We start from the raw sequence: 288,120 nt of genomic DNA, 5'->3' as shown, positions 1-288,120 counted from the left end.
TCGATCTGCCTAAGGCATTTGATTGTCTTGACTTGATGCAGATTTTGTGTCTAAAAAGATGGAGCATTTGGGTGTTAGAGATTTCCTGAATCAGTGGTTGACATCGTTCTTGAAAGATCGCTCGATTGTTGTGACTATTGAGCGGTGAGCGGTCCGACATTTTCGCGGTACCTATTGGCACCCCACAGGGTAGTGTGTTGGGGCCTTTATTATTTTTAATATTAATTAATGACTTACCTGAATTTATTACGGAAGGTAGGGTTTTCCTTTATGCTGACGACACCACGATAGTGATCAGTGATAGGTGTCGTGATCGTGTACTAGTAAAATTGCAAACAGTTATTGCTCAATTTATAGACTGGTGTGAGCGTAACAAACTCATCATAAACTCGGAGAAGTCAACAATAGTCGAGTTCCATCAATAAAGGGAGCCTTTTTTGCGATCACTCAAACTCAATGGGGGCATTTTAACGGCATCATCGCAGGTCAGCCTTCTCGGCACTATATTGGACAGTAATTTAAAATGGTCTGCCGAGATAAATAAAATTTGTAAAAAATTTAATAAATGCTACCACACTCTGTACAATATAAAGAAATTTATTGACACAGACGCTGCATTGACCTATTACTTTTCGAACATATTCTCGGTGCTACGGTACAATGTTGTCGTCTGGGGGGCGGCTGTGGACTGGAGGAGTGTCTTCGTTGTTCAGAAGCGCATTTTGAGGTTGCTCTTTGGCATCGATTCGAGGTCTTCCGTCAGACCCGCTCTTATTGCTCATGGTTTATTGTCTTTTCCTTGTACCTATTTATATATATTATTTACTTGTCTATGTTCACGATATGAAGGAGAATTTGACGAAACGATCAGAGTTTCATCAATATTCCACTAGAAATATGCATAAGTTGCATATTCCTAAGCACCCTCACTCTTTCCATGAGCGATCTCCATATCATGCAGGAATTAAGTTATATAATTTGTTGCCCTGCTCTTTAACTAGGTTGAGCGCCAAGTCGTTCAGACGAGGTTTGAAGTCCTGCCTCATAGAGAATTGCTTCTATAGCATAGAGGAATTTATTCAATACTGCTCTAAATAGATAAAATTGTTGAGTAATATTTCTATTTCAGTGTCAACTATATTTGTTTTATAGATTGTATGCGTTGTTTTTACGTATTTGTGCTTGTTTCTTTACTTCTTTTCGATTTGACATACCATGTATTTATTGATGGTCAAATAAATTATTATTATTATAAATGATACAAGTAAAATAAGCGAAAACTTTATTGACATTTTAATAAGGCGAATAAAAGATAGCACAACGACAAAAATAAACATAAAAAAAGAAAAGGATGAGAAATCATGAAGTTGGCTTAATCGAATTGAACAAGATTTTCAAATTACGACCCATATTTCTTACGAATATTGTTTCAGTAGGTTTTACGTGAAAAAGCTGGAGAACGAGAATAAATGTACCATCTTTGCTATTGGTCTTTGAAAACATAGGTTTCTAATGTGATATTTTGTTGTTGCCTTGCGAGTAACTGGTTTTATCTGTGCCTATGACTGAAAAATCCCACGTTCAATTATTTTGAGGAACGAAAATTGAAATGAGTCTCCTTTGTCATCAAATATCCATTTCCGCCTACTTCTTAATAGTAGCTCCGTTCAACGTATACGAAATCACCCATTAATGATCCTTTTAATGGTATGAATTCTTATTAATGCATACCTAATTGTCATGGGCAACTGAACATAGAAGTATTCAGCAGCTGACCGAATAATGAATTTATTTCAACCAATAGGGGAATTTCAGCCCCCACCAGCTCCAGACATTCCTCAACAAATATCGTAGGGAGCGATATCAATGTGAATTACTCAAAATGTGACATATCTAATATTCCCACAATGAACTTTTCCAATTGTTCTATCGGCAGTATAAATTTGAACATAGAATAGTATATTTCATTTCTTGTCCAGAAAGTAAGCGTTTCCAAAGATTAACTTTGGCGTTTCCGTGCGTGTGCCAGAGATATATTCTATATCTCTGGCGAGAGATATATTCTATATCTCTGGCGTGTGCGCGATGAGTTTCCGTGGGAGACGAAACCGAACACCATAGAGAAAATCTCTTGTCTCTGCCGAACACGGGAACTCGTGCAAGCACAGAAAAAGCCTTTCTGGACGTGTAATGAAGGATATTTTTTATAATACCATTCTGCAAACAGGAACACGGGAAAAACTTAAGTATTTACTGAAAACTTTCAAACACTGACATCTATTGTCACGAAGCAATCGTTGCTCGTATCTTCAAAGAAAAGGTCCTTTCGTTTGCATAAAAAGTGTAGCACTTTTCTACACTCGATTTTAGTATTCGTTTGCTGATTGAACTTACACCAGTGCAGAGGAGGTGTAGTTTATCTACATCTCCTTTTGACTATGTGTAGATAAACTACACTTCCTCTACACTGGTATAAATCAAATCGAGTGTAGAAAAGTGCTACACTTTTATACAAACGAAAGGACCTAAAATAAATAATAAATTATCTCAGCCATAGACAAGATAAATCTCAGCACACCGTAAAACTTCTTAAGGTGCGGCCTCAAGGACAAAGGGTGAATTTCGATACTCAGTTATGATAGGGTTTTCAGAATGATATAATGAAAAATATTTAACAAAATTTGCCTAGGTAATGATAAAAATTTGTTTGCAATCAAGAATTCCCTATTTCAATTCAAAATGACTAATTATCATTGAAATCATAATTTTTGCTGTTCATTATTTCAATAACATGTGCGATGAAGCCTACGTACCCATCTGGTAAGAGATATGTGTAAATTGTGAATTTGGATTTATGGTTATATTACTCAGATTGTTAGATATTCACCCATATGGACATATTAATCGAGGTTTGGTGGGATAAGCCGTACCCAATCAAGTGGTACTTTCCATAAAATAATTATTTTCTCCATATCGAACAATATTTTGATAAGGGCAAGGGTTATCTTCCCTTATTCTCCTTGCAGTAATAAAACTAAAGAGTATCAAGAAGTAATGAGGATAAATTCAGATGCATACCACCCGACGATATGAATATCGACCAGTGTTACGATCTGAATTGAGCTAGCCAATTTGTCATCGTCAAGGCCCCCAAATGGAGTACGCTCCACCGAAGAAAAGCAGATGCTGACCATGGTTTCGGCCTCATTTGGCCTCATCAGAGCAACATAGCATTTTTCCACGGTGGAGAACGTTTGGAATTGATGGAACTTTATTCAATGTTGTCATGTTCTAGTGGGTATTATTTACCCACAGCGCCATCCAACATGAAACGGTATCCGATTCAATCCCCCCCAGATAGAAACCAAGACGAAGACAATAGCATATGTCCCATATTTTCTCTAATTCAGTATTCAGTACGCCGGTTCGCTTTTGCGAACGTCGGACGTATGATCAAAGAGTATCAACAAGAGGATTCACTCTATCATTTTGGCCGGTTGCGTTTCAATGCCCTTGAATGTTCCTTGGTTTAGTGGAGGGACGAAAACGAAAGCAGATGTTCGTTCTGTTCGCAAGTCCCAATCTGATTGGTCGCCCAGATTCTCGTTTGACTGTAGTGAATCTGAGCGCAATATTGCTGGCGCGTAGCGTCTCCCCACTTCAAGGTTGAAATTCCATGCATTCGATCTTCCCTTGTAAATCGGCGTAGTGAAACCTCTTGTTGTTACTCTTTGGTATGATGAGAAGTCTGAGACGCGCTCGGTTCGCGGCAGAGTACGATGCCGGCGGTACAATAATAAAGAATGATCACGCCTAAACAGGGAGGCAATGAATAAAATAATGAGGATAAATTCAGATGCATACCACCCGACGATATGAATATCGACCAGTGTTACGATCTGAATTGAGCTAGCCAATTTGTCATCGTCAAGGCCCCCAAATGGAGTACGTATCAAGAAGGTTTCCCTTTGCCAATTTGCAGCGCAAGATCTGATTGATAGAATTTGAAGTTGGGGAGAAGCTACGCGTCAATAATACTGCATGCTAGAGTTCACTACATTCAAGGAGAAATCTTACCCAACGTTTTTCATCCCATACCACTAACCAGGAACATTTAACGTCATTCCGTCCCGTCAAATGACAGAGTGAATCCCCTTGTGATATCAATCTATCTATCAAATCACACGGAACTGACCTTGCAGACAACCATAAACACAGCGATCTCTGGTTAAAGCGACAAAATTTGCCTATGACTGCGATGTTATCGTAGAAAGACATCACCTTCTTTATTTTATTCCTGAAAATCAGCCCGAGAATCGTAAGAAAGAAAACATCATTACAATAGTAATGATTGTAGTCATGTTTTCTTTCTTCTTTTTTACGATTCTCATAGCGTTTTCTATTGGTAAAACTAGTGCTGCACTGTTGCAGTTTTTATGTTCTATTGGTGTTCCGAGTGCAAAAAGTCATGTTCTTTTGGAAAACTGGTTCCGCACCATATGCACTCAGTGCGCATTTTTCGACACGAGGTCTTAGAGCTCGTGCCAGTGTTGGTGCAATTCGGTTGGATTCAAAACACTGACACAATTAATGATATAATTTTAAAATTCAATTTATGTTGAAAATTTGAAAAACATTTTCAGGATATTGTTTAGTACTGTTTTGCAACTTTTGTCGTCATGAACAGTGAAGATATTTTTGCTGTTATGGATTTGTTATTTCCATTTGCTAATAGTGAACATGAGCTCGAATATTTAGCAGTTTCATCTAAACAGAAGGACACTCCGAAAATAGAAAAATTTCTTACAGACGTTGTTCACAAGAGGACTGATGCTGAGTATCAAATGGAAGTATTCTAATTATCCGTTCAAAAATAAATATATAAAATAAATAAATGAATTGCGAAAATGAAATTAATCTGAAGTCGCGCACTTACTAGTTTCATGATTTGAAAACATGATCGGTATTTTCTTCTTCAACTGCTTCATTTGTAGAAATTATTTCTTGATTGAATCTGAAAATGAGTACTAAAACATTTTCCATTTTTTATTTCAAAAAGGGCAAACTGGCCCACAACAAACAAGGCAAAATGACATGGAACCCATAGATTTCTTTTCTATCTATAATCGACCCGTTCAAATTTCGCTTTCGTATGTTCTGTTGGAGCTGCACTAGATGTGCTCTTTGACAGCACGGAAATAATATTCGAGTGCACTCAGTGCAGAACTAGTTTTTCCAATAGAAAACGCTATCAGGCTGCCATTCTTTTTTCTGGAATGAAAAGCGGGAGGACTCGGTTATTCAATTCCACAATAAATTTAAACCATATCAACACCACTCCCCCATACTCCGGGTGGAAAATATAGCAGTTGATGATAGTTCAAATCACTCTTCCATAATTCAATGTGAATTTGAGAATTCGGGATTAAATAGATTTCAGAAAAAAGCAGGGGGGAGTAAGGAAAATCGGGACTGGTAGCCATATACGGCTCACACGTGACCTTTTTTTTCCATTTTCTAACACAAACTTAAAAATACATACTTCAAAATCCCACATCTGAATAATTATAGGGCCAGCAGGGGCTTCTTGAATAAAACATCAACATAATTTTCTTCACTTTTATTCCTAGCATTCAAGATACAACAGAACGTAACATATGTCGACTCTGCCACCCGCCACTTCTGTGACCAACTAAAACTACATAGACATAGAGACATGGACTGAGCAATGCCAGCATGAAATTGGCTATTTATTAGAAAGAGAGAAAAGCTCGTCGGGACATTACCTTTCTCTTTTTTGTTCACATAGAGGTGAGTGTAGACCAATCAAAATTCTAGAAAAAGACAACTGCATTCCCGACGTGTTTTTCTCTCTGTCACTTTTTTTGACCGTATTTCATGCATAGATATAAAGGGAAAGCACAGTCCATGTCTCTATGTCTATAGACCATATTAGTGAGGTTAGGCGGGAAATTTGAATCGCGATCCATCCGTGGATCTGGTCCCTGAATTCCCTATGCATTTCTTATGGGACTAAAAATGCCGCGTACTTCTCGCCTGTTTTTGGATATTTTAGCGAATTTCTTAAGATTTATTTCTGTTGGAATGTGTTCTATGATCCTTTCTTAACCAGTTGAAAACAAAATTTCGTAATAAAATGGTATATTTTTTTAATAATGGATCAATATAAAATTGGTCAGCAAGATCCATGGAAGTTTGTCGTAGCTTCATTTCGTTTCTAACCTCTGAAGCTGACATCATTCTAACGCGCAAGCGTAGCATGTCATTTTCTTTGTTACGGTCATTGAACTAAAGTCTTTAGTTCAATGGTTACGGTTCATGATTGACGTATAGCAGAAATGATCTACGACATACGGATATATACCGTATAATAATGTGTTCAATTTTGATTTTAGGACATATAAAAGTATTTTGTGATGTAAAATGTACTTGGAAACAACCTCTAATAATTGCGGCACCCAATTTTGCATGTCTTTATATTAACATTTACTTCTAGCTAGCGATATTCCATCTTAAAGTCGATTCCTATGTAAAAAAATTTGAATATGGATCTCCCGCCAATTGAGTGATTCTAACCTCACTAATATGGTCTATGTAAAACTATGACGCGATCATCGACAGCCGACAGCTAGCGCTATGGAGAGTAGAGACAAAGAGTAACCTCTTTGGTAGAGAGAAGGAGAACGATCGACGTACTAAAAATGTGTCCCCGAAAACGGGAAACGTAGGATAGGTGTCGCTGCGATTACAGCGGGTATCGATAAGGGGTGGGGATTCAAGCGTCAATTTGAAATGAACAGCCATAGCCTACTAGAAGTTCTAACTCTAGTAGGCTATGGAACATGGAACAGCCTTCGTTTTATTTAAGGTTATGTGTCATCGTGGTTTTTCTGATGATTTTTCAAATACCTTTCTTCAAATCTATATTGAAAATGAGTTCTCTGAATTATATGCAATAAAATGCAAGTCGAAATCAATGAAATTCAAAAGAAATCACTGATCAAAAAAATTGTATACTTCATTCAAATTTATTTTAGCAGTCGGTTGGCCATGAAATAATTTTCTCAAGTTTTTGTAACTAGAACGAAGTAAGGTTGGTACTCATGAAATGTCGTTAATGTCATAACGCCGTTGCCACGGCCACAACTAATATCAATTTTTATTACGAAAATGCCGAAAGTGACTGAAAAAAGAGACAGGGTTTCAGGAAGTGCTATTTAGAATTCAGGTCCGCTCATTCGAATACCCTGATATTCTAAAATCCACAATACGTCAGACGGTAGCGAACATATTCAATGTAAGAATTTATATAATGTTTAATTTGAATCTAAACGACTTACATTTCAGCTGAATATTTACACAATCAGAAAGATTGTGAATGAAGAGGATGACAAAGAATTTCCTTCTATTGGGAGACCCAAAAAAGTGGTGGCATTTGAGAATTTTATGTTTGAGTGAATTTTCGTTTTCTACAGGATTTTCGATAAATGTCATCGTAGAATAAGTTCCCCAAATGGATTTTTCTATTTATCATTTGACTTGTCCTATACAATGTAAATGTCTTAAGGTACCAATAAATACCTAATTATTATTATTATTATTATATCAATGTATTAAGATGAATAGCCACAAATACACGCAAGTTGCCCTGTTACTTGTTTATTCATGTGAAATTTTTGTTCAAAGGTGAAGTTCATCTTTAACTTGAAACTTCCTTCAATTGCTTTTACTTATATTGATGCAAGCAAGGTGATTTCTGTTGAAGAATTTAACATTCTTGTAATTATCTGTTAATTCCTTTGGGAAATACCTATTCCCAACTACTGCATCATATGCATTTCACTCTCAGGTTAATATTTTTGAAATCTACAACTGATGTAACGTATTAAAACTTTAGCCAAAGAAGATAACGAACTCTCCTCAAGCTAGTGCATATTATGATATTATACTGATCTCCTGTATTTTCCATGCAAATAACAGGATTTGGTATGCCTTCAATCAGTTTGTATAAACTTCAATTATGTTCGTCACATATTTTCCGAAGAGATTCGACATTGTGATAAAATACGTAATAACAGAAACTTTTACGTAGAACAGGCAACATAGCGTTGATTTAAAACCCAAAAATGTTTTGACAAGCTTCATAACCCCACATTTTCGTACTATACAGAGTGAAATGTGTCAAATTTCCATGGCCAACCGACTGCTAAAATAAAAGTGAATGAAGGATACCTACTTTTGTTTATCATTGTTTATTGAAAGCAGCTATGTTAGTTGGTTTACTAATCTTCAAAATTATATAAATCAGTAGTGAGGAGTAGTACACATCAAGACAACAAAAGGTAGCAGTCTCAGATTTATCACTTAGGTATTAGAGTAGATTCTTTTGCCAATACTCAGCTGAGAACCGATATAAACCACATATTATGTTATGCCAACAAAATTGTTCAAGAATATTTACTTCTGAACCATGTAGTTTTATTGGTTAAATATTCTTATTCAGAAGAGTCAACTTCTCACGAGGGATGACAATTTCGATTTCGTTTATAATGAATCCATCATCTTTTTGATATCTTCATCGCAAAAGTGCTCTTGACACACAAATTGATTGGGAGTTGATTCTTGAGATAAGGTTTTTTCCAATTTTCTCTCAAAAATGCTCTCGGAAATTTTATCTCTTCTCCTTTTCTTTCCGATGCCAAAACACTCTTATACTAGCGCACGCTTCAACATTTCACCATGGTCATATGTTGTTCTCTTATCAAAAATCGACAATAATAATATTCCTATCATCTGTCACCAGGGAAACAGTTCACTCAGCCAACGAGCCAACTACAATTTGATTTGTGTAAATCAAAATTTCGCACTCTCGTGATGGCCAGCGCGCCTATTGGCAAAAACATGAACTACCATATTGGTACATATTTTAGGGGACAAAAAATCTGTGGTCTCAAAGCAGCGATCGTTCTCCTTCTCTCTACTCTCCATAACTAGCGCGTTGCCAACTTCAACATAGAATTGCGGCGCGAATTTTAAATTTAAAAACCTTGACTACAGTTATCTAGTTTTCGAAATAGAATACGAAAAATTTACAATTCAGTAATAAAGAACTACTTTTTATGAACTTTGATTTCATCCCACGTCGAACAGTAGAATCACATATCAACAGATAAACAAGTTTTGGGTATATAAGTTTTCGGAAAGCCCAAAAGAAAATAATAGAGTGTTTTATAAGAAATATAAATAATTTGTTGCCTCTTTTTCATATAAGTAACTGCAGCCCCAAACTGCAAATATTTCAGATCGAATTAGTAGAACTGATAATTGAAGAAACCAAACTTAAGCACGACAATCGTCTATTACCCTGTACAGATATAGATACTTGTGCAAAATAAACCTACTATGCAAGAAGAGAGTTCAATTTTCATCATTTAAGAATCGGTCTGTATGTGTATTTTATTGCAGAATATTACATAAATTGATTAAAAATAGAATTTCATTAAAAAATGGCTGAACTGAAAAAAAAAATCAAATAAATATTTACACACAATAATGACAGATTCCTCTTCACCTGGATTGTAAGGATTCCACCTGAAAAACAATTTATAAAAAATTAGGCATTTTTTAACTTGCATTATATAGACTATATCTTTTGGTCTTCAATATGATAAATATAATGAGATAAAAAATCAAGTATGATTCCATTCATTCAGGAAAAGGGTATATAAAAAAAATCTTCGCTTGGGCAATATTTTATAAAAAAACGCTAGTTGAAATATAATCAGAATAATCAATAAGCTTCATACACATTATTTTTGACAAAAATCGATATTTTTCATAATTTCTTCATTATATAGAAATGAATTTCTATAAAATACCATGAATGAAAGTGATCTTCAAAGTCTCTCATAACCTGAGACAACATAGAAGCAGAGAGTTCTATAATACATATCCTATTATCCATGAAAATAACCTGCAAACCTTGACCGAACTGGTTTTTTAATTTTTTTTATTGGAAGAACAATTCGAGGCATGACGTATGTTATGTATCCTAGAGGAGAAAGAAATGGGACTAAAATATGAAAAAAACATAGGGTTTATACAAGAGAATGAAAGTTTTGATTATATCACTGAGTGGAGAGCTGAAAAAACATCGACCATGCCACTGAATTGTACATAAAAATTTGACTGTATAATGTTACATTTGCTTTTAGATATTACCATTGAGTATTAACCATGAATACTCGCAGATATTACTGAAACTCAACGAAATAGAGGCACCAATTCAAAGAGTCGACAAATGAGTTTTCACTTATAACTTGAAAACAAAAGAAGATAGAGGGATGTGTTTCGGCTATTATACATCTTTTGAAAATCGGGGTCGAAAATGGGCTATCCATTTATCTCTAGCACTTACGGTTACAGAGCTGACATTCAATACCATTGAATTTTATGTAAAATATTCGATAAGTTTAAACACGAATCGCCATTTTATTATTATAATTCAAAGTGAAATTTATTATCTGTTGTTCTGGATTAATTTTCGTACCATCGGTTAATATTTATACTTCGAAATCGAATCTGAGGTTCATTTAAAAAAGTTTTCTGATCTTTACTTTTTAAGTTTTGAATTGGAGATTTTTGAATTTGGTTTTGATTTCACCGAGAAAACACTAATAATGCTAACACTAACTTGGCCACATAAAAGAATCAAGGTAAAAACAAAGAAAAACGAGAGCAGGTAGACTCATACCAATTCATAACAACATAATGAAATATTATATCGAAAAGAGGGGTTGAACTATGTAGGGATGGTACAGACGACCTAGAAATGCACAAAAGCAAAGCATATTTCGCACTTTCTCGCGTATTCAGATCACGAAACCTACAAAGACAGATAAAGACGAGAGTCTACAAAATAATAAATTATTAGAATGATTGAAACGTACCCAAGAGAAACATGGGTACTTACTAACGAGAAGATCAACAAACTTGATATTTTTGAGAGAAAGGTACTGCAGAGGATTTTGGGAGCAGTATAAGATCAGGGTGCGTGGAGGATAAGATACAACAATGAACTGTATCAATGAGGGCTATTGCGTGTGAATTGGCCGCAAGAGGTGATAATGTAGCGTGAAGTCCCCATCATAGACTGAGTAATATGATTAAGAGGAGACTTTCCCGCCATCCGTATAAGGCGTAAAGGGGAAAAGACTACCAGAATTTGGGGTGTTAGCGGAACATTTGAACGATAAGTAGAAGTTATGAATATTATAATAGTTTCCACTTACTTCGAAAAGATGGCAGCACTCAACAAACATCTTTTTTCAATTTCACCAGGATACGAATTGTAGCCAAAGGAGATACAATTTGAGAAATTTTTTCATGTGGAAATTCATATAAGAGATGTTTGCATCTCGGAAAGTTAATAACATGAATTCATGAATTGATAACAGATTTTTGACTGGATTATGATAATTCGAATATAATAATGGATAAGGTCCAAATTGATAAACACTGCACAATCGAAATTTTAATTTTTTCCGAATATTTCACACTGTTACAAACGGAAAATTATCTTTGTGATAGTATATAGAATATAGTATCGAAAATTCATTACTGACAACAGAAACTGACCGGTAATAAACTCGAGTAAAATAGAATAGAATATAATGTCTAAAAAGATGGTGTATACATTAATTAGTTTTTTTTCCAATTTTGAGAATATGGGATATGTTTCGTTTTTCCCACTACTTTAGGTAGCGCTATTAAGGCCAGTTTGCACCAATCCCCCTTAAAAGGAGCACATAACTAAGCGTCGTTTAAAGTTAATGGACGCTTAATTTTATTCCCAGTTGCACGACTGTGGCTTGATAGAATCTTAAGTAAGGGGCCCTTAAGTTTTTATATCTAGTGATATTTCAGTTTTTTATTTTGGTGCAACTTCATCCTAGTCCAATAAAGCCATTTCATTGGTTGATCGGTTGCCGATGGTCGTTGTCATTTCATTAACCTAATTTTATTGTCCTGTCGGTCAGTTTCGAGTAAATTATTAAATTATTATCAAAGAGTGACAACTTTTTGTTGCTGAATTAGCATTTTTATTGATAATGATAAGGATTGTGAAATAAAAGCTACCTAAGTTTATATAAGTACAACACTTTCTTTGTAAGGTCTTCTGAGAATTTGTTTTATTATTGTTGAAGAGGAACGTGAAGAAAATGTCCTTATTGTCCTTGTTAGTACGAAACGAGTACGATGAATGAATGAATTGCCAAGCAAGTGGTGGTAATTTACAAAGGGCAGTCAACTTCTCAACAGAAGAAAATAGTTTGTTGCTAACTATAATATGATTTGTGACACCAAATTGAAAATTAAAAAAGACTGATGGAATTACAATAAAGGCAAAAGAAAAGGCAAGCCTTCTCTTTTGCCTTTGTATGTATTCAGTAATAAATTCATTCAATTTTCAGAATCCATAAAAAATGAGAAATTCTGCAGCCAGTTCAACAAATTATTTTAGGTTAGAATCCCGCCCTTAAATACCTAAGTGGTCATTACAGGAGCGCTAGCTTTAGCCATTTAAATATCACTTACAGGCCCGGATCTACGATTTTTTTTTACCGGGGCAAACATTCATGATGGCGCCCCCCTCCCCTTCTAAGGTTCGTAGGAAAAAAATCTAATTGCATATTCGTCATCACTTTCAACCCGAGTTATTTTTTTCACTAGTTCGAGGTCGTATAGATTACGCATATGTTATTAGATTTTTCCTAAGTGAGTACTTTGGGAATAAAATCACTCATATTTTTTTCCCATTGTTCCATCAAAAGATATTTTTTCTCATTGTTCCATTAAAAGTCATTCTTTTCCCAAAATACTCCCAAAAATTGCATAAATAAAAAAAAATTTAAAAGTTTGTATTTATAGGAATGTCGTTTGCAACCCGCCATCGTCTATCGTTTTTAGTAGTAGTAGTAGTAGTAACAGTCGTTTATTGCAAATATAAGCATATAAGCAATTGGCATCGACCTGAGGTCCTTCAGCCTATAAATTTACACTTTAATTTATAAAAATTTTACAATTATATATTAACATAAAACATTACTTAATTTGTTTATTAGAGTCTCTGTTGGGTGTTTTCTAGTTGAAATGTTTGCATCTTTATGATATTGGGGGATCACTTCTTCTAACTCTAACAATCTAGAATAAAATTTTTTATTTAGCCTATTGATCCTCTCCTTGATTGGCTCAATTCCTGTTGCTGAGAAAAGCAGGTGGTTTGGGGGATTATGCAGAACATTGTTAGGGTGCCTCATTCTAGTGATGGTCCTCAGTGCTGTCGTTTCTGCCACCTCCAGATTTTTAATTGCTGGGGCTTTGCAATTGGCAAACAGTGGATGGGCGTATTCCAGTAAGGGTCGACATATAGTTTTATATATTTTTGTGGCACTCTTTATGTTGATACCCTGTTTCTTATAGGTTAGCTTTGCAAAATATTTCGCTCTAGATATGGTCTTTTTTTTAATTAATTTTGTGTGTCTGTTGAAATTGTACCTGTTATCGATTTGGACTCCCAAGTATTTTATTGATGGGGATGGTGTTACAGTCGTACCATTAATGATTATATGTAGGGATCCTTGAGAAATTATGTGATCGAAGATTATAAGTTGTGATTTGGCTGGGTTAGGTGTTAGTCTCCATTTAAAGAACCATTTGATAATGTCATTTACCAGAAGCTGTAGTGCTTGCATGCAAGTCTCTAGAGATTTTTCGTGAACAATCAACGTTGTGTCGTCCGCAAATTGTAATATGTATTTTTTCTTTGTGGTCTTAGGGTAGATGTCATAACCATAGAATTTGTATAGTGTTGTGGAAAGTGGAGATCCTTGTGGTGTTCCTTACTCTGGAGAGAAAGATGTTGAAAATGAGTTGTTCATTTTTACCGTCAGCTTTCTGTTTTCCAGAAACTGCTTGCAGAGTTTTATTAAGATAGCAGGGCATTTTATCTTGTTCAGTTTGAAAAGTAGTCCCTTGTGCCACATGCTGTCGAATGCTTTTTGTATGTCCAAACACAATGCTGAAGTTTTCAGTTTGCTGAGAGTAGCATTTTGCACATTTGAAACCAATATTGTTAGTGGGTGGTTTGTTGAATTCCTTTCCTTGAAGCCAAATTGGTAATTGGGAATGTACTTGTTTAAATGTTTTTCCAGTATGGATTTAATTATTTTCTCATAAAGCTTTCCCAGCACGGGCAACAAAGTTATTGGCCTATAATTGGTAACCTTGCTCGAGTCTGAACTCGTTTTGTGTATATTAATTATATGACCTTTTTTCCATATTTCTGGGAATATAGAGTTATTCAGACAGTATTCATAAATACTCATTAGATGTTTGTGTATTTTTTCGTTTAGTGCTTTCACTATGGTCCATGGTATGTTGTCTGGCCCAGGTGCACTATTTTTTGTTTTCTGCAGTATTAGGTAGTAGTCTGCTTCATTTATTTCAATCTTTTCAGCCTCAACTGTATTACTGTTTTTGAAAAATTCCTCATACCAAGCATTCACTTCATCATAAGTATTTCTATCGAAATTACCTTCTTTGTCAAATGTGAATATGTTCTTGTAGTGGCTAGCAAACAAATCAACCTTTTCCTGGTCAGTTTTGTATTCTGTGTTATTTTCTATTAATGTGGGAATTTGTGTGTATTTTTTGTATTTAGTTAGCTTGTTGATTTCATGATAGAAAGTCTTCCCTTTAGATTCATTTATTCTGCCGCAGGCTTCTGTCCACTTGTGCTCCTTATATTGTTGAATCATTTTGTTTACATTTCTATTGAGCTCATTCAGTGATTTTTTGACTTCTGGAAGTTTATTTCTGCAATATTCCCTATATATTTTTCTTTTTTGTTTTATTAGCTTTATAATGTATGGGGGAAGTTCATGAATGTATGGGTGGATCGAGATCATTGGGGTATGCTTTTTGATGGTTTCTGATAGCAAGCTATTGAAAGACTCAACATGGTTTCCGTTTATTGGGTTATTTTTATTTATTTCTATGAATTTTTCTAATTCTTTGTTGATCTCATCAATGTTGGATTTTTTATAATTTGATATTTGTTTGATATTCGTTTCCATTGGATCTCTGTTCATATCTATTTCCAAAATCATCGCTAAATGGTTGGCACCAAGATCAGGTGTCAATTGTATTTTCTTGACATTTTGCCTAATGTTGGTGGAAAATAGTACTAAATCAGGAGTACTCTCAACGTTTCCCATCAAAAATGTTGCATCCGTTACAGCCTTGGAAAATTGTCCACTTTCCATAAAACTATTGATCTGCTTGTTCTTAGCTCTATTCACATTGAAGTCTCCAATAATAATGGCATACTTGTACTGGGACGCTTTTATGAAAATAGTTTCCTCTATTTTGGCAGTAGGATGTATGTAAGTTAGGAAAATATGCAATTTTTCCTCTTTGAAAGGAATAGTGAAATGCGTCACCTCGTTTAAAGGGTTATTGATCACTGGTGGGTTTGCTTTGCCACATTTGATGTTAGGGCTACACTGTACTATGCTTCCACCCCTTGTGTTCTGTATCACATGTCCTATTCGTTGAATTGTTGTCCAATTTCTGTAATTTGTTGAACTCGTCTCGTGGATTTTTGCCTCTACAAACATGGCACAAGATATTTCATTTTGCTCAATAAAGTGATTAATTATGTGTTTTTTGGGGATGTAGCTGTTAATATTGCTGTAAAGTAATCTAACCATCGATGTGAACTTGAATATTATCATTGGAGTATAAGGGTTCTGTTGGAGAGGGCTCATCAGTATCATCTAGGTCGAACATAAGAATGTAGAATCTGTTACCGGTAAAGACCACAGTTGTATCAATGTTGTACTGGTTGATGAACCTTTTCTTCATTTTCATTAATAGCTCGTTCCTGTTCAAGTTTTTGGGTTTGTTTAACTTTCGACAATATGTATGTATGATATCGTCGTGAATGGATATAGGTGCATGAATTCTAGTCCTTTTTTTTGCCAAGTCCTCAATTTCCCTGGTTTTTCTATTTATTGATTTGATGTTAACATTCGGGATGCCTTCTATAGGTTTTTTGGGGTGCTTGGGGCACTTTAAGGACCATGCCAAATGATCCTCGCATTACAGGCCACACATTTTGGGGTGTTATTGAAAAGTTATTTTTTTTTTTTAAATATCTGTTTGCATATTCGTGTTCTACGCCCTCGAATTAGTGTACAGAATGAATTCGGTTTTGATCGGAGACCAAAAATATTCTTCAGAAAACCGCCCACTTTGTATATATGTATTTCATTTTGTGAAAACATTAAAAAAAAACTCAATTTCGTGAAACTTTTGTATAAAACATTTTTTTGTACCTCTCTTAGTAACAAAGTTAAAGGAGGGCTCAAATTATGGTGAAAAACTCGGTACATCTATGGAAAATTTGAAAAAATTTCGATCTTACCGATTTCCACCAAAATTGGTGTTTTTACTAAGGCATAGATTACGAATATGCAAACAGAATTATGCTGAAAGGATTAGTTTTTATGTTATGGTCTATAGAAAATCGGAAATTTTGGCCCTTAGTTCCAGATGAGAAGGCGACGAGTCGGCAATTCCCCAGTCAAAGAAATTACTGCTTGCGACGCAGTGTAAACATATCAGATCTTTCAACCTATTTCACCCAAGTGTGGCGGTCATTCGTAGATATATCGTAGAATAATCAATAATATGCAGTTAATTGATCCCTCATTGATTTTAAATATTTTAGGCATAGTGATGGTTTATCATGTTTCCATTCTACAGTTTCCATTTTAGCACTAGGAAATTAATTTTTTCCGAGAAAATCAAAAGTAAAAAAATTTCAACCTCTGGTTGATTTTGGCGCCCCCTTAGGCTGGCGCCCGGGGCAAGCGCCCCGCTTGCCCCCCCCTAGATCCGGGCCTGATCACTTAACAGTTGGTGCAACGTAATTTAAGTTAAGGAGATTCATTTTAAGGGACACTTAACACTAAGTGCGTTTGGTGTAAACGGGTCTAAGAAATTGACAGCTTATTGTCGATTGCTATTTATGATTGATATTTTAAACTAAGTTAAATACAGCTACGACTTACGAATTGATTGTATTCACAAGCGATTATTGGTGTGTGAAAATGTTATTAGTTTCGAGAAAAAGGGTGGAACTTTAATTACCTCAATATACCGTTCAGTTTTCGGTGTAGACAATCAAGAAATGCAGCTTAAATTTCGGAGTTGCTGAACCATCACTATTTGTTGTTCGAATTTGGGGCGAAACCAAATCTCAGGACGGATAGATCTAACAGTTTTATGTCAACTTCAGTAATATTCATTCTAATAATACCGAAATACGTAATGTGAATTATAGGCATGTGAAAACAGAAATACATAAATCCATTCGAGTCTCTTCTTCAAATTTTCTTCACGAGTGAAGTTTCCTACAAATGAATATAGTGGATATTTCACAAATCAGCTATGTTTTATTGAATTCACATTGAATTCCCCTACACGTGAATACAATTTATCAACAGAAATTATCTTGAAGGAGTATTATTTTTCATTCGTCAGTGTTGAAATATCTGCAATTTTTTTACAACGAAAATTGATGTGTAAACCACAAATAATCGTTAACAGTTGAGAAAACGGCCCAGTTAATTTTTTTTCATCTCGTTGATCGATTGAGATCACAGATAACTTTAATCTGTGATCAATATCAACGCAGAACAAAATAAAACAAGATAGTATCATTGGACTTTCTTTGATAGGACAAGGATCGGATGAAGCAAAAGACATGGTGCCACCGCCACGGAAAAACTTCTTATTCTCGATTTGGTCGAATGTCATCATTGTCAAAAATTGACGAGTGCATAAACCCTATGTTTGGACATCATAGCCCTGAGGAAGGCTCGAACCTAGTCATAACGTCGCTATTTTATTAAATTCTTGAGAAAAATACGCCAGGAATTGGGTTTTGTGACATTTGGTGAATTCTTCATCAAGACATGAACGAATGTTAATCTGAATATGAACGAAATGATGAAGCATTGGAATAAATTATCGTAGGATATGCATTACGTCCGTCCCTTTTCCATGTCAGCGAATACATTTCATTAGTCCCTGTATAAATTGTAGGCCAGGGGCCGATTCTCAAACATTCATTCATTACTGAATAATCGAACAAAAGCATTAATTGGCGGATTTTAAATTAATGATTTTTAAAATTCTGGCCTGAAGACAAACATAATCAAAGCAACACATTATTATATTATTTATAACAGGAATGATCAGTATGAAGATTTAACTCACATCAGAACTTGATGAATGCTTCAATCGCCATCGACGTTCTTCGCTGATACGCTAGCTGAAGGTGTTGCCTCTTCCATTTCTTTCTTCTTGTTTGCATCAGGTATCCAAAGACCAGAATCGATACAACGCTTCATGTGATATCTAGATTCCTCTTCCTCCATATTAGCTATTACTTCGTGGAGCATGGCTATATCTTGGGTCTCGAAACACTTCTTGAGATCATCAGGCAGAGTTTCAAAAACTTCAACTGGGTCTAAGCCTCCAGGTCCAAGGCGTTTTTGCCGCTCTTCTTCCTCCGCCTCCTTTTTAAAAACAAAAGTTAGGACCAAATGAACATAATTTTTTTTTCATGAATTAATCGTTTACAGGGTAAATCATTGAGAAGTGCGCATACAATCAGGGTAGATGGTGAAAACCGAGATGTTTTTAATAACATGGGTCTATTAACCGAGATAAAGGTTGATTAACTGATTTTCTCTATTTTTTCAATTATACTTATAACTTATAAACCAACCTTACATTTTTGTAAAATTTGATTCATATGTTCTTTGTTCAGAGTACAGGGTGGGCAAAATTCGTTGTCTACTCAAGGTATCTCGAGAATTATAGCAGCTAGAAGGAAACGGACGACACATTCTCGAGCTCTTTTTTCTTGACTAATCCAAAACTGAAAACAGATCCAGCCTGACTTTCACAGATTTTGAGTTACGAACGAAAATTGAGAAATTAATAACTCGCTTATTTGAACTCGTATTCGAAATCCGTTATTACATTCTAAATGCACTTTTTTTATGAGGAATTCGAATATGATATTAAATTTTTTGATCCAGTCATTTTCGAGATACGACAGGGATTTCTGATTTTTCAAATGTAAACTACAGGGTGTTTCATCATAAACTGGACAAACTCATATGACGTGTAGAGAACATCGGGAGAATCATTTTTTTCTTATGAAATATTTCCCGTTTTCGAAGCATAAGGGAGATACACGGTGTTTAATGTCATTTTCGAGCGTTATTATATTGAGTGTGGTCGGTTATGTATAAGACTGGAAGTAATGGTTTCTTGTCATATCGTAGTATTTTTGGATGCTTCATTCAGAAATGGTGTAGAGCACCGAAAAAAAATTACAAAATGGCGGAAAACCTGCAATGTTCGTGATTTTTTTTTTCGGTTGCCAAATTGATTTTCATTTCCTAAATTAACACAATTTTTAAAGGATATCTGTGAAAAAATTTTTTCAGAAATCGAACACAACTTTTTTTTTTACATGTCTACAGCGAAAAAAAAATTTCACTCGAAATTGATGAAATTTTGCATGATTGTACTTACTGTCATACCTAACACGAATATCAAAACAGAATCGAAAAATATCAAACGGTTTCGTTTTTACAGCCATTCAAATGTCCCGTTCGAATATCTGAAATAATAAAAAAACATGACACAGCTTGTGTTCTTAGGCCCATAATTTTTGAATTTGTATGTCGAAACATTTCAGATTGCAAAATGAATTTTAAAAAAATCAGTGAAACTTCATTGAGAGTCGAACTCCCTGCTCTGAGTTAAGTACCTAAAAATAAATGTGGAATCTGAATTGAGACTGTTCAAAGGTTTTTAATTTTCGTTGCCAAGCAATGGCAGCTCATAGAATTTGACAGAGTATTTGAATTTAACTGAATATAATATTGCAACTATCTTGAAACCAATTTATGCAGTTTGAGTAGAAATTGGCGGTTAATACTTCCCAGATATTAATGGCATGGCATTATTCCGGAAATTTCTACGAATAATTCCACAATTTCACAAACGCAACAAAAAAAACCTATTAGTATAAAATTTATTCATAATTCGTTCTCAAAAATATTGCCATTTTTCAGGATACACTTTCTCGCCCTTTTCGCCACACTATCCACCGCTGAACGAACCATTTCCGGGTTTCGGCGAATCTCTTCGGCGGCTGATTCGATTCTTTGAATCAGTTCTTCTCTCGAAGTCACTGGAGCTCGCTTATCATAAACAAGACTCTTCATATGACCCCAGAAATAAAAATCCATAGGTGTAAGATCTGGAGAACGAGGAGGCCATGCGACAGGTCCCAATCGGCCGATCCATCGGCGAGGGTATTGAGAGTCTAAAAATTCTTGTACACTCCTCACTGTGTGAGCAGGGCAACCATCATGCTGGTACCATATTCCTTGAAAGTGACTCAAAGGAATATCTTCCAATAGATCGGGCAGAGTTTCCCTCAAAAATTGATTATAGCCATTTCCAGTCAATGTTTCAGGAAGAATGTACGGTCCTATAATGAATCCATCTTTCATTCCCGCCCAAACATTGACAGAAAATCTCTTCTGGCTATTTTTTGCTACTGTTGCATGTGGATTTTCCCTTTGCCATATTATATTATTTTTTTTGTTGAAGAAACCATCTCTGTGGAATGTTGGTTCATCCGTGAACAGTATGAGACGTAGGAAATTCCTATTCTCACGTGTCCTTCTTAAAATAAATTCACAGAATTCTTTCCTCTTCTCAAAATCACCTTCTTCTAAGGTTTGACTTGAATGGAAATGGTACGGATGGTATCGATTTCGCTTTCTTTCCAAAACTCTCCATACAGTGGATTTACTCTTATTCACACTTGGATGATTTGTTAGAGTTATCGTTGATACCATCGGATTTTCACTCACTAAATCCAGGATACGTTCTTCGTTATTTCGGATTGTTTCCTTCTTCTTGCGGTGAAGAATACCTTCTTCACGTAATTTACGCACTGTTTCTATGAAAGTTTTAAAATTAGGAACGTTTCGGCTTGGAAATCTGCGAGCGTAAATTTCCCTTGCTTTTCTCCTTGAGGAATTCGCTTCATAATAAGCCTGAACCATATCATTTTTTTCTAAAAGTGAATATTTCATTTTCGTTTGCATACAAATCGTTTCAATATACTCGAATTATTCAGTAAAATTCAAATACCCTGTCAAATTCCATCAGCTACTGTTGCTCGGCAACGAAAATTAATATGTATACTCAGAACCTTAGAACAGACTCATATTTCACATTAATCCTTAACTCAGAGTAGGAAGTTCGACTCTCAATGAAGTTTCACTGATTTTTTTTAAATTCATTTTGCAATCTGGAATGTTTCGACATACAAATTCAAAAATTATGGGCCTAAGAACAGAAGCTGTGTCATGTTTTTTTATTATTTCAGAACGGGACATTTGAATGGCTGTAAAAACGAAACCGTTTGATATTTTTCGATTCTGTTTTGATATTCGTGTTAGGTATGAAAGTAAGTACAATCGTGAAAAATTACATCAATTTCGAGTGAAATTTTTTTTTCGCTGTAGACATGTAAAAAAAAAAGTTGTGTTCGATTTCTGAAAAAATTTTTTCACAGATATCCTTTAAAAATTGTGTTAATTTAGGAAATGAAAATCAATTTGGCAACCGAAAAAAAAATCACGAACATTGCAGGTTTTCCGCCATTTTGTAATTTTTTTTTCGGTGCTCTACATATTTCTGAATGAAGCATCCAAAAATACTACGATATGACAAGAAACCATTACTTCCAGTCTTATACATAACCGACCACACTCAATATAATAACGCTCGAAAATGACATTAAACACCGTGTATCTCCCTTATGCTTCGAAAACGGGAAATATTTCATAAGAAAAAAATGATTCTCCCGATGTTCTCTACACGTCATATGAGTTTGTCCAGTTTATGATGAAACACCCTGTATAGTTGAAAGTTCTTTCATCTTGATGCAATTTTTTTGCTGATTTCAAAAATGTATCATATGTCGCTATTCACATGAATATAACAGAAGAAAAAAAAATTAATACTTTTCCCTACTTTTAGATTTTCCGTTGAATTATAAGTAGGCTGACTTACCATAGCAACCGTTGAATATGCATTATATTTTGTGAACCTGAACTTCTACGATTGGAATCACGGATTGCTCAATAAATATTTCGATGATTAATCGTTTGTTCTCGCGATGTTTGGCATGCTTATCTTACGATGGTTCACAATTCGAATACTACCGTTGACAGACATACCTGTTTTTCATCATCTTACTTTATGTAAAAATTATAATTATTGATAGCTATCGTATTGTATTTATATTACTGACTCTTTAACTTTCTTTCATGAATAGAAAAACGATAATTGAATAAATGTTGTTCTTTAATAATCAGACGAAAGTCTTTTACTCTATTTTAAAGGATAACTTTCCCAATATCGATATATAAAAGAAATAATTATTCGACAGTCGGTGATTCCTATCACAGAAGGTTGAGTTCACATAGGATCATGTGTAAGATGTTTTTAGACATCTTAATTATGTGGAGTTCACAAACCATAATGCATTTTCAACGGTCGCTATGGTTACGCCAGCCTACTAAAAATTCAACAGTGAATCGAAAAGCAGGAAAAAGTATTAATTTTTTTTTCTTCTGTTATATTCATGTAAATAGCGACACATGATACATTTTTGGAATCACCAAAAAAAAATTGCAGCAAGATGAAAGAACTTTCAACTATAGTTTACATTTGAAAAATCAAAAATTCCTGTCGTATCTCGAAAATGACTGGATTAAAAAAATTAATAATATCATATTGGAATTCCTCATAAAAAAGTGCCTGTAGAATGTAATAACGGATTTCGAATACGGAGTTCAAATAAGCGAGTTATTCAGCTTCATTGAAAATGATAATTTCTCAATTTTAGTTCATAACTCAAAATCTATGAAAGTCAGGCTGGATCTGTTTTCAGTTTTAGATTAGTCAAGAAAAAAGAGCTCGAGAATGTGTCGTCCGTTTTCTTCTAGCTGCTATAGTTCTCGAGATCCCTTCAGTAGACAACGAATTTTGCCCACCCTGTACAGGCCGTCGACTCAGATAATGGAAAGTCTTATTCCGCGTCCGGCCCCAAAAAAATTAATAATTAAGTACAAAGTCTGAACAACACCGTGTTAATTAATATTTTGTAAAATGTAATTTACACAAATATGGAAACAGCGGAAAAACTTAAATAAGACTGTTTATTCACATATCGTTAAGACAACAGGGCAGGCAGACAAACTGGCCCTAATCGTTCAGAAACAGAAATTCCTCAGTATCTCTTCAGTAACTAGCAAAACGAGGAATGGTTATGAATATAACGAACGAAAGTTGAACATTTTTCACAGAGCAGAGAGGATGAATATACCGTCCCCAAATGTATTTGATATTTCCGCATGTTACCTAGAGTCAAATTAAAAAAAAATGAATAAATTGTTTTCCCCAACCGGTACTTTTCCAACTCGAACCATCAACTAATTCTTATTCTCCTAATTTCTGTATCCCAATCTTATTGAAAAACGAGAGGGCATATAGGTATTTGGGACAAATTTATTGTCATACATGACTAACTAAACTTGTATGAGTAAATAACTAATTATCACTTTGGGCCACATTAAAAAAATATGTAAAAATGAGGATAACTGCTTATTCCAAAAGAAGCATAACTTTATTTCAAACAGAAATAACGCTGCATCAAATCTACATTCCAAATTTTAAATCTTGATATACAGGGTGTTTCATTGGGAAACGGAAATACTTAACAGGCAGATAGGTGGCACATTTATTGGCTCTTACTGTCTTCGTAACCGAGATACAGGATGTTTTATGAATTATGCTCGTTTCTTCCTGAGGTCATATCAGACGAATCACCCGGTATATTTTCTTCATATTTGGCAAACTTGTTTCTTATTCAAAGCTCAAATGTTTCATGCAACAACCGCAAGGAAAATCCAGATCTAGGTTAACAAAAAATTATGAATCGTTTCAATCCTCGAAACAACCCTGTAAATCAAAATTTTGAAAATCTGTTTCAATATTTGAAAAGACCACAAAAACTAAACTGAGGCGTGCGCAGACAGTTTTACTGCACAAATTTAAAGTAAAAGCACAGTATAGACACCAACCAGTCCCTGGTTTCCGTTACTCCATTTATGACTCGCGCATCATTTCCGTGCTTCTAACCCCAAAGTGCTGAGCAGCATTTCGAGCATTAGAAAGTTGAAAGTTAAACAGAGGTAAAGGTGAACATCAAAGACAATCTCTGGTAAATTGTGGTAAATATAATCGTGCGAAGTAAACATATTTGTGCAAAATGGTAAATTATTGCAGCGTGTTTAATTGTAAAAACAGTAGTGTTAAGAATCCTAAACTTAGTTTTTTTCTCATACCAGGAGACAGTTTCAGGTGAGTTATTGTATAAGCACGTGCAAATGTTGGTAAATTTTAGTTAAAGTGCTATATTTCGTACAAACACGTGTATGGTATCTTATTTAATTTTTCGTGATATTTTCAGGCAATTGATTTGGCTTCGAAAAATGGGAAGGCAAGAATGGATTGCGAAAAGACCAGAACTTCTCCACAAAAAAAGAATATGTAGTGAGCATTTTTCTAAAGAAATGCTGTCTGGAAGTAGATTAAAAAAAGATTCTTTTCCGGATTTATTCAAAGAAGGTATTGGTGAAAAAGGTATATATTGAAAAAAATTATGATTTTTTTGTTATAATTAATATTTATTTTTATAATTAGGGGTGAATGTAAATGCTTCAACATCTTCAATGGATATTGAAAAAAATGAGAACGTAGATGAATGCCGTGAGAATTCTATAAATTCCCAAATATGTACTACACCACCTGGTGTAGTAACTCCCTACCTAGGGAGTTCAACATTACTTATTTATTTGAACTATTAAATCTTATGCATATTTATCTCTATTCATAGTGAAGAAACCAGAAGAAACACCATAGAAATTATAACTTACAATGGAAGCGGTAAAGGAAGGAGAAACGTGTTGCCTAGAGAAAGATAGAGCTAGTAGTGGCAAAAAGCTCGCTAATAGCGTTGTTTACGAGTGTTTAGTTTGCTGTTGTTGTGCTTTTTGTGTGATTTTTCCGAGTCTTTTGAAATAAAAGTGTTTAAATAACACTAATACATAATGGTTAAATCTTGTGCAGCCATGAACTGTACAAACTGGCGGTAAAAAGAAAAAATTTCATTCCCATTGAGAAGGACTATTTTATGTTCATGGCAATAAAAATTTAAAAGTAGGATCAGTGCCGTCAGTATTTGACTTTCCTGGTAAAACCAAAAAAAAAAAAAAAACTTTTAAAACCGCACAGCTCGCGTAAGGGATCCTATGTTTATATGAAGTTTTTGCCTAAAAATTCCCAAGGGAATAAACCCCTAAACTTATTGTATTGAATTTTGAAACACTCTGTATTCATTTAAATTAATTAAATAAACTATTACTGCGATCGGATTTATATTTTTCTTCCCGTGAAGTTCCTTGAGTTTTCATATGAAAAGTACGCTTCAATTCATGAATTCTTGTAGCTATAAAAACAAATAATTATTCAGACAATGCATGCAGGCGCCCAATATTTTCATGCTTGCTCCTAGAATTGTCATGAAAAACGCACAAAAAGAAGAATTTCCACACTCATTCAATGCTTTTTAAATGGAATTTGCGGGCTTTTTGCCACTACTAGCTCTAACTCTCTTGGCAACACATTCTTCCATAGCTCGAATATGGGAGGGCGCATCCATGTTAGGTTATTATATCTATGAGAAACACAAACATTTCCTAGTTTATCTTCAGCCACTCCTAGGAAAAAAAATACAATCAGTGGTGAAGAATTTGAAACGAAAATTAGTTGCAAATCTATAGATATAAGTGAAGAAGATTTCATCCGGTTTTGCAGAAAAAATTTCAATTCGACCCTGGCATATTTTATGTTCTCCCAATTGAAGCTTCAAGAAAGGAAATCTCATGGCTTAAGTTATTCAGTCGCTTTCAAACAATTTGCACTTACAATATACTTTTTGGAATCCAAAGTGTATCAATTTCTGCAAAAAATCTTTTTTTGCCACACAAGGCAACACTTTGTAGAATAACCACAAATTGGGATTTCTCTGTTTGCTTAAATGATCACATATTTCAGGCCATTTCATTGAAGACAAGTAATATGGACGAAGCAGCAAAGGATTGCATTGTGTGTATTGACGAGATGTCAATAAAAACGCATTTACATATTTTGAAAGATCTCTATGGATCAAATCTTTGGATTACACCTAAGATGTCTAAAACACTGGTGTGTGCACTTGTCACTTTTTGCAAGCATCAACATTTCAGAAAATCGGGGATATGGGATCAGTTTCGTGGCGGCGCCACCATGTCATTTGCTTCGTTCTATCCTTGTTCTACCAAAGGAAGTCCAATGATCTCTCGTTTTATTTTGTTTTGTTTTCGAATATCGATCAACGAGTGCAAAATATGAACTGGCCCATTTTGTCAGTTGTTGAGGTTGACGGAAAGGCAATTTTCACTGTATCTACTCATGCAAAATATTCGAAGAACAGACTCGAATAGATGGATGTATTTCTGATTCTCAATATATGTTCACAATTCACATTACGTATTTCCAATACAGTTTTTTTGAAATATTGCTGAAGTTGCCATAAACTTAACTTACTGAACGACATGTCGAATAAATGAATGTTCTACACCCCTTTCTCGAAACTAATAAATTTTTCAATAATCGCTTATAAATACAACATATTCGTAAGTCGTAGTAAAGTATTATTATTATTCAAATTATTTTCAAATATCAATTGACAATGCTGTGTCCAATTCTAAACAGCGCTACCTACAGTGGAAAAAACGAAACTGATCCCATATCCCCACGAAATTAAAAACAAAATCGAATTACTGAATACACCAGAGTTTTAGACATCTTAATTTCACCAATTCAATGTAAGCAGGTTCTATGAACCCGCAAATTGTGTGTTGGTTATCATGGCAAGGGGTATCCAACATAATTGGAAGACAATATAGTTTTTTCATGGTTTGTCATAGCAGTTTTAAAGATGAATAGAGTGAACAAGTTCATTAGTTTTCGGAGTAAACCTTCGCTTCTTACTTGACTATACGGTAGGTGAATTTGAAAAGATACCTCTTTTAATATCTCGTCCCCCATGCAAAATCACAAAAAATGCAAAAAGGAGTAAACTTTGCTTCGTAGGAGGACATTTTATATGGTTGCTTGCAATAAATTTTTATCAGCCCTCTGAGCGTAATGACAGCAACCCCTAAAATTTTAAATGGGAAAAAAAACCTATTTACGCCCGGTTTTACAATCGAAGGTTAACCTTCGGTTGAGTAAATTTTACAGATTAGGTGTTTTATAATCACACAAAAAATGGTTAACTATCAATAAACTTAACCAATTGCTGATGTATGGGTAAACCGAAGTAAAATCACAGAATTTTTTTTCTATGAATTTTATTCAAAATCTATCATTATGGAGAGTAGAGAGAAGGAGAACGATCGCCGTACTAAAAATGTGTCGCCGAAAACGGGGAACGTAGGATAGGTGTCGCTGCGATTGCTGCGTTTATAGGGGTGGGGATTCAAGCGTCAAATTGAATAATTGAAATGAACAGCCTTCATTTTATTTTAGGTTATGTGTCATCGTGGTTTTTCTGATGATTTTTCAAATACCTTTCTTCAAATCTTTATTAAATATGAGTTCTCTGAATTATATGCAATAAAATACAAGTCAAATTATAGAGGGGACTATGTTATCAGCTTTATTCGTTCATAATAAATGACGAATTCAATGAAATTCAAAAGAAATCACTGATCAAAAAAATTTTACCTACTTTTGTTTAACATTGTTTATTGAAAACAGGTATGTTAGTTGGTTTGTCGTAATCTTCAAAATTATATAAATTCGCACTGAGGAGTAGTACACATCAAGACAACAAAAGGTAGCAATCTCAGATTCATCACTTAGGTATTAGCGTAGATTCTCTTTCCAATACTCAGATGAGAACCGATATAAACCGTATATTATGTTACGCCTATAAAATTCTTCAAGAATATCCACTTCTGAACCATGTATTTTATTGGTTAAATCACAGCCCTCTAACACAGGTGTTTAAGAGGGCTGTGGTTAGATATTCTTACTCAGAAGAGTCAACTTCTTACGAGGGATGACAGTTTCGATTTCGTTTATAATGAATCCGTCATATTTTTGATATCTTCATCGCAAAAGTGGTCTTGACACACAAGTTGATTCGTAGTCGATTCTTGAGGTAAGGTTTTTTCCAATTTTCTCTCAAAAATGCTCTCGGTAATTTTATCTTTTCTCCTTTTCTTTCTAATGACAAAACACTCTTACACTAGCGCACGCTTTAACATTTCACCATGGTCATATCGAGGGTCATATGTTGTTCTCTTATCAAGAATCGAAAATAATATTCCCATCATCTGTCACCAGGAAAACAGGTCACTCAGCCAACTTCAAATAGTTCAAATCAAAATTTCGCACTACCGTGACGGCCAGCGCGCCTATTGGCAAAAACATGAACTACCATATAGGTACATATTTTAGGGGACAAAAAATCTATGGCCTCAAAGCAGCCATCGTTCTTCTTCTCTCTACTCTCCATATCCATCATAATCGCTTTTCGAAGTATACTTCAATCAACGTTATAATAATAAAGATTGGAGTTAGCCATCGTTAGATTGTTAGTATAGACATAAGACATGTATAGGATTTCGATATTAACGCATATAGCTTTGATGATCCTTCGTAGACCGATTATTTCGAAGTCTACGACAATTACGATTTTTTCAGAGGCATACTATCGAAAAGATCCTTTTTCCGCTGGTTTTCCAGTATTTTAGATTAAATATGGCATTTGATCGCTCCTCCAACATCCAACTGGAAGGAAGGTATAATCAAAAAGTTGTACGTAGAGTGGTTCTAACCTGGTCCGAACTGTAGAGAATATTCATGTTTCTTGTTATGTGTTCATAAAATTTGGTATTCAACTATACTCCATTCACATTTATTTTAACACTCGGTTGGCCATGAAATAAATTTTAAGTTTTTTAACCAGAACAGAGAAAGGTTAGCACTCATGAAATGTCGTTAATGTCATACACCATTGCCACAACTTTTATCAACTAAAGCCCGTTTGTAACAGCCGAGAATTCTCTGAAGAATTCTCTACCAAATTTTGGTAAGAGAATTCTAACGAAAGTGCGTATGTAACGGTAAAGATTTCACGGCGCATGAATTCTCGAGTAAATACTAGAGAACTCTCGGCCGTTGCAAACGGGCCTAATATTGCAAAAATGCCGAAAGTGATTGAAAAAGAGAGAAGACAGGTTTTCAGGTAATGCTATTTAGAATTCAGGTCATTCAAATAGTAGGTAACCCTGATATTCTTATATCTACAATATATCAGAAGGTAGCGAACATATTCAATGTAAGTAAATTTATATAATGTTCCATTTGAATGATTCAGACGACTTATATTTTAGCGGAATGTTTCCGCGATCAGAAAGATTGAGAATGAAGAGAATGACGAAGAATTTCCTTCTATTGGGAGACCCAAAAAAATTGTGGCATTTGAGGACTTCATTTTAGGGTGAACGAACGCAAAGTCTACAGGATTTTTGATGAATTTCGTCGTAGAATAAGTTCCAGAACATTATTTTTATATTTTTCATTTGGCTTGTCCAATACATTGTGAATGTCTCAAGGGATTAATAAATATAGGTATCATTACTATTATATCAAAGCAGTAAACAGCCATAAATACGAGCCAGTTTTCTTGTCAATTTATTGTTAATATGTGATTTTTTTTTCAAAGATGAAGTTCCTCTTGCCTTGAATGTCCCTGTAATGATTTTGAATGACTTCCCAATGGAAGTCATCAATATGCAAGATTATTTCTGTTGAAGAATTTAACACATTCTTATAATTATCCGTTAATTTTTTTCCGAGATGCCCATTTCCAACCACTGAATCGGATGCTTCTTAGGGTTGATTTATTTTGAATTCTATAACTGATGTCTTCAACCCTTAGTCTAAGAAAATAACCAACATGAAACTTTATATACTGCATAAAAATTTTTGGTATCCCTTCATTCAGTTTGCACAGATGTCAATTATGTTCATCATTTTATATTCTCTAGAAACTGATCAAATAATCTACTTTCAGGTGAAATCAATTATTTATTTCTACCAACATTAGAAAATATAAATCGAACCGAGGGTTACGGAAACCTAACATTGTAAAACGCAAGGTAAGTTAACCGTCGAGTGGTGGTAACCTAACCTAAATCCTTAACCATCAATTGTACTGGGAGTTGATAAATAAACCTCTATATTCAATGCAGATCACAGCTTTGTGACAAAAGGTGGTTGATTACCATGGAAATAAGAAATCTAGAAAAATGAGACTTCAGAAAATAAAGGAAAAAACCTTTTTAACCGAGGATTTTCCCTAACAGAAAATTATCTGAAAAAAACACTGATTCAGACGAAACCATCGCGTTCACTTAAGGACAGATGCACTAAAAATGCATTAGTTTCTCCTGACGATATCAATTTGAAATTAAAAAAAATGGAAAATTTTAAAACGATACTTGACAAGTAGGGTTCTGATCTCGGCTGAGAACCTGCGCCTTATGGTCTCCAAGATGGGCCTTAACTGTAGATTTTTTATCGGAGTCGACATTTATGTTGGTATAAATATTACCAACCAAAACATCCTGATAGTCTCAAGAAGTTGTTGCTGCTCTTTTTCCTGACTTCAATATTAAAGTCACCTGCGAGAATCAATCGGTCGGCAGGGTATGCATCCTGCAACAACTCTGTCAAAGTAGCTATAAATTCTGGTATACATCCTGATGGAGGTCTGTTTAGAGAAACAACCAGCAACTTTGCTTTTGTCAATCTAATACCAGAAAATTCTACCTGTTTTTCAACTGTCCTTTAATTCTTTATATGTCATGGTATTTCTGAGGATAACTGCTGCTCCAACATTGCGCGCTTGCCGGCAATATGAGTAAGCCATAAAGTGATTTCCCAAACTGATTTTCTAAAGAATATCAATCTTATTTCCCAAAGACTAGATTCGAATTTGGGACGATATGGAAACATAGAAGCGGTTGAAAGAGACATATGTCCAGGAGTGGACGAATGCAGGTTCAAGAGGAGGAGGAGGAGGAGTAGTAATAAACTTTAACGAAACATTCAAATGGCTAACGAATGTAATTCGATATTTTTATCGAGAATGCATCAGAAGAACCAGTATCATACTCTAACTAGATGAAAAAATAATAGAAGCAGATGAAAATTCTATATAGTTTTCTGATTTTCTGTTTTATTTAACCTTCAAAATGTAGATATGTTCCAAGAATATTTTTGTTTAAAAAAATGTCAAGCTTCGTTCAGAATGAACATTATCAGATTTCCCATTTTTTCTTCAATGTATTGCAATAATAACCAACGTTATGATGATTTTCTTCCGCCAGGTTGTTTGGAACAAAGTTATAGATAATAATTTGTTCTAATAACTGACATCTCTTGTTTTTCAATAAGATTTGGATACAGTAATCAGAAGAATAAGGAAAAGTTGATGATTTTATTGAAAAACTCTAGAAAAGTACCATTTGGGAAAGATAATCTCTTTGTTTTTCTACTTTCTACTACCTCATTATCGAAACTTCTACATATATTTGGCGCAAGTTGAAAAGTGAATAATTTATATGCAGACATTTAGCCTAACTAATTTTTTTCTGGTGTTCTCAAATTGTAACCTGGAGCAAGACTTGTTCCGTTATTTTTTGACTCTACTGTTTACAAAGAATATATGAACAAAGTATCAGGAAAATGTGTAAGTAAGATGGTTTATGAATTATTATTAATTGAAAAAATGGATAAAAGTCCATATCGGAGTACAGAATTCTTTTTTTGCTTATAATAACATAGAGAACTTGTTCAGAACTAAATTCCATGTCCCATGAGGCAACCTCATAAACTAAAAGCCATGGAGCCGAACAGATGGCATTTTTCCAAACTCTTTTTAAGAGAAAAATAAAAGTGAAAATTTTAGCCTTCTATTATTCTTTATTTTTGAGTTATTACCGAATATTGAGATTTTGCAAACTTCTGATGTTAGTTTTTGAAGGGATATGAAACAAAAACTTCACATTTAGTCTTTGGAGCTAGTGGTTTGAAACAAAAATCTCCTACGGGCACTTCAAATCCAGTGAGTGAGTTGATAAAATATTTTATCTTTGATATTTTGAACTATAGAATATTGTTTTTTTGTCAATAAAAATCGTTGACTTCAATCATAATGAAAAATTTTCATGTCTGCCTTGATTTCACTAGAATAAAAAATGACAATTTACCTTTATGGCTTGTTCAACTTTCTCAGCAGCTCGTTTCTGGATCCTTTCTTTGAACTGCCTTAATTCATCATCGAAGGAATTCTTGTATTCTTTCTCCGCTACTTGTATTTTAGTGAAGAATGCATCAACGCAAGCTCTAGGATCTGTATCAAGTTGTTTAGCAAGTTCCAATATATACTGCATACAAATTGTCTGATGAGCTACATGATTCATCAGGTCATGTTTCTAAAAATTGGAAAGAATGATTAGTTTTCCATTCAAAGTTACATCACCAAATTCCAATGAGAAATTCGGGATTTCTTTTCGAGGAGAGAATACTTGACTTCACAAAATTATTTCTTTTCTTCACTAGACTATTGTTATTATTTTAATTTAAAATTCACCGATTTTAGATGTTCTCTCAATGAATCATTACACAAATTGGTAAGAGAGTTATATGTACCTATATTTTGTGAGACTATATTTTCCAATTTCGACATAGAAAGTTGAGTATCTTGAAAACTTCATGACAGAGAAAAACAAATAATGTATTCGTAAAGCTAAATACGAGACTCATAGGAATCGAAAAAAATCTTGAAATATATGTGTAATGGCCAAAGTGGAATTCATTTCCAGTCTGAGTGGAAGTAAAACAAACCTGACAATATTTTTTATTCTGTATAACGTAACAATTTTTAAAACTCATTGACGTTTTGAAACGTTTTACTTTTCGCAACCAGCTACACAAAGTAAAATATTTCGCAACAAACGAAGCGAAAAATTGAATAAATTCCGTCACTAGAGGATTTTAAAGGAATCTCCGAAAGAAGCTTTCAAATACGTTTTTGGTTCTTTTAATTGAACTCATAGCAACATCCTATTCAAAATTAGAAAAAAAATATTGTGTGAAACACGTTGGGAAACACTATTTTTCGTATTTCGCGTTCTTTTGGAAAATAATGCTTTTTCCAACTGGTTTCATAAATAACTATTGTAGGCACTGAAGGCTTATTATGGAATTCAAAATGGCACATTCAAATTCAATGCACTCTGTATATAAATCTCTCTTGACGACCATTGCGTAATCCCTTTATGAGGGTTAACACGAAGTACATAATAAAAAACAAAATGCTTACCTCTTCCATTTCCAAATTGATACACCATATAACTAAATAGTTAGCAGTATTCTCACAAACAAGATGATGGTGCGATTTCAAAAAGATTCTTGAGTCATCATATTTCCTCAACATTCCAAAATGTTTTAAATCTCTTTCATTTTCTTTAATGAATTTCCTCATTCTAGCTTCACGTTCTTCATCTGTAAGATTTTCTTCCTTCGGCCTTTCTGGTCTCTTATTGATAACAGTTTTGGCAAAACCGGGTTTGCTTATAGTATCAACATTCCAGGGGGTGCTCTGAAATATTACGAAGATATTGTCATTTTTCTTCGTGAATTTTTCTCTGTTTATAGATCTAACGCAGGTGACGATCATCTTCTCTCGACTCTTTTTGAGTAATTGTATAATACTATAGCAAATAATTAAATTCACTATATGAGACTTGCATATTATAGAGAGTACAGCCGACAGAGCTGTGACGAGCATAAAGCACCGAATTTTCAAAAAAGGCTCACGATTACTAGGCACTTTTCTCAAAAACTATTGGAAATAAGATTTTTCGAGATAGAAACCATATTGGATTGAAAAAACACATCTTCTATGTTTAAGACGAGTAATTATGGACGTATAAGAAATAAAGTAACGCAAAACAAACTTTTCTTAAAACGAAATATCTTCGATAGGTCCTTTGTTCTACTCTCCCACATTTTCAAGATTTCATAAAGGAAAATAATTAATTCCATAGCTATATCAGAATTTTTCTGTTCGTGCAAATGCTGTCATGTCTTCACTAAAGTAAAGTAACGATAATAAAGGAACTGGAATACATATATAAAATAACGTTTAGTGATGAAGAAAACTTTATTTACAACAGAAATACACGTACATGTTTTTGCATTCAAGAATTAGAGAATGCTTGATTGCAGGTAACTGTTATTATTAGTTGTTTTTTGTATCCTCGGCTGATTTTAGTTCATCCTTTCTGTTGCGTGGCAATGACGTTGGAAGTCGCGTGATTGGTTGATATTTGGTTGGAACTTTCGTATTGCTTTGGTCTTTAGGTAACAGGTTTGTTGTGCCAGGTGTTTTTTTTTGCGACTTCGTTTATTACAAGGGTTAATTTTTCATGCATTATCCAGAGTTTCTTGATAGAGACGTTCTGTAAGCTGTAAGGCAAGGCGTAAATACAAACGCAGGTTGGTGAGGTGACGCAGCGCACGAAAAATCTGCATCAAGTATCTGCTTCAAATCACCTTCCCGCTTTATTTGCTCGGACTTGTTTTTTTCACTGTTTCACAAAAACTCACGCTGCGACACCTCGGTGTTTCTATTTGCGCCTTGCCTTAATAACCATCAGGTATTTTTCAGTTGTGTAGTTCTTTGTTAGCTGATTTCACTTCTTCAATTTTTATGACTTTCACACCCCTCTCCGGAGGAACACTCACTTATCCCAGATATCAAAATGTTAAAATATTCTTCATAGAATACTCCACTAAATATGCCGAAAACCGTAGAAGTTTTTGTTATGTATTCGAAAAAAAAATAGCAACTTCAAATTTCATCGTAAAATGTGATACTTCATTCGGTCAATGTTTGAGCATTCGCTGTGAAAAAAATGTATATGAAAGCATGAGCCAACTATTTCAAAAATGTGCGCCATTTTTTAAGATTTCAAAATGGTACAATGCTTAGTCATAATTTGTGTGGATACGAATTACTATCAGAGATGAATCCTACTACACTCCATTCACTTTTATAAAAGCTCTCGGTTGTAAATGGATATAAAACACATTACACACTGTATAGTACGAAAATATAAGTTAATGACACTGATCAAAACATTTTTGGGTTTTAAATCAGCGCTATGTTGTCCGCTCTACTTAAAGTCTAAGGAATCACGTATTTCTTACAATGTTAATTTACTTCAGAAACTAAATGTATTCGAAAATCTGTGATGAGCATAATTAACATTATCTAGATATTTGCATGCAAGGACGAGAGACCAGTTTTCAAATATATTTATTTTTGCTATCCTTTTGCTTCAATGCACCTGTTAATATTGATAATCGAGATGAAAATACTACCATCAAGACTAGGGATATATTTGATGATAATTTGAATCGAATGGCTAAAAACTTGGCAGACTATGATTTTATTGATCTTTATCGTGACGATGATATTGACAGGTGCTTTAATAGCTTCATGGATCTGTTGTTCGAATTTGACATGCGTTGTCCACTTAGGGTTTATCAATTTGGTAGAAATAGTTCGTCAACAATTGTGGATAAAACTTTTTTTATGCCAGTAATAGCGGACAAAATCCGTACAGTCATAAAATCATTAGTTTACTAGTTTGGATGGTATTTCCCTCGGCCACATCATTGGCATCCTTTTTGAGAAACTAATAATGCCATCAACTGCATTCCTCTATCTTCTTTTGTTTTTGAGTTATAAGCCAAAATTTAAATTTGAGCGTTTTCAACTTTGGTCATTATCTCCGTTTCTGTTTGTGCTAGTGTTGAAATGAAGACATTATACAAACAGTTTTTTTATATCAATCCAGTGGCGTAGGTTTTCTCCTACAGGTTTATTTGCTGAGCTATAACATAAAGTTGTGTTTTTTCTTATGAAAAGAGTAGCTTAATATTTTCCTCTATCTCGTTGGGTTGAAAAAGTTGTAATTCAGGTATCACCTATTATGCCAACCCTATACAGGTCTCTTGATTGTATTAATCATTGTCAAGTTCACAGAGTTCATTCGTTGTTTCGCAAATAAGTAATAGGCACTATTACGCAACTCTAAGAATCCACCGATAAATAAATCAGTCAAGTGAAAAATGGCAGTACAATAGGTGGAATAGAAACACTTTACACAAAAAAGGTTTTTCTCGGAGTGATTTACAAATAGCAATGAGAAAGTGATGCTTCCATGGAGGGAGAAAGAAATAGAGATCGATCTCAAACGAGCCACGGGTGTTACGAATTTGTTCGCCAGCCAGAAGTAAGACTATAGGTGAGCGTCCACTGGAGACGGGCCGGGCCGCAACGTGGCGGTAAGCATTATTGCGTACTGCGTCCACTGAAGAACGTTGGACGGGTCACATCGACGGATTTTTGCTACCAGTTGTGGCTGGGACAATCCTATTTTCATAAATAATCCGTCAATGCGTTGCTCTTGTCCCGCGTCTACTGGGACGGTACGGGCGTGAGAGCATCGCATCGACGGAGAAATACGCTCGCCGGGCAATCCGTTGACGGATTCCGTTGCGACCCGGCCCGATGCGGCTCTAGTGGACGCAGTTCAATTCAAATGTTAGCAGGCGGATTTATCCGTTGCGATGCGACCCGACCCGGCCCGCCTAGTGGACGCTTACCTTAACAGCATAAAGGTGAGCGTCCATTGGAGACGGGCCGGGCCGCAACGTGGCGGTGAGCATTATTGCGTACTGCGTCCACTGAAGAACGTTGGACGGGTCACATCGACGGATTTTTGCTACCAGTTGTGGCTGGGCAATCCTATTTTCATAAATAATCCGTCAATGCGTTGCTCTTGTCCCGCGTCTACTGGGACGGTACGGGCGTGAGAGCATCGCATCGACGGAGAAATACGCTCGCCGGGCAATCCGTTGACGGATTCCGTTGCGACCCGGCCCGATGCGGCTCTAGTGGACGCAGTTCAATTCAAATGTTAGCAGGCGGATTTATCCGTTGCGATGCGACCCGACCCGGCCCGCCTAGTGGACGCTTACCTTAACAGCATAAAGGTGAGCGTCCATTGGAGACGGGCCGGGCCGCAACGTGGCGGTGAGCATTATTGCGTACTGCGTCCACTGAAGAACGTTGGACGGGTCACATCGACGGATTTTTGCTACCAGTTGTGGCTGGGCAATCCTATTTTCATAAATAATCCGTCAATGCGTTGCTCTTGTCCCGCGTCTACTGGGACGGTACGGGCGTGAGAGCATCGCATCGACGGAGAAATACGCTCGCCGGGCAATCCGTTGACGGATTCCGTTGCGACCCGGCCCGATGCGGCTCTAGTGGACGCAGTTCAATTCAAATGTTAGCAGGCGGATTTATCCGTTGCGATGCGACCCGACCCGGCCCGCCTAGTGGACGCTTACCTTAACAGCATAAAGGTGAGCGTCCATTGGAGACGGGCCGGGCCGCAACGTGGCGGTGAGCATTATTGCGTACTGCGTCCACTGAAGAACGTTGGACGGGTCACATCGACGGATTTTTGCTACCAGTTGTGGCTGGGCAATCCTATTTTCATAAATAATCCGTCAATGCGTTGCTCTTGTCCCGCGTCTACTGGGACGGTACGGGCGTGAGAGCATCGCATCGCATCGACGGAGAAATACGCTCGCCGGGCAATCCGTTGACGGATTCCGTTGCGACCCGGCCCGATGCGGCTCTAGTAGACGCAGTTCAATTCAAATGTTAGCAGGCGGATTTATCCGTTGCGATGCGACCCGACCCGGCCCGCCTAGTGGACGCTTACCTTAACAAGACGGCACAGAAACACAGCGGTCCACCTCTGAGTGCTTTCTGCTCCCCCCGGGTTTTCACAACAGCAGGGAATCGTACTAACACTAGAGGTGGACACTGGTAGGGGTAGAACACAAATTATGGCAAAAGATGGATAAATGTGGAAGCTGAGGTTCCCAGATAATGAGTGCCGTCTTACCACTAGACGGCTTGTATAGAGGGTCGGTCTTGACACTGGATAAATTAGAATTAGAATGAATATTAGACGGAATATGTATGTATTATGACCATTAAGAAAGCAGTAACGTCCTTACCTTTGGCTTGGAATTACATTCCATTTGTGAGCGTTAAGCAGGTGCATCGTTTGCTAATCGCGCTTCGAAAATAAAACAAAGTTGAGAGACGTGTAATATCGCGAAAAGTGAACGGATTTTGACTGTCTAAAGCGGATTCTTGTCTGAAAAGTAGGTACAATTTGAAGATGTTGCTGTAAATTATTTTTATTTTCAACTATGTATGAAACGGTAAATTCAAGAGAAACTTCACCTTCAAACAAATATTTCGCATGAATTAACTATTCACGGGACAACTGGGTCATATTCATAGCTGTTTATTTTGAATACTTTATTTAAATAATAATAATAAAATATTGATCCTATACATTCACAATGTATAGGACAAATCAAATGAAAAACTTATTTTCTGGAACTCATTCTATGATGACATACATTGTAAATCCTTCAGTAACTTTTTTAAATCATACTTTAGTGGGCAACTCAAGAGTCTTACGTAGATGATCCTACAATGTTATTGCCTGATACATCGGAGAAGTTTCATATTTAGTCCCAGTGTTATTTAGTATAACTATTTGCAGGGTCATAATCTAGGCACTCTGAGCCCACCTTATCGGGGCCGCTCATGAACACTAACAGAAAACCATCCCTTATATAAATGCATAAAGAGCTTCATTTCGAAACAATGAATATTGAACAGAAGGGAAATGAGATAGCGTCAACAAAAAGTGTTTTTCACCCAGAAAATTCTTCCATACTATAAGGTTCCATGTTCAGTATCAAATTAAGAATTTTCTTCTTGAAAAGTTTCAGTGTATCTATTTCTGTATATCCTTTGGCAGGTTTCAAGAATCTGTACTCTGACAATGTTTGTTGCACAATAATTTCGTTTTGAGATTGAGATGTTGAGAAAACTGATCTTTGTGTTTGAACAGAAATATCAAACAAACTTGAATAAGGTATATGGTGTTAAAATGCCATTCCTTCTACTAGGTATCATAATTTGTACCTGACGATGAGTGTTTCATAGAAAACAACATAAAACAGATTGATCAACACTGAAAGAGATACTGCAACATGCACAACCTACACCTGGCTAACTTCGAATCCCCATTTATGGTGGGTTAGGCAGAGTTAATAAGAAATACGAGATAGGAAAAAAACAACCTCATTGTCAGGTAACGTTCACGTGATCGCCGTTTGGCGATTAAATTGGTATATTTCCTAGGTCTTAGGAACACTGCATGAACCCACTGTTAATGCAAGAAGACAGATCCCAGCACAAGTTCAAAATTAATTACTGAACAGGAATATCGAACGGGAAGATAAACAGACCATTCAAACTAACGGGTTATTTGATTTATTTAGAATTCCTTCGAAACAAAATGCCAACTTTATTGGAAGAGATGCCCGAAAAAGAGGGAAAGAAAACCATTGCTTCCAAAAAAAATTTCCTGCAAACTATGCAGGCAACTTCCGTGTTTACTTGGGACCAATCTACCCATATTAATGGATTGATCGTTTCGGCCCAATTTTTTGGCTTCCAAAGACATCAGATTTCAATCTGTATTTTTTTAATGGGGTTGCCTTAATGATGAAGTATACTCCGTGACGATTAAAAATTGGGGAAACGCAAACATACACATTAGTAGGAGAGCCCAAGAGGGAAATTCGGGATTTACTCGAGCGTGCCCGATTAATATAAGGGGAGATACCTTGGACCCAGTAGAGTACCTCTACCAAAAATTAGACCTGTATATAGGGGGAATTGTCTAGGACAGCCTGTCGGAATAGTAAAAAAAATAACGATCATTGTACATACTCGTGCGTGTCGGAAATATGTGGTTAATTACATATTGAAAAGTATATATTCTCTTAAACTGACAATTTAAGCGTGACGAAAATGTGTGGGAAGGTGCCAAACTTACAAGAAAAACGTCATTTGTACATTCTTCAGCGCGAAAGCTTTTTTTTAAATTTGAAGCTAATGATTCAAGAATAACGGAAAAAATATAATCTGACAGTTTCAGCAAGCCAAAACAAAAATTGACTGGGTTTTTACATTGACCTTGGCCTCACGCATGTGTGGCTAAGCTTGTCGCCTTTATCACCCTCTAGCTCAAAAACGGTTGAGAGTATGAAAAATTGCTTCATACAACAGTTGTATAGAATTTTATTATCTACAACTTTCATAATGAACACAGAAACGATCATAGGTACAGGAAGGGAAATATCTTCAAAAAATGCCTTGTTATAAACTTCAAACTGTCAGATTAGGAAACCCCCCTCCTGACTATTGTTCGATTAATGTGTCAACACGTCTGCAATACCGAGATTAACCATCTGTATGAAAATCTGACCGCTGTGACCTTGCGTCACGTCCGTATTGTCAGTCTTTTGAAAAGTAGCTTCCTTTGGGTTCAATTAACATATCCTCTAAAAATCTGACATGCTCGATTTTTTTTTTTGTCATTTTCAACTCTTTCAAACGACCAGCCCTACCAGGCAAGCTGCATTATCAGATACACGTAGGGCATATACAGTGTCTTAATCTGACACGCTCTAGTGTGTACACCTAACGATTTTTTTTATATCTTTGAAAACCTGCAGACGCTTTCTCCACCGCTGAAAGTGCATAAATCATAGAACCTTTTTTTTACCATCTAATCTTCAAAATCCACTAGGTCTGCACGACGCTCTAGTAAATCCCGATTTATCATCGTCGGCCCCCCAACTACGGTGCAGATGTCGAGCATTAATCAGACTCTGAGGCAGAGTATTTAATAGGCTGTGACTAGAGTCCCGACTCGGGACCCGTGTCCAGTGCCGGGTGACGTCATTAAACACGGTACTGATATTCGATCCCGTATTCAACGATGCACTGGTGCTTTGAAATTATTAAGCAGTGAAAGGAGTAGCGAAAATCTGAATTTTCAGTACAAATCCTAAGCCTATACCCAGTCAAATAGAAACAATGATTCATATTTCAATCGTGCATGTAGATGAGTTGTTAAAGATAAATATGATGCTAAAGCATATTTTATTTTTAAACCATCACATTTATAAAGAGAAAAAAGATCAATCTTGAAATGAAACATCTCAAGTGAACATTTTTTTTAACACAACCACTACCGTTACCTTTCAAGCAAAATTTTCATACACTTCAAATAAAAATACATTTTATTTAGGTGTCGCAGAATTGTATCCTTATTTCATATAAAATACCATACATTTCACAAATATATTTGGCAGCTTCCTTTTTCAATCACATTTTTTTAGTCAAGAATGGCCGTAAGGAAGAGGTTCACTTCTGAATTAAAAATTACATCTGGCAATTCCTCTGGATCAATTTACACTAAGCAATTCTCAACTTTCTCACCTGTTATTTCAATCTTCATTTAGAAAAAGGACACACTATTTTTTTGATAAGGAATCACTCCTTAAATTTAGTCGCAACTTTTCATGAATAATATTATACGATTCACGAACATAACTCTTTTACAATGTCGGGACTGAACAAGGATCCCAAGTAATGCCAAGAGACTTGTTTGGTAATTGAGTCATTTGATTTCGACAGTCGTGACTGGACACAGATCCTGAGTCGGGACTCTAATCACAGCCTATTTAAAATGGTAATGTGGCCATTGTGTACTAATGTACACAACTATTTACTGAAAATATTTTCAAAAAACTAAAGTAAATGATAATAAATCTAATAAATTTGAACTCTAATTTACTGGGTGAGAGGAATAACTTAAGTTTCATTACTGCTTCATATTGCTTCCTTAAGGCCTCAGCAATTCAAGGAAAGAGATTATTGAATACCTAATATTTCTTAACGTAACACAGAGGGAGATGGAGAGATCCATGCTTGGAATGACCCTGAGGGAACAAATAGGAAACAAGAATTTGTGCGGAAGAACCGGTGTCAGCGATGTCATTGAAGCTATTGTAAAGCTTAATAGCAACTTGCACAGATCAGGATGATCGATAGGAAAAGAGGCTTCTTGAGTGAAGAGAATGGACAAGCGAAGTAGAGGAAGAATGCCCAAGCGTTGGTCGGAGGACATTGAGAGATAATGCAGCAAATGGATACAAAACACACAAAATAGATTGGAATGGACTATTATTAGGGATGCGTATGTTCAACAGTGGACACAGAGAGCTGAATGATGATAATATGAAAAAAATAGAGTCCGGTTCTGGAAACTGATGAACTGTTACATCTGCTGTATGGGGATTAGTTTAGTCCTCCCACTCACCAAACTTGATGGGTTTGGGATCATTCGTTTGTACACTAGAGCATTTTCAAAATATGACCCAAAACAGAAAATCGCCCTGTAGAATCCAAAGGAGTACCTTAAGACCTGGCATGTAAGGTATTTTTGAAACCAGCTAAGTACCCTCTACCTTTATATGAAGTATGTAGAGTTCAAGAGGATTCACCCTGTATGTGATTTTTCAGATTACAGGGTACACTACTTCTACAATAAATTCTAGACTGTAATGGTTCTTTGGCAGTATGTACCTGATAATCTATCAAATAAGGCGAATCCAGGGTACTTGCTCGTTTTTAACATTAAACATACTAACCTTTTCTTTCTTTTTTATTTCATCTTCCTTCTTTCGAATTTCAGCAGCCTCTACTTCCAACTCTTTCAGTTGTTTACGCAGTTTTTCAATATTTTCCACATTTGTTTTTTCTGCCTTACTCAATTCGGTCTTTGTAGTATTTAATTTTTCAACATTATCTCTTTTCTTTCTTTCAAATTCCTCAATTTCTTTCTGTCTTTCAGCCATTCTTTCCACTCTTGCTTGATGCCTCCATCGGAATAATGATGGTGTATCAATATTTGGATGAGTTTCATCTTCATCGTCTGAAATCTGCAGATAAACCCGATTGCAATAATATTCAACGAAACATTCTCGAAATATTTGTTTTGTTCGGCGATTTAATAAAAATATGTAGATCTTTTCTAGATCTTGGTGAACAAACCTCAATATTTTTCCATCTACTGTAATCCACCATGGTATAGAAAAACAAGAAAATTTATAATTATTACTTCAATTTCAATTGTCCTTTTTTAAATATATCGAATCAATAAGCCGATATTTAACGAGTTTGTAGCAGCAAAATTCGAAACACGGTAACTGTGATATTCTAGAATTTTCAACACCCAGAATCTGAAACACAGAGAGAGATGTTCATCACAATTTTTTAGTGAGAATCACAGAACACTAATGAGAATGCTGACCCTGACAGGTCGTAGATAGACGTGACACTTGACAGCGTGACCAGAGAGAACCAACACAGATTACAGATTACTCTGTATCGGAACTCGCCCTAGAGATATGTACCGCGTTCGGCAATACCAAAGATATTAGTATGGAGAGTAGAGAGAAGGAGAACGATCGCTGCTTTGAGACCACAGATTTTTTGTCCCCTAAAATATGTACCAATATGGTAGTTCATGCTTTTGCCAACAGGCGCGCTGGCCATCACGAGAGTGCGAAATTTTGATTTACACGAATAAAATTGTAGTTGGCTCCAAAGATTATAGAGTAGAAAGATAGGAAACGAAGCTTAGAATATAGAATAACAGGAAGGAGCATATTGCTCATTTCAATTTGACCGGAATAGAGGAGAAATATGGCCGACATATATTTCCGTCTCAACAGTGGTGTAGGACAGTGAAGTTTCCAAAAAACTAGCCTCAATAGTCGGTTGATTCTGATTAATCAAAAAAATTAGGAAAGTAACTGACGTAAAGTCAGAAACTTTTGCACGCTCGTTCAAATTGATAATCAAAGCGGATATTCACCCCGCCTATACTGCTTGGCTATACTATACTTAATGGTATTAAGGTCTATGACTTAACAGCAGCTACGCCCATGGAGTGATATTGTCACGGGATAACCTTGTTATGTCATGAAATTCAGAAACTCATAATTAATACCTGATATTCAGCTTAAAAAATCACCTACCTATGAATTATTCACGCTAAAATATCCAAAATCCTTATTTCCAGCAAATTTCAAGAATCCAAATTACCAAAATTAAGTTAAAACATCACTTTGTTCATTGGGCCACAGATAATAGAATCATTTGACTTCCAAGTCTGCCACTTTTCAAATCAGAATTTGGAAGACCAATATAGCCGTTTCCGTCGCACAATTCCCGTCACATTTATTCGAAAAAGCTCCTTCCTGATATTCTATGTTCTAAGAAACGAAGCGACTAGAGTGATGCGAGCGCCATCTGTGTTTCAAATGTGTTTTTAAGGCCCTAAGACTGGTTAAAATTTTAATTCGAGGGACATATGAAATTTTGCGAGATGTCAGAGTCATATGGCCATTTTGATCAAACAGGTTTTGAATGTTTTGATTCTCGTATCCATAGACAACCTCGTATCGCCTTTTGTTTTTCAAGCCCGTTCTAGTTGCTGATTATTGAAATTTGTGTCTAATTTCTTGGCGAAAACCTCAAAATATCGTTCGAAAATTATTGTATAGTGAAGAACTGTGGATCAAATAAAACGAATTTTACTAAGGAAAATGGGAATGTAAGTATTAAAACTGGTAACATGTGACACAGTCATTCATTGATTTTTACTTTCAGTGCTACGAAGTGGATAAAATTTTCAGGGCGTAGAGGCCTGCAAACACTACTGACTACACCATGGGCAATGAACATTTTACTGCAAGGCGATTGAGAACTGTTCATCCACGTAAATTGTTCTATGCAGGAAGCATCCCTCGCATGAAGGGCTCATTTAGGGGAAATTATGACTTTTATACGTCCATTCAAAGATTCTCAATTGCCTTCAATATATTCAGAAATGCAAAAGTTTTATGGATTTCGATTTGGGAATCGGGTGATTGTCAAATTGGAAAGTCAAAGTTTTATGAAACCTTCTGTGAGTGTTTTATTCATTCGTCAATCAATTTGTATATTGTGCCATAAAGAGACCATACCATGAAGAAATCATAAAAAAGCATGAAGAAATTATACTGACAGGCTTGAATACAGGTCTTGTATACCTCTGTAAGGTTTTTTCAATTGTGGTTCTGAAAATTTTGTTAATAATATGTAAGTAACGGAAATGTGTATCCTATGACGGTAAATTGAATATTCGTTCATATCAAATTCTAATATAAATTGTACAAATTCAATTTGTAAATTTATTATAGATTGCAAATAAATTTATCACATCCAACAGAGTATTCCATTGATACCAATCGATTCCAAACAATGTTCAGATGAAAACTAACATCCTGGTTACAAAACAAAACCATCCTCTTGTTTTATCGCTCAGGATGTTTGTTTTCCGATCTCAACAAGGTCAATATTGAAAATCAATACAAGGAATAGAATTCGAATTTCGCGCCCCCCAATTATAAAACAGAAAACTGTTATTAAACAGTTTTTCTGTATTGATAATACGTTTTCAGCGCCATCTCATTGTCAAATGTGTTTTCACTGGCCAAAATGTAGTCGGTTTTTAGTACTAGCGATATGAGGGCGTTTCCTATCTTGCTACTCTATAATCTTTGGTTGGCTCGTTGGTTGAGTGAACTGTTTCCCTGGTGACAGATGATAGGAATATTATTATTTTCGATTTTTGATAAGAGAACAACATATGACCATGGTGAAATGTTGAAGCGTGCGCTAGTATAAGAGTGTTTTGGCATCGGAAAGAAAAGGAGAAGAGATAAAATTAAAATTTCCGAGAGCATTTTTGAGAGAAAATTGAAAAAAACCTTATCTCAAGAATCGACTCCGAATCAATTTGTGTGTCAAGAGCACTTTTGCGATGAAGATATATCAAAAAGATGATGGATTCATTATAAACGAAATCGAAATTGTCATCCCTCGTGAGAAGTTGACTCTTCTGAATAAGAATATGTAACCAATAAAACTACATGGTTCAGAAGAGAATATTTTTGAAGAATTTTGTTGGCATAACATAATATATGGTTTATATCGGTTCTCAGCTGAGTATTGGCAACAGAATCTACTCCAATACCTGAGTGATAAATCTGAGACTGTTACCTTTTGTTATCTTGATGTGTACTACGCCTTACTTCGGATTTATATAATTTTGACGATTACGGTAAACCAACTAACATAGCTGCTTTCAATAAACAATGATAAACAAAAGTAGGTACAATTTTTTTGTTCAGTGATTTCTTTCGAATTTCATTGATTTCGACTTGCATTTTATTGCATATAATTCAGAGAACTCATATTTAATATAGATTTGAAGAAAGGTATTTGAAAAATCATCAGAAAAACCACGATGACACATAACCTAAAATAAAATGAAGGCTGTTTATTTCAAATCATTGAACTAGTTCAATTGACGCTTGAATCCCCACCCCTTATCGACACCCGCTTTAATCGCAGCGACACCTATCCTACGTTTCCTGTTTTCGGGGACACATTTTTAGTACGTCGATCGTTCTCCTTCTCTCTACTCTCCATAGATATTAGAGAGTTGAAGTGCAGCCATGAACGTAAACGTTAACGTTATAATTGACATCTACGCATGCTCATTCGTCAGTTTTTAACGTTAACGTTAGCGTCAGCTTTACGGCCTACGTAAACTAGCGGTCTCCCACGTATACCTTAAACATCGACGTACGTTAACCGAACGTTAAACGAGTAGCACCGATGACTTGCGAATGGCCGAATTTTGATTGTTAAATGCAATTCTCGATAACCTCAAACTGTCATTGTTTACATTTCCTGTGTATTTTCTCATAATGAACGAAAATTATAGGAAATCAGCAGTGATTTGAAAGTTATCAAAAGGATTAAGTTAAATTACTGTGTTATCAGATTACATTCAGTACATAAGGAAATGGCTGAAACTACACTGCAATTCTCATGTCTCTTAACACTTGAACATTTCATTGATAATAAAATACTTCCAAGCTGAAAATTCTCTTTATTAGGCATATAAATCATTAGAACATCAATATTCCAAATGTTATTCCAGCTGTCGAAGCTCAATATGAGATAAAAGCATTGAACTCCATAGAGTTCAATGGATAAAAGAGAGTTCACGCGAAACGAAAGCAAAATCAAATTGATAGGTTATGTTTAACGTCTGACGTTTCATGATGGCAGCACTTCAACTCAAATTTCCTCACAACACGTAAACGTTATATCTGACGTTATTTCTCACGTTAACGTTTACGTGCAGGCTAACGTTCTGTGCGCACTTCAACTCTCTATTATGTAGGCCGCTTTAAACATTGACGTACGTTAACCGAACGTTAAACGAGTAGCACCGATGACTTGCGAATGGCCGAATTTTGATTGTTGAATGCAATTCTCGATAACCTCATTACATTAGGAAATGTAAACAATGACAGTTTGAGGTTATCGAGAATTGCATTCAACAATCAAAATTCGGCCATTCGCAAGTCATCGGTGCTACTCGTTTAACGTTCGGTTAACGTACGTCAATGTTTAAAGCGGCCTACAGACGAGCAACCTAGTTGACAACTTGGTTGTCAATACGGTGTGTTGACAACTAAGTTGAACGTCTGTGGGCCGGTTGGTGGTTGATATTCCTTCAACCTCGTATGGTTTAGAAGCTCGTTGACAACATAGTTGTCAACTAAGTTGCTCGTCTGTGGGCCGCTTAAGGTATACGTGGGAGACCGCTAGTTTACGTAGGCCGTAAAGCTGACGCTAACGTTAACGTTAAAAACGGACGAATGAGCATGCGTTGATGTCAATTATAACGTTAACGTTTACGTTCATGGCTGCACTTCAACTAGAGAGTTGAAGTGTGCACAATAGAGAGATATGGAAGAAGCGTATAACGCGAACGTACGTTAATAACGTCATGCGGTAATGGAATAACGTCTTGCGCTATCTGGCTCAGATTTTAGTCGTATGGAAGATACGAATTTACGTTATTAGCGTAAGCAACAGATGATCGGTAAATGTCAAAGTTTGTTGTCGATAGGTTATGCATTTTGGGTTGATTTTATGCTGTTTTTGTGAATAATGTGCGTTTATATGGATGCATATCTACAGGAATTTTTGTTTGTGGAGGTGGATTAAACTGTATTGAAAAATACCTGTTTACAGTGATGCTTTCATGATTTTGAAATAGGCATGGACCTTTAAGTGGCCACTATAGTTACTAAGAAAAAATTGGAATATCATCTGGAGGATATGTAGAGATAACGTAGAATTATTTGTGTACTGCTTTACTGCCATTAACCTATAAGCCAATGTCCAATCTAGATGTTTCTACTTTTATGAGTCTTAATAAAAAAATCTCGAATTGAACCCTTTTATTTCCTATTGAAAACAAGTTACATAGTTCATGATCAACAATATGGGATTGAAATAGGTACTCAGAATCAAACACTAGGATGAAAATTTCTATTTTCATTCGACTCTTCCTTTCATGTGACCCATTAATTGAAGATATACACTTTTACCTTTGGTTATTAGATTATTCTTGAGGAACTCAGTCTCTTCTGTTCTTATAAAAAATTCGATTCAATGTCGATTAAGAGGCCCCTTTTTCATAACATAACCTACAGAGACAAGTTAACGTTAACTTCAACTCTCTAATAGAGAGTTGAAGTGCAGCCATGAACGTAAACGTTAACGTTATAATTGACATCTACGCATGCTCATTCGTCCGTTTTTAACGTTAACGTTAGCGTCAGCTTTACGGCCTACGTAAACTAGCGGTCTCCCACGTATACCTTAAACATCGACGTACGTTAACCGAACGTTAAACGAGTAGCACCGATGACTTGCGAATGGCCGAATTTTGATTGTTAAATGCAATTCTCGATAACCTCAAACTGTCATTGTTTACATTTCCTGTGTATTTTCTCATAATGAACGAAAATTATAGGAAATGTGATTTGAAAGTTATGAAAAGGATTAAGTTAAATTACTGTTATCAGATTACATTCAGTACATAAGGAAATGGCTGAAACTACACTGCAATTCTCATGTCTCTAACACTTGAACATTTCATTGATAATAAAATACTTCCAAGCTGAAAATTCTCTTTATTATGCATATAATCATTAGAACATCAATATTTCAAATATTATTCCAGCTGTCGAGGCTCAATATTATAGATATTAGGTAAAAGAGAGTTCCAGCAAAATAAAATCAAAATCCAAATTGATAGGTTATGTTTAACGTCTGACGTTTCATGATGGCAGCACTTCAACTCAAATTTCATTACAACACGTAAACGTTATATTTGACGTTATTTGTCACGTTAACGTTTACGTTCAGGCTAACGTTCTGTGCGCACTTCAACTCTCTAATATCTTTGGGCAATACCATCCGAGAGCGGACATTGAACTGATAACTAAAGAAAGTTCTTTCTTTAGTTCAATGAGAGCGGACGAATATTTTAGTCACGTGACAACAGATCGTATGTCATCGAAATAGAGTTCAATGTATGTAACAAAAGAATCCTCTGTTTACCCTGCATCTGGATACCGTAAAGGAACGATTCAGAGCAATCCGAGAGGTCCGAGGTAATTGCTATACGCGCTGGGAGCCCGAATTGGTGAATACAAATTTTTTCACTTACCTGGCACAGTTCTTTTGAAACTGCATAATTACCATCCCATGCATGAAAGGGCCAGCAAAGGAACCGCATGCGATGGAGAGTTGGTGACCAACCTATTGAATTTTGGTATCAAAATGTTTTGGGAATTTTGTGCCCATTTTGTGCTTATTTGTGCCGTATGTTATGAATTTTGTGCCCGTTCTGTTTTCGAGATATGTATTTCAAGTTTTTCAAGTGTGTCACCAACTTGACGCTATGACCCACATGTGCAAAATGAGAAATTTTCTTCTTTCGATGAATTGTGCTCATTCTGTGCTAATTTGTGCCGTATGTTACGAATTTTGTGCCCGTTCCGTTTGCGAGATATTTCAAATTGTTCAAGTGTGTCACCAACACTCTGACCCACATGTGGAAAATATGATATTTTTCTCTTTCGATAGATTGTGCTAATTTTGTGCTAATTTGTGCCGTACTTTATAAATTTTGTGCCCGTTCAGTTTTCGAGATATTGACAAATTGTCAATAAAGTGTCAGAAGTTTTTTGAATTTCTTCCCCTTTTTTTCAATTTTCTACTGAATAACCACTGGTATATCTATGGGAGATGATTCCCCAATATAAGGGTCCTGTAGCCATAGACATAGAGACATGGACTGTGCCTTCCCTTTATATCTATGCATGAAATACGGTCAAAAAAAGTGACAGAGAGAAAAACACGTCGGGAATGCAGTTGTCTTTTTCTAGAATTTTGATTGGTCTACACTCACCTCTATGTGAACAAAAAAGAGAAAGGTAATGTCCCGACGAGCTTTTCTCTCTTTCTAATAAATAGCCAATTTCATGCTGGCATTGCTCAGTCCATGTCTCTATGTCTATGCCTGTAGCGTTCCTCGAACAACTGAAGAATAGAAGAATCCATCACTTGGAAGACTGGACCTGGTCGAAAGGCCCTCTCAGTCAAAAGCAAGATTTGGCTATTATTAACTTGAGTACTGAAGGCATTTCTAACAACGAGGGTGATCCTCCACCAAGATCAGCAGAAGATTTTTGACGCAGAGATGATGTTCCTTTCAATGCAATTGAAAAATAAGTTATGAATAATAAATAACTCTTGAAATAAGTTTGGATGAAGGCTTTATTATTCGCTTTTTTTCTCGTTTTCTGCTCTGTTTCTTTGTTTCAGATATTATTTCGAAATGGAAAGAGGAAGAAGAAATTTTTATGTCAATGGAAAGGAAGCCCTTCAGTATTCAGTGTAGCCCGTTACACCAACCTTTGCTAAAACTCATACAAATGTTATATTGTTTGATAACTAAAAATGTATTGCTGACATTCAAAAGAATATATATATATGTACAGGGTGTCCCGTAAAGACCACGTCAAACGAAAACGGAAAGTAGATCAGAATGTGCTCTACCTGATGTGAAAAAATCGTTCATATGAAAGTCTCACAGTTTTCGAGATATTTGATGTTTTATGAAAATGTTGAATTTTGACTTAAAATGCCTTCTCCCTTGCGGAAGCTACAATTAAATACTTTTCGAATCAGTTTTTTTCCGTAAATTTTGTTGAATGATTACCTCAATTCATGCAATGAAAAATACCACAAAATATCATACAGGGATTCTGAAAAAAAAAATTAAAATTCATGTTCTGAAGGAAGTGTTTTTTTGTGCTGAATTCTATCTGACGTGGTATAAAAAAAAGACACTAGACCTTTTCTGCATATTACGTTGAAAAGTTGCCTATTTTGTGAGGATTCCGAAAAGGTAAAATACAGGTGATAACCTTCGTCACGGAAAAAGATATTTGAATGTTTATCGAGAATGGAGCATTTCTGTGAAAAACTGATTTTGTCACCTTTTCCACAAATTATTTCATTTTGCAGATTCTGCTGTAACATATTGAATAATTCTCTTGAAAAATGTCAGTTAGTCCTTAAATAACTTATAAAATGAAATTATTCATTAATTGCAATGATATAATGTAATAACGCACAGGACCTTCAACATCAACAAATCTATTGTGAAGAAACTTTATAAAAATATCAATAATAAAAATTCAGGATTCTTATTAGAGCAAATGCTCAAAATGACCACCCCCTTCGCTAATACATGCCCATCATCTATTGAGAAATGCCTTTTTCAAACCATACAAACTTCTCCCCGCTATTTTGGCTGCTGAAATACGAATGCGGTGTGCTTAATCTCTTACAGGATTCGAATAAATTTCCTTTTTTTAAAAAACCCCAGTAAAAAAATCCAGAGGATTTAAGTCTGGTGAATCATTGAATCACATCACATCATATCGATGTACGAGAGTTCTTTAGGCAAAGAAAAAGAAATAAAAAACTCAGTCAGTGAATTAGCATCTTAATAACATTTTATTGATTTGTTGATTGATTATTTTCAGCAGGAAGTGCAAAATGAAAGTATTTATGGAAAAGGTGAAAAAATAAGTTTTTCATAGAAATGTTCCATTTTCGATAAACATTCAAATATATTTTTTCGTGAAGAAGGTTTTCACCTGTATTTTACCATTTCGGAATCCTCACAAAATGGGCAACTTCTCAACGTAATATGCAGAAAAGGTCTAGTCTAGTGTCTTTTTTTATACCACGTCAGATAGAATTCAGCACAAAAAAACACTTCCTTCAGAACATGAATTTCAATTTGTTTTTTTCAGAATCCCTGTATAATATTTTGTGGTATTTTCCATTGTATGAATTGGAGTAATCATTCAACAAAATTTACGGAAAAAAAACTGATTCGAAAAGTATTTAATTGTAGCTTCCGCAAGAGAGAAAGCAGTTTAAGTGAAAAAATTCAACATTTTCATGAAACATCAAATATCTCGAAAACTGTGAGACTTTCATATGAAAGATTTTTTCACATCAGGTGGAGCACATTCTGATCTACTTTCCGTTTTCGTTTGACGTGGTCTTTACGGGACACCCTGTATATATATATATGTTTGTGAGGAGCTTCAAGTTGGTGACACACCCCTCGAATTTTGATATCGAAATGTTTTGGGTATTTTGATCTTATTTTGTGCTGATTTGGGCCGTATGTTATGAGTTTTGTGCCCGTTCCGTTTTCGAGATATTTTGAGTTTTTCCTATGAGTCACCAATTTGATGCCGTTACTCACGGAAAATGCACGATTATTTTCCGAGATATTTCCAGTTATCTCTGTGTGTATATACAGGGTCTTTCACGAGGAACCTCACCCATATTTATACGGGAAACTACTGAACGTATTTTCATGAAATTCAGCACTTATAAGTATTTCACGATGCTGATGAAATCTAAAATATTTTCAAGGCATGAGCACCTCCGGTTTTTCCGGAAATGACGTCAACTTCCGTTTTTCAAATTAGAACACCATTTTTTTATTGCAGAAATAGATTCCTTAAAAAATTTCAAGTTATTTTGATGTAACATTTTTCAGTTTTGGTTGGAAAATTCTCTCTGAGCGGGAAAATTCGAAAAAAAATCGAAAATAGAGATCCGCTGAAACAAGAATAACTTCGAGGTTTTTGGATGGAAAATTTTCATTTTTGGGATTTTTCAAGATGTAATATTGATGTATCCACTTTAAAAATCGAAATCGCGATTCATGATACAGGGGGTGAAAAAATCGCTTTCAAAGTTAGGGATGACAAAATCGTGAAAAATCAATTTTTTCAAATTAGAACCCCATTTTTTTATGGCAGATATGGAATCTACGTTAAAAAATAATGTGAGTGTATGCATTACTCCCCTGCCCTAAAGTGGATATTTTCTGAGTTATTCACAAAAAACTGTTTTTCGTCTTGAATTTTCAGCTATTTCTTTTCCCTTCACGCCAAAAAGATGAAATTTTCAGCAACTATTAATTAAACCATGTTTTAGATTTTACTACCCTAATATGCAAGAGAAAAAAGTTACAGGTTGTTCCTGAAAAGAAGGCGAATTTTGATTCGAATTTGTATCGGAAACCTCTTTATTTCAACTAGTCGGCCATCGGTTTTCTCTCCAGTGATAAATAAATAATTCCTTATGAACCATATGCAAAAACTTACCATGTTTTACATTCTTTTTTTTTTAATGATAGATATCATTAATTACATCTGCCAAATTCCTCTTTATTCAGTAGCATTTTGTGTTTACTATTAATTTGGTGATAATTCGTATTAAGTTATAAAATCGATCACTATGCCTAATTTTACCAATGAAGATTACTTAAATCTCATTCTACTTCATGGAGAATGTAATAAAGTTGTAGATAGAACGATTCGACTGTTCATTAAGAGGTTTCCTGACCGACCCAGACCAACGAGAGATACCATTAACAGAACCATGACAAACTTGAGAAATGTCGGATCTTTCGTTAAGAAAACTATACACAGAGAAAAAAGTGTAGTAGAAGATGAGAACAACGAAATTACAGTTCTTGCATATTTTCGTGTGAATCCTCAAAATTCTCTCAAAGATGCCGAGATTGATATTGATCTGGGATTATCTCAATCGAGTGTTTGGAGAATATTAAAAAAACATAAAATGCACCCATATAAATTCAATAGGGCACAGCATTTGAAGGAAACTGATTTCGTCAGGAGAACAGAGTTTTGCGAATCACTATGATGATTCGATTTCAAGAGAATGAAAACTTTTTGGACTGTATAATTTGGACAGATGAATCTAAATTCACAAAGAATGATTCTTTCAATAGGCATAACAGTCATTATTGGGATGAAGAGAACAACCACCACTTCAGACAATGGAACTTTCATAGAGACCTAGAGTTTCAATGTTTTTTGCGACATCAAAAATAATACAATTCTCGATGTTCACATTTATGATGGGACTTTAACTGGTAAGATAGAACACTACACATGTTTGCATTATTTAAAGAATGTTCTCCCTTAGGAGATAGATATTCTGACATATTGACTCAAATAATTGAGCCGCTAGTGCAGAACCATAATGACTTATGGTATCAACAAGATGGCGCGCCTCCACACAATTCACTCAATGTGTCAAATATCCTCTACAGGCTATTTGAAGATCGATGGTTGGCGAACAATGGTCCACATCTTTGGCCACCACGTTCTCCCGATTTAACTCCTTTAGACTATTATGTTTGGGGTAAGATAAAAAATATTGTCTACTCAACTCCCCTGACTGATAAAGAGGACTGCATAGAACGAGTCAGAAATGCGTTCAGGTTTGTTTAGATTTTTAGATTCATAGTTTTGAAACTCAATTTGGTTTTTTAACACTTTTGCAGATCTCTTCCTCCCGATGAAATAAGAAGAGCAACGCACGAAGCATTTTTGAGACGTATAAATAAATGTCTAGAAATTAACGGTCAAAACTTTGAGCATCTTCTCTAGTTATAACTGCGAGAGTTTGCCATGGTTCTCCTAATAGTAACTTGAAGTCGGTTTCAAGAAGGGGTGAAAAATCTACAGCATGATTCAAATAACAGTTCCTAAAAATTTCATCTTTTTGGCGTGAAGGGAAAAGAAATAGCTGAAAATTCAAGACGAAAAACAGTTTTTTGTGAATAACTCAGAAAATATCCATTTTAGGGCAAGGGTGTGATTCATACACTCACATTATTTTCTAACGTAGATTCAATATCTGCCATAAAAAAATGGGGTTCTAATTTGAAAAAATTGATTTTTCACGATTTTGTCATCCCTAACTTTGAAAGCGATTTTTTCACCCCCTGTATCATGAATCGCGATTTCGATTTTCAAAGTGGATACATCAATCTTACATCTTGAAAAATCCCAAAAATGAAAATTTTCCATCCAAAAACCTCGAAGTTATTCTTGTTTCAGCAGAGCTCTATTTTCGATTTTTTTTTTCAAATTTTCCCACTCAAAGAGAATTTGCCAACCAAAACTGAAAAATGTTACATCAAAATAACTTGAAATTTTCTAAGGAATCTATTTCTGCAATAAAAAAATTGTGTTCTAATTTAAAAAACGGAAGTTGACGTCATTTCCGGAAAAATCGGAGGTGCTCATGCCTTGAAAATATTTTAGATTTCATCAGCATCGTGAAATACTTATAAGTGCTGAATTTCATGAAAATACGTTCAGTAGTTTCCCGTATAAATATGGGTGAGGTTCCTCGTGAAAGACCCTGTATACCTACAGGTTTATCTAAGTCGTTGACACATCCATAGGTTTACAGAGTTTTATATTATATCACTTTTTGCCACCCTATAACAATACATATTTAGATTTTGTCTAAGAATAATTTTGTTATAATTTTGACATATATAGTCAAGGGCGGATTTAGGGGGGGGTGGGGCACGGGGGCACGTGTCCCCCCCCAGACGGACGGATCTTTCTATACATGGTTGAACTCTTAAAAATAAACTTGAAGTTCATTTCTCACATTTACTGTTGATTTTTTTGCTTATCTGCCCGTTGTGCCCCCCCAGAAAAAAATCCTGGATCCGCCCTTGTGTATAGTGAAACTTTTCAAAAATCACTGACGAATTGGAGCGTTTTACTTTTCGCAACCAGTTACGCAAAGTAAAATATTTCACAACTGATGATGAAACGATACTTGCTTTCATAGTAACGGAGTGAAAAATTGAATAATTTCCGTCACTAGACGACTTTAAAAGGAATCTAGGCGACTTAAAGAAGCTTTTAAAGACGTTTTTGGTACTTTTAATTTCCAAGTTGACTCCTTTCTCAATTTTTAATATCCATTTCTTGACTCTACAGATAGATATGATTGATATTGAAGATACCTCGTACTCTATCTGTGTTAATCTCCATCAGTCGATAACTATTCAAATTGTTTTTACTATGAATCATATATGGTCCTATATGTCATAGGTCATAGTTTTGCGCAAATATCTTTCATATTATCAGATGCTCTTTTAGATCTGATGATGACTAAATCTCCTTTCCTAAATATAATTTTCTTCTTCTCCTTCTTCTCTATCCTGAATAACTCAGAAAATATCCATTTTAGGGCAAGGGTGTGATGCATACACTCACATTATTTTTTAACTTAGATTCAATATCTGCCATAAAAAAATGGGGTTCTAATTTGAAAAAATTGATTTTTCACGATTTTGTCATCCCTAACTTTGAAAGCGATTTTTTCACCCCCTGTATCATGAATCGCGATTTCGATTTTTAAAGTGGATACATCAATCTTACATCTTGAAAAATCCCAAAAATGAAAATTTTCCATCCAAAAACCTCGAAGTTATTCTTGTTTCAGCGGAGCTCTATTTTCGATTTTTTTTTCAAATTTTCCCGCTCAAAGAGAATTTTCCAACCAAAACTGAAAAATGTTACATCAAAATAACTTGAAATTTTCTAAGGAATCTATTTCTGCAATAAAAAAATGGTGTTCTAATTTGAAAACGGAAGTTGACGTCATTTCCGGAAAAACCGGAGGTGCTCATGCCTTGAAAATATTTTAGATTTCATCAGCATCGTGAAATACTTATAAGTGCTGAATTTCATGAAAATACGTTCAGTAGTTTCCCGTATAAATATGGGTGAGGTTTCTCGTGAAAGACCCTGTATACAAACAGAGATAACTGAATATATCTCGGAAAATAATCGTGCATTTCCTGTGAGTAACGGCATCAAGTTTGTGACTCATAGGAAAAACTCAAAATATCTCGAAAACGGAACGGGCACAAAATTCATAACATACGGCACAAATCAGCATAAAAAAATACCCAAAACATTTCGATATCAAAATTCGTGGGGTGGGTCATCAACTTGACGCTCCTCAAAAACATAACCCGAAATATCTCGAAAACTGAACGGGCATAAAATTTATAGAGTACGGCATAAATTAGCACAATCTGTCGAAAGAGAAAAATTTCCTATTTTACACATGTGGGTCACAGCGTCAAGTTGGTGAAAAACTTGATATATCTCGCAAACGGAACGGGCACCAAATTCATAACATACGGCACAAATTAGCACAAAATGGGTACAAAATTCCCAATATATTTTGATACCAAAAGTCAATAGGTGGGTCACCAACTTGACGTCTTCCTAGATATCTGCAATGCATAACTGAATGCATTACTCATTTATCATATATTGAATCTTTTTCATATGCAGGAAGCTTTCCGTTCATGGAGGGGACACATGAGATGGAAAGCAAGCAGACTGAAAGTGTACGACAAATATTGATGGTAAGTCATCCTAGATATCTATCTGTGACAAAAATAATTAAATGAATTACTCATTCATCTTATATATGAGATAATTCATTCAATATATTGAATTATTTGTTTTGTTATGAAATTACATAGATTACAAGTACTTCCCCTTGAAAAGGGCCGGATTAACCATGTGGGGAGCCCCTAGGCTGTTCAATGTTAGGGGCCCCTTTACAATCATTTTAAGAATTTTTCAAGTTGATAAGTATACCATATTTAGTTCCAGGTTGTTACGGATGGAAATATTTGATGAAATATTTATCGAGATATCGCTTGTAGAAATAATTATTGACATTTTTCAAAATGCCTACAAGCGATTTCTACTGATTCTGCTGCCATAGTTTGGCTTTTTCTTGACCAACTTCAAGAAGGTTGATTCTCTGTTGATTATCGACTTAATCCGAGTGGTTGTGTATTTTCTTCAAGATTTCATCCCGCGTGTTTTGTTGTTCGCATTTTTTTTTTCTATTTTTCTGAACCACTTGGGTATTTTCTCTTGAAGGGTTTCCGCCCTGACATTTTCTTTCTTGAAGAAAAGAAAAATAATCTTGAAAGAGAAAAATTACGCAAGAGAATAATAATAATAATCTCTTAGAGAAAAACATTAACAGTATTCACACTCAGGAACGGCCTTAACCATTGCAATACTTCGGATGGCATATTTGCGAAGCCCTTTTCAAAGACGAAAAACCTTTCCTCGAAAGTGGAGAAGTAGATAAAAATTGTAAAAAATACCACAAATTTTTTGAGAAGCGATAGAATATTCTGACTATAGATTTGATTTCAACTAGCTTCTATTAGTTCTATTAATCATAGAACTGATGATAAATTTGGGAAATTCCAGTAGCACACAAATCATCCCTGATAACGGCAAGGAAATCAGTTGTTTGGTAAAGTCATCTTCCGAAATTTTTTAGGGTTATCATTCCCAGTCTCTGAAACAAAATCAATTAAAAAATTTAAATAATCGATTTGCTCCTGCGTAGGTATATTCTTGCACTAATTCCTCAGGAGCAAATAATCAGATGGAAAAAATTGTTGCCTAACAATGAATGAAAAATGGAACTTTATGGTAAAACTTCGTAACGAATCTCTATCAGATTTCATCATACGAATTCTTCAAAATCTATACTGATATAGGAGGAGATATGAAGGAGTCTGAACTCATTCATCAGACAAATTCTTAAAATTCTTCAGAATTGTAGATTATCAAAACGAAACTCTAGAACAGGTCGAGCAGTTCAAATACTTGGGAGGCTTCATATATACTAGGGCTAACCTTGACACGGAAATACACAACCGTATCAATTCGGCATCACGGGCATTCTGGAAGCTAAAGGATAGAGTGTTTCGAAATCACGACCTCAATCTGAAGACCAAGACAGCTGTTTACAAAGCAGAGGTCCTCCCAACGCTCCTTTGCGGAAGCGAAAGCTGGACGCCCTACAGGCGACATATTAAACAGCTTGAACAAACGCAACAACGTCATCTAAGACAGATAATGCACATCAAATGGTACCACAAAGTTTCGAATGCAGAAGCCTTGCAACGCGCGAGTTGTACAACAGTTGAAACTCAAGTAACGAGGGCCCGACTCAGATGGAGCGGCCACATTCTGAGGATGCAAGACACAAGACTCCCCAAAATAGCTCTATATGGCCGCATGGCGAATTCACTGAGGTAGCCCGGAAACCAGGAGGCCAGTATAGTATAGTATAGTATAGTATAGTATATTCAGTATAATGTTACAAAAAAAATGTTACAAAAAATACTGATCTTAATTCATACAATCAAGATTGTAGAATTCGTCACACAAACAATAAACAAAAAGACACTGAATAAAAGTAAGTGTATATGAGTCACACAATCAAACAAAATTTGACACACGGAAACAATCAACTTTGACATCAATGGCAAGATACTCTTCTATGGTATAAAAACACTGTTCAATAAGGAACCTCTTCACTGATTTAGTGAACAACTTCTCGGGCAAGGCTCTGATCTCTTGCGGCAGCTTATTGTATAATTTAGGTCCCCAGACGTCAATATAAATGGTATTTCCAGATAGCCGATGGAAGCCAATACACAACTTGTCCCTATTTCTTGTATTGTATCCAGACGAGCTCACTGAGAAGTTTTCGATATGTCTGTGAACATAATTTAGACAGGTGAGTATATATAATCCCGGCAAGGTAAGTATCCCCTCGGTTACAAAAAAACCCCTACAACTCTCCCTAGACCCTGCGCCTACAAGCGCCCGTACAGCCCTCTTCTGTTGCAGGAATATTTCCTTCGCGTGCGAGGAATTGCCCCAAAACATAATTGCGTATGAAATTACGCTATGAAAGAAGGAGAAATAGACGATTCTAGCTGACAGGTGAGTTGAATTCCTTTTCATGTGTCTTATGGCAAATATTGCCCCGTTTAGCTTCTTCTTCATCCCCTCAATATGCTCCTTCCAGTTGAGCCTTGAATCAAGGAGCACTCCGAGAAAACTCAGTGTGGCCAGATCTTCTGACTTAGAAAAACATATTCGTTGCGTTTTCTCGGTATTCATGACCAAACGATTCGCCGTGAACCAGGCCTCCACCTCCTTCATCCGCCTCTCCAATTCAAATTCCAACGACAGTTGAGAGTCACCACGCAGTATGAAGGAGCTGTCATCAGCAAACATTCGCACACCAAGGAGTCCCAAGTCATTTATGAAGATGAGGAACAGGAGAGGGCCCAAAATTGACCCCTGAGGTACACCCATTCTTATGTTGGTACTAGTCGACCATCGTTTCTCCCAGTAGACTCTCTGTGTTCTACCACTTAAGTAGCTCTTAATCAAATCCAATGTCACACCTCTTACGCCGTAGTGCTGCAGTTTATTCAATAATATAGTATGGTCTACAAGATCGAAAGCTTTGGTGAGATCGCAGCAAATAAGCTGACATAGTTGGTGATTTTCTGAGGCGTCCACTATTTGATCAAGGATTTCCTTCAATGCAGTTGTAACAGATCTGTTTTTTCGAAATCCATGTTGTTTAGCCGTAAATAAATTGTTACCCTCAAAATATCCCTGTAATCGGTCCTTGATGCATCTCTCAAAAATCTTCGATAAAACGGGAAGTATTGCAATGGGTCTATAGTTTTGACAACAATTCGGACACTTTCCTTTGAATACAGGAACAATCTTCGCTCGTTTCATCTTGTCCGGAAATTCGCCCTCGACAACACATTTATTCAACACCATCTGCAATGGATCGCTAATCTCCTCTGCCAGTTGCTTTATCAGACATGTTGGTATCCCATATACATCCATGGTCGTCTTATGCTTCAGGGAGTTAATAATCTTAACCACTTCCTGAGATGTTATAGGGTTGAAGAAAAATGAACCACTAGATCTGACTGTTGACTCCTTCAAATAGTGGCCTGCAGACTTTTCTGCCCGTGGCAAGTTCTCCGATAGCTCTTCGCCAATCCTCGAAAAGTATTCACTGATACTCTCCACTTTCAATCGACCCCCAGGATCCTGTCTCCTCTTTGACCTTACGTTTTCATTTATTATCCTCCATATAACCTTCGTTTTATTTTCTGCCCTAGATACCATGTTTTCCATTGTTTCTCTTTTATGATTTTCGAGCCTTTCAAAAAATTGCTTTTTTTTTCTTCTGTATAGTTCATATATAGTATCTTCTCTTCTTAGCATAGCCTGTAGGGCCAGAATTTCCAACTCATTTTTTGCATTTTTCAGATCCGACGGTATTGAATTTTTAGCCTTACACTTCTTCACCAGCTTTCTCTGAATAGGACAAAAGGACTCTATCATTACAACAAGGTTATCGTGGAAGGAGGTGTACGCTTCTTGCGCTGACTTTCCCGACAACAAACTCTCCCAGTCAAATTCCCTTATCGCTCTTCTCAACTTCCGAATACATTTTTTTCCCATGTTTCGTTTATAAATGTGTTCCTGTCGTTTGTGGTTCTCATCTTCATGCATGTAAGTGAATATCTGAGCCCTGTGGTCCGAGAAATGTAGCTCCTCTGTTTCGGTTGTGGTGTCGTTTTCACTCAAGTTTGTCATGATATTGTCTATGCACTTTGATGATGTTTTAGTCGTCCTCGATGGTTCTGTAGTTGTGATTCGTAATCCGAATGTTTCTATGAGGTCCAGCAATCTGTTTTTTTCTGTGCTATCCCCTCTGAAATCAACATTAAAATCTCCTGCCACAACAACCCTAAAGTCCTTCAACTGGCATAATTCCTGGAGAGCGTCAGAAAATATATCCAAAAAAACCCCAAAATCGCCATCAGGCACCCTGTACACAGCCAATAATAAAATATTTTTTTCAGGATATCTAACAGCAACCATTTCTGTGACCTTCTCAACGGACATTTCCCTGATGGACTGAATATCCTCAGTCGGAACGCCATTCCTGACGAGAACCATCACCCCACCTCGCCTATAGGATGTTCTACATAAAGCAGAGGCAACAACATATCCACTAACATTAAGATATTTCAGGGATTCAGTCGTCAGAAAATGCTCTGTGATACAAATTGCATCACATTTTTTAACCTCAGAAACAATACCTAACAATGTGATCTTTCTTCTTATTCCCTGTATATTCTGATTCAATACTATGAACTTTGCTTTTCTCTTACCTGAGTTGTTTCTACGAGCCACGTCTTTGTCACTAGTTCGACCATTGCGCTCTGTTGGAGCCTCGAAAGAAATACCTCCGGAGCGTCACATTCTCAGGCCATTTATCCCCGGCATAAACGTCACTTAATAAACTGATATCAGCTCCGATCTTAAACGATATACTCTTCGCATCATCCCTTTTAGGCAGCTGTTCCACGACGAAGTCATCTCTCCCAAAGGTCTTCTTAAGATGATCCAATATTTGTTCCCTATTTGTATTCATGTTAACTCTACCCAGATGTAACCAGCATAATTTTGGAATTCCGGTGAAATCTTCTGAATTTCGATTTTGCCCAACTGTGATGCTCATCGGACGTTCCAATTTCTTGATTATTTTCTCCTCTGTGTTAGGTTGTAGTTTGGGGTCAATCTTCACCGAGGGAGGCGGGAACTTGACAACTTCATTTTTCCTGCCATTGTCTGACACACTCACCGACGTGGCAACATCAGATTTTTGACTTTTTCCGTTAGCCCTAGAAAAATTTGTCATAGTGGCAACGTCGGTATTTCCCTGGTGCAAGGTCATTTTCCTGGGTTTGTTTTGGTTTGATGTTAAATTGGAAATAAGTAATTGTTGGTTTTCCACCGACCTTTCTAACTCACTCAGTAGCCTTTTCGAGTAGCCTAATTCAATTTTTGCACATTTGAGTTCATTTTTCAGTTCACGGAACTCGTCGTTTAATTTCAGGTTATCCCGTGAAGTATTGTCTTCTGGATCACCCAAGTTGGTTGCACTAGAGTTAATATGGTTTTTCAGCTCCTCGCTTACATTGAGATCGACTGGAATGTATTTGCTGATTATTATTTCGATTAAAATATCCTTTTTAAGTTTACTCAATTCGCCAACGAATGCTTCCATCAACGCCATGTTGCCAGTATAAGCGGTTTAAGGATACACTACATCAATCCCTAAAATCAGCCAATCATAACAGGTGACAGTGGAGGTCTTTGGTACACAGTTATAATGGAGACTCGAGAAGGATACAGCGGCGGCCAGATCTGGTTGGTGACTATCCATGCCCGGAGTGTGGTAGGATATGTAGGTCACGGTTGGGTCTCCACAGTCACAGGAGAGCACACAGTCGCAATTAGCCCTGAAAAATTATAAGTCTGTTTGCACCTTTTTTTTTTCTTTGTTTTTTCCCTTTTTTCGTCTTTTTGTAGATTCATTCCCGGCAACGGGATACAGCAATGAATGAATGAAAATGAACGAAGTAAGTTCAATTTTTCGTTCATTGTCAAGCAACAATTTTTCCATCGGATTTGCTCCTGACAAATTAGTGCAAGAATTTACGCGGAGCAATTAAATCGATCATTTCAATTATTTAATTGATTTTATTTCAGAGACTAGGAGTGAAAGCCCTGAAAAAAATACTACCAAATTGAATTTCAATCGATATTGGCAAGGTCAGTCGATAGATCTGATGTGAAATAATGATAAGGGCTCGGATTTCTCCATCAAATCATTATCACTCAAAAGAAGTTATAGGACTAGGATTCGAAAAACGTTTCGAAATTATTGAAAATGAAAAAAAAACGCGCTCAATGGAAAAATCACCTTAGTTAATGATTATAAAACTTATCTTCAATAATACAATTCGAAGTACAGAAATTCAAATAAACTAAAAAAAGTCAGAAAATATTGAACTCTCTAAACTCACACTCAACGTGGTTCCTGATTGAAGAATCATTCAGATGATTCCGCCTAAAAATTCCTCCATCAAAGGAGCCGTCAACTTATAAAACCATCATCTGGTGAGGTTTGAAGAGAATGCCGACACGCTTGATGAACATAAAAAGCTCTTGAAAATATGGGAATTGTCATGCTTATTGAAAATTATTTTTATGTTCATTTGAATAAAATACATATAATTTGGGAATATTTCTCTATTTTTCTTCTAGAGCTGTAGCTTCCTGGGCTACTATTGAATTTATTTGTTTTGCTCATTATCATCAGAAAAATATAGCGAAGCAGCAAGTTCGTGAAAATCGAGAGCCCATTTACTTCTCTTTCGTTGGGCTCGGGGGCCCTTTTAGTTCTGGGGTCCCTCCGCACTGCTGGGGCCCCTATTACGCCACTGATTTTCAACCCTGCAAATCGCTACGTATTGAGTTCAACCTCAACGAAACGGGAATTTCCATGATGAACATGAAGTCTAGTATTTTCTAAAGTGTCCTCTCACGTACGAAACCATGCCTATTAAATTTTCGTTATATAAAACATTCAATTATTATTTTCGTGCATGGGACAGGGGGCCCCTATCTGGTGCGGGGCTCCTAGGCAGTTGCCCACTCTGCCTAAAGGTAAATCCGGCTCTGTACCTGAAAGAAGTTCTCACACTCTGTAGAGTACTTCCAAGTCTTGTAATAGAAAGAAGTAATAGAAAGATCCGAAAACTGAAAACAACAATCAACTCCTTGGGATGCAAAATATATGGTATATCGAATATTTGTTCATTTGGATTTCTGATAAAAATTGTACAAATTCAACAAATTCTATTGATTCAAAAAAATTTATTGCATGGAAATAACAACTTTGATGTATAATAGTTTTATATGTACTTCTGTATCCTTTATTCAAAGCAAAGCTGTATTATTTATATATATGTAGGTGTTTTCAAAGGTGAGAAATTCGACAAAATTATTCTCGCCAGTTGTACCTGTCAAAAAAAACTTCACCTTTGAATATACCCTGTAGAATCTTCAATCCTGTCATATTTTTTTATAAATTTCGAATAAAGATATAGCAAATCTAACAGAGTATTTCATTAATATTAATTGATTCAAAACAATGTTTAAATGTAAAAACATCCTGATCACAGGATGTTTCTTTCTGGTCTCGACTAAGTCGATATTCGAATCCAATACAAGGAATAAAATTCGAATTTCGCGCCTTTAAATTATAAAGCAGACAACTGTAATTTTACTGTTTGACATTACGATTTCAGCGCCATCTAATTTCTCAGTATGTGAAACACAGGCCCAAAGTGTAGTGGGTTCACAGATTACATTATTCTCTGTAATCTGTGAGTCGGTTTTTAGTCATTGAACTAAAGAAAGTTCAGTTCAATGTTTTTAGTACTAGGGTCCATAAAGTAAGTCAAGATAGAGGGGAAACTCAGCTACAAAAACTGGACCCCTTATTTAGTTTGTTGAACCACCGCATGGGGTCGCTTCCATCGCTGATTTTACGTTTGTAAACATTTCCATAACCTCATTCTTTTCGTCTTTGTCTGCAGTGTGAAGTGCATCGTGATTCCTAAGTGTTTTTTCTGATAATTGAATAAGATGTCGGAAAATAGAAATATTAAAAGCAATAAATTTTGTGTGCCGAACTGTGTTGATAAGACTAGTAGACGTCATCGGTTTCCTGAAGCAGATAATAAACAACCGGAAATTATCAAACGTGGATGGAAAAAGTTTGTAATCCCTCGTTGACTACTAAAAGTACTGAACAAATACGAAAATCCTATTTTGAGTGAAAGTGTGAATTTATTTTTTACACATATATGGGAATTATTGGTTACATGAATATTAGTGCTTTATGATGAAGGGTTCTCCCAAATTGAATTGAATTGAAAAAATCAGCAAAGTACTGATGAAACGTCGACTAAGTTAAAAAAAAAACAGTGTTTTCCTTCAGTCCTATAACCAATAATTCCCATAGGACATTATAATTATTTCTATTTTATATTTTACATATATGGCCATACACTTTGATGTATATATCGACATTAGAATCATTTCTATTTTATTTTTTTCCTATCAAGTCCATACACTTTGATGTATATATGGACATTAGAATTATTTCTATTTTATTTTGTACTCATAAACCCATACACTTTGATGTATATTATATGGACATTAGAATTATTTCTATTTTATTTTTTACTTATAAACCCATAATTTTTGATGTATATTATATGGACATTAGAATTATTTTTATTTTATTCTTTACATATAAGGCCATACACTGTGATGTATATATGATTTATTTATGAAGAAATATAGTTATATCATTGCCTACATATGTGTTTTTTTTATTCAAGTCATCAAGCTTCTGAGAACATTGGATTTGAAACAACTCGTACTGGAATGCTAATATAGCATCTCGACATGCTATATTAACTCATTCCAGTACGTTGTTTCAATCCCGAACTTCAAAAATCAAATCGAATGATTTTAAATAGGAAGCATTTCAAATTTTCCCGCTCATTTGTTTCGAATTCCGGCCGCCAGAGGGCGCTTTTATTTCCTCGAACCACCGCATGGGGGCGCTGAAACTTGACCCCACTTCTTAGTAGGGGAGTTTCCCTTCTATATGGGTCTGTTCTGTGCTAGGGTCGTTTCCCATCTTGATCTTCCTACTCTTTGATTATTATCATTGATTCTACTCATAGAGAAAGGGAAAGAGTCTCTTGTCTCTGATTCTTCTCTGTAATCTGTGATTATTTTGTCTATGTATGTGATATGATTTAAGTATTCAAGAATTTTGAGATTTGAGACTTGAAAAACTTCTGGCAGAGCAAAGGAGTTAAACACACAAAAGAAATTTTCAACAGAAGAAACTGCACGCTTTAAAATGAAAAACTTGGCTGTATTCGATTTTGATCACACGATAATTGAGTTGAATAGTGATGTAGTGATAGCATCTATGATTCCTGGAGGTGTACCTGAGAGTGTGAAAAAACTTCATTGTAATAATGGCTGGATAGCATATATGCAAGGCGTATTTGATACTCTTCATATTCGTGGATATAATCAAGATTTTATAAATAATATTATAATGAAATTGGATCCTGTGGTTGGTATGCTAGATCTGATCAAGGAACTAGTTGTTTCCTTTAATTATGATGTGATTATTATTAGTGATTCTAATTCTCATTTCATTGATACTTGGTTGACCTATAACAATTTGAAAAAACATATACTTGAGGTTTTTTCAAACCCTGCTGTATTTGAGGGTGATCTCTTGAAAATTAAACCATACCACTTACAAGATTATTGTAATTTAAGCAGTAAGAATTTATGCAAGGGACAAATTCTACAAGATTTCATTACACAACAAAAAAAGGATGGAAACATTTACAATAGAATTTTATATGCTGGTGATGGTGCGAATGACTTGTGCCCAATTTTGAGATTGAAGAATTGTGATCATGCTTTTGTCAGAAGTAGATATAAATTAGAAGAATTGATTGAAAAAGTTAATAATGGTGAAATTAAAGATAAATCAGGTAAGCTTTATGAGATTCAAGCTTCAATTCACTATTGGACTGATGCTTGCCTCATTCTAGAAGATGTGAGCAAAATTCATTATGAAATAAAAAAGTTGTAGTGAGCTTCTCTTTTGTTTTAATCTCAATAACAGTCTTTCAGATGTAATTTTTGAAACCAAAATATCAAACAGAATCTATATCCAGCCGTTGTTGGTTCCAGAGTGATTTATACTCAGCAACACATTCTGATTAATATTTTTGTATATGAAAAATCAAATGGTACTTTTAAATTTCAAGCTATGCAGATAGTTCAACAGCCACATTTTTCTGGAATGTATTAAATTGTAACATTTAGATATTTGTCATTTTCAATGACTTCGTCTTCAAGTTTTTAGTTAATTTATTATGAAAAATTTTCGATGAAAATAGAATAATTGTGTATTGATTTATACTCCACAGAACACAAATAATATTAAATTAAAAAATAAAGTTATACTCGATGATAGAACTGAATAATTTTGAGGTTAGGCATAGACATGTCTATGAGGATGAGGTTAGGTTAGGTTAGGTTCTTCAGGGTTGGGATGTTGGTAATTTGAAAAATGGGCTGTATTCGGGTTCGGCTAAATAAATAAAATCCATTGCGCAGTTCTATACTTCATTCAACTTTATTTTAGCAGTCGGTTGGCCATGAAAATTTGACACATTTCACTCTGTATAGTACGAAAATGTGGGGTTATGAAGCTTGTCAAAACATTTTTGGGTTTTAAATCAACGCTATGTTGCCCGTACTACGTAAAAGTTTCTGTTATTACGTATTTTATCACAATGTCGAATCTCTTCGGAAAATATGTGACGAACATAATTGAAGTTTATACAAACTGATTGAAGGCATACCAAATCCAGTTATTTGCATGGAAAATACAAGAGATCAGTATAATATCATAATATGCACTAGCTTGAGGAGAGTTGATGTTCGTTATCTTCTTTGGCTTACATCATTTGTAGATTTCAAAAATATTAACCCGAAGATGAAATGCATATGTTGCAGTGGTTGGCAATGGGTATCTCCCGAAGGAATTTACAGATAATTACAAGAATGTTAAATTTTTCAACAAAAAACATCTTGCATCAAAAAAGGAGTTGAAGGAAGTTTCAAGTTAAGATGCAACTTCACTGTTGAACAAAAATTTCACATGAATAAACAAGTAACAGGGCAACTTGCGCCGCTTGCGCGTATTTGTGGCTATTCATCTTAATACATTGATGTAATTATAATAATTAGGTATTTATTAGTACCTTAAGACATTTACATTGTATAGGACAAGTCAAATGAAAAACAAAAAAATCCATTTTAGGGAACTTATTCTCCGATGACATTTATCGAAAATCCTGTAGTAAACTTTTCGCATTAATTCACTCAAACATAAAATTCCCAAATGCCACCACTTTTTTGGGTCTCCCAATAGAAGGAAATTCTTTGTCATACTCTTCATTCACAATCTTTCTGATTGTGGAAATTTTCAGCTGAAATATAAGTCGTTTAGATTCAGATGAAACATTATATAAATTCTCTTACATATTGAATATGTTCGCTATCGTCTGACGTATTGTGGATTTTAGAATATCAGGGTATAACTATTTGAATGAGCGGACCTGAATTCTAAATAGCACTTCCTGAAACCCTGTCTCTTTTTTCAATCACTTTCGGCATTTTCGAATTTTCGTAATAAAAATTGATATTAGTTGTGGCAACGGCGTTATGACATTAACGACATTTCATGAGTGCCAACTAAGATGTCTAAAAAAATGGTGTATGCACTGATTAGATTTTGTTTTTCCCGCTTCAAAAATAAGAGATAAGTTTCGTTTTTCCCACTGTAGGTAGCGCCGTTTAGGAATTGACAGTTGTCAATTGAAATTTGAAAATAATTTGAATGGTATTTCTATGGCATTCCTACGACTTGCGAATATGCTGTGTTTATAAGCGATTATTGGTTTGTGAAAATGTATTACTTTCGAGAAAGGTCGTACAACATTAATTTAATGAACATGTCGTTCAGTTTTCTGTATGGCTAATCAAGAACTACAGCTAAGAATTCGGTGTTGTTGGACTATCACTCTTTGTTGTTAGAAATTGAGGCAGAGCCAAATCAAATGAACATTCGGGACGGATAGAGCTAACAGTTTCATGGCAACTTCAGCAATATTTAAGCAATAAAGGAACTGTATTGAAAATACGTGATGTGAATTGTGAGCATGTATTGAGAAACAGAAATACGTTAATCTGTTCGAGTCTGTTCTTCAAAATTTCTTCACAAGTATAGTGAAAATTGCGTTTCAGTCAACTGAATATATTGAATTTTTCGCCAATCAACTGTGCTTCATTGAAATCACATTGAATTACCTTCCTCACGAATACAATTTGTCAAACAAAAATTATCTTGAAGATAAATAGTAGTACTTCTTCGAATCCTTCGATAGTGTGTAATTATCGGCAGATTCGTTTTTACAACGAAAATTCAAGTGTAAATCACAAATATTCGTTAACAGCTGAGAAAATAGTCCGGTTCATTATTTTTTTTTGGATCCTTTGATGGATCAGGAACACAGAGATGACTGTAATCTGTGATCGATATAAACGAAGAACAAAATAAAGCGAGAGAGTATCATTAGATTTTCTTTCATAGAACAAGGATAGAACTGGTGGCGCCGCCACGAAACGAATCTCTTATTTTCGATTTGGTCTAATGTCATTCCATTCAAAAATTGACGAGTGCATACACCATGTTTTTAGACATCTTAGTGCCAACCTTACTTCGTTCTAGTTACAAAAACTTGAGAAAATTATTTCATGGCCAACCGACTGCTAAAATAAATTTGAATGAAGTATAGAACCATTCTCGGACCGTCAAAAAGCCGAACCCGAATGCAGCTGACGTGACTCACAGACTACACTGAAGAAATGGCATTTTGTGGGCATGCTCTACCAATATGAAGGCTACTAACTCAAAAGTGATTTAACAGACACATTCTAGATCTAGATGACATGACACAAAAGTCAGAAAATATTTGCAATGAATCTTTTTTTTTTATAAAAATTGTTGTTTATTATGAAAGTTCTAGAATAAAATGGAATAGTAGTTTAATGTTTCGTCCCTTTAGAAGATAACAACAAAATTTAAAAAAAAGTGCATAAACAGCCTTTTGATTGGTAGAACATGCCCACAAATACCATTGCTGGTAACCTTGTAGAACAGGCAAGTGCTTATCTATGCAAGATGCAAGTTACCTTCACGGGCTTCACGCGCCTCAGAAAAAGAGTGCACATGCGTTGTTTGGGTCATTTCTGCGTTTTTGTTGCCAGACTGTTTTTGTCATAGGGAAAGGAAAAGATAAGCGTATTCAATCAGCATAGACAAACTCAATCAGTGTTATTTATGGGCGACACGTTTAGTGAGTCCCCCCCGTGACGACGGGAGAAACTACCCCCGTCACTTATTCTGTCTTTTATAAAAAACTCCTCAGATTCTTTATTTTTGCGTGTATATATCTGACAGGGCCTACCTATGTTTTTTATTGATCTGAGGAAAAATCTTAAGTGGATGAAATAGATAAATCAAAAAACGACTCTACTGGAAAAAACACATTTGATATTATTTTGTTTCCTATAATCACACTTTTTAATTACTCTCATTTGCATTTAGCTCTTGAAATTACTTCAATCAATTCAGTTTCTTCTTGCACAGTCACGTTAATATAACGTAATTAAAATTGTTCATTCCATTACTGAGGAAATTTTCACCAACTTTTTCGGGTGTATTTTTTTTTCTAAGGAATTTTCAGCTTCAGCTCATGTCATGTAATTCAGATTGAAAAAAGGAACTATCATATCAGTTATTTTCACCAAAACGTAATACGTATTGTAGGATATGGAGGGTTCATATTGTAGCAACAAAGAGAAGCTATCTCTTTGGTAGCAGTCATATCGAATATATTCGAATTATTGAAGTCATTATTGAGTTCAATGGTTAAAACAAAGACAAACTGATTAAAATCATAACTTACGGCAGGCGGGAAGTTGGGAACCGTAACCCTTGCCGGCAATTTTTTTCTATAAAACTCTTCAAATACCTGATTAATTTTTCGATCTGGCAAAGTAGCTGCGCATTCGAAGTAACGCTCAGTGACAGCTCAAGGTCAGTTGCCTGTTCCACCCAGGCGGTGGCATTGAACTCTATGTTCCCATAGAGTTACTAGCGTCTATTTCCTGACGAGGAGCTAAATGCTCATACCCGTACCGGCGTTGCCACGTCTGTCCCAGAGATATTCTATATCTCTGGTCTGTCCTCTTAATTTTTAAGCCACAGAACATTTGAAAACTGTCAACTGTTCATCTCTGACAGCCTGTCAACTCATTTCACATGTCTTATTTATTTTTATTTTGTTATCAGAGACCGTTTATTATTTACATTTTTCTTTAATATTCTTTGTGAAATTGTGGTAATAGTTAAATCAGAAAATCTGTATTGAATAGATGACCAATGCAACACAAATAACAGGGTTGCAATCACTTACAACATGATTAACAACAAGAAGTTTTGAGCGGAACGTTAAATTAAACTGATATATCTACATATAACAACATAAGGGTCCTGTAACGTTCCTCGAACAACTGAAGAACATTAGAATCATTACTTGGAAGACTGAACCTGGTCGAAAGACCCTCTCGGTCAAAACAAAGATTTGGACCATTATAGGCCCCTCCAACCTTCTAGCCTCACAAAAATTGTGGAGGCAAGCAAAAGCGTCATTACAAGTAAAACTCCTCACTTGACGAATATTTTCGTTGTTCCAAGGTATAAAAGAGTGGTATTTTACTTCATCTAGAACTCTAAGAATATTTATTTGGCAATCTGTAATAGATGAATAGATATATAAAAAGTAAGTTGATATTAAACTTTTGATATGATAACTATCATCATCATATATCAAGATTTCTGAATTAACTATAAATTTTCTTTCAGTGAATACAAAGAGTACCTAATTTATTGAAATTTTGAAAACAAATCAAGAAGTGGCGGATTTTATTCCCAGAAGATAAGCCAGATGTACGAAAGCATTCAGAGAGTAGCAGCCTATAAATACTTTATAATTAGCCTTTTACCTAGGTTACTCTATAAAATATTTGGAACAAAATATTCGAGGAAAGTGTTTCACAAAAGGGTTAGCACAGATGAATTGATGTATATTTAGAGAAGGAAATAATGACCAACCTGCAATAAAATACTGATATGAGGATTGTGAAACTCTGGATCCATATGGAATGCGTCTGGTAGACCATTGTTCCTGGCCTTTATTTCTACAGCGTTTGTACGGGTAAAAAGAGATGGAATGAATATTTTCTCAAAATGTAAATATGTAATATTATGTAATTTAGTTGGGTAAAAGTTTAGATTAGTGCCCACCTCCGATTTTGACGTCGATTTTTTCTTAGATAAAGTCTTGTATGAAAAATCGATTGGTACATGTCTCAACCTTAGGAGACTTGTAGTTTGGGAGATATGATTTTTCAAAGTTCTTATGAAAATTGGGAAAATTCGGTATAAATCAGTCGAATTGTAATATTTTCCCTGTTCAGCCCTTCATTAACTAAATCCAATCGTTTATTCGTTTAATTAATATCTTAAAATGGCATTTTCATTTACAAATATGATTTTTCACTGTCCTAACTTAAACTAACCTAACCTAACCTCAAAACCATTATTTATATTTCATCAAGAATTGAAAAATTCCCCACATTTTTCAGAATAAACTAACTGAAATCATTAACTCATCGAGTTCTCTTAATGCCAACATTCGAATTCATTGAAATTGAGGAAAAAATCGAAGACAAACATCCAAGGTGGGCGCTAAAGTAAACAGGAGCCTTTAGTTGTATTAAATATTCTTGAAAAGATGCACTGTTTCATTGAAAAGGTGTATTCAATATAGGTATATATAAAACAGGAATACTAAAGTAGTAGTAATAAACTTTATTGAAACAATGTTTCCAAGGGTTAACAACTCAGGTCTTCCTGCCCAGGAACACTATAAAAATATAATCGATACAAAATAGAACTAGTTAGAAAAACAGCATAAATATAATGAGTATAAATAAAAATATAACTAGTATAAGTCAGCTCTCCTAATAATAGCAGTTTTGTTGTCTCCTCGTCAAGTAATTTAAGTGAAGCTTCTTATGCTGAAATACAGAAATTTCTTCCGGAATAGGAAAAAAACTTAACACTGTTTCCTCGGCCTCCACATCCAACAACACAACGAGAAAATGGCATAATTATTCACTTCCTGCTAAAATACTGTGTGACTTTCCCAAGATATTGAATACTTTCATTACCATTATTGGCATTAATAACGCACATTTAACACTAAAGAATCACTAGGATTAACACCACCATCAAATTAAAAACAAAAATAATGCATTTCAATGTACGTATTTTAACTAAAAGTAAAATAATATTCCAAATTATGTTATTTTTGCCCACACAACACCTCACAATTTTATTTTGACATCTATCTGACAGCTGGTTGAAGTTTCAGTACCGAAGTTGACAGTTTCAGAATGAGAGGTAGACTTGGCAACGTCGGTACGGATATGAGCATTTAGCTCCTCGTCTATTTCCTGTGCTTTACAAATGAACCTTCATTTGTCATTTATCCCTGCTGTGCTGCCATCTGTAGTGGGAAGTGGGAGTTATGATGTGCGCGGTCATATGTTCCTGAATGTCAAAATTCAAATTTAATTAAATTAACGCAAAGCGGATTTTCGTATATAAAGTTCACATTTTGAAACACCCCAATCAGCAATATAAATGCGGCAAGGTGTTTTCCAATTCCAACATATCAAGTTTGACACGCCAGGAATTTTCACAGAGATGAAACTACTGAAATCGCTTCTAACTTGTACAAAAATGCAGCGAAATATAATTATAACTGCCATTGTGGAAAGAACTTTAGTGATAAAAATAATTTCACGAACCATCATAAGATCCACGGTGAAGATTCATCTTCTGGTAGTGGTAGTTACCAACGGTAGGTAGGTATTCTTCTAAAATTTAGTCATAATATACAGTCTATCATATTTTCATTACAATTTCAGAATGAAGTTCATAACCAGTTGCATAGTATTTTACATGAGATAGATCAACAAGTTTTACGTAGAAAGCTGTTCAATTTCCTAAACCAATGTGATGATCCAGATGTAACAGATTTTATTACTTCAAAGAAAATTGGGCATATGCTTACTGACTTCATGCTGGTATTAATACTGATATGCATCTAGAGAGATTTCATAAGACTTTTAAATATATTTACCTCAAAGGAAAGAAAGTTAAAAGACTAGATAAGGGAATATGTGCAATCATGCAATTTGTTGACAGACTTATATCCCGTTATAAGGATAAAATCTGCAGTAAAGTCAAAGAAATAAGAGTTTGTCATGAAACTATGACCAGCTTGGATAAAAATTTATTAATATAATGTGAAGATGGATGGAAAATACCTTCAAAAACATCTGAAGAAAACATTTATTCCAAAAACAGACAGCGATAGCCAAAATGCCAACTTAAATGTACATTGTGTAACATCTACATACATGAATATATCTGCTCTTGTATTGATTCACCTAGTTTCTGCTTCAAGGAAAGAAAATCTACTTGGGGATGGAGGACCAAACTTTCAAACTGATACTGGTGAGTGGTTAATGGTAGCAATATGATAATGCCATTGAAGATTGAGAATAGTTATTTCATATCACATGTTGCATAAGAAGAAGTCAACTATCAAGGTGATATGAAAAAATTTCATTATTGGGTTTAGGACATTTAGCACATTACTATCCTTTTTTTCTATTTCTATTTTTTTCATAAAGCTTGTATGGATATTTATTTATTATGTTTGGGTGCTTGTAGGAAATATTGTCCTTATAATAGCAGGGTGTATATTATCTATAGATATTCTTTTGAAAGGGAGAAATAGCAACTTTTACAATCTTGAAACAATAAAGCAGGTATAAAGAAATGGCAACAAGAAGCAGATCGTAGAACCTGTTCCAGATCTCACTGCAAGCAGAGGAAAATTTTATTAGGGTTCTATACATATATCTTTAATAATACAGGAAAAAAAGAGATAAAAAACTATTTGAGTGCACTCTGTTATTATACTCCAAAGTAGTGGTTAATTTTACTGTATCCCCTGTTTTAGACAGTAGTAGGTGAAGGAGTGTGAAGACACAAAAGAGAAGAATTTAATTCTAAATGAAGTTGGTAGGAAAAGAGACTTGAAGAGGTCCGTAGAGAAGGAGAAGGAAGATATCAGGAACAAAATTGCGAGACATTTGAGGGACAGACATTCCCCTACCAAACTTCAAGTCATTAAAAATATTTTGGCTCCGCTTTCACCTACACACAGCTATAGATTCTAATAATTCCGTACCTTCTACAAGTAGTCGAATTCCACATTGTATGAAAATTGTTCCACAGAGATCACTGTTTTCAACCAGAAATGAAAAATCAAAGAAAAAAAAACATTCTCCTTAATCTGTGTAGAATACAGTACCTGTTTCAATAAACTATTTAAAATTTTCTTTGACGTATCATTCATCCCAATTCCATAGAATCCCTTTCTGAATTAAGCTTTATTGTCACTTCATTATACCATCCCCTGGAATAAATACCCACAGAAAGATTTGATTCACACGCTGGAAAAATTTTGCTAATGATGATAGGTCGTTATTTTAACCTCAGCGGAAGATGGAGCTTTTCTACTCAACTGAGGAACATAACATATATTTATTCTCATAATTATAACATAAGAATGCTATTTTGTAATTCCAAAGTAGTTGCACATCATTCCTCATTAATACTGATATCTCTGTTTATATTTAACCATGATAACGTATATTATTTGAAATAAAATGTATCCTTTGCCAATCCAATGATGATTGATGGAAGAGAACCTGAGCCTAATTTTGTTTATCTGCCTATTCCCAGAGACAGAGTTTGTCTCTGCTATTCCTATTACTAAACAACATAAAACTGGAAACGGTTCCAAATATTATTAAACCTTTTAATTTGCCGACCATAGAGATATGATTACAAATATTGGTCGGACACTCTGTGTTCTGAGTTCATTTGTAAGGCACAAGAAATAGACGCTAGTGTAGTGAGTTTCATATTCCCATAGAGTTCAATGGGCGGTGGCAACTCATTCAGATAATTTTGGACCACGAGTTGCAAGCGTACGCTGTTAGAGCGCTAGTGTCGCTTTCCTTGGCAACACAGAAATACCCAATTGGCAACCACGCAATCGGCAAATCCTTAACCATAAAATTCGAAATGTAAACAAACTTTGACGTTTGTCAGTACTCTTTTCGAGATTATACGGCCTAACAGAGTTTTTCTAGTAAATCAAGATATTTATCGGAATTATCGGCAGTGAATTGAGTGATTTAGTTTCGTAAAGAAAGATAAACATTCTTTGGAAATACTTCATTTAAAAGGGATGAATTGTGTAATGAAATCGAGCGATGATATTGGTGATCCATTGTACCTAGACACAAATTCCTATTATTTCACAGATTCTTTCTTGAAGTAAACCTGGGTTATAATGTTGAGGTAGCATATACTAACTTTGTGAAGGAGGTAGAAGCTAAACATCTTGATAAGTAAAGCGTTTAAGTGGAAGTTTTAAAGTTTCTATTTAAAATATTTCAATTCCATGTTATGATATAGGTATTCCTCATACTGAAATCTCAAGAGACATAAATATGTTTCAGCTCATGGAACAAGTTCTACAGTTGAAAAAAGCATTCATTTGGAAGTATGAAAATTATGAAATTGTATTTCTAAATCGTCAATTGAACTTAGCAGCAAACTCTCGCGAAGAAAAATAGTTTTTTCGGAATCAATATTTCTATTCAGAAACCCAGACAATAATCCCAATATAACTTCTCCAAATAATAATTATAATACTTTGTTGGACAACGTGAGATAAGAGAAAACATAAGAAACAAAACTTGTTTTGACTTGCAATACTAGCATTAGCCATTTTTGCACCCCTGCAAAATAACTCGAGGTGCTGTTTTAAATTGACGGGCACGCATTGAAGGATGGCCGAATAAGAGAAATAATGAAAAATTCGAGAGAAATTTTAAGTTGAATAGGGAGAATGAAAGAAGAAAAACCTTCCTGTTCCTAAATTCATTACTTTTTCTGAGTACCATCAGGAAAAGATATACAAGAAATCATAAAAGTTTATTTTCCTATAAAACTCAAAATTTTTCTCGAATTTTTCATTATTTCTCTGATTCGGCGCTCTTTCAATGCGTCCTCGTCGATTTGAATCTCTCGCCTGCTGCTAGTAAGGTCCGGACACCGGACGGGAGGAAGCGGATGCCGCACGGGCAAAAAGAACGTAGTTCCACAGTACGCTGTTTCAGCGCTAGTGTCGCAAACAAAAAACACGGTCAAGAAGATTAGCATACATTAATTGTCTCCAGGATGCCAAATCATATCGACCAATCAGAGTGCAGCGCATCTCCCGCCAAAACTTTATCTGCTCTCTGAGCATACGTTAATTCTCTCAAAGAATCCCAAAATCCTAGCCAATCAGGGCAAAGCTATCTCGTTTGTCGTTTTCCCTACGCAATGCACCCGATATTGACGTGTGTTAATCGAAAAACGAATGTTGTGTTATGAATTGACAGCTTTCAGCTGATAGCTTAACCTACAAAGAAAGATCTTTGCTACAAAGCTCAACTTGTGATAAGTCATAGTCAGAGTCTCTGATATTAGTGTTCTGTTTTGTAATCCACTGATTAATATGAAGTATATTATTCAAACATGGATTGAAAATAATAATATTGAAAGTATAGTATTGTACAAATTTCTCCGTTAGTTCCTCATGTGGATGAATATGATATAAAATTTGGTTAATGTAATAAAAATACGGAACTTCATAATTACCTAAATTTATTATGCCATTTTAGTTAATATTAAAAAGATATTGAAAATTGTATCCACTTCAAGGAAGGTTTGCTTTGAATACTAAAACGTAACTATAAATCTAAGTCATATTCAAAATAGATTAGAAAAAAATCACTAATGTTATCAGACAATTTGATGTCTATTCAAAATAAGGATTAACTTTCTAGGGATATTTTTCTACAGAACTCGTAGGCAATATAACTTCATAATTGCTTCTTAAATTTTTTTGATCAGAAACTTTGAAGAATTGGCCTACAAAAAGAGATACACAAATTTTCTCACTCAAATCTTTTCAAAGATGCTCTTGAAAATGAAATTGGCAGGACATAGGGAATAACAGAAACATCCAGGTTAAAAAGTTATCATTCTTTATTTTCTACAATGAACAATAGAATATCCAAGAAGTACGAGTCAATTACATTTACTTGTTTCACAAAAGAAATCTGCATAACTCATGGGAAGCAACAGTGCATGTACAATAGCATTATACTCCAAGGTTGCATTCACAAACTTACTACAAGAGTAGAGTATGACCATGCTCAGAGAGCATACTCTGAGGAAGACATACATACATTTGTAAATTTGAGTAATCAGAGCTTACTCGGAGTAAGTTTGAGTGCGCAACACAAGTGAACACTACAAACAAACAAAATGTATTCAGAATGGATATAAATTAAGCAATCTTATACATTTCTTTAGTATAATTAGATAATCCAAAATCAAAATAAAACCACATTTACCTACATGAATGAAATTATATTTCACAATCACTAAAAAGACAAATTCATGCATTATCATTTCTAAAGTGAAGCACACATATTCTACAAATCAGACATCCATGATAGATGTAGATATTGACCCACCACCTCCCCACCTTCACACCCTCTAAGTGATATCTACAAAGTAATCGAAAATGAAAACCAACACAAAGCAGCAGTGGATTAATATTAACCTTCTAAATTCAAACGAAAAGCAAGTTATAAATGTGAATAATATTCCATCACCAACATTCATAATATTCTACTTTTTGTTAGGATAATATAATTGCTTTTCTATTTTCCTTTTTTCTACTCTTTGGGTTTTTTTGGCTTGAGAACTATTATAAGTTTTATTGATAATCTCTACCATCTTATAAAATTCTTCATCATCCAATGATTTTAATTTCAGGAATGTATCTTTCAATACAGTCTACAAAAATTTTAATGCACAGGATATTCCCATCACCAATTTTCTACCCAACTTACCTCACGCTTGGTACTAGGATCAATGGAAACAGTATTTTGAGATTCTGTTATTTCTTCAATAAAATTGTCAACTTCATTTTGATTTCGAACTCTGCTAGTCGAAGGCTCATCTATACATAATGGAGATTCATCACTCTCTGGACCTACAACAAAATCGCTCCTCTTTTCGGCCAAAGCAACTGCATGAATATGTTTACACAATGCAGTTTTGATAGTGTATTCTGGACACTGACATTGATACTTATGAATGCATACTTTGCATTGGTCACAATACAAGGTTCTGCATTCATCGTCACACATCTCGTTATATTTAACTATATAAAATTTTCCACTTACCGAAGTCGAGAAAACTTTAAACTCACCAGAATCTAATACTATCACTTTGTCCTTTACTTCATTTTCAGCCTTTATATGAGCTTCTCTACCTACTCTGCTTTGGTAGGAATTGGCGTTAGGTCTCTCCAAATCAATAATTTTTTTCCACATTTTATCTTGTACTAGATCTTCTAATAAATCTAATAATTTTTCTATTCTGAAATCCACATATTCCAAATAATATACATAATTATAGTGTATCAATATACAAATATTTACCGTAGGTTCTGCTTTCCCTTCATTTTATTGTATTTTATCACTTTATTTAGGCTCTCAATAGCCATGTTAGTATTAATACCAACATTTATCCTGTAGCAATGGGACCACATCATTATTCTTTCAATACTCTGAAAATAGTGTCTGAAAGAATATGAAATTAGAATAAAGTTGCCTAAATTGCTTATATCACAACTCACTTCTGTAAATATTTCAAAAAATCATATTCACATTCTTCTTCCAAATATTTGAAGTACTCTTCTTTCAATTCTAGAAATTTGGTTTGGTCAGTTTCTTTCAATATATGCCTCATTCTGTATTTCATTCCTTTTCTGATTTCTATTTTCTTTATTTTATTTCTCCCTTGGATGTTCCAGTTTTTTATGACATGCCACGTGCAAAGCAAACGCCTTGGCTTCTCATCCTTCACCATTTCTTGGCACCATGCATTGAAATATTTGGCATCATCGTCTGTCATAATATACTCACATTTTATATAGTCTCCAAGTCTTTCCCTTAATGACCTAAAAAAAATGTTTTGGATCGTCTGATCCAAACGATTGGAAATCAAAAAGGATACAGGGAACCCAACATTGTTCTCATCTTTGACTAAAACAATAGTCAATTCAAAATTCCTCATGTTGGTTCCATGAGTGCCATCAATACAAATAATTTTTGGGAATTCCCTCAGCTTTCTTTCCATAGTCCTGTTCATGAAAGCTATAGCAAAATCTTCAATTTGCAGCTGAGGGTGACTTTCTCCTGATAAAAATATGATAAGCAGGTATTAAATCAGAATCAAATTAGTGTATAAAAACATACCTATCTGCTTGAATAAGAAAACAGTGTTTTCATCTTGACAGTTCAATTCTTCCACTTTTAAGGCTGTTGCTGTCATATCATCTGCATGTCGTTGTTTGTTTATATTGAATTTTCGAATGATATATGAGAGATCTCCTCTTGTTAAAATATTCATTCTGGTGAGCTTCCCTTCCTCTAATATTCTCGCATCCTCAAGTATTCTCTCTTTTGTAACACCAGCACATAATTTTTCAGCGAGCATTTCCTGTTGATCCTTCGATAAATGTTTGGCTCGGAGTTCATCATCATGGCCAGCATGTGTTTCAATATAGTTCACTGTTACTCCTTAAATAGAATGAATCAACACTAGTACAATAACTATATTATTAAAAGTGTTACCAGAATTAGTTATTTTAGCACAAATTCTAGATGGACATAATCCTGATATTTTAATGCTTCCTCCTGCTTTTGAACATCTTTGGTTACTTTTACTGTCATATCCTGAATAGAAGTAATTGAATAATTGAGTTACTTAGATAGATAGCTTAAATATACTCACCTCTTGTATTACTCCTATTGCAATTATAGTATATGTACTCATCATCTTTGATCTTTTGACCTCTTTGAAAGGCATAATCTATATTTCTATTGTCAACTGCTCTCCAAGCTTCAAATTCCTCTTTGTTTCCAAAATAAAGAGTTGATCGTATAATAGTCAAAAAATGAATTTTTTCTATATGATCCACTAACTGGTCATGGCTTCCAAATGATAATTTAAGTTTATCCTCACAAAGTGGACATTTAATATTCTTCGTGTCCTTTCCTGTAAGTGGCTCTTGCAGGTGCACCTGTTTTATATGGCGGTTGAATGTAGACACACTGGATAACCTTTTGCCACATATGTGACAAAGAAGCTGTTTACTACAAAAATAGCAAGCTGATGACAACAATCAAATCACCCCTATTCTGTAACTCAGATCGGAATGAACCATATGAATAAACTTTACCTTTCTTGATCCATATCGATCATTCAAACGTAGCAATAAAAACTGCTTTTTAGAGCTGATAAACTGATATAGATATTACCACCGGCTGAAAGGCAAATATCAGAAACTCGTTCAAATATTTTAATATAGTCAAAAAGCAATTATTAATTAATTACCTTCTTTCGCAATCTGTATAAGCGATAATAATCGCTGTTTTCGAAATTTAATGAAAGAACAAACTGAAATGCGAAATTTTGAACTTATTACATTCACAGATAACAGAGTATCATCAAAATTAAGAGGATCTAATGGTACGATTACATGAAGAAGTTCGTTCGAGATCGAGAATAACCCGGTCGGGGGAAAAGTTGGCCAGACCAGAGAAATGTTTTGGCGGGAGATGCGCTGCACTCTGATTGGTCGATATGATTTGGCATCTGGAGACAATTAATGTATGCTAAGAAGATTAGCACGGGAGTTACCATTCTCTTGATGTTTATGTTCTGTGGTTCCACCACAGCCTCTTAAACACTAATGCGACAAAATTTGATGTCCAACAGAAAATTTGAAGGCTAAAACCAATTGCCACCAGACGTAGAAAATAGCAAAGATTAGATATAGTTTAACTCTATGATCTTTGGGGAATATGTGTAGATCAGAGACAAGAGGTGTAGATAGAGGCCCTTCCTCTACGAAAACTGTATTGTTGAACAGAATTAAGCTGCATTAAGAATCAATTCGCGTTCGCGGGCCGAAGAACACTTCTGCGCGGAAGCTTAGCAGATGGCGTTCTCTGTTACCGTTCATAATGAAATTCAAGACTAGCATGGAATTGGAAAAATTTCTTGTAAGCTGCAAACTATCCCTACGGCAAGGAATCATACAGTAAGTCAAGGGTGTGGGTGTGTTCTGTGCAAGGAATTTCGTGCTGGTTATGGATGATGCTAATGTTTTGATCAGATATATGTTTTTCATCTGAGTATTTTGTCCGAAGTTTATTGCGATTGGTAAATTTCGTGCTAACGTTCGTGCCGAAGTGCACTTCGTCCCGCGAATTGATTCTGAACTGAATGCAGCTTAATAGTAGAACAGCGCTACCTTGGGGGCAGTTAATACATCTCTTAGCTCAGTATTTGTGATAGAACGACGATAAAAGGAGGAAGAGATTGCTGGCATAGACTCAATCATTTTGCTTATATCATAGACATAGAGACATAGACTATATGTCTATGGCTTATATTAAGTATATAGTTACATGGTTGCTGGGTTATGTTTTGATTGTGTGATTGATAGTCATAGACATAGAGACATGGACTGTGCCTTCCCTTTATATCTATGCATGAAATACGGTCAAAAAAAGTGACAGAGAGAAAAACACGTCGGGAATGCAGTTGTCTTTTTCTAGAATTTTGATTGGTCTACACTCACCTCTATGTGAACAAAAAAGAGAAAGGTATGTCCCGACGAGCTTTTCTCTCTTTCTAATAAATAGCCAATTTCATGCTGGCATTGCTCAGTCCATGTCTCTATGTCTATTGTCTATGTTGATAGTGTATGCTCCGTATATACACATTTGGTAACCGAAAGTTACCAGAGCGGTTACTCTGGTGACAAATATTGAACCGAATTGTCAAGAATTCGACATTTACGGACCGCCCACTTACTAACCAGAAGGAACCAAAGTGTATATACGGACCACAGCCATAGTGCGTATGATCCGTATCTATCCTATATTATAGTCTATCCAAATCCGAGAGGCCAGCGTAAACAAACTGACTAACGCGTGATCTTATTTGAGGTACTCCTCTTATTGGTCAAAGCTTCAGGAACGCAGAACCGCATTACGTTTGATTCATTGATTGTATGCGAATTGTTGTGCAGAACTGCAGAATTCATTTATTGCTTTTTCTTTCGTAAATTGGTTTATAGTTGTAGCAAGTTATTCAAGTTACAATCATTTAAGATAATGTCAAGTACTGAGGGCCTGTTCCGATATTGCTGTTAGTACTGGCCCGCAATCGAATAACAATAGAACTCGAACGACTGGGCCAATAGGCATCGTTTCTGAAATACTGACAGTACTATTCAGGAATATCGGAACAGACGGTGATACTGCTGAGGAATCGCGTGTTGACTTAAGTCCTCCAGAGAAGAGACGTCTGAAACGACACTTCAGTGCCGAGATAAAAGAAATGATTTTGAATACTTATAAAATTGAGATTATTCAAAATGCAGGAATGTGTTTAAGGGACGTAGAACTCCGAGTTGCTGTGAGACTTGGCATTGGAGCTCGAAGTGTTAGGAGAATTATTTCCGAATACATAAATTCCGGTGTTCTATCACAGCCGGCAACAAATGAAAATCGGACCACCAAATGGGAGTCCTTATCAGATTTCGATAAAAATGTAATACGGCGAAAAGTTCACGAGTTTTTCTTCAGAAAAATGAACACCGACTATAGAGAAAGTATTAAAAATAGTTAATGAAGACTCGAACTTGCCAAATTTTAAGAAGAGTACCTTCTCTATAATATTGAAAAAACTTAATTTCAAATATGGACGTCGCCAACGCAACAGTTTTTTAATGGACCGTGACGACATGTTGGAGAAGAAACTATCTCACGAAAATTAGGGCCTTCCTTGATGAAAACAGGAAGACTTACTACTTGGACCTACTGGATTAAAAAATCCGTCTGGTAAGGTCTTGAATTTTGAGTTTAACCCTCGTTTAACCCTCGGTTTCATAAAGCTTGATCAGAGAATCAACGATCGATTGACGGATGAACGTCAATTAGTTTTCAGTCGATAAGTTGGTCATAAGCATTCTGAATATCATTCTTGCACCAAATAATTATCTATACACGCCCATTTAATGATTCTCAACTGCTACTCCTCCAATATATTCGGAAATGTGAAAGTTTCAATGATTTCCTTTGGGAAATCGAATGCCAAATCGTTGATCGAGCAATCAAAGTTTTGTGAAACTTGATGTAAGTACCTATTTGGTGGAAAACAATTTCAACACTCTTTTTCAAATGAAGTGAATATATTTTTCCAGGCAAATGGCAAAGAATTATAGTGTGTCATATTGGCAGTGACACTGGTTTTTTAACTGGAGGACTCTGGACTTTCCAATCCAAAAAAACTGGTGACTACCATGAGAAATGGATGGTCAGTCTTTCGAAAAGTGGTTCGAGGGTAAACTTCCTAAATTGGAGGAAAATTCTATAGTAGTTTTAGATAATGCTCCTTACCATTCAAGGAAAAGGGAAAAAATTCCTAATTCACAATTCAGAAAGAGTGATATCCAACAATGGTTGAGGGAGAAAAATATTGATTTCACCTCTGACCTCATAAAAGCGCAATTGTTGCAGATAGTCAGGCAGAACAAAGAAAACTTTGAAAAATACATCGTGGATGAAACCGCAAAGGCCCAAAATATTACTGTACTTAGATTACCGCTCTACCACTGCGAACTGAACCCTATTGAGTTGATTTGGGCCGATGTCAAGAATTTTGTGACAGATAAAAACACCACATTTAAAATGGCTGACGTCCAAAATCTTTTTCAAGAGGCTCTCTCACGGGTTACTTCCGAAAGATGGAGAAAGTGCGTGGAACATGTCAAACAAAAAGTTGAGGTAGACATGTGGAAACTGGATAATATTATGGATGATATAACACCAGTCATCGTCAACTTAGAAGAAAGTTCTGCATCTTCTGACGATACTACGGGCTAGTCACTTTTACAAAAAAATATAATATTTTTACACATTTATCTATATACATAGTATGTATTAAAGTGGGAACTTAAGATTAATTGTTCATTACTGAGACTCGTAGATAAGCATACATATTCTTCACAGGAACTGGAACACTCAAAAAGTTTTAAAATATAACGCTCTCGGAATTAAATTTATTAGTACACCTCTGCGTTATCACGCTCTTGACGCGTGATCACTGCATGCTGCAATGTTTACTGCTGGCCTCTTGGATTTGGATATACTATAGTGTTCTGTGGTCCGTATATACACTTTGGGCTGTGGTCCGTATATACACATTTGGTAACCGAAAGTTACCAGAGCGGTTACTCTGGTGACAGATATTGAACTGAATTGTCAGGAATTCGACTTATACGGACCGCCCATTTATTAACCAGAAGAAACCAAAGTGTATAAACGGACCACAGCCTTGGTTAGTAACAGAGATATAGAATATCTCTGGTTAGTAAGTGGGCGGTCCGTATATGTCGAATTCCTGACACTTCGGTGCAATTATCTGTTACCGCTCTGGTAACTTCCTGGTAACTCTCGGTTACCAAATGTGTATATACGAAGAATACGGACTATACGCAGTGCGAGTTTTTTTAATTTGGAAACGTTAAGACCACCCTTCACAGCTAAATTTTTTTCTAAACATGGATATGGCCAATGCAAATTCATTATCATTACACTTATACGGCAGACATAGAGCTTTTTCTGAGGTTTTTATCTCTGTTTTCATGTACCCTCTTGACATTTTTCCTCTGCATTACACTGAGATCTGGAACGTGGAACGTGTATATTAGTGGAACGGGTTCTAGGATCTGTCTCTTGCCAGATCAATAGATATTGAAGATGCTGACATACAAAGCTAAATAGATTCGTAATTTCACTTCGGTTTTTTTCCTATTTCCGTATATAACCGTCCTATATAAATTTCCTGTCTTTCAGAAATATAATCGGTTAATGACTGTTTTTGAGAATACGTTATCAGAATCTCCATTAAAATTAGAACTATCCATCTTTATTTTCTACAAAATGAAATAAAATAGTATAGTTACTCGCGTATGGAACTCAAAGAACAGTATGAACTAGCCTTACAATCTTAAATTTTGATATTTTCGGACTGGCCTACAACCGGATTAGGAAATTCGTTACCGGCCATCATAATCAAGACTTTGAGCCACTACTAGCTCTATCTCTCTCTTTGTTGCGCCGGAAATACATTCCAAAGATTATAGAGTTAGACCTAACATAACTCTATAATCTTTGTCTTCTTCCTTAGTTCGAATCATGGAACTCCAGAAAGTTCTCTTGAGTTCAATGTTTCGAATATAGGGCTCATCCATAGACAAAGAGACATGGACTGAGCAATGTCAGCATGTAATTGGCTTTTTTATAGAAAGAGAGAAATGTTCTTGGGGCATTTACCTGTCTCTTTTTTGTTCACATAGAGGTGAGAGTGGACCAATCAAAATTCTAGAAAAAGACAACTGCATGCTCGATGTTCAGTTTCTCTCTCACTTTTTTGACCGTAAGCAACGGTTAAGAAAATGTGGAACGTTTCCTGCAAACTTTTGCAAGAAAAGTACTATAATGACTACAATATCATGATTGACCCATTTAAAAATATAGTATTCAAACCAGCCCGAGATGCTCGCGATGCAATCAGGAAGAAATTACAATAAGCTGACCAGATTATCCCTAGTTCAATGACGGACGGACCTGGTGAATGTGTATATATACAGGGCGAGTCTTTGAATCGTAAAATTATTTCAACAGTAGATTCTTGAGGTAAAAAGAAACACTTTTTTCCTGTACCATTTTTCCCGATTCAGCCCTGATAAAAAGATATAGCCATTTTAGGTTTCATAATGAGCAGTGCCTCCCCTGGATAAACAAAATAACCTTCAGAATAACTAGTTAATTCTGTGATACTACACATCTGTGGATCTTTTAAAAAGAGTTGCATTCGGTCAAATTACCTAATTTTTCGAATTTCATACATATTTTTTATTTTTGAACGTGAAATTACTCGGAGAACTATAAAAATAACATTTTTATGTTTTTCAACAATCTGTATCTTTTAAACCGAGTCGATTCGGAAAATGCTGCTGCATTAACCATTTTTTTTTTATGTTTGTAACTTGAAACATGCCGTACAATATCTTTTCTTCGTACATTGGACTTCAGAATCAAGTTTTGGTTTTTTTAAGGAATGGAAATTCTTTTGAAAGATCTTCCGTAGATTTGCACTAGCTTTCTTCTTTTGAAAATCGAAGTTGGAAACATGCCACATGCATTTTTTCCTAGCTCTTATGGTTACAGGGCTTCCATTCAATTCCATCGAACTTGCTAGTTACTCCATTAAAGCTACAATAGGACCACTTATTAGAAATCGTAGAAAACTCCGCAGAAAGCAAAATGAAGAAACTGATTGAAAAACCTCTTTATGGACACCAGAAAGAGGATTACGTCGAAATAAATTGGGATATTTTGCTGAATACAACTCTGTTTAAAATATTTACAGATGTGAAGTACCACAGATTCAACTAGTTATTCTGAAGGTAATACATTCATTTTGACTTTGAGTAAGTGCAATGTTAAAAATTGGCGTATTTTATTGATACTTGATTCTATAAATCTAGCTGAAATATACGGATACCTCAAACTGGTCAGTGAACATGATTATAAGACACTGTTTTCTTTCTCTCTCTAATTCACATTATTCAATATTAAAATATAAGTACAATTAAAAGTCGTGAAAACTGGTGACAAATATTTACAGTTCATGAATAATGTATTGAATTTACAATTAAATACAAACCAATTGTTTTTATAAAAAATATTATCAGTCTAGAAAGCACCTCTATTAGGACCAGCCCTTTTTTGGATGCCTCGCCCTCTGCCGATATCTGGTCCACCTCTTCCTCTCGATCTACCACCTCTTGGACCCCGCATCACGCCTCTCCTTCCACGTTGACCTCTAAAGTTATCGTTGTTAGAAAGTCCACCCCTGAAATTATCATCAGGTGGACCAATTCTGAAGTTTTCTGTGTTTGGAGGAGGGCCGCTTCTGAAATTATCAGTGCTTGGAGGACCATTTCTAAAATTTTCACTGTTAGGTGTACATCCTCTAAAACTGTCACCTTTCATTGGTGCAGGACCTCTGAAATTTTCATTAGTTGGTGGGCCAACTCTGAAATTGTCATTATTTGGAGGACCACCTCTGAAGTCGTTATTAGGGGGACCATTTCTGAATTTATCTTCATTAGGTGGTCCTCCTCTGAAACCATCATTATTCAAAGAGCCGCCACGGAAATTATCATTACCAGAAGCTCTATAATTATTATCATTATTTATAACACCTCTGAACCTGTCATTTTGAGGTAACCCTCTGAAACCTTCACTTATATGACCTCTGAAATTATTTGGAGAATTATTCCAAGGTCCGTCGGTCTGTCCGAAGTTCCTCTCACTTCTTTTGAAGTTACCACCTCCCCTCGAATTGATAGGACGTTCCCTGAAGATTCTGGTACCTCCGAACTGATTAGGTTGAGTATTACGTTGCCAGTTTCCTGTCTCTTCATAATAGTCATCATCATAATCCTTATTCTCTTCGTATGGTTCTCTCAAATCCTCATCCTCCACAAATTCATTATTGAATTGTCTAAAATCTTCATCTTGCATTGATATGTTACCTTGGTTTCGAATGTCGAAATCTCTTGCTCTAAAATCGATATCCTTTGTATGATTGTTCCTAAAGTCTACATCCATTCTCATATCATTGTCATCTGCATTATTGCGAATGTTTGCATTTTTCATCCAGAAATCATTATCACTTGCGAAAGAAGTTGAACCGCTTTGAGGAACAACCCCAGTAGTTACTGTGTTGCCACTTTGACCTGTTTCTTTGTCTGATGGATCTATCAGGTAGTCTTCCTCATTGTCATCTTTGATTGGCATAACGTCATGAAGTTCTTCAATTTCACCCGAATCAATATATTTCTGTAAGGCTTCTGGCCCATCTGCTATAGCTTGCTCTAGTTTTGACCCAGCTAAAAAAATATAAAAGATCGATTAATAATGAGTACAGACAGATTAAATGTGAATACATATGAAAGGTACAGGGGTAAAATTCATTGCATCGGTGTGCATGGAATTTGATACATGAGAAGGTGAGTATAGAATCTAGAACCTGATGATCAAATTCATAATATTGGCCAAATTGAAGAATTGTACCGCGTGATTGTTTATATTTTACTCAATAGCTATCTCAGTTAGTATTGGTCTTGTACAAACGTTTAAATGTGCGAATATGCAGTATTTCTTATGGACATTCAGAGTTCGGTACTAGAAAATGAGGCATCATGAACCTAAAAACTTTATGCGAACTGGTATTTTTTAACTGGAACACCCTGTAATTTCAAATATACTTAGGTTACCTTTGTCAAGTTGAAAAAAATGTTTCGTTTAAATCTAAGGCAGCTATAGAACGGCACACGACTCTAGCCATGGACAATTAAATTGTTTTGTTTGATATTTATTTTTATTCATAATTTGAGAGTTGATATAGTAAAATTAATATATTCTATAAAACTGAGCAAAACCCACGTTTGGTACGTCGTGAGTAAAGGCGACTTTACTTTTATTGTGAATAAAAGAAATGTCAAACAAAACTATTTAATTGTTTCATTATCCATGGCTACTGCTCGTGTTGTTCTACAGCTGCAGATTTTTTAGACGAAAAAATCTATATTTTTTGAAAACTGACAGTGATAACCTCAAATGAAATATGTACAGATTATGAAAATTTAACGCTGAACAAAGGGGAATTCCATGAGAAGAAAGAGAACTGTGAAAACGCAATCGCCCAGTGCGAAAATAATTTTATTACAGATGATGGATTATTCAATATTCAACTGGGTCTCTCCATATTTGCCCCACTTAATTGTAGGTGAGCTGCGTCTATCTCATCGGCTAGGAGCTATTAATTTTTCCTGAACGTCACCGTCCACGAATTGGTAGTCCCCAGGTCCCCACTCTAATGACAAAGCATAGTACCCACTCGGAGAGCGGTCTTGGATGGTTCCTTCGACGATGCCCACGCCTTGCAAAATTTCGTCAACGACATTCACCCCAATATTAATTTCACCCTCGAAGTTGATAGGAAAATCAATTTTCTGGGCCTTACCATCTCGATACCTAACAGTGGCTTTGTCGGCTTTCGTAATTTACAGGAAGTTCACACAAATATATTACATAATTCCCGCACATTATCATCATCTGCGTGGCCATAAATTGGTATCTTTACGCTGCTGCATCCGCAGAGCCTTCAACATACCCCTCTTCGAAGAAAAATACCATTTTTAAACAAGTAGCCTACAAAAACGGTTACAACCCAGGTTTAAAAGATCTGATCACCAATAACATATCGTCTAGAAGTAGAATTAGGTCTAATATATGAGCCCCCAACGCCAACGTACGCTAATAACGTAATAATAATAATAATAATAATAACTTTATTAATCCTTTTCGACATTGTATAAAATGTATGGGATGAGTCGAGAAAAACAAGATTTACGAATTACAAAGTATCAAGAAAATAATCTTTAACGCTATAATAAGACTTAGACAATAGCAATTCTTTCACTAACTTCTTATATCTATTTAGATTCGCCGATTTAACATTATTAGGAAGATGATTGAACAATTTAATGGACTGGTAAATGGGGGATTGTTCGAATTTAGCAGTTTTATGCAATGGAAATGCTAATATTTCTTTATTCCTAGTGCTAAAGTCATGGAAACTAGATAATTTTAACAAGTTGTTTTCATTTTCTTTCGCATAAACCAAGCCTCTGTAAATGAAAATTGAAGCAAGTGTCAAAATCCCATGTTCGAGAAAAACAGGCCTACACGAAGATCGGGGAGAAATGTTAAAGATCATGCGCACGATCCTCTTTTGTAGGATGAAAACTCTACTTGAATCTGAAAAATTTCCCCATAACAGAACATTATATGATAGATGACTGAAGACCAGACTATAATAGATATTTAACAATGAATCTAAAGGAAGAGATTTTTTGACCCTGCTAATTGCATAATATGACCTGTTAAGTTGACTACAAACGGCATCAATATGGGTACTCCATTTCAAATTGCGGTCTACGTGAACTCCAAGAAATTTTGTACAATCCTTAGGGGTAATTATATTATCTGAATAGTGAACGATCAGCCTTCTACTACAAACATTACCGATAGAAAAGTGAACACACTCAGTTTTACCGATGTTAATTATCAGAGCATTTTCATGACACCACTGAACAAAGCTCTCTACCAGAATCACACACAACTCTTGAAGCTCCTCAAAGTTTCGAGCCTTGATCACAACTGATGTATCATCAGCGAACAGCGTTATCAAACACATTTTCAGAAACTTGATGAGACGGTGAGGAACATTTTTCACCCTCGATTTTAGATTCGAGGGGAGATCGTTAATAAATATTAGAAACAAAAGTGGACCGATAACGGAGCCCTGAGGCACACCCAAGGTAACATTATGCTCAACAGAAAAAGAATTTTGGACTCCCACGGACATTGTCCTATCCTCAAGATAACTCGAGAGCCAGTCCAAAAACACTCCTCTGAAGCCTAGATTGTAACATTTGTTGATAATAAAGTCAAAAGAGTGAAGGAATTGCATGAGAATTTCAAACCTGTACAATTAAAGTATACGACAGAAGTTGTGCAGACATTTTGGAATTCAATATTGAAGCTTCATTATATCTGCAGGAGGATATGTAGAAATAAGGTACAATAATTTGTGTACTGCCATCAAGGCATAAGCCAATGTTTAATCTAGATGATCTAGGTACTCAGAATTGAACATTGTATGAAAATTTATATTTCAATTTGATTTTTTTCTTCATATGATCCATTAATTGAAGATGTCAACTTTTACCTTTGGTGATCAGATTATTCTTCAAACACTCATTTTGTCTCTTCTACTCTAAAAGAAATCTAATGGTAAATTACGATAACGTTCTACGTTATCTACAGTAAATAGAGAGTTGAAGTACAGCCATGAACGTAAACGTTAACGTTATAATTGACATCAACGCATGCTCATTCGTCCGTTTTTAACGTTAACGTTAGCGTCAGCTTTACGGCCTACGTAAACTAGCGGTCTCCCACGTATACCTTAAACATCGACGTACGTTAACCGAACGTTAAACGAGTAGCACCGATGACTTGCGAATGGCCGAATTTTGATTGTTGAATGCAATTCTCGATAACCTCAAACTGTCATTGTTTACATTTCCTGTGTATTTTCTCATAATGAACGAAAATTATAGGAAATCAGCAGTGATTTGAAAGTTATCAAAACGATTAAGTTAAATTACTGTGTTATCAGATTACATTCAGTACATAAGGAAATGGCTGAAACTACACTGCAATTCTCATGTCTCTTAACACATGAATATTTCATTGATAATAAAATACTTTCAAGTTGAAAATTCTCTTTATTATGCATATAATCATTAGAACATCAATATTTCAAATATTATTCCAGCTGTCGAGGCTCAATATTATAGATATTAGATAAAAGAGAGTTCCAGCAAAATAAAATCAAAATCCAAATTGATAGGTTATGTTTAACGTCTGACGTTTCATGATGGCAGCACTTCAACTCAAATTTCATTACAACACGTAAACGTTATATTTTATATTTGACGTTATTTGTCACGTTAACGTTTACGTTCAGGCTAACGTTCTGTGCGCACTTCAACTCCCTAATTACGCTATACGGTAACGGTAATACCGTCCGTTATTCTGAAAAGGGAAATACGCATGCGTCGTAACGTGAATAACGCTTGATATTTCCGCCGCTCCAGAGATCTTCCGCGCCCTTAGCAACAACTTTAGTATTCCCCACCCCGAATACGACGTGACGATGGGAAAAAGGCCAGAATACAACGGACAAAAAGTAATTCAGATAGTCGACACTTAAAATTCACCCACGCACACCACCACAAGCGTGTCGCTATATTCACAAATGTATATCAAAAGCTATAAAATTTCTTGTTTTTTTTTTCCTGTTAAATAAATACGTTAAAATTAGTGCTCAACAACGTAATAATACAGTCCACCATCCATCAAATTCATGGATCATCGAGCGGATACTGAAAAAATCAAGAAATCACAATAAGTTCCATATGTGTATACAATACAGAAGAGAATTGTGCGACGCCAACTCAAGTGCCTGTGTCTGGGTTTTGAAAGCAGGGCAATCGTTTAACCAAAGAGACGTCCTGTAGCCGTCATTCTAGCACCTAGAATCTATAGAGACGAGCAAGGTTTAGCAGGTCCATATTCTTTTTCATATACCTGAGTATTCCCAATAAAATTACCTCTATTACGTCTTTTGTCTATTTAAAATAAATATTTCTATAATGGCAGAATTGGCCGCATTAGAGCGTAAGCTAGTTCTGATTGACGGTATATTAACTTAATCTCACAAACATCTTGATAAAACAATAGGTAAGCAAGTGTTAACAGCATTGAATTCTAAAAGAACTGGAAGGGCCTCTTAGGTACCTAAATACGACGAAAAGTGTGTCCAACTAAAACGGAAGATGAAGAGCAACCCATCTCTTTCTAATGGTTCGGCAACCAATCGAATAACCGCATCAGACGTCGGACGCAGCAGTCGTCTCACTTCAACGCCTCGGGTTGTTTTTGTTTACATCGTTATAAACCAATGAGGGCTACCGCGTGTGAATTCGCCGCTAGATGTGCTAGTGTAGCGTGAGGTCCAAATAATAGACTCAACTATATGATTAATATTAAGTTTATGGTCTCCATATATCTATAATACTTTTATTGATATTACGTGTTTAATACTATAAAAGAAGTGAAGCCAAATCATTGTCAGAAAGAACTTACACACATGACGAACAAGATATTGATTAGTATCCAAATATTTATATATTCAATTTCTCCAATATTATGATCTGTGAAATGACAAGTCCCGTCATCGTAGATAAACAAATCTTGCATTAGTTTGTCTATGTTCAGGACCTCAGTTTGCTTGCATCGAGATGCCGTTCCAGTTCTTTTAGAGTTCAATTGTTAAAAGATCTTGAAATTGCTATTTTTAAGGATAGGTTGAAAAATACTTTGGGCATTCTTGACGATTTCAATAGTATCCAAAACGAGATAGAAATGACATGTGCATTAACTTCAATACCTAAGATATCAGTGAAAAGAGGGTCTTAAGAGAAATTCTACGACTTGATCAACAAAGCCAATAGAGCAATTAAGTGTTCAGTCTTCCTATAAAACCGAATCAGTAGGATTAAAGTTACCAGATATTCTGTTGCCTAATTTCAACGGCAACTTTGAAGATTGGCTAGAACTCAGAGATACTTTCAAGGGTTTGATACATGAAAACGAATCCCTCACATCAATACATTTTTTCTACCTACGGGGTGCGATAGAAGGCACTGCTGCGGCATCAATAAAGAAAATTCAACATACCGCAAATAATTATACAGTAGCGTGGACTTCTTTATGTGAAAGATTTAAGAATACAAAAAAGTTATTGCAAGACTTCGTTCAATTCGTATTGAACTCGATCCGAACGGACGTATTTAAGAGAGCTCCATCAGTATTTTACGGAAGTGCAGTATAATTTGATATTTGTTTCCGGGAAATTTTTACCAACTCAGCTCTAACCTGAGATATTTCTAGTGAACTAGTACATTATCATTTCTTGAGTTTCATTGTGCTGTTATTTGCGAAATCAACAATGCGTACATGTAGTAAATGCAATCAAACAGTTACGAAAAGAAATCCCGCCGTTATCTGTGCGGGTTTTTGTGGCGGTGACTACCATGCGAACGGTACATGTTCTGATATAAAGCGGGGTCAACTGGCTGTTATCAATGAACTGCCTGGTGCTGGTTGGAAGTGTGCATCGTGCAGAGGGAGTTCCCCTGTCCACGGTGGTGACTCACGTCCTGAGGCGGGCGGGTCGCAACCGAGTGTTTCCCGGACCGATTTTTCGCGCGAGCGGCGCGAGAGCCGCCTCTTCGCGCCCGATGCTTTCGAGTTTGTCGAGCCTTCTCCGGCCAATTTCTCCTCCCTCGTTGGTCAACTCACGGAGGAAATGAAAGGCTTGAAGAGATCGATGAATTTCTTCTCCGACAAATTTTCAGAATTTGAAGCTAAACTTTGCCAATTCGGTGAAGCGATGGTAGCAGTTTCAAGATTGGAGGAAGAAAACGTTGCCCTCAAAAAGGAGGTGTCCATTCTCAGTAGCAGAATTAATAACATAGAACGCCATAGTAGACAGAATAATGTCGAGGTGCAAAATGTTCCGTATAAGTCTGGGGAAAATTTGGTTGAAATGGTGTCTGGCATTGGCTCGTCCTTGGGAGTCCAGGTGGATCCTGGCTCTATCGATTATGTCACTAGGGTTCCTACGGCACTTAAAGATAAACACAAGAATATTGTTGTTAGGTTCTCCTCGAAGAATAAACGTGATGATTTCCTAGCTGCCTACCGTAGGAAACGTCTTGCCATGGGAGTCTCACATTCTGGTTTAGCAGTGACGAATGTAGCCGAAAAATTATTCATTAGTGAACACCTCACATTGGCAAACAAGATAATTTTTAGGGAGGCTCGAACATTGGCAAGAGAAAAGGGATACAAGTACGTATGGACTCAGAGTGGAAATATTCTTATTCGGAAAAACGACACTTCGAAGATTATCCATATTGCTTCGGAGGCAGACTTGAAACGACTTTAAGCGAAATACGTTTTTTGACAGGCATCATAGAGGAGTTCTGATTCATGGTGAAATCGCTGAACGTTTATTATCAAAATGTTCGCGGGCTGAGAACTAAGTTAAGTGATTTTAAGTTAAATGTTGGCTCCAATGATCACGATTTGTTATTCATCTCCGAGTCTTGTCTGAACCCTGGGGTATTTGATGGTGAGGTGGTTGACCTTAATGAATACTCAATCTTTCGCAGAGATAGAGTAACTACTTCGAGCACTCGCAGGGATGGGGGTGGTGTTTTTGTGGCAGTTAAAAGTGAGCTTAAACCCTCAAGAGTTGAGGAGTTTCAAAGTGGTGCAGAAGATGTTTGGGTGAGAATCATTATAGACAATGTGAAAATTCTGCTGTGCTGTGTGTAAATCCCACCATCCGATTCAGATGCTGCATCTTTTTTCCGGGAAAAATTATCTCAGATTATGTTCAGATTGAAAGACCATTATGTTCTCATTCTGGGTGATTTCAATTTGTCGGGTATCAACTGGGTTAAAAATGATATAAATGGTATTTGCGAGGCTACAAATGTTTCCAACAATCAAGAAGAACTTATTGATACATTTTCATTTTTGGGATTATTACAGTTCAATTCGATCACTAATTCCAGAGATAGACTATTGGACTTGATTTTGTGTAACTCGCAATTAATAAGTAATGTTCATAGATGTGACATACCAGTTGTGCCCGAGGATGGATATCACCCTTCCTTAGAGTTTTTGCTTGACGTAAATGTTTGTCTATCCTTAAAGAGCAATGATATAATTTATAGGTTTAACTACAAGCGTGCTGATTATGATTTGATTAACCGTTCTCTTTCCGGAATTTCTTGGTCTGATCTTTTCAGCCATGATGATGTTGACTTTGTTGTTGATGAGTTTTATGATATTCTTTACGATGTAATCGATCTTCTCGTACCTAGGACGAAGGTGAACAGACGTTATCCACCTTTTTACTCTTTCGAGTTGATTAAACTAATTAAGTATAAAAATAGAATTCACAGGAGATGGAAAACTTATAAGAATCTATCCGATCAAATAGAATTTAAGGCATTACGTTGCTCCTGCAAAAGATTGATTAGACGTGATTTTGTGAAATACAAGCATTCCATCGAAAATCAGTTAGCATTCGACCCGAAAAAATTCTTTAAGTTTGTATCTGTTAAAGACAAGGTTTTCAGCTGTCCTAACCGTATGACATATGGCGAAAGAACCGCAAACGGTGGCAAAAACATCAGTAATCTCTTCGCGGATTTTTTCGAAAGTGTTTATGTTACACCGAACCTTGAGGCCAACTCTGATGAAGACCGTGTGTTTGGTTCTTTCTTATTAGATAGAATCAACATTGATGCCGCGGACGTTGAACAAGCTTTGTTTTCTCTAAATCTTAATAAAAGTCCTGGGCCAGATTCTATTCCCCCTCTGTTCATTCGTTCATGTGGTGCATCACTTGTTGAACCCTTGACCTTAATATTCCAAAAATCTCTTAAAGCTGGAGTTTTTCCGAAACGTTGGAGGTTGGCATGCGTTGTTCCCGTTTTCAAGGCAGGTAGTAAGCTGTCGGTGGAGAATTACAGGCCAATAAGTAAGCTTTCTATTTTTGCGAAATTATTTGAGTCCCTAATTTATCCTCACTTATTCCATCTTGTCAAATCTCAGATTATTCCCGAACAACATGGTTTTTTTAAAGGACGTTCTGTTGAAACGAACCTAGTAAACTTTACTGAGTTTTTGCTGAATAGTCTGGATGAGGGGGTTCAAGTAGATGTCATTTATACAGATTTTAGTAAGGCTTTCGACAAGGTATGTATTAATAGACTTCTTATAAGGTTGTATGAGGTTGGAGTCTGCGGGTCTCTCCTGCGGTGGTTTGAGTCCTATCTCAGGAATAGGTCACAATACGTCTCGGTAGAGGGTTTCGAGTCGCGGTTCATATTGGCTTCATCCGGGGTACCTCAAGGATCTCATTTAGGGCCATTGCTATTCATAATTTATATTAACCACATTATTAAAATATTTAATTTCTGCAAAGTTCTCATGTTCGCCGATGATTTAAAAATGTTCATTAAAATCCGAGACTTCGGTGATTGCCTACGGCTTCAGAATGATCTCAACTCTTTTATGGAATTCTGCGCAAATGCTAATCTATTTATAAATACATCTAAATGTCACGTGATTACTTTCTCGAGGAAGGTAAATCCCATAATATTTGAGTATTTGTTGCTAAACTCGCCGCTGATGCGTTCTAGTCATGCACGAGACCTGGGTGTTACCTTTGACTCCCACCTCAGATTTGACCTACACATCGATAACATTGTTGCAGCTTCCAGCGTGATGCTTGGCTTCATATTAAGGCAGAGTCGATCGTTTTCCAATTATAGATCATTTATTTCGCTTTATTACGCTTACGTATTCAGCAAGCTGAACTTTGCTTCGATTGTGTGGAACCCGCAGTATAAAACTTACATAGACCGAATAGAAAAGGTTCAAATGAAATTTCTGCGGTTTCTGGGTTCGAAGTGTGGTCTGCGGTTGAATAGGGGGGATCCTGGTAATTATGAGATAAGGTTGAAACACTTCAGAATGGTCAGTTTGCAGAATCGCAGAATCATGAGTGACATACTCTTTGCTAATAAGTTGCTGACTAATCAGTTGGAATCGTTGTCACTCTTATCGATGATCAACTTTAATGCTCCATTGAGGAGAGTCAGACAGCTGGAGACCTTTGTCTTGCCCTTGAGGCATACCAATAGCTCTAGGAATTCCCCCATTGTTCGGATGCTCGGTCGCTGTAATTGTTTTAAAGATTTGGTGGATGTAATCGGTCTGAGCCACAAAAATGTTAAAAAATGTTTGAGTTGCCATTTCCGGGAGACCCCTAATTGATAATGTTTTTATGTGTTTTCTACTTCACTGTTTTCTTCCATCTTTTGTAGATCTGTGTTACCATATCTAGGTATAACTTAATATAGTATAAATGATAAACTGGTAGCTTAGGAATTCAATATTCTTTTTCTGTGTACTTTTTTTCGGGTTATGTATTATGTACTTTCGTAAATTGAATACTACATTGTGAACATTCTTTTGGGCATTAGTTTGCCTGTTTATGTTCTTTCATGAATAAATAAATAAATAAATAAAATAAAAGACCATTTAAGTGCATTGCTATTTTTTTAACCTACTCATAAGGGTTCCTGCGATAAGTTACAGCAATTAGATGACAATATTTCTCGACATTGCTATTGAGCTATTGAGCAGTTGGGACAATCAATCGAAAATTGGAATTGCTTACTAATTTTCTGGATATCTCAGGAGGTCGATAACGTTTTACTATGTGATTGGGAGCCGCACCAGGAAAACAAAGGAGAATCGCCAGATGTGGAAGTTTTTTACGCGAGCGTGCGAATTTTGTGTATTCATTAGATTATAAGAGCAATCAATCTCGCGATAGGAACTCCAACAGGCCAGGTATGGATTGTATGCGTAGTGCAAGAAAGGAAACATCGAGAGTTTTGGTTTCCAGCATTCCAACCACTATACCAATACCTATTGTCAGGGAAATCACTCAATATATATACACATGCGATAAATTTTTAAGCTCGACAATAATAGAAAGAAACCAATACTCCAAAAAAATCCTTTTATATGCGCTATGTGTCCGAGAGGGGCATCCTATAAACAAATGTAAAATAGGGCCATGTAAAAAATACAGGTCTCGCCATAACTCTCTTTTATATGGCGATATTAGAAGTGTGCAATCAAACGATAACGAGCCGTCCAGCGGGAATGTTCTGAGCAGTGGCGTGCTCCAATATTCAACAGGGCAAACAATACCTGTCCACGAATTAATATTGGACAATTTTGGTGAATGGCATTCGGTAAGAGCCCTTCTGGATTGTGGTTCTCAAACACCAATCATTACGGATCGCCTGCGAAGAAAGTTGAACGTTATTGGCCAGTCCAGCATATACGTATAAATTCTGAAGTTCTTAAAAGTCCTTCTCACATAGTATTAGCCGATCCAGAATAGGGAATACTCCTTCTGACGAAAATGATGTATTTTTTATTAAATATCTTTGAAACGTCACATTTTGAAATAACCATTTCAACCGTTTCCCAAAAAAAAAAATATTTTAAGTACTTGAAAATGAAAACTAAAAATGGGTATTCAAAATTTAAAGCGTTTCGTTTCTATTGCACAAGTTGGCAACATCGACTGAAATATGCGTTGATAATAAAGGACAACAAATACACTATCTTGATGAGATAGACAAAGATGGCTGTATATGAAGTCTGCGACGAACGAGGAAGGTCGTACAATTTTATGGGATTTTTATGGCCGGTTGCTGTTAAGGCTCGCCAGTGAGTACGAGCCTTATGATGGCTGTAAATCAACAGCTGTTATTTTATAAACAAGCCATTGTTCTTTTTATTTTCTAGTAGGCGCTGTTGCCAAATCGTAAACTAGAAACGAAGCTATTCAATTTTTAAAACCTCATATTTAAAGAATGATTTTGAATAGTTCCCGCGGTGGATTGGAAAAATTCATGAATGAAACTCATAATTATTCGGTCTTAGCTAGCATGCTGTAATAACCCAAATTGAGGAGAATTCCCCATTCCATAAGCCCGGTCCTATCGATATGTGGATCGGCGCCGATCTGTTTTGGCACCTCCTAGATAACGATAAAATCGTCTTAGGCAAACGTGGTTCCGATTTACAAGAAACTAAGCTCGGATGGATCGTATCCGGACCACTCGGTATAGGTATAGTTAACCCAAAAACCGCGTCATGTAATCTAAAAGGCCTTTCCAGTCATTAGCTGGGGCGCATCGGGTATGCACCGGGGCGTACCGCTTCAAATTTCGGCCGTTCCAGTACGCGGAGCGTGGTTAATTTGACATAGCAAGAGCGTGAAGCTCCAGTGCGTCATCAACTTATGCCTAAATCGAGAACTACTTCAAGCGCTCACAAGATTTTGAGAAATAGAGGAATTGTCCAATGAGAAGATTCTTTCCCCAGATGAACTTTTATGTGAAAAGTTATTCGCGAAAACTACGACAAGAACTCCCGATGGACGGTTTGTAGTTGATTTGCCGCTCAAACAAGTAACTTCAGTTCTGGGAAAATTAAGGTCTCAGGCAAAGCTTCGCTTTCTAGCCTTAGAAAAACGTTTACTAAGAAACGAAAGGCTATTAACTATGTATAGAGATTGTATACACGAACAGATCAATTTAAATCATATGACAATAGTATACAGCCCAATCATTGATCGAGAATACTACATCCCTGATCGCGGCGTTCTAAAAGAGTTGGCTTTCACCACATAGCTGCGAGTAGTATGTGAGCGATTTACCCAACGCCAGAGTAATGCCTTCTAGCCCTTTCTCAATAGTAGGAATAGATTACGTTGGCCCCTTTTTTATAAAAGACCGTATGGGACGCAGTGTGCTTCAGAAGCCTTCATACAAGCATGGAGACGGTTTATCTCTCGGAGAGGTAAACCGAGCAGAATCTATTCCGACAACGGAACCAATATCGTAGGTGCTCAGAAAGATTTGCAGAAATCCGTAGAGAGCATAGATAATATCAGAAGGTTCTCATTTGAACAATCTATTCATTGGAATTTCATACCGCCCTACTCGCCACATTTTGGTGGACTCTGGGAGGTCTGAATCAAAAGTTCAAGACACCATATTGAAAGAGTAATGTACAAAACACCTTTTTCTTTCGAGGAATTATCCACTTTGTTGTATCAAGTGGAGGCAATTTCAAACTCCTGTCCACTATCTCCCTTAGTCCAGATTCAAAGGACCTAACTATTTCGACTCCTGCTCACTTCATAATTGGCAGACCACTAATTGCTGCTCCAGACGAGGAGGTCACAGATATAAAAATCGACTAGACCGCTTCCAACTAGTCCAACAAATGGGACAACATTTCCGAGCTGCAACTTCACCAAAGATGGAGAAAAACCCAAGGCGCACTACAGGAAAATGCTTTGGTTCTACTAAAAGATGACCATACCCCGACAACCCACTGGCAGTTAGGACGAATAACCCATCTGCACCCAGGTCCCGACAGAGGTTGCATAGTGGCCACTATGTAAAGACTTCCTCCGGAGTCAAGCGAGTGTTCCAGAAAATCTGCCCTTTGTACCTAGAAGTTTGTAAGAGTGTCCTTTAAAAATGGGGAGGATGTTCCTGCCGCTCCAGAGATCTTCCGCGCCCTTAGCAACAACTATAGTATTCCCCAATACGACGTGACAATGGGAAAAGGTCCAGAATCCAACGGGAAGACAAAAAGTACTACTCAGAGAGTCGACACTTAACATTCACCCACGCACACCATCACAAGCGTGTCAATATATTCATATATGTGTATCAATAGCAATAGCTATAAAATTGCTTGTTTTTTTTCTCTTGAATAAATACGTAAAAATCAGTGCTGAATAATACAATTCACCTATACCATCACATTCACTTGACTTTTCATTCACTTGCTATTACCGCATGACGTTACAGATCTTCCCATATCTCTCTAATATTCATGTCTTAGTTCCGGTAATATTTATTACCGGAACAACAGGAATATACGCAGACCAGATCGAATTTATACGCACGAAAATCTGGCGAACGAATACTCGGACGACTTTGACAATGAAAAGAAGTACTGTACAGTACTCCAAGTGCCAAACAATTCCAAAAGAATTGTCGTTCCAATAATGCGAGCTAGTCATGAACTGGAGGTCCCAGAGAAGTCGAAACATTCAAGTGCAACTGTAGACCGGTTTTGAGATGTTTGGACTTCTCTGGGACCTCCTACATGACTCGCATTATTGGAACCACAATTCTTTTGGAATTGCTGCTTCTGATACGGCTAAAGATAGGTGTGAGCGTAAACTTGAGATTAGCCGGCTTAACTTAGGTTTATATTCGAGGACCGGCTAAAGTTCGATAAAATATTCATCTGAGTCAGGGAATTTCATCTTTAGCCGGCTTATATGCACATTATCCAAAACGAAACGGCTAAAAATAGATGGGAGAAGAAGAACGCATGCAGCCACGTTTTTGTTTAAATTTTTACAATTGGAATACGCAGAATAGCATCGAATGCTATTGTATTGAGGTTTTGTGACATAACGCCCATTGGTTTTCAATTTAATATTTAATGAGTTATTTTCATCTGTTTAGGAGATTAATGCTATTCAAATCGAACCCAAGTTTTTAAAAATCAATTCACATACAGAAGTTCGATATACAGTTTTCCCCAGGACAATAGGAACGTGGATAGTCAATTGTCCTGTGAAAAACCAGAATATGACCTCACAGGGAAACGAAATATAAGATATTAGACAGAGAATTTTTTTTGTGAACAACAGTACCTATATTTTCCCTACCATTTAATAATTGGGTTTATGGAAAAATTTTCTACGAAATAGAAACGATAGTTTCCAATGCTGCAATTTCTTTTCATTCAATACCTTTGCAAAAAAGGTAAAATACGGCCTGTCGCCACCCTTGATGTATCATCCCAGAGGATTCAAGTGCAGTCATCGTGAAGCTTACCAGCGAAATAGTCCTGTTAACTACAAACAAGATTGGGTACTGCTACTTATATTTCTCCAGAATTTGACCTTTGGAATTTTGATGAAGAAGTTCGCGGCACCATTCTTGTCTTCATTCTCTCCTTTTGCTCATTCAATCCCCTTGCAAATTATGAATAATAACAGGATGAAAGATAACCATTATCTCTACAGTTTTCCCTCACTCTCAAAATACCATGTTTGTCTCTAATTTTGTCATCAGGCGCTTAGATTTTCAGATTCGTTAATAAGAATGCGTTGAGACAATAGATCCTTTCTTTTGCATAAAAAGTGTAGCACTTTTCTTCATTCGATTTTAGTATTCGTTTGCTGATTGTGATTGTGATTGTATTCTACATCTCCTTTTGACTATGTGCAGATAAAATACACTTCCTCTACACTGGTGTAAATCAAATCGAGTGTAGAAAACTGCTACACTTTTTATGCAAACCAAGGGACATATAGTAGAAACAAATATATCTTCATTCTCAATTTCTCAACTGCTTAGCAAAATGCTTTTCTGCTATTGAAAATATGTGAAGTTTGAGTATATTACTATTTCTTCACATTTTTTAATTGCCGAAAAGCCTTCCCAATACTCCCTTTTTTTTTCTGTTAGCTTCTACATTTTCAGTCGATGGGCTGTGGCTACACTTGAGTTTAGCCGGCTGAAGATAGAAGAAACTAACATTGGCAAATACCCAAAGCTAAACCTAAGTTTAGCTGGCTAATCTTACGTTTATGTTCACACCTATCTTTAGCCGTAACATATACAATAGTATGAATGTATACTTACGTTCCACAGGAATTAATTTTCCATATACTATGATGGCATTAGGATTTATTTTTTCTAGCGGCACAACTCCTGGGGCATTTTCAACTAGGTGATTGAGGACTTCTGTTATAGATCCTGGATTATCCTCTGTAACAAAACAATTAGATCAACCATATATAAGCATAAGAACCATGGAATAAGATGTCAGTTGTCATGTTTAAAACATACAACATTTCTGTTTGCGTTCGCAGGCTTAAACGTTAACCTACATCAAACTTTGATTATAATCGACTCGAAGCACAGACGTGGGTCAGGAGCTTTTGAGCGTTCAAATTCATAACCAAAGCGAAGACATTTTGGGAGTAAGATGCCAGCTCAATATCCGCACTTTGCGCGACCGCTGACTACCTATGTTCCATTAATCTGTAGTCTCACTATTATTTTCTTTACAGTAAATGAATTTTCTGCCATTACAAAATACTTGCACCAGTATCGTTGTCGTGCTGACTCGCTGCGTTCGACAAAAATTATGTCTGACCAAGAAGGTATAGAAAGGAGGCGCAATAGGAGAACAGTCAGTTCTCAATGGATAAACTTTTTACGTACTTGTAGGAATGCCCCACTTCTTAGACGACAGATTCTCTTATCTGTTGACGTGACATAGTAATTACGCTCTTATTAAAAGTTATTGCTAAGCGTCCTACTAATATAATAATAAATGACTTTCTCCTGTCATACGTTGCTGGCGTCCGTATCCAAAATGAATTTTCCGTTAGGTAGGAGATAGCTCAAAACAGGTGAGCAGATCAAAACTTCTTACAGTTTCCTAAACCATTCTTACCATTCCTCAGACCAGTAAAACTTTGTTTGACCTTCCGTGAGCTTGGTCAGTGTTTAAGTGATTTTGGCGAACCGCAGCACATACCTGCGATAATATGTGAACAAACCAAGGAAACTTCCGAGCTAATTACATTAGCTTACGATAGTCCACGCAAAGACGTATCGATCCGACCTTCTTCTTTACTAGTACGACTGGAAAAGTCGAGGACTGTCGGCTGGTTCGATAACTCCTTTCTTTTATTGTCACTAACTATTTTGTCAGCCTCATCTTTTTTGACGCAGGAAGTTTCCAGCTGACTGCTGGATTGGTCGGGTATCGAAAAAGTACTTTTTGATTAAATTAAATTTCGCGGTTTGAGTTGTTGATCAGTTTTAAGTCCTTGGAAGAGAGAGTAATTGATTTATCTAGTTCTTTTGGTAAGTTTTTGGATTGGCTAGACGTACCTCGTACGTCGGATCACATAGGAAACTGATGAGCAGTGCCCTAATCATAAAACTATGCCTTTCTTCATGGTCACTGGAAGATAACTCAACATCCATTACTCTCACCGGCACCAATTTCTCAGCACCCAGTAAGGAATTCCCTCGTCCAATTTTCTCATCATGAAGTTTACTTCTCTATTGACACGTAGGACTTAATCCCTTTAGAATAGAGGTTCCCAATTTATTCAGAAAATTATCCGAAATTTGGAATGAAGATAGCTTTCATGAGGTTCCAGAAAACTACAATCAAATATCATTAGATTTGCAGGACCGTATCACATAAATTCGGACAGTTTTCGAAAGTTCGCGAAATCACCCTGTATAGGCTGCATTCTCGAGCTCTTTTTTCCTGAATATTCCAAATCTGAGAACAGATCCAGCCTAAGGGTCATAGATTTTGAGTTATAAACGAAAATTGAGAAATTTTCATTTTCAATAAAGCTGAGTAACTCGCTTATTTGAACTCGTATTTGAAATCCGTTGTTACATTCTACAGGCGTTTTTTTATGAGGAGTGCAAATATGATATTATTAAATATCATTTAAGAGATACGACAGGGATTTCTGATTTTTCAAATGTAAACTATAGTTGAAAGTTCTTTCATCTTGCTGAAATTTTTCACATGAATGTTACGCGGGAAAAAAATTTAATGCTTTTTCCTACTTTTCGATTCTCTGTTGAATTATAAGTAGGCTGGCTTACCATAGCAACCGTTGAATATGCATTATATTTTGTGAACTTGAACCTCTATGATTGGAATTAATAATTAATTAATTTACCATCGTTTGTTCTCGCGATGTTTGGCATGCTTATCTTACGATGCTTCACAATTCGAATAGTACCGTTGACATCATCTTACTTTTGTAAAAATTATAATTATAGATAGCTATCGCATTTTATTTATATTACTGAATCTTTAAGTTTCTTTCATGAATAGAAAAACGATAATTGAATAAATTCGCTTATTTAATAATCAGACGAAAGTCTTTTACTCTCCTTTAAAGGATATCGATATATAAAAGAAATAATTATTCGACAGTCGGTGATTCCAATCACAGAAGGTTGAGTTCACATAGGATTATGTGCAGTTCACGAACCATAATGCATTTTTAACGGTCGCTATGGTAACGCCAGCCTACTAAAAATTCAACAGTGAATCGAAAAGCAGGAAAAAGTATTGAATTTTTTTTTCTGTTATATTCATGGGAATAGCAACATATGATACATTTTTGGAATCAGCAAAAAAATGTCAGCAAGATGAAAGAACTTTCAACTATAGTTTACATTTGAAAAATCAGAAATTCCTGTCGTATCTCGACAACGACTGGATTAAAAAATTTAATAATATCATATTCGAATTCCTCATAAAAAAGTGCCTGTAGAATGTAATAACGAATTTCGAATACTAGTTCGAATAGGCGAGCTATTCAACTTAATTGAAAATGACAATTTCTCAATTTTCGTTCATAACTCAAAATCTATGAACGTTAGGCTGGATCTTTTTTCAGATTTGGAATATTCAGGAAAAAAGAACTCGAGGATGTGCCGTCCGTTTTCTTCTAGCTGCTGTAGTTCTCGAGATCCCTTCAGTAGACAACAAATTTTGCCCACCCTGTACAATGAATTTCATACTAAGATTATTTTATTCAATTCACCAAATAATATTGAATGGCACCCCCCCGGTTGCCGAGGACTGATTTTTTTTCTTTTTTTAGCTTAGTTTTTGTTTCATTTAACCTCTTTCTTATTCATTAATAAGATTTACTTCATTATGAGATGAATAGGATGTGAAATATCGACACGAGAGAAGAATTATTGTCACTATCAAGATTAGAAAATCAGTCCACGGCAACCTGGATGGTGCCATGCAATATTATTAGGTGAATTGAATAAATGAATCTTAAAGTTTACGCATATATCGAAGAAATCATGAAATTCATTGTGCAGGGTGATTTCACGAACTTTTAAGAACCTCCCAAATTTATGTGATACGGTCCTGCAAATCAAATGATATTTGATTGCAGTTTTCTGGAACCTCATGGAAGCTATCTACATTTCAAATTTCGGGTAAATCGTTGATTCCGTTCAGGAGATAGAGTGATTTTAATTTTCATTTAAATTTAAAAAACAACTGTAAATCAGAATCTAGAACTTCTAGATACTATACAGTCCTTGAAAGTGACTCAAAGGAATATCTTCCAATAGATCGGGCAGAGTTTCCCTCAAAAATTGATTATAGCCATTTCCAGTCAATGTTTCAGGAAGAATGTACGGTCCTATAATGAATCCATCCTTCATTCCCGCCCAAACATTGACAGAAAATCTCTTCTGGCTATTTTTTGCTACTGTTGCATGTGGATTTTCCCTTATTTTTTTTGTTGAAGAAACCATCTCTGTGGAATGTTGCTTCATCCGTAAACAGTATGAGACGTAGGAAATTCCTATTCTCACGTGTCCTTCTTAAAATAAATTCACAGAATTCTTTCCTCTTCTCAAAATCACCTTCTTCTAAGGTTTGACATGAATGGAAATAGTACGGATGGTAGCGATTTCTTTTCAAAACTCTCCATACAGTGGATTTACTCTTATTCACACTTGGATGATTTGTTAGAGTTCTCGTTGATACCATCGGATTTTCACTCACTAAATCCAGGATACGTTCTTCGTTATTTCGGATTGTTTCTGTTGAAGTAAGAACTGCTGGCCAAAGTTGATTTGGGACCAGTCCACTTCTATAAAGCAACCTGCTGACAACTAATATTATGTTCGGCCTAATGCGCATGCGCAACTAAGTTAGGTACACGTGCTATTAATGGTGCAGAAGCCAGTTCTGTCGGGAATGCGAATAGATAAAGGCTACTCTCACTATTAATAGTTTCAAGCGACCATCAGCCATTTTGTATTATTCACCAGTGTGTTAAATAGATCTTCAAATAAACTTTGTCAAAACCGTCTCATCAGTGTTAAAAGTATCCACCCTCACATGGTAGCAGCGCTTGTGTGTATGTGCGTGCGTGTTAATTAAGAAACAGAAGGCTAGAAGACCACGTGTTGAACAGAAGACTACAAGACCACGTGTTAAACAGAAGACTAGAAGACCACGTGTTAAACAGAAGACAACAAGACCACGTGTTCAACATCAAAACAACAAGCATGTTCAATCAAGAAGAAACGATCGAGATGGACCAATCCGATGCAAGCGAATCGTCAACGATGGGAGTACCAGAAAATATTTTTGCAATGCTCACGAACACCAATTTCGTGAAGATGTTGGCAGAGCAAATAAACAACTTGAATCCTCCGGCAACGTCAACAGGAAGCACAGTATCAGAACAATCTGTGGAGAAGGTCAATATACCCACCTTCATAATACCTCAATTTGAGACCAGCGACAAGCTGAGGGGTCATTCCAATTTCCGCTCATGGAAACAAAGAGTCGAGCGTGACATTAGGGCCCTAGGAAGATCCCAATTTTTACTGCACAACATGGGTGGACCAGAGTGTAACATGAGCGTAGAAGAGAAAAACATGTACAACGCTCAAGTACTACAATACTTGGAAGCATCTTTGCAGCACGCTCCCAGGGCTGTAATAGAAAGCGAAGAATCGGCAGCTGAAGCCTTCAAGAAACTTATCCAAATGTTCGGCAAAAATGATGTTCAAAAAATGGTGGAAGTTTTGGACAATTTTGGAAAAATCACATTTTACCCGAAGATGAACCCGGTGAACTTCGTCTCACAATTCGAAAAAGGAGTTCAAGAATTCAAGGAACTGGGCTTTCCGTTGGACCCGAAGATCATAGTGGGATATTTTCTACATAAAATCAAGGATGCTAATGGTTTCTTGGCGTTTTTCACCACAATGGCTACACTACCAGAGGAAACGAGGACGTACGAGTTCGTAAAGAATGCCTTTCTGGAGGTGGCGAATAGCCAATATTTTAAGGAAGCAGAAAACAGTATGTATAAGAATGAATCAAATGATAGTTTGGATATTTGTTCCGAGTGTTTTGGTATTACGGGTGAGAATCTCAATACTGAGATCAATGAAGTGTATACTGTATGCTCTTTTTGTATTGACGATCCCATTGGAGAATGTACTTTTGCTAATCCTAATTCAGTTTCAGTGCTCTGCATCAAATGTGGTAAGAGAGATGATAATAATTGTTGTGATTTTTGTTTAGAGAATAGGTCTGATCGAACAAACAGGGATGGTTCAAAGAAAGAGAAATATCCAGCAAAGAGGTCTCCTTATTTCAAAGAAAAAAGGGCAGAAAAGAGTCCTTACACACTGGATCAGTTGGAGAAAATAAAGAAAATGACACCAGCTGAAAAGCGCGATGCAAGTTGCAGAAAATGTGGTTTGATGTTCCACAAGTCAAACACATGTGTGAACACAGAGAGATTCTGCTTTTTCTGCCATAAGAAGGGACACGAAAAGAAGGACTGTAGGAAACTGAAAGATCGAAAATCTAGTAAGTCATTGTTCGATTTGAATAATTTCAGTATGTTTGCAACATTTCTAGTTGATTCTGGTGCATCTCACCATGTAGTGAATGTACAGAATATTTTGTTGAACTATCAGGCTTATAAAGAGCCGATATCTGTTGTTTTGGCATCGGAAACTGAAAGCACTATGTCAATGGGTCAGGGAACTCTTCCATTATTAGTACAGTTTGGAAAAAGTTCGCACATTGTACATCTAGCTAATGTTCAGTATGTCCCCGAAGTAAGGGATAATATTCTCAGTGTCCGTGCATTTAATATTCAGTTTGGGACAAGTCTTGTGCTAAATGCTAATAATGGATTTATTTTATCTAGAAAATTAAGAAGAAAGATCTCCCTGCTCTTTGTATCGGATGGCGTTTATCGAATTTCAGCAAGAGTCAATCCTGGTGATACAAGTAGTATCAACAAAATTAATGTAAATAAAGTAGAAAGTATGAATAAACAGTTAAGTTCGAAAGATAATTCTAGTTTTAAAATGAAACTCTCAGTTATCAAACCCAATAAGAAAGTCAATAATAGTAGAAGAGAAACACGAAAATTACGTAAAAGATTTACTCGTAATCAGTTAAAAATGTTGGCTCAGGAAGGTAGTATGTGGCATCGTAGAATGGGTCATATATCATCTTCTTACTTAGGAAAATTACCTAATGTTGTTCAAGGAGTTAAAGAACTCACGTATAATCTCAGTACTGGTAATTGTACAATTTGTTCTAAAGCAAAAATGACCAGAAAAACATGTTCAAAAGAAAGAGATCGAGCCACTAGAGCTTGTGAAATTCTTCATTCAGATCTATTAACTGTCAATCCGCCAACACATTACACTAAGAAAAAGTATATTTTAATTGTTCTAGATGATTATTCAAGATATGCACAAATTTTCCTGATGAAACAAAAGTCTGAAACTTTCAAGTTTTTGAAGTCTGCTTTGAACTATCTTCAGTCATTATTTCCTAGTCCTGGTCAATTCAGAAAATTACGTTGTGATAATGGAACAGAGTTTATCAGCGAATCTTGTCAACAAGTTCTCGATCAGTTTGGTATTCAAATTCAGTTAGCAGAACCTTATCAACATGAGCATAATGGAACTGCTGAAAGGTTCAATAGAACACTCCAAGAAAGGGCTAGAGCCTTGTTATTTGAATCAGGCTTTCCAAATACTTTCTGGGGTTTTGCATTTTCGACGGCTTGCTATCTATACAATCGTACGCCTCATTCATCATTAGACTTTTTGACTCCATATGAAAAACTCTATGGAAAACAAGCCGATCTGCAAAATATAAGAATTTTCGGTTCACAGGCAGAAGTTAGAAATGAAAATGTTCCAAAAGGTAAAAAGTTGAATGCAAGATCCAGCACAATGTATTTAATAGGATATACCGATACTGGCTATTTGTTGTATGATCCCAAAACATGTAAGACTATTACATCTTGTAATGTTCTAATAAATGAAGAGTTGACCTACAAGTCATATGAATCAAAGTTATCAGTTCCAAGTGATGAATTAACAGTTTCGTCTGAATCTGTTGAGTCCAGTGAGAATGTTTCTGTTACGCCCTCTGTAGGCAATTCTGTTGCGTCCATTACGGACATATCTGTTGTGCCACCTACTGGCAATTCTGTTGTATCAGTTGCAAACAATCCTGTTGAAATGAAATCAGTTGAACGAAACTCTGATTCTGTAAGAACTACAAGTCCAGTACAGAGTAGCTCCAACAATTCTGTTGATAAAATAAGTGCTACAAATATGTTAGAAAATGTTTCAGTTAGCTCTCAGATAAATAATGAGATAGAATATGAAGAAATATCCCAGCTAGACGATTTTGATGGCAATGAAACCAGTGGACTTGATATGCCGCAAATTTCAGTTAATGCCACAATTTTGAATCCATTTGGTTTTGTATATGATACAAAAATCTATCAGACAAGTAAAACACCTCAAACATATCTGGAAGCAATGATATGTTCAGAAAGTAGTAAATGGATTACTGCCATTCAGTCTGAACTTGAAGCTATAAACCAACATGAAGTTTGGGAAATTGTGGAAAGAAAACAAGGTATGAAAAGTATTCCGTTGAAATGGGTATTTACAGTTAAGGACAATGGTGTGTGTAAGGCTCGTTTAGTTGTTGTAGGATGCAAAGATACTGAAAAGTATACTCCTGAGGAAACTGCATCTCCTACGCCAGCTCTATCAGTTGTTAAATTATTATTTGCATTATCAGTTTCTAGGAATTGGCATGTTTAACAGTTGGATGTCAAAACAGCATTTCTTCATGGTGAAATTGATCGACCAAAATATGTAAGTGTTCCTGAAGGAATCAATCTGGATAAATCAAAGGTAATATTGAAGTTACGAAAAGCTCTTTATGGATTATCTATAGCACCGAAATGTTGGTTTATGACACTTGATAATTTTCTGAAGGATTCTGGTTTTGAATCAAATTTACGAGAAGCATGTTTATATAAGAAAAAGGAAGATAGTAATATCATTTTGATTTTAGTATATGTTGATGATCTATTAATTACAGGTAGTTGTAGAAACCTTATTCAGGAAAATGTGAATATGTTGAAGTCACGTTTTAAGGTAAAACAATTTGGCTTTCCTACAAAATTTCTTGGTTTGGAAATCACTAGATCAGAAAATCAGTTGTTTCTTCATCAAACACAGTTTGTTAATGAAATGTTGAAAGAATTTCGAATGGAAAACTCAAATTCAGTTGACACTCCTTTAGTTCCTCAAGGAAATCATAAAGTTCCGGAAGTAACGAATGAAGCAGATTTTCCGTATAAGAAAGCTATAGGTTCCCTACTGTATTTAAGTATGTTCACAAGACCTGATATATCCTTTGCCGTATGTTATTTGGCTAGATTCCAAGCTAATCCACAGCAGTATCATTGGACATTAGTTAAAAGAGTTTTCAGGTATTTGAAAGGTACAAGTCAGTTAGGTCTAAAATTCACAGTAGGATCTCCAATTTTGTCTTGTTATTGTGATGCAGATTTTTCAGGTGATAAGTGTGGTCAAAAGTCGACCACAGGCTTTGTGATTTTTGCATTTGGTAATCCTGTTGTATGGTGCTCAAAACTTCAATCAACAATAGCACAAAGTTCAGCAGAAGCGGAATTTATTGCACTTACTCATGCTACTAATGAAATTCTGTTTTTAGCACAATTATTAGAAGAGACTGTGGGTCTCAGAGCATTTCCAGTTAATATATATGAAGACAATGAAGCAGCAAGACGTAACTGTCTGGCTAGCACAAGTAAAAGCCGCTTGAAGTATGTGGAACGTAAATATTTATTGATTCGTCAACACGTAAGAGATAAGAAAATTAATATTGTGAAGATCAATACCAATGATCAGATTGCTGACATTCTAACAAAACCATTGAATGCAGCAAAGCTCACTAAGTTTCGTGATCACCTTGTATTCTATGAGGTTTGATTTGCATGAAAATATCCAATTCAAGCATAAGATGATAACCAAGTAATAAGTCATAATGATTCAATATTATAGGAAGAAAATGAGAAAAGTCAACGACAAACTCAAAACATGCTCTGTTTGATCAAACATTTCATAAGTAATATTAATTTTTTCTTTTCAGTCATTATGTATACCTCATCTGAGTAGTGTTATGAATGATCTTTGATCTAAAACATACTCTGATAATGAATTCTGTTGTTTATCTTAGTATCTTGAAAGGATCTTCGATCCCTTAGGTACTTTGGTAATATGTCTGTTGAGTGTTTTATCTGTATATTGTGGAAAGGTTCTTCGTTCCTGGAAACATAATCTGATAATACTCAAAATTTGTTGTATATTTGTTCGAGTTATATTGGAAGGGTCTTTGGTCCCTGGAGATATAATTTGATGAATATACATGTTGAAGTGTTCATTTGAGACATGTAGGAAGGGTCTCCGGTCCCTGGATACATACTCTTACGAATACTAGTGTCTTGATTTGGAAGGGTCTCCGGTCCCTGGAAATGATAGATGCGAAATCCAAAATTCTGACCACATATGTGTGTAATGAATTAATCATGTTAGTCTGATATGATGGAACATACTATGTATGTGATCAGTCATGTCATTTATATGTTGATCTACTATGTGATATGCATGCATTATGGCATATGTATCTGTTGATCAGTTTCAGTTGATATGATGGTATAATATCACTTGTGGGAAGGGTCTCCGGTCCCTGGACACAATGTATTGATACCATACCAAATATTAAGGACAGTTGGTTCGCTATAAGGAACCCTATTCCATTGCCTCACAGCAACAGCTCTGTATGGTTCCACTGACAATCCTGTTGTAGGTTTAAGGCTTGATTTATATAAATTCAAATAAAATACTGTCTACCATTGTATACTTTATATATATATTCTATATTTCCTAGTTTATCGAAGTCGGTTAAATGGAACTTTCAGTTTTCTGTTGATTAGTTGTCAGGTCCTCAGTTTGGGAGGGGGTGTTGAAGTAAGAACTGCTGGCCAAAGTTGATTTGGGACCAGTCCACTTCTATAAAGCAACCTGCTGACAACTAATATTATGTTCGGCCTAATGCGCATGCGCAACTAAGTTAGGTACACGTGCTATTAATGGTGCAGAAGCCAGTTCTGTCGGGAATGCGAATAGATAAAGGCTACTCTCACTATTAATAGTTTCAAGCGACCATCAGCCATTTTGTATTATTCACCAGTGTGTTAAATAGATCTTCAAATAAACTTTGTCAAAACCGTCTCATCAGTGTTAAAAGTATCCACCCTCACAGTTTCCTTCTTCTTGCGGTGAAGAATACCTTCTTAACGTAATTTACGCACTGTTTCTATGAAAGTTTTAAAATTAGGAACGTTTCGGCTTGGAAATCTGCGAGCGTAAATTTCCCTTGCTTTTCTCCCTGAGGAATTCGCTTCATAATAAGCCTGAACCATATCATTTTTTTCTAAAAGTGAATATTTCATTTTCGTTTGCATACAAATCGTTTCAATATACTCGAATTATTCAGTAAAATTCAAATACCCTGTCAAATTCTATCAGCTACTGTTGCTCGGCAACGAAAATTAATATGTATACTCAGAACCTTAGAACAGACTCATATTTCACATTAATACTTAACTCAGAGTAGGGAGTTCGACTCTCAATGAAGTTTCACTGATTTTTTTAAATTCATTTTGCAATCTGGAATGTTTCGATATACAAATTCAAAAATTATGGGCCTAAGAACACAAGCTGTGTCATGTTTTTTTATTATTTCAGATATTCGAACGGGACATTTGAATGGCTGTAAAAACGAAACCGTTTGATATTTTTCGATTCTGTTTTGATATTCGTGTTAGGTATGAAAGTAAGTAAAATCGTGAAAAATTTCATCAATTTCGAGTGAAATTTTTTTTTCGCTGTAGACATGTAAAAAAAAAGTTGTGTTCGATTTCTGAAAAAATTTTTTCACAGATATCCTTTAAAAATTGTGTTAATTTAGGAAATGAAAATCAATTTGGCAACCGAAAAAAAAAATCACGAACATTGCAGGTTTTCCGCCATTTTGTAATTTTTTTTTCGGTGCTCTACACACATTAAACACCGTGTATCTCCCTTATGCTTCGAAAACGGGAAATATTTCATAAGAAAAAAATGATTCTCCCGATGTTCTCGACACGTCATATGAGTTTGTCCAGTTTATGATGAAACACCCTGTATATGGGGGTTTTTCGTGATCTTCTAGGTGTTCTCTTTCTCACATTAAAATGTTTCCCATCTTATCCGGGACACCCTGTATAAAATCCCAACTATTTGTAGGAGATCCCGGTCAACTTTGAAGATAACGGATTACCATCTCCTGGGACGCGGGATAGATGAGATTGACTGGCATACCCTGTTAACGCCCTTACCTAACGTCGAAGATATGTGGGCTAAATTTGCTGAAACTCTGCAGTACCTTATTATAGATTAGAGTTCGTCCCGGAAAGATATTATCCATGTATCTACAAAACCTTGGATCAACCAAACTAATATGCCACAAGAAGTCGACTTGGCAGCGTTACTTCTGCCGAAGACAGCACACAGACTATGAAGCGCATCGAAATTTTCTTTCTACTAGAATTTTGAATGCCAAAAGGGACTTCGAATCGAAGCTTGCAGCATCTAAAGTTCCGAACGAATTCTTCAAATATGTGAGATCAAGCCTAAGTTCCAAAGTTGATGTTCTTTCGATCAGAAATGAAAGCAATGCACTCTGCTCTGACTTCGGGGAAGCAGCTAACATACTCGCTGATTCATTTGCTTCGTCTTGCACAGTTGTAACTACAGATGTTCACATCATTGACGACAGCCGTGCTACCTTCGAAATTGTCGTTGTGGATTTTCATCCATCCACGGTTGGGACACATCTTTCTGCACTCAACGCGAGTTCATCTCTTGGTGCTGATGGTTTCTCCACTGGATTGTTGAAGAAGTGTGCCCGACCTCTTTCATTCCCTCTGTCCATAATATTTTCGCGGTCATTCGAAACGTCGTCCTACAATCTACTTCATAAGAGTATTGAGTAAATTAGGTGAATCGATCTGAACTTGAAAGTGATATGCCCGTTGGAATAGTCATTGCTGTATCCCGTTACCGGGAATAAATCTACAAAAAAACATTAAAAAAAATTGACTTATAATTTCTTAGGGCTAATTGCAACTTTGTGCTCTCCTGTGACTGAAGAGACCCAACCGAGACCTACAGATCCTTCCACACTCCGGGCATGGATAGTCACTAAACAGATCTGGCCGCCGCTGAATTCTTCTCGAGTCTCCATTATAACTGTGCACCATAGATCTTCCACTGTGACCTGTCTAACGCTAATTGTTCCCAGTTATGATTGGCATTAATTGATTTTAGGGATTGATGTAGTGTATCCTTAAACCGCTTATACTGGCCTCCTGGTTTCCGGGCTCCCTCTGCCAATTCGCCATACAGAGCTATTTTTGGGAGTCTTGTGTGTTGCATCCTCAGAACGTGGCCGCTCCATATGAGTCAGGCCCTCGTTACTTGAGTTTCAATTGTTGTACATCTCGCCCGTTGCAAGACTTCTGCATTCGAAACTTTGTGGAAACATCTGATGTGCATTATCTGTCTTAGATGACGTTGCTGAGTTTGTTCAAGCTGTTTAATATGTCGCCTGTAGAGCGTCCAGAGTTCGCTTCTGTAAAGAAGCGTTGGGAGGATGACTGCTTTGTAAACAGCTGTCTTGGTCTTCAGATTGAGGTCGTGATTTTGAAATGCTCTGACCTTTAGCTTCCAAAATGCCCGTGATGCCGAATTGATACGGTTGTGTATTTCCGTGTCTAGGTTAACCCTAGTATTTATGAAGCTTCCCAAGTAATTGAACTGCTCGACCTGTTCTAGGGTTTCATTCTCCAGGCTGATGTGTTTGAAGGCTTTCTGGGGGACTTAACAGGATTTTGGTGCTGTCGATATTGAGTCTAAAGCCCAAAGCTTCGTATATATGTTTATATATCTTATCATTATCTGTAGATCCTCTGGGCTGCTAGCGATAAGTGCGCAGTCGTCTGCATATTGAAGTTCCGTGATAAACTTTGAACGGGTTTTTGCTCTGAGGCGCTTCAGGTTGAATAGGCCTCCATTAAATCTGAATCTTATTCCAACACCTCTTACAGGCATACTCATGTCAGCAATTATCGAGACAGCTATGGCGAAAATATTGAACAGTAAAGGCGCTAACACGCAGCATTGTTTTATTCCAGAGTTGGTTAAGAAATGGTCGAGAATACAGCATAAGGGCTGTGTTGTTGGTATGAAGGCTTTTACACATTGCTAAGAATTTTTCGGTTATCCAAGGCGGAATAGACCCTTATACTGTTAGTCAGCAATTAGTGCTGTTGTAGAAGATCTTCGGGTCAGAGTTTTTTAAATCTTCGGTAGGTTATTCCATCACAGTAAAGGTTCTCTATTATATATCTTATTTTTTGTAGATAACTTGGATTTCCTTCCCATTAGCCAATAGATTTCTCTGATTTTTATATCCAGTTGCTTTTTCTTAGCTTGTATATGTTTTTCCAAGATAATCGACGATCCAGATGTAGGCCAAGGTATTTCACATCGGTTTTAACCGGTATGGTTACTCCATCTATTGTGACTGGGGGTTGGTTTAAGTGGTTCTGCATGTTCTTTGAAGAAGAAATTGGATTTTCGTCAACGGAGAGAATAGCCACATTGTCCACAAAGGCAGCTGTAGTTGTGGATCCATATTCAGGCATATCGCAAGTGTAAAGAAGATAGAGCAGAGAAGCCAGTACACTCCCTTGTGAAACTCCAGACCTAATAGCATAGTGATCTGATGTGGCATCATTGAATTTCACCGAGAAATATCTTTCAGATAAGTAGGAACTCAAAAGGAGGTAGTAATTATTGAACAATAATTGGACAACTATAATTTCTCCGACGTTTCGGAACAATTCGTTCCTTTATCAAGGCTGTAATGAATTTTTCTAATGTAAAACATGAATAATAAAATACAAAGGCAATATCTTATTAAACAAATTTAAAAACATAGTCATATCGAATAAAATAATGAAGGGTCGATATGAGAGGCTGAAACGTGCATAATCCTTTTGAATTAAAACAAAATTTGATTTGAATAAGGTATTGTCTTTGTATTTTGTTATTCATGTTTCACATTAGAAAAATTCATTACAGCCTTGATAAAGGAACGAATTGTTCCGAAACGTCGACGAAATTATAGTTGTCCAATTATTGTCCAATTCCCTGTGATAATATTCCCAATTATTCATCATGGACACGAACACTGACAAGTAGTAATTATGTTTCAAGTTTTTTTTTATCTCGAGTTTCAATCCTGCATGACACACTTTATCGAAGGCTTGTGATATGTCAAGGAATATTCCCGTGCAGTATTGTTTCTCTTCGAGGGTTTTAGCAAGAGTATTCACGATTCTGTGTGCTTGGTGGATGGTTGACATGTTCTCCCTGAAGCCGAAGTAGTAGTTAGGTATGATACTTTCTAAGACGTGATATTCACGTATTCTCCTAAGTAGGAGCCTTTCAAATATTTTTCCAGCTACAGGTAGTAAGCTGATCGGTTATGTAGTCTTTTCAGCAGGTTTGCCTTATTCATGGATCATTATAACATTGACGTATTTCCATATGGTAGGAAAATAGGACAGGTTCAAAATGCGGTTGTAAATCACTGTGAGGAAAACAACTGCTTTCCTAGGTAGTTTTTTGAGAACCTCTGGAGTTAAAAGGTCGTACCCAGGGGCTTTTCCATTTTTTAGCTTTCGGGTAAAGAATATAAATGAATTGGAGGTGACTGAATAATACGAATATATGTCAGTGTCGATTTTGAGAAATACTTTCAGTCAGTTGAACTTTCCTTATAAGAAATAACTCCCACCTTCACGCTGGTTCTTGCTGAACAATGAAGTATATTTTGAAAAGCATTTTGAATTAAAATTAATTTCAGAACATACCACTTTTCATTTTAATAGAAAAAATGTAATTTATTGAGTGACGAGAGTTGACTCCAATGCTCATCAAAATTGTGGCCTCCTTGGTTCAAATGACCACCAGCCTCCACTGGTGGATTGCAAGTTATATCATGTGAGGATTGATTAATTCAGTTTTTTCCCAATGCATTTTTGGTACGTTTACAGGAATAATCATTCAATTGCAGTCAATTGCGCCAATATTGAAACCGGACATATAATATAAGTATAATACTAAGTAGAGGTCCACTAATTTTGGGAATCATGAACAACTTTTTTTGTAAAAGAATTGATTTTGTTCTTACCTACTGCTCCAGTCTCATTCCATTGGGCTTGGAAATTACGAGGAATAGGTTTACTGAAGGGCACTTTTTTAGGTTTCACCTTGTCTTCATTTGTTACACCTCCTAACATATCTAAGTCAAGGCCTGGAATGGTTTCATTCGCATCTGAGATAAGTGAGGTTATATCCACTTTGTCTTCTGGTCCCATTCCAGGTATAATAGAAGATGGTTCCTCAACAGCTGAAATTATATTTACAATTTGTCACATAATCGTATCACACCATATTAATCTTTTTTTAAACCTTCCCACAGCGTTCAATATTAATTTCCTACTGTTAATCCAGAGTGCATTTTATTAATTTGTGGGCTGCACCTTCCTTCATAGTATTAAAGTTTTGCACAATGAAATATCTAATCTATTGATTAATGCTAATGATTCAATGTTTAGAATTTCTAATTTTAAAAGGGATGCAATCATCAATTAAACGAATTTCCAAACTTTATTACTTCAATATCCATAATTACATTTTTTACGTCTTTTCCGAGAGATCAGCTAAGCAAACCGTGAAATATAGCAAGCCACATATTTCGAACATCCATTATTTTGTCAGCCATTTCATTCAATCATCAGATGGTTATGTGATATGTTGTTTTTTTATCAAAACTCTTTCACTTTCTTGTCCGACTGCTGTTCTATAGGGTCCGATCTGCGCTCATGAGAGAGATAAACATTTTTTTTCTTTATTACCTAGCGGTACGAGCTCTTCAAAGTAAAAAAAATCCTATTCACACAAGGTGTTCAGTTGTGCCTGAGCGGAAGTCATCTTTGTTTTTTCTTTTGGCAACCTTTAATTTTTATTAATTATTCAGTTTTTGCATCGAAAATGAAGAATATTTCGTCATTCATATATCATCTGGAAAAATGAACTTTTGCAGAATCCTATAAGAATTCGGTTAAATATTGCTCGATAGTTATTCGGTATTCGGTGCATAGTAAGGCCGATATATTTTCACAGCTTAATGATCTCTACCAGGCCCTGTGAGGAAATTTTAATACTACTTTTCGAGTTCCTAATTGAGAAGTACTACGAAAAAGGAGCTGAATCAAGTAGCAAAAGAAGCAGAACAGAAAAAAGTAACTTTGTTTCCTACGCCTGAGAATGCTGATAAGTAAATGACCTCAAAACGAGTATGTACTACAATTTTGACAGACAAAAAATCACTCTATCTTGATTTTAATCAAAAAGCTATACAAACTCTAGTTTCCTGAAGATTTCAGCAAACATTCAAAAACTCGTTTGCCGATATAGAAGTCGTACCAGAAATCTTCACTATGAAAGAATAGGAAGTTGTATAAAATAAATGATAGTGGCAAATGTTGGTAGCACTAGAGAAATTGCTCTGCTTGGTGATTTTAATGGAAGAACTGGAAAACAGGTGGATGACGTAGTGGTGGGACCATTCGGTGAAGAAGTTTTGAATGATAATGGTCAAAGATTAATACACCTATGTGCAGCACACAATTTAACTATAAGAAATGGTTTTTATAAGCACAAGGATATTCATCGGTTTACTTGGATACAAAATTGTAGAAATTTGAGAACAATTATTGACTATGTCATAACAAGACAACAATCAATATTACAATGGAGAGATGTGCGTGTCCTACGAGGAGCATCATGCGGAACAGACCATCACTTGCTGAGAGCTCAAGTACTCTTTCCATTTAGAGGACTGAAATCCAAAAGCACGAGATGTGACAGCTTGGATGAGGTAGAAGACATAAAATATAATTTCTACAGCTTCGAAAACGAAAGTACCGTACTGCTATATCATAGAAGATTAGACCAGAAATTGATACCAAATTTAGAACAAGCAAGCTTTGAAGAAGTTTACAACAACGTCATCGAGAGTCTGAAAGAAGCTACCACGGAAGCAATAGGAGTAAAGGCAAAAAGAACCGGTAAGAAGCTGTGGTGGAACGAGGACATCGAAACATTGGTAAATGAGAAAAAGCGGAAATACTTGATATGGCTCAACACGAAAAATGAACGAGATCATAAGGACTATAAAGACGCCAATAGACAACTACGTAGGATGATCAAAGTGGAAAAGAACAGAATGTGGGACCTTAAATGCCAAGAGGTTGACAGGCACATAGGTGGACGGAAATGCTCGGAGGTCTGGAAGTTTATAGGAAAGCTAAAAAACAATAGAGAAGATCAAGCACAAATCCAAGTCATTGAACCAGAGGAATGGAAGAGATATTATGAACAATTACTGGGTGAAACAAGACAGCAATTCATTGGCGAATCACCGACTAAGAAAATACGGATCGTTGGAGAGGAAATAAGAATACGAGAAGATAGAGTAAGAAAAGCCATCATGTCCCTGAAGAACGGAAGATCTAGCGGCCCGGAGGGAATCCACGCGGAAATGCTCAAGTTTGGCAGTGATAAGCTCATAAAACATATAACATACATTATAGACCAATGTATAAATGGACATCCGGCTCCCCAATCTTGGAAAGAGGCTTATATCCTTCCTATACACAAAAAAGGCGACAAAAAAATATGCAGTAACTATAGGGGCATATCAGTCACCAGTCTCATGAGTAGACTATATGGTAAAATTTTGAGAGACCTTATTGAGGAGGAGTATGAGGAATACGAAGAGGAAGAACAGAGTGGCTTCAGAGCCGGACGATCCTGCACGGACAATGTATTCTGCCTCAAACAAGTGATAGAAAAGAGAAGTGCAAGAAACATGGAAACCCATATCACTTTTGTAGATCTTCAGAAGGCCTATGACACTGTCCCGTTATCTAGACTATGGCAAATCCTTAAACACTCCAATATAAACTACAGATACATAGAGGCACTACAGGAACTATATAGAGGATCTAAATCAAGAGTGAAGATAGGAAAATTTCTAACGAAGGAGTTCGCAGTCACAAAGGGATTGAGACAGGGCTGCTGCATTTCACCAACTCTTTTTAAAATTTATGTGGCAGCCTGCCTGAAAAGATGGAAAAGAAAGATACGAGGGATGGGGATAGAACTGAAGGATAATTATATTTATACCCTACAATTTGCGGACGATCAGGCGATTCTTGCTGGAGACCAAGAGGATATGGAGTATATGGTACGTAAACTTGTGGAGGAGTACAATGAATGGGGCTTAACAGTTAACCTGGAGAAGACGAAGTACTTGAGGATAGGTGGTCCGCCTGGTTTTCTGGATCTTGAAAACGGGCATCGCATATCTGGCTGTCAGGACTATGTCTATTTGGGAGTACGATTCGACGAGAGCGGAACAGACATAGGAGAGATTGAAAGGAGAATAACTTCCGCAAAAAAAATGATAGGATGTCTCAACAGTGTGCTATGGAGTGGAGAAATAACCAAAAGTAGAAAGTTTCAAATTTACGAGACCATGATCAAATCTTCACTCATATATGGTTCTGAAACCTGGAGAATTCCAGAAAGGTTGAAATCGAGAATAGAAGCTGTTGAGATGGACGCGATAAGAAGATCGCTCAGAATTTCCAGAAGAGACCGGATACGAAATGAAGAAGTGAAGACAAGAATGGGAATTGAGGGGACCACTTGGCAAGACATAGAGGTGAAACAGCTCACATGGTTCGGTCATGTTAAGAGGATGCAAGATAATCGTCTTCCTAAACAAGTTCTGGAATGGCAGCCACAGGGTCGACGAAAGAGAGGCAGACCTAAACTAGAATGGCAGAAGGCCATCGAAAAATCAATGAGTGCCAGACAATTAACAGCAGAAGATTGCGGACTGCGACACCGATGGAAATTAGGCGTCGGACAACGTCGTAAGACGTTATAAACCGGCATATATATATATATATATATATAAACTAAATTGTGACTAAAAACTACAGCAAAAATTTTCAAAAATGTTACTGGAGTTCTGGGTTGAAGAGCATGCGGACAAAGCAGCTCAATTTTTACTTCCCCTTTCCACCTGTTACTTGTACAAGCGTTTCCTTCATACACTGCGCAAAAAAATTAACACACATTATGGAAATCTCAAATTTATTCTACAACTGAAAGTATTCTCAATGATAATTATTTTTATCAGAATTATGCATGCATATGTTATCCACTTTCAACGGTTTTCTTCAATACAGATGTTTTTTCCCAGCAGGAATAAAAAAAGATGATATTATCAGATTTTGAATGTATTGGCTACATTCTAAAATCAGTTGTTCTCGATCAGTTCTAGTGATCAATAGTTTTTCTTGCGCAATTTGACCCAAGAGGAATGTGCCCAAGCGGTAGTTTTGCGAGAAGAATGGTGGACATACACAAGAATTGCAGAAAGGTTTGGAGTTTCCCATACAAGTGTGTCCAGAATGTTGCAGCGATTCAGGTAGACAGGTATGAATGTCCGAAGACCAGAACAGGGTAGACCACGGGTAACAACTGCCATTCAAGAACGTTACTTGAGAGTTTATTCTTTGAGACAACGATTTGCAACCGCTCGCCTCCTTCAAATTCAGCTTGAGCAAACTCATGAGGTGCAAATTAGCACTCAGGCATTAAGAAATCACCTCAGAGAATATGATTTAAGGCCTCGTGTCGCGGCAAGAGGCCCAACTCTTAGTCCAGCCCATCGAAGGGCGCGTTTGGATTTTGCGAGAGAGCATATCCATTGGGAAGAGGCCGATTGGGAAAGAGTTCTCTTCACAGATGAGTCTAGATTCTGCCTCTACCATTGTGATCGACGTTCCATTGTATACAGAGGTCCACATGAAAGATATGCTCAATGCAATTTCCTGAATACTACTGGTTTCGGGGGAGGATCGATTATGATATGGGGTGGAATATCTTTGACTGCTCGCACAGACCTAGTGGTCGTTGATAATGGAGCTATGAATGCTGATAAGTATATAAGGAACATTCTTGAAGAGCATGTAGTGCTCTTGCCCCATACATTGGTGAAAATTTCATTTTTATGGACGATAATGCCAGACCCCATCGTGCGCGCATCGTTCAGCAGTACCTTGAAGAGGTCGAAGTCTCTCGAATGCAATGGCCAGCAAGAAGTTCAGATCCCAATCCGATTGAACAGGTTTGGGACAACCTCAATAGAAGGCTGAGAAGTTCAGAAAATCATCCAGCTACTCTTAATGACTTAGGAATCCAACTCGGAGAAATCTGGGAAGGATTAGATCAGAACATTTTGAGATCACTCATTTTGAGTATGAACCGTCGTTGCCGAGCTGTAATTAACGCAAGGGGTGGAAATACCAAGTATTAAATCATTTATTAGCATTTCAGTATTTTGAAAATTGTTCATTTCTTTCCTTTCACATAAGATTCAGTGAAATCCTGAATTTTTCTTCCATTTAATGTGTCTTGTTTCATTCAGAACCTTCCCGAGAGAACACAAAAAATAAGTTATAAAGTCAATGTAGAGTTAACTTTCATCAAAATCGAGATTTCCAGAATGTGCGTTAATTTTTTTGCGCAGTGTATATACGAAAATGATTTTCGTTTAAGACTGAGCAATCAGTATTTTATATTGGAGTTGGATTTTGTTGCCTAGATGACGCTGAAGTACTAACTTAATGTTTGGAGGAGGAAGATGGGTTAGTTTGGTTAGCAAAATATTTTTTTCTTGTGAAGTGTTAACCCAAGAAAAAAGATTGTGAAACACTGTGCTATGCTAAAGAAATAAAAATAATGACTGTTACCTGCCATGTCCAAATCTTCTAAACCGGCTATTCCACCAGGAAGAGTGTTCAAGTTATATTTATCTCGCATTAAATCTCCAGGACGATTCCTTGTCCAAAACTTACTGGTATGATCGTTAGAACCAGAGCATAAAATATGTCCCAGAGGATGCCATGCTAACGTCCATACAATGCTATCATGTGCTTGTTCAATGGCACCAACCTCTTTGTCAGCTCTGAAAACACCGATGGAAATTTTTTCAAATTATTATACAATTTCCTTTGTATTGAATAGGTATATTTGTCACAACTAGACATAAAGCGTTAAACAACTGCGTTTAAAAAATTTTCAAGAGTTTCAACAGAAAATCATATACCTAAGCTCACTGAACAAAACGTATTATATCAATCAATAACATTCAACCCGTTTTTCGTGTTCATTAAATTTTTTATACTCTTGGAAATCTCCATCGAGAGAAAAAATAAATGAATAATAATAATAAAAAAGAACATATTATCAGGTTGAATTGACAATATCATTTTCCTCAAGAATTAAAAACCAAATAAAAATATATCAATCTATTGATATATGTATAGAATTTACTAAATTCTATACATTCAGAACAATGTCATTTTCAGCATTTGCGCATTATACTACTAGCTAGAAGATTAATCAGGTTGTTATTCTTATAAGTGTTATAATAGTTTTTTCAAATAATTTGAACGCTGTATATAGACAGGAATAGATATAAATATATAACATTTTCTTTGAAACTCTTTTCCCTCTAAGTTACACCCCTTTGAATTTAGGACAGAATAATCGAATTTATTTAATATCATGTATGTAGTTTGTTTATTATTATTTATTACAATTATTGTTCAATTTCCTGTTGTGATATTCAGAAAGCTGAAAAAATAAAACTAAATATCATTGTTCTCAACAAAATAATAGAATATAGAAATGAACATGTGGAGAGACTTTAAATATGTATTGATATTTTGTTGAACAAAGGAACGATTTTGAGAAAAAAGTCAAAAGTCTTGACTGGAATACGTTAAAAACATTGTTTTTTAATTAAGTTACTAATATATCACTGCAATGGAGGAGTAAAAAAATCTTAGACAACGCCACTGCATTCTACATAAAGAAGTGACTATAGAATGTTGAATTTATTTTTTATATCACTTTATGAACTCTACGAAATAGGGGCAACAATTCAAAGAGCCGAAAAATTGGTTTTCACTTATAACTTGAAAACAAAAGAAGATAGAGGGATGCGGTTCCGGCCATTATCGATCTTTTGAAATCTAGGTCGGAAGACTAAAGCTTGTAACTCGATACACCAAAGATATGAGTGTTAACTAAAGTGATGAATTTACTCTATTACAAATATAACCATAAAAATTTTTGTGCATAATATAATTCTGATAGCTCATATTATAACTTCACTAATTAAATTTAAGTTAAAATTTTTGTAATATGAATATTCGATAGTTAAACTATACCATAATAAATAATAATAATTTAAAAAAATCTACTTGACTTCGAAATCTAACTCTAAGTTCACATTACATGTCTGCATTCGTCCCCCTGAAGACTAAGAAACTTTCTTTTGAAACATTTTTTGATCCAGGCTCTTTCCAAGGAGTTATTTCAGTAGATCTTAAAAAATGGGTCATCCTATATAATGATAATACCTAGTGTATAAACATAGTTCTCCGAATACACGAATGATTTTGCAGTCAAAGTTTCACATTTTTCTTCAAGAGAATGGATGCACGAATTCAACTTTGATAAACGTTGTTTTTGGAATAAACGAAACATTCCTCTTCAACAGAAAGGAAGATCGGAAATGTGACCTAATATAAATAGAGTATGTTACAACTAGGAGGTCTGGTGTAATGAAAAATTTTAGTATACACCTCAGAATATTTGATATCAGGAAGGGACGTCTTTAGGAAGGTCGAAATTGGGATATGAGGTCAGTTGTAATTAATTTAAATGAAGGATAATTCAAATCCCATTCCGCTGCTTAATTACTTCAGAAGCAACATGTGGGTGGAGTAGCTTTAGGTAGAATCAACACCAAACAGGTTCACTCAGAAGTGGCATGTGGAATGAAATTCGGGCCAGGAGTCTATTGCACCAAACTACTTTGGAACTTTTCATTTTGCATTTTGTCGAATTTGTCCTATGTAATATTAGGTTTGAAAAGTTCATATTTTCGTTCAAAAGACAGTAAAAAGTTGCAAAGTACTTTGGCTGCTGGTACAATAAATTGTAATGGAAATGTAACAAAGTGCTCTGCAGCCAGTTTTGGATTTGTGATTTGTCTAATTTAGCTTCAAAACACTTTCTTTATTAAAACTTGAAATTTAAATAGCCTTATGCAGCTCCTTTTTAATTTATTTTCCACTCACACTTTTGTAATTGTAAATTTCCCATAGTATAATCAATTAATAATCAATGAAGTAAAAATGGTTGAAGGATTATTAATTAATCGATTTTTCATGCCAAACAACTTGAACTATCAATCAAGGTGGAAGAGCATAATTTAATGAAAGAAGTAGAATTGAACTCACCCAACATGCCAAAACATTACGGAACCATCTGAGCCACCACTTGCAAATAGACCTTCGTGAACTGGATGCCAAGCCACACTTGATGCTTCTTTTTTGTGTCCCCTGAAGGTTTGAACTTCTTGACCAAGATTCCTCAAATCAAAAAGTTTTAAAAGATGATCTCTTGAAGCAGTAATAAGCCAGTTTCCATTGTCGTTCCATTTAAGATCCATCACTGTTAACTTATGAGCATGTCTAAAAAAAGGTTTATCTCTTATAATGAAATATTTCAATGGTTGAACTAAGGGGGAGGAAAAAACTATGATTTGTCAAAATGAATCCAGACATATAATACTGGCTGTGGCTGATATAACTATCACTATGTTATTAATTGATCTCAACTTATCAGTGGCTGCCTGCTTGGTGGATTTTAGTTGTTGTAAACCAGATAACTTCTCTACTTTCTGTTTTTGGAATTTATATAATTGAAACTGATCCTATTTTTTTATGAACTGAAACAGGTGTTGCGTACGCAAGGCCAGAGAACAATCAGTGTGAATCGAGATCAAATGAGAAATAGAGGCCTCTGCGATTTAGAATTTCAAGAAATATTCTTTTGATTTCAACGCTAGTTGCGCGAGATTTCAAGGTGGACAAGATCGGTTGATTTGTGCAGTGCGTAGTGAAAACGCTCTTAAGGATTACTACACCATAAACAGAGTAAGTCCATGAAATTTGACAGCATTTCATCGTCAAAATCTGCAGTTCCCAGAAATTCAAAAATATCATGATTAATAATTTAAAAACTTTTGAATACGGTCCTTCGAGAAAGTCTGGTTACAACATTAGTTGTAGCTTGAATATCTGGCTTAATTTCAGTTCTAGTTCAGGCGTGAGTCTCCCTTGAGGCAAATATACAACTTATTCTTTTTTTCAAGGAGCTGGACTACAGAATTAATTCCTTTTTTACTAAATATATTGATGTAAACGAGATGAGAAAGTTTTTCACCACAGTTGTGGATAAGTGTCTAAAAGCTTCACCCAGCCTAACTCTTAACAGCTTTGCATGAAAATGATTTTCGCTTCACAATCAAACAGATCTAGAATTTACAAAGAGTTATCAAGCTCATCCACAGCTTCAAACAAGAATGGATCCAAAATCCCCAAAATCCAATCTAGAATTTGTAACTTGGTCAAAAATAAAACTTGAGTCTATTTCAGTTTTTAAATGGTCTCTCCTTTGCTAGTTCAAAATTGTCGTTTTCTGGCAGTGAACACTTTTTAAGGTTTCGAATCTGAACCAGCTCTTTACGGCCAATATTTATCTTGAGTAGATTGTAACATCCGAATCCCCTGAATACTTCCCTACCGTCGCGATGTTTCAGCTTCTTTGTACGTTGATGGAATATTCTGGAACAGAGTTCGAGAGTTCGATCCATAACTCTATAAGAGCGAGCTCAATCTTGGGCTGAATACTTCTCATAGTACCACCAAGTTGATGTACAATGAATAAAAATATTGCTGGAAATTGCACATCTTTATCTCATTACTCATTACCTATATCTATCGTTTGTACAATTATTTTCATGTATATAATATAATAATAAGTACTCACAAAGTTGCCAATGATTGTCCAGACTTGGGGTCCCATAGTTTAATTGGTTGTTGGTTATCTTTGCTACCTGATACAATTAAACTTTTTTGAGGATGCCAATGAACACATTTCACATCAGCACCATGACCTAAAATTCATTCTAATTAAAATTAGGAATAGACCAAAACAATTTATAAAAAGAAACTTCATTATCTTTTTTCTGATATACACATAATAAATGAAAACTCAAACTAGTTGATTAATCACTCTAATATCCGTTAAACTTATGATGAATTGAGAACATACTATTGACATGGTCTAATGAATGGTTTCAGACTTTGCGAGAGAGAAAATAGGGGACATCTTTCTCAACGCCTTCTTCGTAAAATTTCATAGAATTCAACATGATTCACTTAGAACTTACCCCTCAAAATTTTCTCTTCTTGATAACGGAAAAAGTCCCAAATCCTCAAAGTACCATCATCTGAACATGTAACAAACTTGGTATCCGAAGGGCTGAAGCTAAATACATGTTTTCATTATTAATAAAGCAAAAAAAAAAGGTTTAAAGCATAATACATATGAACACTACTACCCGAAGACTTTTTCAATGCAGCTATTCACTTTCTATCACTACTATTTAAGATTGATTTTGAGTAATATCCCAATAGGATGAAAACAATTGAATATATTTTTATTATAGCTTTCAACTCTTTGATACAAATTGAAAAATAACTAGGCAATGTTTTCACTAGATACTTATATATTTATATACATATATAACGAATTGAAAGGAGTTCTATGCGATAAATTTATTTAGCTATTTTTTTAGCTATGGTTGACTTCATCATTAGCTTAATCTGAAAGAATTCACTCTTTGACCATAAAATAAATAATAGAAATCTTGGAAGTTTGTGTTTAGAAAGTCATTTAATTCAAGCTGCTGCGGTTTTCACAACTTTATTGTGTATAAATATATAGAATAACAGGATAAGGTGACAGGATAGGAGAGCTTCTCCACTTTCAAACCAGAGATGACTTTCCCTATTATATAATAGTATTAGGTATTGCTATCACGATAGGAAGTTTTGAATAATATATCGGAGCCAAAATCAGAGTTATGACTACATATACATACAATATTATTCACGAACATATGTTTGTAACATACAGACATGTGAAGTTCCTTGAAAGTGTTTCACAGATTCTTTTATCTTCGGAAACTAAAACTGTTGAAATTGATTTTGGATCAAATTATCTCAAAATGAAGGAAGAACATTTCCAATTATACTTAGAAGAATCAACAAGAGATGCATAATACTATACATTGCATCAAATCTTGAATAGTTGAGTATAACTCATGTTCTCTTCAAGCTTATAATTCCATAAGAACTCTTCTGATGAGCAAATTATCATTATTTTCAATAAGTATTTTTATCAGTCAAATAGAAATTAACTTTAGAAATACCAGACAAGTGTATTTCAAATTGTTCTTTGTGAAGTTCAATAACCCAGAATATACTCAATTTATTTATACCATTATGACATAAATATTGTAATTGGAAAACCCGAAATTCTTTGGAATTAACTCGATATCCGTTAGAGCCGCTTGCCAATATGCTAAATTCAGTACTGAAATGTAATATCCCAACTCAGTACTTAATTTGGCAGAGCAAGCACTTATGAAACTGTAAAATTGAAGTAGAGCTTAGATATTCCCCCGAATATATTTCAACCATTGTGCAGCTGTGATTTGTATCTGAGAAATTGCACATAATGGAAATAAAAAACTGTATTACTTTGAATGATTTTATTACATTGCCTCGGAAAAATAAAACAAGTAATTATTTCCAACTTTTTTATTAACACAGGCCTCATACCAAAAGGGCAATAAATAAAACACGCAATTTCATAAATCTTTCCAAACAAAATATAGTTTATGAATTAACGTTTGGAAACATATTTGAAATTGTCTCCGCACTTCAAGTTGAGAATCGGATTTATTTAAAAAAAGTTCTACATCACGTATACATATCACAGTGGGTTCTTAAATATCTCAGCACTAGTTAACTCGATTATGATGGCCTTCAAGTTCATCATCAGTAATCATCCTACTTTGAGCTTTATTCACACAACAAAATGTAGAAGCTGTTATAATAAACAGTTGAATCAAATTTGTTTCACGATAATTTGAAATAAATCAGTTCAAAGATGTTGGACTCGCTTATTGTAAAATCCTCTAGTGAAAGTTTTACAAATATGTATGTTATATTGTGAAAAAAATATTGATCAGTAATTCAGGCATACATATCACAAAATGTTTTCATTCACAGAAAGCACACTTGGATGTGTGAATTCATCTCCAATTCAAGTCTCAATTAAATTTTAGGAAGGGGTAGGTGTAATTTATTGAATATAGCAGTTACATGATAAAATAAAACGAAGAGTAGTTGTAGATACCTTATGCCTCGAAGTGCTTCTTTATGGGCTTGAAACATCTTGACATTATTCATATTTGACTGCCAGTACTTGACATATCCAGCATGATCCCCAGTGACCATCCAGCTATCATTGTGACTCCACACCATGGTTCGCACAGGACTGTCATGTGCCTAAAAAATTTATGCAATAAATATTTTTGAGCGAATAAAAATTCAAAGTTCAAATATTTAAATTTCCAAGGTCACGTAACAACTTCATGCTCAACAAAGGAATCAGCAAGCAAGATATTTTTAGGTTGCATCTAAAGCCCGTTTGCAACAGCCGAGAATTCTCTAGAGGATTTACTCGAAAATTCATGCGCCGTGAATTATTTACCGTTGCATACGCACTTCCGGCAGAATTCTCTGTTCAGTTGCATACAAAATAATCTCTGCCGTTTTCTTGCGAGAATTTTGTAGAGAATTCTCCAGAGAATTCTCGGCTGTTGCAAACGGGCTTAACACTCACTACTAGTAATTTAGAAAAATTTCAACTTGTATTATCAAAATAGAAGTTAGTAACAGTTGAAAATTTAGGATTGGATATGGCGAATTTTGGTGCTAGTAGTTAACTATGGTTTAGTTGTAATTACCGAGGCACCCAAGTGAAAATTGAGTCTGATTACTTTTTTTAGATGATAAATTATTACTGATAGACTAGTAGACTGTTTGCTGAGATCTAAGACAGATTTAGACCTAAGCTATTTGAGGGGATGATTGGGACCATTGAGATAGAAGGCTCAAAAGCCTTGCAGAAATTTTCTGATTATACTTGCTTTTGGGAAGCAGATATGACAGCAGGTTCCAGACACAATCTTTTTCTGTTTTTAAGTAAGTGGCTTTCTACCCTGCCATGATATGATCATCGTTAGAATGCTGATCGTCTTTGGCCTATACAGTTCTTGTAACTGAAATGACAGTCACCGTTTTTGATAAGCTCCTCTGTGTTGACTCTAGACACACCTAGTTGTGCCTCTCAAGGCAATCACTCGAAGCAAGATGAACTCACATGCTATTAGTGGTGTGTAGTTCGTGAACGAACTAGTTTAATCGAACTAGTCCGTGTAAGGAACGAAAAGAACTAGTTCACTGTATAGTTCATTTGTTCACTGAATGACAGAGACGGTCGATGAGTTCACAACGAAGTCTTGACTCGTATCTCTCTTTCTCCTCTCTATTCAGTTCCAGGTTCCCGACCAGATTTTGTCAACTATTCTATTGAGTGGTCCGAGCTCTCGGTATTTCTACCGTTTATGGATTTCTCCATGATAGGTGATGGCTCATTAATTGCACTCATCTAGACAAAATTCAAAGGGAGGTACGATAAGAGATAGTTCGGTTGATTACCTAACAGTTCATCATTAATCTCAAAATATTTCTGATATCACAACTATTCACCTCAATTTAATTCGTTTTACTGATCATTTTTCATTTATTCTCGAAACAAATTGCAGAACCCATCGAAAAGCATATAGCTGGAAATAATGTACACTTCCACTTTTTATTTCGTTTAGATCCGTTAAAACAGTAACGATCAGTGTTGAGGTTCAGTTCAAGGTTAGTTCAATAGCTCCAGACATGAAAAAACGACTGCAAGTCACTAGTTCATAAAATACCAATAAACTATAGTTCAATGGTACATATAAAAATGGTACTGAATGACAGTAAACGAATCATGTGAACTATTACATGTACCTGCAAAAACTGGAAATGATATGAGATCTCCGAACATCCCTTTACCTATGCCAAGGAAGACTATTGGCTTGAAATCGCATACCTACCTGGCACCTTTACTTTATAATATACTTCCGAAGAACATCAAGGAAACTAAGGCAAAATCAACGTTTAATAAGAAAATAAAAGAATGGATCCGAAGCAAACCCACATCTTTCTGGTATACGTTCACAAATAGAAACAATTTCATCTAACGCTACCTGTTCCGAATGTGTGAAAATTTATTTAATTTGGCATTGTAATTTTTTGTTAGTTTTTTTCTCTCTTCTTAGTTGTGTGCACGCAATTCTTGTGCAGGTTGCTGGTTTTTGATATGTACTGCCCACGTACAAGTCTTGAAACAGGCCTCCATCAAATCTGAATCTTATCCCAACACCTCTTACGGGCATGCTCATGTCAGCAATTATCGATACAGCTATGGCGAAAATATTGAACAGTAAAGGCGCTAATACGCAGCCTTGTTTTATTCCAGAGTTGGTTGGGAAATGGTCGGTTGTAGAGCCATTATGCTGTATTCTAGCGGTGTTGTTGGTATGAAGGCTTTTACACACTGCTAGGAATTTTTCGGGTACTCCTAGACGTGCCATGATTTTCCATAGCGCTCTCCGATTCACCGAGTCGAATGCCTTGCTTAAATCGATGAAGGCTGTATAAATCCTTGATTGTTGTTCACGAGCCTTTTCTTGTAGCTGTCGCAGTGTAAAAATTAGGTCCACCGTACCTCGATTTGGTCGAAAGCCGCACTGGGATTCAGGTAAAAGCCTCTCTAAGAGTGGAGCCAGACGATTAGCCATAATGTTCGAGAGAATTTTACCGGCCACATTGAGCAACGATATGCCCCTGTAATTGTTGCAATTCGACGTATCGCCTTTGTTCTTATAGAGGTTGATAACTAAAGCGTCTCTGAAGTCTTGTGGCACATCTCCCTGTTCCCAGATCTTGCGGAATAGTATTAGGAGACTATTGACAATGTCCTCATCCAAGGCTTTGAATATCTCCGCCGGAATGCCGTCTAGACCAGGTGAGTTATCATTTTTCATATTTTTAAGCGCGCTTGATTTCCTATATTGAGATTTCGTCATCAAGCGATGTCATCGGACTATACGCGGGGAGCAGGTCTAAAATGAATAAATCCGAGTCGTTATTTTGATTCAAGACCTGTGAGTAATGCTCCTTCCATCTTTCGAGAATTTTTCTATCATCAGTTAGAATAGCTCCATGAGCGTCTCTTATAGGAAAGCTAGCTTTTCTGCTTGGACCGTAAACAGTTTTAATAGCTTCGAAAAAACGCCTGTAGTCATGGTTATCGGCGTAAGCTTGTATTTCCCTAGCTTTTTCTTTCCACCAGCTGTCCTTGATTTTTCTTATTTCTTGACGGACCTCGCGTTTTATGTTTATGAAACCTATTTGGGCTGCAACATCGCCAGGCTTGTTAATTGCGGTTTTCATCGCTTTGTGTTTTGCGTCCAAAAGGGGTGCGATATGAGTTTCGCTGTCGGCAAACCAGTCTGGGGATTTTCGGGAGCGTTCTGTGCCCAGTATTTCTTTCGCTGTATTTGTAAGGGATGACTTGAAACGGAGCCAATGAGTCTCAATGTCGTCGTTATAATCCGGTGGTGTTAGGCTATCTTTGACGGCAGCTGTGAATCTGTCCTTTGTAGAAGGGTTTTGTAGTTTGGATATTTGAAGGTGCTCTCTTAGATACTTCGGCTTGCGTTGGTATTTTGGGCGCATTGAGATTTTCATTCTCGAGATTACCAGCCTATGATCAGTCCAGCACTCCAGATCTGCTCTGGGTTTAGTGACCAACACCTCTTTCAGATCTTTCCTTCTCACGATCACATAGTCGAGGGTATGCCAATGCCCTGAGCGCGGGTGGCGCCAGGTCCCCCTTGAATTGGGTCTCGTAATAAAATAGGTGTTCGTTATACACAGATTGTGTTCTGCACAAAGAGCCAGCAGACGTTCTCCATTCGAATTGATGCTGTCTGTGCCGTGTTTCCCTATTATTCCCGGCCATAGTTCTGAGTCTTGACCTCTGCCCACTCTAGCGTTGAAGTCTCCAAGGAGAATAATTCGTTCCCGTTTTGGGATTTTACTTAATGTAGCAACGAGTGTTTCGTAAAAAGTGTCCTTTAAGTTGTCAGAGGAGTTCAAAGTGGGTGCGTATACTGCAATGATGTTCACAAACGTGTTATTCGCTGCAGGCAAACGTAGGGTCATTAAACGTTCTGAGATACCAACTGGATTTTCGGTAAGTTTGGCGGCCAGGTCGTTTCTAATGGCAAAGCCTACGCCATGTTGTCTGATTTCGCCTTCCGGCAAGCCTTTCCAGAAAAAAGTATACGCTTGTTCTACCAAGCTACCTTCGTCCGAAAAGCGTGTTTCGCTTAAAGCAACTATTGCAATGGATGTTCGTTGCAGTTCCTTATCGATTAGGGCAGTACGCCTCTCTGGTCGGTCGGCCTTGGGGTTGTCTAGCAAGGTTCTGACGTTCCATGCTGCAAAAGCTATGTGCTTTTCATTGGTGTTTGTTCGATGATTCACTCGTTCAGGCACCCTCCCCCGGAGATCCGAATGGGAGGGTATTTTACCTCCGGATACGAATTTTGTCCTGTTCGACTGATCCATCTTTTTGTAGGAGCTGCGTTAGAAGGTGTTCAAAAGCTGCACTGGTAACGCTGTCAGTGCAACTTTGGTTGCGGCTACGACTAGATTATCTTGTGGCACAGGTATCCTGAGACGACAAGGTCTGAGACGTAACTTGAGCAACGCAGAGAGCCATTTCCTGCTCAAGCCAATGTTTAGGCTACGTAATTGTGGGAAACAGAGTTATACCGCTCATGTTCGGTCATATACATATTCGATCGGTATCAACATTCCAAATTCGAATTGTGAAATTGAAATTAAAAATCGGTTCCTAATTGTAAAAAAAGCCGCCGCAGGAAAACCCAAAAACAAGTCGGTGATATTTGACCACGAGAAATGAGAAACCGAAAAGCTTCATAAGTTTATAACATAAATCACTCTCGAAAAAGGGGAAGTACAATGCGGAACCTACCTGCCGCCTGGGATATTTATGGGTATATTGATGTATACTCCATTCACTTCTATTTTAGCACTCGGTTGGCCATGAAATAATTTTCTCGAGTTTTGTAACTAGAACGGAGTATCGTTAGCACTCATGAAATGTCATAACGCCGTTGCCACAACTAATATCAATCAATATAAAAAAATTCCCAAAGTGACTAAAAAAGAGAGAAGACAGGGTTTCAGGAAGTGCTATTTTGAATTCAGGTCCTCTCATTCAAATAGTAGGTAACCCTGATATTTCAATACATATCTATAATATATCAGACGGCATCGAACATATTCAATGTAAGTGAATTTATATAATATGTTATCTGAATCTAAACGATTTATATTTTAGCTGAATGTTCTTACAATCAGAAAGCTTGTGAATAAAGAGGATGTCAAAGAATTTCCTTCTATTGGGAGATCCAAAAAAATGATGGCATTTGAGAATTTTATTTTGGAGTGAACGAATGCAAAAAGTTACTACAGGATTTTAGACAAATGTCATTGTAGAATAAGTTCCAGAAAATTAATTTTTCTATTATTCATTTGACTTGTCTTATACATTGTGAATGTTTTAAAGGATCAATAAATATATGTATAATGATTATTATAATATCAAAGTATTGAAAATAAACAGCCATAAATAAGGGCCAGCTGTCCTGTTAATTGTTAATTCATGTGAAATTTTTGTTTAAAGGAGAAGTTCCTCTTGCCTTGCTCACTATATAGTTTCAAGGCTATATATAAGTGGTTGCGAATAGATACCTATTCACAACCACTTCATCATATGCATTTTATCTTTGGGTTGATTTTTTTGAAATCTACAACTGATGTGATGTATTCAACCTTTAGCCAAAGAAAATAACTCTCCTCAAGCTACTACAAATTATGCGTCAATAATTCAATTTTCTTTCATAGCATATAAATCAATATATTTAAAAACTGATCTCTTGAATTTTCCATAAAAATAACTAGATTTGGTATGCCTCCAATCAGTTTTTATAAACGTCAATTATTTTCGTCACATTTTCGACTTCATATTTTCCGAGTAGAAATGTCACTGGACATTTCACTCTCATGTAGTCTCTTTATCACAATAACATACTTAATACCTATGTGAGCAGATTGTATATTGTACAATAAACGTTAAAAAAAAAATTTCCGAAGTGATTCGACATTATGATAAAATACGTAATTACTGAGACTTTTATGTAGAACACACAACACGCTGATTTCTTCTTCTTCCTTTAGCGCTGACTTAAAACCCAAAAAAGTTTTTGCAAGCATCACAACCCCACATGTTTGTACTATACAGAGGTTGCGTTCACAAACTTACTCTGAGTAAGCTTTGATTACTCGAAGCGTTCACAAAAGTACTTTTAGTTCCTCAGAGTATGCTCTCTGAGCATGGCTTTACTCATACTCTACTCTCAGAGTAAGTTTGTGAACGCAACCAGAGTAGAACATGTCAAATTTCCATGGCCAACCAAGTGCTGAAATAGAAGTGAATGGAGTGTAGATAGTGAAATAATAAATCTATAATATGTTGACTGCCAAGCTTCTTATTACAAAAACCCTTCCCATACGCCACCGTAGGAAAATTGAAAGCTATTTTTATCCTGTGCGCAAAGCAAAGCCACTGAACTATAATTTTTATGAGGCTCATGTATACAAGTTAACTTGTGATTGACAGTCAATCCAACCATATAGATTTATATTAATATTATTCAGATTGTAAGATGTTCACCAATATGGACAAATAAGCCAAGTCCCCTATCAGGTGGTTCTTTCTATTTATCTTTTCTATTTTGAAATATATTTCAATAAAGCGTTCTTTTCCTTATTACCCTTCCATTAAGCAATAATCCTACAAATCAGAAAGTTGACACCTACCAACAAATGTCATCAGTAACTATGATGTTGCAGATAACAATTAATACATTAAGCTCTAGTTACTGCACCAAAATTCGCCTTAGATAATTAACATCACATTACACTTAAAAATCAGAATCAACATCTCACTTACCTGTAAAATAGTCTCAAAATTGAAAGTGAGCCCATTCCACAATGTAAATTCACCAGAACTTGCTCCTGTAACTAACCTCCTACCTTCAGGAGTCCAGGCCATACAAAATATTGGACATCTCATTTTATTTGTTGCTGTTTTAACAAATCGTGTTGTAACACAATTAATTGGATTATCCGGATAACTTGGAGGTGGCATCATATCTGGATAATACATTACATCAGGTTGTAATGCTCTCCTATCTCTATGATCTCTTTGCCAAACCCTATTCTATAAGGAATAAAATAATGTTTTATTCAATCTGTGAAATTTTACTTCCGTGCCCACCTCAGATTTAGTGCTCGATTCTTTTTAGATGCAGATTCTGTTGAAGAAAGTGAGTGGTGCATATCTCACTTTTTTGGTTTATAATTTTCATTAAAATTACAAATATTTGACATAAATAATTATGAAAATATATTAGAGGGTATAAATCATTCTTTGTTCATTCTGCTTCCAAAACAAGAAATTCTACTATACAGAATGTTTTTTTTTTTCTGTTCAAACCTAAACGAACCTTACCCAACCTTAAAATTATTCAGCTCTATCGAAAGAAGGATTACAATTTTTCTAATGAACAACTATAATCTTTAATTTTTTGAGTTCTCTTGGGGACAACTTAGTTTTTTGAAGTTGACGAAAATTATCAATACTAAATATCTGAAGTGGGCGCTAAAGTAAACAAATGCTGTCTCTCCATCTAATGATGCCATTATTACCTCCAACTCTTTAATGATGGCTGAATTATAATCTACAGTTTTTCTCATCACAGATTTTCTCAATCGCTTTCCATCGAAATCTTCTAGAGTCATGTTTCCAAGAGGTCCAGGTAGAGGCCTTTGAAAATTCATGAAGGGCTTGAATTGGGGCCTGTTTGCATAACCTATATTTGAAACGACACTATGAAGAAAATTGTCAGATTCTGATTACAAAAACTTACCTTGAATTGGGGGTATTACTATGTTAGGTGGAGGACCACTCAAATTTGGCGGAGGCATTGCTAAATTTGGTTGAGCAAACTCCATATTTTAATTCAAGTTTCAATCAGTTGAATGATTGAAATTAACAGTAATACTATAATTGCACCATATTCATTACTGATTAAAGCTCTAGCTCGTGCCGTCAATTAAACTAATATAATTATATCAACATAATGGAATTCTACCTTTATTACACAAGTGTATAAAACAAAGAAAAATTAACTTTCAATTATCGAAAGACGATCGCTTTCCAATCTAACGGATACAATCATTTCAACTCCAACTTATCAAACAAGATGGAAGACAGGATGACAGGAATCATGTTTTCTGTGACAGGAATCATAGAGATAGAGAAGAATAATTGAACCGTAGTGTTCTGTGCCTCAGAATATGAACGATAAGAACCAAAGATATTACATGTAATATCTTTGATAAGAACTTATATTCAAAGATATTAAGTGTGTAATATCTTTGCTTATAACGTGCGTTCAAAAAAATTCGTCGTCAAGTAGGCTATGAAATTTTGAAGGCTGATGTTCGGTGGCTGAACGTATGTCTTTCCTTGAATTACTTCATCTTCCTAAAATGTAAACAATGATGACATTAACCTATATATCGTAATTTTGTACGGAAAGGCACTTTTCAGAAAAGGTTACCTCTTTCATTGAGTAAGATCACAAGAATCCAAACAATCTGAGGCGGTTAGAAAAGTTCTTCGTAAAAATTTTAACCGTCCACTATTTTCATACGTAAGAGACATGAATCTTGAATTGATCGTGGTAGTATGTTTTTTTGTAAGAAGGTTCTAGTTACTTCAGTCATATGAATAAATCACAGTAAGATTCTCAATAAAATGTTTATTAATTCTCTATAAATATTGACCCAAAATGCTAAAATGACAGTTCACCTGGAAAATAGTAAAGCACGAGCTAAGAATTACGTTTAGACACGAAATATCGACGTTCAAAATTCCATAGCCTACTTGACGACGAATTTTTTTGAACGCACGTTATTAGTGTTCTGTGACAAGAACCACAGGTTCATCCACAGAACACTTATATAGTTCATCAAGAACTTCTGAAGTGAGTTATCGAGTCCACTGGTTCTGCTTTATATATAAATATATTTCTTTTCCATACAAGAAGGTTTCTGAGCAATTTGATATTAGAGTTCGTACAGAACCAGTGAACTGGTAACCCATGGGTTATTAGCAAATAGTTTTTAGTTCACTCTACAGAACTGAGCGGGCCTAGGTTAGGGCCTACTGTTCTCTCTCTCTCTCCTCCGTCCTGCTCACGATGAGGGCCGTTCGATTTCGTAGCCGTACTACGAACTACCCTTTTATTTTAAAGCCTTTTATAAGGGAATATAGGCTTATAATAGAGTGGTAGTTAGAACTCTTTCTTACGAAAATTTATTTTTTATTTCATCGCTAAGTTGGGGTAGAAAATTTGCCTCAGTAATGTTGAAGTTTCGCTTACAAAGTTTATGAAAATTCGTTTTTTTTTTTCAATTTAGCGGTAAAAAAATGCTCATTTCACTTCAACAAAATTACTGCTCATTTAGGACATGGAAATCTATATCTTCATTGATTTTTATCCAAAAAGCGATACATTTTCGCGTGGAAGAAAAAAACATCAGTTTTTTCATTTTCAGCAAACAATAATAATTTTATAGCATGTGTATGAGATACAGTTACAGCAGAGGTTAACGTAAACGGTGTACAATGGTGTATGACACAAGAGCTTAGGGAAAAACCCCAGTAAAAAAACCCTTTCTCCCCATGAGTGTAGTGGATTGTATGAAATGAAATGCTTCTAGAAATAAGCTGAAATATTTCATATTGAAGGACATTTCGCACTCCAAAAATTGATCCTTTCTTCGAAAAAAAAATCCAGTAAGTGTCTTCTCCAAGATACCAGAAACTTTTTCTGAAATAGAGAGAAAACAAAAGCAGAAGAATGTAAAATAATAAAATTAAAATCAATATGTCAGATTGACAACCCAGTTCAAAAAAGATTCAGAAACTGCATGGTATAGTCCTAATTTAGGGCTATACTAAAGGACCCTAAAAACCATCCTGAAATTTATGAATGGGAGAATGGGATGATTAACCATGAATTTGAGGTTAGATTTTCACTTAGATTTTTTTTCTCTCAAAAAATTAATTAATGAAAAATAAAAATAAATATTTTCCGGTATTTTTCAGATATGAGGATTTGAATGATATATATTTTGAAATTTAAGAAAACAGCCAATTTTTGTTTTTTAATGAATTTCAGCAAGTTTTGTAAAAAAAATAACAGAAAATATTTTTCAGAAGGCGCATACTATACTATACAGGATGAGTCTTTCTCCCTTACTAATATTCAAAGATTATAGAGTCTCTATAATCTTTGCTAATATTGCGATAGTAGATTCTTGAGGTCAAAAGAAACACTGTTTTCCTATACCATTTTTTCCGATTCGGCCCTGATGCCACTGATAGAAAGATATAGCCATTTTAAGTTTTCATATTGAGCTGTGCCACCCTTTTAACTTTCCAGAAGTTTTTATTTGGGAAAGTAAGTATTTTCCGGAATAGTCCGAGAGGTACAAAAGCTGTGCTCCGTACCCCCACATTATATCTGGGGGGTGCTCAAGCCCCCGAGCACCCACGGAGTCGGCGCCTCTGCGTTATTATGTAGTATTTTCGGTTCTATTCTTTTTGAATCAAATAAGAATTAAAAATATTAAAATGTATAATAAAGAAATGCGTCGTCTCATTAATTTGTTTTCTACACTGTTGCCGAAAAAATAAATAAAATAAGTAGTTTTTTCCTATTTCCCTGACTAACTTTAATTAGTATTTCCAATCAAACTTTCAAACACTCGCCTTTTATTTAATCCGTAACAGTATACCTATGTAGATGCACAAAGTTTGCGTCCTTATATTTTGCAATTCATAACATAGTTCTAGTAGGCTAAGTGCAACGCGAACATTCTTGCCTGTATATCCCGTTCCAAATTATGTTCTGTTCAGTACAGTTCAGTTCTCATATAGCAATGTTTAGTTCATTTTTGTAGCTAGTGAAATTTTTCCAGTTCTACGGTGAAGGTCTTTTTTGAGATCACTGTTGGTAGCAGACTTAGGTCATCTTGAAAAATTCTCTGAATGGCTTAAACCAAAGAGGAACCTTAAACAACCGTAGACAGCTAGAAGAAAAAGAGCAACGGAAAGTTCTTTGGTCTTAATAATGTGAATTTCCGATAGGTGTGCTTGTGTCGCAAAGCGTGAAAGCCGCGTGTCATTTTTGATGAAAATTTCTTGTTAATTTCGTTATCTTAAAGTGACATTTGAATAAATTTGGTGAAAAACATCAGAGTCATACTCTTCCAAACTCATAAATAATTTTTAGGCTGGTCCTTCAAAACTGTGTCCGTGAAACATGTTTTTGGGTTAGCATTCCGCCATCTTTGCCAAATTTTAACCTTTGATATCTAAAAAGAAGTGTACTGTGTACTGCGGAAAGAGAATCTGAGTGAATCGAACATATAACAATCAGCTATACCAGATAAGCTTTCAGAACATGACTCAACTGCAATTAGGACTTCTGTGATAAAATAAGTGTAGTGATGTGTTGATCAACAGAGAAACCTATTATGCAGATAAAGGACGGTCCGTGGTGGCTGCAGTGAAGGGCTCGATCCCAAAGGCTGAGATGAGTGGAAATCCTAAACAAAGCGCTGCTGGAGGGCAACAGATTCGATATCCAACAACGTATCCTTCTCAATATTTTCCTCGATAGTTACGCCCTTCTGTCAACTGTCACTCCGTATTAATCTCATCCGAGATGCTTTTCATTTTCTACTTTAAATTTATTTCTTGATTTTCGTACGAACATAATTATATTCGTTGAAAAATCATAATCAACAATATTTGATTATATTTTGATTTCCAATTTCCGTAAGAAATGTGAATACCACTCCCTTCTTATGTTGAGTGGTGATAACAACTTTCATTGCAATTTACCTACCTACAATTATACGTTCACCTGTCGACATGTTGATACAACATAAAGTTTGAAGACCATATGTTGAAAGATTTAAGTGTGCTCACGATTGTCTTCGTATCCATTTCTTTCAGTAAGTTTCAATTTCTAGTAATTCGGAAATGCTATTTGGAATTTCAGACCAATTTATAGGGAGTGTTGGGGAAATTGATTTCAGGTGAAGGGCTCGTTTTCATACAGAAAGTAATTATGTGCATACATAATAATTAATTGATTTCAATTGGAGGTATTTGCCACGTTTTCAAAAAAATTTGAGGGGTAAGGATTCTGCTTTTCAAATTAATAGTTAATTCGAAACAATAGTGTTTAATAGTTATTGCTCATGAAACATCCTTTAGGGTATTATCAAAAAGAACCACTCATTTGGCATGAAAATTTTGGAAGTTATTGGAGATGATAATTATGCTAAAAAAATTATAACATCGAAATACCGGATGTCTACTGATTTCATCTCTACGTTAGTAGTTGATTAGATTCAGTTTTACGCACGCGTAGTTGCATTTAATTGTTGCCTTGCGGTCGAAATCCGAACCAAATTGATTGTTCCAAGACCTTACGAGAGAAATGGCGTTACGACCAGTGTAGGGGAATAGTTTATTGTTGTATTTATTTGAATCAGGAACATACATTCAAGTGTAGCAATCAAAAATTCAAGATTTCGTAAATAATTTCGGGTTCAGACGTTTGTGTCATACATTCTTAACAGTTTCGTTATCACAAAACGCCCTTATCGATTTTTGTTAGTGCGAGGAAACGACCCCAAACGTAAGTTGATGCGAAAGTTCCTAGTTATTAGTATGTTTTTCCGTGGAATCGCAGGACTAATGGAGTTTAAAATCGACTTGTTCCCTATTTTATGAGCTTGTTAAGTGCAGTTTGACAGTGTTATAGTGAAATCACATTAGGTATTCATTGAAAAAATGTTAATTGACTATGAATCCGAGTACGAATTCTTCATCATGATTTTTCGTAGCTTGTACAATATCAGAAACAATCTAGGTGCCATGACTCGTGTTAAAACATTTTGATAAGACTGCTGTTATACAGAACTCCTATGATTATTTAGGGAATAGTTCATATATGGATTCGTAGGAATAAAAGTGAATCAACGAGAATGGGATCACGCTATGTAAATGGTACCATGAAACACGATGGGATGTGCTTGTTGCCTCCACCTTCGCATCCTTATCGCATGGTACATTCACAAAGTAAGTGTTTTTTATGAACCTGATTAGGGTTCTTGGTCCTTGTGCATATATATGTCATTCCTATTTATCCGTGTAGTTCTTTGTAGTTATGTTTTATCAATTCAAACGTAGGACCGAACATTTTCCTTTTTGATTTTTCTCTGCTCTTCATGCATAAATTCGGATTCCCTTAGTTCGTCAGTAGGTACTGGCGATACGTAGAATATTGATGATTATGTACTACATTATTGATTGTATCCTACTTCGTTTTCGAATGAATTTGTTTCTCCCACGGAATGTTCACTTTTTAGTGCGTACTATCAATTAAATAATGGTCTCGTTAGAATTTACACGACTCTCCTATTTACCTCAAAAGGACGATCTATTGCACATAAAGAAGATTTTGTTTATTATTTCAAATGATTATCCTCTGGAGTCGATCATTGTGACACTATGAAAGGTTCACATTGGTAGAGCTATTTATAAAACACGTCATATTCGTATGCAATTAGAAAAATTTCCAACTTCGTCCACCTATTCGAACGTGCTCTCACCCCAAGCATTTTTGTTGCGAGGGTTCTTTGAACATAATTGTGGCCATGCATGAGTTTCAACACTGAAATTGTTGAAAGAAATGGTTGTATTATGGATGTGTATACGAACGAAAATTTGTCTGACTAATTTGTTCGAGCAAACTAACCCCTATTCTTCAATGGGAGTGGTTACGGTGGCAGCGACTTAAGTCGAGACCGCAACGTCCTCGTTTTTCGTGCTGCATGACGGTCAACGGCAAAAAAATAAACAAAGCTCAACTCACACATAACTGAGTACAGTGACGGCTCGTGCCCATAAGGTGTGGGTCGGCCAGACCCAGGATATACAGGGGAATATCCTGGAATAAAATTAATATCTATTTTTTCAACAAATAACTGGAAATTAAAACGCGGATTCCCACCATAATCTTCATTTTTTTTAAATTAAATATTGATATATTTTTTGTCAATTAAGTTTCTAAACATAAGTTGGATGGGGTTGCAGCTAAGGGGTGGAAGAAAAATATTCAATTTTATTTCCCAAAAATAAGTGCAATCAGAACTCAATTGACATGATTTTCAGCATCTTGATGTTAAGCTATTGGTTGAGAAACTATTAATTGATAGAAGAAGAAGGTAATTGAAAAGCAATTGGTGGGTTTCAGCGTCTTCATTTTCAGTGGTTGATTAATATTGAAGAAACATTAATTTTATTCCAGACTTATGCCCCATCCTGTAGATATAGTCTGATTTTCTTTATACAACCGCAATGTATAAAAGTTTCGTTTTCAATGCGACATATAGACTTGTTTTTGGAGAAAGAATGTACCACACTTCTTTGTTTTTGCCAAGCTTTTGAATAATAGATTTATTCTTCTTCGGGGTATTTCTGTAAATACCAATAACAAATTTATTACAACCCAAAACATCAACGTCAATACGAATCAAAATTTTAAGCTCACTGAAACACATCTACAATTTTGATTTTGAGTGATAATGTACTAATTTTTCCTTTCTTTATTTCACCATTCTTCCTTCTACTGTCACAAGATCTTGTGACAGGATGAAAAGTTGGTTTCGATTTGCTACTACTCCAATTATTCAACAATCCAAGAAATTTAGAATCCACTCAGATCATCAAAATTTACGAAATGAATTGAAGAAAAAAAAACTGATAAATACGTGCACCCCTTTCTCTTGTTCTACGACACTGACCTAATTCAATTCATAATATGGAAACAGCGATGCGGATGCGATTCTTATATCCCCACTCCGAGGGTCGGCCGGCCGATGTCCGATCTTACGCGTATTCAGGAAGCTTCGAAACAAGGGCGGCTCGTCAGAGGAGGCAAGGGAGGCTAAGCCTCCTCATAAAGCTTAGAGCTAAAATACATTCATTTTGGGCATGTCCTTATTTTCAGAAAGTAATTTCTATATAAATTTTCCGAACACCTGAACTAGATATTCAGATAAAAATTAGTTTATTTTTCGTTCCTCCGCTCATAAAAATCCAGCATAACAATCATACAATCCACCGGCCGCGTACGCATCCGCCGCATCGAATGTGAATATTTCCTAGGACTGCCTATTCGGACGGAGGCTGTTGGGCCTGCTGCCTCCGTTGATAGTGTAACTCATGCATACGTTCTCTGGACTCACATACTAGCCGAACAAGAATTCAGCTGACTTACTGTACCATATTCGCCCGTAAAATGTACCAGAGGAGGCACAGCTCCCCTGTTCTCCATCGATTCTTTCGTGCCGTCTTCGACTATATACGCTTGATCTCCGGCGGTAGGGGCGTTGTCCGGCGGTAGTTGTTATGATTTCAATTTTCAATTTGAATGTAACGACTTCGTGGAGAACTGGAACTTCGGGAAATTTGTGATATATTCTTGTTAAGATAGGTTGTTCTGTTAGGGCGTTAGGGGTAAGTACTGATACGGATCAAAAAATAAAATGGAATTGAATATTGAGAATTAACTGTACACGTTGTTAAAACCTTTACAAGACCTCCACCAAATTTAATTACACTAAAGTTTACCGAAAATCGTCAGAATAGAGGTTTCAGTGTTGTTTGGTACGATAAATGTGATTGGTTAACTGGATCGATCAAACGGGAAAAATTATTGTGCTGGCCATATTTACTATTTTCTCATCAAACAGAATATACTTCATGGTTCAAAACGGGGTTTTCAGATTTGAAAAATATACCGCGTTCTATCGAAAGGCATAACAAGTCAAAGGAGCATATAGCATCCCCTTGCATTGAAAATTAGTCTTAGAACTGGCAACTTTTCATTATATTGAAGAAGTATACTCTATTGACTGATCAAAGTGTGTTCCAACACTGCTCGAAAACTATTAGCCTCCTCAGCTCTCATGACCACGAGCCGCCACTGCTTCGAAATCACCGCGCCCTTATACATTCACTAGGAATTACGAATTTTGGAATTTTTATGGTCGAAAAATCACTCAACTACTCTTGTACAGTACGAATACCCTCTTACAAAAATTAACTATTCATTTAATAATCAAAAAATCTAACTATAATTAGGGATATATTATATTTTCATTGACTAAACTACTCTTAAACGGTACGAATACGCTCTTTTCTGAAATAGGCATAATATTTAATGATTAACTATTCATTTCATAATATATCTTGGAATAGTCAATGGGGAAATCTAGAAATATGAAAACTAAACGCCCAAACCATAGCAAGGTAGGCCCAACTCGTGCTGGCCGACCGTGTATGTATCTAGCAGCGACGTAATACGATATATTGTACAGTTCAACTTGGTGATAACTACGCGCGACGTAGGTGCTGCATAGTACCATAACTTGAAGCGTTTCGCAAGGCTAGTACGGCTGGCCGAGCTAGCGTGTTCAGCGTAAGGAAAGAGAACTTCGAAATAAACTAATTCAGAGCGACTGGGGCGTCATGCTCATCGAAATAAGTTGTAGTACGTTATACTAGGGAATTAATTGAGATTTGAATATCAAAATTGATCATTTCTAATGAGTTTTGAAGAATAAAATAATTATATTTATTTTCTATTTCTCGATTATTTTTGGGTCGGCCCGGCCGACCCTGCATACCCTGACGAGCCGTCATTGACTGAGTATAATAGATCTGACACTGACGTTCAAAAGTGAGAAATTTAGTTTATCCTGGCCTCCAAGGAGCTGCCATTAAAATAACAATGAAAGTTGATGCAAAATTCAAATCATATACATACCTACTGATATTGTCCCAAAAGAATAAAATGAAGTATGAGGTCGAACACTTTTGCAATGGCAGGTACATAGGATACCCCTCATTGGAATTAGTGGCGCATCCAGAGTCTGAGTTTGGGGGGTGGGGTATTGACATGTTTCAGGAGACTGACCTTAACTCTATATTATATCTCTATATCTATAAAATAATCACTTTGAAATATCAGAAATGACCAAATTTCTTGTATTGATATTAAAATGCTATAAGTGTACATACACGTTTTGATTGCATGTTCTGGTAAATACGATTGAGCAATCTAAATGGCCATATTCACTATTTCTTGCACTAATTATTTTGATGGTTGTCGAAGAACTGATGGTAGATATTTGAAGAATTCAAATTTTCACGAGATCTGAAGACATATAGCAGCAATATTTGTTTCATAAATAAACATATTATTTTGTTATTTTTTGACGCAGAAACAGAAAAACAAATACAATTGTTGTCTATCGTCTTGCGAAAAATATTATATCATAGCTAATAAAATTACATGAACTCACAACAGAATTATATGATTTTCACTAAGATGAGTTGGTAAAACAATCAAGTTAGAGAAAATCACATGAGTTAGTAAATCAACTCAAGTTAGAGAAAATCATATAATTCCGTTTTCAGTTCAGTTATAGATTTCCATCAAGTATAGATCTCATCAATAATAAGATCAAATGTTTAGCTTTGTTTTTTTTTATTTTTTTTTTGTTTGCCGCAATGTTGTTGAATATTTGTTTATTTGTTGTTTTCTTTGAATAAATCATTACTAGTTGACAGATCCATTGACGTGACGGTATGATAGATATCGATGACATCACATAATATTTCGTATGCGGCTGGATGCAGAACTAAAAACTATTGAGTAGTTAATATATTCATTGATACTAAAAACTATATTTGGGTGGGGGTAGGGAAGTGTCAAGTTCCTGTCTTTACTGTCATGGCAAATACTCTGCGGTTATGTTAGGCATATTATAGACTTTTTCATGAGTTCATTTCCTCAACATGTGATGGACACCTGCGGTAATGTGTGTTTCGACCTTCACCTTGTCGTCAATACTTCGTGTTGACAACCAAATTGATCATATTATGTTGGCCTGTTGATATTCCAAGTGGACAACTAGGTTTCTGAGAGATTCAATCGGTTTGATATTCGATGGGCGATGTTCGCAAAAAAATTGCATCGTCTATGTGGGGGTAGTGTTCAATGATTTTTTTTTACAAGCGTCCGCTTTCAACCCTTTTCCCGCATGCATTTCAAGTCGCAACGTGGCGGGAAAACTCCCTGCTATATTAAATTCTGTTATGTCCCTATGCACCCAATGCCAACGATGGTAACGATATGCAGTATTACGTTTATCATTGCATATGAATCAATCAAATGAAATTTGATCTTTTTCATAAGAAACTCTTCCGCTTCCGGTAGCTTCGTGCGGAAAAATATCATTTTCTGCACTTTTTAGGAAAATCACTATTTCGAAAATACTTTCCCAGCATAAATATTCGAAATAGTGTGACCTCCCGTTTTCCCCATTAGCTATAGTGCTAAGTGGTTGGATGATGGGGTTTATGTGGGATTCCAACTTGGCATGGTGTTTTTTACATTGTTCCTTCACAACATCTTTCACAAAGCGTATTTTCAAGTGTACTGTTACGTTGGTGACATACCATGGCGAGTTATGACGGTGGACGCGTATCACGTGTTTGGATATGTCTTGCGTTTCCGGCGAATTCGGACGAGTAGATTTTCGCCTATTTTCGCAGCTTTCCGCTCCCAGTGGACAAGACCACAGCCGTCTCTCTTTAGTAGGCTGACCAGACTAACCCAGTTCAATGACGGACGGACCTGATGAATGTTGTGTATAGTATATTTATTTGTATAGGGTGAGTCTTTGAATCGTAAAAATGTTTTAACAGTAGATTAGTGAAGTCAAAAGAAACACCTCTTTCCTGTACAATTTTTTTCGATACGGCCCTAATAAAATGACATAGCCATTTTGAGTTTTCATAATGAGCTGTGCCACCCTTGTAGAAACAGAATTACATAACTTCAAATTTGAGAATAAATTTTTTCAGAGCTAAATCTGTAACACTACACATCTATGGATATTTAAAAAAGAGTTGCATCGGTCCTCGTACCCAATTTATCGAATTCCACAGATATTTTTTATTTTTGAGTCAAATTACTCGAAAACGGCGCCATTATAAGAAAAAATATAAGGATGAAGAATTCTTTTATTTTACAAAACGTTAAATTATCCATTAAATAGCGCTTGAAACTTAGTTTCAAGAGTTGGGTTCTTTAAATTTTTGGTGTTTTTATGGTTCGTAATGGTCATTGGTCATAATAATAAGAAGACTGGAAGTGATAAAACTATTTGTTGGATAGAACTGAGAATAACATTTTTTTATAGTTTTTCAACAGCCTGCATCTTATGAAAAGAGCCGATTCAAAAAAAAAATGGTAAGGGCAAAAAGTGTTTCTTTTGACATAAAAAATCTACTGCTAAAATAGTTGTACGAGTCAAGGACTCACCTGCATATGCTTCCAGCTACTCAGTTTCCTACCCCGTATTATGATATTGAGAACAAATATAATTCATTGAAAACAGAAGTAATGAAAGTTTATCACAACATAAGAACGAAAATATAATAATATCAATACAATGGTTGTGCATTTCACTGTGGAATGAGAAATGGGCTTCAGGCGTTGCCAGAGAAGCTTCCCATCCCCAAAATTTGAATGTCTGAAAAATTTGGTCAGGGAGGAAACACTGCTGCTTCAACCATTTTTTTTATGTCTGTCGCTTGAAACATGCGAATCAATATCTCCTCATTCCCCAAATGCAATGCTGAATTCAGACTTCAGAATCAAGTTTGGTTTTTTTGAGGAATGGAAATTCTTTTGAAAGATCTTCCGCAAATTTGCATTTTCTTTTTTATTGCCTATTTCAAATATTCTTGAGAAGACTACAACATTCAAATTCCCACCATACTTATTGGCCGAGACGTCCACTATGAGATTTATCTAGTGACGTTCGCACTCGGGATAAGGTACTAAAAATACTGAATTAAATCATTGATTATTAACTCAAAGATTAATTTCAAGATTTTGACGGACTTCTGGACGATTGGCGGACTGTTTGTCACAATGACGAACGTCTGGTCACCTTACTCTATAGACGGCTGTGACGAGACTGACGAGAGACCCTATTAGTGCAGAACTTGGTGACTGAAAAGAGTAGGTTCAGAAAAAAATAATTGTTCCATCGTGGAGTTTTGGATATAATAAAAAGTAAAAAAAAAAACGGTCTGAAGACTCGTACTTTTATTGTACAGCCTTCTTTACCACGTTTCGCATGACAATAGAGAAGCAGAACTTTTTGCGATCTATACGTGAGTCTACAGATTCTTGAATGATGTAATGGTAAATTATTTATTTTTAAATAATATACCAGAGTTTTTGACTCTGTGAGAACATGCGCAATAGATTTTTCACATTATTAATTTTCAATTTTTGTTCGAGAAAGAAAGAAAGAGCCCATAGTTTGTTTAAATAGTTTAATTGATTTACCTTCATATCTTTTAAGAATCTGGTGACACACGTATAGATCGCAAAAAGTTTAGCTCCTCTTTTGTTACCTACATGCATTCCTACGTGCATTCTAGGGAAAAAATACACATTAACTTAATGAAAGCTAATTAAATTTCTCCAGCATTTTTCATGTATAGGTTCCATCTTTGGCTTGTATTGGAATTTCAAAGCCTGATGCGCCATCACCCCCTCCTCTGAAGTCTCCACATCACCACAAAAACGTGCCCTAATAACACATTAAAAAAAAAATTGTAAGAGTGGAAGTGGTAAACGGTGGATCGAGCAGGAAGGTCTCACGCCTACAGTGGGCTTTATTTCCTTTGGACGCCCTTGATTCGAAATAGAAACAAATTGTAATTCTACATTTATCGTATCTTGAGACTGGTGGCATGCTGTTCATCATAGTTACACACGTATTTAGACCTTCAGATTCAAACAAGGCTCTTGTCAATTCATCAGCAGCTTTCTGTTCATTATAGCAGATACCAGAACCAGGCAGGATATCTCAAAATTATGACAATTGGGTTGTTTGAGTAACTGTTCTCATCGCAAATGCCGCGTATTTCCTTTCCCGTGCACAGCAGCGGACATACCTGTTCCGAAAAGGTTATGGAAAACTAAAAATGCCAACGAAGAAGTGTTTGTTCGAACTCCAATATCGCGAGGTTTTAGAATGCTGTGTTTCCTTTCCCGTGTGGAGTAGAAGACATATTCGTTATGACCGTTAAAACATCTTTAAATTTGAAGGACATATGAGCTCGTTCAAGTGATACTTAGATTTCCTTCTCACGAAATAAGGAATTTTAGGGGACACTTCAACACCAAGGGACACAATAAATTATAAGGGCCCGGAAGTTGATCGAATCCTTAACTAAGGACAACTACTTTTCATCTACCTAAGGTATCCAGAAATAATTATGAAAAAATGCATATTTCGTATACTTCACATCAAGCTCCTGGAAATCTGTATTTTCAGTGATTTCTAACCAAATCAATAAATGTTTGTTGCAGAAAAAAATTTCAAACGTAAACCAGGTTTTTTTGCATTTTTCACCATATACTTGAGGTTATGTTGATAATTGATGAATCAGATCGAAATTGCTGTGCTGTCATTGAAAGTTCTACATAACGATGAGCGTATCGGGTCGTTTTTGTCGTCCACTATACACGGGAAAGGAAATACGCTTCCAGCGTGTCATCATTAACTGGCCCCATCAGCTTTCGCAAATTTTAGTGCAAAAAAACAGCCTTATTTGAGCAGCAGTTTCGCCAATAATAGCGACATAAACGTGGCTGTGCAGGAGGTCGATGATGATGAAGGTATTATTATTCCCCTTGGCATATGTAAATAGTTTCTTAAACAATTAAAAAGTTTGCCTGATTTTAAAGCACTTCATTATAGAAACCAACTGTCATATTTTTTGGATCTCCTGTTGACCCTGGTATCGGCTCTGATGAACGGGAAGGTGCTGAGAAATTGACAGTAACCTGGTTTGAAACTGAATGTCTAAATATTTCTGTACCTACATTTAACCAACATATCACCACCGTCAAGATACGGTGAATATAGAGTTATAATATGTTTCTATTTTCTATTTCAGATGAGGAGCCTTCCAAGGAAAAAAAGGCCACAACAATCGTGAAGATCATTGATCCACTCTTTACTTTTGCAATTTTGAATTCTAAATACTTTAAAAGGACGTTCTTTTCAATATAAGTTTTGCTTTCAAATACAATGATTTTTAGTAAATTTTCTATTTCATTACACACGACCATAGAATCCTTAGCGTTCTTCCCAGGAGGCCTAAACCATGGATTATAGGAGGAGGGAAGGGGGTGATGGGAGCTGTTTAGCGGGAAAAGAGTGCCCTTTGCGGGGATGGCCAGGCGCAAATAGAAACGCAGATTAGTGAGGTGACGCAGCGTGAGTTTTTGAAAAATATAGAAAAGAACAAGACCGCGCAAATAGAGCGTGATGGTGACTTGATGTAGATACTACGTGCAGAAGCTGCGTCACCTCACCAACCTGTGGCAGCTTAACAAAAAAAGCTAGAGAATTTCATTTGGTATCTGCGAAATTTGAGCAAGTTTCATTTAGGTGTATTTTCCCTTGTAATTGTCGTTTTAGGATAGGGATATGAGGAAAAATAAAATGTAATTTATTCAAAAGCCACCGGCTTAGTTGAGAAAAACCTTACCTAGGAGAGAAATCTGGAGATATGTTGTTTGGTGGGTGCAAGCTTAAAGAACGATTTATATTGTTTAGCCTGCGTACTTGAATAAATTATTGTGTGGTAATGACTTAGTTCATTCGAGTTTGAAAAAAAATTAGAATTTGAAGACGTATACCCTCATCTAAATGGAATTCACACTATTAGGAAATGTCATTATTGCTGAGCAACTTAATCAATTGTATTGACTTAATATTGGGAAATACGAAGAAAAACTCAAAGAAATGGGTATATCGTTATAACCTTTGTAAACAAAAATTTTTTAGAAGTTGTTTTCTCAGATATGACTATTAAAAAATGAACAGAAAAATACAGCCTTTTATTATTTTGAAAGGGTTGTCATGGAGCTTGAATTGCTTAACAGCAGTACAAAATCACCCATTTCATTTACCCCACGAGCCGCCACTAATTTGAGAAATGGGTGATATTGCCACTATCTCAAATTTTTTGTTGATTGCCAATATACCATTTTTCTTCCCCCGTTTTTTGTTATAAAAACTCTTTTAAATAATATTTCCTGGTTTTTTCTTTAACTAGTTTGATAGATATCAGCCTATGCAGCAACCATTGCCGCCGAGTAAGTATCTTTTTAATCTCTTATAAAACTGAGTTGTTCTAAAGGGTGTTTCAAATTGCGCGTTTTTTTTTAAGAATAAATAAAATATAGATGGCGCACCGAATTCGTCTGGGTATTTTGAAATTAAAGAAGTATGATGTACGACATTTATAAAAATGTCTTCGTACACGATACAACAACGCGTTCAAATTGTTAAATTATTTCATGAAAATCAGCATTCTGTGAAAAGTGTTTTTAGAAAATTAAGTGAATTTTATGGTTTACATAATCGTCCGTCTGAAAACACTGTTGGTCGAATTATTAAAAAATTTCAGTTCGTTGATAATCGAGTTTTTGTGGCCTCAATTATTGTATATTGATAAAAAGGACATTTGGTTTCAACAGGATGGCGCTACACCTCACTTTGCAAATGACACAATTGATTTATTGAAACAATGTCAATTGGCCACAAAGATTATGTGATTTGACACCGTTGGACTTTTTTCTTTGGGGGTTATTTGAGAAGCCAGGTCCATAAGAATAATCCACAATCGATTCCTGAACTGAAGTTCAGGTTGTGAGTTAGAGCCTTAATTATGTCAAAATTTCATTGAAAATTTAAACAAAAGAGTAGACGTCTGTAGAGCTGCAAGAGAAGGCTATTTGGCAAATATTATCTCTCGTAGATAAATGTAATAACTGATACTTCAATTACCAATAAAAAGTTTTTGAAAACGATTGCAAATTAGGTATGTGCTTTATTTATTTATTTTTTAAACCGCTTGATTTGAAATACCCTATATCTATAATGTGTTCTATCTATAATGTTGTGTTCTATCTATATCGTTCTATGTATACTGTACCGAAAGGAAACCGTCACATTTTAACCATGAATTTGAAATGGAAAAAAAACCTTATTGATACCAATTAACTACTGGCCATAACTGCTCCGTTTCGGATTTACAGGGTGTTCAATTGAAAAACAAACAGCAAAATTACTCGTTCAAGTTAATAATTTCAGATAAGTTTCAATACATGTCATGTCATTGCTCGAAAGTTAAAAAGTAACATCAATAACTACGCAATCCATGGTTTCGTTTCGTGTCACGGCTAACTTATAACAAAAATACGAACTGTCTTGCCGATGATCATGCTGTGCGTCTAAAAAGTACTTTTTTTTTAACAATGTGCATTTGGGAAAGAATGTACAGTTTTTTCAATTGAACTTTAACACCCGAAACAAAGCTAGTGTTATTTTTCGATGTTGTTGACGTATGGCGCTTTACCGTCGGGACACCATATGCAGGGCGAACCATTTATTGGATCAAAAAATGTATCGAATGAAAATTTCAACATCGACTACAGATATTTAATCTGAGAGTTGGAATGAGCATTTTTCTTTGCTGAATATTAATCTTCATGAAAAAATGAAAACATTTCGGGTTACTGTGTAAATAAATGTTAGTTTGATAAGTATCGCATCGTACCAAGCGAAAATTTGCTAGAATTTTAACGGTACTTTGCGACATGGGCTATAAATTAGGATGTTTCTTTCTGAATAAATGAAGAACTCCTTTTTACGTTCTTGTCTTATCTCCGTAGCCAATCATCATTAAAATTTAGATCTTATGGTTTTCAGGTAGTTATGCATTTTGTCTGATTTTTAAACAAACGTTGTTTCTAAAAAAACGACAATACTAAAATAAATATACTCGATAATCTTCGCTCAATACGATGCTGCGCTCCTACTCATTTTCATTTAGTTTTTTTGATTGACGAAAACGAATACCTCTTGGCATTAAATTTTTACAGTGTCTGAATTATTTCATTGAGTTGAATCAGATTTCTTCATATTCGAATGAGATGTCTGTTAAATATGTAGGTATTTGATCGACAAGGGATAAGAATTTGATATTTATTTGATATTTTGTACGCATGTTCAACTTGGTACATGCTTCAGAAAAATTAGGATTTCCATTTTTAGAGTTATTTATACAAGTGAGTTAAATGAAAGTTTATTCATATGATGGAAAAGTTTAACCCAAGAGCCCAAAGGACAGTAGGTTTATTTCTTCGTATGAATTTATAGCACATGTTTTGTATACAAAATTATATTTTGATTAGGATCCCAGAGATTCATCAATTTATGAAATGACATGGAAGGTATCGCTTCTATTGATTGTTGCTAGGGCATTTTTCAATTCATAACAACAAGAGCAAGATGACGTTTCTCCACTCATGTTATTTCAGGCGCGTTCTTTAATTCAGCAATTTGGTGTGGTGAAAGAGTGGTTTTCCAGCAAGTCGTTTTTATATCATTCTGGTGGGCACAATCTTTTTGTTTTTTAATTCAACCAATTGTTTTTCCACTATCTGGAAAGGTTGATGAGTTTGGTGGATCGAGTATTAGTTAGGTTATGTTAATGATCCCAGCACGATCGCAGAGCCACAAGAACAAGTTTATTGCGTGGCGACAGGAAAATGAACAAGGATGAGAAAAATTTTTTTCAGTCTTTATGAAACTATCATGGGCACTACTTAATCATAAACCTGTACCTTTAAGGTCATGAGGAATGCTTCAGTAGCCTTTCAACATTAGATGTTGTGTGTGAAAGGATTAAAATGAAGTTATTTAAAAATATTTCGTCAACATTAGATGTTGAAAATGTGACATGGTATTGGAAATCCATATCGTTGTATCCAGAAACTATCGTTTTGAAATAATTAGTGATTTTTGGGCGTTTTTCCAATATTCATCATATTATCTTAAAATTACCTAATCTTCGGATGAATGTGACTAGAATGGGGAACATTGCTCCACTAATAATATTAACGAATACATCTCAAATCACGACAAAATATGTATAGTATAATAATAAAATTGAAATTAGTCTTGATTTTTACCCCAAACTGTCATTGTCAGTTGAATTGTGATTTCATCACATTACCACCGAGTCGTTTTTGTATTACTGGTGGAAATGAGGTGAATCTTCACGAAAAATGACGTATTTCGGTCCACCTCAACCACACCAATTTGGTGAATTAAAAAACGCGCCTTTTATTCCACTTGTGAATTACTTACCCTTGTTGCTATGGGTTGGATTATGGATTATGTCATCTTCAAACTTCACAATGGAATTAAAGATATCGTTGCTGTCATATCTCAAATTTGTGACAACTGAATAACATTTTCTTACATCAATTTGAAATGTTTTTTATTTACTGAATTTGTTTAAGTTATTCTAACATTAGGCGATTTCGAATGGCCTTTTTGGTTGGTTAATGGTTAACCGGTCGGTTTATAGACGATGACGTCGTTCCCTCGGTTGGTTCCGTCCCATTCGAATTCTTGAACGAAACGGTTGGTTAAACGGTTGTCAGCTGAAATGTTATTTCTTCACTTGTTTACAAGTATTTGTTTTTGTATCAAATAGATATTAATAAAATGCTTAAACGCAAAGCAGTTGCAGCCATCATATTAGTGGATGAATTGGGTGATTCTGATTCATCGAATATTGAAAAAATATTTTTAATGAGTGCCAGTGCCATAAAATAAATGATTTTTCCATTCACTTCAAAGCCCACTGCACTGAGAGATTCGGCCATTTTCAAAAATATTAACTTAAAAACTAAAACCGCCTAAAAATGTGAACAAAACCCAAACAAAATATATGTATGTAATGTAGTATACAGGGTCTTTCACGAGGAACCTCACCCATATTTATACGGGAATGTACTGAAAGTATTCTCATGAAATTCAGCACTTATAAGTATTTCACGATGCTGATGAAATCTTAAATATTTTCAAGGCATGAGCACCTCCGGTTTTTCCGGAAATGACGTCAACTTCCGTTTTTCAAATTAGAACACCATTTTTTTATTGCAGAAATAGATTCCTTAAAAAATTTCAAGTTATTTTGATGTAACATTTTTCAGTTTTGGTTGAAAAATTCTCTCTGAGCGGGAAAATTCGAAAAAAAAATCGAAAATAGAGCTCCGCTGAAACAAGAATAACTTCGAGGTTTTTGGATGGAAAATTTTCATTTTTGGGATTTTTCAAGATGTAAATTGATGTATCCACTTTAAAAATCGAAATCGCGATTCATGATACAGGGGGTGAAAAAATCGCTTCCAAAGTTAGGGATGACAAAATCGTGAAAAATCAATTTTTTCAAATAAGAACCCCATTTTTTTATGGCAGATATTGAATCTACGTTAAAAAATAATGTGAGTGTATGCATCACACCCTTGCCCTAAAATGGATATTTTCTGAGTTATTCACAAAAAACTGTTTTTCGTCTTGAATTTTCAGCTACATATTTCTTTTCCCTTCACGCCAAAAAGATGAAATTTTGGAGAACTGTTATTTGAACCATGCTGTAGATTTTTAACCCCTTCTTGAAACCGACTTCAAGTTATTATTAGGAGAACCATGGCAAACTCTCGCAGTTACAACTAGAGAAGATGCTCAAAGTTTTGACCGTTAATTTCTAGACATTTATTTATACGTCTCAGGAATGCTTCGTGCGTTGCTCTTCTTATTTCATCGGGAGGAAGAGATCTGCAAAAGTGTTTAAAAACCAAATTGAGTTTCAAAACTATGAATCTAAAAATCTAAACAAACCTGAACGCATTTCTGACTCGTTCTATGCAGTCCTCTTTATCAGTCAGGGGAGTTGAGTAGACAATATTTTTTATCCTACCCCAAACATAATAGTCTAAAGGAGTTAAATCGGGAGAACGTGGTGGCCAAAGATGTGGACCATTGTTCGCCAATCATCGATCTTCAAATAGCCTGTAGAGGATATTTGACACATTGAGTGAATTGTGTGGAGGAGCGCCATCTTGTTGATACCATAAGTTATTATGGTTCTGTTCTAGCGGCTCAATTATTTGAGTCAATATGTCAGAATATCTATCTCCTAAGGGAGAACATTCTTCAAATAATGCAAACATATGTAGTGTTCTATCTTACCAGTTAAAGTCCCATCATAAATGTGAACATCGAGAATTGCATTATTTTTGATGGCGCGAAAAACATTGACTCCAGGTCTCTTGAAAGTTCCATTGTCTGAAGTGGTGGTTGTTCTCTTCATCCCAATAATGACTGTTATGCCTATTGAAAGAACCATTCTTTGTGAATTTAGATTCATCTGTCCAAATTATACAGTCCAAAAAGTTTTCATTCTCTTGAAATCGAATCATCATAGCTTCGCAAAACTCTGTTCTCCTGACGAAATCAGTTTCCTTCAAATGCTGTACCCTATTGAATTTATATGAGTGCATTTTATGTTTTTTTAATATTCTCCAAACACTCGATTGAGATAATCCCAGATCAATCTCGGCATCTTTGAGAGAATTTTGAGGATTCACACGAAAATATGCAAGAACTGTAATTTCGTTGTTCTCATAATCTACTACACTTTTTTCTCTGTGTATAGTTTTCTCAACGAAAGATCCGACATTTCTCAAGTTTGTCATGGTTCTGTTAGTGGAATCTCTCGTTGGTCTGGGTCGGTCAGGAAACCTCTCAATGAACAGTCGAATCGTTCTATCTACAACTTTATTACATTCTCCATGAAGTAGAATGAGATTTAAATAATCTTCATTGGTAAAATTAGGCATAGTGATCGATTTTATAACTTAATACGAATTATCACCAAATTAATAGTAAACACAAAATGCTACTGAATAAAGAGAAATTTGGCAGATGTAATTAATGATATCTATCATTAAAAAAAAAAGAATGTAAAACATGGTAAGTTTTTGCATATGGTTCATAAGGAATTATTTATTTATCACTGGAGAGAAAACCGATGGCCGACTAGTTGAAATAAAGAGGTTTCCGATACAAATTCGAATCAAAATTCGCCATCTATTTAGGAACAACCTGTAACTTTTTTCTCTTGCATATTATGGTAGTAAAATCTAAATCATGGTTTAAGTAACAGTTCCTGAAAATTTCATCTTTTTGGCGTGAAGGGAAAAGAAATAGCTGAAAATTCAAGACGAAAAACAGTTTTTTGTGAATAACTCAGAAAATATCCACTTTAGGGCAAGGGTGTGATGCATACACTCACATTATTTTTTAACGTAGATTCAATATTTGCCATAAAAAAATGGGGTTCTTATTTGAAAAAATTGATTTTTCACGATTTTGTCATCCCTTACTTTGAAAGCGATTTTTTCACCCCCTGTATCATGAATCGCGATTTCGATTTTTAAAGTGGATACATCAATCTTACATCTTGAAAAATCCCAAAAATGAAAATTTTCCATCCAAAAACCTCGAAGTTAGGGTAATGTCAGACGCGGCGGTTTTGTCCGAGACGTTTCTCGAGAGTAGAACTGTATCGGAGAGTCGTCAATGGGTTTCAAATGGACCATGTCAGACGTAGCGGTATGAATCGCCAGGCGTTTTTAAAACCGACTCGAAGGGTCGTCGGGATCACTATCCGTCTCGGTTTTTATGAGCCTTTCGTACAGTCATCAGTGGTATGTATATGGAACATGTCAGACGCGGCGGTTTTATCGTTCTATTCACGACCTCACATCGCCTTGTATTTTGGATATAAACCGACGCGATTAAATCGACGCGTTTGACATCGAACAGGCGGTCGCTAGCGAGAACCGTCTCGGTCAAAACCTCCGCGTCTGACATTACCCTTATTCTTGTTTCAGCGGAGCTCTTATTTTCGATTTTTTTTTCGAATTTTCCCGCTCAGAGAGAATTTTCCAACCAAAACTGAAAAATGTTACATCAAAATAACTTGAAATTTTCTAAGGAATCTATTTCTGCAATAAAAAAATGGTGTTCTATGTAATTTGAAAAACGGAAGTTGACGTCATTTCCGGAAAAACCGGAGGTGATCATGCCTTGAAAATATTTTAGATTTCATCAGCATCGTGAAATACTTATAAGTGCTGAATTTCATGAAAATACGTTCAGTAGTTTCCCGTATAAATATGGGTGATTCCCTCGTGAAAACAGGGTCTTTCAATGCAGAATAGGAGGATAGAAGGAAACAGAACCAGACAGCACACCGTGCTCGAGAGTACGGTTCAAGTTTCGGTTAACCAACTACGAACCAGACGATTAATGACGTCATCAATTTGTCATTCGAATGCGGTTGGTCCAAATATGACGAACCCATCTATGAACCAGCCAAGAACCAATATCATTCGAAATCGCCTATTATTACTATACGAGCGAAATTTCCGCGACTCCTCGTGTAATCCGCTGCATATTGTGAAATTATCTCTTATTTTCTTGTCGACAAGTATAAACAAACTTGACTAGTATTTGGGAAAATGACATATTTTGGCATCCAACTGCGACATACACAGGATGATTTCAAAGTTCAGGCCATAACTTCAGGAAGTGATAGTACTAGTTTCTTCAAGTAATAGTTTTCTCCAATTCGAATCCCTTCGGAGATACTGGCTGTTGGACTTAATTTTGCTTTTTCATTTATTTTTATGAATTTTCAACGAGTTGGGATAAAAAATGAAAACTGTTTACTGAAACAGTGCAAACGGCGTTTGAATTTTTAAGAATATTGTAACTAGAGGATTTGCTATATTTCAATTTTTCTTTCAACATGTATAAAAAATTGTATTCTAGTACAAAATGTGTTCTAAATTTTTCATATTTTTATGTGCGAAAAAGCATCTTTTACACATTTGAAAATAAGCATACATAAGACCAGAGACCAGATACGAGCATTAAACTCTTGTTTCAACTGTGTGTCATTGCGTTCTTATTAACGAATCCAAAAATCTGAATCCTGCTGATGATACTCCAGAGGGACATGCAGTTTTGAGTGTGAGGGAAAAATGTACAATTAATAATGCCATGTAGGTATGTTTTATTAAAGTAACAAAAGCCTTATTTTGAAAAAATATAAGTAGCAGTCACCAATTTTGTTTCTATACTCCATTCACTTTTATTTTAGCAGTCGATTGGCCATGGAAATTTGACACATTTCACTCTGTATAGTACGAAAATGTGAGGTTATGACGCTTGTCAAAACATTTTTGGGTTTTACATCAACGCTTTGTTGCTCGTTCTACGTAAAAGTTTCTGTTATTACGTATTTTATCATATGTGACGAACATAATTGAAGTTTATAAAAACTGATTGAAGGCATACCAAACCCAGTTATTTGCATGGAAAATACAAGAGATCAGTATAATATCATAATATGCACCAGCTTGAGGAGAGTTACTGTTCGTTATCTTCTTTGGCTAAAGTTTGAATACGTTACATCAGTTGTAGATTTCAAAAATATTAACCTGAAGATGAAATGCATATGATGCAGTGGTTGGAAATGGGTATCTCCCGAAGGAATTAACAGATAATTACAAGAATGTTAAATTCTTCAACAAAAATCATCTTGCATCAATATAAGTAAAAGGAATTAAAAGAAGTTTCAAGTCAAGATGAACTTCACCTTTGAACAAAAATTTCACATGAATAAACAATTAACAGGACAACTGGCGCGTATTTGTGGCTGTTTATCTTAATACATTGATATAATAATAATCATCAGGTATTTATTGGTACCTTAAGACATTTACAATGCATAGGACAAGTCAAATGAAAAATAGAAAAATCAATTTTCTCAAATGCCACCACTTTTTTGGGTCTCCCAATAGAAGGAAATTGTTTGTCATCCTCTTCATTAACAATCTTTCTGATTGTGGAAATATTCAGCAGTAATATAAGTTGTTTAGATTCAGATGAAACATTATATAAATTCTCTTACATTGAATATGTTCGCTACCGTCTGACGTATTGTGGATTTTAGAATATCCATAATAATAGAGCGGACCTGAATTCTAAATAGCACTTCCTGAAACCCTGTCTCTTTTTTTCTATCACTTTCGGCATTTTCGTAATAAAAATTGATATTAGTTGTGGCAACGGCGTTATGACATTAAGGGTGTTATACCCGTTCTCCCGAAACGTGAATTCCGCTAGATGGCACTATATGAAAATTTCTTTAACTGAACATATTTTCGTCCCACCGAGACAATAGCTCCACCCACTTTTTTCGCTACAAGACCTTTTGCCTGAGGGGACAGCAAGCGAAGGATAGTTGAGTTTATGTGTTTATTATCCCTAATAAAAGGGTCTACTAAAGATTTGGTTTATTTCGAATCACTTCCACTTATAGGAGTTTCAGCGCGATGGTAGTAACAGAGACGCGAAAATAAATATTGTTGAAAATCGAAAAATTCTCAATCGAGCTTTGGTATGAAAGAACCTGAAACGAGCACAAAAATATGTAGACATTTCATTGCATCAGCTAATGATGCTTTAGGATCGAGAAAGAACTGAAATATCTTGCAGTATACAAATTAACAGGCCTTGAATTAATGATTATAGCTGTGATGATAGTGAATAGGTATAATCATTTAGAAACTGATGATCTGGGAAAAAACAACTGTTTGAAATTCGAAATATTTTATTTTGAAAGTTATTGCCGTGTTTCATTTTTATCCCGTGCCCGCATTCTTTTTGGTATTCTCCCATCTATTAATTCAGGAAGAATGCAATTCATATAGAACTTCTCCAGCTTTGGCAAGATGATATTTTTCCATAGTGCCTCGTCACATTCTATTCTTTCTATTTGAAAATCATCATCTGAATATAGAACGAAATCGCAAAAAATTTGTTTACAGATATTCAATTGTCCTTGCATTTGGTAAAAATAATTATGAATTTTTTTCAGCCTAAAAATGATGGAAAATGATATTTCTTCGAAGATAACGAATTAGCTTAGAATTACCTCATTCTACCATCCTCGATGGTGAAGCAGTGCGGTTTCTTGTAGTCCCTTAGCTTTCTTCCTTTGATTGATTGGAGACATTTGACCTCTATCAAACCATCGTCCCCAACCAATCCATAAGGAGAGGCTCCCAGGAATGGATACTCAGGGTCAATAAATTATCCGCACCGGGTTACCCCTATATTTTTTTTAATGTTCTTACAGTGTTATCGCCTTACTTTGGCAAGGAGTGGTTGATTTTTTTTCACCACTGAACCAAAGTTCGAAAATGTTAGATAGTCCTGCCTGCATTGCCTCCAAAGTGCATTGTCATGCTGCCCACGAGTTATTTATTCCAAAATTTTGACGAGTCAGATTTTCTATTTCTGAGAATATCTGAAAATTCTGACTTCTTGGAAGACATTTCTTCCTCAGTGATGTCAGGTTGGGCAGCATCTGGTCCGTAATTGAAATCCGGGCCATTGGAGAGAGTTTTCTTTTCTCTTTCTTGAAAAGGTCAATAATTTCTCTCTTCTCCTGTCATGAATTTCCCTCCTCCTAACGAATGTTTTTTCATTGTTCAGCCTTGAAGGACCTCTGCAAGTGTGTAGGTGCCAGGCAGGACCCAGCAGCATGGGAAAGGGCTGCTCCGTAAGCCCGAACTGTCTATGAAACGGACTCCCTAAAATTCACCCTCTTACCTACAATCTCAGCCGAAACTTTCGATGACTCGTAAAAATAACGAATTTTCGAATATTATATGTTTTATATAGGTGCATATCATTGAACTCTAAAAGTTCTTTTAGAATTCACATGATGGTACATAGAATGGTACATATAGTCGGACACCAAAACGTTATTTTCACGTAAAATTTATGAGGATGTTATAAATCTTGTCTGTTTTGAATTTTCTGCAAGAGTCGAGTACCACCCGTCCTTTTGTTATTATAAAATTAACCCTCATAAAAGCTGGTCGACTGTTTGGCCATAAATCTCAATGCAAGAGCAAAGTAAATTGTAATTGGCTACTCAGAAATAGGAGGGTGGAGTTTGATGAGAGGCGGGTGAATTAATCTTATTTCCTTCAAAAATCAAGGAAAATTGAAAAAAAATAAAATTTTTTTTTTGTTATCATGAAGAAGTTCTCTTTAAGAAAATACTCTCGTTGATCATTTCGAACCATCACTTCTGCATTTGAATTTATACTCATATATAAATACCACCATTTTCAAACTGAGTTTAACAGAAAAATATTCATTTTTTTTTCAAAAACGAAACGAGAGTCTCTTTGTTCCTTCCTTCTGATTGTATATGTTGAAAATCAGATGAATTCATCGATCCGTTTTTGAATTACGATGGAAATAAATAGCATTGTGAAGCATAGGGCGAATGGAAGTATTGTACAACCTTAACGACATTTCATGAGTGCTAACCTTACTCCGTTCTAGTTACAAAAACTTGAGAAAATTATTTCATGGCCAACCGACTGCTGAAATGAATGTGAATGGAGTATAGCTATCTGAACTATTTGGATGACGAGCCTTACAATAATTGTTTTCACTTCAAATTCTTCGTACAGGGTGATGTATTACAAATTCATAAAATTCTTCAACAACCAATACAACAATATACTTACCATGAAAGATAATAATAATAATAATAATAAAGGTCTTTATTTATCAAAATGTAATTACAACTTAAACAATGATACATTTAAAGGGCGAGATTTAGCTCGCACAGTCTAATACAATTTAAAGTTTAGAGTGCAAATAAGTTAATTTAACTATGCGTCTATTCTTCCATCTAACCCGAAAATAATTTAGTAAACAAATGAAGAAAAAAAAAAACACAAGCAAACATGAGCGCAAAATCAAGACGAAGAAAAATGCAAACAATGTAAATGCCGTACGAAAAGAAGAAATGAAAAAAATGCCGAGCCTCGAGACCATCCACCCCAGACAGCTTCCCCAGACAAAAATGGCCATATAAACCAGCCAAGTCTGAGTTGTTCTTGAAGAGACACTAGCCTAGTTATATAATGGGTCATTACGGAAATTATTCAAAATATGCAATTTGAACTTATCAAGGTTAAAATTTTTGTATTCACATTTCAACTCATTCATGAGGTTTGCTACCTGATAAGAAAAAGATCTCGTGAACATTGCAGTACTATGTCTTGGAATAGAAATGGCGCCTCGCAAATAAATTTAGGTTACGGATAGTTGAAATTCAGTTTATAAAACTGACCATAGCTATACATATCTTTTTCTTCTTCTATCCTTTACTATGTGCTAGGTCGAATTCCATCCACGCATCAAACAAATAGCGTTCTCGGGTAGTGTTCCAATTACGTTTCCAATCAAGTATTCTTACAAGGATTCTTGGACAGGCCAATCCAAAAGAATTTTTCCAAATGCAGTGTAGGTTAGAGCATGTGCTCTCCCAGAACCACTCCAATCACGAAGAATTTCACACTTATATCACGAACGAATACATACGACAATCATATAGACTAATTTGAACTAATATTTTCTTCAACGGTTCCAAACCAGGACGCGGCGCGGGGTACAGTAGGATGACTAGCTTTACATTTCAACGTATTAATCTCTAGGAAATTGACAATTTATTATAAAAATTCAAAGTAAGATTTGTACCTCCATGTGTACTGGTCAATCTGTGTCACAGTTTCTTGTAAAATGGGGTGTGTCACTATAGAAAAAAGGGAATGAGAAACTCAACTATCAATATTTGTAGAGGTTGTCCGAAATTTTGATGCTCATGGAGAACATCTCGAGAACTATAAGACTTGGAGAAAAAATCGTCAAGGACACCCGATCCCTTTTTTCGAAATAATAGAAAACAGAAGCAGATTATGGATATCTTGAATCGTTATCGAGTTACCGGCGTTTCTGAAAAAAAGACTTTCAAATATTTCTCTTATCTCTCTATATCTTGATTTATGTTCGAGATATTTGAAAAATTAAATCAGTAATTTTCCTGTTTTATGTGATACTCGTAATGGATAATATAAATTAATTACGATTTCAAAGATATAGAGGAAAGTTTGTGACTTTCGAACGGAACACCCCATATCTTAGAATGAAGTTTTTTACTCGCAGATTTATCGCAAACCATCCCCTTACCGGTTTTTCGAAAAATGCCATTCATTTCAAAGTTAGTTTTTCGATTCCATTTTTGGCATGGGTTTAAAGAAAAATGTTATATTTTAACCGTATCATAATCCGTTTCAGAGTATTCGGAAAACTACGTTAAATATTTTATAACCAGACCGATTGATACTGAAGGGTCACAATACCCTCTATATCATATTTGTGATGACCAACCATTCGGTTGAAAAAAAAATGGGAAATTTCGAGCGAAACATCATTCCTTTTTTTGGAGTATTCGAGAAACTACAATTTTCAAGGTAATAAATATTTTATTACACCAAAACGCCTGATAACTGATGGGTCACGACAGTCTGTACTGTATTATGTAATGTCTACGATGACCAATCATTCGGTTGTTCAACTTTGAAAAATGTAGCATAAATCTTGGATTTCAAGTGACCCCATAGAAAAAAGTCCAGCGGAGCCAGATCAGGTATCTGGGTGGCCCCTCAATATGTCCCCTTCTTCCAATACAGGCGTGAGGAAAGTTTTTATCTAAAAGGGCCGATTATGTGATTTCTATAAATACCCGCCCAAACATTTAATTTTTGGGGAAGCTGAGTATGCACCTGACGAAATATTCTTGGATTTTCATCTGACCAATACCCATAGTTATGCCGGTTTACAATTCCGTTAAGGTGAAATGAACTGACCACTTCACATAAATGGAGTCGGCTATCAGGATCATCCTCATTCTGTTCCCGAACTTACCGTATCTTGAGCCCGTTTGCAACAGCCGAAAATTCTCTAGAGAATTTATTCGTGAATGCACCGTGAATGGGGAGTTCTCCTCAATTTGGGTTATCACTGCATATGCAAGTTTAAACTGATTAATTATGAGATTCATTCATGATTTTTTCAAATGCGCCGCGAAAACTATTCAAAATCATTCTTCAAATAATGGGGTTTTAAAATTTGATTCGCTTGGTTTCAAGTTTACGATTTGGCAACAGCGCCTACTAGAAAATAAAAAGAACAATGTCCGATCAGCTTGTTTATAAAATAACAGCGCGTACTTACTGGCGAGCCTCATAAAACCGCCCATAAAAATCCCATAAAATTTTATGACCTTCCTCGTTCGACGCATAGACAGCCATCTTTGTCTATCTCATCAAGATAATGTATTTGTGGTCCTTTATTATCAAGGCATATTGCAGTCGATGTTGCCAACTTGTGCAATTGAAATGAAATGCATCAAATTTTAAATACCCATTTTTATTATTCATTTTTAAGTGCTTAGAATATTTTTTTTTGGGAAACGGTTGAAATGGTCATTTCAAAATGTGACGTTTCAAAGATATTTCATGAAAAATACATGATTTTCGTCTGAAGGAGTATTCCCTAGTCTCTGCAGTTACATACGTACTTTCGGTAGAATTCATCTGTTTGGTTGCATACAGAATAATTTCTGTCGTTTTCTTGCCAAAATTCTGTAGAGAATTCTCCAGAGGATTTTCGGCTGTTAAGCCCGTTTGCAACAGCCGAGAATTCTCTAGAAAATTTACTCGAGATTTCATGCGCCGTGAACTATTTACCGTTGCATACGCACTTTCGGTAGAATTCTCTGTTCAGTTACGTACAAAATAATTTCTGCCGTTTTCCTGCGAGAATTTTGTAGATAATTCTCCAGAGAATTTTCGGCTGTTGCAAACGGGCTTTACGAACGAGCTTTCAAAGAAAGGAATTTATGTTGTTTCGGATTCTCATGATTGTTGTGCGTGAAACAGCAACATGACCTAAGACAGCTTCTTCGGACGGGTTGTGCTCAACCCGTTGAGGGGTTGATGTTACGGAGATGAAGAAGGCGATTTTCCACATTTTTATTTTAAAGTCGGAAAATCGAGGTGTTGCGTTTTCGTTACACCACCCTGGTGTATGTCACATAAATCAGGGTGTCGTGGCCCTTTGGTATCAGGTGAAATCAAATGTTTGATCTGGAAAAACGTAGTTGCTCGAATGCACGAAAACGAATGAAGTTTCGCTCAAAATTTCCCATTTTTTCTTTAAACAGAATAATTGGTCATTTCAAACCTCAAATAATGCTGTGACCCTTCAGTGTCAGGCTGTCTGGTGTAATGGAATTTTAAACTTTGAAATACACATCAAAACAATGATATTCCGAAAACAAATTCCCATTTTCCTTTAACCGAATGGTTGGTCATCACTAAAATCACATAATACAGGGTGTTGTGACTCAGAATATTTTATAACGAGGTTGGACGTGCTTAGAGAGATCGAAATTAGGATTTGTTGAGTTAGTTTTAATGAATTCTACATCATTTCCAGTTGTAATGCAGAGATAATCAATTGAAATTCAGGAAAATTCACTTGTATTTCAGATTAGTCAAAATAATTTTAGAAATGGTCCTTTGAATTTCAGTTTAGTCACATTTATTTCAGATATCAATTTTGCTTTCTGCACACGATATACACTGCGCAAAAAATTAACGCACATTCTGAAAATCTCAATTTTAATGAAAGTTAACTCTACATTGACTTTATAACTTATTTTTTATGTTCTCTCGGAAAGGTTTTGAACGAAACAAGACACATTAAATGGAAGAAAAATTCAGGATTTCACCGAATCTTATGTGAAAGAAGAGAAATGATCAATTTTCAAAATACTGTAATGCTTATAAGTGATTTAATACTTGGTATTTCCACCCCTTGCGTTAATTACAGCTCGGCAACGACGGTTCATCCTCAAAAGGAGTGATCTTAAAATGTTCTGATCTAATCCTTCCCAGATTTCTCCGAGTTGGATTCCTAAGTCATTAAGAGTAGCTGGATGATTTTCTGAACTTCTCAGCCTTCTATTGAGGTTGTCCCAAACCTGCTCAATCGGATTGAGATCTGGACTTCTTGCTGGCCATTGCATTCGAGAGACTTCAATCTCTTCAAGGTACTCCTGAACGATGCGCGCATGTATTATCGTCCATAAAAATGAAATTTTCACCAACGTATGAGGCAAATGGCACTACATGCTCTTTATGAATGTTCCTTATATACTTATCAGCATTCATAGCTCCATTATCAACGACCACTAGGTCTGTGCGAGCAGTCGAAGATATTCCACCCCATACCATAATCGATTCTCCCCCGAAACCAGTAGTATTCAGGAAATTGCACTGAGCATATCTTTCATGTGGAACGTATGTATACAAGGGAACGTCGATCACAATGGTAGAAAGTGAAGAGAACTCTTTCCCAATCGGCCTCTTCCCAATGGATATGCTCTCTCGGAAAATCCAAACCCGCCCTTCGATGGGCTGGGGTAAGAGCTGGGCCTCTTGCCGCGACACGAGGCCTTGAATCATATTCTCTGAGACGATTTCTTATTGTCTGAGTGCTAATTTGCTCCTCATGAGTTTGCTCAAGCTGAATTTGAAGGAGGCGAGCGGTTGCAAACCGTTCTCTCAACGAAGAAACTTTCAAGTAACGTTCTTGAATGGCAGTTGTTACCCGTGGTCTACCCTGTCCTGGTCTTCGGACATTCATACCTGTCTCCCTGAATCGCTGCAACATTCTGGACACACTTGTATGGGAAACTCCAAACCTTTCTGTAATTCTTGTGCATGTCCACCCTTCTTCTCGCAAAACTACCGCTTGGGCACATTCCTCTTGGGCCAAATTGCGTGTTTCGCGTTGCATAGCGATCTAGTGTAGAAAATCAAACGAAAGAAAGACTATTGATCACTAGAACTGATCGAGAACAACTGATTTTAGAATGTAGCCAATGCATTCAAAATCTGATAATATCATCTTTTTTTATTCCTGTTGGGAAAAACCATCTGTATCGGAGAAAACCGTTGAAAGTGAATAACATATGCATGCATAATTCTGATGAAAATAATTATCATTGAGAATACTTTCAGTTGTAGAATAAATTTGAGATTTCCATAATGTGCGTTAATTTTTTTGCGCAGTGTATATGTGAAAACAAAATAATTAACAATTCATTTTGAATTATAAAACTTTTATATGAATTTTTTTTTTCAGTGAGGCACAAAAAAATTGAGTAGAGAGAAGGGTTTGTATAATCACAGTATTGAACTATCGAATGAATCCTATAGATAAATAACAAGTACTCTTATATAACCTTAAATAATCGTTCTTTCTGTATTATAAATGATGAATCTGATTTATCATTGATGGTTTCTGAAATTTAATCGACTAATCTGAATAATATTCCATGTTCTCTGAAAAAAATGTGACTGAATTGTAAATGACCATTTCTGAAATATCAAAATGACTAATCTCAAATACAATTGGCGGTATTCCGTATGAAAAAGTTTACTCATAAAAAACCGCTGTGCTTTTCGGAATACATCAATTTAAAAAAAAATGCAGGGTATCAAAAAAGTATAGGAGTTGCTTTCGACCAGGACTTTGATCTTTAAAGCCAATTCAAGGTCAATTGCATTTTATCGTGGGAAACCTGAAACTTTGGACGCTCAAAGTTGAAAGAGCGAGAAATCTATCGCCCAAAAAAGTTTCAGGGTTTTTCTTTCACTATGCCATGATTCGTCTTGAATGGCTTTTTTTTCAAAAGATCTCGTGATTTTGGCTAGAGAAATCCAATATTCGCTCCTTTCGTTTTTGGGGTCAGAAGAAATGGATGGTTCCCATTTGGAAAAGCGCTCTTAACTTTGAAGTGACCTTGATGATCGAGGAAAAAGTCAAGTTAATATCGGATAGCAATCTAACAGCTTCGAACTTTGGTATATAACATATTTACATGAAAGTGACAAGTGACCGGCGGATATAATGATCGTTACTATCATGGCCCATCACTAGAAGTTTCGGAAGTATTTATCGTTCATTTGAAATTGTTTGGAACAAAGGTTAGTGAAAATTATATTATAATATATTTTACTGTCAAAGTATACAACCTCGTCAATTTTTACTGCAGGAGAAGGGTTTGAACAGCTATTTCCGTTGCAATTAATACATGCAACTGAGCAATTAAGCTCACATTTTTTACGTTCTCATGAAGATAAACATCCTGATTTTCAATTATAGAAAAAAATTTCGAGCAAATTTTCAGGTCCTGGTCACTGATTTATTCATGTAGTCTGCATGATGCCTGAATCAAATTGCCAAAATAATGTTTTTGCTCTTTCGAAGATTACCTGGTCAATTTTACTTGAATTTCGAATTCTAGCTCTGTTCTCGTATATGCTGGATAACTTTTGACAGTACTCCAGTGCAAGTGTTAAAAATGACGTCCGTTTTTGATTCTGGTGGTAATGTTGGGGTTATTGTTGAAAAATTTTACGTTGGAAAATAACTATCATTAAGTTTTGCATGCCTTAGCTCCGTCAATATTTGCACAACTTATTTTTTATAAAGCTAATTTGGGAGCTCCTTCAAAGTACATCAAAGGGGTCCTATAAATTTTTCCCGAGTTTGTCTTTGTCTGGTATTTGATGTTGAACGTTTAAAATTCAGTAAAAAGAAAACCAATTTGCTACTTCTGAAGGTATTTTTGACTTCACTTATACATTCATTTAGATTTTTCATAAATAAAGGAAAAATAAGAAGCAACAACTATTTTTGGGTAAACTTTGCCAAAAGGGTACAAAAAATTATTTGCCTCAGAAATTTATTTTTTTCATAGTTCATGTTCCCTGGGTTCCGAGGTATAAACCTTACAACCCTCAACCATTGACAATTTTTAATTTCAATTGATCATTTTTGAATTACAACTGAGAATGTTGTTCGATATCACAATTTGTACCTACTTCAAAAGATACGAGTGGGTGTTGCAGCTTCGGATAGAACCTCCGAAAGAGTCATACTCTGGAATGGCAGATAGTTTTTCTATCTTCATTAACAACCGTTTTCAATAAACCTATCTATCCATCGTTTCACTTACTGACGATTGGAAACCATTCTAAAATAGATCTACAGATAAACCATAGAAACGAAATCAGATGGTTTTTCTATCTTCAGTAACTGAAACAATGGATAGATAGGTGTATTGAAAACGGCCTTAAGTGAAACGATGAATAGATAGTTTAATTGAAAACGGCCGTTAGCAATCTTCATGAAATCGAGAAACACACCACTCGTTAAACATTTATTAATTAGGTATGTTGAAGGGCTGACCAAACTGTTTACTTTCTTTTTGTTAACTGATTCGAGATTGATATACCATAATAGTCTTTGGGCCTGCTATTTCTGAAAGACACATCCGTTTCCAATTAACCATCTATCCGTCGTTTCAGTAACTGAAGGTAGAAAAACCATTTGATTTATTTTCTTCGATCTATCTGTAGGTAGATGTTAAAATAGTTTTCCGTATCGTCAGTAACTGAAACGATGGATTGATAGCTTTTTGAAAAGGGCCGTTAATTGCATCTCTCACATGTATAGAAGAAACCTCACCGAAACCGAAATGAAGACTAACGAGTATGGGTTTCAAGAATATATGCGTAAGTTCTCTTGATTTTTGTGCACGTCATTTATTATGGTATCCGCTACAGTAGTAAAATATTCATTACATGCGTTAAGGGTGATAGGTTTAGTCACCACACAGTCAGAAACATTTGTTTCAGAATTAATCAAGTTCCACATTGTTTTTAGTTTATTACTTGAGTTTAAAATAAGTGAATCGTCTGCCAGAATTTTAGCCTATTCATCTATAATCTATACCTCCGCCTCAAAAGCGTAGTATCTATTATTATTATTGTTGAGTTGAGTATAAAATACTATAGAACTCTTGAAAATGAAACATAATAAAAATAAGCAATATTCATCCAATAATGACAAGGAAAAAAAAAAGAGCAAACAGAAAAATCCCCAATATGTGCTGAAATATCCTAAATAACACTTGTCCTCCAGATGTCGAACCGATTCTTGAAAACATTAATTCAGCAACCTAAGATCATTATTCATCTGCTTCAATGTTTCATTCAACCAATGAACCTCTTTCTGTTGCGTAATTCATTCAGCAACCTAAGATCATTATGCATCTGCATCAATATTTCATTTAACCAATGAACCTCTCACCTCGGGTTTCATAAAGCTTGATCGGGGAATCAACGTTTGATTGAGGAATAGACGTCAATTTGTTTTCAATCGATAATTCAGTCATGATCATTCAGAATATCATTATCGCATCAAATTATGATGTTCATGCGTCCATTCAACTATTCTCGATTACTACTTCTCCAATATATTCAGAAATGAAAAGGTTTCAGTATTTTGGTTCTAGAAATCGAGTAACTGTCAAATCGTTGATCGGACAATCAAAGTTTTATGAAACCCGCTGTATATGTTTTTTCTTCTCTTCATGTTTATCGAGGAATGAAGCTTCCAAGCTCGCTTTCAAGCCACACAAAAATACATTATTAAAAGTTTCGAAGGCGATGTTTGATTCCAACTCTAGTTTTTTATTTAATCTGTATATGAAATTTTTTTATTGTAGTTACTCCTAAAGATGTTACGAAATATAGAGTACAAGAACGAATTTGCCTTCTTTTTAGCCCAAATATTCTACTAGTCGAATTACCTTCATTTGAACTATATCTGAAGACTGAAAGGGAAGATGTAGAGCAATCTATCTCTCTCTGCACTCTTATAAAGATGTAAACAAAAACAACTCGGGGCGTTGAAGTGAAACGACTGCTTCGTCCGACGTCTGATGCGGTTATTCGATTGGTTGCCGAACCATTAGAAAGAGATGGATTGCTCTACATCTTCCGTCTCAGTTGGACACACTTTTCGTCGTATTTCGGTACCTAAGAGGCCCTTCCAGTTCTTTTAGAGTTCAATGGCTGCGTCACTCTGCGTCACCTCACTAACCTGCGTTTCTTTCTGCGCCGGGCCTAAGCAACAACACCGAGAACAATGTTGTCGGTGTTCTCGTCTCGTAAACGAGACTAGACCTGATATTTCATGTACGAGACGAGACTTTTCTCGGTCTCGTCTCGAGTCTCGTACGAGAGTCTCGCAGTAATCTAGTAGTCGCGTGAATAATTCGGACGATAGAAGACTCAGAGGAGTATTGCTTTCGAATTTGGAAACTTTGGAATCATTTCAAGCGCAGAAGCTTCATTAACAAGCAAATCGAGATCGGGAATGGATGATTGAAATTCAAAACCATCAATCGACTGTAGTAGAATTTATTGAAAGATTTCACATCTGACAATTTGAATATTACGTTCGAATTTCAAATTATGGGAACATAATTGTATTTTAAATTTAAATATATGATAGATATTGGTATTCTCACACCCTTGGCCCCCCTGTCTCATCATTCCTTATAATGGAAAATGAGCTCGATATAAATTATATTTCCCCCAAAATGAAATAATCCATATTGTTAAGAATCGTTCGAATTCGAGGCTCGTTCGGCTCGAAAATTTTCCCATTTCAGTTTCGATTTGAAATAGTGAGATATTTATTCGACCATTTTTGTGAAATTCAAAGAGCTTTTATATTTGTGTAAGGGGAGACCGGATATCCTATTACAGGTTATACAAAATAATTCGCAGTTTCTTATTCATATCATCTATTTTTCCTATTTTTTCCCATACAAGACTTCGTAAGCACGAAAAAAAAAATTGTTTGTGTGGAAAATTTTATCAGAATGAGGAGAGCAAAAATTCTTCATTTCATTGCAATAAACTTCCCATGGGAAGTCTTGCTAGACGAACGGACTCATTGATTAAACTTTCAGGGTATGTAAAACAGGAACCGGTGGTCTTTGATATATTTCATAAATATTCCGTTCATTTCTGCTTTCACTCTGAAAAACTGAAAAGATCGTGAAGTGATGCAGCTGGTGCCTGTTTTGCAGCCACAGATTACAGAGTAGAATAGATCTGACACTCACGTTCTACGGTGAAAAATACAGTTTAGACTGTGTGCACACGGGCGATTTTTCTCAGCGAGCTCGCCGCGAGAATTTCTCGCCGCGATTTAGCGGACCAAGGATTCCAATGGTACGATTCACACGCAGTAGAGTTGTTCACGTGTGAATCGTACCATTGGAATCCTTGGTCCGCTAAATCGCGGCGAGAAATTCTCGCGGCGAGCTCGCTGATAAAAATCGCCCGTGTGCACCCAGTCTTATCCCGCCCTAGGCGCCCTCATGTGGCTGCCACCCAACTAACCGGGTGTAATGTCGTTATAACAGAAAACTGAAATCGCAAGGTGCGAAATTTAAAATAGTTCATTTACTGGTGTTTTAGACGTCGATATAATAATATGGATTATTAGGTCGAATTTTGAGGAGAAATAAAAACTTGTTTCATGGAAAATATACATATACATTGATATTTACCAGAGAAAACAAATATGGAAATACATAAGCTATAATTATGACAACAAATATATGAGCAGAGGTGAAATGTCAATAGGGTCACATATCTTCTTATACACTAATTATAATAAACATTAATAAAATTGTTGATAGGAAATAAAATTGAAATTGAAAATCTTTCAATACAAAAAAAAACCGACTCTCCGTTTTATCTTCCTCACAGTTAGATCCCCAGCAATGCACTGACATGAAATTATTGATAACTAAAGTTTTGAATGATGATATAAAGTGTTCAACATTCCTTATTCCATGTGCTCTAAGGTACACAAAAAAGTTTTCTAAACAATCTTGATTGAAAGCCCCAGTGAGACTATATTTAAAGTGATAATCACTGAACAGTTTTTGCCTTAAGTAGAGGAAGGCACTTGTCACTATATTCTTCAAAGTGGGCACCACAACGGATCTTTACTTTCCAGGGCAATAAAATGATATACTGTTGAAAATTTGTATCGCCTGCTCCCAACAAACATTGTGTTCTGTTTGAATACTTACTGCCCTCTTTGGGTTTAGCAGTGGATGTCAAAGCTCTGGATTCATTCAACGAATCAAATTGCTCATCCAAGAATAGTATGAAGTCAGCAGTGTCGATAGCCCCTCTGGTAAGCTGAATCGGATGCTTGATTTCTAAAAAGGAAAATAGTAAATTTACTGTCATAGAGATGCTACCAGGTATCTTGAACATTTTCGAAATGTACATAGCATACATACCTCCTATTAATTGTAGTTAATCCATTGATTAACACACTTTTTGAAGGGTTTGGTTGGATTGGTTTAAATAAAAACGAATAATGTTATAATTACCTGGTTCTTTGAATCAAACATTTCTTACAAGAAAATCGATTTCCTGATAAAACTGTCGACTTTAATAAAGGGGTATTTTTTATTAAGACTCGTATAAGATTTGTAATATGTTGTTTGTAAACAAGAATTTGCATTAAAACATATTGACATTGACACTGTTGGCGTTGACAAATCCAATATGTCAGAATACAGTAATCTGTGGAGAATATGCATAGACATAGAGACATGGACTGAGCAATGTCAGCATGAAATTGGCTTTTTTTATAGAGTTCACATAGAGGTGAGTGTGGACCAATCAATATTCTAGAAAAAGACAACTGCATGCCCGACGTGCGTTTCTCTCTGTCACTTTTTTGACCGTATTTCATGCATAGATAGAAAGGGAAGGCACAGTCCATGTCTATATGTCTATGAGAATATGACATATATTTTCGTATGCAGTTCCCCCTAGCGATTGATTGCAGAACTAAAAACCGTATTTGGTTGGGGGTAAGGAAGTGTCAAGCCCCTGTTTGCGGCAAAACCCGTATAACATTACGGTATGGGTTATGGCATGAATGGGTGGGACAATTCTCTATTTGTTGACAATTTCCTAGGTACAGTTTGATATTCTCATTATTTTGAACCAAAAATTTTTAGTTAGCTTTCAACGATTATATACAGGGGGATTCATAACTATTGATAGGACCAAATTTGCCTTGAAAAGCATCCGTACCCATATATCCTAATATGTAGTTACGAATCACCATGTGTACGGAATTTTTTAAAGACTGTTTCTTTCACGCATTGATGTATTCAAATATTTGCCTCAAATTTACCCAATTCATTCAAACAGTTTATAATCTGATCGATATGAGTGATACGGTTTATATAAATAACAAAGAGTTTCAAACTAGAATTAGTCGAATACAACTGAACCCATAAAAATTCAATGTGTGAAAAAATATTGAAGATAATTTGAAAATCGATTTTGATATTCTAACATTTTTCTTCGATATTAAAACATCAATTTCAGAATATGTCGAATGAGGCCGAAAATCTGAAAATCTTCTCCGGGAAGCACTCGTTTCATTCACCAGATTTGAAAGAATTATAACTAGATATTTGATTTCTGATACTGAACGATAGACGGAAGTTTTTGTTTCATTTACTTCTAAAGGTCTTGAAGCAAGTAGAACAATCAATAAATGAATTTCATATAATATTATAATTATACTTCCAAAGGCAAATAATTGGAAAGAATTATTCGGTAGAAAATTCCGCTTTTGAAAAATGATATCAACGACGAGACCACGAGACTTCTACGAGACTCGAGAGAGACGAGACTCGAAGCCTATACGAGACGAGACTACTGTAAAGTCTCGTCTCGTTGGTCTCTTGGGCATCACTAAACGCTTCTCTTATGGTTGGTCTCTATTGCATGAGTTTTAATGTCACCCTGTTTATCTTATGAGTGAAATTTTACAGGTCAATAACTCTTGAACTAATCGATCGGATGATTTCAAATTTTAAGTTTTGTCAACTATCGCCTTTCTTCAATGTTTCCGAAATTGAATAAATCAGAGCCGTACTGGGAAAATTTTAGACATCGTTGGTATTGAAGCTGACGCTCATTTTCGTCATTTGCAATGTGTCTACAACCTTCGGTATTAAATTCAGCCGGGCTGAAATTCGTCGAAAAACGCGAACTCAGATATGCAGCGGTTCGCTGAGAGATGGCGATTACCCAACTCTTTGAATCAACTGAATTTCCCCTCTGACCTCCCCCACTCGGTGCTTGCAAAATTAGTATTACCCGATCGGGGTTGAGGTTAGACCTATAAACCCCTTAAGAAAGTGAAAACCTAGCGCACCAAGTGTCACTTCGGTTAGTATGATCATTAAGGTTCTATAATTGATATTTGTACGTTGGTTCTACGTATTCTGATATTATTTTTGTGATATCATGGATCGAGATATAATCTTAATCTTCTTAAAAATACGTACGGCAAATTTCATGAGAAAATAGGGTTTATACTGAATTCATTCTATCATTTAGCCCGATAACATTAAATGGCGCTGAATAAATTGAGCTTCAAGAGGCTTACTTCAAAGTGCTATTAGCAAGTTTCAATGTTATGTTTGAGATGACTCAGTAATGAAATTTATGAAGTATGTTTTTCACAGTCCATTTGGACTGACGATTGTGATTTTCATAATTCGAATATGTACTAACTTCTAGGAGTACCTGAGCTCAAAACTCACATACCTAATTATTATACTCATTCAGCTATGTATGCATATACGGTATAAAGGAAAATCAATTCGGCTAAACTACCCATTAAAATACTCAAATATTATTTCGGATATAAAGGCGACGAGAAGCCAGCTTCTACCTTTCAACAAATGAATTATGCACAATAATACAACTATAAAAAAACTAAAACTAAAAATTAACTTCTTAGAATAATACACCAATTTGGCAATTGAGAAATTAATACCTCTATTAAAATTCTTAGATCGCTCTTCAATCTCAAAATTGACCCATAAAAAATATCAAGACCTACAAAATCGACTAAATTACACTTGTCTGAAACGATTAATTCAAGAACGACAGGTGCTTCCAAATTCTTCTACTACTACTAGGTTTTTAATAAAATATGAATGATTATTATAATTTTGCCTAGTTTTACTCACCACAAAATATATGGGAGTCCCCAAATATGTATACAGGGTGATCCTACATTAAAATAATTTGGCTCGTTTGTTTGTCAGACCTAATCGACAAAAGATTGAAGTAGAAGTTCTCAGATCAATTGTTTCAGACCACGAGGTTGTTGGAATCGTTTACTCCGAAGGAACTTAGATATGCCAATATATACAGTTTGTCCATCAAAAATTGACGGACAACAGAAAGCTAATACTACCGAAAACATCTTTAAATTTCAACCCCAAAATTGAAACGCTCGGATTCCGAGATATTTCCTGTCATTGTCGTGGGACAACAGCCACCCCCGGAAAACAATGTAATATGTTTTAACGTATCAATTATTCAATTCTGTAGATCTTTTAAAGAGTCGAATTCAGCTGCAGTACAAAATGAAAAATATCTGTATTTACATCAAATTACTCGAAAATGGTGCATGATAGTGAAAAAGGCGAAAGATTTATTCGCACCTGAGGAGAGATCAGAGTATGATATGAGAAAGATATGGATTGAAATTCAATCTGGGAGAATTCTGCATTTTCTGAAACTTTTTAGGGTTGGGTTCTTTGAATTTCTGGTATTTTTATGGTATGTAATGGTCATAATGAAGAAAATTGAAGATGTGGGGGAAAATTTGTGTTCGGAGAAGATTTATCACATCAATGGAAAACTAACTGAAAAATCATTCCATTCGAACAGTTTCCCTAAAATTTTTATTAAAATACTGTTCAATTATCAACTACTTTTCTTCATTTCAGGAGATAACTTCCTACAAAATCAAAATTATGTTCAACAACCAAATCAAGCTTCTTCCCAGGGAGTTGGATTGAGAGGCATTGCTCAAACAGGGCCTCCTAACCAAGCACCCACACCGCCTAACCAGGACATAAAGGTCCAGGCAGTGCCTCAACAAGCCCCTATGAGTATAGTGAGTATCAACGTATTAATACTTAATTGAAATCTTTCACTTTCTATTTGAAAATATATGATTTGGCAGAGAACCCAGAGTTGTATCAGTTACCTATCTACAGTAAGGATGTGCAATTACTGAGATGTATTTGTTGTTGTAACATATCCACTATGGTAGGTGTGTTGTGAAGTCAGATACTGGGTTCACCTACGGGTTCCAAATTGAGCCCAGCTATTGCCAGAATTGTGATGATTTTTCTCTTTAATGCTATCCTAGCAGATATTTTTTTATCGTTTAATCTTGATGATATGGCAGAACTATTCAACTCATATTTCTCAACATCTGCAAAGAGTTTTAGATCTCAAAAAACCACTCAATCCGGCTTCAATATCACTCAAAATCCAAATACATTTGAACTCCAACAAACAAATGAAGAAGGAATATTGAGAATATTATCACTGTTGAAAAATAAGAGCAGCTGTGGTGTAGATGGAGTGCCATTGAACATTATTAAAAGATGCAAAGAACAACTGGTCTATCCTTTAACATACCTGATTAATCATTCACAAAAGCTAGGTATTTTCCCTCAACATCTATAAAGGGTTTTCGTAAAACCATTATTTAAGAAGGGTAGTCACGACGCACCAGAAAACTATAGACCAATCAGTCTGCATCCCTCTAACAACATGGTTTCATTGAAGGAAAATTAACACAGTAACACAGACCGCAATTTTCGAGTTTACAAAGAGAACTCCGAAACCTTACTATACAGGGTGTTTCTTAATTGAATGTCAATATTCATAGGGGTGATTTTTGGGCCCATTTTAAGAAGAAAACTTTATATGCACCTATGTCCTAAACGTCTCACCTTTTAAGATGCAGGTTGGTATTATTTAGACAATCAGTGGCACGCCACTGCAGTACTCAACTAGGAGCAAATTTGATCTCTTGAATTTTTTTAGTCCGACTCACGGATCTGTGGATCTACGTATGGCTCTTCATGGTGATATTGTTATATGTATGTATTAAAGATATTGTTATAATCAAACAGAGAACCGGTCTTTTTTTAAGCGGGAACCGTGAATAGGATCGAAAAAAAGTCAAGTGATCAACTTTGGTAAGAAATTATTGGGAATTTCATTTTTATTTCAGGAAAAATCTGTGGCATACCATCAATGTCTGCCAAAATAGATGGGTCAAATTACGTACGAACGCCACTGATGGAAATTAAGAAAAAAGTGATACATTAACAAATGAATCTTGCTTTATAGTGTACATGTATGACAAATTTCATTGAAATATTTGAAATGGTATTGTAGATATTGATAATAAATGATTTATTTTTGAAAACTTTACCACCCTGTATCACAAAAGGTAAGACATTTAGGACATACGTTCATATAAATTTTTTTTTCTTAAAATGGGCTCAAAAATCACCCCCTTAAATATTGACACTCAATTGGGAAACACCCTTATATAATTATAATTTCAAAGTTCTTCTTTTCAGTTCATTGTCAGGCAACATTTTTTTCTACTTGGTTTGTCCTGACCGTATAGTGCAAGAATTTACGCGGAGGCAAATCGTTATCTCAATTTTTTAATTGATTTTGTTCCAGAGATTGGGTGTGAAAACCCTAAAAAGTTTCAGAAAATTGTTATATTGAGCTGCATAAATCCAAATTCATTGAAAAAAAGGCATTCAACTTACTTATTGTTATTAGATGAATGAATGTTATTGGATACATATTTGTTATTTCGAGCTCCATGAATCCACACTAAAAATGGGGAAAACTGCTAATTTTGGAAGAAGCATTAGAATAAAGATTCTAAACAAGTTTACATTTCAAATTTTTGAAGGTTTAACATTTTGTTTAGCTTCTTCTTCTTCTTCTTCTTCCTTCTTCATTATAGGCATTTTTGCCTGTTCCTTCTTCGTTACTTACCCGGTGTTCAGTTGGCACTTAGGTTATCGCTCCACCTTTTTCGCGGTCTTCCTATACTTCTCCTTCCAGTTGGTGATTTATCAAGTGCAATTCTGACCATTCTCTCATGATCCATTCGGTCTATGTGTGCATTCCACTCGTGCTTTCTCCCCAGGATCCACTCATTCACCTCTTCCACCCCGCACATTTTCCTTATGTTGCCACTGCGCTCTCTATCTAATAGCGTTTTTCCAGCTATTTTCCTTAGGATTTTCATTTCACATGTTTCCAACAACCTCTTAGTTTTTGTTGTGTCTGGTCGTGTTTCTGCTGTGTACGTCATTATTGGTCTTATGGTAGCTTTGTAGATTTTTGCCTTTGTCTCGGTTTGCAAGGGTTTGTTACTCCATATGGTGTCGTTCATGCATCCAGCTGTTCTCATTGCCTCATTTACCTGTTGTCTCACCTCGGACTCTACATCCCCGAAACTACAGAGCTCTATTCCCAAGTATTTGAACGTCATCTCTTGCTGTATGATTTGGTCATCGACGACGAGTTTACATCTGAGAGGATATTTGGATGTAGTCAAACATTTTGTTTTTGTGACAGATATAACCATATTCAGGGATTTTGCTATGGAATTGAAGAGATATAGAAGCCTCTGCAGGTCGTCCTCGTTCTCTGCAATCAGCACTGCGTCATCAGCGTAGCAAAGAATCGAAATATTTTTATTGCCCATTTTATACCCCCTGAGACGCCGAACTTTTTTTATTATCTCATCCATGATCAGGTTGAAAAGCAATGGGCTCAAAGAGTCACCCTGTCGAATTCCTTTCTCCACCGATATAGGTCTGGTGAGTTCTCCATCGATTTTAGCCTGTATTTTGTTGGAGCTATATATATCTTCTATTACTTTAATTAAGTTGTGCGGTATCTGTCTTTTGTAGAGTAGGTGTACGACATCTTGTATTTGAATTCGATCAAATGCTTTCTGAAGATCTACGAAGCACATATATGCAGGCCGGTTATACTCGACAGATTTCTCAACGATCTGTCTCATAACAAATACTGCATCATTACATGATCTCCCTGATCTGAAGCCTTGTTGCTCATCGGATAGGGAAATAATATTGTTAATCTTGTTGGTGATTATTTTAGTTATTAATTTTAATGTTGTACTGAGAAGATTTATACCCCTGTAGTTCTCGGGTTTTTTCTTGTCTCCCTTTTTAAACATGAGGATGGCGATACTTGTTCGCCATTGGTCCGGTATTTTGTGGTGGTAGAAGATGGCCTTAGTCAGCAAGGTCAACTGTTTAACCAGATGCTGCCCCCCCATACTTGAGCAATTCATTTGGGATGCCGTCTAGTCCGGGGCTTTTTCTATTCCTCAGCTGTCGAAGTGCCAGGGGTTCGATTCTCGAGTCCATACGCAACGTAGAGTATATAATCCGGGAGGCAGGGGCTTTTTTTTCAAGGAATTTCATCCCGGCTGAATTTAATACTGTAGGTTGTAGTCACATTGCAAATGACGAAACCGATCGTCAGCTTCAATACCATCGGTGGGTGCGGGCGTGGGAGGCGGCGGAACTTGGGAAAAAATGCAAAATTTCAAGTGATTTTATCAGGGCTGAAATTTTTTATATGTAATATTAATGTTAAATGGAAACAAAATAGTGAAGTCAGCCGATAGGCGGAGGGTGGAAAATACGTCAGTCGAGCGCGTGAACTGGGGAAAAAAATTTGAAAATCAAGTGATTTCATCCCGAATGAAAACACCTCCATATGATTTCTTACATATATGGAAATATAAAAATGACCGTCAGCTGCGTGTCTAGCGGGGGAAAGACCGTCAGTCAGATCATTGAAAATTCCGCGCGCCGTATAAATGCATGAGCGCGCTCATACATTTTTGCTCTGACTGACGGTCTTTCCCCGGCTAGACACGCAGCTGACGGTCATTTTTATATTTCCATATATGTTAGAAATCATATGGAGGTGTTTTCATTCGGGATGAAATCACTTGACTTTCAAATTTTTTTCCCAAGTTCACGTGCTCGACTGACGTATTTTACACCCTCCGCCGATCGGCTGACTTCGCTATTATGTTTCTGATTAACATCAATATTACATATAGAAAATTTCAGCCCTGATAGAATCACTTGAAATTTTGCATTTTTTCCCAAATTCCGCCGTCTCCCACGCCCGCACCCACCACACTTATTTCAAAAAAACGCTCGTTGAATTTTTAATGGACGATTGGTTAAATGATCACATGGCATCGTGGATTGGGAATAAAACAGTTTTCGTAAACTATATGGAATGCCACAAATATGAAGTTGAACAAGGTGAAATTCAACGATCATCGGATCCATTGTTAACGTGTCCAGGTCATGAAGAAGCAGAGATGGTTTTCCATGTCTGTCACTTGAAATCTGATGTTCATGTAACAATGCGATGTTCTGATACAGATATATTGATCATTATGTTGGGAAATATGAATTTCATCGAGAAGAACGTCCAAATCTCGATGCATGTTGGACCGGCAATATTCAGACATTCATTGATGTCACCAAATTGTTTGCATCATTGGGTCCAAATTTGTGCTCTGTATTGCCAGGATTTCATGCCTTCAGTGGATGCAATTTCAACTCAGCATTTTACCGTAAAGGAAAAAAAAAACGTTTGAAATTCTCCGGAAGTTTCCAACGTACATCCAAGCAGTGAGTGACATTTCACAAATTCCCAATTGTAACCTCGTTCAATTTTTCACATACTTAGAATGCTATGTTTGTAGAATATATGGATTTACAGAATTTGATGATATTAACACTGCTCATGTGTTAACACTTAATAGAGCATACGGCAGTTAAGATGATTGCAATCCACTCAACTTGGAAAAAAAAATTGACGGATTGTTATTCCCGCCCTCTAAGGCTGAACTGAATCCACATTTCTTTCGAACGGCATACATCGTTCACCTTTGGAGCCAAGCACATTTACCTGTACCTACCGATTTATTGGAATGTTGATTATGTTGATAACGAATTAATAAAAATATGAATGACCTATTGCATATGTCCAATAAGATCTATACTATCATTTGGACATAGAGAATCGTCTCGTGGTCACTTTAGAAAAAACAACATTCTGACAGTTTATGGTCTCTACATATATAGACTACTTCCATTTCTCCACAAGCACCAGTATTACTTTGAGTACTGTAAGAATGGTAATAACACAAGAAGAACTGAACCGTACTCTAATCCCATACACTCCTCAACTTTAAGACCGGTGTGAACCTAGCAGACCGTTTCCAGCAGACCGTTCGACGGAAACACCCGAACGCGGTGACCAGTGGCGTACAGCCAAAATTTTATAACACGGAAACTATTCGCCGGAGCATAACCATATTTGGAATGTAGGACCTTCATATCGACGTGATTAACCACACAAAAAATCAGCGACTCGCATAGGGATCCAGGGGGTGATTCGTCATCCCCTAAATTTCAAAATTCGATAACACGGAGACTATTTGCCGGAGCATAACCATATTTGGTATGTAGGATCGTTATATCGATGTGATTAACCACACAAAAAATCAGCGACTCGCATAGGGATCCAGGGGGTGATTCGTCATCCCCTAAATTTCAAAATTCGATAACACGGAGACTATTCGCCGGAGCATAACCATATTTGGAATATAGGATCTTTATATCGATGTGATTAACCACACAAAAAATCAGCGGCTCGCATAGGGATCCAGGGGGTGATTCGTCATCCCCTAAATTTCAAAATTCGATAACACGGAGACTATTCGCCGGAGCATAACCATATTTGGAATGTAGGATCCTTATATCGATGTGATTAACCACACAAAAAATCAGCGACTCGCATAGGGATCCAGGGGGTGATTCGTCATCCCCTAAATTTCAAAATTCGATAACACGGAGACTATTCGCCGGAGCATAACCATATTTGGAATATAGGATCTTTATATCGATGTGATTAACCACACAAAAAATCAGCGACTCGCATAGGGATCCAGGGGGTGATTCGTCATCCCCTAAATTTCAAAATTCGATAACACGGAGACTATTCGCCGGAGCATAACCATATTTGGTATGTAGGATCGTTATATCGATGTGATTAACCACACAAAAAATCAGCGACTCGCATAGGGATCCAGGGGGTGATTCGTCATCCCCTAAATTTCAAAATTCGATAACACGGAGACTATTCGCCGGAGCATAACCATATTTGGAATATAGGATCTTTATATCGATGTGATTAACCACACAAAAAATCAGCGACTCGCATAGGGATCCAGGGGGTGATTCGTCATCCCCTAAATTTCAAAATTCGATAACACGGAGACTATTTGCCGGAGCATAACCATATTTGGTATGTAGGATCGTTATATCGATGTGATTAACCACACAAAAAATCAGCGACTCGCAAAGGGATCCAGGGGGTGATTCGTCATCCCCTAAATTTCAAAATTCGATAACACGGAGACTATTCGCCGGAGCATAACCATATTTGGAATATAGGATCTTTATATCGATGTGATTAACCACACAAAAAATCAGCGACTCGCATAGGGATCCAGGGGGTGATTCGTCATCCCCTAAATTTCAAAATTCGATAACACGGAAACTATTTGCCGGAGCATAACCATATTTGGTATGTAGGATCGTTATATCGATGTGATTAACCACACAAAAAATCAGCGACTCGCATAGGGATCCAGGGGGTGATTCGTCATCCCCTAAATTTCAAAATTCGATAACACGGAGACTATTCGCCGGAGCATAACCATATTTGGAATATAGGATCTTTATATCGATGTGATTAACCACACAAAAAATCAGCGACTCGCATAGGGATCCAGGGGTTGATTCGTCATCCCCTAAATTTCAAAATTTTATAACACGCGAACTATTCGCCGGAGCATAACCATATTTGGAATGTAGGATCCTTATATCAATGTGATTAACCACAAAAAAAATCAGCGACTCGCATAGGGATCCAGGGGGTAATTCGTCATCCCCTAAATTTCAAAATTCGATAACACGGAAACTATTTGCCGGAGCATAACCATATTTGGAATGTAGGATCCTTATATCGATGTGATTAACCACAAGAAAAATCAGCGACTCGCATAGGGATCCAGGGGGTGATTCGTCATCCCCTAAATTTCAAAATTTTATAACACGTGAACTATTCGCCGGAGCATAACCATATTTGGAATGTAGGATCCTTATATCGATGTGATTAACCACAAAAAAAATCAGCGACTCGCATAGGGATCCAGGGGGTGATTCGTCATCCCCTAAATTTCAAAATTCGATAACACGGAAACTATTTGCCGGAGCATAACCATATTTGGTATGTAGGATCGTTATATCGATGTGATTAACCACACAAAAAATCAGCGCCTCGCATAGGGATCCAGGGGGTGATTCGTCATCCCCTAAATTTCAAAATTCGATAACACGGAGACTATTCGCCGGAGCATAACCATATTTGGAATATAGGATCTTTATATCGATGTGATTAACCACACAAAAAATCAGCGACTCGCATAGGGATCCAGGGGGTGATTCATCATCCCCTAAATTTCAAAATTCGATAACACGGAGACTATTCGCCGGAGCGTAACCATATTTGGAATGTAGGATCCTTATATCGATGTGATTAACCACACAAAAAATCAGCGACTCGCATAGGGATCCAGGGGGTGATTCGTCATCCCCTAAATTTCAAAATTCGATAACACGGAGACTATTCGCCGGAGCATAACCATATTTGGAATATAGGATCTTTATATCGATGTGATTAACCACACAAAAAATCAGCGACTCGCATAGGGATCCAGGGGGTGATTCGTCATCCCCTAAATTTCAACATTTTATAACACGTGAACTATTCGCCGGAGCATAACCATATTTGGAATGTAGGATCCTTATATCGATGTGATTAACCACACAAAAAATCAGCGACTCGCATAGGGATCCAGGGGGTGATTTGTCTTTCCTTATATTTCGAAATTCGATAACACGGAAACTATTCTCATGGATCCCTATGCGAGTCGCTGATTTTTTGTGTGGTTAATCACATCGATATAAGGATCCTACATTCCAAATATGGTTATGCTCCGGCGAATAGTTTCCGTGTTATCGAATTTCGAATTATAAGGGATGACGAATCACCCCCTGGATCCCTATGCGAGTCGCTGATTTTTTGTGTGGTTGATCACATCGATATAAAGATCCTACATTCCAAATATGGTTATGCTCCGGCCAATAGTTTCCGTGTTATAAAATTTTGAAATTTGGGGGATGACGAATCACCCCCTGGATCCCTATGCGAGTCGCTGATTTTTTTTGTGGTTGATCATGTCGATATAAAGATCCTATATTCCAAATATGGTTATGCTCCGGCCAATAGTTTCCGTGTTATAAAATTTTGAAATTTGGGGGATGACGAATCACCCCCTGGATCCCTATGCGAGTCGCTGATTTTTTTTGTGGTTGATCACGTCGATATAAAGATCCTATATTCCAAATATGGTTATGCTCCGGCGAATAGTTTCCGTGTTATCGAATTTTGAAATTTAGGGGATGACGAATCACCCCCTGGATCCCTATGCGAGTCGCTGATTTTTTTTGTGGTTAATCACATCGATATAAGGATCCTACATTCCAAATATGGTTATGCTCCGGCGAATAGTTCACGTGTTATAAAATTTTGAAATTTAGGGGATGACGAATCACCCCCTGGATCCCTATGCGAGTCGCTGATTTTTTTTGTGGTTAATCACATCGATATAAGGATCCTACATTCCAAATATGGTTATGCTCCGGCGAATAGTTCACGTGTTATAAAATTTTGAAATTTAGGGGATGACGAATCACCCCCTGGATCCCTATGCGAGTCGCTGATTTTTTGTGTGGTTAATCACATCGATATAAAGATCCTATATTCCAAATATGGTTATGCTCCGGCGAATAGTTTCCGTGTTATCGAATTTTGAAATTTAGGGGATGACGAATCACCCCCTGGATCCCTATGCGAGTCGCTGATTTTTTGTGTGGTTAATCACATCGATATAAAGATCCTACATTCCAATTATGGTTATGCTCCGGCAAATAGTTTCCGTGTTATGAAATTTTGAAATTTGGGGGATGACGAATCATCCCCTGGATCCCTATGCGAGTCGCTGATTTTTTTTGTGGTTAATCACGTCGATATAAAGATCCTATATTCCAAATATGGTTATGCTCCGGCGAATAGTTTCCGTGTTATCGAATTTTGAAATTTAGGGGATGACGAATTACCCCCTGGATCCCTATGCGAGTCGCTGATTTTTTTTGTGGTTAATCACATCGATATAAGGATCCTACATTCCAAATATGGTTATGCTCCGGCGAATAGTTCGCGTGTTATAAAATTTTGAAATTTAGGGGATGACGAATCACCCCCTGGATCCCTATGCGAGTCGCTGATTTTTTTTGTGGTTAATCACGTCGATATGAAGGTCCTACATTCCAAATATGGTTATGCTCCGGCGAATAGTTTCCGTGTTATAAAATTTTGGCTGTACGCCACTGGTCACCGCGTTCGGGTGTTTCCGTCGAACGGTCTGCTGGAAACGGTCTGCTAGGTTCACACCGGTGATCAGTTTGACCTATTTCGGAGAAGGATTCACAGCTACAGCTACATACTTCAGTGTGAACCTTATAACTTGGGAGAATTTAGAGAATTTTGTAAAAAGAAAAATTGCTCCTGAGATATATTTTTTTGTTGTTGCTTTGACATGTTTCTATTTTATTTTGACATATCTGTGATATGTAAATTAATTGTAGAAATGAAATAAATATACTATAATTAACTATGTTATATGATGTGACTGCTTTACCTACATGTATCATGGGCGAATCGTAACAAACCCGTTTGATATTGATCGAAATCATAGTTTGAATAAATATAAATGTTAAAATATCCGTAGGCTGATTAACTAATGAGAAAAAAGACATCAGTCAGACCATTGAAAATTCCGCGCGCCGTATAAATGCATGAACGCGCTCATACATTTTTGCTCTGACTGACGGTCTTTCCCCCGCTAGACATGCAGCTGACGGTCATTTTTATATTTCCATATATGTAAGAAATCATATGGAGTTACATGAACAGCAGATTTCAAGTGACAGACATGGAAAACCATATATTTGTCTGCTTCTTCGTGACCTGGACACGTTAACAATCGATCCGATGATCGTTGAATTTTATGTTGTTCAACTTCATATTTGTGGCATTCCATATAGTTTACGAAAACTGTTTTATTCCCAATCCACGATGCCATGTGATCATTTAACCAATCGTCTATTAAAAATTCAACGAGCGCTTCTTTGAAAATAAGTGTGGTGGGTGCGGGCGTGGGAGACGGCGGAACTTGGGAAAAAATGCAAAATTTCAAGTGATTTTATCAGGGCTGAAATTTTCTATATGTAATATTGATATTAATCAGAAACATAATAGTGAAGTCAGCCGATCGGCGGAGGTTGTGAAATACGTCAGTCGAGCACGTGAACTTGGAAAAAAATTTGAAAATCAAGTGATTTCATCCCAAATGAAAACACCTCCATATGATTTCTTACATATATGGAAATATAAAAATGACCGTCAGCTGCGTGTCTAGCGGGGGAAAGACCGTCAGTCAGAGCAAAAATGTATGAGCGCGCTTATGCATTTATACGGCGCGCGGAATTTTCAATGATCTGACTGACGGTCTTTCCCCCGCTAAACACGCAGCTGACGGTCATTTTTATATTTCCATATATGTAAGAAATCATATGGAGGTGTTTTCATTCGGGATGAAATCACTTGATTTTCAAATTTTTTCCCCAGGTCACGCGCTCGACTGACGTATTTTCCACCCTCCGCCTATCGGCTGACTTCACTATTTCGTTTCTATTCAACATTAATATTACATATAAAAAATTTCAGCCGGGATAAAATCACTTGATTTTGCATTTTTTTCCAAGTTCCGCCGCCTCCCACGCGCGCACCCACCGCTACTTGACCAGCTGACGGGCAGTTTCGTCATTTGCAATGTGACTACAACATACAGTATTAATTTCAGCCGGGATGAAATTCCTTGAAAAAAAAGGCCCTGCCTCCCGGACTAATGCGAGACAGGGCGCACGGATGATAGCGCATAGAACCGATTCGATCTATTCCCGAAACTATCTACTACGTATACGCTACGGAATTGGGCGACTCGTACTATACATTCTGGCAACATGGCAAAATTGTGGGTTCATCTGAATCAAATGAAGCTGCGCATGTTCCCAAGTTGACATTTTGAATTCAAGATGGTTCCGTTTAAGAAAGGAAACTTTTAGATGGGAAGAATAAGAGCAACATCATCTTAATTACTTCTCTTATTGCTGAGAATTTTTGAATATAACATTCTAACATGTATTGAATACTTGTGATAAATTTAAAACTCACAGTCTAACAGCTAAAAATATGTTGGAAGCCTCACCCATTTGATAACTACCAGTGGCAGAGAATCTTAATGCAATATGTATTTGAAAATTTAAAAAATATACAGGGTGTCCCAAGATGTTGGATACAGTCAATATCTCGGCTCTCAGACAAGATAGAAAGTTCAAACAAAAAGTTTTAACTTAATGGAATCAGGAACTATAACCATAATACGTCATTAATTTTTTTTTTAATTACCATCCCTAAAATCTACTCCCAAATAATTTTTTCAAATTGCACCCTTATATTTTTTCAACTCTAAACGATTCCCCAGTAAAGAAAAAAATATGTTAAAACAATTTTTCATTTTCTTACGCAAATTCAATCCTTTAAAATTATAATTATAAATTCTGGCATATCCACCATTTTTGCGATTTATAATAAATAAATATAAAAAAAATAAAAATATTTCACCATGATGAAATATTTTTAGTGCCCCAAGGCACTCAATACAGACAATAAAAAAAATTATAGTAATACGATAATTTCAAATTCTATGGTGGTAACTTTGTTTTAGTTCGACATCTAATTCAATTTGATTTTTTTAACGTGTTTTTCTTTTCCTTCTATTAGGGAATCGTTTAGAGTGAACAAGTGAACAGAATGTAAGGTTACAATTTAAATTTTTCTTTTACTAGGGAATCGTTTAGAGTGAAAACATTTTAAATTATAAGGGTGCAATTTAAAACAAAGGGGGGTTGTTTTTAGAGGGGTGGTGATTAGAAACAAAATTTCATCGAAGGATTGTGTTAGAGCCGAGATTTTATTCGGAATATTATGAATGCGAGCTCAAGGAATTCCTTCATTTTCTGCAATTATAAGCATAACCTTTCCTCATGAATACGGCTCAATGACTGTATGGAACATCTTGGGACAGCTTGTATAGTACAGAAAAAAAACTTGACGAATATTCTGCCCTCAGTTGGAAAAAATTGGAAAAATCATCCCACTCGTGAAATGTGTGAGGTGGTCATTGAACATTTGAAATTGGAATTCTGTCTCATTTAGAACTTCAAGCTATTAAATTCGAAGATACCATATTAATTCATCGATCACAATTGAGTTTTCTAATGTAATTAAATCACTTTCAGCTTTTTCACAATAAAAACAACTGTTTGAATGTTCCACTGAACGGAAAGAACGTTCGAATTTCATGCGACCGAACACTAGTCGCCCACTTATAACCACACTTTGCTAGACGCACGCATTCAACGCACAGAATATTCGTATACGGCAGGGTCGCCCGCTCAAGAATAGCTATTTGAGAATTCTGTGCGTTACGATGTAACTAGCGTATACTTTGTCGAGTCGCCTGATTCGAGAATTGCCCGCCAGTTCAACGTCTGCAGTCTCTACTTCTAGCTTCAACAAGTGAATAATCATCTCTTCTGATGATTATAATAAAATAAAGCAGTATACGTTTCATTAAATTTACTCCATAATACACTTCAGGTTCGATATCTCCAAATTCTTGTAATGAAACCTGAAGAAAGTTTATCATAATATATACTGAATTTGTCAATATGTACAGACTGCGCTATCTTATCATTATTATTCTTATACGGAATGCATCATAGGAAAAAGATCTACTAGCTTCGGAAGCGGATAAAGATAATCCTAGTTTTTTATTTTGTTTTGAAATGTTGATCTGTTGCAACGTTATTTTTGTTTAATACATATAAAATTATGCTTTCTTCGGAATGAACATGCTTCTCATTTCAAATTCTTTTTTCAATGGCGTACAATGAACGCAATAAGGATTTCTTATTGGATTGATGTGACCGAAGCATGATGAAAATCCATAATTGAACTTGAAACTGATAATGAGTTTTTAAACCACAACACGTGTTTCGGTATAACAATAGCATCTTCAGGTGGGTGAAGGTAAACTAGTTTACCTTCACGTGTCGTGGTTTGAAAACTCATTTTGTGAATATCGTATAATCTGTTTCAAGTTCAATAAGGATTTTATGGAAAAACTCTGGGAAAGAACCATTTGAGAAATTTTCTCCACCTCGTTATCGAAACATCTACATAAAATCTACATTGAAATTGAAAAGTGTATGCGGAAAAACCAAATACAGTAAATATAGTCTTATTTATTTTATCGGGTATTTTCAAATTTTTTTAATAAAATATTAATATAAAAGGTATTGTTTTTACTAGATGCCCATAAGGCCGAGTCTTTTTTCATTTTTTTATCGACACAACTATATGGATAAAGAATGAACAAAGCAAATAAAAAAAATGTGTGGGGTGGTTCATAAGTTATGTTTGATTGAAAAAAATGGGAAAATCAATTAATCAACCTGTATCTTGGTAATAAATTAAACATAGACCCATAAAATCTAGATTATTAAGAGGCACTCCGGTATCGGTACCTGCATGCGAATTTCACAATGAATCATCCTCTATGAAGTCCCAGCAAAGTTATAGGTTATGAATTATAAACTAATGAAAGAGGATAAAGCCCGATGACGTTGGAGAAAGCGTGAGGTCTGGTCGGGGGAGTCTCTGTGGATCCGGGTGCCAGTGACATAATCTGGAATAACTTTTGTTGATAGTTTAGATTCTAGATGATAATTGTATATCATATTCTAACTTGACTATCACATTGTTTGACATGTTTCTGGTGAATTCCATTTATATTTTGTCATAGATTTACCTGAAAATTTCAAAGTTTGTATAACATCCATGTTTTGATAGTTTCTGCAGAAAAATTTCATATTTCAGTTCTCATTCACGAGATGTGATATCTAGAGGAGAACTGCTTACACTTCCTTCAAAAACTAGCAGCAGTGTTTACTGCTGTTTGACGCTGTTCAATAATGTCGCGTCCACATTATACCGAACGTCATCATTCGAACTATAAGGAGCGGCACGTTCGATTCGCAATGTTCAATTCGGCATGATCCCTAGACTGAATTTGCATATTATATGTTACGGCTAAAGATAGGTGTGAACCTAAACTAACGGCTAAACTTAGATTTAGCTTCAAGCATATGCTAATGTTAGTTTCTTCTATCTTTAGCCGGCTAAACTTTAGTTTCAACGAATTCAAAAATCTAAACGCCTATTGACAAAACTCGAAAAGAACTTAGTGTGAGGGAAAGCTGTTGAGTTTTTATTCATAATTTGACAAGGAAATTGAATGAGCAAAAGTAGAGTGATGATGAAATAGTATTCTTCATTGAAATACCAAAAACCTAATTCTGAAGAAATATAAGTAGCAATCACTAGTCTCGTTTGTAGCTATCCCGACTTTTTGGCTGATAAGCTTTACGTTGGATGGTGGTTGCCGTATTTCGGAAATCGTATTCCCAATGTTTTGGGAAGAAAGACTGAATTGAGCACTCCAAAAAACTCAGATGTGGTCAGAAACCGTTACTTTGAGGTTTATACATAACTGACCAGACTCATTAGAATATTGCGCACATACGACGTTGAACGGGGTATATATGAGGGGTTCAGAGCTGAAGTGAACCAAGTCCATTCAGCCTAATTTTGAGATGAATGGCTTAGGAGTTGTCTATCAACAATTAATTCAAAAGTGACTTCATTATTTATTATTATTCATATGCTTGCATTCTTATCTTTCAAAATCTAAAGAAGTCACTTTTGAATTCATGGGTGAAAAACAACTTCTAAGCCATTCATCTCAAAACTAGGACGAATGGACTTGGTTCACTTCAGCTCTGAACCTCTCATATATGCCTTATGACATATCTCATAAGGCAAAAATGATTCTCCCGATGTCATTTACCTACTATATATGTTTGTCCAGTTTATGATGAAACGTTCTGTATAACTACTCACTATTACTCAAGAATATTTTCTGATATTCTTCAGCTTTGTTCTATCGATAACTAAGTGTGTTCGCCCGCTTAGGACGAAGAATTTTCATTATTTTAGTTACTCTTTCCAAAATGCCAGAAAAATAGTTGGGATTTGAAAAGAATAATGTGGTCTAAAACCTTCTTTGGAGTTTCTTCTTTCTAACCGTCAAAGTCCCATAAAAATTCGTAGATTACCTCGGTTAAGCAGATAGACAAGAATTGTTAAAAGATTTGATAGTGTTTAAATAACGTGCAAATAACCTGAAAACCTCATCATTCATTCGAAAATATCAGACGGAAACAATTTTACCAATAAAATAAAAAAGTTACAACAATAAATAATGATAATGATGCACAAACAAATTTTAAAATTCTTCATGATCGAGACTAGCTTTAATTGAGGGCACTTCACATTTCTCACTGAATATTTTTCATTTTTTTTCAGTATCCACAACAAAATACAGCACGATCTGCACAACAGTTCTATAACAGACCAACAGGACCTCCTAACCAAAATGCTAGAATGGCTAACAATCCACAAAGAGTAAGTTAAATTCATTATTACTTTTATATACATATCTAAATGAATTATTCAAGCCCTACAATGCAAACAATTGATCAACCAGCATAAGAAACTGGTGCCTCTCATGGTTTGTGTCCACTTAAATTATGCATTCAATTACTATCTATTATATCCAAAATCATTGTGAACACTAAGAAATCAGTGGCGGCTCGAGCATATTTATCGTGGGTCGGCAGATATATATATATATATATTTTTTTTTTTCAAATATTTCTATACCTATGTATTATGCAGGTTTCCACATCACCATGGGGTACTGCACTGGGTGCGTTAGTTTCTCATAGTGGAGTTTCGCCAAAATTTTTGTTTCTGTTTCAATAATCTCTGAAGATTATCCGGAAAATAAAAAATGGTTGAGAAATAACTATTTTAGCCCTGCATACCACTTGAAAAATAAACATAATTTCGGAACAAATATGAAAAAGAGAACCGAAAATATATATAACAAATAAAAATACTCTAAAAATGCTTATCCATAAAATAAAATTGGAAAAACAAACAAAAGTGCATTCTAACGAAATTGAGATTTGCGAGAAATTAACATCACCTCAAGCGCAAACGATAGAATCGAGATATCCCGAACGATCATTCTTCGAGTTACCGAAGAGAGGCATTCTAGGGTCGGCAGGGTCGCTGCCTGCCGGACCTATATGTCCTACACCGTTCGAAGTATTGAGCCAACAATATCAACTTTCATCATAGTTTTGGTATTTATTCTTTGAAAAGGTCTTAAAAAATTGTCGAAATTTCATTAGTATTATATATTGAGCACTCACGTTTATAAAAATTAACAAATACATTAAAAATTCGTTTTAAATAACAGCGATCTCTTGTAATTTGTTATGTGAAACTGAAACTATCGGATATTGGCGAAAAAAATATTAAATAAAAAGCTTATCTAATTTTAATTGTTATCCGAATGAAATTCCAACAAAAATTATTCAAGTTTGAAGCAATTTGATTCATTGATATTAGCGCTCCTTCGATATGTTTACAATCTACATCCGGCATGCCGTACTAGAATGAACAGAACGAACGGTCGGTCACTCGGTCGCTAGAGAAGGCATCTGCGGCGCTGTCTTCATAGCTCGATTGGAGATGAGCGTATTTTGTCTACGGAGCGAGTAGGATTTAAATTGAAACAGCGTATTTCAAAGAGTTCCATATTCCATTGATATCAGATATCATATACCTAATATTTTTATAAAATTTATTGAGAGCTATGTAATGTTTGGAGAATTTCTAATACATTATTATTTTACACAAGTGAGAATTCACATTTTTGCTGCTCGCGAAATTTTGGGTCGGCACTGCCGACCCTGCCGTCCCTGACGGGCCGCCACTGTAAGAAATTACCCTTTAACACTTTGCTGTAATCTAAGCTTTAAAGTCTATATCTTGATATTTATTTATGAAATTTATCCAGAATCGATGCAGATAGTAATCTATGTGATTCCTTAAGCATTATGACCTTCATAAATCTTTGGGGATTAATGAGCCATTATTCACTGATTGTCTATCAAGAATTCATTAATCACGTGTGGTTTATGATTATTTTTTATTCATTGATCTATTAAACTTTATGGTCAAAATCATAGGCTGAGACACTGAGCATAGAGATATTGCTTTGTAGCAATATTGAAATGTCAAAAGTGGCCGTTGCGAGTATTGAGATATTGAAATTAATACAGATATTATTGAAAATAAAACATATATTCAATTTTTTCATTTCGAATAATAAAACATGTATACTATATCGTATACTATGGCTAGTGTTCATCTGGATGATTTACCAAACTCTACTTCCCCTCACGTCTAGTCATAGTCGTCATCCGCATGAATAATAACCATCATAATAAACTCTTTGAATGATACACTATTGCCCACGAATGTTGAAAAAAGTAATAAAATGTATTGATTAAGCATTATGACCAAAGTTTAGATAGAAGGAAGATATGAAACTCCATCATATATTATCGATATACAGAGTCGGTCATTGAAAACGAAACAGCGGCTCTTCACGACGCGTCGACAGAACTCTCGGAAACGTCGATTTTTGATTCCAGGGGCACAACTTCTAAAATTAAATTCAAAACCATATCGTTTCAACCTTTACATCCAGTTAATCAAATTTAAAGTACCTTTAAGCCTAAAGTTTCCTTTAGTGTCATTTTTAGTAGGTTTGAAGGAAGCTTCAAGAAGTGACCTTGATTATGAAACTGGTCGTGAAAATGACTATAGCAGAAGCTTTTAACTTTAATTGACTTTAAATTTGATTATGAAACTGGTCGTATTATTTTTTTTTTAATTATTTTAATTAATTATTAACTCCGTTCGTTTTCGAAATATGTATTTACAACTGAGTTATAAACAACGTTTGTTTTTCCTTAAAGCATGCTCTGTATATCAATCGAATTTTCACTCAATTTCGATGTTAAATCTGCTGTATGGTTCTCGCACTGGTGATTTTTAAAAATTAAAGAAATAATTTTAATTATTTCTGCCAATTAATGAACCATTTACCTTAATAGTGAACAAACAATAATATTTTGTCTGGTGTATGGTAGTTAACCATTATCGTCGAAACCATAGAATAAATGAATGAAAATTAAATTGATTCATACATCATGTGAAATGACAAACTTTGTTATTTCAAAAAGGACACCTATTTATTATAACGTTATCTTCATCTGAGTATTTTTGTCTTGAACTTCCCTATCCCTATTTCTGGTACTTTCGTAGATATTGACGGTTTTGCAAAAAAAATTGCCGAAAACATAGATCCAATTAAATAGGCAAAGAAGACATTTCATATTTTAGGAAGCTGAAATTTTGAAAATTGGTCACTGAGAAGATTAGATGAGATGAACAGAATGTTCGAAATTTCTTTGTCTGGTCACTCGATACAAAAACGGCAAAAACCGAATAGAACACCCTACTTTTAATCTGATATTTCCAGAGAATATCTAAATACGCATCTAATGATGTATCATGTTCCTCAACCTAAACCACCTGGTTTCGGAAATAAACGTCAAATTTTTATGAAAGTGAGGATTTTCAAAATGCCTTTCTAATTTGATCTAACAAACACAATTCCTCGTGTGAATGAGACAAACACCTTCACTCGAGTTTTCAATGGTTTTAGAATATAATAAAATTAACGTGGTAGTAATTCCACGTTAGCAACAGAAGTACGCTGAAAACCCTCATTTCCATAGAAATTCGACTTTATTTCCGAAACGATGAGGTTTTCGCATTGGAACATGATACATCATCCAATATGTATTTTGATTTTATTTGAGAATATCAGATTAAAAGTAGGGCGTTCCATTTGATAAATCAACATTTTGCCCTTTTTGTATCGAGTGATAAGACGAAGAATTTTGGAGAACCATATATATCACCAAGTTTTTTCTACACGAAACACGGAACTCATCCTCAGTGACCCAAAATTTCAACTTACTGAGATATGTAATATCTTTTCTATGCCTATTTCTTTGGATCCATGTTTTTAGCAAGGGGAAAACCCTTAATATCTACGAAAGTAATAGAAATAGAGAAGTGCTACACAAAAAACCTAGATGAGGCTAGAGAAGCAAAAAAGTTTAAAAAAGATGATGTCCCATTTGAAATAACAAAGCTCGTAGTGTTTTTTCGTATAAGCGGCAACGTCCTATATCTCAAATATTTTAGTCAGGCAGATCAGGAGCGTAAGCTCTAGCATATTCTTCGGTTTAATTGGAGTATCTCTCTACCCACCTTACTTCAATTCATAGACGAAGAAGATGTTAATGTTGGAAACAGTTTGTTTGAATTTTAATCTGAGTTTGAGTAAGCGGAGTAAAATAAACGTTTGGTGAAATTGGCCCTAACTAAATTTGATTGAAACTGGCCGTTATCAGCAGTTCTCAAAGTTAAAAAGAATTTTAAGCTCGAACGATATTTTAAAAATTCATCTTTCAAAACTGAAGATGTTGAAAACAAGTTGGAAATTACCTCGTCTTCAAAATGAGAGATTCTATGCTTGAACGTCGTTTAGAGCTCAAACTTCGTTCAATCAAACGGTGCATACGGCCCATTAGTCAACCTGATCTTGTTTGTCACAGTCACATTAAACATTGTCATTACGAAAAACTACTTTTTCCGTAAGTGGGTACATCCCGGACGTTTTTTCTTTGAAAAAGTATCATTTTCCGGCCTACTCCAGGAAGTACGTACTTCGGGGACTAAACCGGGAAGAATCACGACGTTGTTTTCATTGTAAATATGAAAATCTTGCTAGGAATGATTTTGATAAATGCAGTTGATCATTACAATAGCAACAAAATAAGGCTGACAGTTCATATGAAATTAGTTATCAAAAGTTTGCATGTGTCCAAATTGAGGTGAACTATATGATGAACGCGTTAGTATGAAATATTCAGTGCTTCAGATATCCGTTTCAGCTCAATTCGACGGTCGGATAATATCATGTCATGAACTGCATCAATATTTAAGGGGACTGACACAAAAACTGGCCTTCCCAATCGGTCATCATCTTCAATAGAAAATTTACCTCTTTTGAAGCTTGCAGTCCAATTTTTCACAGTTGCATACGAAGGACATTGATCACCAAGGGTATTAAGCATATCTTCGTAAATCTGCTTACCTCTTAACCCATTTAGGCCCGGTACTTTCACCTTCGAATAAATTTTATTCACTGTCAATAAGTATTCGTCAAATAATTTCCTATCTGAAGGATAACTTATTTCGGTGCTTTCAGATGAAATTATTTGAGGAATAACAATTCTGTGAAAACACGGTGTACGACTTTTCACTGGTTAATGTAAAATAAGAGACCGCATTGTAGAAATTGCCATAATTCCAACTACGAAGCAAATATTCCGTGAAAATCACACAAAAAATAACCATACATCCGATGAATAACACTATCTGAAAGTGAAAAGACTGCATTTTTATTTATCCTAAGAATAAGACTTATTTATCGAATAAATTTAGTTATTCGCACTTGAAAGTACGGGGCCTTAAACACATGAACCATACTCAAATTTTTCGATTTTCACAATTTCGGTGGACATCTTCTTTCTTTCAATTTATTGCGTAACTCTGGTTACTTTTTTGACCTCAAACTTCACACTGACACTTCCAATGAGTAATTGTTCGTTGCTATGGTAACGCAATATTTTTTTTATGCATGGAACTGGTCTAGGCTAACTAGATATCAATACATCCTCGTATAGGTAACAACGCATTTCGGAGCCATCTTATGGCCTTCCTAATCTTTAGTGAGCTATGGTATATGCTAATTTCCTAAGCACCGAGTGGAAGGGACGAGGGGCAAAATTAGCAGATTCAGAGTATGCGGAAAATGCTCCATTTATCCAAACCGTTGTGTTTCGTCGGACGCGAAAGATACCAAACTGAAGTAAAATAATCAGACCGGGTCAAAGTAACACTCTAATTTAACCCTGGAGCCAGGTCGGAAAAAGCAAATTAAAAGCACGGGAGAATTGAGATTTTTGAACTTTACAAAACGCAAATGAAAATAAATCCACGTCAGTTTGACAAAATTAATACAAGTGAAGTTAGCACCGATCACCTATCAGGAGTGGGTAGTACCTATTAGCTACTGGTCTCGTAGAGCAAAGAGTAGTGTTTTTGGCTCGGTTTTTAGCATCGGTATTTATTTTTAAGGCAAATCGCCCTTAGAGGAGGATCTCTTGGCCTACTGCTGAAAACGGACGTTGGTTTGCATTTGACAATAAGTAGTATACATAAAGAAGAGTATTCACTTTTGAACTTGAACTGATTATATGATTTTCACAAAAATGAGTTTTTAAACAACGACACGTATTTCGCTATCACAATAGCACCTTCAGGTGGGTGAAGGTAAAATAAAATATTTCGTACCGAAGTACTCGACTTTTCGAGCTGAGAAAAAACATCCTTAGCGACAAAACAAAAGTGATGCTTCGTTTAATGTTCTGGATGTTATTTTTCATCTAAATGTTGTTTTGAATCTATTGATATTAATGAAATAAGGTGTTGGATTTGCTACATCTTGATTCGAAATTTATTAAAAAAAAAATACAGAATTTGAAGATTATAGATTAAATAAAAATAAACGAGGCCTCTTGTAATAAATACATACTCTGCATACGCATACACTGTTTCTCGTGGAGGAACAAATTTTAATTGATTTTCAGAAATAACGTTGCGTTTCTCCAAATATGTAAATTCCTTCCTAAGAATTCTATCCATTTCAGAATACTGAAAATAAACATCAATATTTATTTATTTATTGAAACCAGATGATTATATTTGCAAGAGCATATTAACAATTGCAAAATATACCTGTAGATGTAGGCTACGCTACCTATTCACAGGACTGGTAAAAAAAAGAAAACTACAAAATTATTTATCAATGAATCACGGAGTTATATAATACCAGTTTAAATAAGTACAAGGTGTCCAAAATTCGATGCTCATAGAGCATCTCGAGAACGAAGGACATGTTTTTTTATAGATATTTTCTACACTGCTTAATACTTGTATGAAATTTGGGACATAGGATTTAAGCTCAAGGAGCACTTATTACATAACAATATTTTTTTTCATTCTACCAGTGTGAGTCCGTACTGCATCAAGACTGATTATTTTCAGACAAAAAACTGATACGCCACTGGTATTTCCAACAATAAAAATTGCTCTTGAAATCCAAATTTAATCTGGGGCAAATTCGGTCTCTTGTCTTTTTGACGTACGAGACACCATTTCCGAGTAAAAAATCCAAATGGTTGTCCGCGGAACCCTTGAGTTCCGCCCAAGAGTTTGATAATACAAAACCGTTCCTAGCCAAATTGCTGCCCTAACAGGGTCAGTATAAGTCAGCTCTCTAGAATTCAAAAATTAGGCATTGCGTAAACTGTGTTTTCCATAGAACGATGAGAATATGGAATGAATATTTTTGCTAAAATTTTAATTTTGAAAATCATTAAATTTGCGAAAAAATTTTTAATGGTTTTTCCTCAATAACGTTTGATGATTTTTCGCATAACACATTCATTTAACCCTTGAAAAATATCATCACTTTTTAATTTCGCCCAATAAGTTACAAAATCCATTAACCCGCTTACGTGAAGCACACTGTACATTTTTCTCTTATGTGTTTAAACTTAAATCTGTAGATAGCTCCTCTGCCTTGCACATTGAGTGTTGGATGAGATAATTAAGGAATGATCTTTCAATAGTCTTGAACAAAATATAGTCCTCTACTCACATATAAATATTTATTTCATTCACTAATACAAAAAATTTCTTTGTTTTGGCGAATATAACCTTATAATTGTCCATCCACCCAAAAAAATATTGTCATTCGTATAAGTACCAAAATTAGGTGTTCGGTCACGAGGTTTCATTCGCCAAAACAGAGACATTGTTTGTACTAATGAAATAAATATTTCCACATAAGTCGCTCATTTTCAACTTTAGGAAGAAAGGTGATATGAGCGTTGTTGTTGAGAATATTATTACGAAACGAAATGCATAAAATTTCATTTTATGAAATATTTTGAAAACGCGACTGTCCATTTTTGTTTTCGGCATCGAGAAGGCCATTAAAAATGCTACTAGTTTGCCCATTCAACCGAATTCGAATCATCAATAATAACGGAGTTGGCAATGGTGCCGACTTTGGAACACCTTGTATACCATTTAATCTCCGCATGACTACCCTTAACGATAGTATTATAAGTTTTTTATTACTTTTGCAGATATATCAAAACTCTCCACATCAATTCATGCAAGTACCTCCAATGGCTTCAAATGTATACATAAGTCCATTTGGTATCTATAATCCACCACAACAAAGGCAAAATTATGTACAACCACAAGTTGCTCTACTCCAAAGCCAGCATTACCCAGCCTACCAGCCTTTCACGCAACCACAACTCTCTCAAACTCCCCAGAGTGTGGCATGTAAGTATACTTATGTAATTGATTTTGTATTAAACCTGTATTGGCGCATGGGTTCAAGCCATTTTTCAATTAAGAAAATATAGAGCTACAAAAAAGTGCCAACCAAATGCTATGGTCACCAACACTTTCGGGTATATTATTGCGTTGAATACAGAACGGGAGAATCTCGTTCTGAGTAAAAAAAAAATACGGAATTGTATGAGGAATCAATTTTCATAATAAAATATAGGGGTAGGTAGTGTTATGGTTCGTTTTCTTCATTTCAATAATTTTTTTTATTTTGAATATAAATTCAATGAAAGAATCCACAATATTTAAATTTGAATTGCCCGAAACTCAACTCCCAAAGGGGGTTCCCAACTTATGTAGTGAAAATTTTTCAATATAATACAAAACAAATTCGAAACACTTTGAACAATTTTTAATTCAGTAAAAAAAAGAACTATACAAAAAAGCTTAACTAAATTACCCGAATCACCTTCAATTACTAATATATCCTGCACTTAGTCTTTCAAGTCTTTCAATTCAAATGTTCGAGTCTCTATCTAAATTTACTTCCTTAAATGTTATTCAGTGTTCTTATGCTGGCTGGAATAGTTGACAACTGTGAGTGACATAGTGTATTGGTATATAAATTTTTCCTCAAATACCATGGAATTCTTCTGAATTTCTCAAACAACCCACACTAAAAAAACACACATGTTCTCTTTGCTTTTCGGCTATATACAGAATTTCTTCTATCGATATTAATTCTTCAGTTTCATTCGTATCTTACTATTACTCCTTATAAACTCTTCAAATTTCACTCCATTTCAATTATGTGCTTTCCAATATATATTCAATTCCCTTTAAAATGAAATCCCTTCCATCCATGTTCTTTTTTTTTACTTAACAATTTTCAGTACAAGAGGTTTTATAAGCTGAGAACCCTATTTGAGAGTTCGGTTTCGGGCAACTCAAATTTATTTTTAGAGATTTTTTTTTAAGTTGTGGATTCGTTTCTTTCATTAAATTATATTCAAAATAAAAAAATTCATTGAAATAAAGAAAACGGGCCATAAATGTACAAAGAATTATAATTTCAACGTTATTTATTTTGAGTTCATTGTCAGGCAACAATTTTTTCTAGTTAATTTGCTCCTGACAAATTAGTGCAAGAATTTACGCAGGAGCAAATCGTTGATTTCATTTTTAATTGATTTTGTTTCAGAGATTGGAAGTGAAAACCCTAAAAAGTTTATGAAGAGATATAAATGTACCTATTGTGAAAACGAAGGTTGGTGTCACTTCCGCGAAAACCAAATTCGTCCCAAGAATCTCAAAGAATTTACAAGGAGTCATCCTTATAGTCGAAGCTTAATTCAACATATTTTAACATAAATTTCGATCTGCATCCTGGGTGTATTTGTAGACTTCTCTTGCTGCTGCTTCTAGTTCGTTTTCTTGTGGTTTTTTCTCTTTCATTTCAGAATATTCTCGGTCAGTTTTTCTCTCTGTTTTTCCCGCAGGTTTTCTCTCAGCCTGGTCCTTTGTCTTTCGATATGACACCCTTACCTTATTTCGCATGTTCTCAACTCTTTGCCTGTTGAACTTGAAAGCAAATTCTCCCCAAGATATTCCGTAAAGCCGCCCACAGACTTCGTTCTTTTCCATCCGTTCGAATCGCCGCGATTCGAACCGTCGTTCCAAAAACGCCAAAAACCGATGTGTGTGGTGAAAAACCGTCGTTCCGAATCGTCGGTTTTTCACCACACACATCGGTTTTTGGCGTTTTTGGAACGACGGTTCGAATCGCGGCGATTCGAACGGATGGAAAAGAACGAAGTCTGTGGGCGGCATAAGACAATGAAAAATATTATCTTGGTACGATCAATAGGGCCAACGTAGGTAGCTGATATCGAGGATGATATTGTGAACCGCAACACTTGTTGATTTTGAATAATTGTTCTATTTATTTTTTTTATCATTATCATAAAGATTGTATTATAATGATTTGAATATGATTTATTTGTTTATGATAGTTCCTTGGTATTTAGCAGAATTATTTGTGGTAGTTTATTTTGTTTATTCTTTCAAGGCATATTATTTGTTGAGACAGCTATGTAAACTTTTTGTAATTCTTTTTTTTTTCAATTCTTCATTGAGAGAGAGAGAGAGAGAGAGAGATTCATTGAGGGTTAAACTTTGAAAAACGTATATCCTATAGTCCTGGGAATAACTTTGGAACTAACACGCAATTAATTGCAGTAGGTAATTACGTTATTCGCGGAATATAACTCAATTAAGGTTCTTCGAAAAAAAAATATGAACAAGAGAAACCATAGATTCTATTCTAATAATTTTTGTTCTATACCCCATTCACTTTTATTTTAGCAGTCGGTTAACCATGAAATAATTTTCTCAAGTTTTTGTAACTATACTCCATTCACTCTTATTTTAGCACTCGGTTGGCCATGGAAATTTGACACGTTCCACTTTTAGTACGAAAATATGGGGTTATGACGCTTGTCAAATCATTTTTTGGTTTTAAATCAGCGCTATGTTGTCGGTTCTACGTAAAAGTCTCACTAATTATGTATTTTTTCGCTATATCGAAACACTTCGGAAAATATGGTGTCGAAAATATGTGACGAACATAATTGACGTTTATACAAACTGATTGAAGGCATACCAAATCTAGTTATTTGCATGGAAAATACAAGAGATCAGTTTTTCAAGTGTATTCGTTTTTGCTATGGAAAAAATTTAATTATTGACACATATTATGCAGTAGTTTGAGGAGCGTCAATGTTGGTTATCTTGGCTAAAGGTTGAATACGTTACATCAGTTGTAGATTTCTAAAAAATCAACCCGAAGATGAAATGCGTTGGTTGAGAATGGGTATCTCTCCAAGGAATTAAAGGATAATTGAAAGAATGTTAAATTCTTCAACACAAATCATCTGGCATCAATGAAAGTCAAAAGAATTAAGGGAAGTTTCAAGGCAAGAAGAACTTCACCTAAACAAAAATTTCACAATTAACAGGACGACTCCACCTATATATGGCCGTTTATTTTTAATACTTTGATGTAATAGTAATAATTATATATTAATTGATCCTTTAAGTCATTCACAATGTATACGACAAGGCAAAAGAAAAATAGAAAAATTAGTTTTCTGGAACTTCAGAGATTCATCGAAAATCACTTTTTTGGGTCTCCCAATAGAAGGAAATTCTTTGTCATCCTCTTCATTCACAATCTTTCTGATTGTGGAAACATTCAGCTAAAATATAACTCGTTCAGATTCAGATGAAACATTGTATAAATTCACTCACATTGAATATGTTCGCTACCGTCTGATATTAGAATATCAGGGTTACCTACTATTTGAATGAGCGGACCTGAATTCTAAATAGCACTTCCTGAAACCCTGCCTACTCTCTTTGTCAATGACTTTCGGCATTTTTTTAATATTTATTGATATTAGTTGTGGAAACGGCGTTATGACATTAACGACATTTCATGAGTGCCAACCGTACTTCGTTCTGGTTACAAAAACTTGAGAAAATCATTTCATGGCCAACCGAGTGCTAAAATAAAAGTGAGTGGAGTGTAGTAATTTTTTTTTCTATTTGTAAGTGGTGTTGGAAATATACATTTGTTGGCAAAAAAAATTATGCTACACCTCTTTTTCACATTTTTTAAGCACAGTAGCAGTTTCCGGGAAGAAGCGTGGACAGCGGATTTTTTTGGAATCTACACACCACGAAATGGGACTTTTTTCTTCGTTCTGGATTCCATAAGTTCCAATATAAAGCATTTTACATACAGATAGCGAGCCCGCTTAACAAGGTGCTCTCTTAATTATTTCCAAGAATGAACTTCCGGAAATTTTGGAATCGAGAACGAAAAAATAAATTATCAAGTCCCATGAAAATATCTGTTTTCGTTTTGTGGTGTCTTGGAAGAGCACCTTGTTTAGCAGGCTTGCCTTTTGTATCTATAATGCTTCATATTTAGTATTCAAACGTGTATGTTGCACTGTGTATCTGTTTCTGCTAGAGTGATTTTTTTTTCAGACCAATATTTTCAAATTGCAAGACCAGGACCACCACCTCAACCAGCATCAAACCTATCGAATCCCAATCAAGCCCCTATAGCTTCGTCAATGCCTTTACCACAGCCTGTCATTCCCCAAGCAACGATGCCCCGACAACATAAGCAGAGAAGGCCAAATGCAATTTCAATTATAGATCCTAGTACGGGTAAGTAATATGCTATTGTGCATGGATCGCTATATATTTTTGAATACCTATTTCAAAGCAGTATTAGAAAGTCATTTTTATCCTACAAGTTTTTGTGAGGTTGTGCTGGATTGAACCAGGACACCCTAAGAAACAAAACAAAATTAAATGCTCGGACCCAAATCATCATGAAATATATATTTTTTCAGGTAGAGATCAGTTAGATGAAATGTTTCAACAAGACAATTCTCATCCTCCATCAGGTGAGTCATCTGCAAGACAAACACCTCAACCACCTACGCATAATCAACACAAAGATATGATGAGTTCACTGCCACCTTTCAATAAACCAGTGTCATGTTTGACAAATGAGGGTGAATTAATAACAGTGGAATTCGAGGTAGTAACTGCATCATCGGAAGGGGCGGAAGAATTTCATGATCTGTACTCTCTCATGCCACAGCAGCCTCCATCATCCCGTAGTAATGCTAAATTTGATTATATAGCTCAAACAAGTAACTTGAAGGTGAGTCTTGCCTTAATCTCATCATAATACCGTTAAAATTTATTCAATTTTCCTACAGGCCCATGCCAAGGAATTCGTATTACCTTCAGCCAAAGAACCTCCAGTCGTCTCAGCGAATTGCGACTCAGTTGAGGTAACACTCAACAAACTCCAAAAAGGTAGAGAAAGTCCTGTTAGAGCGAGAAAAGTCAAAGAAGTCCATGAGAAAGTGTTCAAAGATAGTTATGAGGTGCCTGAAAAGACATATCAATCCGAAAAACAACAAACCGTCATTGCGAAGGAAGAATCAGAGCCTCCTGTTTCAAACACTAAGGAGACCTTAGCAGCCAATATTAATCAACATAGTTCCAAAGTAACAGAAAAAGAAAGCGATAAACGAAAAAAAGATTTCAAATCGGATAACAAGCAAACATCTGAAATTAGTCCAAATGATAATACCAAACAGGCTAATCAGGAACATGATACAGTAGCTGTTGTCTGTAAGTAATTCATGCTTTTTTTTTTTTTTTCGTTTCTTTTTTATAGGATTTTTAATGTAGAGACCAATGTGAACTAGATATCGGTATGCTCCAGTTTGGAAGAAAATGTCACTGTTTCTCCAATCAATTATTCAAATAAAATAATTATCCCAGATTTACTGACTGCACTGAAAAGGCACATATATGTATTCTGCGAGTTCGGCAAGTAACTTTTGAAGTTGGCGCATTATTTTTTTTTTTTCAAAGACTCCCAATTTTTAATAAATTACTCTGATGTACCCCAGGCTTTTTTCAAATTCGTTTCTAGTTCGAGTGAGATAGGCAGTCATATTATAACGAAATGGTCTATTTTTCAATAGAGAAATTAAAATTTTATACATATCAAAACATATGAGTTTTATGACATATTATAAACCTAGTTTTAAACAATATCGTCATAAACATTATACGTTTTGATAGGTATAAAATTTTGATTTCAGCCTTGAAAAAGAAACAAATTGTTTCTAGACGTCATCATTTTTTATCAGACACCAGAGTTTAATTGACGAATTTTCCAGCAGTATAGATTCATATAAATCCATTATCAGAAACGCGCCAGTTCTACAGGGTGTTTCATGAATCGTTGGCCATACATAGCCTAATGGTGAATGCAGGTTATCCAGCCCTTTCAGAAAAGTTGCTTTCTTTGTATCCTAAGGCTATTAGTTTCGGAGATACGGGGTGATTCATGAACATTGGCCTGAATTTGCGATAGCCATAACTCTGGAATGCAAGGTCCGATTTCGATCAAATTTTATGGGTTTGTTCACTCCAGAAAGCTCTTCCGAACGGCTCATGAAATATCACTATTTTCAGGGTTTACTCAGAATATCATGATTTTTTTTTGAAGCTCCAAAATCTACATTTCTCAAATCCCTCACAAGAATTTCGTTATTGCCATGAAAAACTACATAATTTATTCTAAGAAATTCAATTTTCACTTTGCATGGCACACTCGTCACAAGGGAATAGACACTGGTCGAATCGAGGGTCGATGCTAATGGAAAAGAGTGTTTTTTTGAATCTACTGTTGAAATATTTGTACTAGTCAAAGACTCAACCTGTATAGTTATAAAAACAGAGAACGCAGAACGCCGGATTCCGCCATGGCTTTACTTCGGTTACTGTGTCTTTATTTTTGTGTCATATTTAATCTACTCGTCTAATTCTTCTGAGCTATTTATTGACATACGGAAATATGAAGGAATTAGTTCTTCTCCCCAATTTGGGTTATCACTGCATATGCAAGTTTGAACTGAGTAATTATGAGTTTCATTCATGATTTTTTTCAAATTCGCTTTCGGAAACTATTCAAAATCATCCTTCAAATATGGGGGTTTTTATTTAAATCGCTTTGTGCGGAGCGATTTGCGATTTGGCAACAACGCATACAAGACAATGAAAAGAACAATGTCCGATCAGCTTGTTTATAAAATAACAGCTGTTGATTTACAGGCGCGTACTTACTGGCTAGCCTCAACTGCAACCGCCCATAAAAATCCCATAAAATTTTATGACTTCGTTCGACGCATAGACAGTCATCTTTGTCTATCTCATCAAGATAATGTATTTGTGGTCCTTTATTATCAAGGCATATTGCAGTCGATGTTGCCAACTTGTGCAATCCACATGAAACGCTTTAAATTTTAACAACCCATTTTTATTTTTCATTTCTAAGTGCTTGAAATAATTTTTTTTGGGAAACGGTTGAAATGGTTATTTCAAAATGTGACGTTTCAAAGATATTTCATGAAAAATACATCATTTTCGTCAGAAGGAGTATTCCCTAATGTTCCAACAGAACTGGAACGTTGATAATATAATTGAACGCAATAATCTGGGGTATTCGCGATATTCCTTAACAGTGCTGCCAGTGACACTGAGAGACGCTGTCTATTGGCCTGGTTGTTCCGGGTCTGTTGTAATGCGAATGCGGACCGTAACACCAGCAATATCGGAACTCGCCCTCTGAACGCCTTCTGTCCTGTCTGCGCTCTAGACATAATAACCAGCAACGTAAAAATAGCCTTTTAATGTTTCACATCACATACTTTGAATCATTCGAAATATTTCAGGGATTACTGCCGAAATGGTGTCTTTACTTTAGAGTTTTCCATTCCCTCTGATTTTTCGAAAACAAAATTTAAAAGAAGAGACTTTCCGATGAATCGAGAAAACATTATTTTTCACATGTTATCAATAGTTATTTGTGCAACCAGTTCGGAAAAACATAATTTTTCCTAATGAGTGTATATTTCTGCTCGCTTTGCTCGTTGCTCAAAAGAACGCGTAACACGATAAATAGTGTTTCCCTACGTGTTTCACAAAAATTCTGATTTTGAATGGGATGTTGCTATGAATTCAAATTAGAAGTACCAAAAACGTCTTTGAAAGTTTCCCTCGGAGATTCCTTCAAAATGGTCTAGTGACGGAAATTATTAAATTTTTCACTCTGTTACTATGAAAGCAAGCATCCTTTCATCATCAGTTGCGAAATATTTCACTTTGCGTAACTTGTGAAAACTAAAACTTTTCAAAAGGTCGATGAGTTTCAAAAAGTGCCACTTTATATGTCAAAATTAGTAAAATGATAGTTTTGATGTATTTTGACATATTTTGAGTACATGGTTGGAATTAGTCATTGTGATAATACTCCATGTTGCAAATGCTAAAAAGTCGCGGCAGTGACATATTTGAAAGGAAAGGGCGATATGTATGAAACGTGCCTAGCATATTTTTTGATATCTGCAGTCAAATTTTTTTTCATTTTCAACTTTATTTTTGCAGAATTTGAGAGACCTTGTTATTTCGAATACGTTTAGTTCAATGGAAATAAATTTAAAACGGAGAAATAATTGGCATCACAATTGTTGAATTGGTAAATTTATTCACACAAAACTCAGCCTTCAAATTCTTTGTATTAATACAATATATTAAGGAATAAACAATTGAAGGGTACAGGGGTAAAAGGAGCTCATGAGCATTTTTATGTTTTTCCATCAGAGCGTGTTTGAGGTTGAAATTCTACTTTGCGAACGCAACGTTGCTTTTTTCAACTTTTCGGAATTTTTCTCAAGGGTAATAAATAACAAACAAACTACGTTCAATATTTGAGAGTCTCTTACAAGTACAAAAACTACAAGGGAAAAAGAGGTTCATTTAATTGAAATGAGCTCGTTGCTCCCGTGTATAGGTTTTTTTTTAAGTGCAGATATCTCATTTACAACCCGTTTTATCTAGTTTGGAATCGGAGAGGTGATAATATATGAAAAATACTATCCATCCTGAATATATCGCACTTCTGCCCAAAGATGCGATAGCCCCTTTGCCCCCTTTAACCCCTGTACCCTTCAATTACTATCTGGCTGGTTAGTTGGTGACTGGTGCCAAACTAATTGTCATAAATTGTATGATTGAATAGTTTTTTCAGGTGAAAGTTATCGTATTGAAATATCAATGATGATCGCTTATAGCAATCGTGTTATGGTGAGTTTACGCTGAGTTCCTAAGAACTAAGACCTAAGTAAGGAAAAATTCCATTGGTGGATGGAGTGATTGCCATCTGTCGATTAGATTGGTTCCTTTCTTAGGTCTTGGTTCTTGAAAACTCTGCATGAACGCACTTATAGAAACAGTGTAATAGTTATAATGATTGGCATCCTCAAAGAAATCCTATATAACTTTCAACATTTTTCGGCAACCGTCCGGGATGTTCCCACTTCCTGTACACTTTTTCTTTGAGGAAGTAGCATTTTCCGGCCTAGTCCGGGGAGCACGTACTTCCCGGACTAGGTCGGGAAGAATCACGTCATTCTTGTCATTGTGAATATGAAAATCTTGGTAGGAATGATTTTGATAAATGCAGTTGATTATGATCATTACCATAGCAACGAAATAACGGCTGACAGTTTATATGAAATTAGCTGTCAAAAATTTGCATATTTTTTTTACAATTCGCAATAAAATATGGAAAGCAGCAGCGATTTGTTATTCTACACGCCGAAAAAATATTGTACGCAACACACCCTATTTTCAGGACTTGTTACATAAACTATTATTAATGCAACTGGAATTGTCAAAAATTTGCCGCGAACCGCAGCTACCAAACAAACATTGATTCAGAGAGGAATCCCCTCGAACTTCCACAACAAATTTCCTAATAGACCATCTTAGGAGACCTTCTCTTGAAAACTGTAAATTGATCTATTTCTCGGATTTTCGAATGATTTAAACTTAACTTAGTGTGGGCATTTTTGGAAACTTAGGCCTAGTTCTACAGTGCAAGCTGAGTTTAAGTTTGAATCCAGCACAACTTCGACAATATAAACATAAAGTATGGAGGTTAATCAGGTTAATACCTGGTTTACAAATGGTATGCCCATACCATTTGTAAAGGTTGATTGTATTAACCTGATTAACCTCCATACTTTGTTTATACAGGGTGTCCCAGAAACCGACGTCAATCCGGCACATGGTGATAGCTCAATTCATTTCTGACCAGAATATCAAAATTTGGTTCTAGTAAAAGTGTCTTGATTTTCGAGATATTGACAATTTTGTGGAATTCGTCGAAATCATCACCTCATTGATTGTTTTCAGTACCACGGCAAAATATGTTGATGTTTTGTTATTTTTTCTAATCGAATATTAAAAATGAATCAGCCTATTCAACATGATCAAAGATTATCTCAAGGTTACTATGGTGGGCTCAAAAAAAAATTCACTCGCACAATTTTTTTCTCAAATTTTTTCACCCAACTATTCCGGCATGTTACGCCAACAGTTTCGTCAAGTTTTCGATACAACAACATTTTCGACATTTTACACGGTGAGAATTTTTTTTTCTGAGCACACCCTAATAACCTTGGATCATGTTGAATAGGCTGATTCATGCTCAATATTCAATTAGAAAAAAAACAACAAAACATCAACATTTGTAGCCGTGGTTCTGAAAACAATCAATGAGGTGATGATGTTCCACAAACCTGTCAATATCTAGAAAACCAAGACACTTTTACTAGAACGGTTTCTGGGACACCCTGTATATATGGTACTATTCAAAATCTCTTTAATAATTCGTTTATGAAGAGTTTGTTAGCTCGATTAGCATTTCACACAAAATTTAGTGTGGGCTTAGTATGGTCCCCCTTTTCATGGAAAGGTCGTTGAGTCATCTTACAAAACTAACGTCCAGTTTCATAATCGAATTTAACGTCACTTAGGGTGGGTTGTAACTCAGTTGGTTAACCAACTGGTTATGAGACCAATGGTTAACCTACCAAAGAAGGTTAAGTCCATTTCCGTTGTAACATCGAAAATCTGGAAGTAGTTAAGTAAACTTCCATTTTGTGTAGTTTGTCTATGGTTTTGTGTAGTTTCCTAGCAACGAGCATTAACGTACAGTGAAAACTCCATTATCGGGATTAATTGTTGTCCTTAGACATTCGGATAATCGAAGAAGAAGGAGAAGATGGATTATTATAGATATTATTGCAAAAATTATCATGTATATACTTATTGAGGAAAACAAAAATAACACTCGGCAACATAAACAAATATTCATTAAAATGTGGGATGCAGCAAATATTATTTATATTATGAACAATGTGAACCCTTTTATCTTGATAAATAAATATTGAGAAATTCGAAAATTCTGTTTTGCCTTTGGATCTATTTCCAATTCAACGAGTTCTAAAAAAATTTTATCTTCCGTTGAGTTAAATTCAAGCAGATTCTCCCTTTTGTGTTATTCATTTACACTTTTTTCTATTCATTTATGATTTATAACATTCATCATATGATGGATATATCTTAATTTAGGTTAATTTATACCATGCTCTCTGATTTTATATACATGTATTTTGTGAATCCTGGCCTAAACCTTGGTTAAACCCCCAAAATCGGATGGTAAACAATTCGACAGTTAACCAATTGGTAACCTTCGAAAGTTCTGTCATACAACAACCCAATGAACGATAACCAGCGGTCAACGAAAACCAGAGTTTAACCAACTGAGTTACAACCCACCCTTAAAGCTTAAAGCTTCCTTTACTGTCATTTTCAGTACGGTTAAAGGAAGCTTTGAAAATAAAGGGACTTTAGGTTTTATTATGAACCGGCCGTAAGCATAGCAGATTTAAACCTTCGAAGTCATGAATACTCTGTGGAATTATTCAGTACCAAGAAAAATTTCAGTTTCTATAGTAACATGACACATTCGTAAAGCCCAGTACTGAGAACTTTCGAAAATCGACATTGTTCAAGAAATTACCTGTAAATATTAATATGTAGTCCAACCCTGCAGTGTCATAAATTATTAGGAGTCAATACCTTCATGTGACGAAATCGGCAAGTAGAAAGTTTGAGGGATTTATTTATTGTAACAAATTTGCGAGAACCTTTAGGTAACATGGAATAATAAAGCAGTGCGAGATGGCTCTTCTCCTTATTACAAAATTTTTTCATGATAACTCTGAAAGTTTCCATTTCAAATATAGGTTTCATTTAGGTTAACCCCATTGTTTTTTACATAGAATATACTGAAACAATAAAAAATTCAGGTTGTAATTCGAAAATCTTGAGTTATGTTTAATTCTATTTGTCGATCTTGATGCTCTTCTCATGAACACCCTGTACATTTTAGGAAGAGGTAAATTATTGAAATTGCCATCAAATCAGCCAAATAGCCTATTTGGTTAGATAACCGTGCGAAAATATACTGGGTGTTCCAGTTTATATAAGAAAATATTAGTTTTTTTCGGTCATAGGCGGAAATTAACATTTTTTATGGAGGTGCCACCCCGTAGGGAGGTCTGATGAGACCGCCCCCGAGGTAAAGATGGGTGGAGAAGATGTGCTGGTTTTTAATGCTGTTTTCCTGTTTCTCCTTCCCCTATTTCCGCCTATTTTCGGTAAAACCCGAAATTGCGGAGGCCTGAGAATAGTGAGAATACTTTAGAAAGAAAGTTCATTGTCGAAAATCCCAACATGCAAATTTTCGGCACAAAATAATGATTAGTTCTCCATAAACATCTGATAGGCCATCGCCTTTGTCTGTAGAACATCTAGGTTCCTAAATTCCCCATATGTTGTAATATCTAAAAGAATCAAAATAAAATAAAAAAAAGTTCTATTTAGTTCGAATAAACAATTTAATCAAAGTTCGAGTGCCTTTAGGACATTTTTGCAGATTTAGGCCTATTTGAAATCTGAAACTTGGGAGTATGATATTATTCGATATTTTTTTACGAGCTTAAGATGAATTTTCTCGATTTTTTTTTCCTTCTTTGATATGATGATGCATTCTGAATGACTTATGGCCGTACAGACCGTTTCATTAAACAAAAATCAATTCCCTAAACCATTTTTATTGCACAGAAATTCGATGCTTAAACATGTTTTAAGAATTCGTTTGATTTGGATAGATTCAAGAAAAGTTGATTAACATTGCACCACTCCATTAGGTTGGACAATTCCGAATTACGTTTCCGCTCAAGAACATCCATCGGTCACCGGTGATAAACGCAGAATCATCTGCATACAGAGTAAAGTCTGAATCGATTCCTGTGTCCATATCATTAATGTACACGAGGAAGAGAAATGGACCCAGAAAGGACCCCTGCGCAACCCCAATATCATTTGTTATTGTATCTGAGCACACTTGACTCCTAACATTATCCTTTTCGCTTCCAATAGTTGTATACTGTGGTCTATTTTCAAGAAAACAGCTGATCCAATGTTGAGCATTGCTGACTGCCGCGTACTCCATAACCCTCGAGCTTCTCGAAAAGCCTCTTATGGGACACACAATCAAAAATGCCCTGCTGAGGTCGCAAAAAACCCCAAGAGGGCACTGACCGTCCTCCAGATGCGAGTAAATTCGCTCCAAAAAATGGAAAATTACATCTGATGTACAACAGCCAGGCGAAAAGCCGAATTGATTTTTGATTATCAACTCATTGCTCATGAGAAAATTCACCAAGCGGTCCATGAAACAGAATTAGAAAATCTTCGAAAAAGAGGAGGTCAAAGTCACAGGTCTATAGTTTTGAATATCCTCAGCATCACCTTTTTTATGCTGAGGTATTATTTTGCTCACTTTCAGTTTCTCCGGGAAGGTACCCTCTGTAAATGAGAGATTCACCAACTCAGTTGAGGGGTGTATGATAAAATCCAGACTTTTTTTATCAAAAAGGTAGGAATCTCGTCAAAACCATAAGTTTTTTTACTCTTAAGCTTTTTATGACGAGTTCATAAATTTCATCAGTAGTGAAAAGCCTCAAAAACATACTCCCGTTGAAGCTCTGCTCTTTCATTTTTTCTTGTGAATAACGAGGGGCTGGAATTTCCTCAACAACTCTCCGCTGTGTCTCAACAAAAAAACTGTTAAACATATCTGCGACCTTCTTAGGATCACTTTCCAATTTTAACTACTCCTATGTTTCAGATTTCAAATAGGCCTAAATCTGAAAAAATGTCCTAAAGACACTCGAATTTTGATAAATGGTTTTTTCGAACTAAATTTAACTTTTTTTTTATCTTATTTTGATATTATGTATAACATATGGGGAATTTGGGAACCTGGATGTTCTATAAACAAAGGCGATGGCCTATCAGATGTTTATGGAGAACTAATCATAATTTTGTTCGGAAAATTTGCATGTTGGGATTTTCGACAAAGAACTTTCTTTCTAAAATATTCTCACTATCCTCAGGCCTCCGCAATTTCCGGTTTTACCGAAAACAGCTGGAAATAGGGGAGGAAGAAATAGGAAAACAGCATTAAAAAACAGCTATTCTGGAGGTTTATCGATTTTTTTTTAGACATTTCTAGAAGTTTTGCACATCTTCTCCACCCAACATCTTTACCTCGGGGGCGGTCACCTCAGACCTCCCTAAAGGGTGCCCCCACAAAAAATGTTAATTTCCGCCTATGACCGAAACTACCATTTTCTTTTATCAACTGAAACACCCAGTATATCTTCGTATGGTTATCTAACCAAATCGGCTATTTGGCGAATCTGATGGCAATTTCAATAATTTACCCCTTCTTGGTTAAGAACTCGACAGTTTATGAGTTATAGGAATGTTTATGAAAAAAATTGTGAAAATGGAAAGTCACACTTCTTATTTCTGCTGATGGGGTGCTTTTAAAAAAAAAAAAATCGCTGTTTGCTTTTTGGACCTAAAATGTACAGGGTGTTTATAAGAAGATCATCAAGATGGACAAATAGAATTCAACATAACTCAAGATTTTCAAATTACAACCTGATTTTTTTATTGTTTCAGTCTATTCTATGTAAAAAGCAATGGGAGTAACCTAAATAAAACCTATATCTGAAATGGATTTTCAGAGTTATCATGGAAAAACTTTGAAATAAGGAGAAAAACCATCTCGAACTGCTTTATTATTCCATGTTACCTAAAGGTTCTCGCAAATTTGTTACCATAAATAAATCCCTCAAACTTTCTACTTGCCGATTTCGTCACATGAAGGTTATGACTCCTAAAATTTATGACACTGCAGGGTTGGAGTACATATTAATATTTACAGGTTATCTCTTGAACAATTGACGATTTTCGAAAGTTCTCGGAACTGGGCCTTACGAACGAGCCATGTTACTATAGAAACCGAAATTTTCCTGGTACTGAATAATTCTACAGAGTATTTATGACTTCGAAGGTTTAAACCTGCTATGCTTAGTTTTGTAAGATGACTCAACGACCCTTCCATGAAAAGGGAGCCCACACTCATTTTTGTGTGAAATGTTAATCGAGCTAACAAACTCTTCGTTAACGAATTATTTAAGAGCTTTTGAAGTTTTTAATTCTTTACCTTTTACAATTTGGTTGAATCATTACTCACTGTTTTATAATACCTCTGGAGGGAGAGAAATTCCACATCATTAAACTAACATTCGAATACGTTTAACCCATTAGTTACAAATCTTAGTAGTTATCGGTTATCAACAAAATAATAGGTACATACCTACATATTTATCGAACAAATTGGTTAAATGTTAAATTAAAGATGAAACTTCTTGATGAGAAAAACTTGAAAAATATATTGTGACTGCATTAACATTTGGAAATTTCTCCCATTATTCGAAATAGTGACTAACGAATTATTTCATGAGAAATAAACTATGGATTTACAATCTCCTTGTAGTCCTTGTTGAGAAAAAACATGCTTCACAAACTTCACTATATTACTTCGCCATCCGAATGATGTAAGAACCAATTGGATTACCACCTAGTCTGCAGGTGGATGATGCCTACCAAACATAAATTTATAATAATTAAATTAACTTCGTTAAGCCCGATGTATACAGCTGCATCTAATGGAATCGTAATAATGAATGGCAGAATGAATATTTCATAACAAACAATGAAGACTATCTTGAATCGTGAGTAATAAATCTGTAACGAAAAAAAATAGCGACTTTTATACAGGGTAATTGTTCGCGACGGTCTATTAGACGTTCATGGAGAACTGATCACAATTCTGTGTCAAATTTTGCATGTTGGGGTTTTAAACAATGAACTTTATTCCCAAAATATTTTCTGACCTCTGCAACTTCCGGTTATAGCGAGAACAGAGTACTATATCTTCATTTCAAAAGGCACACCAAGAATATTTTGCAACGTTAGATAGCTGATTAGGTGGCAATTCCAGCAGTATATCTTGAGTGAAAACCCACCTATTGGGATTCTCATGAAAAAATGGCGAAAACGGGAGATCACACTTTTTGGAATTTTTCTGCTGGTGAGCTTTTGCCTATAAAAAGATCGTCTCCATTTTCAATTTTTCTATTATGGAGTATTATAACACTGTCTGCTATTCGAACCTAAAATGTACAGTGGGTTCATGGAAAAATCATCAAGTTGGACAAATTGAATTCATCAAAACACAAGATTTTTCATTATTTCAGTCGATCCCACATAGAAAGCGTTAACTCAATTAAACGTTACACCTAAAATGAAAACTTTCACACTCATCAAAAAAAAACTTGAAATAAGAGAAAGGAGCCATTTCGACCAGCTTGATTATTTTGTGATTTCCGGAAGTCATAGAAAAAAAAAAACGAAAATTCGATGCCTCAATAAGTGATTTTGACATTTCATGAATTTTTCATCTCAACAATCCCAGCGTACAATTTATAAAGTACAATTCATAAAATGTCATAATTACATATTTAAGTTTTTTTCTCATTTTAGTTTTATGGTTTATTTGGGTAACCTCCCCTATTTTCTATACTGCATTTACATTTATTTTAGCAGTCGGTTTGCCATGAAATAATTTTCTCAAGTTTTTGTAACTAGAACGGAGTAAGGTTGGCACTCATGAAATATCGCTAATGTCATAACGCTGTTGCCATAACTTTTATCAATTAATATTACGAAAATGCCGAAAGTGATTGAAAAAAGAGACAGGGTTTCAGGAAGTGCTATTTAGAATTCAGGTCCGCTCATTCAAATAGTTATACCCTGATATTCTAAAATCCACAATACGTCAGACGTCAGACAATGTAAGAGAATTTATATAATGATTCATATGAATCTAAACGACTTATATTTCAGCTGAATATTTCCACAATCAGAAAGATTGTGAATGAAGACGATGACAAAGAATTTCCTTCTATTGGGAGATCCAAAAAAGTGAATGTGAATGTCTTAGGGTACCAATAAATACCTAATTATTATTATTATATCGATGTATTAAGATTCACAGCCACAAATACGCGCCAGTTGTCCTGTTAATTCTATCTAAATCTATTTTTATTTGACTTGTCCTATACATTGTAAATGTCTCGAGGTACCAATAAATACCTAATTATTTTTATTATATCGATGCATTAAGTTCATCTTGATTGAAATTTTCTTTAATTCCTTTTACTTATATTGATGCAAGATGATTTTTGTTGAAGAATTTAACATTCTTGTAATTATCTGTTAATTCCTACGGGGGATACCCATTCCCAACCATTGCAACATATGCATTTCATCTTCGGGTTAATATTTTTGAAATCTACAACTGATGAAACTTTAGCCAAAGAAGATAACGAACATGAACTCTGCTCAAGCTAGTGCATATTATGATATTATACTGATCTCTTTTATTTTCCATGCAAATAACTGCATTTGGTATGCCTTCAATCAGTTTGTATAAACTTCAATTATGTTCGTCACATATTTTCCGGAGAGATTCGGCATTGTGATAAAATACGTAATAACAGAAGTTTTAACGCAGAACGGGCAACATAGCGTTGATTTAAAACCCAAAAATGTTTTGACAAGCGTCATAACCCCACATTTTCGTACCATACAGAGTGAAATGTGTCAAATTTCCATGGCCAACCGACTGCTAAAATAAAAGTGAATGGAGTATACGTAGAACCGACTGAAACAATAAAAATATAAATTATAATTTGAAAATCTTGTCAATGATCTTCTAATAAACACCCTCTACATTTTGGTTCCAAACAGCAAACAGTGTTTCAATCCGACATAATGGAAAAATTGAAAATTGTAACGATATTTTTGCACAAAAGTTCCCCAGCAGAGTTGTTCCATATAGTATGACCAAAAAAAAAACCTCAGCAAAAATAATAATATTAATGTGATTTCCCAATTTCACTTTTTTTTTCCTGAGAATTCCAATAAATCATAGACCGTTGAGTTTCTATCCAAGGAGTGGTTACTATTGGAATCGCCATCAAATCTGCTACCTATCTAACGATGCAAAAATATAAATTTTGTGTGCCATTTGAAAGAAGAAAGTTGGCAGAGGCCTGAATATGTTTTAGGAAAAAATTTCATTGTCGAAAAACGCAGCATGCAAATATTCAGCACAAAATTATGATTAGTTCTATGTAAACGTCGAATAGACCCTTAAATCACCTTTTGTATTAAGATATATTTTAGTAGGCGAAGAATGGGAAACTACTCAAAATTTTTTCTTTCATTTATAGAGATTTTGTCGATAGATTAACATTTCATACAAAAAATGAGCATAGGCTAAGTCTTGGTTTGCATAGTGTTCTCCCCTTTCATGGAAAGAACGTTAAATCGTTGGGTTTTCTGACAATACCTTGCACAGCAGGCTTCGATCTTCGCAGTCATAAATCATCTAACTGTAGAATTCTGTTAAAATTTCGTTTTCTCTAGTTACATGACTTGTTCCTAATGCCCAGTACCTAGAGCTTTGGAATATCAACAATTCAAATGTTTAACAGATTACCTTTGAATACAGTCAAGCGACATCACAAGTCTACCTGAATCCTTTTGAAACATTTTCGAGATAATCCTTGGAAGAATGTACCGAATATTTCTCGGAAACGAATGAAACTATACCAATCAAAATATATATGTATAATGAGACCTTTTATTTCAATTGAATGAAAGACTAATTAGCCATCGTTTCATTACTGTAAGATCAAATTCTGCTGCTTTTTTTCATAGAAACTTGATGCTTAAACGTGATTTTTGATTTGAAAATTCAATCTTAGTTTAATGAAACGGTGCATGTTTCTCTGTAACGAAAGGGGGAAACAAAATTCTGAGACTAGCATTCGGTTTTGTTTCTCACTATTCTTAAAATTTTGAATTCGAATACATATAACGAAAAATTCGAATATTGGATTATTCGAACACGATTCTCGTTCATCTTAAATAGATGATCATTCGTCTAATCTAATAACGAAACTCTCTCAAAATTATCCTTGTGCTGTTTTTCTTAATACTAGATTTTCGAAATTCTATAAATAAGCTTGATTATTGATAAAGATAACATCAACCATTAGATCGCGTTTTGAAGACTGTTTTCATTCTGCTTTTCCTTACTGATCCGATGGTTTGCAATATCATTTTTTGAATTGTGAAGTACAAGTTTTCATTTTCAAGTCTATCAAAATCATTATTGTTGATACTCGGTTTCGAAACTTCTGATCTCTAAATTCTCTAGTAGTGGGGGATTTTAGAAGTGCCTTCACTGATTCCCCCGCCCTAGAATTCACAGATTTCGAAATATGATTGTGGGGGGAGTTCAAGTGAAATTCTGCACCACGTGTTGAATCTGCATTCAGTTATTCAGTATTCCTAGTCAGTGTGGCATTGAGTTTCTCAAAAATTGTGGGTATATTCGGATGTGTTCACCGACTCTTCATCTCTCTTCAAGTGCAAACAACGAAGCTTGCTGAAATACTGTGCATTCATAATAACTTTGTTGTTTTTTGGGACTTCTTGCGAAGGATCTTGAAGAATCCTAGTGTTTGGAACATTTCGACGCCATTTTAAGTTATTACGATTTTATACAAACAGAACAGTGAACACGTGCTTTGAATGTTTGTATCTGCTTCTTTTCGCCATTTGATTTTACGGAGTTATCTTGGCACCAGGTTCTAGAGACATTGTTTTATTTATAACCTTTGCTATGAGTGCGTAAAAAGGATGCATTGTACATACAGTTTGTGACATTTTTCTATTATTTTTTATATCTGAGCCATCCAGTTATAATGGGCAGAAGGAAAGGTAACTGTTTTTATATTATTTTTATTACTATTACTAAGTTTGCGCCAGATTTTATAAGTAATGATGAATATCATTCATGATATGAATGCAATTTACCTTGCACAATTTAGCTGCAACTCTTTAATTAACAACAACACAGCAAATTTATTCGAATTGGCTAGAAAATTTGTTAACTAGTGGATTTGGATTGAAACTTGAAAGCTTTCAAAACTGAAACCCTTTTTGCATGAATTGTGTTCAGTAAATATATCATTTGTTGAGTGCGCATCATATTGCGCATCACGTCTTTTGGAGACGCACAGTTTATTTTGTTGGTGCTTAAAATTGATTGACTCTTTTTTTTTCCATAGTGCGTTTGATCGAAATCGCTTTCTTTCTCTTTATGTGTACACTCCATTCACTTTAATTAAAGCTGGCTACGAAAATTTGACACATTCCACACTGTATACGAAATGTGAGGTTATGACGCTTGTCAAAACATTTTTGTGTTATACATCAGTGCTATGTTGTCCGTTCTACATAAAAAATCTCATTAATTTCTTATTTTATCACAATTAATTTTCTACAAAATATGAATTCGAAAGTATGTTATGAACATTATTATCGTTTATAATAAACGAAGGGAAGATATTTGCATGAAAAGTACAAGGAGTCATTGTTAAGGTATTTTTATTTTTACTATGGAAGAATATTTAATTATTGACACATTCAGATGCTTGAAAAGAGTTTATATTGGTTATCCACTTGGACGTTACATCAGTTTAATCTAGGAACCCAAATCTTATATTTTCATCTAAACTCATACTTATGTATATATTGTAAAACTTTTCTCGAGAAAGTAATTCTGGTTACAATGACATGTTTTGTGGACATAAAATTTTGCTTTTTTTTGTACTCGTATAATCTATTGATTGATTGATCTAAAAAAATTATGTTCTTTCCCCTCTTCACATAATCTTCCGCATAATTACGTGTAGTGTGTCAATACAGAAATGTTTATTTTTCAAAGCGGTGTGAAGTTGGCTGACAATTTCTAGCTGACAGAATCCCGAAGATACCCGAAGCGGCGACGGCCGCCAGTGGCGTACCCCTACTATTATTTTCGCCGAAAAATCGCTTCTGCATTACGAAATGAGATTAGTAGTGGAAATAATATAAATATTTGATGTTTGGCATATATAAATTTGATAATTCGAACAATTCGTTGGAAAAATGAATTTGTTCGATATATTTTTTCGATCAATTGAACTGAAATCGTCTAGGCGCGAAGTTCAATCTATATAACTTCTATGTTTTTATCAGTTTCAAGATGAGATTTTCACTCAGATGATGGTCAACTATTCAGGATTCATAATCCGTAAAAAACTTTACTTGCACCCCTTGCACACTACCCTTTTTCCACCCTTTTCCGTATAAAACACCGAATTTGCGCTAGGAAGCGGCGCAGTCAGCTGACCATAACTTCTATCTTTTTATCAGTTTCAAGATGAGATTTTCACTCAGATGATGGTCAACTATTCAGGATTCATAATCCGTAAAAAACTTTACTTGCACCCCTTGGAGACTACCCTTTTTCGACCCTTTTCCGTATAAAACACCGAATTCGCGATATGAAGCGGCGCAGTCAGCTGACCATAACTTCTATCTTTTTATCAGTTTCAAGATGAGATTTTCACTCAGATGATGGTCAACTATTCAGGATTCATAATCCGTAAAAAACTTTACTTGCACCCCTTGCACACTACCCTTTTTCGACCCTTTTCCGTATAAGACACCGAATTTGCGCTAGGAAGCGGCGCAGTCAGCTGAACATAACTTCTATGTTTTTATCAGTTTCAAGATGAGATTTTCAATCAGATGATGGTCAACTATTCAGGATTCATAATCCGTAAAAAACTTTACTTGCACCCCTTGGAGACTACCCTTTTTCGACCCTTTTCCGTATAAAACACCGAATTCGCGATATAAAGCGGCGCAGTCAGCTGACCATAACTTCTATCTTTTTATCAGTTTCAAGATGAGATTTTCACTCAGATGATGGTCAACTATTCAGGATTCATAATCCGTAAAAAACTTTACTTGCACCCCTTGGAGACTACCCTTTTTCGACCCTTTTCCGTATAAAACACCGAATTTGCGCTAGGAAGCGGCGCAGTCAGCTGACCATAACTTCTATGTTTTTATCAGTTTCAAGAAGAGATTTTCACTCAGATGAAGGTCAACTATTCGGGATTCATAATCCGTAAAAAACTTTACTTGCACCCCTTGCACACTACCCTTTTTCGACCCTTTTCCGTATAAAACACCGAATTCGCGATATAAAGCGACGCAGTCAGCTGACCATAACTTCTATTTTTTTATCAGTTTCAAGATGAGATTTTCACTCAGATGATGGTCAACTATTCAGGATTCATAATCCGTAAAAAACTTTACTTGCACCCCTTGCACACTACCCTTTTTCGACCCTTTTCCGTATAAGACACCGAATTTGCGCTAGGAAGCGGCGCAGTCAGCTGAACATAACTTCTATGTTTTTATCAGTTTCAAGATGAGATTTTCAATCAGATGATGGTCAACTATTCAGGATTCATAATCCGTAAAAAACTTTACTTGCACCCCTTGGAGACTACCCTTTTTCGACCCTTTTCCGTATAAAACACCGAATTTGCGCTAGGAAGCGGCGCAGTCAGCTGACCATAACTTCTATGTTTTTATCAGTTTCAAGATGAGATTTTCACTCAGATGATGGTCAACTATTCGGGATTCATAATCCGTAAAAAACTTTACTTGCACCCCTTGGAGACTACCCTTTTTCGACCCTTTTCGGTATAAAACACCGAATTCCCGATATAAAGCGGCGCAGTCAGCTGACCATAACTTCTATCTTTTTATCAGTTTCAAGATGAGATTTTCACTCAGACGATGGTCAACTATTCAGGATTCATAATCCGTAAAAAACTTTACTTGCACCCCTTGCACACTACCCTTTTTCCACCCTTTTCCGTATAAAACACCGAATTTGCGCTAGGAAGCGGCGCAGTCAGCTGACCATAACTTCTATGTTTTTATCAGTTTCAAGATGAGATTTTCACTCAGATGATGGTCAACTATTCGGGATTCATAATCCGTAAAAAACTTTACTTGCACCCCTTGCACACTACCCTTTTTCGACCTTTTTCCGTATAAAACACCGAATTCGCGATATAAAGCGACGCAGTCAGCTGACCATAACTTCTATGTTTTTATCAGTTTCAAGATGAGATTTTCACTCAGATGATGGTCAACTATTCAGGATTCATAATCCGTAAAAAACTTTACTTGCACCCCTTGCACACTACCCTTTTTCGACCCTTTTCCGTATAAGACACCGAATTTGCGCTAGGAAGCGGCGCAGTCAGCTGACCATAACTTCTATCTTTTTATCAGTTTCAAGATGAGATTTTCACTCAGACGATGGTCAACTATTCAGGATTCATAATCCGTAAAAAACTTTACTTGCACCCCTTGCACACTACCCTTTTTCCACCCTTTTCCGTATAAAACACCGAATTTGCGCTAGGAAGCGGCGCAGTCAGCTGACCATAACTTCTATGTTTTTATCAGTTTCAAGATGAGATTTTCACTCAGATGATGGTCAACTATTCGGGATTCATAATCCGTAAAAAACTTTACTTGCACCCCTTGCACACTACCCTTTTTCGACCCTTTTCCGTATAAAACACCGAATTCGCGATATAAAGCGACGCAGTCAGCTGACCATAACTTCTATTTTTTTATCAGTTTCAAGATGAGATTTTCACTCAGATGATGGTCAACTATTCAGGATTCATAATCCGTAAAAAACTTTACTTGCACCCCTTGCACACTACCCTTTTTCGACCCTTTTCCGTATAAGACACCGAATTTGCGCTAGGAAGCGGCGCAGTCAGCTGAACATAACTTCTATGTTTTTATCAGTTTCAAGATGAGATTTTCACTCAGATGATGGTCAACTATTCAGGATTCATAATCCGTAAAAAACTTTACTTGCACCCCTTGGAGACTACCCTTTTTCGACCCTTTTCCGTATAAGACACCGAATTTGCGCTAGGAAGCGGCGCAGTCAGCTGAACATAACTTCTATGTTTTTATCAGTTTCAAGATGAGATTTTCAATCAGATGATGGTCAACTATTCAGGATTCATAATCCGTAAAAAACTTTACTTGCACGCCTTGGAGACTACCCTTTTTCGACCCTTTTCCGTATAAAACACCGAATTCGCGATATAAAGCGGCGCAGTCAGCTGACCATAACTTCTATCTTTTTATCAGTTTCAAGATGAGATTTTCACTCAGATGATGGTCAACTATTCAGGATTCATAATCCGTAAAAAACTTTACTTGCACCCCTTGGAGACTACCCTTTTTCGACCCTTTTCCGTATAAAACACCGAATTTGCGCTAGGAAGCGGCGCAGTCAGCTGACCATAACTTCTATCTTTTTATCAGTTTCAAGATGAGATTTTCACTCAGATGATGGTCAACTATTCAGGATTCATAATCCGTAAAAAACTTTACTTGCACCCCTTGGAGACTACCCTTTTTCGACCCTTTTCCGTATAAAACACCGAATTCGCGATATAAAGCGGCGCAGTCAGCTGACCATAACTTCTATCTTTTTATCAGTTTCAAGATGAGATTTTCACTCAGATGATGGTCAACTATTCAGGATTCATAATCCGTAAAAAACTTTACTTGCACCCCTTGGAGACTACCCTTTTTCGACCCTTTTCCGTATAAAACACCGAATTCGCGATATAAAGCGGCGCAGTCAGCTGACCATAACTTCTATCTTTTTATCAGTTTCAAGATGAGATTTTCACTCAGATGATGGTCAACTATTCAGGATTCATAATCCGTAAAAAACTTTACTTGCACCCCTTGCACACTACCCTTTTTCGACCCTTTTCCGTATAAAACACCGAATTCGCGATATAAAGCGGCGCAGTCAGCTGACCATAACTTCTATCTTTTTATCAGTTTCAAGATGAGATTTTCAATCAGATGATGGTCAACTATTCAGGATTCATAATCCGTAAAAAACTTTACTTGCACCCCTTGGAGACTACCCTTTTTCGACCCTTTTCCGTATAAAACACCGAATTCGCGATATAAAGCGACGCAGTCAGCTGACCATAACTTCTATTTTTTTATCAGTTTCAAGATGAGATTTTCACTCAGATGATGGTCAACTATTCAGGATTCATAATCCGTAAAAAACTTTACTTGCACCCCTTGCACACTACCCTTTTTCCACCCTTTTCCGTATAAAACACCGAATTTGCGCTAGGAAGCGGCGCAGTCAGCTGAACATAACTTCTATGTTATTAATTGCTCGATGAACGAGCGGATTTTTTTCGGATCAAGTTACGAAAGCATCGCATTTTTCGGATTTTTTGTCAGATATTTCGGATTTTTCCATAAATTACCATTGGCAACACTGCACTGCACAAGTGTGGATCATTTAAAAAGAGTTGCATTTGGTCGAAGCACCCAATTATTCAAATTTTACAGATATTTTCCAAACAGCTCAGAGCGGCGTCTTCAAAGCAAGCGCAATTGTGTCGTAAATCAAATATGTCAAGATTGCTGCGGTTTCTATCCAATAGGAAGAGGGCCACAAGTATCTTGAACTTTCCTCGTTGGCAGGTGGTCATCTGGTGGCACTGTTGCCACTGTTGCCGGTATGATATAATTATCAGATTGTAACATAATTTTTCGGAAAAATAGAGTTGACCAATAAAGTGTAACAAAATCGATAATTGTAACATAATTAACAGAGTTGAATGATAATTAATATTTGTCATATTTTCTGTTTATCAAAACTTCGGCAACAGATATCAGGCGCTTCGACTGCGCCGCTTTATATCGCGAATTCGGTGTTTTATACGGAAAAGGGTCGAAAAAGGGTAGTGTGCAAGGGGTGCAAGTAAAGTTTTTTACGGATTATGAATCCCGAATAGTTGACCATCATCTGAGTGAAAATCTCATCTTGAAACTGATAAAAACATAGAAGTTATGGTCAGCTGACTGCGTCGCTTTATATCGCGAATTCGGTGTTTTATACGGAAAAGGGTTGAAAAAGGGTAGTGTGCAAGGGGTGCAAGTAAAGTTTTTTACGGATTATGAATCCTGAATAGTTGACCATCATCTGAGTGAAAATCTCATCTTGAAACTGATAAAAACATAGAAGTTATGGTCAGCTGACTGCGCCGCTTTATATCGCGAATTCGGTGTGTTATACGGAAAAGGGTCGAAAAAGGGTAGTGTGCAAGGGGTGCAAGTAAAGTTTTTTACGGATTATGAATCCTGAATAGTTGACCATCATCTGAGTGAAAATCTCATCTTGAAACTGATAAAAAAATAGAAGTTATGGTCAGCTGACTGCGTCGCTTTATATCGCGAATTCGGTGTTTTATACGGAAAAGGGTCGAAAAAGGGTAGTGTGCAAGGGGTGCAAGTAAAGTTTTTTACGGATTATGAATCCCGAATAGTTGACCTTCATCTGAGTGAAAATCTCATCTTGAAACTGATAAAAACATAGAAGTTATGGTCAGCTGACTGCGCCGCTTCCTAGCGCAAATTCGGTGTTTTATACGGAAAAGGGTCGAAAAAGGGTAGTCTCCAAGGGGTGCAAGTAAAGTTTTTTACGGATTATGAATCCTGAATAGTTGACCATCATCTGAGTGAAAATCTCATCTTGAAACTGATAAAAAGATAGAAGTTATGGTCAGCTGACTGCGCCGCTTTATATCGCGAATTCGGTGTTTTATACGGAAAAGGGTCGAAAAAGGGTAGTCTCCAAGGGGTGCAAGTAAAGTTTTTTACGGATTATGAATCCTGAATAGTTGACCATCATCTGATTGAAAATCTCATCTTGAAACTGATAAAAACATAGAAGTTATGTTCAGCTGACTGCGCCGCTTCCTAGCGCAAATTCGGTGTCTTATACGGAAAAGGGTCGAAAAAGGGTAGTCTCCAAGGGGTGCAAGTAAAGTTTTTTACGGATTATGAATCCTGAATAGTTGACCATCATCTGAGTGAAAATCTCATCTTGAAACTGATAAAAACATAGAAGTTATGTTCAGCTGACTGCGCCGCTTCCTAGCGCAAATTCGGTGTCTTATACGGAAAAGGGTCGAAAAAGGGTAGTGTGCAAGGGGTGCAAGTAAAGTTTTTTACGGATTATGAATCCTGAATAGTTGACCATCATCTGAGTGAAAATCTCATCTTGAAACTGATAAAAAAATAGAAGTTATGGTCAGCTGACTGCGTCGCTTTATATCGCGAATTCGGTGTTTTATACGGAAAAGGGTCGAAAAAGGGTAGTGTGCAAGGGGTGCAAGTAAAGTTTTTTACGGATTATGAATCCCGAATAGTTGACCATCATCTGAGTGAAAATCTCATCTTGAAACTGATAAAAACATAGAAGTTATGGTCAGCTGACTGCGCCGCTTCCTAGCGCAAATTCGGTGTTTTATACGGAAAAGGGTGGAAAAAGGGTAGTGTGCAAGGGGTGCAAGTAAAGTTTTTTACGGATTATGAATCCTGAATAGTTGACCATCGTCTGAGTGAAAATCTCATCTTGAAACTGATAAAAAGATAGAAGTTATGGTCAGCTGACTGCGCCGCTTCCTAGCGCAAATTCGGTGTCTTATACGGAAAAGGGTCGAAAAAGGGTAGTGTGCAAGGGGTGCAAGTAAAGTTTTTTACGGATTATGAATCCTGAATAGTTGACCATCATCTGAGTGAAAATCTCATCTTGAAACTGATAAAAAAATAGAAGTTATGGTCAGCTGACTGCGTCGCTTTATATCGCGAATTCGGTGTTTTATACGGAAAAGGGTCGAAAAAGGGTAGTGTGCAAGGGGTGCAAGTAAAGTTTTTTACGGATTATGAATCCCGAATAGTTGACCATCATCTGAGTGAAAATCTCATCTTGAAACTGATAAAAACATAGAAGTTATGGTCAGCTGACTGCGCCGCTTCCTAGCGCAAATTCGGTGTTTTATACGGAAAAGGGTGGAAAAAGGGTAGTGTGCAAGGGGTGCAAGTAAAGTTTTTTACGGATTATGAATCCTGAATAGTTGACCATCGTCTGAGTGAAAATCTCATCTTGAAACTGATAAAAAGATAGAAGTTATGGTCAGCTGACTGCGCCGCTTTATATCGGGAATTCGGTGTTTTATACGGAAAAGGGTCGAAAAAGGGTAGTCTCCAAGGGGTGCAAGTAAAGTTTTTAACGGATTATGAATCCCGAATAGTTGACCATCATCTGAGTGAAAATCTCATCTTGAAACTGATAAAAACATAGAAGTTATGGTCAGCTGACTGCGCCGCTTCCTAGCGCAAATTCGGTGTTTTATACGGAAAAGGGTCGAAAAAGGGTAGTCTCCAAGGGGTGCAAGTAAAGTTTTTTACGGATTATGAATCCTGAATAGTTGACCATCATCTGATTGAAAATCTCATCTTGAAACTGATAAAAACATAGAAGTTATGTTCAGCTGACTGCGCCGCTTCCTAGCGCAAATTCGGTGTCTTATACGGAAAAGGGTCGAAAAAGGGTAGTGTGCAAGGGGTGCAAGTAAAGTTTTTTACGGATTATGAATCCTGAATAGTTGACCATCATCTGATTGAAAATCTCATCTTGAAACTGATAAAAACATAGAAGTTATGTTCAGCTGACTGCGCCGCTTCCTAGCGCAAATTCGGTGTCTTATACGGAAAAGGGTCGAAAAAGGGTAGTGTGCAAGGGGTGCAAGTAAAGTTTTTTACGGATTATGAATCCTGAATAGTTGACCATCATCTGAGTGAAAATCTCATCTTGAAACTGATAAAAAAATAGAAGTTATGGTCAGCTGACTGCGTCGCTTTATATCGCGAATTCGGTGTTTTATACGGAAAAGGGTCGAAAAAGGGTAGTGTGCAAGGGGTGCAAGTAAAGTTTTTTACGGATTATGAATCCCGAATAGTTGACCTTCATCTGAGTGAAAATCTCATCTTGAAACTGATAAAAACATAGAAGTTATGGTCAGCTGACTGCGCCGCTTCCTAGCGCAAATTCGGTGTTTTATACGGAAAAGGGTCGAAAAAGGGTAGTCTCCAAGGGGTGCAAGTAAAGTTTTTTACGGATTATGAATCCTGAATAGTTGACCATCATCTGAGTGAAAATCTCATCTTGAAACTGATAAAAAGATAGAAGTTATGGTCAGCTGACTGCGCCGCTTTATATCGCGAATTCGGTGTTTTATACGGAAAAGGGTCGAAAAAGGGTAGTCTCCAAGGGGTGCAAGTAAAGTTTTTTACGGATTATGAATCCTGAATAGTTGACCATCATCTGAGTGAAAATCTCATCTTGAAACTGATAAAAAGATAGAAGTTATGGTCAGCTGACTGCGCCGCTTTATATCGCGAATTCGGTGTTTTATACGGAAAAGGGTCGAAAAAGGGTAGTCTCCAAGGGGTGCAAGTAAAGTTTTTTACGGATTATGAATCCTGAATAGTTGACCATCATCTGAGTGAAAATCTCATCTTGAAACTGATAAAAAGATAGAAGTTATGGTCAGCTGACTGCGCCGCTTCCTAGCGCAAATTCGGTGTTTTATACGGAAAAGGGTGGAAAAAGGGTAGTGTGCAAGGGGTGCAAGTAAAGTTTTTTACGGATTATGAATCCTGAATAGTTGACCATCATCTGAGTGAAAATCTCATCTTGAAACTGATAAAAACATAGAAGTTATATAGATTGAACTTCGCGCCTAGACGATTTCAGTTCAATTGATCGAAAAAATATATCGAACAAATTCATTTTCCAACGAATTGTTCGAATTATCAAATTTATATATGCCAAACATCAAATATTTATATTATTTCCACTACTAATCTCATTTCGTAATGCAGAAGCGATTTTTCGGCGAAAATAATAGTAGGGGTACGCCACTGGCGGCCGTCGCCGCTTCGGGTATCTTCGGGATTCTGTCAGCTAGAAATTGTCAGCCAACTTCACACCGCTATTTTTCAAGTTATAATTCCAAATTTGTCGTTGTGATCTTTTGACAAATACTATCCTCGACTACCACCATATTTTGGGGCTTTCAACTTAAGGAAATTCTTTGTCATCCTACCAACATAAGTCACAATGAACTAGTTGAACTACCTAGTCCAGTTGGGCATTCACATTTCTACCAAATATTGTAGAAAAATACTCGAATGGGCCAATATTCATTCAAAACTGATTTTCATGTATATCAAGGAGTTTGTAATGCACCCTCTGTTGGGAGGATAATAGTTTTTTTTTAATGAAAAAGTCCCGGTTCTGTGGGTTAAAGCATTAGCGTATGGCCGTTTCTGTCAATCAGAACAATTGAACATGAAGCTGAACACTCATTTTCATTATAATGTGTATTAATTATTATGAGTGCTTCTGGATCACTGGATTTTTCAAGCTAGATTGAATTCAAATTGAAACTTGTGATTTGCTCAAAATCTCTCGGTATTTATCTTTCGAAAATATTTTCAGTTTCGTGATACTAGCAGTTAGATTGGAATTCAGTTTCAAATTTGTCGTTACCCATTATCGTCTCAAAACTTTTTCATTGTTATTAGTCTCGTATCAAGATTCACGAAGGTGCAATGTGTTTTCTTCCTCAGCATAGAATTTCAAAAATTTTACAATAGCTTTTCTTTAAAAATTGGGTACAAATACCGTCTTAAAAAAATTTCTAGAAGCATTCAAAATCCATCAAATTCCACCAAAGTAACCACAATAACCTTCTTTATCGACAGACTGTCAAACAAATGAAATAATATACCTAGTATTTCTTCTGGGTTTATTATTATTAGCTTCGTAGGGTGTTACTGTTAATTATTTTGAGTCTTTCAATAATTTTCTGAATGCGGTTCATACGCGAATAATGTTTTTCGAGCATATTCGGTTTCAGCTATTCATATCGGGAACCAAATGATTGGAAACTCTACTTTCAATTCGTGAATAACCTATGTACAAGAAAAACTATGCAATAATTTATTGTTTCACATATTGTTACGATACCTAATAATGCCGAAAAAATAGTCTTACCAGGATCAGCAAAGTACAACAAAAAAATTCGTTTGAAATATTATGTATTTTGGTTTTACTCGTGTCATCGTGCCATAATAGAGAGATATAAGAAAACATGTAATTATACCTTCGATTCAAATGTGCCGAAACCAGATTTGAAAGTAAATTTCTTCGGAAAAGTTCCGATTTATCGAAATCAGAAGCATATCTCCCTAACTTACCTGTTTTTTTTTAAGACCCTCATCAGAGTAATATAGATCGTAGTTCAAAAAAAATGTTTGGCAGGAATTGAAGAGTAAGATTTGATATAATAAATCGTTCTAAAAACCAGATTTTTCGGGAAATTATGCGATTTCCCAAGCATGCGCTGCGTTATACGTAGACAACATGCGCCTGATCAGTCGTAACTCCTCGGTTTTAGCCGAGCACGAACAAATATGGCTGGCCTAAGTCTCAATAAGCGTCGACCACATGGGTCGTACGCAACGTGGTTAAGAATCGAATAATTTCGCTCGATGTATTTTCTCTTCCTAGGTGCCTATTTTTGCATCGAAGTGATAAAAAAAATTTGTGATCGAAGATAAATAGAAAGTGTATAGTGTTATTTTTATATAGTCTTTTTTTTAATACATATTGCAGTTTGACCTTGTCGCCATACGTTCCCAGTTTTTATACAAATTTTCTTACCCTTTTATCCATCGCTTTTGATTCTTTTAAAAACCAATTTAAATTGAAAAATTCATAATCGGAGTGCGTGCCAATTTATCGCATCTTCGCTGGAAATAATTCCCAATGCGGAATTCTAGGGAATTGTAGTCATTTTAACTTCACGATGGACGTTGGAGTTTGGCAGACAGTTAGTAAAGGTAAAGATTTTCCAATAACTCCTTCGAAAAAGGTTAGGTATTTCCCGAAATGTGCTCATTATGCATTTCAATGTCCCAATTTAGAAAGCACCCATTCTTGTTCGGTCGTTTGCGAAACAACCGGCGTGGCTTTCTATATCCCACCTGATTTAACAGTTGACAGTGATAGTGAACGTTCGCCTTCTTATTAGGCCTACCATTGATTGTTATCAAATATCTCAAAATAGATAAACCTATTAACAGATCTATAATATTTTCATACTAAGATACTTTATACTGAAGAAATATTAAGAGGTTGTGATGTTGGGAATAACCTCTATCAATTACATAAAGTATCGATTCTTATCCCATGATTATAATTATGCAATTTAGGAATTTCTGTTCGATTCTGTTCATACAGCTGTTTCGAATGTTCAAACTAGTTGTCGAGAGAAAACTGTAACAGAGTTGGTCGTCCTGCTTTAGCCGCATTCGCATTGTGTCTGGAAACATTCCTAACATTAGGTAGTTTTATGAATTTCACATTGTAGTGAACATTTTGAAAAATTCAAATCATCTTCGATTATCACTACTCACTCAGGGTTATTTCCAATACCGACCTGAATTCCGAGCTTAAAACCGTACTGAGTAGGCTATTGACATTATAATTTTGATTTTCTGCAGCCTGTTGAGATGCCATACTTTTTCTTCCAATTCAAATGTTTCAAATTATAAGCCTTTCTTACTCGGTTTCTTATGAAATAGAACAGCTTGAAAATTATAAAAAAATGAAGTTTATCAATGATAACTCACAAAAAAATAATTCTGACGTGTATGTACTTTTTCCTGCATAAAGGTATATTTTAGGCTTTTCAGCGAAAGGGGTCTTTTGATGGTAATTTGATGTTACAAACATACTGAACACGACCTAGTGTGCTAGGGTGTGAAATATTTTGTGCATCAAAAACTACACCCCACCAACCATCCGAAGTTGAACTCTACATTGATACAGTAAAGTGTAAAAAAATGGTTCTCGTTTTTTTATGAAAATGGTTTCTACAAACATTCTGAACACGGCGTACAGGGTGAAAAAAAAATTTGTGCATCAAGAACTACCCCATACCAACCCTCCGTAGATTTACGACTTTGATATAGGTATAATATGTAATAAAAAGTGAAAAATACCCGTTGATCGAAATTTTTTGATGGAAATGATGGTTTTTACCAAAATGCTGAATACGACCTATAGGGTGAGATATTTTGTTAATCCCCCCTGCTAATCCTTGGATTTTCATCTAACAAGCCGCTGTAAAAAATGCAAATGAAAGTTACTCAAGGTTATTTTTTATGTTTTTAAAGTTGTTAAAATTTCGGAATCAACCCATTCATTTCTGGCTTTTGAGGCTGGCGCTGAGTAAACTATAAAAATGGTCAACTGCAACTTCGTAGAGCTCGAAAAGTTAAAAAATTCTGCGATGTCGTATATCTAACTTTCGATCATAACAAACATTGATCAGTTGCAACATTGTAAATTTAATTCAAAACAATGTTCCATTTGAAAGAGCCTTTCCACTATCATGAAATCAATTTGTACATAAATTAATGTGGCCATTATTTTCGGCATTTATTTCCAATAATAGTTGGCCTCTCTTTATAGTATATTTTTCAACCATACAAGCTATTACGTCAAAGAAACATAATCTTCACAAGCCTCTGACAATCGCAGCCCTAAAAGAGAATATTCGACAGAAATGCGAACAGTTACCGCTAGAAAACTCGCGAAAAGTCAATGAAAATGCCACCTTGTACATACTTTCTTGAATTGGAAGCCGATTTTTAGCGAAAGTAAGGCCTTAAAATGTCGCTCATGAATTTTTTCGATTTTTTTTTTTGGACTGGTGGCGGTCATTATCTTGTACCTCAAAAGTTTGCACTTTACCTTCTCCCTTCTTTTTACACACTTGACCGACTGCACATTCGGTATTGTATGGCATACCTAGACAATGCAATGAAAACTATATTTCTATGTATTAATCTGTAATGTGCATAAAGAAATTAATTTAAACTCATTAATCTTTTTTTTTTCAGCCAAATCAAAACAGAACTCCAGTCAGAAGAAGGATAACCATAAGAATAATAATCAAAGACCAAATGTCCCTTCCCCTCAGCCAGCTAAATCGAGTAGTAAAACAATCAAGAAAAATGAGATTAATTCTAAAGGCGCCAGCAAGGAAGGCAACGACATGGATGTCTTTCAAATCTCAGATACCGCAAATGCAAATACACCATCGCCAATTACCTCAACTACTACAACAAATCAAACTGATTTTATGAATGCTAATACTACCATTAAAAATAATGTGACTACTACTGTGAATGACCAAAATGATGCTGCTAACGACAATGCAGCTAAAGCTGAGAGCAATCAAAGTGCTCCAGCCAAACCTACTTTCGAAGTTAAAACTACCCAAAAGAAATGGGAGGTGACCAATGTATTCATGGGTAGATTCCCTGGACCCTCACCCTATGTACCCTCGTTGACTGAAAATAATAACCAAGATGAAACCGATAGAGCTGTCGTTACTAATGACAGAGCTGTTACAGCTGTAAATGAAAATTCTGTTCCTGTTCCCACTCAAGTTGCAGATAAAAAGTCTCAACTCCCTTACAAACAAGGTAAATACTGTAGTTTAAAATAATATTTCTCTACTTAACTGAATGATTGAAAATTATGCATGTAAAGGGTATTTCACCATATACTGGACAAATATACGTATTGTTTAGTTGTATAGATGAGACCAGGAGAAACATTTTTGCCTTATAAGGGGAGATAACTTTATGAATATAGTTATTATCCTATCAAGTGGGAAAGTGATACTTGCCCGCACGAAACTGCCGTTGCCCGAACGATGCAAAGCAGAGTTCGGGTAAGCACTTGAGTGCGGGCAAGACACTTTCTGCAAGAGTTAGGAACAATATTTTTTCTACAAGCGCTTGAAATATATAAATGTATCCATTTTACGAAACAGACCATATCTCATTTGATTAATTCATATAAAATGACAGACGTTATTCTGCATGTCGTTACTAAGAGTTTCTCATCGTTGACGTTCTGTCCATAGAAAGATGATAGAATTTAATTTACTCTATAATATTTGCGTGCGGGAAAATCCCCTGCTAATCCATTCCCGCACGCAAATGCGTGCGGGAAAGAAATAGCAGGCGTTTTTCCCGCACTCTTTGGGAAAGTGACTCTTTGCAACTTGGAATGCGTGCGGGAAAAAGGTTGAACGCGCACGCTTGTAGAAAATAGTTATTTTTCTACAAGCGTGCGCGTTCAACCTTTTTCCCGCACGCATTTCAAGTTGCAAAGAGTCACTTTTCCAAAACGTGCGGGAAAAACGCCTGCTATTTCTTTCCCGCACGCAAATGCGTGCGGGAATGGATTAGCAGGGGTTTTTCCCGCACGCAAATCTTATAGAATAAATTAAATTCTATCATGTCTCTATGCACCGAACGTCAACGATGAGTAACCCATAGTAACGACATGCAGCATTACGTCTGTCATTTTATATGAATTAATCAAATGAGATATGATCTGTTTCGTGAAATGGATATATTTAAATATTTCAAGCGCTTGTAGAAAAAATATTGTTCCTAACTGTTGCGGAAAGTGTCTTGCCCGCACTCAACTGCTTACCCGAACTCTGCTTCGCATCGTTCGGGCAACGGCAGTTTCGTGCGGGCAAGTATCACTTTCCGCACTTGATAGGAAAATAACTATTTCCTATCAAGTGCGGAAAGTGATACTTGCCCGCACGAAACTGCCGTTGCCCGAACGATGCGAAGCAGAGTTCGGGTAAGCAGTTGAGTGCGGGCAAGACACTTTCCGCAAGAGTTAGGAACAATATTTTTTCTACAAGCGCTTGAAATATATAAATATATCTATTTCACGAAACAGATCATATCTCATTTGATTAATTCATATATAATGACAGACGTAATTCTGAATGTCATTACTATGGGTTTCTCATCGTTGACGTTCTATGCATAGAAACATGATAGAATTTAATTTACTCTATAATATTTGCGTGCGGGAAAAACCTCTGCTAATCCATTCCCGCACGCAAATGCGTGCGGGAAAGAAATAGCAGGCGTTTTTCCCGCACGTTTTGGGAAAGTGACTCTTTGCAACTTGGAATGCGTGCGGGAAAAAGGTTGAACGCGCACGCTTGTAGAAAAAATAATAATCGTTGACTTCTTCAGAAGCAACTGAAAAAGATGCAAGGGAAGGTACATAGAATTATGCAAGCAAATATTATTTCGAACTCGTAACACAACGCATCGTGAACCAGATCAATCTAAACCATGAGAAGATAATATTTCCTGCCGAACCAGATATTTAACAGTGTACTCACTTGAAAACAAATCGAACTGCATATCTTCTTAGCATTTATAGATATTTAGATTTATAGGCCGATTGGCCTCGTCTCAATATCTATTATAATTTATAATAATCTGACTCCTATGAGATGTTGGTTAAGTTTTCATTTTTATTTTCAGGGTTTTAAGTTTTACCTAACAAAATCTAACCTTTTTGTTACGAGGTCTCTGTTTCTCAGGTGCTCCTGAAAATGTCGACGATAGTTGACTCATTGGAGTCTTGCCCTAAAAATAGTCGAAACACCCTTAATCTGTATTGATAATTTTTCAACGACTATAATACTCCTTTCAAACAATCCATATATTCCTACCTACTACTCCTACCCAGACTAAACTTGATAAATGAATTAGCGTTTGATTAACAGATGGGTATCGTTTTGTATAAACCAGCAATGATCATTTGGATTAGGATTCGTGGATCAAATTATTATCAATAAAAGCCCATTTAATGATTTTCAAGTGCTAATTCTTCAATATATTCAGGAATGTTTCGGTATTTTTATTATGGAAACAGAAATAATATTGAATCGTTTGATTTGGCAATCAATGGCTTGTGAAACTCTGTAAAATAATGATAAGATGTACCTTGGTGGCAAATTTGTAGGAGTATATGATCTTGTAATTTTCAGGACAATGGTCTCCTTTCAATTTAGATGGAAACAAGAAATATGATAGGGAATTTCTTATGGCAATTAGAGATCTTCCTACTGCAAGAGTGAAACCTCCGAACCTTCCTGAAACCTTGGAGTATTCAGAAGCAGCGCGACAGGTTAGTTTCTTTATTGGATTTATTTGGTATGATTTCCATTTTTAGAATTATTGATTTAGTGTTTTTTATGGGCTTTTGAGGTCTGAAAGTGAAGAAAACCAATTATTGAGGTGCCAACAATTTCGATAATTCCATTTTTATAATCATAACCGTAAGCATCGAATCTTTGATTATCATTGATCAAAACTCAAGGATCGATGTTCTTGGGAAAGAAACCTTAGTAGTTAGCCCTGATGGTAATATATATCAACATAACTGGCGACAAAATTATTGGCTTTTTAGCACTTCCAGACCATCAAACATATTCCAATGTTTCGCCAAGTATATGTCATCTTGGGGGTTCACTAAACAGCTTCATTACAATTTTTTGTCGAATTAAGTGAAGCCGGATGATTTAAAGAAATCTGTTGAGATGGCTGGCGTATGCTTGCTGTAACGTTAGAAAGAATAATCGTAAATGTTCACAATAAATTATTTCCAACGTGTCGCCAGTCATCCTCAAGGACCTCCTTGTTTTTCACTTAAAAATGAGATAAACTCTGACTAACGTATGCTTGCTGAAACGATGAAAGGAATCATTCAGAATGATAACAAGAAAGCTTGATACATTTTTTCATCATAAATTATTCAATGTTCTAGACGTAATTATAATATATATTTTTGTTATTTGTTTAAGCGAGCCATGGACAATCGCGATAATCGTTCCTCGAATATGATGGGCAAAGATTTTACCGCTCCCCCATTTATGCCTTTCGGTGGAAAGAATTCTTCAATGAAGGGATCTGTAAGTTGAAGTGTTTTTTACATACTAATTTTAAATTATTCTTATGAATTATTATATTTCAGACCATAACGAAGCATCCCAGCTTGAGTGGAAAGCTAGGTAATAAAGGAGGCAAATCAGTCAATGGGGGTAATAAAATTTCCATATCATTACGAGAGGACATCAAACTCCATGAAACAGAAAATGCTTGGAAGCCTGGCCGCTTAGCCAAGTCTGAAAATAAATCTGAAGAAGAGCGTAAAACTGAAGTAAGTTCTAAATTTTTAAATCATTATTTCATGTATTTTTTTCACTTCAACAATATATCATGTTGACTTTCAGGAATTGTACAAAAAAGTAAGAGGTGTTCTCAATAAATTGACCCCCCAAAAATTCGACACGCTTCTAAATCAAATTAAAGCTCTCAAAGTGGATAATTTTGAAAGATTACAAGGGGTCATAAATTTGGTTTTCGAGAAAGCTATCGATGAGCCTAACTTTGCTGTCGCTTATGCAAAAATGTGTATGGAAGTTGGTCTGATGCAGGTAAATACAAATTACGCCCTGGTTTTTTAGTTGAATCAATATTTCACATTATTGCGCTTATTGGTAAATCATCAATTATACTTATTTTAGGTAACTAAAATAAATGATGATGGAAAAGAAGAATTGGTGAACTTCCGTAAGCTTCTTATAACTCGCTGTCAAGAGGAATTTGAGAAGCAATCTAGAGATGAGTCTAAAACGGAAGATAAAATTAAAGAAATTCAACAATGTCAGGATCCTGTAAGTATATAGAAACTTTTCTTACATTCTAAACTCAAAAATTATGTTGCATAGGACAAAAAAAAAGAACTTGAGGAGGAATTAGAAGAAACTAGGAGAAGAATTCGTATGAGATCCGTGGGTAATGTGAGATTTATCGGTAAGTAATTGATGAAACAACTTTTGTAATTTGTAGATACGTACGCAGGCGATAGGTTAGGTCATAAATTCCGTTTTAAATAACTCGTTGCACATGAGGGGTAAAGTGTGAATCTGGGGTAACTGTGATCTGATCTTTAAAAATATTCACTTCTGTTGTCGCGACACGAGCCCGCGACCTATCAGCAGTGAACTCGATGATGAGATTTCTTATTGAGTTCACTGCTAAGCAGCCAAGCGGACATGGTACATGGACACTAGTATAATTATTCCAGCGCGAGACTTCTATCCATCAGTCAAGTGAATTTGATGATTTTTGATCTAAATAACAAAAATATTCAATCTGAAATTATGAAACCGTTATTGACAGTTTTCTTTTTCACACTTAACATTTGAGATCATTAGACGAGTTAATTTAATCGGAATTTTATAAATCTCATTCAAATATTTTGTATATATCAACAGATAGCTAATATACTTTTTTTCAGGGGAGCTTTTCAAGATAAACATGTTAACAGTAAATATAATGACTGTTTGTATGAGTGTATTACTTACACATAAAGATGAAGAAAGTTTAGAATGTCTATGTAGGTTGCTTACTACAATAGGCAGAAAGCTTGAAGAAAGTAAAGACATTTCAAGCTACTTTGATACAATGCAGAAAATTGTAGATGGTAAAGAAGTTAGCAGTCGTATCAGGTGAGATAAATTCAGTCACAATTTTATTCTTTTTTGACTGCCTCCATTGATATCCCAAAGCATTGGAACTTTTATCCAAGGGCCCGATTCTCAAATGTGTATGAATGCAATTCCATAGAAAAAATGTGACATTTCCTATGGAAATTTCAAATTCTATATTCTCGAAATAAAGTATGGGAACATATTCCTATACATTTCACAGGAACTGCTTCCAATGCTCATAAGAGATCATCTCGTCGTGACAACCATTTGGAAATCCTTATACTAAGTGCGAAAAATACACTCCGTCGCCTTTCTCTATTACTATCGTACTTTTTATCGAATCTTTTTTAGTAAACTTGATTAAAAAAACGATAGGAGTGGAGAGAGGCGACGGAGTGTATTTTTCGAACTTTTAGTATAAGTAAGTTGTCCATTTGTGAATGTACATGTAATACTATATCGTTACTAGTTACAGAACCTCTTTATGAGGTTTTGAAAGATCATATATTTTTGGTGGGTTACTGTTGTTAGGTTTCTAGAGATCTTGTTGAAGCAATAAATTCCAGTTTACCTACAAATTCTGTTTATTGTTGTTCATCATGTTTTCATCAAATATTTTCCATTCACTGATTCTTATCACCATCTTCTCTCGAAGATTGTGTTATCATCTCATTGTTTTTGGGTATGACTGAATTTGTTTTTTCATTTTCAGATTTATGCTGCAGGATGTCATAGATCTTAGGAAAAACAAATGGGTGCCACGTCGTCAAGATGCTGGTCCTAAAACAATTGATCAAATAGCGAGGGATGTTGCAACTGAGCAACTGAACTCTCAAATTATGAATTCTGTTCCTAGCACTCCCCGTAGAGATGATAGAGAAATGGGTAGAAGTAAAATGCGTAACAATCAAGATGAATGGAATAGTCATCAAAAGCCGTCATTTTTGACTGTAAACAAGGACAAGCTGAAGCATGGTGTGAGTAAAATTTGATTGTAGAATAGGTCAGAATTTTAGGAATTTTCACAAGTGATGCTCTATGAAAGTAGTGGCCTGACTTCTACTGAGGAAAATATAAACATATCTGATGACATGTAGTGATTTACACCAATTGAAAAATTCAAAGTGCTCCCATTCAAGTATTTTATTAATTTTCAGTTAACTGAGAACGAGACATTAGGACAGTCGGCCATGTTTCAAAAATGGAACAAAGGTTCCACCTTTAAACCTGCGCCAGTCTCGAACCAACATGTTACTAATACATCTAACAGATTTTCTTGTTTGGAAAATACTCATTTGATGGAAAATGATAAGAAGATTTCTGGTAAGTCCATTTTGCATAATTCGGGGATAATATAGCTTTTACTTCAAGGAAATATATATTCTTTCAATACCGTGCACTACCTAGGCAACCGGTTTATCTGTGTTAGATGAAGCGGTGTTCTGGTGGTGCTAAAGCAAAGTGTGTTTTAAAAATCTTTGTTATTGTTCAAAGATTTGTACGACTCATACATTCAAATCTTTTTTTGAGAAACAATGAATGATCTCTATTATGGAGTTTGAATAATTTGGTATAGATTTTAGGAGCTTAATTCCTCCTCCACTTGAAAGATGGAGTGTCAATCATGCGTCACTGACGGAATATGTTTGTTATTCCGCAGATGTGGAAGACATCTTTTTGATTAATTCATTTCTAATGTGGCTTTGACACTCGCAAGTAATACCTTCACTTGAAATTCATTATCTATTTGACAAGTCAACATATATAGGATATTGCAGATTGACCTCAAGTCGAGGGTCAAACAAACCATTTATGATCACAAACGTAAAATCTTACGAGTCAATATTGTCAATAATAGTTGGTTTCATATTGGATTTAATAACATACATTTTCTCTGAAAATTCACTAGGATTTATAAAAACCACTCAAAAGCACAAAAAAATAAACCTGAATAACACTTCAGTGTCAGGCAAAATCAGCTGATCTGACATGCCTATTATGTTACAAAAATCTGTGATAGATACATTTGCCACCAACAAAATTTGGTGACTTGGTATCTCTTTCTGTTTTTTCCTTCTCCTGAAACTCTTTCTTGTAGGTACATTTTCCTTTATCATAGAAAAGTTCTGGGCCAGGGAAAAATTTCCCAATTTCACTATCATTGCATGGAAGTGAATGTTTTCTCAATGCTCGTTTTCTTTATCGTTTCCTCGATGGGAAGATTAACCGATAGTCGGAGAGACACAAGGCTCTCTGATTCGTAATTCTCCCATCACGCGTACCTTCCCCGGATATTCTTAGGTTGGCCTCATGAGTTCATTAGCCCATAGGTTCACCTCCATCACAAGATGAAGAGGTGTGAGATTTATAATGATCTCTGGTGACCTGATTGGGCACGTGTTGGTACACCAATGCGCTTTAGTGTGACTACATCTAGACACAATGTCAACCTTTAAAATTTAATTTAATTTAAAAATATGCTTGATCTATTTTTGAGCTCTTGTAATACTGTTGTCCCAATACTTGATTCATCCATAAACATCAGGAAAGTTCATTATTTATTGGGAGAGCATATCTCGCCACCTAATTATATGTTGCATTCTATTGATCAAATTTTTTATGCTAGATCTATTTCCTCAGATTCTAAACCAAATTATCATGTATAACAGTGACATTGAACGATATTCAACTTGTTCAATATTTTTCCCAAAAATTTTCAAATGATGCTTATAGAAAGTAGTGGACTGAAACTCTTGAAGAAGTCTGAATTTAACTGACAATATTTTTTAACATTTTATCTTCCATTTAAATGAAAGAGTTACACTTACTGAGATCTCTCGTTTTCAGGTGGTAATGGCGGTGGTAGATACAAAGATTCAGCATACAATTCCAAGGGATCAAGCTTGGAACGTGGTAGCTATGGCAGACATAATTATGACAGCAGAGGAGGTTCTCGATCAGGTTCTCAGCATAGAATGAATGATGGTGCTGGTCCATCAGGGGTTAATATTCCAGGACCTAATTTGATGATATCACGTAGCTCCGCTCCTCCTCAGACTATACCTAAATCACCTACACCTCCTCCTACTGTAGTTGCTAACAAAATGACTGAAGATCAGTTGAAGAGATACTGCAAAAACTGCTGTGATGAATATATCAATGATAATTGCACATTTGAAGAATGTGAGAGTGACATTAGATCAAATGTTCCCCCAACATATATGGCCACAATGGTTTCCGATGCGTGAGTTCCTCATCATATTTAGATTTTTTTTTTTTTTTTGTATTTGTATTATTCATTTTTGCCCTTTCATCATTTGTCGGAACGGAACGCAGATCGAGGAGTGTCATAATTGTTATATCAACCATAAAAAAAGTCAGTCATCTCTTAGCATGGAAGTTGTTTGATGCTGCATAAATCCACGCATTAACATGAAAACGTCTCGATTATTACTATGTCGTATTTCGCGGGACAAGACTTCCTATCGTAGTAGGACTGAGTACAGCAACAACAGCGAGTTGGACCATTATGTGATTCAAAATAATCGAAGTATTCAGAACTTTGATAACAGTCTTTTTTTTGTAAACTAGTTTGCTTAGCATGTGTCATTTTTCAACTGTATAGGATACTCTAACCATTTGTCCTTGCCGTGGGGCCCAGAAACCCTCAAACCACTTATAAAGAGGCATTTCTTAATAAGTTTATAGTCTAATCACTCTAATCTATAGTCGATTAGAACATTTTTTCCAAAAACATGCTTTACCAAAACAGCATGAAAATCAATGGAGGGAAAAGCTTGTGTACCCCACAGCAACAAACACTTCAACTGATACTGACTTATAGAGATTTGATTCATTTCTTGTTTGTATTATTTTTAGTTGTTCCCTTGTATTCAAGTCAATTTTTTTTTTTTTTTTAGCATTTTGGATGTATTAGAAACATCTAAGGCGCCACGAATGAAATTAGGTCTTTTACTGGGAAAACTCTTAGTTAATGGCACAGTGCCATTACAGGAATTATGTAAAGCTCTGAAGGATATCTTCAGAGAAGTCGAAGATCTTATCATTGATATTCCTACGATATTCACTTGCCTTGCTGAAATTTTGGGTAAGTATTTTTTCTTGAGGCTAAAAATGTTTTATTTCTTTGTTGATAATCAATTTCCAATTACGAACTCTGAAAGAAATTATAATCATTCATATCCTCCGAAATTATCCAAAGTTTTGTTTTGGATTGTGTATTTTTCGTGGAACATATTTTTAGGTTTTTGTTGAAGATTGTTAGAAATTAAATTTATATAGACCATATTAGTGAGGTTATAATCACTCAGTTGGCGGGAGATCCATATTCAAATTTTTTTACATAGGAATCGACTTTAAGATGGAATATCGCTAGCTAGAAGTAAATGTTGATATAAAGGCATGCAAAATTGGGTGCCGCAATTATTAGAGGTTGTTTCCAAGTACATTTTACATCACAATATACTTATATATGTCCTAAAATCAAAATTGAACACATGATTATACGGAATACATCCGTATGTCGTAGATCATTTCTGCTATACTTCAATCAGGAACCGTAACAAGGAAAATGACATGCTTCAGAGGTTAGAAACGAAATGAAGCTACGACAAACTTCCATGGATCTTGCTGACCAATTTTATATTGATCCATTATTAAAAAAATATACCATTTTATTACGAAATTTTGTTTTCAACTTGTTAAGAAAGGATCATAGAACACATTCCAACAGAAATAAATCTTAAGAAATTCGCTAAAATATCCAAAAACAGTCGAGAAGTACGCGGCATTTTTAGTCCCATAAGAAATGCATAGGGAATTCAGGAACCAGATCCACGGATGGATCGCGATTCAAATTTCCCGCCTAACCTCACTAATATGGTCTATGGGGTTCTTCAAGTGACGTGGCATATAAAGGTATTGTTTCGCTTGTGCGTCGGACGCATGCAGCGATGCAGAAAGTGGCTGATGCGCTCATACAGAACTACGAAGAAGCGGGTTTACTTGTGCGTCGGACTGTAACGACGAAACGCTCGACGGCTTGGGGGACCAGTCTGTGCGACAGACGCAGCAGCCACTTCCTGCAGTCGCTGCACAAGCAAAACCATACCTTGAGCCGGTTTCAAGATAGTGAAATGAATTGGGATGTGAAACTCTGCACTCCCCAAGAAGCCCACAGTGTGTCCTTCTGAAATATTTTTAAGTTTGTGACGCTTCCAGTTAGAACAGAAATGAATTCCTAACTGCATTTCCTACTCGTTTTCACTTTTTTTTTTATTCAGACAAGAAATTTTAAATTTATTTAAAAATTTGGGATATTACAGAAAAATGCTGAGACGTACATTGTAGAATTCATTTCTTAATTAAATTTTCTTGTCATAAAATAAGTCTGGGAGGAGATATTGTCAAAGCTTTTAGGCAGCATAAGCGTCGAATATATGAGGTGGCAAAGTTGAAATTTGGATAGAGCAAAAGCTTTTCGAGGTTTGAACTTCCACTTATTCACTTCACTTAAGGAGGCACTAGTTTCAAAATTATTTCATTTGTTTATTAATCTTTGGATGAAGAAGATTTTTTTGAATACTTTTGTTCTTTCATAGATATTTTATGTTCTCTCGATGAATTATCTCATATTTTCTCGAATTTTTACCGGAAAAGTTGTATATCTTGACCACTTCTTGCAACAGATAAAAACAAATTATACCTTCGAAAATACAATATTCGAGACATTTGAATGAAAAAAATCTTGAAACAAGCGGGTAATGAAATTCAGTTTCGGTCTAAAATCTGAAAATTAAATAGGAGGATACACACTGAGCTCAAGCAAGTTGTATACAAGGTGAATGAAAAGTGTGGAAACCATAAATTCATTCCACGCACCGGTGGAAACTCGGAATCCTGATACTGGAGTCCGAGGAATTGAATAGGCTTATCAGATTTCTGGATCATATACAAGATTTTAAAAATTTCAAATGAAAACAGATTCGGATTCAGCGGGAAATTGTACATCCAAATTGGTTAGAAACAAAAAAACATTTCGTCCATTTTAGGGCCCTTTCCAGCTTTTTCGTTTAAAAAATCCTGGCAAAAATTGAATTTCTGATAATGAGGTCCTAAGTAATTTATCTCAAGGATACGATTAGGCCAAATCGATTTTGAGCTCGATGGGGCCTTAGACAAGATATGAGGCATAGCTTTATAAATTCAAATGCAAACCTATTATTTTATTGTAGATTCGGATTCATTGGGAAATTTTACATCCGAATCGTAAAATTTCCTTCTGAATCCGAATCTGCAATGAAATGGATGGGTTTGCATTTGAAAATTCGAAGTTGGGCCTCATATCTCGTCTGGGGCCCCAGCGGGCCCAAAGTCGGATGGGCCTAATCGATTCCCCAAGATATATTACTAAGGACATCTCTGTTATTATAATATATAAATTGATCAAATCGAATTTGTGTGTTTCGTAAAATAAATATATTTATATATTTCAAGCGCTTGTAGAAAAAAGATTGTTCCTAACTCTTGCAGAAAGTGTCTTGCCCGCACTCAACTAAATTGCCAAAACTCTGCTTGTTTTTAACCAATTAGGATGAAAAATTTTCCGCTGAATGGGAATCGTCAATTAAATAAAATGATGAGTTTGCACATGAAATTTCTAAGTTGTGCCAAAAATCTGATGAGCCCATTCGATTCCTCGGACTGTAGTATCATAATGCCGATTTTCCTTCCACCCGTGCGCATAATAAATTCACCGTTTCAAGACTTTAGAACCAGCCTGTATAGATTTAATATTTGGTTATTATTTTTTGTCCTATCTACTTGTTTTCTATAGGAACATTAATGGAATTTTTGAATTAATTGAAAATTGTTAATTTTTAAATAGTTATTGCATATATATTATCTGTTTCAGTGCCTATCATCATTGAGGGATCTTTGCCTCTAACAGATTTACAAAGAAGTTGTAGTTTACTGGCTGAGAATGCAATGGGCGAAAAAATGTTACTAGCTCTATTCAAACTCATTGTGTGTGAAAAGGGCCCTAATTACTTAAAAGAGCTATGGCAGTCGTCAAATTTGAAATTGACTGATTTCATGCCAGAAAACTGTGCAGAAAACTTCATTCAAGCTAATGTGAGTATAAAGATTAAGCGAATTGAAAGAAAGGTCATCGAATCGTTGAGAGTAATTTGTACTTCTAAATGTGGGCGATATTTTGGTTCATCTATATATATATATATATATATATATATATATATATATATATATATATATATATATATATATATATTTGTTCGACCGCATATACAGACCCAAAACGGTATACTCGACCGACTTTTCAGTCCAAAAGTGACGTTGTCAGACCCGGCTCCGGGTCTGGTAACGTTCGACCATAGAATCGTTATAAGGGGGCTTAGGGGATGCTAGGGGTGAATTTTCAGGTGGGTCTGAAAAGTCGGTTATACTCGTTATTATATACAGAAAACTTCAGAGTTTGGCCAGTGCGAGGGCGCTTCGAGCGACATGAACTTGATGTATATAATCCGCATAGTTGACCGACGCATCTAGTCCGAAAATTTGGCAACGCTGCAGTTGAAGAGCTTGAGAATTTATTTTGTCATCTTTTCGATTTATACACCTCAAATGTACTATAAGAAAACTTATACGATCCCGGTATGATGAACAGTCGTCATGAGAAATATTCAATGACAATATTTTGAATTGAATTGAAGTGGTGTTATTGGATTCTTTTCGTATACGAACTATAATAGCACACGTATGGAAACTTATACAAGCCCGATTAAGTGAAGTGAGTCGACCTAATTTCAGGAGCACTGGCATGTTTAGGATCCTATGCACAAAAATTGTATTTTCACCACACCCTACTTGACCCTCTGTCGTGTTTACGAATTTACGAATTTCCTGAACATCATTCTAGTTATATTTGGTTGACTTGACAGGAGCTCTTTTCCAGAAATTTTTCAGAAGATCAATATACAAAAGCAATGGAGATTTTTTACTCCTACCACAGTGATAAAAAGGTTTTTTCAGTATGAATTCCTTAAATTCTTGAAAAACTATTCTTGAAAAACTATTCTTGAAAACTCTATCTCTGGTACAAGTATTCTTCAGCAACTTCATTTTTGTTTGAATCATAGAGATGAAATATTGGAAATTACTCGAGTATCCCGAACTAACAATTGGAAATTTTCAGTTCAGGAGGTGGAAGGGTATTCCTCAGTCAAACTTTCAATTTAATCATTTATAAAAATACACATAAAAATCATTATCAATTCTGAGGACTTTCAGTTACACGATTGGTTTTCGCCTATAGGTACAAGTTAATTTACAGAGTGATGTGATACCTAATATAAGTTTAATATAGATATTTGAATTAGCTTGAGCTGAAATGAACAGATGATATAATATACCAAAATAAATCAAAACACCTCAAAACTGTCTCTCACCAATTTATTCTACAAGAACCACCAGTTTCGGGATGACTAATCGCATCCCATCTTCAGGTTTCAACACCAGAAACGCTGTTATGAGCCTCTGGACTTTAAAAACCTACTGGGATGTCAATAATTCTGGAAAAGACTATAGTGATTTTTCAAATTTTGACATTTGAATTGACATTTTCTGGAACTCATCTATGTCTTGAAATTTTTACTTCTCGTAACTGGTAAATTATTTCGCAACTGCTGCGATAAACTAAAATTAAATACCTTCAGTGACGACTGAGACGATTTAAAAGGAATCTGCGATTCCTCGCAGATGACTATTGACGTTTGACTATTGACGGCAGAGGGTAGAGTAGGGCAAAGACAATTAATTTTTTTTTTGGCGAAGATCTTGACTTGACACACACCATCGGACTTTTATAATTTTCCGTACGTTTGATAATCTAGTTTGTATACGGAAAGAATTCAATAACACCACTCAGATTCTATTCAAAATATTGTCATAACTTTTTCTTTCAAGGTGTTCCAGACATAAAAATACAAAAGTGTAAGGTCGGGGCTTCTTGTTGGCCATCTTACCGGACTGTACCTTCCAATCCATTACACCCCAAAATATTGATTGATTTGGTCAGTACATTCCGGCTATTATGAGCTGGACAGCCATTCATTGGAAACCAGACATTTTCTCCAATATGTCTGTCAAGATGCTTTGGATCAATCGGATCGGGAAATATTACTCGTCCGAAAAGTTCACCTCTCATGACTGCCAACCACACGTTGATCCTCAACCCATGTATGGAAAAGAGAAAACCCCCATGCGAACATGGTTTCTCATTTTCAACATGAGTTGAGGGTCAACGTAAGATGGCCACAAAGAGGCTCCGACCTTACGCCTTTGGATTTTTATGTCTGGAACACCTTGAAAGAAAAAGTTTATTAAATTAGTGTTCAGACTCGAGAGGTCCTGATCGAAAGAATAACATTGTGTTATGCTGAAATGCGTCAGAAACTTCGCAGGGTGGCAGATTCACTACAAAAACGATGTGTAAAATGTATTGAACAAGGCGGAGGACATTTCGAGCAATTATTACGAGTATAAGTACCAGTAGTAATTTGTTTTCTTTACATGTTTTCATAAAATCTATATCACTAAAATTTAGTTTATTCATTTGGGTTATTTGATTCTGCAGATAAATTCATGATTTCCATGTGAATTATTTTAATATTCAATCATAAGGAGCTTCAAAATAAATCAAATTAAGGTTTGGAATGTGTCGAGTTTTCCGTTGGTATCTTGTTAGCCATTATATTCATATGTTAACACTTTCTTCTTATATTTCACAACTGTAACCATCTCCCTGAATGCGTAGTGCGATCGACCTCGGTAAACGGTTTCAAAAACAGTTATGACAGGTAGAAGTCCTCTCTGTGAGGAACTGTGGTGTTATATCTAATTTTTTTTCTTTTTTGTATATGACATTTCAGTTTTGTATTTTTCGCTTTCATTTTCGTTTATCCACATGTATGCATGTATGTTAATCTATAACCTTCGAGTTTATAGGCTTGTCCTCTACTGGAAACAATTATGTAATAAATAAATATAATTGAAGAAGTAAAGCAGCAAGACTAAAAGCTTATATGTCATTCGGAAGCAATCTAAATGGGGTATTTTTTGTTGAAAAGAAAACATATCCATAATTAATAATTTTTCATTGATAAAACCATTAGAAAAATAGGTTTAATTTTGTTCAATTCAGAATCGTGATATTCATCCCATCCCCTTACCAAACCCGCAATAAGAAATTTTTTCGTACACACGAATTCTCATCATGAAGCAGATTTATTGCTGTTTCCAGATATGTGGTCAAATTCAATTAGGCTACAAGATAACTGTAGTGTGATTGATACCATTAGAAAAACTTGGAATATTTCGTGAAATCAAAAAATGTTATATTAAAGAATAACCGATAACATTTCGATGGTGTGTTATATGACATTTTTCGTTCCAAATCACTTGTATGATCCCATCATGAAGTTTGGCTCTTTTAAAAGTGGGCATGCGACACGCTGCATAAACAAATAATCAATTAGATTTCAACCTTGACAGTCGAAAATTAATTTTTCACCAGTATTCGATTGTAAAGCGCAGTATACTAGAGTTTCCTCTCCACATGCAGTATGTAGAATGTTTAGAACTTGGAGATAATAGGAACATAGGAACTACCCCTGCTTTTTTTCATCGAGGAATCATCTCCCTTAGTCCTTCGCATTTGTATAATATTAACTTTCCACAAAATATTTCTCCTGTCATGCCACAGGGCATAAAAATCGGAGAAACACAGTTTCAAAGTAAGGAATGGCCTGGACAATACCTATCCAATTAAATGAATTGGTCCAGGAGGCCCAACTGGGAACCATGACCTTATAGATTACCAGATCTGAACCTTCTATACAATTCTTTGTGGGTAAAATTGAAGGAGGTTTATGAGGAGAATATCCAGACGACGAGAAACCAATTGAATGCATTCAATTGAATGATGAATTTTTGTGATCTATTAAGAAACAATGGCAAAATGGATCGGAAGGCTTCATCTCATCGGAGAATTCAACGTGACAGATGTGTACAAACAAACGGTTCTCATTTCGCCAAACTTTCAAAATAATATTGACGGAATTTGAACGTCAGTAATCAATTTTTTCATTTTTGTTTGTGTTATTTCATTTCAGTGTTTCACATTAATGAATGATTGTACCTATCGAGCAAAGCTATTGCGATTACTCTGGTCGTTTTAGTTTGTTATGGAATATTTCAAATCTCATACCTATTCATTGACGGGATATTTATAGGAATGAATTAGATTTTTCTGTTTTTTATTTTAATTTGGAAAATACATTAGAGGAGGAATTCTGGGCTTGGCACGAACTTCTCTGGTCTAACTCTGGAATATTAAAATAATTCATATTTCTCTCTCTAGATCTCAATTTTTGTCAACAGTGTTTCAATAAATTTTGTTGATTTTTGTCTCATTTTTATGATAGTTGGAGTACTTGCACGAATTTCAGGAATCCCCTTGTAGATTTCAGAAGGAAGCTAAAAATTAATTTTTCATATTTTATTACAATCATTTTATGTATACAGGCCTCTCGAGGTTATGTTATTAATGGATCAAAATTTGAGAAGAATCTGTTAAAAAGGAATTCGCTTCATGAGAATATTGAGACAATACAAACTCACACATATATGAATTTCGACTACTTTTTCGCGTCATTTTATACATCGAAATTGTCGGCTCCAGTCCCGTCAAACTGGCAACAGCGCCGGGATCGTGAACGTTGGCCATATTTACCGCTGGAGTATATGTGGGATTGTAAAGTTGGTGCAATGTCTCGGGTTTGGAAAATATTATCGATTATGCTACTTTTTTAAATGAAGGAATTCTTTTCCCCTCTAAGTGTGCCTAAGGAGTTATAATTCTCATTAACGTTATTTCATCATATATACTCGAAGAAAACATTCGGATCATGTGGGTCTCAGGTCGCCTTAGAAACGTATCGGGACTGGAAACGTCTATTGGACAAATATATATATATATATATATATATATATATATATATATATTTTTTTTTTTTCCAGTGTTTTTGGTTATTTGGTGAAAGTACATATTCAGCAGTATAGCGCATCATTTCTTCCACACTAATTGAAAATCTAAAAAAATTCATTAAAAATGATAGCCTGCTTCAATAAACAAATAATAATTATATAACAGAGTAGTTGTAAAATAATACTTAGCATAGCCAAATAAACATTTTCATGGAACTTATCATGAAATTGTGTTGGGTGTATGCAAAATCAAATAAGGGTGGATTCGCTAACACCACAAGAACGAAATTGTTCAATGCGTGGAGTTTGATAGTAACCTCCCCACATTTCTTCTTTTTCTCACCATCTGGAAATGATTTCTGAAACAATAAAAAAACAGAGAACAAGAGAAATGAATAATGAAACAAAAATTATTGTACAGAGTTGTTTTCCTGTTACATTGTATGGAACTTCTCGTTTGCGCCATAATCTTCTGCTCATTTTGTGAATGCTAAATGTCGTAGTTGGAAATCCCTTCCATATTGAAAGTTTTGAAACTATTGAACAGAAGCAATATTTATTTCACCTTTTAAAGACAGATTTTATTTCTGTAATAATAAGGAAGAATTTTCTACACTTGATGATAGCTCATCGTAAATATTCATAGAAATTCCATAATATGATTTTGAGGCATTTTCATGAATATCAAATGTGTTTGTTATTTTGATTGCACATATAAATCAATTATTCACTTTCAAACAATGCACAGTTGTATTCAAAGATATTGTTGCAGTTTTGAAAAACTCCAACAAAGCGACGTCATATACGCGCATTTAATGAAATTCGTCTCATTCATGTGAAACAAATTATACTATAACAATTATACCTAACAATGAAATATCGTTACCTATACTTCATTCAACTTTATTTTAGCAGTCGGTTGGCCATGGAAATTTGACACATTTCACTCTGTATAGTACGAAAATGTGGGGTTATGAAGCTTGTCAAAACATTTTTGGGTTTTAAATCAACGCTATGTTGCCCGTTCTACGTAAAAGTTTCTGTTATTACGTACTTTATCACAATGTCGAATCTCTTCGGAAAATATGTGACGAACATAATTGAAGTTTATACAAAATGTTTGAAGGCATACCAAATCCAGTTATTTGCATGGAAAATACAAGAGATCAGTATAATATCATAATATGCACTAGCTTGAGGAGAGTTAATGTTCGTTATCTTCTTTGGCTTACATCATTTGTAGATTTCAAAAATATTAACCCATGAAATGCATATGATGCAGTGGTTGGTAATGGGTATCTCCCGAAGGAATTAACAGATAATTACAAGAATGTTAAATTTTTCAATAAAAATCATCTTGCATCAATATAAGTAAAAGGAGTTGAAGGAAGTTTCAAGTTAAGATGCAACTTCACCGTTGAACAAAAATTTCACATGAATAAACAGTAACAGGGCAACTTGCGCGTATTTGTGGCTATTCATCTTAATACATTGATGTAATTATAATAATTAGGTATTTATTAGTACCTTGAGACATTTACATTGTATAGGACAAGTCAAATGAAAAACAGAAAAATCCATTTTAGGGAACTCATTCTCCGATGACATTTATCGAGAATCCTGTGGTTAACTTTTCGCATTAATTCACTCAAACATAAAATTCTGAAATGCCACCACTTTTTTGGGTCTCCCAATAAAAGGAAATTCTTTGTCATACTCTTCAATCACAATCTTTCTGATTGTGGAAATATTCAGCTGAAATATAGGTCGTTTAGATTCAGATGAAACATTATATAAATTATCTTACATTGAATATGTTCACTACCGTCTGACGGATTGTGGATTTTAGAATATCAGGGTATAACTATTTGAATGAGCGGACCTGAATTCTAAATAGAACTTTCTGAAACCTTGTCTCTTTTTTCAATCACTTTCGGCATTTTCGAATTTTAGTAATAAAAATTGATATTAGTTGTGGCAACGGCGTTATGACATTAACGACATTTCATGAGTGCCAACCTAACTTCGTTCTAGTTACAAAAACTTGAGAAAATTATTTCATGGCCAACCGACTGCTAAAATAAATTTGAATGAAGTATACCTACCGTAATATTGTGATCTTCATAGTTAATTTCAAAACTGTCATAGGATAAACTGAGCTAATGCAGATTTGATCTGAAATTAATTTGGTCTGTCTTTCTTCCATTTGGTGTAGTTCTAAACTGCTCATCAAAAATGAAGTTATTAAATTTCAAACTTTCAGGAAATTTAATATTTGTAGGGAAGATATCGAATTGCTCTCGTATATTCATGTCGGGCTTGAATTGACTTGAGATCTCATTTCAGCTCTTTATTATGACTTCCTGATTGAAATGTTTTTATGTGGATGTCCACGTCAATTATCAGAACATATTATGACGGACGTATGAATGTCCGAAGGCTTTTTTTCTGCTCCCCCTATTCATAATTTCATTAATTTGCAGCAATTGGAATTCCTTATGGGCGGGACACCCGTACAAGGCAACTCTGAACTAAATTATGAACAAATAGAAAAGAAACTTCTTGAATTCTTCAATTCAAATACTCCATTTGATGATATCTGTATGTGGATTACGGTGAGTAAAATGAACTTTTTTTTTTTAACAATAAAGATGAATATATTGAACAATTTTATTTGTACATTTGTCAGATGGTAAATTGATAGTGATCCTTCCAGCTCAAAGTCATCTTCCGCTCGAATTTGAAAATACATGTAAGGAATCTTGGTTTGGAACTCATTAGCATTGATATGTGAAATTGCTTACTTCGAAAAAAAAATAATTATGTATACAACAATATAGTTGTCGGATGAGACTTGGCATACCTGATTAAGCATTTTCATGCAGTTTATCTTGAAATTGTGTTGGGGTATGCAAAATTGAATAAGGGTGGATTCGCTAACATCACAAGAACTAAATTGTTCAATGCGTGAAGTTTGATAGTAACCTCCCTACATTTTCGATTATGACTTGAGCACAAGTAGCCTTCTTCATATAGTATCTGAGGATTCTTTGGTCATTTCATATTCGATGAGTTTGAGGAATTGCTGCAGTTCAATCTGCTCTTCAGAATGAATTCCAACGTATATAGCACTTCATCATCATAAGATCATTGACCTTATATTTCAAATATACAGAATGCTGCTGAGCACAAAGATGTTGATACTAATTTATCGTATCTTGTTTCAGTTCGATTCAAATCGCAATCTTTCTGAAAGTCTAAAATCGAATCATTTACGGCAAGCACTTTCCATTTCTAAATCAACATGTGAAAGATTCTACTCAAATTTCAGTTTGAAAAAAAAAATCGATCCTTTGTTATTCGGGAACATTTGAATGTGAGAAATTTCGTGACCTAGAGTGTCTATCCTAGCGTATGGTCCGTATATACACATTTGGTAACCGAAAGTTACCAGAGCGGTTACTCTGGTGATAGATATTGGACCGAATTGTCAGGAATTCAACATATACGGACCGGACCGCCCACTTACTAACCAGAAGAAACTAAAGTGTATATACGGACCACAGCCCTAGTAATTTATGTAAATTCGACAACAGTGGAACTAATCAAGAAGATTTATAGACAATTCCTGTTGTAGCACTGGAGCAGATGTTGTTTAGTGAATATCCTCCAGATGCAGCTTATCTATCATCTAGTCTGAAAAAAGCTCAACAATTCCTATAGTTTCAATCACAGAGTTTTTTTGAGGTGTACTTATTTTGATCCCTCAATTTTTAGTCAAATTTTTCAAAGTGGTAAGGAGTTATCACATCTAAATAATCATTTATATTTTCTAACTGCCAATTCACAATGATGTTAATGGTTATGGTAATGTTAACGGTGAGCTACAATGTAAACGCTTAAATAATAATAAATAATAGAGCTACTACGATACTGTTCACATCACTGTTAATGTCAAGCGTAATGTTAATGATAATGATAAATATTTCTTAAATTTATTATTATTTAAGCGTTAACATCGTAGCTCACTTTTAACATTACCATTAACATCATTGTGAATTGGCAGTAACTAAGCAAACGTTGCCAGATTGTGAAAGTGATGTAGAACACTTCCGAAATTTTAATTTCCATTAGTACATACAGACAACATACAATATGTGAAAATGAAAAAATTCCTATATATTTGAGATATGAGGATTTCAATAATGATATAAAATTTAGAAAATCGACCAATTGTCATTTAATCAGACTTCATTGATGACAAAGGGACTACAAAACATATCTAATGTGATTGTCCTATGGGATTATTATATTGCACGTCAATTCCAAACGGAGTGGGAGTTGGTCGGCATCTAATCTTCTTTCTGGCGGTCGAGATAGCAAGTCAGCTATGATAATCATAATTTCAGCAGGTTATATACGTCTGACTTAATTCTTATTATGTCATTCATGCTTCACTATTAATTATAGGCCTTACCTTGTTTACACTGCTCAATTGAGTGGATAATCAGATGAACTCATCATCAAATCAACTCACCTAATTGAATTATCCAATTTCTTCTTCATTGATTTCAGTTGATTAATGTAATAATGTTAGATATCCCTTTTTCAGGCAAATGTTGGTAAAAAAGTGAAAGAAAACACTTTCATCAGAACCTTAGCTACAGCCATCTATAAATATTCTATTGTTCGGACTAAACTTAACACGGAACGCTTAAGCAAACAATGCAAACTATTCAACAAGTATGTAGATAACAATCCAACATATGAACTACAATGCTTGTATGCATTACAGTCTCTGGTTAACCATTTGGAACATCCACAAGGTGAGTGCTGTACATAATAGGAAAATGCCACAGTTCCAGCTCCAAGTATCTCACTCATCAATGAGTTATTTGGTGTTTTATGCTGTGAATATTAAAATGGTGTATTCCTGTTTTGTTTTCATAGTTCGATTTGAAAATTGAAATCAAAATTCACCTACAGTAATGTAATAATAACCTGTATTCGAAAATTCTTTTCATGCATCAGTAGCTACTAGATGTCACATATTTCAAAGATGTTACCATGTTTGAATGCTGATGCACATGTGTTTCTTATAAATTAATTTATATCATTTGTTTTCACAGGTTTATTGTTATCGATCCTAAACAAATTGAGTGAAGACTCAATTTTTGCACAAGAAAGTTTCTTATCCTGGGAAAGCAGTAAAGACCCAGCTGAGCAAGAAGGCAAAGGTAAGGAAATCAATGTATAGAATTGAAATGAGAATAATTTCCTCTTGATATCCTGCTGAATTTTCTATGAATAAATCTTGAAAATATGTAGAAATCTATGTGCATAATCGGTGCATGCATTCGGGAGTAAATTTTCAGAGAATTTTCGGCTGTTGCAAACGGGCTTTAGATAGTGCAATGTCAAATTTTTGTCGCGATTAACATTCCTAAATGTCCACCATGTCATTTGATCCGGCAAAAAAATATTCAATGATGCACTTGGGTTTTATTTTGTTTTGCGTTGATATCCCTCACAGATTACAGTTATCTGGAACCTCGATCAATAAACAAATGAACTGATATTTTTCCTGGCTTGGATGAGTACATATTTGTGATTCACACTTGAACTTTTGTTGTAAAAATAAATCTGCACCGCCAATAAATTTATTTCAGGGATGAATAAAATTCCAAATATGATTGCGAAAATGGTTTCTTCTGATCTCAGAAAATATGCATTTTAGAGCTACAATGTTATTCGCACACCTATATAATTTTTCTAAGTAGGTTACATCATTGCTATAAAAAAGGGGTTCTAGTTTGAAAAAATTGAGTTGTCACCTCCGCGTGAATGCCAGTTTTAATAACGATATTGTGTACCTTCGATATAGATTTGTCTCGCACTACTAATTTTAATTTTCACTATTGCGACAAAAACATTCTTATTCCTCACGGAAGCCCAAAAACGACAGTTTTCCCATGGAAGACCTTGAAATTATTCATGTATCAGCGGAGCTTCATATTCAAATTCATGTTGATAAACAATTTTCTGGCGACCTCTTGTCATCACCTTTTTCCGGCGAATTGCTGAATTGTACCTCATTGCTATATATTCTTGGATACATATATATTTTTTTCACCTAGGATAAACGTGCCTAACCAAGTTGTGCACTATAAGGCTATTATTCATGGCAACAGAGTAGGGGGTAACAACAACAACATACTGCTAGTATAACACGCTAAAAATAGCCTATTAACTACAATTCTGCTCTCGTAGATTCGAATTAGAGTAAGATATCTGCGCAATTATTCTTATAATTCGTAATTATGTTTTGCCATAGGATTCAGATGTTTTTGTTACTAAAATTCAAGTTTCACGGAGTTTTGGAATACGCCAACTAGGTCATCATCTGGTTATAATAATAATCCTTACTACATACCAAAAATATTGAAATAACACGAGGACTCTTTGGACCAATTGTTCTCTTCAATCGACGTTTTGTTCTATTTCTTTTTCACCTTTGTTTACTATTTGCAGGTGTTGCTTTGAATCAACTTCGCGCCTTTTTCACACAATTGAAAGAAAATGATGATGATGACGATGATTACGTGTCCACTGGTTCAGATGAAGCTTAGCAGTTTATGGCAGTGACAGTGGCCGCTTCGAATTAGTGCTACGCGAGTTGAAATTAAATTGCAAGTGACATTCGAGTGATTTAAAATGCTGGTGACTTTTCTAAAACTTAGATAAAAAATTTATACTGTTTATATTATATATACAAATTTAACATTGTAAGATATGCGCCATTGCTGACATGGTTATATAAAAATAGTACGGGCTATAAAGTGGATATTCTTTAAGTGCCCTCATGATCTTATGGACCTAAAAAATTTAAGTAGTAAGTGATTGTATGAAGTGAGAGAGACATTGATTATTCACACTTTTTAAACTAAAATTTCATTCAGAAAATACCCAGCGGGCAATGGAAATATTTTATACCAATTATTGTCTCATTATTTATATACATTTTATATCTCTATTTGATGATTTCTTTTTTTTATTGTTCATATCAAATTTTCCAAAAGTGAGCTGCTTTTTCAGTTTTTTCAAAATTCATAGAATCATAATGAAATTTCAATCAAATTTTCTACCAAGCAATGTTATTGGATGAACTATTTCCGATTCATTGCAGTTGAATATATCCCAACATCTTTATACCTTCAAAAGTGTTCTTTATTTCTTCTATTTGAAGTAGCTCAGTTTTGAAAAACCCAGAAACATTTTTTAATGATGCAATCCTTAAAACATAGCCCGCTGGGCCTGATATACTCCCGGACAAATTTTATCTAGTCGGACCGGGACGACTAATACCATGTTTTATGTTTGTTGAAAATTTGTTACAGCATCATTATGTTAAGTTATATATATACATATTATAGGTATAATTGTTCTGTATAATAAAATATACAGTTGCACATTTCAGTTTTGGATTTTGGTCATATCTTAGTATTTCAATTCGATAGAAACAAAAATTTCTTTCTTCATATAATTGAATCTAAAAGTAGTGGAGAAATGTTTTTTATTCAGTTTTTGTTTTGTTTTTTGGTCACAATATTCAATCAAGGTTTGACCAAAGGTAATATCGTCTAATTACACTATATTAATTTCCATCCAAAATACAACAAATTAGATTGATTTTGTAAATGAAACTTACGTTTTTCATACTGAAATAAAAAGATTACTATCGATGTTTTAATCTTAAAATTTGATAGCGTTTGTTTTGATATCACTTGAAATGCTATTGAGAATATTTCCCACTACTTCCACATTTTATTTTCACATAATTTCAACGAAAGCTTCACCACTTGCCACATCTTGGCAATTTTCTGTGGTATAAGTTGATATGTGATCAAACAATATTATCTGAAACTGCTTTTTGCAGCTGTCTAGTCCCGTCTTCGGTTTTTCGAAATATTGTATATATTTTTTATTTTCACAAAACATATACAGTATTTTTCTGACCATACATGTATATAAAACCTATAAAAAAAAAATACGAAAACTAATTATCGCCATATTTCTGGTTATAAATCTACTAAAATGCCGCCGTTTACGGAATGTAATTCGAAGTGAATTTTATAGAACCTGTCGCTTTGGTGCAGTTTATCTGTGATAAATCTACATTATTTGCGACGAGCGGAGATAATAGTTTGAAATGATCCCGAAGCAGGCAGTCATAATAATCAAGTAATTGAGGATCAACATTACTACTATGCAATCTTAATTATGACTGATAGTTAAAGTCTTCCTGACTTTTTTACCCTAACAAATCTTGACATCAAATCTGTGGAAACTTTTGTTTAGAATAATTCTTAGATAGCTTTCAAGTTAAGGAATGAATTTCTTTCAGGTGCGAGTAAGTTGGCGGTATTTAATTATTTTTGCAATAAATAACTTAATTTTTAATCAATATTGTTCACATGGCAATTTGGTTCATGAAGAATATTTGTAATATATTACATTATTATTTGAGTTCATTCGCCTAGAACTATCATGTTCATGCATACAATGTTAGAACTACTGAATATTTTGTTTTGAGAAGAATCCGATTATGATGATGTCTTTGAGTGGCTGTGATTTTAGTAATTTTTCCAGAATATATGGCTCTATTGTATCTTATTATTTGAATTGAAGGTGACAGTCCGCTGAATCGCTATTTATAATTGTATCTTTAATTTTTAAATAATTTGTAATATACAGAATTGTCTGCGAATTACAAGGACTTTGAACTTGAGCTGCTAAAATTTTCAGAATCCTGATTTTGTGAGGTGGAGTTCAAGGAATGATAAAAATGATTTGATTATGATTGATTGGTTTCCCACAATGTTGCAACAGATTCTGCCAAACTGTTATAGAACATTTATATTACCAACAAGAAATTAAAAACAAAAATTGCCAACACAAAATTTAGTTTCATTTGAAGCCTATCTATGGATACACTGTACATTAGGAAACATTTAATTTTTTATAAACTAATGACTTGAGCCGACACGGCTGTCAGTACGTGAAAAAATTCGAGTGCATCAGGGGAGAGGGGAAGCAATCTTTCTTGAATAAACTATATACACCCCAATCAAGAATGATTGACACCCCAGTAGTCGTAGTTTCAATCACTGAACTGTAATTTATAGACAACTCAGAAAATTACCTATTTGAAATGAAGAAATATTCAAATTACGAGCATATTAATGTAATTATGTTTCCAATTTGTACGATTAAATTAAGATCATAAACAGAAGAAAAAAATGCAAATTATCGTCCGTCAGTGAATAGATCCATATATAGTAGTAGATCACTGTTTATTCACAATACCAATCTGAATTCTGCAACACATAGTTGTATTCTGGCAGAGCGAGAATGGTTCTTGAACTGCGCAGAGGATTCGTTCGTTCTAGAACTGCGCAAAACTGTTGCTCAGTTCTAGAACAATTCTCGGACCGTCCGAAATTCGAACCAGAATACAGCCCATATCTAAACCACAGGCATAGAGACATGGAATGAGCAATGTCAGCACGAAATTGTCTTTTTTATAGAAAGAGAGAAATGATCGTCGGGCATTTACCTGTCTCTCTTTTTGTTCACATAGAGACATTGAACTAAAGAAAGTTCAATGCATAGAGATGAGTGTGGACCAACCAAAATCTAGAAAAAGACAAGCATGCCCGACGCAAAGATAGCCCGACGTGCGTTTCTCTGTCACTTTTTTTGACCTTATTTCATGGATAGATAGAAAGGGAAGACTCAGTCCATGTCTCTATGTCTATGATCTAAACTTATTGGCTATTACCAACTTAAATTCGATTTTCCATAGACATCAGAAATGTCAATCATTCTTGAATGAACTATGGGCCTGTTCCGATATTGCTGGTTTTACTGGCCAGCAATCGAATAGGTTACAATCAAAGATTATAGAGTAGGAAGATGGGAAACGACCCTACTAATCTAGTACTAAAAACCGACTACACTTTGGGCCTGTGTTTCACATACTGAGAAATTAGATGGCGCTGAAATCGTAATGTCAAACAGTATAATTACAGTTGTCTGCTTTGTAATTTAAGGGCGCGAAATTCGAATTTTATTCCTTGTATTGGATTCGAATATCGACTTAGTCGAGACCAGAAAAAAACATCCTGAGCGACAAAACAGTGCCAGGGCTTTGTTTCGTGATCAGGATGTTTTTTTTATGTAAACATTGTTTTGAATCAATTAATATTAATGAAATACTCTGTTAGATTTGCTATATTTTTATTCGAAATTTATAAAAAAATATGACAGAATTGAAGATTTTACAGGGTATATTTAAAGGTGAGGTTTTTTTTGACATGTACAACTGGTGAGAATAATTGTGTCGAAATTCTCACCTTTGAAAACACCTATATACAAATAATACAGCTTTGAATAAAGGAAACAAAAGTACATATTGAATATTATATATCAAAGTTCTTAATTCCATGCAATAAATTTTTTTGAGGCAATAGAATTTGTTGAATTTGTACAATCTTCATCAGAAATCTAAATGAACAAATAATCGATATAGGTACCATATATTTTGCATTCCAAGGAGTTGATTGTTAATTTCAGTTTTCGGATCCTTCTATCACTTCTGGGGAAAGACTTGGAAGTACTCTACAGAGTGTGGGAACTTCTTTCAGGTACACTCGAAAGAATATCTGAAAAAGGGGAAGTTCTTGTAATCTACTTTCATAATAAAACAATTAATTCAATATATTACATAAATTTTCTCATATATAAGATGATAATTCATTCAATTATTTTTGTCACAGATATCTAGGATGACTTACCATCAGTATTTGTCGTAACACTTTCAATCTGCTTGCTTTCCATTTAATGTGACCCCTCCATGAACGGAATGCTTCCTGCATATAAAAAAGATATGCATTCAATATATGATAAATGAGTAATGAATTCAGTTATGCATTGCAGATATCTAGGAAGACTTACCATCAGTATTCGATGTATCAGTTTCAAACTGCTCGCCCTCCATCGCATGTGGTTCCTTTGGTGGCCCTTTCATGCATGGGATGCTTCCTGCATACAGCAACTTGCGTGGATGAAAAGATACAAATTGAATTTAAGTAAAATGCAAAGATTATAGATTATAGAACCTAACTCTATAATCTTTGGTAGAATGTTCACTGCACATGGTGTAGCTTTTACTCAAGTCAATGTCTTGACGCCCGGAAAATTCTATCCACTTCAGAACACTGAAAATAAAAATCAATCAACATCCGAGTCACATGGTACGAGTTTCAATACTTACGATTCCATTTTCTTTGGTAAATTCAAAAAACTTATATTCGGAGAATCCCAAACGGCAGTTTCAACAGTTCTTCACCATACAATATTTTCCATTTTCCATACGACATTTTGAGCAAAATCTTTGATTTTAAAGTTTATATACACGAATAACATTATTGAAATAAGGTGACCAAAACGAGCGAGTTGAACGAGCGGTACGAAAATCAAAACGTAAACAAAACGGCCATGTTGAAATATCTCCATGACATGCCAAATGGCCCCTGAATAAATATTTTAACCAGTCTTAGTATTTTAATACACAACGGAACCACCAGGCGGCGCTCACGCAAGTGTAGTCGCTTCGTTTCCCATCTTCCTTCTCTATAATCAAAGAGGAACAAGAGATTTCACTCTACTATTATGACGCTGCGTGTTACTGTGACCTCATTGAACTCTATGGGAACTGGAATGGCTTCGTAGGTAGCAAAATTCGTCGAAAATTGTGACCGAGAGAGAGGGAAGAAGTAGAGCAACCTTTCTCTCTCTAGCGTGTTTTTGTTTACACTATTATAACCTAAATTTAAATGTCATTTTCGTAGATAAATTTTAAATTACATTGTTTAATGTCTTTTTGTCAGTATTTTAGTAAAAATCATGGTGATAAATTGTTTAGAAGCCATATACTTCCGATTTACATTCCTAAGAAACTCGAAAAATGTCTATATATCAAGTCAAGTTAGCTGTTGAACAGAATTTCTTGTGCTTTTTCAAAGCTTAAATATAGTTTTTTGGTGAGTGTTTTTTAAGTCTATGTGTTTCCCAGAGTTACAAAAGTGGTTTTTGCAGTAACAAAAAACATTTTGAATAAGAAGAATTTCATAACAACAATGGTCCAGTATTGTGTTGGAAACGGATGCCATAATGCAGGGGACATAAATATAATATAATATTTTTTATGTGAAGTGTTGGTATCACATAAACCAATCCATCCTGAACAGTTTTACAGAAGTGAGAATCCACAAAAGGAGAGAAGCAGTAAATAATTAGGAATTATGCCTTATGTTTTTCATTTTTTTAGGTTCCCTCTCTGAAAACCTTTTACTTTATACCTTTGGACCAAAGCTACAGGAAGGAAAAACTGGTATCCGTAGAAATACATTTGCAAAAAAAAATTTGCAGTCCCTCACAAGAAACATTTCTTGGCAGTTTGTCAAGGAATTAGAAAAAGTTCAAATGGAGGAAGGTCTAAGGTTGGCTAATTCCCTTTCATCTCAGCATATCAATTGTAGAAATAGAATTATGAATGTCAGATTAGCTACTCAAACAATGAGTAATGGGGTAGCAGATGCTATGGAATTTCTTGATAACAAATGTAAGAACTTACAATTTGAAGATAGTGCCACTACCGTTGAATTCATTAGAAAAATTGATAGAGTGTTTGACATTCTTAATTCTAGAAATCTGTTCGGAGAGGGTTTAAAGCTCCAATTAGATCTTTTTCCCTGAGGTATGTTGAGAAAATTTTCAGTGAAACTATAGAATATTTAGAATCATTGGAAATTGATGATACCAACATTCTTTTTCACTATCGAAAGACATTCGCTTTAGGATTTATTTCGACCATGAAGAGTGCACTAGGGCTAGTGTAGAATGTTCCATCAATCAAAATTAATGAATGATGAACTTCATGGGGATCCTCTACTATTCGTCAGAAAATGACTAAATTAATTTTATTTAATAATTGCTAAGCAAATGTAACATTTTTGTCCCAATTATGTTGAATAAAAATATTTCAGCAATTTTGTTCTTTACTTTTTGATATGATTCCTTTTATATATTGAACTATTTGGAATATTTAAAATCTCTCGCACTGACACCAGAGACGACTGTCTCTGCTCCAGAGACAACTCTGTCTTCGCTGACACCGCTTTTCATATGATTCCAAAGCTTTATCCGAGGCTTTTCAGAAGATCATTTCCTCATATTCTTGCCTCTAGATTATAATTAATATTTATATTCAAATTACTCTAAAGCTTCTATTTTATTAATTCATCAAGGCTGCAAGGGTGATTATTAAAAATTTCGTTCCCGAAATTCAGGAAATTACGATTAACATCATAAATCACTAAAAAAAGTGCAAAATTTTTAGAAATTTCGATTAGAATGACAAACTAATGATTAAATATTTTTAGTACGAACCGACTCGTTGAAAGATTTGAACAATTTGGGAAATAGAGAAAGAAGTGAATTTTTCCAATCAGTATCAAACCTTTAAATATTTTCAGTTCGAATAGTTCATTCTTTCATTCCCGCACATTGAAATGTTTACGTTGCTAATAGCAACGGCGTGCGAGAGAGAAAGGTTGCTCTACTTCTTCCCTTTCACTCTTCCTCATTTTGCCTGTATCGCGATGCCATTCCAGTTCCCATAGAGTTCAATGTGTGACCTTGAGCAGAAATGGGCGGAGTCCCTTACGTCAAATTCGAAATTTTCAAACCTAACCTAGCAGTTATTATTATTAGCAATTATTATTAGCAATATTATTAATATTTTCTGAATTTTAAATTATCATGAACTATCCTCTAGAAACATTGAGAATGTCAATATGATTGTCTGTTGAATTATGAAGAAAACGATTGAAACTCTTAAGAATCGAAGCCATTCCAACCTTCTAAATTCACAAAAATTATGGACGACAAAAAATGCGTCATTACAAATGAAATTCCTCACTTGAAGAATATAATGCTAATTCAATGTACGTATATTAACTAAAAGTACAATAATATTCCTAATTATATGTTTTATTCACGTACACAACACCTGTTAATCCTCCACAATTCTATTTTGATGTCTATCTGACAGCGGGTTGAAGTGGCCTATTTATCGATATTATTCATAAATGGATGACTTATTCTTTATTTTAATGAAAAAATCCTTTAACCAAGGATAATTTGCTTTCAATTTGACAATCAAAACACGAGACCAGCTGATTCTGTTCGACTGAATCTTCAATCTGATTGGCCATTCGAAATTCCTGCGATCTGATTGGCTCCCTCGCAACTAAAAGGCAAGTGGGAAATTGGTCCGGGGCAAAGCATTGCGAAGGTCGCCCCACCATTGACGTAGACTCGGGAACTAAATTCGAGGAGTGAAATCTCTTGTTCCTCTTTGCTATAATCTTTGGTTACAATAGAACTCGAACGACTGGGCCAATAGGCATCGTCTCATCTGAAATGTTGACAGTACTGTTCAGGAATATCGGAACAGACGGTTTGTCTACGAATTCAGTAGTTGATTTCGAATAGTCACCATAAAGTAACAAGTAACAGTAATAGCAGTAGTGTGTTCTGTGATAGTCACATCCAATTCAAACTTAGAAAAGAAATTGTCGTGTTTAACACATTTTTCGTAATCCCCATTTTTTTGCTCATTCCGAAAAATAATGCTCATTACCACTAGTTGCACAAATTATATAAACCTATTCATAAAAACCTTCAAAAGTACTTATCCCTCTACTTCTAAAAGATTCTGGTGTTGTCACCAGTGGACCAAGTAAAGACGGATCTAATAAGATCTGTTGATGTTGGCTATTATTTAGGAAATATGATCCGGCCAGCCGAGATTGTCCTAAGGACTCGAACAATCCAAAGATATTACCAATCTCTTTGGAACAACCACGGTTAGTCACTCACCATTGATGGAGTAAGGTACACTGGGGCAAAGATTATAGAGTTAGGTTATCTCTATAATCTTTGCCTGGGTTATTCTTTCCCATGTGCATAACACAGCATTTCTCTAAGTTCAAGGGCAAGATCCACTTCTCCCACCACTTACAGAGGTCGTCAAGGTCTTCTTGAAGAATGCATGCATTACCAAGGGAGTAATTGTAAATCTTTGTGTCTCGGCTAAAAGGCACACTTGGAACGAATTGATGCCGCTAAGTCTGTAGTGTATAGAATGAACAGAAGTAGACCCAAAACTGACCCCTGCAGAACTCCACTCGTAACCAGGAATTATTTCAAAATTGCGACTCAAACAATAATAAAAAATTGCAGTCTGGTTCAAGTTAAGATGTGTTTTCACCCCACATACCTTATTCACCTCAGCAATAGTTTTGGGGATTATCTGAATAGGGCTAATATTCATAAATATTGTCTCAAATTCAAGGAAATGAATAAATGAAGACTAATTTCAGCTAAAATGTGGAAAATCTCATATATGTGGGGAAAGTTTTGAGGTAACGCTACCTACCATCACCAATAAAATTACTATTCCAATTAATATAAGCGTAGCTGAAGTTGATAATTTCTTCCTAGAAGATTAGTTACGTCCAAGGAGTAAATTTATTGCCTTTTTTGAATATGTGGTCAAATTTAACGAGGCTGCAAGGAAAACTGAATAATGATTGAGTTTATGAAAAAACTTGAAATATTTCGTGAACTCAAAAAATGTTAAATTGAAGAATATCCGTCAATAATTCGACCATGTGTTATATGACATTTTTTTGTTGCAAATCACTCGTCTGATCCTCCCCTTGAAGGTTGACCACTTTAAAAGTAGACACCCTGTATATAACTATTTTTATAAGTGGAAAGCAACGAATTACAAATCATATTATATATGAGGAGTTCAGAGCCTAGTATCGATACAATATATATCGATATTTTTTTCACCCTTGCCCATCCATAGCAGGAGCACTGATGAAAATGTTGAACACATTCTGTCCAACCTTGAAGGGTTCAGGATGACATACCTAGGAAGCACTCTAAAACTCTAAAAGAACTGGAAGGGCCTCTTAGGTACCGAAATACGACGAAAAGTGTGTCCAACTGAGACGGAAGATGTAGAGCAACCTATCTCTTTCTAATGGTTCGGCAACCAATCGAATAACCGCATCAGAGAGATATAGATTGCTCTACATCTTCCCTTTCAGTCTTTCTCAGTTTGCCTGCATCGTGATGCCGTTCCAGTTCTTTTAAAGTTCAATGAGGAAACACAACATCCACGATTCCTATGGGGAGAGGCACAGAAAACACCCGTTTAATTTACTTTATTTAGAGGTGAGAGGGACTCCTCTCTATCGACTCGTGGCATTTTTGCCAGCGTGTCTCAAGGTTTGAGTCTCTCCATCTATAAGCGGATGAACAATGGGTCACTAGGCCTCAGTTCAGCTTGGTGGGGCAACGCACGTAGAAGAAGATGATCATGTTTTGTGATCACATTGTTCTCATCTGAACATTGTTCCTAATAATTAATACGCTGTTGGTTGTGCTTTATTTTTTATTTACAATTTATAAAAAAATAAGACAATTAAATTCATTCATTCATTCATTGCTGTATCCCGTTACCGGGAATGAATCTACAAAAAGAAGAAGAAGAAAAAAAAAAAAAAAAAAAAAAAAAAAAAAATTCGAACAGACTTATTATATTATTATTATTATAAGTAATTACAGAAAAAGAATAGCTTTTAATATAGGATACAAAAGTACATGATGATTGATCTGTTGTTTGTATGTCAAAGGTGTTACTTTTTGCAATACATTGTTTTGATTAGTTGAATTTGTACAATTCATATCAGAAATTAATATTCACATACATATTTATCAAGAATTTCTTTATATATTATTTACAGAATTTCCAGATCCACAATTGAAAAAAAAAGCCTTGCACAGGTGTAGAAGACCGGTATGCTACTCCGGAATTAGAACCTATAGTTTCTTTATGCATTTTGTATGATTCCTATATGTATTTGGTATGGTTCCTTTATGACAAAATGTATAAATCGATTTATGAGTGAACCAAGATATACAGTAGGTTTCACAAAACTTTGATTGTCCGATCAACGATTTGAGTAACTCGATTCCCAAAAAGAAATCAATTTCATTTCTGAATATATTGAAGAAGTAGCAATTGAAAACCATTCAATGAACGTATATCGATCATGATTCGATGCGACAATGATATTCTGAATGCTTATGACAGAATTATCGATTGAACACAAACTGAAGAATATCCGTCAATGAAACTTTGTGAAACCGAGGGAAAGACAAGAATAACAACAAGTCAACTCCATAATGCGAATTAATTCATCAATAAGCTAAAATATATCCAGCAATAAATGATTTATCCAATTCATTGATACATTGAAATAAATGTAAATAGAGTCTAGACTAATAAATGAAATTGGAGTGTCTGCCTGTAATTTTCGAATATCTGACTCTCCAGAAGGCTTTAGACTACGTTTTACTTTTTAACTCCCCACCAAGAGTGGGTGAAATGAAGAAAATCCGTCCTGCGAGGCAGGAGGGCATTTGAACTTTGAACAGATTATACGATTTTCACAAAATGAGTTTTTAAATCAGAGTTTTCAGTTAACCCTAAATCACCTGAAGATATATATATTCTTTTGAAATAGAGTGTTACAAACTTTCACAATCTGAAAACAATGAAGCGGGTGTAAAGAAATGGCAACAAGAGACAGATCCTAAAACCTGTTCCTCGTTTCAGATCTCAATGTGAGCAGAGAAAAATGTCAACAGGGTACCACCATACATATCTTGGTATGATACATGAAAACAGAGATAAAAACCTCAGAAAAAAACTCTCTGTTTGCCCGTATAAGTGTAATGATAATGATTAATGAATATATGTGAAGAATAAGCTATTGTGATGTGATAGCGGAATACGTATCGTGGTTCAAAAACTGATTTCGTGAAAATCGTATAATCTCGTTTAGGTTCAATTATATATTTTCATCAAGTATCGGCCACATCAAGTCAATATGTGGAGGGCATTTGATTAATGAATCAAAAAGTTTACGAGAGATTTGCCCCAATTTCGGCAGTCAGAATTGAATATATATATTGTCTTTGAGGGTGTATTTCTTGAAAAACATCAGGCGTTTATAAGCCAAGGAGAAGAAGTGCATTTTTTTCAGGAAGTTAGATTAGAAGTTTGAAATTTTTCCCAAATTCGACCTGTGGTCATGTATTTGGTTATTTGAATTTTATATAATAGTGTGATTAGGAATGAATTTGAAACTATTAATATTAATGATAATATTTCACTTTCATTTTAGCACTCGGTTGGCCACAAAATAATTTTCTCGAGTTTTTGTAACTAACACGGGGTAAGGCACTCATGAAATGTTGTTAATGTCAACACTACGTTGCCACAACTAAAATCAACAATATCTTTGCTAATATTCATTAATACCAGAGTCTCTGATTGATACTATCAGAATGCCGAAAGCTATTGAAAAAAAAAAAGAGCTAAGACAGAGACTCAGGAAGTGCAATTGAGGTCGCTCATTCGGATAGTAACCGTGCATGATATTCTGAAATCTTCAATATATCAGATTGTATAGAACATATTCAATGTAAGTAAATTTATATTATATTTCATCCGAAGACTTTTATTTTGGCTGAACGTTTCCACAATCAGGAATATTGTGAATGAAGAAGATGACAAAGAATTTCCTCCTATTGGGAGACCCAAAAAGGTGGAGGCATTTTGGGAGTTTATTTTCAGAAAAGACCTGCAACGGCAAATTTGGGATTAAAATTTGAAAAATAAACACTTCAGTACCTATTAACGCACTACTTAATCATGCAGAAAATAATACGAAATATAACGAGGGACGCACATCACTTTAAAAAATTTTAAAATCAATGGGTTATATACCAAAGGGGTGAACGAACGCAAGATTCTATGTGAACACAAGCATGTCGTTGCAGCCAAAATCACTTTCTTGCAAAAAATTTCGCAACATAAATCTTCGGATGAAAATACAGTCAGATTTGTGTTTCTTGACGAAACTTGGATTTACCAGAATGGTTCGTCTATTCGTCAACAAATAACTAGATAAGGGATCCCTTTCACCAGTTTGTATAAACGTTAGTTATGTTAATCACATATTTTCGAATTTATTTATTTTTGAAGAAAATACGAAGATTACGAAAATTACAGAGACTTTTACGTAGAACGTACAACATAGTGCTGATTTAAAACCCAATTTTTTGACAAGCGTCATAACCCCTCATTATCATACTATACAGAGTGGAATGTGTCAAATTTCCATGGCCAACTGAGTGTTAAAATGAAAGTAAATGGAGTGTGTCAGCGTTTCGAGGTCAACAGGCACAAGCGTACTAATTGAGTTTCAGAAATCTTCATATTTATACTCAATTTCAATGTCAAATGCTCGTCGAAATATAGATATGAATGATTTCGTTCAAAATTATTTTATGTACTATCAATCTTTGGAAACAATTAATTTAAAATTCTATTCAAACAGCAAGAGAAGCTATGTTCTCTTCCTCAGTCTAAAAAACAATATGAATACATGAAACACTAATGGTATTGAAAATATTACATTGAGCATTATTGAAATTGTTGAAAGGGAATTCGCCATACTGACAAACAATTGCAGAACAACTTACCAACTCACCTTATGAATTATCGATTGTATAAATTATAAATTATCCGTTAGATTAAAATTTAGAAGGAATAATTTCAAACTCACAATCATTTCACAATTATTTTGACATATGGGTATTCAGTTCATCGATGCATAAAAATGAAGAAAACAAATTCCACAACATCGAAATAATAAAAATAATAACTGTTCTTTAATGGCCATCGACCGAAGTCCTTCAGCCTACATCGAAATATGTTGATACGTATAACTAAATTTTCAAATCTAGCTACATCCGATTTTGAATAATAGAACAAGGGTAACTTTTTATGTACATCTCTCCAAAATTTCTTTTGAACCAATTTGTCTTCATTATCAAAATTATGTTCTTCACTCAGCATGTTAGGAAAGGGCAGTCGACTCAGATTGTTTTTTTTTTACATTCATTCCGGTGCTCTTTGAGTGAGGACCCAAAATATTGTCTAGGTTGTTCAATACATGTGTGATTATAGTCAAAACAATCATCGTAAGGCTTGTTTGTAGAATGGGTTCACAACGGTTGTGAACTGTACAGAGCAAGCGCAGATAGATTTTTCCCTACCCTAAAATGTAATGCGCTTGCTCTGTGCAGTTCACGACTGTTGTGAACCACTCTACGAACAAGCCTGATGTTGACTGTGCTGGCTGTAAAAAAACAATCAACTGTTGTAAACCACTCTAGGGAATAAACCTATTATAAGCCAAACTTGACATCCTAATTTTATTCTTCAATCGAGAAAACAGACTTTTCAGTTTTCTGATATAACTGTGCATGGTTTATTTTTCATCATTTTAGTCAATGGTTTACTCAACTTTAGAATGTAAATTAGCTTGAAAAGAGTCGATCAATGTTAAATGACAATGCTTTCACCAAAGAGTTGAATGTTGATGAATCAAATGAGAAAATATATGGTGAAGGAAAGTTGAGAAGAAAGGACAGGTATGCCACGAGGGGTAGGAAAATGTGATTGGATTCGTCTTCTAAATCTCAAGGCAACTAATGAATTCTCACATTCGACCTCTATTCCATCGATGTGTGTCAAGAAGGATAGAAATTTCAACAGGATAGTGCTTCTTCTATGAAAAACTGAAAAAATAACGTTTCACCTATAATCTACCTCATCCCATGAAGATTCATGAAAAATAGTTTGGTCAAGTATGTTGTCATACCAACCAGTATTATGGAAATATGTTGATAACCACAAAGCAATGACAGTGCAGTCCAAATACCGAGTTCAGTGAGCGTCAAAATTCTTGAACTAATGTAATTTGGAGAACTTTTAGTGGAGTCCAATTCCTCTGCAAGCTCATTAGTGGCAAAAGCGTTTAACTGTCCGAAGTATGTGAATTGGTGAAAGACCAATTGAAGTATTGAAAATTAGTGAATATTCGAGAGACAGGCCTTTCTCACTAAAGAAAAGAAAAAAATTCATTCCAAATTAATGTTGAAGAAATTTATCCCAGTTTCTGTCAATGTTGTCTTCAATACGTTAAACTTCAACAACATACTAATCTGAAAAATATATATGTAATATATTCCGTACTGCTAATATATCACTTAAACCAGAATTCAGTTGAGAATTTGTTTGCTAAACAACAATAAGAGTAGGTGCTATCAAAATACTCGTCCTCAAAAATTTGACTATTATATAACTTCCTGTAACTTATAAACCCTCTTGAAAAAAAATTGAAGAACTGATAACAAGCAAATGAATCGCAGAAGAGCTAAATATACAGGGTTGGTCGGAAGGAACGCACCAAACTCCAGGTGTGTATTTTACACGTGAAAATTTTAAACAACCCATATGTTCTTATAGTATTCTCATTCGTTTTCGAAATATAGCACAATTACAAACAAGCAAAATTACTTACATTAGTATAGTTTTAATCATGGCGCTGTTTTAACAAATGTTCAAAAATACCGCCATTAAACTCTAAACGCATTCTACTTCATCTGCGAAGGGTTCTTGGTGTTTTTTTCAGTGATACACATCTTTCTATGACAAACCAACATTCTTAAAGCGTTGAATGAGGGCTACCGTTTTTGTGCTCACCAGTTAGCGCCAATGTAGAGTGAGGTCCTGAACATAGACAAACTTATGCAATATTTGTTCGCCTACGATGACTTGTCATTGCACAGATCATAATATTGGAGAAATTGAATATAGAAATATTTGGTCACTAATCAATATCTTGTTCGTCATTTTCGGATTTTTAATTCGCGCATGAGTCGATGTTTGTAAATCCCTTTTTGACAACGATATGGCTTTATTTCTTTTATAGCATGAAACACGTAATATCAATATAGTTTAATAGATATATGGAGACCATATATTTAATATTCATCATATACTCGTAGTTGAGTCTATGATGGACCTCACGCTACACTAGCACATATAGCGGCAAATTCACACATGGTAGCCCTCATTAGGGCCTCCCGAGTGACGACTTTCACTTTGTACACCTTATTTTTGAACCAGGTCCACAAATAATAGTCCCGTGGTGTGAGGTCTGGAGCTCTAGGGGGTCAACTAACAAGACAACCGCGACCAATCCATAGTCCTGGAAATTTTTCTTCGAAATATTGATCGACCTGACTATATTGCTGATAATACATTTGCATTCTGATGTTTTGTAGAACTTCCTCTTATAATGCTTTCAACTCATTTCGCAAAAAAATAAGAAAATCTCTCTTGTGAGACGATTTTCTAAAATGTGTTGGTCATACCACACCACACATTTACCGAAACCTTGTGCATAAATTAGTTTCGACTGTTGTCTGTGGTATTTCTTCTGACCATACATGAGAGTTGTGAGTATTATTGATCGCGGATGAACGTTGCTCATCGGTATAAAGCATAAAATATAAAATATTGTTTACTCAAAGGTATAAAGTATGATTGTTATTTATCCAACCGTAAAACTGTATACGCCTAACATAATTTCCCAGTTGTGGGTGCTGTACACTTTGTACAATTTACATGGTATGGATATAAGCCTCTCTTGTGGAGCGTGTTGATTACTATTTTCAGTGGAATGGCCAATTGAGTAGCATTTCTTCGTGAGCTGGTCGTTACATCATTTGTGATAAAAAGCGGTTAACTATTTGAAACATTTTAATTACGCTATAATTCGAAAACAAATGAGAATAGGATAGGAAAATGTTTTTTTTTTCAATTATTTTCACGTGTACAATACTCACCTGGATTTTAGTGCTTTCCCCTCGACTCATCCTGTGTAATAATGGGAGATAATAAACAAGTACAAAACTGACTCTAACATGAAGAATGCAGTTTTTATGCCTGGTAAAGTAATCAATTGAAATTCTTCTCTGCACAATTTTCTCGACCAAAACAAGTTTTTGATAGGACAGCATCAAATCTTTGAAGTGTGAATCATTTGATCCAGGAACAAGATTTACTATATGTTTCCAAAGAGTTTTTAAACAACACTGGAAAAGAAAAAACTGAATTACGTAACTGCTTTTCACTTAAGGATTGTTAGTGAAAAGCAGGTTAACACAGTTTCAATTCAACATTGGAAAAGTTGATATTATTCTTAGATGTGTCAATGGGTTAGGCAATCCGCACACGGGTCGTCGGCAATGCTACGCGTGATATATGCGTCGAGTTCGTTGGTGAACGTCAATATGTTTTTTGATGCAAGTGAGTCGTCAAGTAGTGGTGATGATGAAGATATGATGTTACTACGTCACTATTACATCACCAGAGCATTGAGAAAAACAAAAAAACACAAAAAATCGTTATATTCGTACCAAAATCGGTAGATACTAGTAATTCGTGTCGTGTCGATGATATTAGCCTTTTTTTCTTGGGAAACTTTGGCAGAGTCCACTATGATGACCTTTGTTTATTTTTAGTGTCGCACTGAAGATTTATCCGATTTCCCAAGAATCGTGGAAAAATCCTATCGGAAGTGAAAGCCTTATATCCGTAGAAATACCGAAAAATCGGTAGCTTCGAGACCGCTGGCCGATGACTGGAAATAAAAACGATAGTCGTTAAACGTACTGTCAAGTTTGAAATGCGCCTACGACATACCGTCTGTTCCGATATTCCTGAACAGTACTGTCAGTATTTCAGAGACGATGCCTATTGGCCCAGTGGTTAGAGTTCTATTGTTATTCGATTGCGGGTCAGTAAAACCAGCAATATCGGAACAGGCCCACATAGCAATCATAATATATATACTTACTCTAGAATGCTAATCCAGTAGTAAGAAATGCGGCGAAAAATTGACAGTTGTCGTTAAAGCGAATGCGCGACATTCGTTTATTTCCACTCGAACGTTGCCTAAACTTTCCTACCTTATGTCGGTTGAATTGTTTATTTGGTATAAATGAGAAATAAACATATTTCATTCGGTAAAAGAACTTATTTTTCGATTCATACAGGACTTCTTGTCGGTATTGAACACATGCATGGATGACTAATTGGGCCATATGCATAAAGAAGTAGTAAAAGCTTTCACTTCAGTTTATTGAAAGGAAATTATACATTTTATAAGCAACTGACAAAGATAGTATTATAGTAAAAGCAAATACTCTTCTTTATGCATACGACTCATTGTGTTATATGGTTTGTTAGAAAAGCAGTAAAATGATGTTGCAGGTTTCAATGAAAATATTACCGAGGTAACGTGTTATAAGTCCAAATCTAAATTTGTCGATAGAGCCGATAGAGGTATTATTGAGTATTCATTGATTGTTTGACGAAACCGTGAATTGGCTGAAGATTGGAGTTATCTGTAAACTTAATATCACCAATTCAATTCTATATTATCACAGATTCCATTAGATGAACAGGTACCTATGCATTGAGTGCATATTATAAACTCCGTGCAACAATTTTGAAATATCCTGATCTAGTGCAATACTACAATACTACATCAATGGAATTCGCTATCAGTGGAACTCGATAATTCATTCAAGTTTTGAATTTTTTATTTGCACTTATTATTTTTAATATGATAGACAAGTACACAAGTACATTTCAGAAAATGTGACTTGAAACTCCCTCCCTCCGAGCAGATCGCGTAACAGTGAAAAATCAAATGACTGAAGAAAACACGTTGTTGTCCGACATACCTTCGTTACATGAATTGTCCCCTCTTCATACGATTCGATCGACAGAATATTCAGAAACTCGGCAACGTTCTACTAGAAAATAAACTAATGATTCGCATTCGTATTAATGACCACTGTCAATTTTTCGCCGCATTTCTTACTACTGGATTAGCATTCTAGAGTAATAATATATAATATGATTTCTATGGTACGACGTCGTCTCGCCTACGATTCTCACACTCAACGACAGCGCAACGCCTCGTGAGGATGACACATTTACATAGGCAGTAACGCCCGGGCATAGAAAAATCGCATCTCTCACGATTGTCGAACGACCCGTTTGCGGATTGCCTTACAGTATAGCAAACAAATTGTGAATATCAAGAAGCTCGGTATCGATGTTGGGAACTCTGTTCAAGACAAATTTTTATTTATGACAGATTCTATAGAGTACTCTAACGATTTGTCAAAATCAGCAGACCGTTCGTTGCCGTGGGGCACACAAAGCTTTTTATTATCACTGTAAAGAACATTTTTTTTCAAAAACATGCACAAAACACAATACTCAGCCCTAACAGTATGCGAATCAATGGAGGGAAAAGCTTGTGTGCCCCTCGCCAACGAACGCCTAGCTGATTTTGACAAATCGTTAGAGTTCCCTAATGCGCTTTTGGATTCATAAATCAAAGTAAGATTAAAGTAATGTTTATTCATGGCAAATATTTTTCAATATTTGTTGCTACTTCTTCTTACCTTGATTTATTAATCGAACACCCCAGCGGCACCTGATAGTCATAAATAACTGTAAAAATTTATCAGAAGATGCAGGTGAACACAGTGAAAATTCAATCTTATACTTGAACTTCACAATGTCCATTAATTCTTTAACTATTTTTTCACTACATAGCAACTCATCAAAGTTCTCATTATAGATTATTTCCAGCGTTTCAATATAATTGATAAGTTCTTGAGATGTATACACTAAATCCTTTTCAGTATCAATTGATTCACCCTGTTTAAAATTAGTAAATATTTGATGTTGTCCCGTCAGAAGCATATCTCTGTCAAGAATAATATTACTGCAGATCTCACATGGATGGAGTTTGAGAAATTTACTTGTCATATACCCACCAACATAGAAGACTGCATTTTTTTCCTCAAGGTCGATTTGTACATCTTCAATATCTTTCAGTTCCAAAATAGTTGTCTCTTCTTTGTTTTCACAGCTCGTTAATTCTTTCAATTTCTCTAAAGAGAATGTGAGGTCCTCCTCAAAACTTGAATTAGAATATAAATTTGTTATTGAAGTTATATAATTATTTTGAAGAAAATTTTCTAATTGCTTAGGGCTTGGGTTTGGGCAGCATCCTTGTTGTTGCCTAATTGTGGCAAAAAAATTTTCAAGTGAATCTTGATTCAAATGAGAAGTGAGCAGTTTGGGGATATCATATATATTCCTTAGATCATCAGCTATCTGGAGTATGCTATTGATCGTTGTAATGAAGCCTTCCATACATGGTACAGATCCCTTGGATAAAAATTTGGAACTTTTGAAATTGTCCCTAATTTTAACGAGAAAGTCTCTGTGAGGCGAATTCTCACTCATGGCATATCTCATTGTCAATCGATCCTTCGCCAATTTACTACTATTTAGGCAGTCAAATGCTTTGTTCATGTCACTAATAAAATCTGAAGTTAATATGCACTCTTCTGGAAGTTCACCCAATTGCATAAGTACAAGCATTGCGACACTGACCGATTCACTCAGAATTTGTGCTGCATATTTAACATCAAATGTGGCGATCTTCAAGTGTTGCTTTGTTATTTTTGGCAACAGCCTAACACGAAGGGGATTTGTTGATGTGCATGTTTGTTTTATATAATTCCATGATACTAGTTTCCCTGAATATTCTAGATCATACTTTGCCAAATTATTTCTAATGCTTTTGAGGAGATGAAGTACATCATATATGAAATAAATTTTTTCATCATTTCTGAAAAAGAAGCACTGTTCTGCTGAAATTTCTAATTCCTGGGCCACGCTTTGATACACTGGACTCTGATCACAGATAATGGCTTTGACCTTGAGTCCAGATCGTTGAGCTGCATCGATGGAGTCTAAGATAATGGAATATAAGTATTCATTTGTTGCTCTATGATCTAGAAACCAATATCCCAAAATATATTTCCAATTATATGCAACCCCTCTGGCCATACACACCAGAGCTGTAGTTGCTTTGTCTTTCCTTCTAACAGTTCCTGTGTCAACGACTCCAACTACTTTTCCATTTAACTGATCAAAGTGCAACTCTTCACTTATAACAATTTCATTAAACATGAGACAACAAATTTTTTTTTTCTGCTCAGTGTTTTGTGAGAAATGCAACCTCAAAGATTCCATCATAGCTTGACTTATTCCAGGAGAAAGTTTCAATTTTAACTGCCAGTTTTTTAATGTCTTAGGATTTGGCAAAGTGAGGCATTTTGACATCACCTTATAGCCTTCAGGTGAAGCATAGTACCATCGGAGACATATCTCTCGCAAACTGTCATCATACCTACGATTGTATTTCTTCACACAGCTTGCTCTTAATTCATTAGCAAAAAGAATATGTGCCTCTCTAGAGAGATAACTTTTTGATTCATTAATCAACCTATTTATTGCAGCTTTGTTGCTGGATATAGGAGACCTACCTTTACAGGAACAATTGGATACTTTGTTTCTATATAGTTTGCATCTCAAGGAGTTGATTGTTTTATTCAGTCTTTGGATCTTTTTATCACTTCTAGGGGAATATTTGATAACCCTCTTCGAGGAAGAACTACCTTCAGGTCCAATTAGACTGGAAGGAATATCTGGAAAAGGAGAAATACCAGTAATCTAACGTCTATAATGAAGAAGGTGAATCAATATAAGACAAATGATGTGTTTATTTTTGTCATATATCTAGGAAGACTTACCATCACTTCTGGAGGAAGATTCGAAAACACTCTCCAAAGGAGAACTTCTTTCAGGTCCAGTTGGACTCAATGGAATATCTGGAAAAGGAGAAATACTGGTAATATAGGCGCATTTTTCAATTGAGCTACATAATGTGGTGGAAGGGTGGTTGTCCACCAAGGCATTTTTAAATGATTGTGGTGGAAGTGATGGGCACACCATCAACTGGTTGATCCAGTAATTTTTTAACTATGTACCAGCTGGAAAGGTTGATGAGTTTAGTGGATCGAGTATTAGTTAGGTTAGGTTATGTTAGTATTAGTTAGGTTATGTTTATGATCGCAGAACGATATCAGAGCCACAAAAACAAGTTTATTGCGTAGTCAAAGCAAAATGAAAATGAATATGTATCAAGGAAATTTTTTCAAGTCTATATGAAAATATTATGGACGTGTCCACTACTTATTCCTAACCCTGTACCTATAAAGTCATGATTAATAGTAGAGTTTCAGAATTACATCTCGGAGGAAAGAGAGCGAGCAGACTTTGCTCTGATTCGTAGATAGACGTAGATCTACGCTCTGATTGGACGGTATTGACGTACAGATTGAAAAGATGCGATTTTGGAACGAGCCAAATGCTTCAGCAACCTTTCAACATGAGGTGTAATAAGATTAAAATTAAGTTCTTTAAATATTTCCTCCACATTTGGCTTTGAAAATCCATATCGTTGTATCCAGAAACTATCGTTTTGAAATAATCTGTAATTTTGGGGTGTTTTTCTCATATATCATATATTCTTAAAATAAGCTTATCTTCGGCTGAATGTGACTTGAATGAAGAACATTACTCCACTAATAATATTAACGAATACATAAAATAAATATAATGAACTTGAAGTTAGTTTCGATTTCAACCGCAAACTACCATTCCACCACATTATTACAGAGTCGTTTTTATATTACTGGTGGGAATGAAGTGAATCTCACAATCTCTGGTCTGCCTGGCAACTATCCGGTAGATAGCCTGCCGGGTAGCCATCGTAACGACTTAGACGTTGCAGCCAGCCACGCCTGCTTTACCCAGTCCCATTCCTTTTTCCTCTCTCTTTCACATCTTTTACAGGGGTGCTCTTTCTGCTCCCACTTCTCTACCCCTCACCCAAATCGAGAAAGGGGAGCACAAACCTATGGAAATGGTGGTAACGAGAAGCCTCGGAAACAAGTCGCTGCCTGGGGATCGTTAGGGCATATCTGGAGCCGGAGCTGGACATGACTCCAA

The 288,120-nt window shown here is 35.5% G+C and overlaps 6 protein-coding genes and 1 long non-coding RNA gene across 12 annotated transcripts; 3 read left to right on the top strand and 4 right to left on the bottom strand.

The window, feature by feature from the left end:
- Positions 1-9,448: 9,448 nt before the first annotated feature.
- LOC123311802 (hsp90 co-chaperone Cdc37) lies at positions 9,449-43,748 on the bottom strand. 2 transcript variants are annotated; one of them, XM_044895892.1, is made up of 7 exons: positions 43,529-43,748; positions 43,126-43,416; positions 33,767-34,045; positions 32,652-32,876; positions 18,370-18,671; positions 9,593-9,612; positions 9,449-9,536 (listed from the first exon to the last, which is right to left on the bottom strand). In XM_044895892.1, the coding sequence occupies exons 1-5, from the start codon at positions 43,559-43,561 to the stop codon at positions 18,390-18,392; spliced, it is 1,110 nt and encodes a 369-aa protein (XP_044751827.1). In that variant the 5' UTR covers positions 43,562-43,748; the 3' UTR covers positions 9,449-9,536; positions 9,593-9,612; positions 18,370-18,389. The 2 variants fall into 2 exon arrangements, with proteins under 2 accessions (XP_044751827.1, XP_044751825.1); XM_044895890.1 differs by having other exon boundaries at positions 9,449-9,612.
- A 19,235-nt stretch (positions 43,749-62,983) lies between these two features.
- Positions 62,984-63,864, bottom strand: LOC123312392. The gene is made up of 2 exons (XM_044896786.1): positions 63,832-63,864; positions 62,984-63,777 (listed from the first exon to the last, which is right to left on the bottom strand). Exons 1-2 carry the CDS (start codon positions 63,854-63,856, stop codon positions 62,990-62,992), a joined length of 813 nt encoding a protein of 270 aa, XP_044752721.1. The 5' UTR covers positions 63,857-63,864; the 3' UTR covers positions 62,984-62,989.
- A 3,549-nt stretch (positions 63,865-67,413) lies between these two features.
- LOC123311310 (probable phosphatase phospho2) lies at positions 67,414-68,664 on the top strand. Of its 2 annotated transcripts, none has more exons than XM_044895201.1 (2): positions 67,414-68,234; positions 68,377-68,663. In XM_044895201.1, the coding sequence occupies exons 1-2, from the start codon at positions 67,580-67,582 to the stop codon at positions 68,439-68,441; spliced, it is 720 nt and encodes a 239-aa protein (XP_044751136.1). In that variant the 5' UTR covers positions 67,414-67,579; the 3' UTR covers positions 68,442-68,663. The 2 variants fall into 2 exon arrangements, with proteins under 2 accessions (XP_044751136.1, XP_044751138.1); XM_044895203.1 differs by having other exon boundaries at positions 67,415-68,234; positions 68,369-68,664.
- A 6,250-nt stretch (positions 68,665-74,914) lies between these two features.
- On the top strand, positions 74,915-76,704 carry LOC123311793. Its single transcript, XR_006537512.1, has 3 exons — positions 74,915-75,312; positions 75,376-75,967; positions 76,479-76,704. It is a non-coding gene; the product is annotated as an uncharacterized LOC123311793 (long non-coding RNA).
- A 2,908-nt stretch (positions 76,705-79,612) lies between these two features.
- Positions 79,613-83,202, bottom strand: LOC123312235. 2 transcript variants are annotated; one of them, XR_006537592.1, is made up of 10 exons: positions 83,060-83,202; positions 82,905-82,989; positions 82,457-82,818; positions 82,297-82,398; positions 81,919-82,242; positions 81,297-81,858; positions 81,100-81,240; positions 80,506-81,037; positions 80,214-80,449; positions 79,613-80,157 (listed from the first exon to the last, which is right to left on the bottom strand). XR_006537592.1 is itself a non-coding variant. In XM_044896561.1 (9 exons), the coding sequence occupies exons 2-9, from the start codon at positions 82,925-82,927 to the stop codon at positions 80,282-80,284; spliced, it is 2,214 nt and encodes a 737-aa protein (XP_044752496.1). In that variant the 5' UTR covers positions 82,928-82,989; positions 83,060-83,202; the 3' UTR covers positions 79,613-80,281. The 2 variants fall into 2 exon arrangements, 1 of the variants encoding a protein (XP_044752496.1); XM_044896561.1 differs by having other exon boundaries at positions 79,613-80,449.
- Positions 83,203-89,246: 6,044 nt separating this feature from the next.
- Positions 89,247-141,998, bottom strand: LOC123310689 (pre-mRNA 3' end processing protein WDR33). Its single transcript, XM_044894295.1, has 11 exons — positions 141,628-141,998; positions 141,407-141,570; positions 140,649-140,918; positions 133,791-133,942; positions 131,755-131,852; positions 131,352-131,478; positions 129,758-129,991; positions 127,196-127,410; positions 121,492-121,710; positions 105,864-105,989; positions 89,247-90,701 (listed from the first exon to the last, which is right to left on the bottom strand). Exons 1-11 carry the CDS (start codon positions 141,710-141,712, stop codon positions 89,500-89,502), a joined length of 2,892 nt encoding a protein of 963 aa, XP_044750230.1. The 5' UTR covers positions 141,713-141,998; the 3' UTR covers positions 89,247-89,499.
- Positions 141,999-144,919: 2,921 nt separating this feature from the next.
- LOC123311455 (eukaryotic translation initiation factor 4 gamma 3-like) lies at positions 144,920-268,003 on the top strand. 3 transcript variants are annotated; one of them, XM_044895441.1, is made up of 25 exons: positions 144,920-145,427; positions 157,082-157,113; positions 183,612-183,781; positions 199,522-199,620; positions 207,432-207,636; positions 211,699-211,884; positions 212,073-212,389; positions 212,448-212,868; positions 241,465-242,052; positions 244,449-244,588; positions 245,265-245,372; positions 245,435-245,620; positions 245,694-245,897; positions 245,988-246,137; positions 246,192-246,276; positions 246,764-246,974; positions 247,669-247,933; positions 248,114-248,279; positions 249,804-250,200; positions 250,877-251,064; positions 253,891-254,111; positions 261,527-261,658; positions 263,656-263,869; positions 264,173-264,280; positions 265,575-268,003. In XM_044895441.1, exons 1-25 carry the CDS (start codon positions 145,369-145,371, stop codon positions 265,670-265,672), a joined length of 4,950 nt encoding a protein of 1,649 aa, XP_044751376.1. In that variant the 5' UTR covers positions 144,920-145,368; the 3' UTR covers positions 265,673-268,003. The 3 variants fall into 3 exon arrangements, with proteins under 3 accessions (XP_044751376.1, XP_044751377.1, XP_044751375.1); XM_044895442.1 differs by lacking the exons at positions 144,920-145,427; positions 157,082-157,113 and adding an exon at positions 145,726-145,792; XM_044895440.1 differs by lacking the exons at positions 144,920-145,427; positions 157,082-157,113 and adding an exon at positions 146,786-146,927.
- Positions 268,004-288,120: the final 20,117 nt, after the last annotated feature.

Source organism: Coccinella septempunctata, chromosome 4 (genome assembly GCF_907165205.1).
Source record: "Coccinella septempunctata chromosome 4, icCocSept1.1, whole genome shotgun sequence".
NCBI lineage: Eukaryota > Metazoa > Arthropoda > Insecta > Coleoptera > Coccinellidae > Coccinella > Coccinella septempunctata.
Note: the sequence above shows the minus strand (reverse complement) of the source record. Positions and strands in the feature narration are given on the sequence as shown.

Bases quoted from the DNA above. Each gene is read 5' to 3' on its own strand.
- LOC123311802 (XM_044895890.1), bottom strand. From the start codon at position 43,561: ATGGTGGATTACAGTAGATGGAAAAATATTGAG. The intron at 43,417-43,528 runs GTTTGTTCACCA...GTTTATCTGCAG, and splicing joins GTAGATGGAAAAATATTGAG to ATTTCAGACGATGAAGATGA. The intron at 18,672-32,651 runs GTAAATTGTCAT...GTTTTTAAAAAG, and splicing joins AAGTTGAACAAGCCATAAAG to GAGGCGGAGGAAGAAGAGCG.
- LOC123312392 (XM_044896786.1), bottom strand. From the start codon at position 63,856: ATGGAAGCATTCGTTGGCGAATTGA. The intron at 63,778-63,831 runs GTAAACTTAAAA...AATACATTCCAG, and splicing joins AGCATTCGTTGGCGAATTGA to TCGATCTCAATGTAAGCGAG.
- LOC123311310 (XM_044895201.1), top strand. From the start codon at position 67,580: ATGAAAAACTTGGCTGTATTCGATTTTGATCACACGATAATTGAGTTG. The intron at 68,235-68,376 runs GTAAGCTTTATG...ACAGTCTTTCAG, and splicing joins TGAAATTAAAGATAAATCAG to ATGTAATTTTTGAAACCAAA.
- LOC123312235 (XM_044896561.1), bottom strand. From the start codon at position 82,927: ATGATCGATATGGATCAAGAAAG. The intron at 81,859-81,918 runs GTATGTTTTTAT...TATTTTTATCAG, and splicing joins TTTCTTATTCAAGCAGATAG to GAGAAAGTCACCCTCAGCTG. The intron at 81,241-81,296 runs GTGAGTTGTGAT...ATATTCTTTCAG, and splicing joins TTTTTGAAATATTTACAGAA to ACACTATTTTCAGAGTATTG.
- LOC123310689 (XM_044894295.1), bottom strand. From the start codon at position 141,712: ATGGAGTTTGCTCAACCAAATTTAGCAATGCCTCCGCCAAATTTGAGT. The intron at 140,919-141,406 runs GTAATAATGGCA...TATTCCTTATAG, and splicing joins CCATCATTAAAGAGTTGGAG to AATAGGGTTTGGCAAAGAGA. The intron at 90,702-105,863 runs GTAAGTATACAT...ATATTTTTTTAG, and splicing joins AAAATTAATTCCTGTGGAAC to CTGGGTCAAAACTAGAGCAA.
- LOC123311455 (XM_044895440.1), top strand. From the start codon at position 146,834: ATGGGATCACGCTATGTAAATGGTACCATGAAACACGATGGGATGTGC. The intron at 183,782-199,521 runs GTGAGTATCAAC...ATTTTTTTTCAG, and splicing joins AACAAGCCCCTATGAGTATA to TATCCACAACAAAATACAGC. The intron at 250,201-250,876 runs GTGAGTTCCTCA...TTTTTTTTTTAG, and splicing joins GCCACAATGGTTTCCGATGC to CATTTTGGATGTATTAGAAA.